General features: G+C 46.7%; 2 protein-coding genes, 1 non-coding gene and 1 pseudogene across 4 annotated transcripts; 2 read left to right on the top strand and 2 right to left on the bottom strand.

Annotated features, from left to right (window-relative positions):
- Positions 1-298: 298 nt before the first annotated feature.
- EIF5B (eukaryotic translation initiation factor 5B) lies at positions 299-91,131 on the bottom strand. Of its 2 annotated transcripts, XM_063953369.1 has the most exons (25): positions 90,688-91,131; positions 66,806-66,922; positions 65,971-66,052; positions 64,824-65,472; positions 64,361-64,572; positions 63,116-63,266; positions 60,747-60,845; positions 60,339-60,434; positions 58,823-58,876; positions 56,415-56,480; positions 55,764-56,053; positions 40,178-40,285; positions 39,879-39,989; positions 39,629-39,696; positions 36,572-36,713; positions 36,341-36,472; positions 36,047-36,229; positions 35,790-35,951; positions 29,600-29,731; positions 29,366-29,497; positions 11,466-11,542; positions 10,776-10,940; positions 9,480-9,618; positions 1,187-1,348; positions 299-1,038 (listed from the first exon to the last, which is right to left on the bottom strand). In XM_063953369.1, the coding sequence occupies exons 1-25, from the start codon at positions 90,720-90,722 to the stop codon at positions 931-933; spliced, it is 3,672 nt and encodes a 1,223-aa protein (XP_063809439.1). In that variant the 5' UTR covers positions 90,723-91,131; the 3' UTR covers positions 299-930. The 2 variants fall into 2 exon arrangements, with proteins under 2 accessions (XP_063809439.1, XP_063809440.1); XM_063953370.1 differs by lacking the exon at positions 58,823-58,876 and having other exon boundaries at positions 90,688-91,129.
- On the bottom strand, positions 48,757-48,930 carry LOC135052842 (U2 spliceosomal RNA; annotated as a pseudogene).
- A 388-nt stretch (positions 91,132-91,519) lies between the features above and the next one.
- Positions 91,520-179,780, top strand: TXNDC9 (thioredoxin domain containing 9). Its single transcript, XM_063953371.1, has 5 exons — positions 91,520-91,687; positions 106,337-106,538; positions 131,549-131,667; positions 137,710-137,964; positions 179,009-179,780. The coding sequence occupies exons 2-5, from the start codon at positions 106,350-106,352 to the stop codon at positions 179,127-179,129; spliced, it is 684 nt and encodes a 227-aa protein (XP_063809441.1). The 5' UTR covers positions 91,520-91,687; positions 106,337-106,349; the 3' UTR covers positions 179,130-179,780.
- Positions 174,814-174,932, top strand: LOC135052757 (5S ribosomal RNA). Its single transcript, XR_010242243.1, has one exon. It is a non-coding gene; the product is annotated as a 5S ribosomal RNA (ribosomal RNA).
- Positions 179,781-243,793: the final 64,013 nt, after the last annotated feature.

The following is a 243,793-nucleotide window of genomic DNA, read 5'->3' as shown; positions in this document are numbered from 1 at the left end:
AGATATAAGCGGACACCTGTAGATATTTATACCAATATGGTACAATTCGCAGCCAAGATCAATAGTGTTAAAATAACATGCACCCACATCCTCCTGTGCAAACACTGGAAAAAGGAGAGCAATGGTTAGTATAAGGAGATCCCCCTAAAGAATTCTGAAACCTAGGAATGACAGCCCATCCCCAGTGTCTGTCATACTGTGACAGGAGCCCAATTAGTATACTATTTAAAATATACACACAGATTTTTAGACCACTTCAAAATATTGTCCCAAACAAAGTAAAAACTGTAGTGATAGATTGGTCCATAAAATAATGGCAAGACACAGCTTTGCCCATGTACTTTATTTCTGGCTCTGTGTGTAATGATTACAGTGGAACTTGTTGGCAAGAACTGTACAAGCACGGAAATGCTGCTCAAAGTACATTTTACATCACCATTTTACAGAAAGCAGAGAAATAATTGATGATCATAAAAATACCTCTGCAGGCACAAAGCAAAAAAAAAAAACCAATGGATAAAGTACAGTGCTGGGAGAGTGTCAGCATAAATAAGGACTTATTGTTTTTACATCATAAGATCCAGGTGTATAGGCTGCAGAAAATCAATGTCGCAGCAACAATCTTACAAGTAAAAAATTGATAGAAGCTGTAATAAAACAGGACAATTTTTTTCTTTTAAAACAGAAGCCAGTATCTGAGTGGTGTAGACAGAAGGCGGGCAGGCACATTGGAACTGTGGGGATGTGTAAAATTGAGCACTGTCAAACCAGTGTAAATTTCTTGGTTTCTCATGGAAAACAATTTAAACTATTTTTTTCTTCTTCTTCCAAACCACAGGTTCAGTCTCCGGTTTCTTCCGTTGCAACACTTCTTATTGTTTACAAAGTTATAATTCATCCTCTGGCACGAGTTCCAGTATTGAAAAAGCTTTAGATGATTTCAAACACTTTTTTCAGTTCAACTATAAGTTGCCAGTCTGTTTTCAGCATCTCATCTCTAAACCAGTTCTTCAAGGCATCAATAGATTGCCGATTGATCTAAGAGATGATAAATACAAGTGTTTTAAAGAAACCAAACAGGCCAAGCTCATCTTTACATTCAGACGACTGACAATTATTAACAACTAACCAATTCGATTAAATCTTTTTAGATTTATTTCTCTGAACAATCTATATAACGACTTACCTTGCTAACAAGAAAGTCTGTAGACTCAAAGTGCCTTCCATACATCTTTGGAGACTCCCCAGGGATAGGCTCTATCTTTATGCAGACTTCTTGGCCCTTTTTGGCTGAATCTACAGGCTTGTGGTTAATTTCAATACTGGTAACTATTCCAATATCTACAAACTGAAGAGGGCAAAATGACAAATCATTGTAGACCTACAGCATTTGTATGTTATAAAAGACAAGTGTACGTGTTCTAGTGATAAACATGCCTAACTACTATTCCAGTGTTTGAAGAGCATGAACAGTGGTGGAGCTGGATGTCTCTTGTATCCTATACACTGGAGAACTGCAAGAACCGTGTGTTCGTACCATATTTTAGGGCTGTGGAGTCACTTTACTTCTCTTTAATATTTTTAAGTAGTAATTATGCCAATATAATACTGTACTCTTCTTTACCAGAATCATGAACTGACTCAATGTTCAAAGCTCAACATAAAAGCAGGACAGCACCATAAAAAAAAAAAAAAAAAAAAAAAAAAAAAAGTACAAGAACATAAATAAAATACAAATTCACAGAAGAAATCAGCCATTGCCTTCAGAACTTGCAGATATTATATGGGCTCCCCCCACGCTCCAAAATGCCCCACATGCCTTCCACGTCTCTTTTGCTTGTTTACATGTGCTGTAGTGTACACAGGAGGTCATGTGACATGGAAGTAGGCTGCTGTTCAGACTTTATTATAAAGCAAAGAATAAGGGTGTGTGCACACGGTGAGATCCTTGCTATGCCCGATTTTCACTTGCGATTTCCCTTGAACTTTCCGGAGCCCAGATAGCACAGATTTTGACTAACTTTTCTTGAGATATGGACTATGGGGGTGATTCTGAGTTGTTCGCTCGTTATTTTTTTTCGCTACGGAGCGATTAGTCGCAAACTGCGCATGCGCAATGTACGCAGTGCGCCTGCGCCAAGTAAATTATCACAAAAGTTTGGTAATTTACTCACAGCGTAACAAAGTTTTTTCATCGCTCTGCTGATCTTAGTGTGATTGACAGGAGGTGGGTGTTTCTGGGCGGAAACTGGACGTTTTATGGGAGTGTGCGGAAAAACGCAGGCGTTCGAGTTGCAAAACGCAGGAGTGGCTGGAGAAACGGGGGAGTGGCTGGGCGAACGCTGGGTGTCTTTGTGACGTCAAACCAGGAACGAAAAGGACTGAACTGGTCGCAATGGCTGAGTAAGTCTGGAGCTACTCAGAAACTGCGGGGTAATCATTACGAGAAAATTAGCGAAGCTTTCGTTAGCAATTCTGCTATGCTAAGATACCCTCCCAGTAGGCGGCGGATTAGCGTGTGCAATGCTGCTAAAAGCAGCTAGCGAGCGAACAACTCGAAATCACCCCCTATGTGTGTTTACGATTTTGGCTTATGCGAGATGTCATTGACATGTGAGATGAACTAGATAGTACACCGATCTAGCAAGGACTGACTTGCCTGCACAGTCTATCTTTTTTTGCGATGCCAACCTGGCGGGACCGCGCATCGGGATCGCAAGGTGACTTTCACCTTACGATCTGCACTAACTTTTCTTGAGATTTTGACTATATAGTCAAAATCGAAAGAACATATCTCACCGTGTGTACACACCTTAAGTCAGACTCTCTACCACTGTTCCCCTCACGGTTATAAAACAGCAGCTCTCAGAACACTATGATAATGGAATGCTTTTTTTCTGTCAGATCAGTATCGTGTTTTGAAAAGTGCCAAGATATTGCAATGTATCATAGATGCTCGTACATGTGTAACATGAGCTCTATACCCACTAGATCTTATACAACCCCAGTAGCCATGACCTATCTGAAAAAATAAGATTTTACTTACCGATAAATCTATTTCTCGGAGTCCGTAGTGGATGCTGGGGTTCCTGAAAGGACCATGGGGAATAGCGGCTCCGCAGGAGACAGGGCACAAAAAGTAAAGCTTTTCCAGATCAGGTGGTGTGCACTGGCTCCTCCCCCCATGACCCTCCTCCAGACTCCAGTTAGGTACTGTGCCCGGACGAGCGTACACAATAAGGGAGGATTTTGAATCCCGGGTAAGACTCATACCAGCCACACCAATCACACCGTACAACCTGTGATCTAAACCCAGTTAACAGTATGATAACAGCGGAGCCTCTGAAAGATGGCTTCCTTCAACAATAACCCGAATTAGTTAACAATAACTATGTACAATTTATGCAGATAATCCGCACTTGGGATGGGCGCCCAGCATCCACTACGGACTCCGAGAAATAGATTTATCGGTAAGTAAAATCTTATTTTCTCTATCGTCCTAGTGGATGCTGGGGTTCCTGAAAGGACCATGGGGATTATACCAAAGCTCCCAAACGGGCGGGAGAGTGCGGATGACTCTGCAGCACCGAATGAGAGAACTCCAGGTCCTCCTTAGCCAGAGTATCAAATTTGTAAAATTTTACAAACGTGTTCTCCCCTGACCACGTAGCTGCTCGGCAAAGTTGTAATGCCGAGACCCCTCGGGCAGCCGCCCAAGATGAGCCCACCTTCCTTGTGGAGTGGGCCTTTACAGATTTAGGCTGTGGCAGGCCTGCCACAGAATGTGCAAGTTGGATTGTGCTACAGATCCAACGAGCAATCGTCTGCTTAGACGCAGGAGCACCCATCTTGTTGGGTGCATACAATATAAACAACGAGTCAGATTTTCTGACTCCAGCTGTCCTTGCAATATATATTTTTAATGCTCTGACAACGTCCAGTAACTTGGAGTCCTCCAAGTCACTTGTAGCCGCAGGCACTACAATAGGCTGGTTCAGATGAAATGCTGACACCACCTTAGGGAGAAAATGCGGACGAGTCCGCAGTTCTGCCCTGTCCGAATGGAAAATCAGATATGGGCTTTTGTAAGATAAAGCTGCCAATTCTGATACTCTCCTGGCAGAAGCCAGGGCTAGAAGCATGGTCACTTTCCAAGTGAGATATTTCAAATCCACCTTATTTAGTGGTTCAAACCAATGAGATTTTAGAAAGTCCAAAACCACATTGAGATCCCACGGTGCCACTGGAGGCACCACAGGAGGCTGTATATGCAGCACTCCCTTAACAAAGGTCTGGACTTCAGGGACTGAAGCCAATTCTTTTTGAAAGAAAATCGACAGGGCCGAAATTTGAACCTTAATAGATCCCAATTTGAGACCCATAGACAATCCTGATTGCAGGAAATGTAGGAATCGACCCAGTTGAAATTCCTCCGTCGGAGCACTCCGATCTTCGCACCACGCAACATATTTTCGCCAAATTCGGTGATAATGTTGCACGGTTACTTCCTTCCTTGCTTTAATCAAAGTAGGAATGACTTCTTCCGGCATGCCTTTTTCCTTTAGGATCCGGCGTTCAACCGCCATGCCGTCAAACGCAGCCGCGGTAAGTCTTGAAACAGACAGGGACCCTGCTGAAGCAAGTCCCTCCTTAGAGTTAGAGGCCACGGATCTTCCGTGATCATCTCTTGAAGTTCCGGGTACCAAGTCCTTCTTGGCCAATCCGGAACCACTAGTATCGTTCTTACGCCTCTTTGCCGTATAATTCTCAATACTTTTGGTATGAGAGGCAGAGGAGGAAACACATACACCGACTGGTACACCCAAGGCGTTACCAGCGCGTCCACAGCTATTGCCTGCGGATCTCTTGACCTGGCGCAATACCTGTCCAGTTTTTTGTTGAGGCGAGACGCCATCATGTCCACCATTGGTCTTTCCCAACGGGTTACCAGCATGTGGAAGACTTCTGGATGAAGTCCCCACTCTCCCGGGTGAAGATCGTGTCTGCTGAGGAAGTCTGCTTCCCAGTTGTCCACTCCCGGGATGAACACTGCTGACAGTGCTATCACATGATTCTCTGCCCAGCGAAGAATCCTTGCAGCTTCTGCCATTGCACTCCTGCTTCTTGTGCCGCCCTGTCTGTTCACATGGGCGACTGCCGTGATGTTGTCCGACTGGATCAACACCGGTTTTCCCTGAAGCAGAGGTTCTGCCTGGCTTAGAGCATTGTATATTGCTCTTAGTTCCAGAATGTTTATGTGAAGAGACGTTTCCAGACTCGTCCATACTCCCTGGAAGTTTCTTCCTTGTGTGACTGCTCCCCAGCCTCTCAGGCTGGCGTCCGTGGTCACCAGGATCCAATCCTGTATGCCGAATCTGCGGCCCTCCAATAGATGAGGACTCTGCAACCACCACAGAAGAGACACCCTTGTCCTTGGAGACAGGGTTATCCGTAGGTGCATCTGAAGATGCGACCCTGACCATTTGTCCAACAGATCCCTTTGGAAAATTCTTGCGTGGAATCTGCCGAATGGAATTGCTTCGTAAGAAGCCACCATTTTTCCCAGGACTCTTGTGCATTGATGTACAGACACCTTTCCTGGTTTTAGGAGGTTCCTGACAAGCTCGGATAACTCCTTGGCTTTTTCCTCCGGGAGAAAAACCTTTTTCTGAACCGTGTCCAGAATCATCCCTAGGAACAGCAGACGAGTTGTCGGCATTAACTGGGATTTTGGAATATTCAGAATCCACCCGTGCTGTTTTAGCACTTCTTGAGACAGTGCTAATCCCATCTCTAGCTGTTCTCTGGACCTTGCCCTTATTAGGAGATCGTCCAAGTATGGGATAATTAATATGCCTTTTCTTCGAAGAAGAATCATCATCTCGGCCATTACCTTTGTAAAGATCCGAGGTGCCGTGGACAATCCGAACGGCAGCGTCTGAAACTGATAGTGACAGTTTTGTACAACGAACCTGAGGTACCCCTGGTGTGAGGGGTAAATTGGAACGTGGAGATACGCATCCTTGATGTCCAAGGATACCATAAAGTCCCCCTCTTCCAGGTTCGCTATCACTGCTCTGAGTGACTCCATCTTGAACTTGAACTTCTTTATGTACAGGTTCAAGGACTTCAGATTTAGAATAGGCCTTACCGAGCCATCCGGCTTCGGTACCACAAAAAGAGTGGAATAATACCCCTTCCCTTGTTGTAGAAGAGGTACCTTGACTATCACCTGCTGAGAGTACAGCTTGTGAATGGCTTCCAAAACCGTCTCCCTTTCGGAGGGGGACGTTGGTAAAGCAGACTTCAGGAAACGGCGAGGTGGATCTGTCTCTAATTCCAACCTGTACCCTTGAGATATTATCTGCAGGATCCAGGGATCTACCTGCGAGTGAGCCCACTGCGCGCTGTAATTTTTGAGACGACCGCCCACCGTCCCCGAGTCCGCTTGAGAAGCCCCAGCGTCATGCTGAGGCTTTTGTAGAAGCCGGGGAGGGCTTCTGTTCCTGGGAAGGAGCTGCGTGTTGCTGTCTCTTCCCTCGACCTCTGCCTCGTGGCAGATATGAATAGCCCTTTGCTCTCTTATTTTTAAAGGAACGAAAGGGCTGCAGTTGAAAAGTCGTGCCTTTTTCTGTTGGGGAGTGACTTGAGGTAGAAAGGTGGATTTCCCGGCTGTAGCCGTGGCCACCAAATCTGATAGACCGACTCCAAATAACTCCTCCCCTTTATACGGCAAAACTTCCATATGCCGTTTTGAATCCGCATCGCCTGTCCACTGTCGCGTCCATAAAGCTCTTCTGGCCGAAATGGACATAGCACTTACCCGTGATGCCAGTGTGCAGATATCCCTCTGTGCATCACGCATATAAAGAAATGCATCCTTTATTTGTTCTAACGACAGTAAAATATTGTCCCTGTCCAGGGTATCAATATTTTCAATCAGGGACTCTGACCAAACTACCCCAGCACTGCCCATCCAGGCAGTCGCTACAGCTGGTCGTAGTATAACACCTGCATGTGTGTATATACTTTTTTGGATATTTTCCATCCTCCTATCTGATGGATCTTTAAGTGCGGCCGTCTCAGGAGAGGGTAACGCCACTTGTTTAGATAAGCGTGTTAGCGCCTTGTCCACCCTAGGAGGTGTTTCCCAGCGCTCCCTAACCTCTGGCGGGAAAGGGTATAATGCCAATAATTTCTTTGAAATTATCAGCTTTTTATCAGGGGCAACCCACGCTTCATTACACACGTCATTTAATTCTTCTGATTCAGGAAAAACTATAGGTAGTTTTTTCACACCCCACATAATACCCTGTTTAGTGGTACCTGTAGTATCAGCTAAATGTAACGCCTCCTTCATTGCCAAAATCATATAACGTGTGGCCCTACTGGAAAATACGGTTGATTCGTCACCGTCACCACTGGAGTCAGTGCCTGCGTCTGGGTCTGTGTCGACCGACTGAGGCAAAGGGCGTTTCACAGCCCCTGACGGTGTTTGAGTCGCCTGGACAGGCACTAATTGATTGTCCGGCCGCCTCATGTCGTCAAACGACTGCTTTAGCGTGTTGACACTATCCCGTAGTTCCATAAATAAAGGCATCCATTCTGGTGTCGACTCCCTAGGGGGTGACATCCTCATATTTGGCAATTGCTCCGCCTCCACACCAATATCGTCCTCATACATGTCGACACACACGTACCGACACACAGCAGACACACAGGGAATGCTCCTAACGAAGACAGGACCCACTAGCCCTTTGGGGAGACAGAGGGAGAGTTTGCCAGCACACACCAAAAGCGCTATATATATATCAGGGATAGCCTTATAATAAGTGCTCCCTTATAGCTGCTTTGTTATATCAAAATATCGCCATAAATTTGCCCCCCCCTCTCTGTTTTACCCTGTTTCTGTAGTGCAGTGCAGGGGAGAGACTTGGGAGCCGTCCTGACCAGCGGAGCTGTGAGAGGAAATGGCGCCGTGTGCTGAGGAGATAGGCCCCGCCCCTTTTCTGGCGGGCTCGTCTCCCGCTATTTAGAGAAATCAGGCAGGGGTTAAATATCTCCATATAGCCTCTAGGGGCTATATGTGAGGTATTTTTAGCCTTTATATAGGTTACATTTGCCTCCCAGGGCGCCCCCCCCCAGCGCCCTGCACCCTCAGTGACCGCGTGTGAAGTGTGCTGAGAGGAAAATGGCGCACAGCTGCAGTGCTGTGCGCTACCTTTAGAAGACTGCAGGAGTCTTCAGCCGCCGATTCTGGACCTCTTCTGACTTCAGCATCTGCAAGGGGGCCGGCGGCGCGGCTCCGGTGACCATCCAGGCTGTACCTGTGATCGTCCCTCTGGAGCTTGATGTCCAGTAGCCAAGAAGCCAATCCATCCTGCACGCAGGTGAGTTGACTCCTTCTCCCCTCAGTCCCTCGCTGCAGTGATCCTGTTGCCAGCAGGAATCACTGTAAAATAAAAAACCTAGCTAAACTTTTTCTAAGCAGCTCTTTAGGAGAGCCACCTAGATTGCACCCTTCTCGGCCGGGCACAAAAATCTAACTGGAGTCTGGAGGAGGGTCATGGGGGGAGGAGCCAGTGCACACCACCTGATCTGGAAAAGCTTTACTTTTTGTGCCCTGTCTCCTGCGGAGCCGCTATTCCCCATGGTCCTTTCAGGAACCCCAGCATCCACTAGGACGATAGAGAAATAGCCTCAGTATTTGGTGCAGCTATGGAGTGTGTGGGGTGCTTATTTGTTTAAATGATTAATGAGAATTTATGTACTTATTTTAAGTGTAGCTTTGAGCCCATAATAAAATGAGTAAAAAGTGCAAAATATGTAAAAAGTGCATGGATGTGACTAAGGCTGGAATTAAATTACCTGCGGTAAATTACAGAGGGTGAAAGAGGGAGGAAGCCTCGGCTTTAACACCAGGGGCTATTCAATTGCACTTCCCCTTTTCACCGGATAGTCTTGTTAACGTCTTTTTAAAGTAGTGTGAAAACACGTGGTAACACGCAGAATCTGTGAAAAGTTCAAGATTTAGCATGTTAACAGAGTTGCGGCACACGTTAAGCTGCTAGCTATCGGGGATATTTATCCAACCCACTAAGGCAGGTGAAACAAATATCCCCAATAACTCCTGTACTCGGAGGTAACTGAATAGCCCTGGGTGATCGATCAGCCCACGGCAATCTACTGCAGATGATTGACTTCTGGCCTAAAAGTCTAAATGAAAATACTCACAAAGTAGGTGTTATCATGGAACACACCTTACACTTGGATGTAAAGGCTCTGACATCGCAGTGTCAGAAATGATTTGGGATCACATAAAATGCCACTGCCAAAGGATTAAGGAATCAGGTTCTAGTAATGCAAGGGCTACATGCAGAACAAGAGCACTGTGTATTAACAAATATTAAATACCTGTATAGAAAAAAAGCACAGAGCAATCATGCAATAAGTACTTGGAAGACTTTCACGTCACTTACACTCTTAGTCGGGACACATAAAGGAGTTCCCTGTTTCACTTGGCCGGCTTCCACAACCACTCCCATGACAATGGGATCCCGAGAGTTAAAGATAAACTGAGGGAGGATTCTAATTTTACACGGAAATACAGCTATATGCCTAGAATAGCAAAGAGAGAAAATGTATTTGTTATTGTAAGGAAAACCACCATACATTACTGCCTCAAACGCTTTATATACAGCTTGTAGTAGGAGCAAGAGAAAAGAACAGGAAGCTACTTGCATGGTTCAGTCCAGCATCTTATCTAACAAGCTCTTATGTCAGAACACACACCCATATCTGATCTAAGTTCCCCTGTAACCCATACAAAAGTACAGACAGACACATACATGGGAGAGCGGCAGCACTACACTGCAGGACACTTCTGATGAAGTCCTGTGGTGGTATTAGGACAGTCACATACTAAACACAAAGGACTTAATCAAATTAGGTGCACGTAAGGGCAGCTGTATGCCACAATTACAGTACCGCAGGACTCCGGACAAGTCTGGGGCGAGATCGGGCCATGAGGGAGGCAAACTGCACTGCTACAGCAACTCGCCCTTCTTTGCGGCTAATTTGATTGACTCCTAGGAGATCACTGTATAAACACGGCATTTGTGCTGTATGACACAGTGTATGACATAGCTGTAGAGCAGTTATGGACAACAGGCGATACTGGGGCAACTAGCCTGCACCTGCTTGTGACATTCTCAGCTTTACGCCCTATGCAAATTTGCCCTGAAGGTCATAAAGCAAAGAATAAAACTGAACTGAGGCAGCTGACTCCCCATCACTTGGCCTTCTCAGCAGACTCAGGAAGGACACACAAGGCACATCTAAAATCAGGGGTAGAGGAAGGAGTACAGTCTGCACCAAGAGATCTCCTTCCTGCCTGTGAACAATCCCCTAGGTTGTAGTGCAGCTTAATAGACAAGTGTGCCCCCTCACCTAGGGAACACAGAAAGCCTGCTAAAGTAACAGCATGTAACACCATATGAAGAGAGGTAACAAAGGGCTAGTGATCTAGAACATGGAGGAATTGTGTAAAGGAGTTGTTCAACTTATAATTTGATAAAACAAATTTTCAATAATTCTAGAGAAAAATACAATTAATGAAGCGTGTTGACAATGCCTTATTGTATAAAGTAATGATCTGTAAATCGAAATGAAAACACGGGAAGACCAAATGTATTTTTAATTTGATCCAGAAGGGACTTTGTCCCTAGAAGCAATCACACTAAAACCTGGCTCTCTTACATACAGGGGGCACTTACTTAAACTCTTCTTGCTTCTGTTTCTTGTAATCCTGCCTGTATTTGGTGAAGGCATCAAACAAGTGATAGATGATTTCAGCACTAAAAACCCGAACGCCCAAACTGTCAGCCATTTCCTGAGCTTCTCTTTCGATTCTCACATCAAAAGCTAAAATCACAGAATACCTAGAAAGGGAACAGGAAGAGAGACACAATGTTGTTGCTTTTATGTTACACATACAAAGTGTTCATCATACGTTCTGTCCCAAGTAATATTATTATTAACAGGAGTATTAGAATGACAATTTTAATGACTATATATTGTAGGCCTTTTGGGGAAAAACTCAAACATGATATCACATATCTGACCAAATATAGACCAGAATATGGTTCGTGTTCATTCTAGCACCCTGCACCTGTCACAACCCATGCAGACCCTCTTTCCTGTCTGGGGTGCTGCTCTCTGACCTGGCACTTCTATCACTCAGTGCTGAGATACAGAGCAGAGAGCGACACCCCAGGCAGGAGAGAGGAACTGCACGGGTTGTGACAGGTGCAGGGTGCTAGGATGAACATTAATGGTTAGAACATATGCAGCAGAAAACATTCTCTAGGTGGCCTGTAGATGGCGGGCACACACTGGTCCTATCCTCTGTAGGGTTCACATCTGAGCACTACAAGCAATGTAATAATACAGAACAAAGGACTCACTGAGGATCATGTTCCAACATTACAGAGGCTTTCATCACATCTTTTTTGTGCACAGGTCCTATATTAATTCCAGCATACTGTAAGAGAAATCATCACATCAGAAATATGCAGAATATTTCCAAAGCACAAACTTCATAAACCAACCAATGTGAGACTCTCCCCACCAAGCTGCACTGCTTACAGGGAGACTTTCAGCTAGCAATAACGTACTGGATAAGTCTGCCAGCTATTTGTTTGTGCAGAGTAGAACAGGAATGCCAGGCTTACTTCCTAAACATTACAGGCACGCATTGTGTGTCAGAGGATTGCTCACTCCTTACCATTACATTAGAACATACAACAGTTACGCAAGAATAAAGTTCTATTAATGCTACAATTAGATCTTAAAACACATTTTAGAATGTGCTAGTGTGTTATATGTACAAAGTCTATAAAACACATTATGGGAAAACAAACAATTTTTCTCTTACGTCCTAGAGGATGCTGGGGACTCCGTAAGGACCATGGGGAATAGACGGGCTCCGCAGGAGACATGGGCACTAAAAAAGAACTTTAGGTATGGGTGTGCACTGGCTCCTCCCTCTATACCCCTCCTCCAGACCTCAGTTTAAGATTGTGCCCAGAGGAGACTGGGTACACTACAGGGAGCTCTCCTATATTTTGTTAGGTTTTTTATTTTCAGGGAGACCTGCTGGCAACAGGCTCCCTGCACCGTGGGACTGAGGAGAGAGAAGCAGACCTACTTAAGTGATAGGCTCTGCTTCTTAGGCTACTGGACACCATTAGCTCCAGAGGGAGTCAGAACGCAGGTCTCCCCTAGCGGTTCGTCCCGGAGCCGCGCCGCCGTCCTCCTCGCAGAGCCGGAAGATAGAAGCCGGGTGAGTATAGGAAGGCAGAATACTTCAAAGGCGGCAGAAGACTTCAGAGCTTCACTGAGGTATTGCGCGGCGGTAACGCTGCGCGCCATTGCTCCCTCACAGAACATACACAGCGCACACTGTTGGGTGCAGGGCGCGGGGAGGGGGGGGCGCACTGGGCAAAAATATATACCTCTAAGACTGGCTATACATATTGTAACACTGTAAGGGTGCAAGGTGCCGTTTCCTTGGGTATATGGCAGCTTGCAGCAGCTGAGGAACAACACAAGTCCAGTTTCTGGTACAACTGGCCCCAGCCAGTTTTATTGTACAGAAAATAAAACAAACACCAAAAGAAAATACCTTGCCTGTCCGGCACTAACTAAACACAAGATGTTCCTAACTATCACTAAACAAAAAACACAGTTCTCCAGCAAACACTGTATAGCTCACTTGTATCAGGAAGCGTGTTTCTCTCACAGAGATCCTGCAGTCTTCCCAGGCAGTCTGCACACCCTAATCAGGCCAGCAGCTCTATAACACTCTTACACAGCTGAAAGCCTGACTAGCCTTCTGTGAGGCCAAAGACCCGAACAGGGCCCAATGTCTGGAACTTGCCCCATCTCTCTTTCAGGGCCCTTACCCAGCTTTTCCAACAAACTGAAAAGGTTCTAACAAAACAAAACAAAACATATTCCTAGCAGTTTTCATTTTTCTAATACATGTAAGACAAGAACCTGGGACAAACATACCTGCCCTCAAACACTATCCCAGTGTTGTCACATATCCCCCTCCCCTGTTTCCACCTAGGGGCCGGAACACTTGTAGCCCCCAAACAGAAGATGCGGGACAATGCATCTGCGTTGGCCAATTGTGTACCCGGTCTATGTTCGACAGTAAACTTAAAATCCTGCAACGCTAGAAACCATCTAGTTACACGAGCATTCTTGCCTCTATTTACATACATCCATTTTAAAGGGGCATGATCCGTCACTAGTCTGAATTGTCTACCCAAGAGGTAATATCTCAAGGTATCTAGTGCCCACGTAATGGCCAAAGCCTCCTTTTCCACAATGGCATACCTTTTTTCATGCTCATTGAGTTTCCTACTCAAATAAATGATAGGGTGTTCGTCCCCATCTCTGGTTTGGGACAGCACAGCGCCTATCCCTACCTCTGAGGCATCTGTCTGTACCACAAATTCTTTTGAAAAATCTGGTGTTATCAATACCGGTTGTGAACACAAAGCCACTTTTAACGCTTGGAACGCTTTTTCTGCATCAGGGTTCCATTTCACCATATTTGACTGCTTCCCTTTGGTAAGGTCTGACAACGGCACCGCTGTGGTCGCAAAATTGGGAATAAACCGTCTATAGTACCCAGTTATTCCCAAAAAAGCCCTTACCTGTTTTTTATTCACTGGACGAGGCCAGTTTTGAATAGCATCAATTTTATTCAATTGGGGCCTAATTAGACCTCTGCCTATGGTGAAGCCCAAGTATTTGACCTCCTCCATTGCGAGGCAGCACTTCTTTGGGTTAGCAGTTAACCCTGCCTCTCTGAGTCCAGTACTGCTTGTACTTTAACCAAATGGGACCCCCAGTCTGTACTGTGAATTACCACATCATCCAAATAGGCAGCTGCATATTTTCTATGGGGCCTCAAAATGTTATCCATCGCCCGTTGAAAGGTTGCTGGAGCCCCATGCAACCCAAAGGGTAACATCTTATACTGGTACAGCCCCTCCGGAACCGAAAAGGCTGTTTTTTCTTTTGCGCTATCAGATAAAGGTATTTGCCAGTAACTTTTGGTCAGGTCCAAAGTGGTGAGAAACCTGGCTGTTCCCAGCCTTTCTATAAGCTCATCCACACGGGGCATGGGGTACGCGTCAAACTTGGACACCTCATTTAACTTACGAAAGTCATTACAGAAGCGTTTGCTACCGTCGGGCTTCGGGATGACAACTATGGGACTGGACCACTCACTGTTAGATTCCTCTATGACTCCAAGTTCTAACATGGTTTTAACTTCTTTAGTAACAGCTTCTCGCTGAGCTTCAGGAATCCTATATGGCTTTAAATGAACCCTGACCCCTGGTTCTGTGACAATGTCATGTTTTATTATGGTCGTTCTGAGATGAGTGACCTTAAATAATTTGCACAATTCCTTCATGATCCTTGACATAAATGGAGTACCTTGGTCAGTCAAAATTTCTTTTGGTATTCCCACTCTACTAAAAACCTGCACCAGCTCCCTAGCTATTGCCTTGGTTGTGATAGTGCGTAAAGGGACAGCCTCAGGATATCGAGTGGCATAGTCCATAATTACCAGGATATACTGATGGCCCCGAGCAGACTTTAACAAGGGCCCCACGAGATCCATGGTTATTCTGTCAAACGGGACCTCTATAATAGGCATGGGAACTAGTGGGCTCCTGAAATGGGGTCTAGGGGCATGATACTGGCATTCAGGACAGGAAGAACAATATTCAGACACTTCTTTATAAACCCCTGGCCAAAAGAACCTTTGTAAAACTCTTTCAGTGGTTTTTTCTGCCCCTAAATGTCCTGCGGTAACGTGACTATGAGCTAAATCTAGTACCGTTATCCGATAAGGCTGGGGAACTACCAACTGTTCCACCACATCCTCACCCCTTTTGACAATGTGGTACAAGAGCTCATCACAGATGGCCATGTGGGGATACGTAACCCTGTCACCTGGTACCACAGGTTCCCCATTAACAACCTTAACATTCTCCCTAGCCTTTATTAAGGTAGGATCCTTTAACTGTTCAGACGCAAACAGATCCTTCTTTACCTCCAGGTCAGGCACGCTTTCAGTTCTAACTTCTATGTCTCTGTTCCCAGCAAGAGGGTCCTCACTGGACTCCCCATCTGTCACTTACCCAGCCAAACTAGCAAAAGGGTCAGAAAGTTCCGAAGACACACGTACATCCATAAAATCACCGGTATTATCAACGGGCTCTTTACTTCTCACATCTGTTGATAACCGGGATTCCCAGTTTCCAAAAATGAGGAAAATCCCTCCCTATTATGGCCTCATGCACCAAGGTGGGGACCAGTCCTACTTTAACAATTGCGGACCCACAACAAGTTTCTATATTCACTACAGCAGTGACAATGTTGGGTATCCCCATGTATGCAAGTTACCCCAATAGGTATTTGCTGGACCTTTAAGGGGTTCACTAACCCAGCTTTCACGAGGGTAACTAAACTTCCTGAATCTAGCAAGGCCTCTACCCGGTTACCCTCTAAGAACACATCACATATTTGTTTTTCCAGCTCAGGTGAAGGTACCACAGTACAGGCTAACCTAGCAAAAAAAGACATTCTGCGACATTCAAAGGCAGCATCACATTGCATGGGTTCTTGCGTGACTGGGCAATTGGCAATAACATGACCTGGCATACCACACCTAAAACATTTAACCACACGATTATCAACCCGTTTGGGCAGCCTAGACCGTTCTAGCCCTATTGGCCTGTCTCCAGGGCCAGTGTTTACAGTCTCTCCAGCCTTGCGTTCTCTTATCCGCCCAGCAACATTTTCCCAAGGAACAGTCTTACCAGTCTTTACTGAAGGGCGCTGTCGAGGCTCTATGGGTTGCTGGGTGGTCATCAGTAGTTCCTCTGCTGCCAAATACCTCTCTACCATGTCCACTAATTGGTCAGCAGTACCCGGGTTTCCATGGCTCACCCACTTGCGCAGGACCATGGGCAAAGATCTCAAGTAGCGGTCCATGACGACTCTTTCAACCATCTGGGGACCAGTTAATGTCTCTGGCTGTAACCATTTTTTTGTTAGCCGAATAAGGTCGTGCATCTGGGAGCGAGGAGGCTTCTCCATGGCGTACACCCACCGGTGCACCCATTGTGCTCGTACTGACAGCGTGACTCCCAGGCGGGTCAGGATCTCAGTCTTTAGTTTATCATAGTCCCGAGCCTCAGCAGGGCTTAAATCAAAGTACGCTTTTTGGGGCTCACGTGACAGGAAAGGTGCCAGCAGACTGGCCCACTGTGCTTTCGGCCAGTTCTCACGTTCGGCAGTCCTTTCAAACGTGGTCAGGTAGGCCTCCACATCATCAGCCTCTGTCATTTTCTGCAGGAAGTGAGTAGCCCGTATAGAACTAGAGCTGGTCGGGACGGCCACATCTCCAATCCGGGCTGCAAGGCTCTGCACCACTTCTGTTAAGGCCTCTCTATCCTGACGCTGTTGCCTGTAAAGTTAGTCAACAGCTGCCTGCTGTTGTCTCCTATTTCTCCATTGCCACCTGCTGCTGTCTTTTGGCCTCCTGCTGTAGTCTCCAATTTTCCTCCATTGCCACCTGCTGCTGTCTCCTATTTTCCTCCATTGCCACCTGCTGCTGTCTGTTGGCCTCCTGCTGAGCCGCTGTAGCTTGCAGCAAGGCTTTAAGCAGTTCCTCCATGTCGACAGATTTTTCAGGCGGCTTTGTCGCTGCTTTCACCCAGGACATATATCAAACCCTCAGGGGTGAGTCTCAGCAACTTCACACTGGGCTGTATCTGCATAAACCAGTTTTCTGCAGGCCTCATAAAGCTGCTGCTTTCACTTATGCGCAAAACGGACTGCTCGCATTCTCCACCAAGTTGTAACACTGTAAGGGTGCAAGGTGCCGTTTCCTGGGGTATATGGCAGCACGCAGCAGCTGAGGAACACCACAAGTCCAGTTTCTGGTACAACTGGCCCCAGCCAGTTTTATTGTACAGAAAATAAAACAAACACCAAAAGAAAATACCTTGCCTGTCCGGCACTAACTAAACACAAGATGTTCCTAACTATCACTAAACAAAAAACACAGAGTTCTCCAGCAAACACTGTATAGCTCACTTGTATCAGGAAGCGTGTTTCTCTCACAGAGATCCTGCAGTTTTCCCAGGCAGTCTGCACACCCTAATCAGGGCAGCAGCTCTATAACACTCTTACACAGCTGAAAGCCTGATTAGCCTTCTGTGAGGCCAAAGACCCGAACTGGGCCCAATTTCTGGAACTTGCCCCATTCTCTCTTTCAGGGCCCTTACCCAGCTTTTCCAACAAACTGAAAAGGTTCTAACAAAACAAAACATATTCCTAGAAGTTTTCATTTTTCTAATACATGTAAGACAAGAACCTGGGACAAACATACCTGCCCTCAAACACTATCCCAAGGTTCTTGTCACAATATATATATATATATATATATATATATATATATATATATATATATATATATATATATATATATATATATATATATATATATACATACATACACACTTTTTTGTGGTATTTACAGTGAATCACCACCAGTTGTTTTAAAAGAGCGGGACCGAAGCCCGCCACTGAGGGGGCGGGGCTTCTCCCTCAGCAGCGTTATTTTCTCCACAGCACACGCTGAGAAGCTGGCTCCCCGGACTCTCCCCTGCTGATCACCGGTGATCGAGGGTTTTAAAGAAGGGGGGGCACATAATTTGGCGCAGTACATATAAAGAAGAGCTGTATCAGGGTAATTTTTTCCAGGGTTATTGGCGCTGGGTGTGTGCTGGCATACTCTCTCTCTGTCTCTCCAAAGGGCCTTGTGGGGGAACCGTCTCCAGATTAGAGCTTTCCCTGAGTGTGTGGTGTGTCGGTACGTGCGTGTCGGCATGTCTGAAGCGGAAGGCTCTCCTAGGGATGAGGTGGAGCGCATGAGTGTGGTGTCTCCGTCGGCAACGCCGACACATGACTGGATGGATATGTGGAATATTTTAAATGCAAATGTGAATGTGAATTTATTGCACAAACGTTTGGACAAAGCAGAGTCCAGGGACGGGACAGGGGGTCATGCCCTGCCTTTCCCTATGTCACAGGGGCCTTCTGGGTCCCAAAAACGCCCACTTTCTCCGGTAGTCGACACAGATACCGACACGGATTCTGAATCCCGTGTCGATTATGATGATGCGAGGTTGCAGCCAAAATTGGCAAAGAGTATTCATTATATGATTATTGCTATAAAGGATGTGCTGCATATTATAGATGACCCCGCTGTACCTAATCCAAAGATCCACATGTTCAAAGAAAAGAAGACGGAGGTTATTTTTCCACCTTCTTTTGAATTAAATTATTTATTTGAAAGTGCTTGGGAAACTCCAGACAAGAAACTGCAGATTCCCAAAAGGATTCTTATGGCGTATCCTTTCCTGATAAAGGACAGAATACGGTGGGAATCCTCCCCAAGGGTGGACAAAGCGTTGAAGCGCCTTTCCAAAAAGGTGGCGCTGCCGTCTCAGGATACCGCTGCCCTCAGGGATCCTGCTGATAGCAAGCAGGAAACTACCTTGAAGTCTATTTACACACATACCGGTACATTACTCAGGCCGGCAACAGCGTCGGCTTGGGTTTGTAGCACTGTAATAGCGTGGACCGATACCTTATCTGCGGATATGGATACGATGGATAAGGAAACTTTTATTGACCCTGGGACATATTAAGGATGCGTTCCTTTATATGAGAGAGGCTCAGAGGGATGTGGGCATACTGGGGTCCAGAGCGAACGCTATGGCGATTTCTGCCAGACTAGCACTGTGGACCCGACAGTGGTCGGGTGATGCCGACTCCAAACGGCATATGAAGGTTTTGCCTTACAAGGGTGAGGAATTGTTTGGGGAAGGTCTCGCGGACCTAGTTTCCACGGCTACTGCAGGTAAAATCAACCTTTTTACCTTATGTTTCCTCACAGCCTAAGAAAGCGCCACATTATCAGATGCAGTCCTTTCGGTCGCATAAATCCAAGAGAGCTCGGGGTTCTTCCTTTCTTGCCAGAGGTAAGGGCAAAGGGTAAAAGTTGCCAGCTACAGCCAGTTCCCAGGAACAAAAGTCCTCCCCGGCTTCTACTAAATCCACCGCATGACGCTGGGGCTCCGCGGGGGGCGTCCGCTCCTGTGGGGGCACGTCTTCGTCTTTTCAGCCAAGTCTGGGTTCACTCTCAGGTGGATCCCTGGGCAATAGACACTGTTTCCCAGGGGTACAAGCTGGAATTCGAAGAGGTGCCTCCTCGCCGGTTTTTCAAATCGGCACTGCCGACTTCTTCCCCAGAGAGGGAGGTAGTTTTGGCAGCAATTCAAAAGTTGTGCCTTCAACAAGTGGTGGTCAAAGTTCCCCTGCTGCAGCAGGGGATGGGCTATTACTCAACCCTGTTGTGGTCCCGAAACCGGATGGTTCGGTCAGACCCATTCTGAATTTAAAATCCTTAAACCTATACTTAAGGAGGTTCAAGTTCAAGATGGAATCGCTCAGAGCGGTCATCGCAAGTCTGGAAGGGGGAGATTATATGGTGTCCCTAGACAAAAAGGATGCATACCTTCATGTCCCCATATATCAACCTCATCAGGCGTTCCTGAGATTTGTGGTGAAGGATTGTCATTACCAATTTCAGACGTTGCCGTTTGGGCTTTCCACGGCCCCGAGGATTTTTACCAAATTAATGGCAGAGATGATGGTGCTCCTGTGCAAGCAGGGTGTCACAATTATCCCATACTTGGACGATCTCCTGATAAAAGCGAGATCGAGAGAACAGTTGCTGGACAGCGTATCTCTCTCCCTGAGGGTGTTGCAACAACACAATCTCAATCTACCGAAGTCACAGTTCGTTCCAACGACCTGATTGCCTTTCTTAGGCATGATTCTGGACACGGAACAAAAGAGGGTCTTTCTCCCGATGGAAAAGACCCAGGAACTTCAGAGCTTGGTCAGGGACCTGTTAAAGCCAGACAGACATCACTGCACTCGAGTTCTGGGAAAGATGGTGGCGTCTTACGAGGCCATTCCATTCGGCAGGTTCCATGCCAGGACTTTTCAGTGGGACCTTCTGGACAAGTGGTCCGGGTCACATCTACAGATTCATCAGATGATCTGCCTGTCCCCCAGGGCCAGGGTCTCTCTCGTGGTGGGTGCAGAGTGCTCACCTTCTAGAGCAGCGTTTTTCAACCGCTGTGCCGCGGCACACTAGTGTGCCGCGGGCGGTTCTCAAATGTGCCGCCAGAGATGCCCATTGTCACCTCACTCGGGCAGCGCTGGGATCTCCTGAGTTGCCCCGACACAGCCCGGTTCGTGACCTGTAGAGATGCAGCGTGACTTCATAGGTCACGCACGTCTCCTTCCCCTCCGTCTGCCTCTGCCGAGTTACTTCCTGCTCATCGCTGCTGCTCCATGGCAGACACTCGCGCTGCTGGCGTTGGAATAGCTGCTGTATGGGGTCAGTATTTTTATTTATTTTATTACATTAGGGGCCAATATTTGTAATTGCTGTGGGGGTCAATAAGTATCATTAGTGTGGGGGCCAATGTGTGCCATTACTGTGGGGGCCAATGTGTGCCATTACTGTGAGGGCCAGTGCATTTGTTTTATTAATGTGGGGGCATAATGTGTAATTGCTGTGGGGGTCAATAAGTATCATTACTGTGGGGGCCAATGTGTGCCATTACTGTGGGGGCCAATGTGTGCCATTACTATGGGGGCCAATGTGTGCCATTACTGTGAGGGCCAGTGCATTTGTTTTATTAATGTGGGGGCATAATGTGTAATTACTGTGGGGACAGAGTGTTTAAATGCTGTGGGGGAAAATGTGTTTTATTACTGCAAGTGGGCCAGTGCATGTAATATATCTTGATATTTGTTATTATATATTTTTGATGGTGTGCCTCAGCATTTTGAAATCTTGTTTAGTGTGCCGCGACTTTAAAAAGGTTGAAAATCACTGTTCTAGAGGGTCGCAGGTTCGGCATTCAGGACTGGGTTCTGGTGACCACGGACGCGAGCCTCCGAGGATGGGGAGCAGTCACACAGGGAAGAAACTTCCAAGGTCTGTGGTCAAGCCAGGAGACTTGTCTACACATCAACGTACTGGAATTAAGGGCCATATACAACGGCCTTCGTCAAGCGGAGACCTTACTTCGAGGTCTACCGGTTCTGATTCAGTCAGACAACATCACAGCAGTGGCTCATGTAAACCGCCAAGGCGGCACAAGGAGCAGAGGGGCAATGGCAAAAGCCTCAAAGATTCTTCGATGGGCGGAGAGTCATGTAAGTGCTGGACAACTGGGAGGCAGACTTCCTAAGCAGACACGATCTGCATCCAGGAGAGTAGGGACTTCATCAGGAAGTCTTCGCAGAGATTGCAAGTCAGTGGGGACTGCCTCAAATAGACATGATGGCTTCACGCCTCAACAAGAAACTTCCGAGATATTGCGCCAGGTCAAGGGACCCTCAGACGGTAGCAGTGGACGCCCTGGTGACACCGTGGGTGTTCCAGTCGGTCTATGTGTTTCCTCCTCTTCCTCTCATCTCAAAGATACTGAGAATCATAAGACGAAGAGGGACTCAGACAATTCTCATTGTTCCAGATTGGCCTCGAAGGGCCTGGTATCCGGATCTGCAGGAAATGCTCACAGAAGATCCGTGGCCTCTTCCTCTCAGGGAAGACCTGTTACAACAAGGGCCCTGTCTGTTCCAGGACGTACCGCGACTGCGTTTGACGGCATGGCAGTTGAACGCAGGATCCTAGCGAAAAAGGGCATTCCAGATGAGGTCATTCCTACTCTGATAAAGGCTAGGAAGGAGGTGACATCGAAACATTATCACCGTATCTGGAGGAAGTATGTATCTTGGTGCGAAGCTAGGACTGCTCCTCCGGAAGAATTCCATCTGGGCCGTTTTCTCCACTTCCTGCAAACTGGAGTGAATTTGGGCTTAAAGTTAGGCTCCATTAAGGTTCAGATTTCGGCCCTATTAATTTTCTTTCAAAAGGAATTGGCTTCTCTTCCAGAAGTCCAGACTTTCGTGAAAGGGGTGCTGCATATCCAGCCTCCTTTTGTGCCTCCGGTGGCACCATGGGACCTTAACGTGGTGTTACGGTTTCTTAAGTCTCACTGGTTTGAACCTCTTCAAACTGTTGAATTGAAGTATCTCACTTGGAAAGTGGTCATGTTATTGGCTTTGGCGCGGCGAGTGTCGGAGTTGGCAGCTTTGTCTCACAAAAGCCCTTATCTGATTTTTCATGTGGATAGAGCTGAGTTGCGGACTCGTCCTCAGTTTCTGCCTAAGGTGGTTTCTTCTTTTCATATGAACCAACCTATTGTGGTGCCGGTGGCTACTAGGGACGTGGAGGATTCCGAGTCCCTGGATGTGGTCAGGGCATTGAAAATTTATGTGGCCAGAACAGCTCGGGTTAGGAAAACAGAGGCCCTGTTTATCCTGTATGCAGCCAACAAAGTTGGCAGTCCTGCGTCTAAGCAGACTATTGCTCGCTGGATCTGTAACACCATTCAGCAGGCTCATTCTACGGCTGGATTGCCGTTACCGAATTCGGTAAAGGCCCATTCCACTAGGAAGGTGGGCTCTTCTTGGGCGGCTGCCCGAGGCGTCTCGGCTTTACAACTTTGCCGAGCGGCGACTTGGTCGGGTTCAAACAAATTTGCAAAATTCTACAAGTTTGATACCCTGGCTGATGAGGACCTAATGTTTGCTCATTCGGTGCTGCAGAGTCATCCGCACTTTCCCGCCCGTTTTGGAGCTTTGGTATAATCCCCATGGTCCTTACGGAGTCCCCAGCATCCTCTAGGACGTAAGAGAAAATAAGATTTTAAACCTACCGGTAAATCTTTTTCTCTTAGTCCGTAGAGGATGCTGGGCACCCGTCCCAGTGCGGACAACATCCTGCAAGACTTGTATATAGTTGTTGCTTACATAAGGGTTATGTTTTCAGTTTGGATCAGTCTTGGACTGATACGGTTTTGTTTCATACTGTTGACTGGTTCGTGTATCCCATGTTATACGGTGTGAATGGTGTGGCTGGTATGAATCCTGCCCTTGGATTTCCAAAATCCTTTCCTCGTACTGTCCTTCTCCTCTGGGCACAGTTTCTCTAACTGAGGTCTGGAGGAGGGACATAGAGGGAGGAGCCAGTGCACACCCATACCTAAAGTTATTTTTTAGTGCCCATGTCTCCTGCGCGGAGCAAGTCTATTCCCCATGGTCCTTACGGAGTCCCCAGCATCCTCTACGGACTAGAAGAAAAAGATTTACCGGTAGGTTTAAAATCTTATTATTGCATGTTATTGTGCTGCACATATTTAGGTTTGAAATCCATTCACCTACTGTACTCTATTCTAATGGGATATGAAACATGCAACTACAGGCATACTGAAACCATGTGATCAGAAGGAGAAGTACTTTCCACAAACAAAAGCACAGTTACTGATTGGCTTTAGGAGATCACACGGGACTGTTCTGTTTAGCACAACCCCTATCCAATACCCTCCGATCAGCGAGAAGTGGCAGCAAACACTACATATTATACAAGTGATAAGTCTGCACACCCTTATTTGCTTATTAAGGAGATTAGGGAGGGTATGAATTAAAATAAGAATTTACTTACCGATAATTCTATTTCTCGTAGTCCGTAGTGGATACTGGGGACTCCGTCAGGACCATGGGGAATAGCGGCTCCGCAGGAGACAGGGCACAAAAGTAAAAGCTTTAGGATCAGGTGGTGTGCACTGGCTCCTCCCCCTATGACCCTCCTCCAAGCCTCAGTTAGGATACTGTGCCCGGACGAGCGTACACAATAAGGAAGGATTTTGAATCCCGGGTAAGACTCATACCAGCCACACCAATCACACTGTACAACCTGTGATCTGAACCCAGTTAACAGCATGATAACAGAGGAGCCTCTGAAAAGATGGCTCACAACAATAATAACCCGATTTTTGTAACAATAACTATGTACAAGTATTGCAGACAATCCGCACTTGGGATGGGCGCCCAGCATCCACTACGGACTACGAGAAATAGAATTATCGGTAAGTAAATTCTTATTTTCTCTAACGTCCTAAGTGGATGCTGGGGACTCCGTCAGGACCATGGGGATTATACCAAAGCTCCCAAACGGGCGGGAGAGTGCGGATGACTCTGCAGCACCGAGTGAGAGAACTCCAGGTCCTCTTCAGCCAGGGTGTGCCCCTGACCAAGTAGCAGCTCGGCAAAGTTGTAAAGCAGAGACCCCTCGGGCAGCCGCCCAAGATGAGCCCACCTTCCTTGTGGAATGGGCATTTACATATTTTGGCTGTGGCAGGCCTGCCACAGAATGTGCAAGCTGAATTGTACTACACATCCAACTAGCAATCGTCTGCTTAGAAGCAAGAGCACCCAGTTCGTTGGGTGCATACAGGATAACAGCAAGTCAGTTTTCCTGACTCCAGCCGTCCTGGAAACCTATATTTTCAGGGCCCTGACAACATCTAGCAACTTGGAGTCCTCCAAGTCCCTAGTATCCGCAGGTACCACAATAAGCTGGTTCAGGTGAAACGCTGACACCACCTTAGGGAGAAACTGGGGACGAGTCCGCAGCTCTGCCCTGTCCGAATGGACAATCAGATATGGGCTTTTGTGAGACAAAGCCGCCAATTCTGACACTCGCCTGGCCGAGGCCAGGGCCAACAGCATGGTCACTTTCCATGTGAGATATTTCAAATCCACAGATTTGAGCGGTTTAAACCAATGTGATTTGAGGAATCCCAGAACTACTTTGAGATCCCACAGTGCCACTGGAGGCACAAAAGGGGGTTGTATATGCAGTACTCCCTTGACAAACTTCTGGACTTCAGGAACTGAAGCCAATTCTTTCTGGAAGAAATTCGACAGGGCCGAAATTTGAACCTTAATGGACCCCAATTTGAGGCACATAGACACTCCTGTTTGCAGGAAATGTAGGAATCGACCGAGTTGAAATTCCTCCGTGGGGGCCTTCCTGGCCTCACACCATGCAACATATTTTCGCCAAATGCGGTGATAATGTTGTGTGGTCACCTCCTTCCTGGCTCTGACCAGGGTAGGGATGACCTCTTCCGGAATGCCTTTTTCCCTTAGGATCCGGCGTTCAACCGCCATGCCGTCAAACGCAGCTGCGGTAAGTCTTGGAACAGACATGATCCTTGCTGAAGCAAGTCCCTTCTTAGTATCTCTTGAAGTTCCGGGTACCAAGTCCTTCTTGGCCAATCCGGAGCCACGAGTATAGTTCTTACTCCTCTCCTTCTTATAATTCTCAGTACCTTGGGTATGAGAGGCAGAGGAGGGAACACATACACCGACTGGTACACCCACGGTGTTACCAGAGCGTCCCAGCTATTGCCTGAGGGTCTCTTGACCTGGCGCAATACCTGTCCAGTTTTTTGTTCAGACGGGACGCCATCATGTCCACCTTTGGTCTTTCCCAACGGTTCACAATCATGTGGAATACTTCCAGATGAAGTCTCCACTCTCACGGGTGGAGGTCGTGCCTGCTGAGGAAGTCTGCTTCCCAGTTGTCCACTCCCGGAATGAACACCGCTAACAGTGTTATCACATGATTTTTCGCCCAGCGAAGAATCCTTGCTGCCATTGCCCTCCTGCTTCTTGTGCCGCCCTGTCTGTTTACGTGGGCGACTGCCGTGATGTTGTCCGACTGGATCAGCACCGGTTGACTTTGAAGCAGAGGTCTTCCTAGGCTCAGAGCATTGTAAATTGCCCTTAGCTCCAGTATATTTATGTGGAGAGAAGTCTCCAGACTTGACCACACTCCTTGGAAATTTCTTCCCTGTGTGACTGCTCCCCAGCCTCTCAGGCTGGCATCCGTGGTCACCAGGACCCAGTCCTGAATGCCGAATCTGCTGCCCTCTAGTAGATGAGAACTCTGCAGTCACCACAGAAGAGACACCCTTGTCCTTGGAGACAGGATTATCCGCTGATGCATCTGAAGATGCGATCCGGACCATTCGTCCAGCAGATCCCACTGAAAAATTCTTCGTGAAATCTGCCGAATGGAATCGCTTCGTAAGAAGCCACCATTTTTCCCAGGACTCTTGTGCATTGATGCACTGACACTTGGCCTGGTTCTAGGAGGTTCCTAACTAGCTCGGATAACTCCCAGGCTTTCTCCTCTGGGAGAAACACCTTTTTCTGGACTGTGTCCAGAATCATCCCTAGTAACAGCAGACGTGTCGTCGGAATCAGCTGCGATTTTGGAATATTTAGAATCCACCCGTGCTGTCGTAGAACTACTTGAGATAGTGCTACTCCGACCTCCAACTGTTCTCTGGACCTTGCCCTTATCAGGAGATCGTCCAAGTAAGGGATAATTAAGACGCCTTTTCTTTGAAGAAGAATCATCATTTCGGCCATTACCTTGGTAAAGACCCGGGGTGCCGTGGACAATCCAAACGGCAGCATCTGAAACTGATAGTGACAGTTCTGTACCACGAACCTGAGGTACCCTTGGTGAGAAGGGCAATTTGGGACATGGAGGTAAGCATCCTTGATGTCCAGGGACACCATGTAGTCCCCTTCTTCCTGGTTCGCTATCACTGCTCTGAGTGACTCCATCTTGATTTGAACCTTTGTATGTAAGTGTTCAAAGATTTCAGATTTAGAATAGATCTCACCGAGCCGTCTGGCTTCAGTACCACAAATAGTGTGGAATAATACCCTTTTCCTTGTTGTAGGAGGGGTACTTTGATTATCACCTGCTGGGAATACAGCTTGTGAATTGTTTCCAATAATGCCTCCCTGTCGGAGGGAGACGTTGGTAAAGCAGATTTCAGGAACCTGCGAGGGGGAGACGTCTCGAATTTCCAATCTGTACCCCTGGGATACTACTTGTAGGATCCAGGGGTCCACTTGCGAGTGAGCCCACTGCGCGCTGAAACTTTTGAGACGACCCCCCCCCCCACCGCACCTGAGTCCGCTTGTACGGCCCCAGCGTCATGCTGAGGACTTGGCAGAAGCGGTGGAGGGCTTCTGTTCCTGGGAAGGGACTGCCTGCTGCAGTCTTCTTCCGTTCCTCTACCCCTGGGCAGATATGACTGGCCTTTTGCCCACTTGCCCTTATGGGGACGAAAGGACTGAGGCTGAAAAGACGGTGTCTTTTTCTGCTGAGATGTGACTTGGGGTAAAAAGGTGGATTTTCCAGCTGTTGCCGTGGCCACCAGGTCCGATGGACCGACCCCAAATAACTCCTCCCCTTTATACGGCAATACTTCCATGTGCCGTTTGGAATCTGCATCACCTGACCACTGTCGTGTCCATAAACATCTTCTGGCAGACATGGACATCGCACTTACTCATGATGCCAGAGTGCAAATATCCCTCTGTGTATCTCGTATATATAGAAATGCTCTATAGTCAATAAAATACTGTCCCTGTCAAGGGTATCAATATTTTCAGTCAGGGAATCCGACCAAGCCACCCCAGCGCTGAACATCCAGGCTGAGGCGATCGCTGGTCGCAGTATAACACCAGTATGTGTGTATATACTTTTTAGGATATTTTCCAGCCTCCTATTAGCTGGCTCCTTGAGGGCGGCCGTATCTGGAGACGGTAACGCCACTTGTTTTGATAAGCGTGTGAGCGCCTTTAATTTTCTATCGGGGGAAACCCACGCATCATCACACACTTCAATTAATTTATCTGATTCAGGAAAAACTACAGGCAGTTTTTTCACACCCCACATAATACCCTTTTTTGTGGTACTTGTAGTATCAGAAATATGTAACACCTCCTTCATTGCCCTTAACATGTAACGTGTGGCCCTAATGGAAAATACGTTTGTTTCTTCACCGTCGACACTGGAGTCAGTGTCTGTGTCGACCGACTGAGGTAATGGGCGTTTTAAAGCCCCTGACGGTGTTTGAGACGCCTGGACAGGTACTAATTGGTTTGCCGGCCGTCTCATGTCGTCAACCGACCTTGCAGCTTGTTGACATTATCACGTAATTCCCTAAATAAGCCATCCATTCCGGTGTCGACTCCCTAGAGAGTGACATCACCATTACAGGCAATTGCTCCGTCTCCTCACCAACATCGTCCTCATACATGTCGACACACACGTACCGACATACAGCACACACACAGGGAATGCTCTGATAGAGGACAGGACCCCACTAGCCCTTTGGGGAGACAGAGGGAGAGTTTGCCAGCACACACCAAAACGCTATAATTTTACAGGGACAACCTTATATAAGTGTTTTCCCTTATAGCATCTTAATATGTAATAATATCGCCACAAAAATGCCCCCCCTCTCTGTTTTAACCCTGTTTCTGTAGTGCAGTGCAGGGGAGAGCCTGGGAGCCTTCCCACCAGCAGTTCTGTGAGGGAAAATGGCGCTGTGTGCTGAGGAAAATAGGCCCCGGACCCTTTTCGGCGGGCTTCTTCTCCCGTTTTTCTGACAACCTGGCAGGGGTTAAATACATCCATATAGCCCCAGGGGCTATATGTGATGTATTTTTAGCCAGCATAGGTACTTTCATTGCTGCCCAGGGCGCCCCCCCCAGCGCCCTGCACCCTCAGTGACCGTTGGTGTGAAGTGTGCTGAGAGCAATGGCGCACAGCTGCAGTGCTGTGCGCTACCTTAAGAAGACTGGGAAGTCTTCAGCCGCCGATTTCTGGACCTCTTCTCTCTTCAGCATCTGCAAGGGGATCGGCGGCGCGGCTCCGGTGACCCATCCAGGCTGTACCTGTGATCGTCCCTCTGGAGCTAGTGTCCAGTAGCCTAAGAAGCCAATCCATCCTGCACGCAGGTGAGTTCACTCCTTCTCCCCTAAGTCCCTCGATGCAGTGAGCCTGTTGCCAGCAGGACTCACTGAAAATAAAAAACCTAACAAAACTTTTACTCTAAGCAGCTCTTTAGGAGAGCCACCTAGATTGCACCCTTCTCGGCCGGGCACAAAGATCTAACTGAGGCTTGGAGGAGGGTCATAGGGGGAGGAGCCAGTGCACACCACCTGATCCTAAAGCTTTTACTTTTGTGCCCTGTCTCCTGCGGAGCCGCTATTCCCCATGGTCCTGACGGAGTCCCCAGCATCCACTTAGGACGTCAGAGAAAATATTGTTTCATCAGCTGAACTACTTGCACACCACTCTATCACCCACATCAGTCACATGCCACCATGCTATATTATATGAAGAGTGCCCTGTAACACAGCCCTTATGGGAGAGACATATATGCCGGAGACCTACTGGCACTTCTGAGGTTTTCAAAAATTCAAGTAGCGCTTCCAAGGAGCCCAATGTGGATGCTTGTACATAAACTCCTTTCTCTTCCAATTTGATGGCATTTAGAGTCTGCTTCAGTTCATGGATGAGTTCATCCTTAAAGAGAAACCACCGCAGTTTAATAAAATGAAGTACGTTAAGAAAGCAACATTCTTCAAGTCAGATTTAGAGAGCCAATACATCACACATGCCACTTACTTTTAGGACTGGAATCTCATCGTCTTTATGAGCAACTAATAAAGGTAAGCCAGCCAGTGCTTTCTCCAAGTCCTTACCCAGGATCTTCACTCCCTGCGCAGCTAGAACCTCCTTGTGCTTCTCATACTGATTCTGAAACATGGAAATGAGAAATGTTCAGCTGGGTCATCAGGACAGCACCCGTGACCCCCTCCTAGGCAGCAACCCTCTGTACGGCCTCCGCTTTGCCCAGAATAGGGTAAAGGGAAGGGGAATGGCTGTCTGCAGTTTCTCTATACGTGTGACATGTGTAAAGGGACTGAAAGACCATGACGAGTCAGACGTTCCTAGTGAGCCTATAACTACAGAGGCGTGCTCACGTAAGGCTGTTCATGTAAGCCAAAAGGAGGCAGCGCTTACTGTGCCCGGCGGCTCAATCCAAACAACAGCATTACAGCCTCAAAACAGGATGATAGTCGTCACCCTCAGCGCAACATTACACGACATTTCACAAGGTGTCAAATAGTAAGTAAAAGTCTTGTTATAAAGTTGAAAAATAAGAATTTACTTACCGATAATTCTATTTCTCATAGTCCGTAGTGGATGCTGGGGACTCCGTAAGGACCATGGGGAATAGCAGCTCCGCAGGAGACTGGGCACAAAGTAAAAAGCTTTAAGACTACCTGGTGTGCACTGGCTCCTCCCCCTATGACCCTCCTCCAAGCCTCAGTTAGGATACTGTGCCCGGACGAGCGTACACAATAAGGAAGGATTTTGAATCCCGGGTAAGACTCAAACCAGCCACACCAATCACACCGTACAACTTGTGATCTGAACCCAGTTAACAGCATGATAACAGAGGAGCCTCTGAAAAGATGGCTCACAACAACAATAACCCGATTTTTGTAACAATAACTATGTACAAGTATTGCAGACAATCCGCACTTGGGATGGGCGCCCAGCATCCACTACGGACTATGAGAAATAGAATTATCGGTAAGTAAATTCTTATTTTCTCTAACGTCCTAAGTGGATGCTGGGGACTCCGTAAGGACCATGGGGATTATACCAAAGCTCCCAAACGGGCGGGAGAGTGCGGATGACTCTGCAGCACCGAATGAGAGAACTCCAGGTCCTCCTCAGCCAGGGTATCAAATTTGTAGAATTTAGCAAACGTGTTTGCCCCTGACCAAGTAGCTGCTCGGCAAAGTTGTAAAGCCGAGACCCCTCGGGCAGCCGCCCAAGATGAGCCCACTTTCCGTGTGGAATGGGCTTTTACAGATTTTGGCTGTGGCAGGCCTGCCACAGAATGTGCAAGCTGAATTGTACTACAAATCCAACGAGCAATCGTCTGCTTAGAAGCAGGAGCACCCAGCTTGTTGGGTGCATACAGGATAAACAGCGAGTCAGATTTTCTGACTCCAGCCGTCCTGGAAACATATTTTCAGGGCCCTGACTACGTCTAGCAACTTGGAATCCTCCAAGTCCCTAGTAGCCGCAGGCACCACAATAGGCTGGTTTAAGTGAAATGCTGAAACCACCTTAGGAAGAAATTGAGGCCGAGTCCTCAATTCTGCCCTATCCGTATGAAAAATTAGGTAAGGGCTTTTATAGGATAAAGCCGCCAATTCTGATACACGCCTGGCTGAAGCCAGGGCTAACATCATTACCACTTTCCATGTGAGATATTTTAAGTCCACAGTGGTGAGTGGTTCAAACCAATGTGATTTTAGGAATCCCAAAACTACATTGAGATCCCAAGGTGCCACTGGAGGCACAAAAGGAGGCTGTATATGCAGTACCCCCTTGACAAACGTCTGAACTTCAGGAACTGAAGCTAGTTCTTTTTGGAAGAATATTGACAGGGCCGAAATTTGAACCTTAATGGACCCTAATTTTAGGCCCATAGACAGTCCTGTTTGCAGGAAATGCAGGAAACGACCCAGTTGAAATTCCTCTGTAGGGGCCTTCCTGGCCTCACACCACGCAACATATTTACGCCAAATACGGTGATAATGTTGCACAGTTACATCCTTCCTGGCTTTGATCAGGGTAGGGATGACTTCATCCGGAATGCCTTTTTCCTTCAGGATCTGGCGTTCAACCGCCATGCCGTCAAACGCAGCCGCGGTAAGTCTTGAAACAGACATGGTCCCTGCTGGAGCAGGTCCTTTCTTAGAGGTAGAGGCCACGGGTTTTCCGTGAGCATCTCTTGAAGTTCCGGGTACCAAGTCCTTCTTGGCCAATCCGGAGCCACGAGTATAGTCTTTACTCCTCTCCTTCTTATGATTCTCAATACTTTGGGTATGAGAGGCAGAGGAGGGAACACATACACTGATCGGTACACCCACGGTGTTACCAGAGCGTCCACAGCTATTGCCTGAGGGTCCCTTGACCTGGCGCAATATCTGTCCAGTTTTTTGTTGAGGCGGGACGCCATCATGTCCACCTTTGGTTTTTCCCAACGGTTCACAATCATGTGGAAGACTTCTGGGTGAAGTCCCCACTCCCCCGGGTGGAGATCGTGTCTGCTGAGGAAGTCTGCTTCCCAGTTGTCCACTCCCGGAATGAACACTGCTGACAGTGCTATCACATGATTTTCCGCCCAGCGAAGAATCCTTGCAACTTCCGTCATTGCCCTCCTGCTTCTTGTGCCGCCCTGTCTGTTTACGTGGGCGACTGCCGTGATGTTGTCCGACTGGATCAACACCGACTGACCCTGAAGCAGAGGCCTTGCCTGACTTAGGGCATTGTAAATGGCCCTTAGTTCCAGGATATTTATGTGAAGTGACGTTTCCATGCTTGACCACAAGCCCTGGAAATTTCTTCCCTGTGTGACTGCTCCCCAGCCTCTCAGGCTGGCATCCGTGGTCACCAGGACCCAATCCTGAATGCCGAATCTGCGGCCCTCTAGGAGATGAGCACTCTGTAACCACCACAGGAGAGACACCCTTGTCCTTGGAGACAGGGTTATCCGCTGATGCATTTGAAGATGCGATCCGGACCATTTGTCCAGCAGATCCCACTGAAAAGTGACAGTTCTGTACCACAAACCTGAGGTACCCTTGGTGAGAAGGGCAAATTGGGACATGGAGGTAAGCATCCTTGATGTCCAGAGACACCATATAGTCCCCTTCTTCCAGGTTCGCTATCACTGCTCTGAGTGACTCCATCTTGAACTTGAACCTTCTTATGTAAGTGTTCAAGGATTTCAGATTTAAAATGGGTCTCACCGAGCCGTCCGGCTTCGGTACCACAAACAGCGTGGAATAATACCCCTTTCCCTGTTGTAGGAGGGGTACCTTGATTATCACCTGCTGGGAATACAGCTTGTGAATGGCTTCCAATATCGCCTCCCTGTCGGGGGAAGACGTTGGTAAAGCAGACTTCAGGAACCGGCGAGGGGGAGACGTCTCGAATTCCAATTTGTACCCCTGAGATACTACCTGCAGGATCCAGGGGTCCACTTGCGAGTGAGCCCACTGCGCGCTGAAAATCTTGAGACGGGCCCCCACCGTGCCTGAGTCCGCTTGTAAGGCCCCAGCGTCATGCTGAGGACTTGGCAGAAGCGGGGGAGGGCTTCTGTTCGTGGGAAGAGGCTGTCTGCTGCAGTCTTTTTCCCCTTCCTCTGCCCCGGGGCAGATATGAGTGGCCTTTTGCCCGCTTGCCCTTATGGGGACGAAAGGACTGAGCCTGAAAAGACGGTATCTTTTTCTGCTGCGAGGTGACTTGGGGTAGAAAGGTGGATTTCCCGGCCGTTGCCGTGGTCACCAAGTCCGATAGACCGACCCCAAATAACTCCTCCCCTTTATACGGCAATACTTCCATATGCCGTTTGGAATCCGCATCCCCTGACCACTGTCGCGTCCATAATCCTCTTCTGGCAGAAATGGACATCGCACTTACTCTTGATGCCAGAGTGCAAATATCCCTCTGTGCATCTCGCATATATAGAAACGCATCTTTTAAACGCTCTATAGTCAATAATATATTGTCCCTGTCCAGGGTATCAATATTTTCAGTCAGGGAATCCGACCAAGCCACCCCAGCACTGCACATCCAGGCTGAGGCGATTGCTGGTCGCAGTATAATACCAGTATGTGTGTATATACTTTTTAGGACATTTTCCAGCTTCCTATCAGCTGGTTCCTTGAGAGCGGCCGTATCAGAAGACGGTAACGCCACTTGTTTTGATAAGCGTGTGAGCGCCTTATCCACCCTAGGGGGTGTTTCCCAGCGCGCCCTAACCTCTGGCGGGAAAGGGTATAATGCCAATAATTTTTTAGAAATTAGCAGTTTTTTATCGGGGAAAACCCACGCTTCATCTGATTCAGGAAAAACTACGGGTAGTTTTTTCACACCCCACATAATACCCTTTTTTGTGGTACTTGTAGTATCAGAAATGTTCAAAACCTCCTTCATTGCCGTGATCATGTAACGTGTAGCCCTACTGGAAAATACGTTTGTTTCTTCACCGTCGACACTGGAGTCAGTGTCCGTGTCTGTATCGACCTGATGTAACGGGCGCTTTAGAGCCCCTGACGGTGTTTGAGACGCCTGTATTAACGGATTATCCGGCTGTCTCATGTCGTCAACAGACTTTTGTAAAGTGCTGACACTATCACGTAATTCTTTCCATAAGATCATCCAGTCAGGTGTCGACTCCCTAGAGGGTGACATCACTAACACAGGCAATTGCCTCGCCTCCACACCATTTTCCTCCTCATACATGTCGACACAACGTACCGACACACCGCACACACACAGGGAATGCTCTGATAGAGGACAGGACCCCACTAGCCCTTTGGGGAGACAGAGGGAGAGTTTGCCAGCACACACCAGAGCACTATATATATATATACAGGGATAACCTTATACAAGTGTTTTTCCCTAATATAGCTGCTGTATATCTTTATATGCCAATTTTATGCCCCCCCTCTCTTGTTTTACCCTGTTTCTGTAGTGCAGGACTGCAGGGGAGAGTCAGGGAGCCTTCCTCCAACGGAGCTGTGAGGAAAAAATGGCGCCAGTGTGCTTAGGAGATAGGCTCCGCCCCCTTTTCGGCGGCCTTTCTCCTGCTTTTTTATTGTAATTTAGGCAGGGGTTAAATACATCCATATAGCCCAGGAGCTATATGTGATGTATTTTTAGCCAAAAAAAGGTATTTCTATTGCGTCTCAGGGCGCCCCCCCCCAGCGCCCTGCACCCTCAGTGACCGGAGTGTGAAGTGTGCTGAGAGCAATGGCGCACAGCTGCGGTGCTGTGCGCTACCTTAATGAAGACAGGACGTCTTCTGCCGCCGATTTTCCGGACTCTTCTGTCTTCTGGCTCTGTAAGGGGGACGGCGGCGCGGCTCCGGGACCCATCCATGGCTGGGCCTGTGATCGTCCCTCTGAAGCTAATGTCCAGTAGCCTAAGAAGCCCAATCCACTCTGCACGCAGGTGAGTTCGCTTCTTCTCCCCTTAGTCCCTCGATGCAGTGAGCCTGTTGCCAGCAGGTCTCACTGAAAGTAAAAAACCTACTTTAAACTTTTTCTCTAAGCAGCTCAGGAGAGCCACCTAGATTGCACCCTTCTCGTTCGGGCACAAAATCCTAACTGAGGCTTGGAGGAGGGTCATAGGGGGAGGAGCCAGTGCACACCAGGTAGTCCTAAAGCTTTTTACTTTGTGCCCAGTCTCCTGCGGAGCCGCTATTCCCCATGGTCCTTACGGAGTCCCCAGCATCCACTTAGGACGTTAGAGAAAAAATGAGAAATTAACAGTGTATTTGTTTTTACTTTAATACCACAAAGAAATAATGTCTGATTTTTGCTGCAGTTTTAATTCCTTTTGCCAAAACAGCAGCATTTTATGCAGTTCCCATAAAAAAATTTGCACTTGGAAAAAAAAATAAATAAATAACATTTTATTTTTCTTTCCACTCTTTTAAACTCATTGCATACTATGGGCAGTAGTAATAATATGGTAGACTAACAAAGCATACCTTTTTTGAAAACTAGATGACCTCCTACAGTCTCACCCAGGATGATTTAGATCCAGATATTCCATCCTCCCCCACAATATGGGAAGCACCAGACTACTACTAAGGAGGCACATTATTTGAAAGACAGAAAATCCCCTAGCGAGATTTTCTCCACGTGTGCAAGTTCAGGTATTAAGAGATACACTTATGGAAAGAACAGAATTTTTCCATAGTGCAAGAAAGTCTTACCTTTACTCTTAGTTCTTTCATTGGAGGAGGTAGCAAAAGCCCTCGGATTTGCGTTACAATAGGACCCTCTACACCTGGTACTATAAGAGTGTCCCCTTCTTTTAGACGGCCATTGATTAGGATCACATCAATGGTTGTACCCATGCCTGGTAGAGCTTTTACCTAATGGAATAAGGACATTCAATACAAAAACCCACACAAGTACATAACTAAAACGATGCCAGTGACAGAATACTAAGACTCCAGTTGCCCCTTACCTCCATTACTTGGGCTCTCAGCTCTTCTGAATGAGCCAGCCTCTTACTGAGCAAGGTCTGTGTGAGCTCAACCAGAAGGCCAATCAGATTCCCCATGCCATCTCCAGTATGAGCCGAGGTAGGAACCATAGACACAAATGTGCGCGGATCTTTATTTTCATGAAATAAAGCTGCATTCAAGCCCTTTACGTAATGACAGACACGAATTATACACAATTCCAAGGGTGAACGTTCATTATTTTAATCTCATATAACTCAATAGCATACTGTAAACTCATGATCACGTTTTTCTACCTGTTGTGCAAATTCAACAATAACAGCCTTGGTGCGTTCCTCAAACTCATCTTTTGTATTTTTCTTTTGTTTCTTCAACGTGGCAGCTACATCAGTCTCTGGACTCTTCTTCCAGTCATACAACCTGTCAATCTGAGGGGGAACAGGTTTCATCTCATAATGCCATCCCACAAGCCCATGGTCATTACACATAATACTGGACCCAAACTACCATTAACAAAACATTCTTACTTTATTTAGAGCCACAATAAAAGGACACTTCTTATTCTTCAATAAGTTCAATGATTCAATGGTCTGCGGCTCCAAGCCATGCATGATATCCACCACAAGGATGGCAATGTCACACAGTGAGCTTCCACGGTTCCTCAGGTTACTAGGCAGAGGGAATGAAAACATCTATTAGCCATCACTCATGCTGTAACCTTGTAACAAGATCTGTACTTGTGTACACACCGCTATATCGTGAGAAAATGCACAACTGGGAACCAGCAGGGCACTCTCATCAAAGTACATGCTCTCAAAATTTGTCACACAGAACCAGAGAAAGATTTATGGGTGGATATATGAGCCACAGTTATTTATTTAGCTGCTCATACAGACAACCCAGGTAAATCGTGGCACCATACCAGTATACAGACACACACAAATAATGGGCCATAAACCAGACTTACGAATAACTGGTTTTACCTTTCTCTTGGTCTGTGCTACAATGCAAGTTATAAAACTTAGTATATGTACATGAATAGCTTCTGTTCCAGTAAGGAGCTTATTTCATCACTGGCGATCAAGTGAATGCTACATAATAGATCCATGACTAGTGCGAATAACTACATATATTCAGGGGTATATGCAATTGCGGTCGAATTCCCGAAAATGTCGAAAAACGGGACATTTTCGCCAACAAAAAAAAATTCGACAATGCAATACAGTACTTTTCGTCAAAAAAACGGCCATTCCAAATTCGACTTTTTGAAATTCGACATTTGTCAAATTCGACATTTCTGCAATGGTACAAATGCGGCATTTCGACAAAAGTATATTCAATTGAAAATTCAACAACAGTGCTTTTAGACAGTAAATTCGTCATTTTCAATCCGCCACACTTTGCTGGCGGAATCTAATAAAAAAATTTAAAAACATGTTTTTTTTTGTGTTTTTTTTATTGGTAATAGCATATCTATTTATATTAGAAGGGATTAGGTACTTGGTTTGTCTATTTAGGAGGCACAAGTATTATTTGAAAAAAAAAAAAAAAAAAAATTATATATATATATATATATATATATATATATATATATATATTTTTTTTTAAATAAATAAATATATATATATATATATATATATATATATATATATATATATATATATATATATATATATTTTTTTTTTTATTTTTTTTATTTTTTTAAATATATATATATATTTTTTTTAATGGAATGGGGTAAAAACCCGAAAAAAAAATTGCATGGGGTCCCCCCTCCTAAGCATAACCAGCCTCGGGCTCTTTGAGCCGGTCCTGGTTGCCAAAATACGGGGGGGGAAATGACAGGGGATCCCCCGTATTTTAACTACCAGCACCGGGCTCTGCGCCTGGTCCTGGTGCAAAAAATACGGGGGACAAAAAGAGTAGGTGTCCCCCGTATTTTTTGTACCAGCACCGGGCTCCACTAGCTGGACAGATAATGCCACAGCCGGGGGTCACTTTTATACAGCGCCCTGCGGCCGTGGCATTAAATACCCAACTAGTCACCCCTGGCCGGGGTACCCTGGAGGAGTGGGGACCCCTTCAATCAAGGGGTTCCCCCCCCAGCCACCCAAGGGCCAGGGGTGAAGCCCGAGGCTGCCCCCCCCCCCCCCCCCCCCCCATCCAAGGGTTGCGGAAGGGAGGCTGATAGCCTTGTTGAAAATGTAAGAATATTGTTTTTTTGCAGAAGAACTACAAGTCCCAGCAAGCCTCCCCCGCAAGCCGGTACTTGGAGAACCACAAGTACCAGCATGCGGGGGGGAAACGGGCCCGCTGGTACCTGTAGTTCTACTGCAAAAAAAATACCTGAATAAAAACAGGACACAGACACCGTGAAAGTATAACTTTATTACATACATGCCGACACACATACTTACCTATGTTGATACGCCGACTCTGGCCACGTCTCCAATGTCGACGTCCGGGGTACCTGAAAATAAAATTATACTCACCTGATCCAGTGTCCAGTTCTTTTATTGTAATCCACGTACTTGGCAAAACAAAAAAACTGATTGGCTGTATGCGCGTCGGAGCTGTCAGACGCGCATAGCACAGCCCCCTCCATTATCTTCAATGGTGGGAACTTTGCGGTCAGCGGTGAGGTCACCCGCGGTCAGCCGCTGACCGCGGGTGACCTCACCGCTGACCGCAAAGTTCCCACCATTGAAACTAATGGAGGGAGCTGTGCGATGCGCTGTCTGCCAGCTCAGACGCGCAAAGCCAATCAGGAGAGTGCCACGAAGTGGCGCTTCCTGATTGGCTGAAGGAACCCTCTGTGACAGTACTCCCAAGGGGTCTCTGCATTCGGGGAAAGGGGTCCCATGTGTAAACATGGGACCCCTTTCAGTCCGTCTGGTTCGGGTAAATGCGTTTTTTTGTTTTGCCAAGTACGTGGATTACAATAAAAGAACTGGGCTTCACCCCTGGCCCTTGGGTGGCTGGGGGGGGGGGGGGCCCTTGATTGAAGGGGTCCCCACTCCTCCAGGGTACCCCGGCCAGGGGTGACTAGTTGGGTATTTAATGCCACGGCCGCAGGGCGCTGTATAAAAGTGACCCCCGGCTGTGGCATTATCTGTCCAGCTAGTGGAGCCCGGTGCTGGTACAAAAAATACGGGGGACCCCTACTCTTTTTGTCCCCCGCAGTTTTTGCACCAGGACCAGGCGCAGAGCCCGGTGCTGGTTGTTAAAATACGGGGGATCCCCTGTCATTTTTTTCCCCGTATTTTGGCAACCAGGACCGGCTCAAAGAGCCCGAGGCTGGTTATGCTTAGGAGGACCCCACGCAAATTTTTTTCGGGTTTTTTACAGTTTTTTAAACATTTTTAGAAATGTAATCAAAATCCGTCAAATCTGCCGTTTTTCGACAGCGGGACTGTCAAATTCGTTTTTTATTGAATATGTCGAATTCCGGCACCCACCTGCCGGAATTCGACGGTCGAATTGTGTCGAATTTAAAAACGGGCGAAAAAGTGCCGCAATTCGCCCGGAATTGCATATACCCCTCAGTCTTTTAGAGAGGAAAGAAGAGGAGTGCAATGAAATACCTGAAGGACTCGTGACCAGGAGTATCGATGATCAGCATGCCTGGAATCTTTATGTTCTCCCTGTCAATCTAAATTAAAGACCACTGACTCAATCAACAGAAAATCCACAATACCCATTCTTGGCATACATCAATCACAAGTTAGCTTGACAAGTATTTGTATGCTATGCTCTGTAAACACATTTACACTGCCTTTTCCCACACCAGATTTGGGTTATCGGTTAATGTCCTCGCCATGCAGCAACACTTACAGTTTTGATCATTTTAGTCTGTTCCTGTATAGCATCTAGAGGGACATTGGTTGCCCCTATCTGCTGAGTGATACCTCCAGCTTCACCGTCTTGTACATGAGTATGACGCAACTACGCAAAGGGGGAGAAAAACAAAACAGAACACATTATTGGCTATAGACTAAGCATTGTTAATGTGCTGAAGCTTTAACAAGTAATAACAGTGGAAATGCTTTATTCCTTCTGTGCCATATCAAAAGCCTATTTTCTCTCACAGGTATAATTCTACTTTAATGCAGAAAAGTAGAGAAGGTGTTTACCTTATCAAGGATCTTTGTCTTCCCAGTATCTACATGCCCAAGCACACATATGACTGGTGAACGCAGAATTTGTGTGTTTATAGTTTTCTGGTTTTCAATGCGCCGTTTCTAAAACAAAAAATGGTGTACGTTGGATTTTTGGGTTAAGATCTAACAAGTGCAGTATTTCACCACAGGTTCACTGTATACAATTACATATAAATTGTACTCTTAAGGAAGCCAGTAAGATGCTAGTTTAGCCCATGCAAGCATAATGGGTTACTTCATACCTCCCAACAGTCCTTATATTTGCAGGGCAGACCCACTTTTCAGGCACAGATCCGCCATTCTACCTGCAGACCACAGTGCCTGGCGGCGGTGGTGGGCATTCTCACCCAATGCCCCCAGCATGATGAAAACAGGGCACACCACTTTTCAGCCAAAGGTCCCCATTCCCGCTTCCCGGAAGTTGGGAGGTATGGTTACTCATCAACTACACAAAAAGGAGAGTTATGGTAGACTTACCTTCGTTAACCCTCTTTCTTCAAGGTCCATAGGGTCCACAGTGGAGATAATCGGGTGTAGGTGGTGGGAAAGGACTGGGAACCAAACAGTTAATTTTTAAGTATCCCAAGATGCTCCGGTCCTTCCCTCTATAAAAATCAGAAAGGGAGAGCGACCCCAAATCAGACACCCGCCGGGCAGATGCAATAGCCAGAAGGAATAGTCTTCGCTGTCAGCCACTTGAGAGCCACTGAATCCAGGGGGTTCAAACGGAGGCTCTTGAAGTGCCTTGAAAACCAGTGACAAATCCCAAGGAGCCACGGGAGCTGCATAAAGAGAAAAGTGCGAACATCCGGCAGTGGAGCAATCCTGCGCTGGAACCAGACGGACAGAGCAGATATGTGCACTTTGAGAAAAGCCAGGCAGTCTGAGATCCAATCCAGCTTGAAGAAAATAAGAATTTACTTACCGATAATTCTATTTCTCGGAGTCCGTAGTGGATGCTGGGGTTCCTGAAAGGACCATGGGGAATAGCGGCTCCGCAGGAGACAGGGCACAAAAGTAAAGCTTTCCGATCAGGTGGTGTGCACTGACTCCTCCCCCTATGACCCTCCTCCAAGCCAGTTAGGTACTGTGCCCGGACGAGCGTACACAATAAGGGAGGAATTTTGAATCCCGGGTAAGACTCATACCAGCCACACCAATCACACCGTACAACTTGTGATCTAAACCCAGTTAACAGTATGATAACAGCGGAGCCTCTGAAAGATGGCTCACAACAATAATAACCCGATTTTTGTAACTATGTACAAGTATTGCAGATAATCCGCACTTGGGATGGGCGCCCAGCATCCACTACGGACTCCGAGAAATAGAATTATCGGTAAGTAAATTCTTATTTTCTCTATCGTCCTAGTGGATGCTGGGGTTCCTGAAAGGACCATGGGGATTATACCAAAGCTCCCAAACGGGCGGGAGAGTGCGGATGACTCTGCAGCACCGAATGAGAGAACTCCAGGTCCTCCTTAGCCAGGGTATCAAATTTGTAGGATTTTACAAACGTGTTTGCCCCTGACTAAATAACCGCTCGGCAAAGTTGTAAAGCCGAGACCCCTCGGGCAGCCGCCCAAGATGAGCCCACCTTCCTTGTGGAATGGGCATTTACATATTTTGGCTGTGGCAGGCCTGCCACAGAATGTGCAAGCTGAATTGTATTACACATCCAACTAGCAATAGTCTGCTTAAAAGCAAGAGCACCCAGTTTGTTGGGTGCATACAGGATAACAGCAAGTCAGTTTTCCTGACTCCAGCCGTCCTGGAACCTATATTTTCAGGGCCCTGACAACATCTAGCAACTTGGAGTCCTCCAAGTCCCTAGTAGGTGCAAGGCACCACAATAAGCTGGTTCAGGTGAAACACTGACACCACCTTAGGGAGAGAACTGGGGACGAGTCCGCAGCTCTGCCCTGTCCGAATGGACAAACAGATATGGGCTTTTTTGAGAAAAAACCACCAATTTGACACTCGCCTGGTCCAGGCCAGGGCCAAGAGCATGGTCACTTTTCATGTGAGATGCTTCAAATCCACAGATTTGACTGGTTTTAAACCAATGTGATTTGAGGAATCCCAGAACTACGTTGAGATCCCACAGTGCCACTGGAGGCACAAAAGGGGGTTGTATATGCAATACTCCCTTGACAAACTTCTGGACTTCAGGAACTGAAGCCAATTCTTTCTGGAAGAAAATCGACAGGGCCGAAATTTGAACCTTAATGGACCCCAATTTGAGGCCCATAGACACTCCTGTTTGCAGGAAATGCAGGAAACGACCGAGTTGAAATTTCTTTGTGGGGCCTTCCTGGCCTCACACCACGCAACATATTTTCGCCACATGTGGTGATAATGTTGTGCGGTCACCTCCTTTCTGGCTTTGACCAGGGTAGGAATGACCTCTTCCGGAATGCCTTTTTCCCTTAGGATCCGGCTTTCCACCGCCATGCCGACAAACGCAGCTGCGGTAAGTCTTGGAACAGACATGGTACTTGCTGAAGCAAGTCCCTTCTTAGCGGCAGAGGCCATAAGACCTCTGTAAGCATCTCTTGAAGTTCCGGGTACCAAGTCCTTCTTGGCCAATCCGGAGCCATGAGTATAGTTCTTACTCCTCTACGTCTTATAATTCTCAGCACCTTAGGTATGAGAAGCAGAGGAGGGAACACATACACCGACTGGTACACCCACGGTGTTACCAGAACGTCCACAGCTATTGCCTGAGGGTCTCTTGACCTGGCGCAATACCTGTCCCGTTTTTTGTTCAGACGGGACGCCATCATGTCCACCTTTGGTATTTCCCAACGGTTTACAATCATGTGGAAAAAACTTCCCGATGAAGTTTCCACTCTCCCGGGTGGAGGTCGTGCCTGCTGAGGAAGTCTGCTTCCCAGTTTCCATTCCCGGGATGAAACACTGCTGACAGTGCTATCACATGATTTTCCGCCCAGCGAAAAGTCCTTGCAGTTTTTGCCATTGCCCTCCTGCTTCTTGTGTCGCCCTGTCTGTTTACGTGGGCGACTGCCGTGATGTTTTTCCCACTGGATCAATACCGGCTGACCTTGAAGCAGAGGTCTTGCTAAGCTTAGAGCATTATAAATTTACCCTTAGCTCCAGTATATTTATGTGGAGAAAAGTCTCCAGACTTGATCACACTCCCTGGAAATTTTTTCCTTGTGTGACTGCTCCCCAGCCTCTCGGGCTGGGCTCCGTGGTCACCAGCATCCAATCCTGAATGCCGAATCTGCGGCCCTCTAGAAGATGAGCACTCTATAACCACCACAGGAGAGACACCCTTGTCCTTGGATATAGGGTTATCCGCTGATGCATCTGAAGATGCGATCCGGACCATTTGTCCAGCAGATCCCACTGAAAAGTTCTTGCGTGAAATCTGCCGAATGGAATTGCTTCGTAGGAAGCCACCATTTTTACCAGGACCCTTGTGCAATGATGCACTGTTTTTAGGAGGTTCCTGACTAGCTCGGATAACTCCCTGGCTTTCTCTTCCGGGAGAAACACCTTTTTCTGGACTGTGTCCAGAATCATCCCTAGGCACAGCAGACGTGTCGTCGGGATCAGCTGCGATTTTGGAATATTTAGAATCCACCCGTGCTGTTGTAGCAGTATCCGAGATAGTGCTACTCCGACCTCCAACTGTTCCCTGGACTATGCCCTTATCAGGAGATCGTCCAAGTAAGGGATAATTAAGACGCCTTTTCTTCGAAGAAGAATCATCATTTCGGCCATTACCTTGGTAAAGACCCGGGGTGCCGTGGACAATCCAAACGGCAGCGTCTGAAACTGATAGTGACAGTTCTGCACCACGAACCTGAGGTACCCTTAGTGAGAAGGGCAAATTTGGGACATAGAGGTAAGCATCCCTGATGTCCCGGGACACTATATAGTCCCCTTCTTCCTGGTTCGTTATCACTGCTCTGAGTGACTCCATCTTGATTTGAACCTTTGTAAGTGTTCAAAAAAATTTTTTTTAGAATAAGTCTCACCTAGCCTTCTGGCTTCAGTACCACAATATAGTGTGGAATAATACCCCTTTTCTTGTAGTAGGAGGGGTAATTTAATTATCACCTGCTGGGAATACAGCTTGTGAATTTTTTCCCATACTGCCTCCTTGTCGGAGGGAAACCTTGGTAAAGCAGACTTCAGGAGCCTGCGAAGGGGAAACGTCTCGACATTCCAATCTGTACCCCTGGGATACTACTTGTAGGATCCAGGGGTCCTGTACGGTCTCAGCGCCATGCTGAGAACTTGTCAGAAGCGGTGGAACGCTTCTGTTCCTGGGAATGGGCTGCCTGCTGCAGTCTTCTTCCCTTTCCTTATATCCCTGGGCAGATATGATCTTATAGGGACGAAAGGACTGAGGCTGAAAAGACGGTGTCTTTTTCTGCAGAGATGTGACTTAGGGTAAAAACGGCGGATTTTCCAGCAGTTGCCGTGGCCACCAGGTCCGATGGACCGACCCCAAATAACTCCTCTTCCTTTATACGGCAATACACCTTTGTGCCGTTTGGAATCTGCATCACCTGACCACTGTCGTGTCCATAACATCTTCTGGCAGATATGGACATCGCATTTACTCTTGATGCCAGAGTGCAAATATCCCTCTGTGCATCTCGCATATATAGAAATGCATCCTTTAAATGCTCTATAGTCAATAAAATACTGTCCCTGTCAAGGGTATCAATATTTTTAGTCAGGGAATCCGACCAAGCCACCCCAGCTCTGCACATCCAGGCTGAGGCGATCGCTGGTCGCAGTATAACACCAGTATGTGTGTATATACTTTTTATGATATTTTCCAGCCTCCTGTCAGCTGGTCCTTGAGGACGGCCCTATCTATAGACGGTACCGCCACTTGTTTGGATAAGCGTGTGAGCGCCTTATCCACCCTAAGGGGTGTTTCCCAACGCGCCCTAACTTCTGGCGGGAAAGGGTATACCGCCCATAATTTTCTATCGGGGGGAACCCACGCATCATCACACACTTTATTTAATTTATCTGATTCAGGAAAAACTACGGTAGTTTTTTCACATCCCACATAATACCCTCTTTTGTGGTACTTGTAGTATCAGAAATAGGGATTTTTGTTTACTTACCGTAAAATCTCTTTCTCTGATTCCATCTGGGGGACGCTGCGCACTTACTAATGGGGTTAGAGTGTGTGGGATGGGAGTTTGGCACAGAACCTATAAAAAACTAACTCCTCCCCCCTCTAACCCCTCCCATCTCCTTCCTGCTCAGCAGATTACCTCAGTTAACGTTTAGCAAAGCCGGAAGAGACAGAACATAATATATATATATAAATATACGGGAGGGATCGCAGCGTCCCCCAGATGGAATCAGAGAAAGAGATTTTACGGTAAGTAAACAAAAATCCCTATTTCTCTTTCATCCATCTGGGGGACGCTGCGCACTTACTAATGGGATTTCCCAAAGCAAGCTAATTAGAGGAGGGAGACACAGACGACATAGCCGTCTGCAAAATTTGATGCCCAACAAAGGCAGTCTCCAAACCAAAAGTTTGAAAAACGGAATAACTTCGTGAAGGTATGTACGGACGACCAGGTCGCCGCTCTACACAGCTGCTCGACGAATACACCACTGCGAACCGCCCAAGAGGCTCCAACAGGTCGAGTCGGATGAGCCCCTAAGGAATCAGGAACAGGCAACGCCTAAGAACCTAAGCCTGCTGAATAGCAGAATTAACCCAGCACATTACCGTGTTCTTATTGGCCAGTCAGCCACGCTTGGGCGCAGCAAACAAACCCAACAAGGTAAGATTTAAGGTTTAAACGCCAACCAATAAGGCCAAGTATCGACCCGCCCCGGACGAGCCCGGGACGACACAAGAAGCACAATGTGCTGAAGAAGAGGAAAAACCGATATAACTTGTGGTTTGTAAGTAAAACCACCCTAACTGTATAAACAAAAACACTGTAAGAGAAAAGAAACCGCAACTCAACCAGAGGCCGGAAAGGAGAAACAGGAGCCATTCTGGAAAGTAAATTCTAGAGCAGAACCCAGTCTGCTAAGATAAGAAGACAAAGTAGTTCTGACAACTGTGTTATAGAAAAGCTAAGAGGCGGAAAGTACTAAGAACTCCAGCTGAGTGACCGTTAAATACACATAAACGATGACAAACGTTCTGGCACTGTGATTGGTTAGAGAGCCAGAAACGTAGTAGGGCTTGATGACGTTGTTCTCCACAATCACGCCGTCACAGTCAGAATAGACAAAATCCCGGTGATGACGCAAAGGTTGAGAGTGGAGAGCTGGCCGGAAAGGCACCCTGTAAGGAGCCCTGGTCACCCTGGCCTATAGCATTGCAGAACAGAGGCAACAGGCAAATCCGAAGCGGATTACCGAAAGAGCCACTGGTCAAATGTGTTGAAGTACTCACTAGATTTTGCAAGAGGCAGAATAACTATGCTAGATGAAAGTGACAAGGAGCTGACACGGCGTCCACGAATTCCACAAGAGGATTTCCGGAGCGATCACAGTACAAATGAAGTCCTGAGGTCTATGTCAGCTAGTCATAGACACGCCAAAGCCAGAAATCCCGGATGATTTCACATACTTTAAGGAAGAACAGCCTGACGATCCAGGAAGTCCGCTTCCCAGTTGCCCATTCTGGAACTGGAGATGATAGATATTGCCGGAATCCAAAATTCCGCCCTCTGCATATGTTAGATACTGCTCCGATGGCTCTCCAGCTACAAGTGCCACAAAACAATTGATATAGGCCACAGTGGAAAGACCTTGTAGAAGACATTGAGCTGGAGTCAAGGCGTTGTGGATCGCCCGTATCGGAAGTGACATTTCCACTTCGGACATCAGTTTCATTGAAAACTCCAGAGTTGAAACCAAAAACCGTAATGTCTGAAACTTTTGACTGTGGTTATGACCCTCCATGTCGAGACAGAATGAAGTCCTATGAGTCAGATCTGGATTGTGTAGCCCAACGAAAAGATCGACCAATGAAAATATTTTCGTATTTTAATAGAGAAACTAAACTGCTGTTTATGTAAACTCAATCCTGCCTGAGATTAATAACATTGAATCTGAGATTGAAGAAACTAGGCAGAAGACCGGGGGGATGGAGCCACCTATAAAATCACCACTGTCCTGCAGAGTAAGTGTATGCTTGACCCCTGAGTCTATTCTGGTCAGTAAATCCTGCACTCCGCCAAGGTTTGAGATATCAGGTATCGAAAAGAATACCCATGAATAACATCATCTGCGAAGGAAGAAATCCAGAACCAAGGTCCGCTGTAGAAACAAACAGTGCACGAGAGAGGATTTTTTTTTTTTTTTTTGCAACAACTGACCCAAAATTGTAGCGATGCCCAGATGACGGGCAAAGGATTGGACTGAATACTCCTGTGGCGGATAGCGAACAGACTGCAATGATTAGAGCCCGTCTAAGATGGGCACTAAAGATTCTTGCTTGGTACGTGTTCCCCAAGATTCAGAATATATGTTCGTGCTACAAATTCAGTACATCCAACGGACCAGTGGACTCTGAGAAAGTTGGTGCCCTCCCCCTTGGGAATCAGACTGTCCGACTCCGTGGTCCCTGCAGAGGGCACATCGGAAGTCCGTGTTCTAGGTCGACAAATGCCTCCCAAAAGAGTACACATTTTCCTGACATAGGTAATAAAAACAAAAACAAAAACCATTTCTCAGCTATTATACTCAGGATGAGAACCCACGACCTGTTATACCGCAGGCATACACCTTACTGATAGAGTTATTTGCTCCTGCTTTAATTTGGAAGCAGAATTTCATGATTCGCAACCAAAATGGATAGAAGGGTGTCATAGCCTGGGAAAAAATGCAACATTGAGTAGATAGGGAATAGAGCTTGAGAGACCAAACCCGTCAATGGATAATTTGAAAAGGATCAGCTGCCACAAGAATGAACAACTTGCATTATGCAACCGGTTTAAAGATTCATGGATAAGCCAGGAGAGGGCGTAGGAATATTCCTGTCAGAATGAATACCAATATAATAACGGTCTCACCGTTGTCAATCTGTGGTGACTGTCAAGGTCACATACTGTACTTTAGTAAAGACAGTCGCCCTAGGCTCTCCCATGATGGATGCGTCCACTAATAATTATTGGAACCTTCATTAGATCAGTGTCTTCATCAGCGAAAGGATAAAGAAATACTGTCTCTAATAATGAGACACCGAAACTGAACTGAAAACAGTATGTACGAGAGACAGACACATTTCCCTGGAAATATAAACTTTTGCATCAGGTGTGTAGTCAGACTTCCATCAACATTCTCTCACGGGAAGGAAGAGGTGGAAAACAAGAAATTCAGTAGATTATTTCTTATTTCTATCCTGAAGGATCCTCACTGACAGGATTTATCCTCAAAACGCCTCTGAAGTAAAGGAGCTATATTGTCTGTCAAAGACCAGGCTCGCTGCCCAGTATGAACTGATTAAGAAGCTTTGTCCAGCCATTTGGCAATTCATAAGTACATAGAGTACAAGAAATAGAAATAGTCTGTCCTGTTTTGAAAGGCGCACCGGTCCCGGAGGTACTGCAATACCGGATCAATGCGTGGAGTGGACAGAGCAATCCATTTTAAATATATTTAATACATGGGCCCCCAGATAGGGGGCGTATCAGATATTAAACTGATAAGAACAGATACTACACTTGATCTTAGCCAAAAGGCCAAGAAGTGATCTTTTTACCAAGACTAGCGGCTAAGTAGTAAACAGAGTACCAGACCCATTACATTGACATAGTGTAAGGAAAAGTAGACTCAAAGAATACCGGTATTTGTGGACCGGTCCTGGAACCCCAATCCCTGCAAGTGCAGGGAATATATATATATATAACTTCACACAGTTAGGGGCATACACTGAACTGGAGGGAGGCCGGTTCAGGGGCAATTTAAGGAAAATATTTCTTCACAGAAGGGGTAGTGGATAAGTGGAATAGCCTCCCATGAGAGGTGGTAGAGACTAAGACTGTAGAGCAATTTAAACCTGCTCGGTATATACATATACTTCTATGTAAACAAGCCCATGGACTCAGTGCTGTCAGGCAGCAATGCTAACCACTACTCCATCTGTATTATTTTGGATTGAGGTGTGCTTGGCCCACAGAGGCATAAACTGATCCCTGGAACCTCCCGGCTGCTCCGCAACTGGTGTCCTGGAGCATGGGGTACCTGTGTCCGTGCTACCTTTTGGAAGTCTGGAGCCACATTTGGAACATGTAATTTAATGTATATGGGAATCAAACCTGTCTACTCTATCTTACTAATACACAGCATTAGCCCACAAAGCTATCGGAGCTCCTGTGTAGTAAACTACTGAACTTGTCGTTCCTTTAGGAGATTTTCTGGTTTACAGACCATGGAATATACAATGCCACAACCAAAGCACATAATAATGTTCCTCATAACTCTGTGTGCTGTAGTCCAGCTCTACCGACTGAGCTATAACCGCTCCTTTTTATAACATGATGTTTGTAAACAGGTAAACCACTGTTGTCTATGTCAGAATAGCACAACACTAGTTAAGAAATGATTCCCGCCTGTGTAATAAACAGGGTGAGGTAAAAATAACTTTTTTACAGTGAGACTACCGAAATATAGGCAGACAAGAAATAAAATTGGGTGATGCAGATTTCTGATTTAACCCAATAACACCTGTATTTTCTGATCCCCGCCTGTATAATAACAGGGTGAGTCAGGTTTCTGTCAGATAATCTCCTCCTCTGTTGTGCAGTCCCTTTCAGACAGCGTTGATACAGAGGGAGTGGGTAGTAAAATGGCGCCCGCTGGTTGAGTCCGCCCCCACAGACAGTGATGGGCGGAACAGTAAAGACTAGCAATGCGGGAAGAGCTCGGCGGGAAGCCTCTACGCTCCAAAATCCCCTTTAGGAGAACAGACTGTAGCAGCCGTAAAACTTCAGTTAAAGCACAGACGCGACTACCGCTCCCCTTCCGCTGCAGTCCCGCCGCCGCCTGCCCTGAAGCGGCAATGGCAGGATCCGAAGTAGCGGGGAGCGACAACCAACCTCCTGTCAGCGGCGTGATCCTCAGTATCCTGCTGCGCGCCACTGCAGTCTAAATGTAAATCGTAATAATGGGACACTGTTCAACACTGCCAGAGCAAGTTGCCTGTCCTACCTGATATAGTGCCTCCTCGGTGCTGTGTCCGGTAACAGAAAGCCCCAGAGACCTCTGGCATGGTGACTTTCTAGAGGCTGGGTGAGTGAGAAATAAGGCACACAGCCGCCTTCTATTAACTTAACCCCACTCACAATATGCTTGTCGCCTGTATACAGGGACTAAACATAAAATCAAAACAGATAGGAAACAAAAACCTATTAAAATCTAAGAGCAAAGGAAAACTGTGCCTGTCCTCCAAGGCACAAAACTAAAACTGAGGTAATCTGCTGAGCAGGAAGGAGATGGGAGGGGTTAGAGGGGGGAGGAGTTAGTTTTTTATAGGTTCTGTGCCAAACTCCCATCCCACACACTCTAACCCCATTAGTAAGTGCGCAGCGTCCCCCAGATGGATGAAAGAGAAATATGTAACACCTCCTTCATTGCCTTTAACGTGTGGCCCTAATAAGGAATACGTTTGTTTATTCACCGTCGACACTGGATTCAGTGTCCCTGTCTGTGTCTGTGTCGACCGACTAAAGTAAACGGGCGTTTTAAAACCCCTGACGGTGTTTTTGAGACGTCTGGACCGGTACTAATTGTTTGTCGGCCGTCTCATGTCGTCAACCGACCTTGCAGCGTGTTGACATTATCACGTAATTTCCTAAATAAGCCATCCATTCCGGTGTCGACTCCCTAGAGAGTGACATCACCATTACAGGCAATTGCTCCGCCTCCTCACCAACATCGTCCTCATACATGTCGACACACACGTACCGACACACAGCACACACACAGGGAATGCTCTGATAGAGGACAGGACCCACTAGCCCTTTGGAGAGACAGAGGGAGAGTTTACCAGCACACACCAAAAACGCTATAATTATATAGGGACAACCTTATATAAGTGTTTTCCCTTATAGCATCTTTTTTATATATTTCTAACGCCAATTTAGTGCCCCCCCTCTCTGTTTTAACCCTGTTTCTGTAGTGCAGTGCAGGGGAGAGCCTGGGAGCCTTCCCTCCAGCCTTTCTGTGAGGGAAAATGGCGCTGTGTGCTGAGGAGATAGGCCCCGCCCCTTTTTCGGCGGCCTCGTCTCCCGCTCTTAACGGATTCTGGCAGGGGTTAAATATCTCCATATAGCCTCCGGAGGCTATATGTGAGGTATTTTTAGCCAAAATAGGTATTCATTTGCCTCCCAGGGCGCCCCCCTCCCAGCGCCCTGCACCCTCAGTGACTGCCGTGTGAAGTGTGCTGAGAGGAAAATGGCGCACAGCTGCAGTGCTGTGCGCTACCTTTAGAAGACTGAGGAGTCTTCTGCCGCCGATTCTGGACCTCTTCTTACTTCAGCATCTGCAAGGGGGCCGGCGGCAAGGCTCCGGTGACCATCCAGGCTGTACCTGTGATCGTCCCTCTGGAGCTGATGTCCAGTAGCCAAGAAGCCAATCCATCCTGCACGCAGGTGAGTTCACTTCTTCTCCCCTAAGTCCCTCGTTGCAGTGATCCTGTTGCCAGCAGGACTCACTGTAAAATAAAAAACCTAAGCTAAACTTTTCTAAGCAGCTCTTTAGGAGAGCCACCTAGATTGCACCCTTCTCGGCCGGGCACAAAAATCTAACTGGCTTGGAGGAGGGTCATAGGGGGAGGAGCCAGTGCACACCACCTGATCGGAAAGCTTTACTTTTGTGCCCTGTCTCCTGCGGAGCCGCTATTCCCCATGGTCCTTTCAGGAACCCCAGCATCCACTAGGACGATAGAGAAAGGCAAGGATCAAGGAAACCTTAAACACCAGGGGGTCATAGCACTGGGCAGCGCACCACTGGAAGTAGGTATGCTACACCCGGTAATAGAGATGGACAGAGGCTGGTTTTCGCACTCTTATTATTTATTACCAGTTATTTATATAGCGCACACATATTCCGCAGCGCTTTACAGAGAATATTTGACCATTCACATCAGTCCCTGCCCCAGTGGAGCTTACAATCTATATTCCCTATCACATGTACACACAGACACATTCACACTAGGGTTAATTTTGTTAGGAGCCAATTAACCTATCAGTATATTTTTGGAATGTGGGAGGAAACCAGGTACACAGTGGGCCATGGTGGGAATCGAACCCATGATCTCAGTGCTGTGGAGCAGTAATGCTAACCATTACACCATCCGTACTGCCCCAACTGTCTGGAGCACGCAGGCTGCTGCCAGGAGAGTGTCCTGTCAGTTTGTGCGTGGATACCTGAGGCCCAGCAGGCGATAACGCAGCCAAGCGTATTGCTCTCAGCGGAACTATCCTAGGTAACTGGCTTAAGTGTGCCAACAGGAGCTGGGTGACTTTTCCAGGTTACCCTATTCGCAAGAATAGTGGATTCACACAGTCCGTGCAGCAAGACAGACATCATCGCCCCTTCCAGGAACCAGTATCCGCCAGGAGTCGCCAAACGCAAGTATTCCCTGAGGTGAATAGTGACTGTGTAGGGGCAGGAGTTGTTGCTTTTGTGTGGTTCTTGCTCTGATATAATCTTAATGTAATTGTTATTAATGCTACCTGTAAATAATGTATAAAGTGTGATTATGGGTTTTCCTGTATAATTAGTGTGTATGATAATAAAGGTGCGTTTTGTACCTTGCTATTGTGTCCTTACTGTGTGATCTCAGAACTCGGTAGTGACCCCGGGGGAACCGTGCGTAGCTGTAAACGCTGCGTTTCTCAAGGCGGAGATGAGCGATAAGCGAGAATAACGCACACATGAACCCGGGGTCCTGCACTCTTAGCATGATCCGAACCACAGAGTGAGAGAAACCTTTGGACCTTAGGATGGATGACTCAGGAGCCACGCCGTGAAAGAAAGACAGGCTAGGTCCGGGTGGAGATCGGTACCCTGAGACAGCAGGTCTGGTCATAGTGCAAAAAGAAAGGGAGCGTCTATGGATGGACTCTGAAGATCAAAGAACTAGTGACGCCTGGGCCATGCCAGAGCTACCTTCCTGCTTGAACATCCGAAGAACTCGTGGCAGGAGGGAGACTGAAGGAAATACGTATGGCAGACGGAAGTGCCATCGTACAGTCAGGGCATCAATAAAGGCTGCATCAGGATCTCTTGTCCTGGACCTGTACATGAGAACCTTGCAGTTGTGACGTGAGGCCTTTAGGTCCACGTCCGGTTGGCCACACATGTGCACCAGGAGCTGGAAGACCTGCGAGTGTAGAGATCACTCGCTGGCATGTACGTCCTGTGGCTGATGAAGTCCACCTCCCCGCTGAGTAACCCAACTGACTACTAACATGGCAATTGGCCCACTGGAGAAAATGAGATACCTCTCCTGCATCGCCAATCGACTGCGGGTGCCGTCCTGATGGTTGAGGTAGGCCACTGCCGTGGCGTTGTCGGACTGAATTTGTACCATTTTGCCCCGGAGCAGATCCTGCGCCAGAGTGAGACCTATGTATACCGCCCGAAGTTCCAGAACACTGATGTGCAGGCAGGAGTCCAACAGCCTTGAAAGGAGTGCTGTCCATTCACTGCGCTATATCCGTGGAGGCTGGCATCCGTGGAAAAAAAGCCCAATCCGGAATCCAGAACGGTCACTCCTGATTGAGGTGGTCCGTCCGGAGCCACTAGGTGATGGACAGTCGGACCTCCGGGGAGAGAACCATCGTCTGTGACCTGATCAGATGGAGTTGCCCAATCCACCGGGACAGGATCAGGTGTTCCAGGGGTCTGGAATGGAACTAGGCGTAGTCCACCATGTCAAAAGTGGATGGACACCCGACGACAGTGCAGCAATCTGCATATGCTGTGCTGCAGTGCTGAAATCTTGTCTGCAAGCAGAAAGAGACTCTGGACCCGTGACTCGAGGGGAACTCCCAGATGTAGCATTATTTTAAAGGCCAGAGGGATTACTTTTTTCAGTTGATGAGTCCATCATGCTGCTATAGAGGAAAGTAATAGTCAGTTAGAGATGGCATTGCAGGACCTCTAGGAAAGGTGCCAGAAGGAGCAGGTCTTCCAGATAAGGGAGTAGTCTGTCCCCCTAATGACGGAGCTGTGCCACCATAGCCGCCATGATTTTAGTAACCCTGGGCGCAGTAGACAGTCCAAAAGGCAAGGCCCGAAACTGGTAATGTTGCTGAAGTATAACGAACCGCAGGAATAGTTGATGAGAGGGTGCTATAGAGACATGCAGATAGACATCTTGAATGTCCAGGGACACCATAAAGTCCCCAAGACCCATAGCCAAGAGAATAGTGGAGGGTCTCCATACAAAATCTGGGTTCTCAGACAAATATGTTGAGAGATTTGAGATAGAGGATAGGTTGATGAGACCCGTTGGGTTTCTGAACCAAGAACAGGGTGGCATAGAAACCGGTCAAGCATTGTGACCAAAGGACAGGTACTATCACTCCTGACTGCAGGAGAGATCGAATAACCTATTGGAGGGCTGCAGCCTTGCTGGGATCTGAAGGATGGCCTGTGCAGAAAATTGTTGAGGGGGCAGAGGAGACTGCGTAACTGTGGGAGACCACTTCTTGCACCCAGGCGTCTGTAGTGGTCAAACTGAAGAAGTCGAACTCCCTCCCTGGGGTCCCCAGCAAAAGGCCTGCCCCATCAGGTGGTCTAGTGGAGTCCTGCTGCACCAGTGTCCACACCAGCTCCTCCGGTCTCCCAGGACCGGAGGATGGACTGCTAAGAGGACGTGGGTTCCCTTAACTGCCCCCCGTGCCGGCTCACAGTCCTGGTGTCTCCGGAGTGAGCTGCGCTAGCCTCTGCTTCCGGTGCACTGCCTAAAGTACCTGGCCTGTGGCCAGAGTTTCAGCATCAGCAGGGGGTGATGGAGCAGCAGCGCTGGCGTCCATAGGAAAGCTAAGCGCTGCTACTCAGATCTTGTAGTAAAAGAAATTAAACAAACCATAAAAGAAAAGCTTGGGGCTTCTTAGAAGCAGCCACAGTGTTTTAACGGTGAACCGGCTCCTGCCGGCACTAAACTGAGAACTGATCTGCCTTAGCATGGAGGAGGTGTGTAGGGGAGAAGGACAAGAACATTTTGGGATACCTAAAAGCTTAACTGTTTGATGCCACTTACACCCCATTGTCTCCCCTGTGAAGCCTATGGAACGTGAATAAGTAATATATATTTAATACAAAGAATGGATGTCTAGAAATATTCACTGCAACAGTCACTTCAAGTAACAGAACACAAAAGCATCTTAGCAGTCGGTCCATAATCTTAGCAACACCCATCAGATTCAATGTAAGGAAAAGGATGTCTCACACACTGGATTCCTCAATATTTGTCCAATTTGTCTCATTTCTACAATTCCATATAAGAGAAGAATTCACAACATAGATGTATATATAGTAGAGGACAAGAGAGCTTGCCATGCAGTATGAATACCTCAATTCGCTTCTTTGCTTTATCATAGAGTCGCTCATCTTTAGTGCGATCATCATCAGAATCCGACTCGGACTCAGAACTCAGCTCTTTAATGGACTTTCTCTCTGCTTGTTTGGATCCAACAGAACGAGACTCTGATGGCTTTTCTTCCAAAGACTTCTCATCGTCACTGCTCCCCCCATCTTCATCATCCTCTTCCTCACTTTCTGCTTCATCCTCCTCATCGTCATCCTCATCTTCCCCCTCTTCCTCGCTTTTTTCCTGAACTTCTATGTGGACAGTTTTTGCTTCTAATGAGAGAGCGAAACCCCAAAACTGGTTATCATGGATATACAGACAACACCTTACGGAATACCATCAGACACAACTGAAATGTCACCTGTTCTACAAGTGATGGTGATCCTAAAAAGCATAGCCCAATAACACAACAGTCTGCTCCACTGGGTCCCTACACTACCAGAGTAGGAATACTGCTACGGCCGCGTAAAAGACAAAGACGACTAACATGGTGTATCCAAATTAACACATGCTACTTGCCAAAGATGATCCTCATAGGTGCATTGTGCCCTAATCAATTGTTTCGCTGTCAACGTTTCATAGGATTCTGACTGCTCATCATAAGAGAAAAACAAGACGATTTTTAATACAGACCTCTCTCTCCTTCTTCATCGCTGATTCTAGCTTCCCAATCATCCACACCGATGTCATCTTTGTTTTCTAATAGGTATAGTAACAAATCATTTGCATAAGAATCGGAACAACAATAGCATAATGTTAAAACATCGATCACAAGGAAAAGGAAATTAAAATTATAAGTTGAGTTCCTTCCTTTTAAACCTATTTGCCCTTCTACACTAGTTTTAATTCTAGACTAAAGAGAAAACTACAGACATCCACGGTACAATGGCCCAACTTAGAAGAAAAGGTCTCAACGTTAGTAACCCAAGTATACACTAATAGCAGTAAAATCCTTAGGAGCAAGTTTTTCTGATCTGAAAAACTGTTTTTGATACATGTGGTAGCTGCCTGGTAATGTACTGTACTAAGATCCAAAAATGGACATGAAGGTAGAAATACGCAGTTACAGTATGAAAGGGATTTAAAGTAAATAGAGTGACTAAATCATTAATTAGGCCACTATGCTTCAACAAAATCTAGAGCAGCGGTGGCCACCCGGGGCTCTCGTGCTGCTTGAGGATCTTTGTTGTGATGTGGCTCCCGCACCCGGCACTGCTCCCACTACCGACACGCACTGACAGCCTGCCTCCTCTGAACAGCTGCGCAGCTGGCTTCACTTGTATCTGGGATGCGCATGCACTGCTCCATGCGCAACTTGACGACACATCGCATAATGAGAGGTGGAGCTCAAGTTAGACACATAGAGGACGCGGCCGTGGACGCCAGAAGATTGAGTCTCCTTAACCAGATAAAAGCTGTGTGGCTGCAGGGGCTGCCTGAGAGGTGGAAAGCTTGGGTCTGGCATGCCCATTTAGATTCTTTGATTTCATGCTTATGGGGGCAGAGTGAGGATGTCAAAATAACTCTGGAGGGACACAAGAGGGGCTGCAGCAGTGCCATGAGAAGGGGGGGGGGGGGGGGGATATAGCTGGAATGACACGTGGAAGAGCTGTGTATTATGTGAATCTGGCTTTTTTAATGTGTTTTATGTGGTTCTGGATTTCAAAATAGGCCACACGCATGACAACGCTCTTTAACTTTATTACAGATATTTTTGAGCTCTTTGACTCTGGTTGGTTGCCCACCCTTGATCTAGAGCAGTGATTTTCATCCTTTTTTTTTTTTTTACTTGCGGCACACCAAACAATATTTTCAAATTGTCAAGGCACACCATCAGTTCACCCACAGGAAAAAAACAAACACACATTGGCCCTCACAGTAAAAAACAAATCCACACATACATTGGCCTACACAGAAAAAACAATCACATTGCTCCTCACATAAATCATGTTGCTCCCTACAAAAATCCTATTGCTTCCCACATGAATTATTCACATTGTTCCCCGCATAACTCCTATTGCTCTCCACAGGAGAAATAACATAACAAATATTAGCCCCCACCGGTCAGCTGTCCTCCTCCGTGTCCCTCAGTGGCGGGGGTTGTTCATAGTGGAGTGCTGCGAATACTGAGCAGTGGGCGGTCGGGCGGGTGTGGATGGGCAAGGAAAGCTGTGGATGCAGGCGGGAACTGGAAGATGTGTATGCAGGCGGGTGGGCTGGCTAAGTGGTGAGATGCGGCGGCCGTGACCTATGATATCACACCGCCGCGTCACCAAGGGATAGGTCATGGCCGGAGCATGACTGATCCTCTAAGAAGAGCCCGGGCCACCAGTTCCCTCTGAAGGTGCATAAAGCTGCTCTGGCTCCGCGGCACACCTTGCAACTGGTCGTGGCACACTGTTTGAAAAAGCCTGATTTAGAGGATGATTATTTGCTTTACCAGGATTTTATGGTTTAGAATAGAAAAATGTTCATTATTCTTTTGGACCATATACTTGTGCTTTATATACATAGATATTTATACTGTTCTCTTTACATGTGTATTTTTCATGCAATGGCTTTAACACAGTCAGTTTGTGTTAATATTAGTGCTGCTCATTTACTTGTCCCTTTGGTAATTTGTTGGGGACTGAAGAAAACACTGAGCAGCAGCAATATCATCTCATTTATTAAATTATGGACAAAATGTCTTTGGGGGTTTTCTTTTTTTTACAAGATCATGTGTACAGCAAAAACAGGCCACAGATAGAGGACTACTACAGTGAGAAAACCAAACATGGCAGCAGCTTTGGGACAGGGAATACATATGCACTTCAGACGGGAGAACAATGTATTAGAGCAGGGGGGGACAGAACAGAAAGAACGCACATCCTCAGACAAAACATTTTCCCCTTTAATCACTACTGTAATCGTAGTAAAGGGTCACCAAACTACAACTAAAGGCCATTAGGCTAAAAGGTTTTGTATTATAAGCAAAGCTCACGGCACACCAATTCAAAACCTTTGCAAGGAAATAAAACCATGCATCAGTCACAGAATACCTTCTTTATCTGTACCACTATCCTGCAAAATTTCATCATCCGGAAAAAGCATCTCTGTAAAGTTTGCAAGAAATACTTAAGTTTTACAGAAAACACACAGAAATGCCAGAATCTGCTAGTCACATACGTATACATATGGAACATGACTCATTTACAGGGCAATCCAGTGTATTCTGAAGTGAGAAGGATGCACTAGCTTGAGCCAGCTTTTCCATAGTGATACTATGGAACTGCAGTGATATTAAAAGGTGGGCACTGCTACCAAGGTGATGCAGTCATTTTGAAATTAACAATTTAAAGATTCAGATAAGGAAAACAAATTACTGAATTACTACAGTTGGAGTATAGTTGTAGTAAATCCCTCCTAGTGGGAAAAAGGAAGAAGATTTTGTGGTTTGTAAAAAGTACTGAAACGAACAGCAGCTCATACAGGGTACATACTAAGGAACTACAACAATGTTACCGATGAACTCTAACGATATTTTTACCACAATTCTGTTTCTACCAATTACACTCACTCTACTTGGGGAGTTTAAGCTACACCACACCATAATGACACACAGACCATGTTCAGTCAACATTAAGGAACAGAAGTTATGAATTTAGGGATCAGTATGATATCCCGACTGTCGGGATCCCTGCAGGTAAATTGACTGCCTCCCATGGATTTACGTCACATTTTAGAAGGAAGGCAAGCACTCCCCTTCCCTTTCAGAATCCATTTCAAGCTTCTCAAACTTGCTTACAAAGCCCTCACCCACTCCTCTCCCATCTACATCTCTGATCTTATCTCCCTTTACACTCCCACCCGTCCTCTTCGCTCTGCTAATGCACGTCGACTCTCCTGCCTACGGATTACTTCCTCCCACTCCTACCTCCAAGATTTTTCATGTGCTGCACCACTTCTCTGGAATTCCCTACCTCTCCCCCTCAGACTCTCCACCTTTCTACAAAACTTCAAACGGGCTCTCAAGACCCACTTCTTCATCAAACCCAGCCAAATCTCATCCTAAACCTCTGTTCCACGCTCTCTATGTACCCCATCTGTCTCACCCCTGTCTGTCTACCCTCCCCTTTAGAATGTAAGCTCTCACGAGCAGGGCCCTCTTCCCTCATGTGCTTATCCTTTTCTTACTTTAATAATATTCAACTGCACCAAATCCAGCAGTCTTCTGCCACCTGATACTTATTACAGTGTCATCTGCTGATGTAGCTATTTTTATTTACCCTGTACTTGTCCTATATTGTCGTCAACTGTAAGTTGCTGTTTTGATGCTTGATTATTTGTTTATGTACTCTGTAAATGGGCGCTGCGGAACCCTTGTGGCGCCATATAAATAAAGAATAATAATAATGGGGCTCAGTTCTACTACCCAGAAGAGGTGGTTATTCTTGTCACTTAGAGGTGAAAATCTAAAAACCACCAGAAAGTGAAAATATGCGTGGAATGGGAACTAAGGATTACAATTGATCTTCAGACTTAATTACTTTTTGTAAACAGCAAACTTCATCTTACCAGAAGGCTCTTCAGACACGAGGGGCTCTTCTTTCTCTTTCTCTGGCAATGGGGATTCTGGAATATCATCAACTGGAGAACTGGCCTCTATTGGCTCTGAAAGAGTTATTGAATGTTCAGAGATCGGTACAACGTCACATTTAAATGAACACAGAACAAATAGGAGAGATTACACCAATAGGTAAAAGAAAATGTTACAAACATGGACAGACATAAAACAAAACTCCATTGGAGAAGAAGTCTAAAAAGCGGGGAAAGCAGCTTTGAAAAAAATACCCCACACTGTATTTATATAACTTGCTGATAATAAACTATAGAATGGGTATACAAATCATTTCTGTGCTCGTTTTATAAGACTGCACAAGTTGCAACAATCACTAGTAAGAGACTATGAAATCCACTGCTTACCTTCCTTATTCTGTATCTGCTGTTGGGGCTTCTTTTTCTTTTTGTCTTCATAGATCGGCTTTTTCTTCGGCACAGAATCTTTAGATGGCACTTCAACGCCTGCCAAAGGAAAACAAATGTCGGTATTCAGATCTCCACAGAATTACAAGAGGTAGACTACAACAAAACAAAAATATGGTTCATGAACAGAGATCATTAGATCATTTGTATTAGTGTGTGATTGCATCTATGCTACATAGATTTTATATACACTGCTCAAAAAAATAAAGGGAACACTAAAATAACACATCCTAGATCTGAATGAATGAAATATTCTTATTAAATACTTTGTTCTTTACATAGTTGAATGTGCTGACAACAAAATCACACAAAAATTATCAATGGAAATCTAATTTATTAACCCATGGAGGTCTGGATTTGGAGTCACCCTCAAAATGAAAGTGGAAACACACACTACAGGCTGATCCAACTTTGATGTAATGTCCTTAAAACAAGTCAAAATGAGGCTCAGTAGTGTGTGTGGCCTCCACGTGCCTGTATGACCTCCCTGCAACCCACACAAGTGGCTCAGGTAGTGCAGCTCATCCAGGATGGCACATCAATGCGAGCTGTGGCAAGAAGGTTTGCTGTGTCTGTCAGCGTAGTGTCCAGAGCATGGAGGCGCTACCAGGAGACAGGCCAGTACATAAGGCGACGTGGAGGAGGCTGTAGGAGGGCAACAACCCAGCAGCAGGACCGCTACCTCCGCCTTTGTGCAAGGAGGAACAGGAGGAGCACTGCCAGAGCCCTGCAAAATGACCTCCAGCAAGCAACAAATGTGCATGTGTCTACTCAAACGATCAGAAACAGGACTCCATGAGGGTGGTATGAGGGCCCGACGTCCACAGGTGGGTGTTGTGCTTACAGCCCAACACCGTGCAGGACGTTTGGCATTTGCCAGAAAACACCAAGATTGGCAAATTCGCCACTGGCGCCCTGTGCTTTTCACAGATGAAAGCAGGTTCTCACTGAGCACATGTGACAGACGTGACAGAGTCTGCAGACGCCAAGGAGAACGTTCTGCTGCCTGCAACATCCTCCAGCATGACCGGTTTGGCAGTGGGTCAGTAATGGTGTGGGGTGGCATTTCTTTGGGGGGCCGCACAGCCCGCCATGTGCTCGCCAGAGGTAGCCTGACTGCCATTAGGTACCGAGATGAGATCCTCAGACCCCTTGTGAGACCATATGCTGGTGCGGTTGGCCCTGAGTTCCTCCTAATGCAAGACAATGCTAGACCTCATGTGGCTGGAGTGTGTCAGCAGTTCCTGCAAGACGAAGGCATTGATGCTATGGACTGGCCCGCCCGTTCCCCAGACCTGAATCCAATTGAGCACATCTGGGACATCATGTCTCGCTCCATCCACCAATGCCACGTTGCACCACAGACTGTCCAGGAGTTGGCGGATGCTTTAGTCCAGGTCTGGGAGGAGATCCCTCAGGAGACCATCAGCCATCTCATCAGGAGCATGCCCAGGCGTTGTAGGGAGGTCATACAGGCACGAGGAGGCCACAGACACTACTGAGCCTCATTTTGACTTGTTTTAAGGACATTACATCAAAGTTGGATCAGCCTGTAGAGTGTTTTTCCACTTTCATTTTGAGGGTGACTCCAAATCCAGACCTCCATGGGTTAATAAATTTGATTTCCATTGATAATTTTTGCGTGATTTTGTTGTCAGCACATTCAACTATGTAAAGAACAAAGTATTTAATAAGAATATTTCATTAATTCAGGTCTAGGATGTGTTATTTTAGTGTTCCCTTTATTTTTTTGAGCAGTGTATATATATATATATATATATATATATATATATATATATATATTTATTTATTTATTTGAGAAACGGGTTATACAATTCCCAGCTTATTAACCTATGATTAGAATACCCCTTTCACACAGCAAATGCCGGATCCCACCCAGGAATGGGAAACGGGTCCTTCCCGGTGGGATCCGGCATTGGACACTACAGCAGGCTTCCCTAACCTGGCAATATGCTGGGCGGGTTACCATAACAGCAGGGGGCGAAGCCGGCAGCGGGGGTGGAGGCAGCGCTGGTAGATGAGCTCATCTCCGCGCCGCCTCTCCCTATCTAGTGAACGGGTCACAGGTCGCATCGACCCGGGAACCCGTTTACGTTGCCACTGATCCAGTATTCAACCCGGGAATAACACTGCTTTTTGTCAGGCGACCCGGGAATTCCACCACAGCGCTTTCACACCGCACGCCGACCCGGCAATATTAATACCGTGTTATTTGTGCGGTGTGAAAGGGGTCTCACAAACATAAGTAGTAGATAGAAAACAGACTGATACTGTTCTGCAATACACACCCTGCGCTTGCAGAACCTTAAGAGTAGCCACAGCCCGAGCCCTGGCCTCTTTCTGCGCTTTGGTCAGCAGTTTCCCTTCTTTTTTCAAACGTTCTTTTCTTTCCTTCTCTTTCTGCTTCTTCTTTTCTTTACGTTCTTGTTCTAATCGTTCCTAGGAAAGATTAAACATATTTCAGTGAAAACATTACATGCTGCTACCTGCATTGTGTGTCCCCTGCCATGCAATGTCGAGGCTTCCTCCAGGTGCCCGGGTTTCCTCCCAACAGTCTAAAAACACACAGGTAGGTTAATAAACTTCAGTTTTTATTAGTCCCAGTATATGCCTGTGTGTGTGTGCCTGGGGTAAGCAGATAAATATGAAAGCTCCACAAAGGCAGGGACTATATGAATGATTAAAACGCAAATATTCTGGCTCTATATAACTAGTATATAAAAGAAAGTCAAGAAAAATTTTTTTTTGTATCTCAAGAGTCTGCACATTATGGAAACAGGTGGATTGTATTAAGAAACTCCTACATAGGTGCTTAAACTGCAAAGCTCATCATAGGTCAAGTTAGTCATGTGACATTCTGTATCTTTATTGTAAACCCTACAGACGTCCCTGCATTCACTGCAAGGATTTTTAAATAAACCTATTTTACCAATAACACCTGCAGACTACAATAAAATACTGTATTCCTTTTAATACAAAAACAAAACTGTAAAACTAAGGATGGGGCACCAGTGTTAGTGTCATGTTTGTATGCAATGCCATACAGACCACGTGATGTATGAAACAAAAACCTTCAAAAAAAGATATTTAGAATTTTTGTTTCCCATACCTAACATTCTTTGAATGTCCCTAAATCAAACATTGGCTAAACGGTCTAGTAATACTTAATAGTTTTGCAAATACGTGTTTAAGACTAAAACAGAAAGGACAGACTAGGATTAAAAATGTCAAAATTAAAATGTCATTATGAATTTAATGCAGAGACAAAGAGGGCCAGGGATAAATTATAACTATAAGCTCGTAATGACAATATTGTATTATCACAACAAGCACTGTAAAGCAAAGTAAAGTCATGCTTTCCCAAGTAACTACACAGGAAATGTAAAGAGTAGACTATCGTTAAATGGCAACAATAGATAAACTTATTTTAAGCAATCTGAGAAAGGTTCTAATCATAAAGCAATGTGATTTCTATGGGGACTTCTCTAGCAAAGGAGCATGACTGACATACGAAGTGTTGATCACTGGAGTACCTCTTCCAGGCGCTTTGCTTCCATCTCCTCTAGCCTTCTCATCCTCTCCTCCTCTTCTCTTTTAAGCCGCTCCTCCTCCTCCTTCATTTTGGCCAGAGCTTCCTGCATGGCTTTTACAGTAGCTGAACTGGGTCCTTTCTTCTTCTTCTCTTTCTCTTCCTTCTCCCCCTTTTTCTTCTTTTTATCTTTTTTCTTTTTGTCACCATCATCATCTGTAGCGCATTAGATAAATAAAAGGATTTAAGAGGTCATGTATACAATCACTGCACATTACCAGAACTATAAATGACATACAATAACTCTAAAATGTATGATAAAGCAAAGCACACTTGGGCTATCTTATACCAAAAGGAATGTAAGTTACAGGTCCGCTGTACAACTACACAGCTCATTAGCACTTGACTTGTAGATGGGAGATAACATTTACTGTAGATTTTAAAGGGATTCAAAACCAAACACATACCTTCTCCTTCCACTTCTGCAGCCTCTAATTCCACTGCAGGCTTTTTCTCCTTTTTGGGAGCAGCCACATCATCTGGTACTATGTCAGGCACAGCAGATTTTACAGGTTCTTTCGTGACACCTTCAGTCTCATCTCTCTCCTTCTGTTTCTTCAGTTTGGTCTTTTCCTCCTCTCGCTTCTTCCGCTCTCGTTCTTTTTTTTCTGCCTTCTTCTGAGCAGCAGTCTTCATTTTGAACTCGCCATCCTCGTCTCCACTTTCTACTTTAGCTATGGGTTTGGCCTTCTGCTCTTTCTTCTTGCCTTTCTTACCATAACTAAACTCGTCCGACTCATCCTCGCTGTCCCCCGGAAAGTCTGCTTTCTCCTTAACATGATCCTTAGCTTCCTCGGTAGGGAAAGCTTTTTTACTGGTGGCGTCATGTTTGCCCTTGCCTTTCTTAGCGGTCGTATTAAAGTGATGATCATCATCATCATCATCATCACTCTCAGACAGATTTTTGGGCTTTTCTTTTTTGGGTTTTGAGCTCTTGCTTTCCATTTCATCACTATTGTCCTCATTATCCTCAAAACTGCCTTTCTTGCCCTTTTGTCCTTTCTTTTTCTTATCCTGCTCCAAGGGGACAGCCTCAGATTCTTCAACTTCTGCTTTCTAAAATAAAAAGCTAATTAATAACACAATTTTTACACCTCTAATTAAAAGCAAAAGGGTTTCTAATGCAGCCAAACCACTGCCGAGCACATCCTGTTAGCTGTTGAATAATCTAAAGGTGGGTACACCCTATGCAATGTGCTCGGTGAGCGACATCGCCTAGTGTTTCCCCTCCCATGCCAGGCCGCCCGGCGGCGGGCATACACACTGTGCGATATCACTAATGATACTGCACAGTGACGTCATGCTGCTGCCGGCCGGAGCAAGCAGTTTTGGACGATGAGCCCAAATTGAGCTGCATGCACAGCCGGCACAGAGGGTTGTTAACGACCGGCGGAGCCGCGCTTCGCTCGGCGGCGGTGACATACACTTTGGGCGATATAGTAAACAACGTCGCTCAGGGAGAGTCAAAATGAGCGGCATTGTTTATTTTATCACTGTGTACACCCACCTTAAATACTGCCTATGAACACATTTTAGAAAAAAACAAATACCTACCTTAGGTACAGAGTCTTTATTGGCTTTCCCTCCTTGCACGTCTAAGGACAGTTCCTCGAGCTCTTTGAGAATATCATCTTCACTACAAACATTGTTAATGAGAATTATTTTAATTTCATCTTCCTCTGTAAAACAACTTTTAGGGTTTTTTGTTTTTATACAATTCCATGAGGTAACACGAACATAAAACACATGAAATAATGATATAATTCTAGCACCTCATAGGTAACCAGTAGATCAGATTAATGTGTTGTTGCATGAAGTACAGCGATAACTGAGGTATACATGACATTTATCCTCTAAGTCTGATGTAGATGAAAGAACCAGTATGGTGGTATACTGCTTGCAAATTCACTAAAAGAAGGTCGGTAGCAAGTCAGGAAACCTGTTATATGTAAAGAGCATGTGTGTGCTGAATACAGATTAGAAGACAGGTGATCAACAGATTAAGATTTTCTGATCATCATGTTATCAATAGGGATAGAAGGAGTGGGAACACATTTTAGTCACGTTCTGAAAATGCAACCTGGAAAGTTATTGTAAAGTACAGATTTCCACAAACATACATTACACAATTCATTTAACAACTATGGATTAAGGGAAAAGAAGTAATATCTTGGTAATGACAGCTACCAGTTATTAGACCTGTAGAGGAAACTGCAGTCTCTTGTCTATGTAAGGACAGAGTCAGATGGGCGCAGTGACTGGAGAATAGTATTGCCCATTTACTTAAGGGGACACGGAGTATCATCACTATAAGACGTATAGATTTCCCAGTCAGAAAGTCTCTCAAACCTGACACCGACTGCTCTGCACATGTAGCTTCGGCACTTACTCAAAGTCTTGCCTCTTCTTGTCCTTCTTCTTTTTGCCTTTTCCCTTTTGCTCCTTGGAAGCTCCAGCTCCCTCTATTTCTGCAGCAAGTGCATCGAGATCAACATCGTCTTTGCCACTGCAATTACATAGAGAACATATAAATATAAGAAGGCTTCCTTCAGGTAGTTTAGAATTAGGGTACAGCACCAGCAATCACCACCTAAAATGCCGACATGCCATGAAGTCCCAGTGTATACTAGTAACTGCTGACTTACCAAAAGGAGAACTGAATAGTCTGCAAATGTATGAAACACTAATCAGATGATACAAACTTCTTCATCAGGGCAAGCAACATATTACTTTAGTAAAGTCATTTCTTAGCGCACACAGTATATAAAAAATTATTTTGCTTCCAAGATGTCCAGAGTTATCCCGAGCTATTTGTGCAATTTCTATACAGAATATAAAACACTTCTAGCATGTTTCACTTATTAAATCAATGAGAGCTAGTGAATTCAAAACTGCTGCACATGGCTCTACAGCAGCACCACTGGAGTATACCAACAGCCAGGTTGGTTTTGCTGTGTGGGCAAGGGTCATTAGGTCGACATGGAAAAGGGTCGACATGAGTTTTTGACCGTTTTTGGTGTAGTTTTCTTTTTAAAGTGACGGGGAACCCCAATTAGTGCACCGTGTCCTCTCGCCTGGAAAGCGAAGGCAAGGTTTCTCGCTGCGTTCGGCACAGGTTACCGTTCCCAGTTGTAGTCCACGTGGATCGTAAAGTATGAAAAAGTCCAAAAAATTAGATTTTTTTGGGAAAAACTCATGTCGACCTAGTACATGTTGACCTAATGACCGTATCCCTGCTCTGTAAATTACTGCAACTTTAAAAATCCGGCTCACAAGAAGCCCCCCACAGCCTGCTTCTTGCAGGCTATTACATTTTACCCATGAGCTAAGACTAATGAAGTCACAAATATATTTAGTACATTCAAGCACTAATGACAGTATTTAAAATAAAAAGAATACAATACAATATATCTTTACAGCTCTACAGAAACTGAATCTGCTCAATCAAGCTATGATACACAAATTACCTGCAGCACATTAAGGAATCCTTAAATTAGTAAAACATACAAAATGCCATTCTGCTCATTAAAATAACCAGTGATCCATTCCTTAGGCTACGAAAACCCTTGATAAACCCTCTGTAAGACTAATGCAGGGTCCTTCTGCTGATCAGGCACTGACAAGCACAGCCCATACACCAGTGTTATATAGCATGCCAGATGGTTTCAAGTGATTGAATCAGAAAGTGGAAACGTCCCAAACTGAGGCTGAATTTCCCTATTGTACATTAACACTACAGTACTGGTAGATTAAAGGGACCTTTACCAGGTTACAATTGTCTGCATAATATTTATAGCTACTTCAGCAAATCATTTTTTTTATTTCCATTAGAACATAAAGTAAAAGAAGGAGCTAAAAGCGTTTAATCAAGTAGTATACTATCACACTGGGAAAAATAAAATAGGGCATTTTTATACATATATTACCTACATCAATCACTAAGGGTTTGGCCTGTGTACACTGCAGACATGGTGAACGAGATTCAACCTTTTGCTTATCCATTACATGACCCCACATATTCTGCATAATACAGGTCTTTTGTGCAATGACGTACATGTATTCCCCCTAGGTCAGAGTACTCTGCAATAACATACAGGTAGGGCCAACACATCATAGTGCAGATGGACGGGATGCAGTTACGATCCCTGCGGTCAGCATACAGACGCTGGGATCCAGGCCACCATAATGTCAGCAGTTGGCCCAGGGCTATTCCCACTCGTGGGAAGGGAACCTGTGGCAAACACAGCAAGCCACCGAGCCTGCAAGGGGCTTCGTTGCGCTCACCCACCTGCCAGCATTCTGGCGGTCGGGATCCCGACCGCCGGTAAAGCACACCCAACGCAGATGGACAATGACCCAAAAAATGCTACAAGCCTGGCAAAGTATAACAAAGGAGGAAACCCAGCATTTGGCGATTTCATGGGTTTCAGATATCAGACAGTCATTGCCTGCAAAACGATTCAACATAAACTGTTAAAATTAACATTTATGATTATGTTCAATTTTTTTCAACCCCTTGAATTACAGCTAAAAGTCTGCAATTCAATTGCATCTCCTTTATTTAATTTCATATATTGTGGTGGCGTACAAATCCCAAATTAGGTCAACTGTGTCAGTGTCCAGATATATACGGACCTAACTGTACGTGTGGCACAAGTACCTTGAATTAACCCTGCCTTGCAGTAACTGCATCCATAATCTGTGGTGCTCAGTCCTATATAGCAGGCCCAATTGAACTGCTCCCTCGGGTCCCATTAATTATAGCAGCGCCTATAACAATTGAATCTGTCACTAAAAAGTAAAAATTATTATACATAAATAGTTATTTCTGGTAAGCGGTTTATGCCAAGTCACAATGAAAATGGTTTAAACATTTTATAAATGTAAATCTGTGTATTTTCAGGACTACAATTGGTCAATCACATAATGATACACGTGACAAATCTATAGTTTGTATAAGAGAATGTGTGAGGTCAGTATACAATTAAGACAAAGTATCGCATAGACTAACAAACTATGTAACAATTACATAAGAATCAGCAAGGGGGGAGGGGAAAATAGTAAATACCATGCATGATTGTCAGCAAAAAGAAACCTATAAATATGGGAGAAGCTACAAAAGGGAAAGAAGAGCTTCTACCTCATTATATGGAGTACATGACAGTCACAATTAGTCACCTTATCTGTAACTAAGAAGAAACCCCACACACCCAGATGAGATGAAACAGCATCAGCAGAACACTAACTTCACCCTGGCTCTGGCAGGAATGATGAGGTAATCGCCATTTGCAACAAAGAAATACCTAGCCTAAATAGTCTGGATACTTCTACATTGCCAAACAGGATCAGCTAATTACAGGACAACGCATTTATCTGACTATATGCACATAACATTTGTCCCAATACAAGGTAATGGGTAGGGGACAGAATTGATTCATATTGATATAAAAGAATGATGTGGAGAAAAGGAAAATGTGCCAAGCAAGAATCCAGATTGAAGAGATTTAGAAGATACTGTAGAGCAGTGATGGGGAACCATTGGCACCCCAGCTGTTGTTGAACTACACATCCCAGCATGCCCTACTAAAGTTTTAGCATGGCCAAATAGCAAAACTGAAGCAGGGCATGCTGGGACGTGTAATTCAACAACAGCTGGAGTGCCAAAGGTTCCCCATCACTGCTGTAGAGAGCAGGGGTGAACAATAAGCAGCTGGGATGTGCAGTTCTACAGCAGCTGTAAGACTGCTTATTGCCCACCCCTGCTATAGAACATAGAAAAATATATACACTTACTGAACATAAAAAAAGATCTACAAATATCCCTACATTTTTAAACAAAAGATCTAACAGAAACGTGAATCCAAATAAAAAAAAACAAAAAAAAAAAAACGTAATACTCATATCGGTTCAATATTTTATTAGAGGGCCTGATTCAACTGTTTAATGGGCTCCCATAATTGCATTTCCCGTCACTTTAGAGAGGGGGGGTACACAATTGTTTGGGAGACCATTGTTTTATCACACTGATTGTGCCTAGAATAGAAGTGCCAGGTTCTGCTGTGCAAAACTGGATACTTTTTCGCATATTTTTGCTTGCAGCTCGGGGGGTTGCAAGCAGAAATGTTAGCACAAATGAATTGCCGCCAGCGGGCATCCGCTAATGGCGAGTGACCATAAAACAACTGAATCAGCCCCAGAGACTCTAGATTCTGTTATCTGCCACAGGTCCACAAACTTATCACAAGACCACATAGCAGTCTCTCTCTTTACGAATCAACTATTATAGCTCTACCATGCAGTTTATTGCCCCAGAAATGCATAAGCACTGCACAGCCAATGAAATTATCCTTTTTTTTTTTTTTTTTTTAATCTTGGCTGGCACATACCGATGGAGGTTAATTAATTTTTTATTTATGTATTAATTATGAGCAAAAAATAAGAATTTACTCACCGGTAATTCTATTTCTCGTAGTCCGTAGTGGATGCTGGGGACTCCGTCAGGACCATGGGGAATAGCGGCTCCGCAGGAGACAGGGCACAAAATTTAAAAGTTTGACCACTAGGTGGTGTGTACTGGCTCCTCCCCCTATGACCCTCCTCCAAGCCTCAGTTAGGATACTGTGCCCGGACGAGCGTACACAATAAGGAAGGATTTTGAATCCCGGGTAAGACTCATACCAGCCACACCAATCACACCGTACAACTTGTGATCTGAACCCAGTTAACAGTATGATAACGTAGGAGCCTCTGAAAAGATGGCTCACAACAATAAACAACCCGATTTTTTTGTAACAATAACTATGTACAAGTATTGCAGACAATCCGCACTTGGGATGGGCACCCAGCATCCACTACGGACTACGAGAAATAGAATTACCGGTGAGTAAATTCTTATTTTCTCTGACGTCCTAGTGGATGCTGGGGACTCCGTCAGGACCATGGGGATTATACCAAAGCTCCCAAACGGGGCGGGAGAGTGCGGATGACTCTGCAGCACCAAATGAGAGAACTCCAGGTCCTCCTTAGCCAGGGTATCAAATTTGTAGAATTTTACAAACGTGTTCTCCCCTGACCACGTAGCTGCTCGGCAGAGTTGTAATGCCGAGACCCCTCGGGCAGCCGCCCAAGATGAGCCCACCTTCCTTGTGGAGTGGGCATTGACAGATTTAGGCTGTGGCAGGCCTGCCACAGAATGTGCCAGTTGAATTGTGCTACAAATCCAACGAGCAATCGTCTGCTTAGAAGCAGGAGCACCCAGCTTGTTGGGTGCATACAGTATAAACAGCGAGTCAGATTTTCTGACTCCAGCCGTCCTTGAAATATACATTTTCAATGCTCTGACAACGTCCAGCAACTTGGAATCCTCCAAATCGCTAGTAGCCGCAGGCACCACAATAGGCTGGTTCAGGTGAAACGCTGATACCACCTTAGGCAGAAAATGAGGACGTGTCCTCAATTCTGCCCTGTCCGAATGGAAAATCAGATATGGGCTTTTATACGATAAAGCCGCCAATTCCGACACTCTCCTGGCTGAAGCCAGGGCCAGTAGCATGGTTACTTTCCATGTAAGATATTTCAAATCTACCGATTTGAGTGGCTCAAACCAATGGGATTTGAGAAAATCCAAAACTACATTGAGATCCCACGGTGCCACTGGGGCACAACCGGGGGCTGTATATGTAGTACTCCTTTTACAAAAGTCTGGACTTCAGGAACTGAAGCCAATTCTTTCTGGAAGAAAATCGACAGGGCCGAAATTTGAACCTTAATGGACCCTAATTTGAGGCCCATAGATAATCCTGTTTGCAGGAAATGTAGGAATCGACCCAGTTGAAATTCCTCTGTCGACGCCTTCCTGGCCTCACACCATGCAACATATTTTCTCCAAATGCGGTGATAATGTTGTGCAGTCACCTCCTTCCTGGCTTTGACCAGGGTAGGGATGACCTCTTCCGGAATGCCTTTTTCCCTTAGGATCCGGCGTTCAACCGCCATGCCGTCAAACGCAGCCGCGGTAAGTCTTGGAATAGACACGGTCTCTGCTGAAGCAGATCCCTTCTTAGAGGTAGAGGCCACGGATCTTCCGTGAGCATCTCCTGAAGTTCCGGGTACCAAGTCCTTCTTGGCCAGTCCGGAGCCACTAGTATCGTTCTTACTCCCCTTTGCCGTATAATTCTCAGTACCTTGGGTATGAGAGGCAGAGGAGGGAACACATACACTGACTGGTACACCCATGGTGTTACCAGAGCGTCCACAGCTATTGCCTGAGGGTCTCTTGACCTGGCGCAATACCTGTCCAGTTTTTTGTTGAGGCGGGACGCCATCATGTCCACCATTGGTCTTTCCCAATGGACTACAATCATGTGGTGAACACTGCTGACAGTGCTATCACATGATTTTCCGCCCAGCGAAGAATCCTTGCAGCTTCTGCCATTGCCCTCCTGCTTCTTGTGCCGCCCTGTCTGTTTACGTGGGCGACTGCCGTGATGTTGTCCGACTGGATCAACACCGGCTGACCCTGAAGCAGAGGTTTTGCCAGGCTTAGAGCATTGTAGATTGCTCTTAGTTCCAGTATATTTATGTGAAGAGACGTTTCCAGGCTTGACCACACGCCCTGGAAGTTTCTTCCTTGTGTGACCGCTCCCCAGCCTCTCAGGCTGGCATCCGTGGTCACTAGGACCCAGTTCTGTATGCCGAATCTGCGGCCCTCTAACAGATGAGCACTCTGCAACCACCATAGCAGAGAGACCCTTGTCCTTGTCGACAATTTTATCCGCTGATGCATCTGCAGATGCGATCCGGACCATTTGTCTAGCAGATCCCACTGAAAAATTCGTGCATGGAATCTGCCGAATGGAATCGCTTCGTAAGAAGCCACCATTTTTCCCAGGACTCTTGTGCATTGATGCACAGACACTGTCCCTGGTTTTAGGAGGTTCCTGACGAGTTCGGATAACTCCCTGGCTTTCTCCTCCGGAAGAAATACCTTTTTCTGAACAGTGTCCAGAATCATCCCTAGGAACAGCAGACGTGTCGTCGGGATCAGTTGGGATTTTGGAAAATTCAGAATCCACCCGTGCTGTTGGAGCACTACTTGAGTTAGTGCTACTCCGACCTCCAGCTGTTCTCTGGATCTTGCCCTTATCAGGAGATCGTCCAAGTAAGGGATAATTAATACGCCTTCTCTTCGAAGAAGGATCATCATTTCGGCCATTACCTTGGTAAAGACCCTGGGTGCCGTGGACAATCCAAACGGCAGCGTCTGAAACTGATAATGACAGTTTTGTACCACGAACCTGAGGTACCCTTGGTGTGAAGGGCAAATTGGGACATGAAGGTAAGCATCCTTGATGTACAAGGACACCATAAAATCCCCTTCTTCCAGATTCGCTATCACTGCTCTGAGTGACTCCATCTTGAACTTGAATTTTTGTATGTACAGGTTCAGAGATTTCAGATTTAGAATAGGTCTTACCGAGCCGTCCGGCTTCGGTACCACAAATAGCGTGGAGTAATACCCCTTTCCCTGTTGTAGAAAGGGTACCTTGATTATCACCTGCTGAGAATACAGCTTGTGAATGGCTTCCAATACCGTCGCCCTGTCTGAGGGAGACGTTGGCAAAGCAGATTTTAGGAACCGGCGAGGGGGAGACTTCTCGAATTCCAACCTGTAACCCTGAGATACTACCTGCAGGATCCAGGGGTCCACCTGCGAGTGAGCCCACTGTGCGCTGAAATTCTTGAGGCGACCCCCCACCGCCCCTGAGTCCGCTTGTAAGGTCCCAGCGTCATGCTGAGGCCTTTGCAGAAGCCGGGGAGGACTTCTGCTCCTGGGAAAGGGGCTGCTTGCTGCAGTCTCTTACCCTTTCCTTTGCCTCGGGGCAAATATGAATGTCCTTTTGCTCGCTTGTTCTTATAGGAACGAAAGGACTGCGGCTGAAAAGACTGCGTCTTTTTCTGCTGGGAGGGGACTTGAGGTAAAAAGGTGGACTTCCCGGCTGTTGCCGTGGCTACCAAATCCGATAGACCGACCCCAAATAATTCCTCCCCTTTATACGGCAATACTTCCATATGCCGTTTGGAATCCGCATCGCCTGACCACTGTCGTGTCCATAGACTTCTTCTGGCAGATATGGACATCGCACTTACTCTTGATGCCAGAGTGCAGATATCCCTCTGTGCATCTCGCATATAAAGGAATGCATCCTTTAATTGCTCTATAGTCAATAAAATACTGTCCCTATCCAGGGTATCAATATTTTCAGTCAGGGAATCCGACCAAGCCACCCCAGCACTGCACATCCAGGCTGAGGCGATTGCTGGTCGCAGTATAACACCAGTATGTGTGTATATACTTTTTAGAGTATTTTCCAGCCTCCTATCAGCTGGATCCTTGAGGGCGGCCATATCAGGAGACGGTAACGCCACTTGTTTGGATAAACGTGTGAGCGCCTTGTCCACCCTAGGGGGTGTTTCCCAGCGCGCCCTAACCTCTGGCGGGAAAGGGTATAACGCCAATAACTTCTTTGAAATTACATCACACACGTCATTCAATTCCTCTGATTCAGGAAAAACTACAGGTAGTTTTTTCAGACCCCACATAATACCCCTTTTTGTGGTACTTGCAGTATCAGAGATATGCAAAGCCTCCTTCATTGCCGTGATCATATAACGTGTGGCCCTACTGGAAAATACGTTCGTTTCTTCACCGTCGACACTAGATTCGGTGTCCGTGTCTGGGTCTGTGTCGACCGACTGAGGCAAAGGGCGTTTTACAGCCCCTGACGGTGTTTGAGATGCCTGTACAGGTACTAACTGGTTTGCCGGTCGTCTCATGTCGTCAACCGACTTTTGCAGCGTGCTGACATTATCACGTAATTCCATAAACAAAGCCATCCATTCCGGTGTCGACTCCCTAGGGGGTGACATCACCATTACCGGCAATTGCTCCGCCTCCACACCAACATCGTCCTCATACATGTCGACACACACGTACCGACACACAGCAGACACACAGGGAATGCTCCGATAGAAGACAGGACCCCACTAGCCCTTTGGGGAGACAGAGGGAGAGTTTGCCAGCACACACCAAAGCGCTATAATTATATAGGAACAACCTTATATAAGTGTTGTTTCCTTATAGCTGCTTAAATATATATAATATCGCCAAAAAATGCCCCCCCTCTCTGTTTTTTACCCTGTTTCTGTAGTGCAGTGCAGGGGAGAGCCTGGGAGCCTTCCTAGCAGCGGAGCTGTGTAGGAAAATGGCGCTGTGTGCTGAGGAGATAGGCCCCGCCCCCTATTCCGGCGGGCTCTTCTCCAGGTTTTTCTGAGACCTGGCAGGGGTGAAATACATCCATATAGCCTCATGGACTATATGTGATGTATTCTTTTTAGCCAGAAAGGTATTAACATTGCTGCCCAGGGCGCCCCCCCCAGCGCCCTGCACCCTCAGTGACCGCCGGTGTGAAGTGTGCCTGAGCGCAATGGCGCACAGCTGCAGTGCTGTGCGCTACCTCATGAAGACTGAAAAGCCTTCAGCCGCCGGTTTCTGGACCTCTTCTTACTTCGGCATCTGCAAGGGGGTCGGCGGCGCGGCTCCGGTGACCCATCCAGGCTGTACCTGTGATCGTCCCTCTGGAGCTAGTGTCCAGTAGCCTAAGAAGCAAATCCATCCTGCACGCAGGTGAGTTCACTTCTTCTCCCCTAGGTCCCTCGTTGCAGTGAGCCTGTTGCCAGCAGGACTCACTGAAAATAATAAAACTATCAAAACTTTTACTCTAAGCAGCTCTTTATGAGAGCCACCTAGATTGCACCCTGCTCGGACGGGCACAAAAACCTAACTGAGGCTTGGAGGAGGGTCATAGGGGGAGGAGCCAGTACACACCACCTAGTGGTCAAACTTTTAAATTTTGTGCCCGGTCTCCTGCGGAGCCGCTATTCCCCATGGTCCTGACGGAGTCCCCAGCATCCACTAGGACGTCAGAGAAATAAACAATGTATTCCATACCGTAATACTGGCACAGTACAGGACCTTTGGCACTTTGGGCAATGTACGGCTAAAAGGAGACAAAGCAAAAATGGTCAAACCAATGTCACCCATCTCATCATTGTGAGACTGAAGCATTCCCTGTCCTGTGGTGATTTATCGGGATCCGGTTGCAATACAGATGCAGTAATCCCGACATGAAGCACAATGCTGTCACCAGCATCCCGGCACGGATAACAATGCCGATTGAGGGACTGGTGGGAAAACCGAGAGGTTGGGGGGGGGCGGGGGGGTTAGGTACCAATGGGGACCTTTAGAGTTAGCCTGCAGGGTAGGTGGGGGGTGCTTTAAATATCAGGATGCCACGAATCAGTATTTTGACCACCGGCACCCCAACCACCGGTATTTCAGCCCCAGTCAGATTTATCAACCTACATACAGGTCTCCAACAACACTCTTGCTAAGAAGCTAGAGTGTAACATCTATGAGCCAGATAAAGACCAGCAAGAGTTCTTGCCTCCAAAATGCCCGATGGTGCAGGCATCCACCAGCAAGCTGCTCAGTTGTCTTGAGAAGTCCATCTGTCATAGGTGTAACAAAGCTGAAGCATCTGTCACCTGCAGATGTTGCTCTATGGCTGATGAGTATAGACCAACCTCTCATTGGATACTGTCAGAACATAGGCTTTATCACCCCGGCTAATGTAGTCTCTCTCTCTACATGCTCTGCAGAGAGGTCATTGCATCAGAGCTGGACAGTAAGCTGGAAGCCTTTTGGAGCCGTTGCCTCTGTTATTGACCAGATGAGGATGATGTACATCAATGCTGACTCCCATATTTCACCCAGATCTTTGATGATCTTAGAGCTGAGGGAGGACATGAGGACATAAAAATGGCTCAGGATAGTATTGGACAAGTAATAGTCATGATTTGTTGGTGTTCTATAAAAAAAAGAGGTTGCCGGATATCATAGTTCCAGGCCCCATTGACTAACCCAGCAGAGCTGTGACACAGCCATTGGTGCTCCTTCTGGTCGCTAGGGAGACATCTCTGTGCTTCATGCTTGTCAACCAGCTAGAAGGTTAGCATCCATCCTAAAGCCATCTTCTGCACTGTCCGAATATGGGCGCTGCCATCTTGGCCAATACCACAAGACTGACCAACAACCAGTGTCCACTACCTGTACATATAGTCCGCTTAGCCTATCTGGGACAAGAGCCCTTTATTTAAACCAGCTCTGACAGTGAGCTTATTGCCAGAAACACTTCTCTCTAGAGACATGCTTCCTGGCAGTGTACCCACACATCTGTTTCTGTTCAGGTACACATGGTCTCCTGCTATCAGCTCCAGACTGTGTACCAGACACCGCAAGCTCAACAGTCAGCTCCAGGCTGTACACCACACATAGCAAGCTCCACCTTCAGTGCAGCTTAACTCAGCATATGTAAATTGTATAGCCTATCTCAAGCCCGGATAAATGGGGTGGGGTGGATTCAGTTGTGAAGGAACCGTAATGCCCAGCTACGTAGCCAAAGGCAGGACAACACTCAAAAGTACAGCAGCACCGAAGCATCCAAGGCAGGTGGGCCCAATGGCAAAAAATGTCAACTGCAAAACAAAGTTTGAGGTCACGCACTGACAACTAAAAACCTGTTAAGCCTCAGATTCATCGACCAACCAAAGAAGCAAGGAAAATATAACAATAAATTATACGTAATGCATAAGATAATTACTAACAAAAAAAACTAAACACAGTGCACAAAACCCCATAGGTTATACGGGATTAGTATGAGATCCCGGCGCACAAAATAATGACGCCAGGATCCCGATTTAGATGCCGACAGGGGTAAGGGGTGTTCTCCCCTCTCCACAACCCCCCAAAACCTCTCTACCCGCAGCCTAACCCTAACCTCCCACCTTGGTGCCTAACACTAACCAGCCCCTGTAGCTGCCTAAACCCAACCCTGCGCCCCCACCCCAACCCTCCGTGGGAGGAGGGGGTGCCTAACCCTCCCCTCTGCCTAATCCTAGCACTTCCCCAGCAGCCTAAACCTAGCCTCACCGCTGCCTAATCCTAGCACTCCCCCCAGCAGCCTAAACCTAACCTCCCCCCCAGCTTACCTGTGCGCCGCAGTCTGTCCTCGTTCGGGATCCTGCTGTCTGTATTCCGTAGACGGGATCATACACCCATTCTGGATACCGGTGTCGGTATTCAGAATAGGGTCTGTATTCTGACTGCCGGGATACAGACAGCCAGGATCCTGACTGCTTCCCGGTTATATGACCACTGCGCCCAGCACTGGCATAGGTTGCTTTAGGAACTACTAGCAAGTTAAGCCAAGACATCAACATGATTTCAGGCCAGCCCTGATTCCAAGACCACCTTGATTTCTGCATGCCTGTGCAGTCAGAAAACCCCATGGTTAATCACAAATTTATGAAGCGTAGTATAGATTAATGTTCCGAGACCACATATCACATTTAATTAACACACATGCTAATTAAAAAAAACAAGATGCTATGGTTACTATCTCCCATGAGAGGGAATGAAGAAGGGGCAAATACCTTTATTAGCGGAATATACAGTTCCTTGCTAAAGTATTCACCCCCCTTTGCATTTTTCATGCTTTGTTGCCTCACAACCTGGAATTAAAATGGATTGTTTGAAGGTTTGCATCGCTTCATTCACCAGACAGAGGGGGGGAGGGGGGGGGGGCTCTTTCCTGTAAAAATTACCTGTAACCATACCTGAACCTATCTGTTGTTTGTTTGTGACACCTCCCCCTTTCTGACACCTGATATATAATTATCTCCAAGAATGACCAAGCAACTGCCATTGTTTGTCTGCGAGACGCATTGAATGGGAGCAGTATTTGGAAGGCATGCTGTTCCTTGTAGTGCCAATGGGAGATCCTGGGGGTGGCTCCCGGTAAGTTAGCTCTCTGTCTGGATGTGTTTTAGTAATCGCTTTTATCATGAGGCCTACTGTAGACAAATTACATGGCCCTATGTGGGCACTGCTATTATGTAGTGTTAGGACTGCTGATATCGGAGAAGCCGTGAAGTGGCTCAGCAGCTAAACATGTGTTTGCAAACATGTGTGACTAATTCTCTGAATTTCTATTACCAGATAGGTTCAGGTATGGTTACAGGTCATTTTTAGTGTGCTGGGGGGATACCCATGGGGGGAAAGAGTACCCCCCTCTCTGTCTGCTGTTTGTTTGTGACCCCTCCCCCTTTCTAGCACCTGATATATAATTATCTCCAGGAATGACCGAGCAACTGCCATTGTTTATCATTTCATTCACAGAACATGCCTACAACTTTGAAGATTTTTTTTATTGTGAAGTAAACAACAAATAGAACAAAATAACAGAAAACTTCAGCATGCATAACTATTCACCCCCCTAAAGTCAGTACTTTGTAGAGCCACCTTTTGCGGCAATTACAGCTGCAAGTCGCTTTGGATAAGGCTCTATGAGCTTGCCACATCTTGCCACTGGGATTTTTGCCCATTCCTCAAGGTAAAACTGCTCCAACTCCTTCATGTTGGATGGTTCCACTTGTGAATAGCAATCTTCAAGTCTGACCACAGATTCTCAATTGGATTGAGATCTGGGCTTTGACTAGGCCATTCCAACACATTTAAATGTTTCCCCTTAAACCACTTGAGTGTTGCTTTAGCAGTATGCTTCGGGTCATTGTCCTGCTGGAAAGTGAACCTCCATCCCAGTCTCAAATCACAGGCAGACTGAGACAGGTTTTGCTGAAGAATATCCTTGTATTTAGCACCATCCATCTTTCCCTCGACTCAAAACAGTTCACCAGTCTCTGGTGCTGAAAAGCATCCCCACAGCATGATGCTGACACCACATTTCACTGTGGGGATGGCGTTCTTGGGGTGGTGGAATGTGTTGGGTTTGCGCCAGACATAGCGTTTTCCTCGGTGGCCGAAAAGTTCAGTTTTAGTCTCATCTGACCAGAGCACCTTCCTCCATACATTTGGGGAGTCGTCCACATGCATTTTGGCAAACTCAAAACATGCCTTATTATTTTTAACACTAAGTAATGGCTTTTTTCTGGCCACTCTTCCATAAAGCCCAGCTCTATGGAGTGTACGGCTTATTGTGGTCACATGCGCAGATACACCAGTCTCTGCTGTGGAACTCTGCAGCTCCTTCAGGGTTACTTTTGGTCTCTGTGCTGCCTCTCTGATTAATGCCCTCCTTGCCCGGTCTGTGAGTTTTGGTGGCCGGCCTTCTCGACAGGTTTGTTGAGGTACCATGTTCTTTCCATTTGAAGATGTTGGATTTGATGGTGCTCCGGGGGATCATCAAAGATTTGGATATTTTTTTTTTTTTTTTATAACCCAACCCTGACTTGTACTTAACAACTTTGTCGCTGACTTGTTTGGAGAGCTCCTTGGTCTTCATGGTGTGATGCCTCTTGCTTAGTGGTGTTGCAGCCTATGGGGCCTTTCAGAAAAGGTATGTTTATACTGACAGATCATGTGACACTTAGATTGCACACAGGTGTACTTCATTTCACGAATTATATGACTTCTGATGGTAATTGGTTGCACCAGAACTTTTGAGGGGCTTAATAGCAAATGGGGTGAATACATATGCACATGCAAAGTTTCACATTTTTATTTATAAAAATTATTTTTTTATATAAATTATTCTCATTTCACTTCACCAACTTAAGACTATTTTGTGCAGATACATCACATTAAATTCTTATTTTTTTTTATATCTGAATTTTCTTACGGATAATTCTATTTCTCGTAGTCCGTAGTGGATGCTGGGAACTCCGTAAGGACCATGGGGAATAGCGGCTCTGCAGGAGACTGGGCACATCTAAAGAAAGCTTTAGGACTATCTGGTGTGCACTGGCTCCTCCCCCTATGACCCTCCTCCAAGCCTCAGTTAGGATACTGTGCCCGGACGAGCGTACACAATAAGGAAGGATTTTGAATCCCGGGTAAGACTCATACCAGCCACACCAATCACACCGTACAACTTGTGATATGAAACCCAGTTAACAGCATGATAACAGAGGAGCCTCTGAATAGATGGCTCACAACAAGAACCCGATTAGTTAACAATAACTATGTACAAGTATTGCAGACAATCCGCACTTGGGATGGGCGCCCAGCATCCACTACGGACTACGAGAAATAGAATTATCGGTAAGTAAATTCTTATTTTCTCTGACGTCCTAGTGGATGCTGGGAACTCCGTAAGGACCATGGGGATTATACCAAAGCTCCCAAACGGGCGGGAGAGTGCGGATGACTCTGCAGCACCGAATGAGAGAACTCCAGGTCCTCCTCAGCCAGGGTATCAAATTCGTAGAATTTTGCAAACGTGTTTGCCCCTGACCAAGTAGCTGCTCGGCAAGTTGTAAAGCCGAGACCCCTCGGGCAGCCACCCAAGATGAGCCCACCGTCCTTGTGAAAAGGGCTTTTATTGATTTAGGCTGCGGTAATCCTACCGCAGAATGCGCCAGCTGAATAGTGCTACAAATCCAGCGCGCAATAGACTGCTTAGAAGCAGGAGCACCCAGCTTGTTGGGTGCCATCAGGATAAACAGCGAGTCAGTTTTCCTGACTCCAGCCGTCCTGGAAAAATAAAATTTTCAGGGCCCTGACTACGTCCAGCAACTTGGAATCCTCCAAGTCCCCAGTAGCCGCAGGCACCACAATAGGTTGTTTCAAGTGAAAACCTGAGACCACCTTCGGGAGAAACTGAGGACGAGTCCTCAACTCTGCCCTATCCATATAGAAAATCAGATAAGGCCTTTTACATGACAAAGCCGCCACTTCTGACACACGCCCGGCCAAGGCCAAGGCCAACAGCATGACCACTTTCCACGCGAGATACTTTAGCTCCATGGTTTTAAGTGGCTCAACCAATGCGACTTTAGGAAATCCAACACCACGTTGAGATCCAAAAAGTGACACAGGAGGCACAAAAGGAGGCTGAATATGTAGTACTCCTTTAACCAAAGTCTGAACTTCAGGCAGTGAAGCCAGTTCTTTCTGGAAGAAAATCGACAGAGCCGAAATCTGGACCTTGATGGACCCCAATTTGACGCCCAAACGTCACCCCTGCTTGCAGGAAGTGCAGGAATCGACATAGTTGAAATTCCTCCGTCGGGGCCTTCATGGCCTCCCACCAAGCAACAAATTTTCGCCAAACGTGGCGATAATGTCTTGCGGTGACATCCTTCCTGGCTATGATCACGGTAGGGATGACTTCCTTCGGAATACCCTTTTCCTTTAGGATCCGGTGTTCTACCGCCATGCCGTCAAACGCAGCCGCGGTAAGTCTTGGAACAGACAGGGTCCCTGCTGCAGCAGGTCTTGTCTGAGCGGCAGAGGCCAAGGGTCCTCTGCCAGCATCTCTTGAAGTTCCGGGTACCAAGCTCTTCATGGCCAATCCGGAACCCCGAGTATGGTTTTCACTCCTCGCCTTCTTATTATTCTCAGTACCTTGGGTATGAGAGGTAGAGGAGGAGACACATAAACCGACTGGTACACCCACGGTGTCACTAGAGCGTCCCCAGCGATCGCCTGAGGGTCCCTTGACCTGGCGCAATATCTTTTCAACTTCTTGTTGAGGCGGGACGCCATCATGTCCACCCGTGGTCATTCCCAACGGTTTACCCGTATTTGGAAAACATCTGGATGAAGTCCCCATTCTCCTGGGTGTAGGTCGCCCATCGGAGAATCCTTGTGGCTTCTGCCATCGCCATCCTGCTTCTAGTGCCGCCCTGTCTGTTTACATGGGCGACCGCCGTGATGTCGTCTGATTGGATCAGTACCGCCTGGTTCTGAAGCAGGGGCCTTGCTTGGCTTAGGGCATTGTAAATGGCCCTTAGCTGCAGAATATTTATGTGAAGCGAAATCTCCTTGGAAAATTTCTTCCCTGTGTGACTGCACCCCAGCCCGGAAGGCTGGCATCTGTGGTCACCAGGACCCAGTCCTGTATTCCGAATCTGCGGCCCTCTAGTAGATGAGCCCTCTGCAGCCACCACAGCAGCGACACCCTGTTTCTTGCTGACAGGGTTATCCGCTGTTGTATCTGTAGATGGGACCCGGACCATTAGTCCCACAGGTCCCACTGGAACGTCCTTGCGTGGAGTCTTCCGAATGGAATTATACTTCGTACGAAGCTACCATTCTTCCCAGGACTCGTGTGCATTGATGTACCGACACCTGTCCTGGTTTTAGGATGTCTCTGACTAGAGATGACAACTCCTCGGCTTTTTCCACTGGAAAAAACACTCTTTTCTGGTCTGCGTTCAGAAACATTCCCAGGAACAGAAGACGTGTCGTCGGGACCAGCTGTGACTTTGGAATATTGAGAATCCAGTCGTGCTGTTGTAGCACTTCTGCTACCCCCACTACCAACTGTTCTTTGGACCTCGCCTTTATCAGGAGATCGTCCAAGTACGGGATAATAAAAACTTCCTTCTTGCGAAGGAGTATCGTCACTTCGGCCATTACCTAGGTAAAGACCTTCGGTGCCGTGGACAACTCCAACGGCCGCGTCTGGAACTGATAGTGACAGTCCTGTACCACATATCTGAGGTACTCCTGGTGAGGGGGGTAAATGGGGACATGCAGGTACGCATCCTTGATGTCCAGGGAGACCCTGTAATCCCCCTCGTCCAGGCTCGTAATAACCGCCCTGAGCGACTCCATCTTGAACTTGAATCTTCTGATATAAAAGTTCAAGTATTTTAATTTCAAGATGGGTCTCACCGAACCGTTTCGGTACCACAACCACTGTGGAATAGTAACCCCTTCCTTGCTGAAGGAGGGGTACCTTGACAATCACTTGTTGTGATTATAGTGTTGAATATCCACCAACACCGTCTCCCTGTCAGAGGGAGGTGCCGGTAAGGCAGATTTTAGGAAACGGCGGGGGGAAGAACGTCTCGAACTCCAGCCTGTACCCCTGAGATCCTGCTTGAAGGACCCAGGGATCCATGTAAGAGAGCCCACTGTCAGCTGAAATATCTGAGACGGGCCCCCACCGTACCCGGGTCCGCCTGAGCAGCCCCAGCACCATGCTGTGGACCTACCGGACGCAGGGAGGACTTCTGCTCTTGGGAACTAGCTGTGTGTTGCAGCTTTTTCCTCTACCCTTGCCTCTCGGCAGAAAGGATGAGCCTCTAGCCCTCTTGCTTTTCTGGGGCCGAAAGGACTGTACTTGATGATACGGTGCTTTCTTTTGTTGTGGGGTAGCCTGTGGCAAAAAAATCGATTTCCCAGCAGTAGCTGTGGAAACGAGGTCTGAAAAACTATCCCCAAACAGTTTTACCCCCTTATAGGGCAACTTCCATGTGCCGATTCGAGTCGGCATCGCCTGACCATTGTCAAGTCCATAACCCCCGTCTGGCGGCAATGGACCTAGCGCTTATTTTTGATGCCAGCCGGCAAATATCCCTCTGTGCATCACGCATGTATAAGACCACGTCTTTTATATGCTCTATTTTCAGCAAAATATTGTCCCTATCCATAGTTATTTTCCGACAGGGAATCTGACCACGCAGCGGGAGCACTGCACATCCATGCCGAAGCAACGGCTGGTCGCAATATAATGCCCTAGTGTGTGACCATATCTTATAGGGTAACCTCCTGCTTTCTATCAGCAGGTTCCTTCAGGGCGGCCGTATCCGGAGACGGTAGTGCCACCTTTTCTGATAAGCGTGTAAGCGCTGTATCTACCCTATGGGGTGTTTCCCCCGTGACCTATCCTCTGGCGGGAAAGGGTACGCTGCCAATAACCATTGGAGAAATTATCAATTTCTTACCGGGGGAAGACCACTCTTCCTCACACACCTCATTTAATTTCTCAGATGCAGGAAAAACTACTAATAGTTTTCTCTCACCAAAGACAATACCCTTTTATGTGGTACCTGGGGTATAATCATAAATGTGTAATACATTTTTCATTGCCTCAATCCTGTAATGGGTGGACCTATTTGGAGGGTACACCAGTCTCATCGATGTCGACACTGGAGTCAGTATCCGTGCCGACATCTGTGTCTGTTATCTGAGGTAGCGGGCGATTTTAAAGCCCCCCATGACATTTGAGACGCTGGAACAGGCACAAGCTGAGTAGCCGGCTGTTCCGTGTCGTCGACCTTTTATGTAAGGAGTTGACACTTTCACGTAATCCTTCCATAAGTTCAACCACCCCGGTGTCGACCCCGCAGGGGGTGACAACATATTTACAGGCATTCGCTCCGCCTCCACCTCATTATCCTCCACATACCTGTCGACACAACCGTACCGACACACAGCACACACACAGGGAATGCTCTGATAGAGGACAGGACCCCACAAAGCCCTTTGGGGAGACAGAGGGAGAGTATGCCAGCACACACCAGGGCGCTATATATCACAGGGATAGCACCTATAAAAAAGTGTTCTCCCTTATAGCTGCATATATTTGTATACTGCGCCTAAATTGTGCCCCCCCTCTCTTTTTAACCCTTTCTGTAGTGTAGTGACTGCAGGGGAGAGCCAGGGAGCTTCCCTCCAACGGAGCTGTGAGGGAAAATGGCGCCAGTGTGCTGAGGAGATAGGCTCCGCCCCCTTCTCGGCGGACTTTTCTCCCGCTTTTTTCTGGAATCTGGCAGGGGTTAATATACATCCATATAGCCCTGGGGGTTATATGTGATGTATTTTTGCCAGCCAAGGTGTTTATATTGCTGCTCAGGGCGCCCCCCCCCCCCCAGCGCCCTGCACCCATCAGTGACCGGAGTGTGTGGTGTGCATGAGGAGCAATGGCGCACAGCTGCAGTGCTGTGCGCTACCTTGGTGAAGACTGATGTCTTCTGCCGCCGATTTTCCGGACCTCTTCTTGCTTCTGGCTCTGTAAGGGGGCCGGCGGCGCGGCTCTGGGACCGGACTCCGAGGCTGGGCCTGTGTTCGATCCCTCTGGAGCTAATGGTGTCCAGTAGCCTAAGAAGCCCAAGCTGGCTGCAAGCAGGCAGGTTCGCTTCTTCTCCCCTTAGTCCCTCGATGCAGTGAGCCTGTTGCCAGCAGGTCTCACTGAAAATAAAAAACCTAAAACTAACTTTTATCTAAGAAGCTCAGGAGAGCCCCCTAGATTGCACCCTGCTCGGTCGGGCACAAAAATCTAACTGAGGCTTGGAGGAGGGTCATAGGGGGAGGAGCCAGTGCACACCAGATAGTCCTAAAGCTTTCTTTAGATGTGCCCAGTCTCCTGCGGAGCCGCTATTCTCCATGGTCCTTACGGAGTTCCCAGCATCCACTAGGACGTCAGAGAAATACAAAATTACAGGTTGTAATGTAACAAAATAGGTAAAAAGCCAAGGGGGGTGAATACTTTAGCAAGGCACTGTAGGTAACCATCAATCATTACAGAAAATGGGTAGTGAGGTGGGGGTGTCCCAGGGAAATGGAGAGAGATCATTTATGATACTACTTGATTTCTTTGACTGGCTCCCTCATTCCTTATACTCTGACATCCCTACTGATAATCAATATTGTCCCTGTGGCTCTACACTACTGTCTCTAACCTCCTCTCCTAAGCTATCCCAATGGAATAATTCTTCTGGGTATATTAGCAATAGTATGTCAAATATGCCTATCATCAGCAGCCTTGACCGATAGTTTTAAAACAGCAACAGGAATCAATTGGCGGGATGTAATGGAGTCTGAGATCGCCACAGGTGCAGGATGCTGGCCGATCTCCAATATTATTTTAAAGGGGCAAACACTTTTAAGGGCCCCATACACTTGTCCGACCTCATGTCGGAGGCGATTACCCCGGGAGCCTCCCGGGGGAGGGGGGGGGGGCGGCAGGATCGCCCAGGATACAGCGGATGCTGTCCCTTTGCATCCGATGTATCCTGGGCGATCCCAGCCATGCACCCAGGTCGGACCAGATTGAATGTGCAGCACATTCAATCTGGAGGATCCGATCCGATGCTCACGGGAACGCGCATCGGATCGGTCCGGAGACACCTCAAAAATGCCCGATTTCACCCAATATATCGGGCCGAATGCCCGAATTGGGCATTATCACTCTAATGTATGGGGCACTTTACAAAGCAAAACCATGCCTTGTAATTGATTGCCCCTTTAAAAAAAATGTCCAAGATCGTCCGGCATCCCACTCCTCCGGCGATCTCGGACTCCGTTACATCCCGCCATATGATTTAGCATTGATTTCTGTTGCTATCTTAAATCCATCGGTCAAAGTAAATCACCAAAAGCTTTGACAACCAGCGGGTTAGAAAATATACCCCTTCAACCAATTGGAATGGCCACTGACTTGATTGACTGGGATGTGATGAATGTAGTAAAAAAAAAGCCTACTGCCTTGTCCTCTGAATGACCTAATACTGCTACTTTTATCAATCTCCATCACAAGTAGTCTAACATTTCCCTACTTAAAGAAGCTGGCAGTGACCAGAGAAATTGGCTTTACCGCAGGTAGCTCCTGGGGTTACTCATTTGCAGCCTGCAATTACTGTAGATATCTAATTGCACCCTCCTGAGGTGTGAACAGAAATCTGCGGTAAGTAGGAGTTTCTGCCCTTACCACGACCGCGTTGACCTAAAGCGCCAGGCACTTAACCCAGAATCTACAGGTTAACACACATTAGCCACGATCTCAACACACAAGCAAATGGGCTTATAACTAAATACAAACCATGGAAAGCATTGCTGCTATTTGAGTCCTGCCCAAAGTGGCAACATAATTAACTGTGAAACCTTGATGCAGTGGAGTGGTGCGGATCTTTTATCTTAACAAATCTTTACTGAGAAACAAGATTATAAACAAGATACTACCAACTAATATCTCTTCTCTCAAAATATATCCCAACTAGATCACTCTACTCAAGATCTACATATCATCATCCACTCATTACCTACTGCCCTTCATGATTACAAGACTTTTTCCAGGCTTCGCCCACCCCGTGGAATGCTCTCCTAGAGGAAAACTCACCTCTTCAGTTAAGCTTATCAGTCCCTTAACCTCCCTACGTTATTTTACCTAACTCCCTTCTTCAAAGTTCAAACAATATTTACATGTGTTCTTTCCAGACTCCTGGCCACCATTACCATATGACTAGATCAGTGGTTCTCAAACTCGGTCCTCAGGACCCCACACAGTGCATGTTTTGCAGGTAACCCAGCAAGTGCACAGGTGTATTCATTATTCACTGACACATTTTAAAAGGTCCACAGGTGGAGCAAATGATTTCACTTGTGATTCTGTGAGGAGACCTGCAAAACATGCACTGTGTGGGGTCCTGAGGACCGAGTTTGAGAACCTGTGGACTAGATCATACAGTTGACTAACCACTTTCTATATGTACTGTAGCAGTTAATATAATGTATCCAATTCTTTTTACCTGCAGATTTTAAGATAGCAAGCAGGGCCCTGTTACCTCTGCGTCGGTTAATACTGTATTTTGTTTTATTACTGTGTTCCCAATTGTAAAGAGCAAAGGAATGTGCTAGCACTATATAAATAAAGGTTATTATAGAATTCCCCATGATATTCTTGTTATCTGCATTCAACACATCTACAACAAAAATAATGGGGCAGATGTATTTAGCCTGGAGAGGATATAAAGAAGTGATAAGTGGAAGGTGAAAACGCACCAGCCAGTCAGTTCCTGTCATTTTTCAAATCTGTAATGACTGGCTGGTGCGTTATCACCTGACGCTTATCACTTCTTCATCCCTTCTACAGGTTAATACATCTGATTGTTGGTGCCTAAAGGCCAGTACTCACTGGCCGATGTGAGAGAGATGTGTGCTGAGCGAACCGCTCAGCACACATCTCTCCCGCCGCTCAACACAGCGCGATGTATGCTGAGCGTGCGGGGGGAGGGGGGGGGAGAGGGGGGGGGAGACGGGGGGGGGGGGGGGAGACGGGGGGGAGACGGGGGGGGGGGGAGAGACGGGGGGGGGGAGACGGGGGGGGGGGGGGGCGCTCACTTCACCCAGCAGGTGAAGTAAGCGATCCGCTAGATTGGCCTGCATGCAGGCCAATCTAGCAGCAGCGATGATGATGTGGCTATCGCTGTGAGGGGTACACACGGAGAGATCACTGCTTAAAATCTAAGCAATCTAGTCAGATTGCTTAGATTTTAAGCAGCGATCGCTCTGTGAGTACCCCCCTTAACTTTCTGTATTTCAACAGATTCTTTTGCCTCCAGAGGTCCTGCTAGCTCTTAAACTTGTCTCCAGCTCCTAAATCCCACATTATTTTGCTCAACTTTTGATTTTGTAAATTCCTTTAAAAACACAAAGCATACAGACACGGAACCGTTTAATCGATGGCCAATGTAAAACATTGGGCAGACTTGCCAGAATCACGCCAATGGCTGCAAGTCACATGCCCAAAGTGTGTTTAATAAACAATAGAATCTAATATCAAACTTTTGTCAGAAAACAGTGGGGTAGATGTATTAAGCCTGGAGAAGTGAAAAAGCAGTGATAAATGCAAGGTGATAACGCACCAGCCAATCAACTCCTGTCATTTTTCAAGCCTGTAATGATTGGCTGGTGTGTTATCACCTTCCACTTATCCAGTCTTAATACATCTGCCCCGAGGGTCCAAAGTTCAACATTTTGCTCACCACAATCAAAAAATAGTTGTACTGCTGTGTGAGGGGCTACATTACCCTCATAAGCAAGTAGTTGTATGAAAAACATATCAAGTAGACCTGTTGGACTGCAGTGTTTTTGCATTGTCTTAGAATTTAATTGATTAAAATGAAAAAATATCCTTCAGTGAAAAAAATTTCACATATCCTCCATGAATCCGCTAACGCTGCAGGTAAGAAGACCTGCGGTTCTCTGGCTCTTGCGGAGAAACAGCTGGCACTGGTTCTCTGTAGCTGGAACACACAGGACACCTACACCTGCCACACTGATCACTTGTACAGACAATCATCCTGTGCACTGTACATAGAGCAGGCCGCTCACTGTGGCCCAGGGCACCTTCTTGTCTGCATACCACACATGGTCTGCCCCCTGCATGTCCCTACTTACAGTGTGTGTATAATTTTATATATATATATATATATATATATATATATATATATATATATATACACACACACACGCGCAGAGGCCTGTGCACAGGTAGGGGCACGGCACATCAGCTCTCTCCTCACAGTGTACGAGCAGCAGTCGGGGCATCTTAGGCCTCTGGCCCCCCCGGCAGCACACATCCCCGGGGAGTGCTGAGCGGCACAGCCACTGGCCACATGTACCTCTCCTCTGCCTTGCTCTTCTGCTTCTTCCCCATGATGGCGCTGCCTGGTCAGGATGTGCTCAGTCCGGACTATCACACTCTGCTGCTGCATATGGTGGCTACAGGCACAAGCTGCTGCTGATTCTCTCTCCCTGGCACATGCGCCTGACCCTGCTGTCTGCGTGCGATGACGTCAGAGCACAGCGCCCGGGTAGAGCCCAGCAATGACGTCACGTAGTACACAATGCAGCTCTGCTACACCCGTTATGCTGTGGGCTGTATTCTGTCCCTTTCCTACAGGTAATGTGCAGCAATAGCGCCGGTGTATAGGGCTCCTTGCCGACTCTCTGTGATGGGTGGCTGCTGAGATGCCCGGGCAGGGTGTACCAAGATGGCTGCTTGCACGTGTAAGAGGCCGGCGCCACGCACTTTCTACCATTAATGAGCGCTTTATCGCCTTCAATGAGCTGATAAGCATACAACAGCGGGTATTCCCAGACTGGATGAATGAACACGCATAATAAAGGTTACATTGACCTAAAATGTAAATTGTGTGCCAGGAACAAAAATGGCGCCGTGTGCTGCGTATCGTGGTGCGGGCGTGACCGCACTGATGGCGCGGTTGTGTCTATGTTGCCTTCGTGCAAAGGACCTGGACGTGACAAAACGAGTGGGCAGGAGACAACTTCCGCCCTTACAGCTCCTAAATGTTTCCTTCGTTCTCCGTCCGTTTAGGGTATTTTTTTTTTTCTATGCAGCATTGGATCGCTCGCCACGCATCGGGCTCGGTGTCTCGCTTCGCTCGCCACACTTTTCTATTCCAAATAGATTGTGACATGGACCCAGGGGGTTATGGGAAAGGTCCTTAGCGCGAAGAGAATCTAGACGCAACCCTGATTGGCGCCCTGGTGACATCATTCATGTGCCCTCGGTGCGCGCACCTAGTGATCGCTTGGTCGTCCTGACAGTGGCCGCTGTTGTTGGTGGGAGTGGCCGTGAAGCAGGGGGAGCAGCAGCAGGTAATTCCGGGAGCACTGGGATCCGGGGCTGGCACTGGGGTTGCGGGTTACACCGGGGCCTGTGCTCAGAAGCCAGTACAGGAGGAGCCTTTGTCATCAGCCCTCTCTCCGCGTGCCACCCTGGGCCCTCTACCGCCCAGGGAGGAGCTGGGCGTATATACATAACGACAGCTGGGTGCAGGGTGGGCCTGCTGTCATCCGTCATAGACCCAGGAAGGGCTCCTAGTGCAGGGCCCCTGAACGTCAGCTGCTGCTGGCTACACACCCGAGTGATGCCAGGGACTAGAGAATTTTGGGGGCTTAGAAACGATCCCGAAAACATCCAATTTCAAGCACACACACCACACAGGTCTCATGCTGATTGTCTGTTTCAAAACCCTCATGTCGATATCTTGTCTCCGTACACACTGTCAGATAATTGTTACACTGTGGCAAATCCAAATGAATAATAACAATGGTAGAGCTGAGCAAACATACAGGAAGAAGAACCATAATATTCTCAATTACAGTATTGCTCTTTGTATTGAGTACAGCAGTGGTTCCCAAACTGGGTGTGGCACTTGCAGGGATGCCACTTGTTGGTGGTTAGCTCCAAATCAAATTAGTTATGGTCAATGTGATAGGCAAAACCAGTGCTGGTGGCTGTCAATTATAAAATAAGTGGTTAGGTTAGCCAGCAACCATTGATGGTTACTGGCTGATGGTTTTATAGCAGAGAGTTTTGCCCCATCCATGGTAGCCTTCAGTCCTCCAGCTGATAGTTTTCTGGCCCTGCAGCACTACTGTATGTGACTGGGCTATCGGCCTGTAGTAGCAGTGTTGCAACACTGGCTCCAAGTCCTCCGGGCATCTAGAAGCACTGCTTTACTTATGTTTAGACTTGTTATGTACATACAGCAGTCAGTGAGTGCAGTTCATCAATCAAGGTGGGACTGGGTGGGTTCACCACAATAGCCTGTCCTGCCACCGCCTCCCTCTCCCACCTTCTTCTAGCGCTGCTGTGTGCTGACTTGACTGTGTTCATAGGCGGGCAAGATGGCTACTCACGTCTTGCCCCACTTCCATGGCCGTGATCTCAGTCTCCCGGCTGGCCAAGTCCCTCCTAGTCACATCGTAGATTACCATAATGTAAACATACATTGTTTGTGACGTGTACCTCATGTAGCCACTGCTGCTGTGAAGTTCATTCACTCACTGCCTGACTGCAGAATCTGCAGCCACGGAGGCCATGCATGAAAGTCCTATAGTAGGAACTATCGATGGTATGACATAGCATAATTTCATACCATCGATGGTCCCTCTTATGTTTTACATTGGTGGCAGTCATCAATGGAAAACACACCAACGTCCATCCTTAATATGTGGACAAACAGAAGCACAGCCCTGCCCACCACCACATAACTGAACCTAAGGGTGTCAGAATATCACAATTTACATAATTTAATTTTTTTTCTCTGAATCTCTTTATAAGAAAACTTTGGAATAGGTGTGCCATGAAAAAACTGCCCTTAATATAGGGTACCGTGATTAAAGAAATTTTGGGAACTACTAGTATACAGTGCTGCTGCACCGTATTGTTGATACTGTCCTAAACTAAATCCTGTCTAAATTCAGCCCAGGTAACAAGTACACTTTGGCACTGCATGTAGTTCTGCATTTGTTGTATGCTTAATACTTAAAGCTATTGAACCTGTTCGTACGCTCAAGAATGTCTCAACAGCCATATCTTGAAATAAGAAGTTACTGTTTACTTTTTCAAGAAAGCTTTTAATACATTTCTAAAAAAATGCTAACAATTTAAGCAACTATAATCATTCATTTATTACCATATTATTATTTCTATCAAAACGGTCTCTCATATTATGCCCATACACAAAGGGGGGAATTCAAATGTTATTGCACCCCCGTGCTCTCGTCTAAAGTGACGGGAGATCGCGAGGCGTTACTTAAATGTGCCCATTACACTCTGGTTTAGGCGTGCAAAGCACCTAAACCCGACTAAAGTGCCCAAACGGGTCTCTTTACGTGCATTTTAGCTCGCTACCCCCCGGGGGGGGGGACATTTGAATCTGGCCCAAAGTCTGTGGGATGCTACAGGTGGCAAGTAACACATCACTAAGGTGATGCAAATTCCCAGTACAGTATTGCACTGAAGGTATAAACAAAAAATATCAGGGGATAATGAACATTTGTGGAATAATGTTTGACCTCCTCCCCACTGATAAGCAATATATAGAAGATATGATCATTTAACCCCTTAAGTGGCATGCCCAGAAAATCTCCAGTGCCAACTGCATCGGGGAGACTGGCTATCCTGGAAGATTACCAGGGCATGCCACTGCTCTTCCTCCCTCATACTCTACTTGGGTGGTGGAGTTTTGCGGAATGACATGATTGCGACCGCATGAATTATAGATGACACTTATGTTGGCCGGAGTGTGCTGCATACACACTTACAAGTTCATGTTTAGGAAGCAGCACCGTTAAGTATGCAGGTGTAATATCAACATGGACAGAAACATGACAGCCGATGTTGGGGTTAAGCTGCAGTTAGGATTAGTCTTAAGGCACATACACACTGGGCGATTTTGAGCTGAAAGCAGTTCACTATTGGTGTTGAGCGGTGAGGGCTGATGCGCGCTCTCGCTTCATCGCCAGCGGCTGCCGTTCATCTACTGGTATTACCAGTAGATGAACGGCGGGGTGGCGGCTTTCCATAGCGTCCTGCTATGGAAAGCCGCTCACCCCCGCTGACATCGCTGGGCAGGGGGGGAAAGCGCTCAGTGTGTATGCAGACTTTGTAAACAAGTTGACTGTTGTTTGTAATGTCATTATTATTGGGTTCTAGGGTTCCATCAGAGTTATGCAATAATTTTAGCGTTTTGGTTTTTTTATAATTCATGTAGGAGATATTTGTGATATCTCCTGCCTTAAGGCTGTCATACATTATTCAATACCAAAAATGTATGAAAAACATTCAGAAAAAGTTAATTCCATATGTTTTACAAAATAAAGAGGAGTGTTACTCATTATAATTCTGTAAGCCCGCCTTTGTGTCCGTGTCGGTGCAGTGACAACCTCTATTTCTTCAAAGTTCGGGTATGTGTGTAACCCGCCTTGGCCAGTTTAGGATTAAGTTAATGTAAACTAATGTTTAGACTATATATCTTGCAAACTCTTTTTTGGCTGGAAGGATCTTGCCGCATGTATCAGTGTCCTAGCTGTTGAGATCCAATTTATAATCAAGGTTCTTGTTGACTTGTCAATCCAAAATGTAGTTGCAACAGTAGTTATTAAACAGGTGAATCACTGTCAGTAGGAGATTAGATAATGCCGTCACTGGACCTCCAGTTATAGTACAAATGCCGGGCAGATTTCAGTAAAAACTAGAAGAGGTGGGATGCATTTTAGGTTCCTGGCTAACTTCTGTGAGCATCGCAGCAGTGTTGCATGTTTATTCCACAGTGCCTTACCTTGGTAAAGTGCATGAGAAAGTTGGGAAATTGGTACATGTCTTTATTGAACATATCTTAATTGAAACCTCTAAATACATTATAAGTCATTAGGAGGGATGTCCCAGGGCAATGCACAGTGTCCCAATATTTTTTATTTTAAAATATTTTTTTTTCTCTTACATCCTAGAGGATACTGGGGTCCACATTAGTACCATGGGGTATAGACGGGTCCACTAGGAGCCATGGACACTTTAAGAAATTGATATTGTGGGCTGGCTCCTCCCTCTATGCCCCTCCTACCAGACTCAGTTTAGAAAATGTGCCCGGAGGAGCCGGTCACGCTTGGGAAGCTCCTGAAGAGTTTTCTGTATTTATTTTCTTTTTTGTTGCTTTCAGGCAGGTCTGGCTGGCACCGTGGGAATTATGGGTGGGGGGGGCAACCTCCCTAGGGTTAATGGTCCCGTTCCCCGCTGACAGGACATTGAGTTCCTGAGGGTCCTATTTGCAAGCCCCACCACGGAGAGCGTACAAACCCACAGCACACCGCCAACCCTAACAGAGCCAGAAGAATTAAGAGTGGTGAGTAGGTGGCCGGCGTCCCAGTTAGTGGGTCGCCGGCTGTAATAGCGGCACATGGGTAGGAGCGTAGCGCTGACTAGCAGGCTGCGGCTCCAGGCTTCAGAGGCATACAGGGTGTGTGTTCCATTAAGGGGGCGGGACTTCACTATGAGCGGATCAAGGCAGCTCACCAGCGCCATTTTCCCTCTGCAGCTGAACACAGACAGACTGGCAGGGAAGCGCAGCTCCTCCACAAGGACTCCAGAGCACCTCAGTGGTACCAGTGGGTCATGGCAAAGGGGGGGAGCAATATTTGGTGTACTAAACCCTATTAAGGGTACTTAGTTTGCGACCCAGCTGAATTTGTACTTTAGCTATAGGGGCGCTTTGTGGCTGGCTCCAATATACTCTGTGTCTCCCTAGAGGGCTCTGTGTGGGTTAACTGTGTTTTACCCTATTTTCCTGTGTGTGTTTACTTTCACATTTACTATGTCAAAGGAGTGTGTATCATGCACAGCAGAGTGTTTTTCTCAATCTGGGGGATCACTGCCATGTACTCAGGATTGTACACATTCTCAGGCTAGTGGATCTGAACCAGTATGGTTAGATTCAGTAAAAGGGATGATTTCAAATATTTTGAATAAATTATCCCAAAATGAGGAGACTCAATACTTAAGGCAATCTGTTGATGACCTGATGAATAGAGATTCAGTGGTCATTCCAGCGTCTCAGACCACTGCCAATTGTCCACAGAAGCGTACTCTGGCTCAAATCATGGAGGCTGATACCGATGATGATTATGTATCAGACCCAGAGGAGGGTGAGATGGACTCGGGAGGGGGGGGATACAGCTTTGTCACGGAATACAGGCCCTGATAGAAGCTATTACAGATGTCCTGCACATCCCTGACAAAGTGACAGAGGAGGATGAGGAATCTTATTTTAATGTAAAAAAGAAATTCTCAGCTACTTTCCCTGCATCTAAGGAATTTAATTCCCTATTTGAAGCAACTTTGGTAAATCCTGACAAGAAGTTTCAGGTCACAAAACGGTTATTCACCTCCTTCCTGTTCCCTCATGATAGAAAAAAATGGGAAAACCCACCGATAGTTGACGCATCGGTTTCTAGGCTGTTACGTAAGATAGTTTTGCCTGTTCCTGGGGCAGCTTCCTTGAAGGATGCTGCAGACCGCAAGATTGAGACCACTCTCAAATCTCTGTACACAGCTGCGGGTGTGGCCCAGAGACCCACTATAGCTTGTGCATGGATCTCTAGGATCATTGCTAAATGGTCGGGTAATCTAATTGATGGGTTCGATTCCTTATCCAGGGGGGAGATAATCTTACTTGGCTACGCCAGTGGACTGCAGACACGGATTCCAGGAAGGGCGTGGAAAGCCTACCTTTCACAGGTGAAGCCCTCTTTGGAGATGAACTGGATACGTGGATATCCAAGGTTACGGCGGGTAAGTCTACATACCTTCTTTCCGCAGCTCCACCGGCTAGAAAATCCTACACTGCTCCTACTCTGTAGTCCTTTCAGACAGCAAAGTTTAAAAACAAAACCAAAGGTTCTTCTACGGCCTTCAAAGGTAATAGAGGTAAACCCAGAAAACCAGCAACCGCTGTTTCACAGGGACAGAACCCCGGTTCTGCTTCCTGTAAGCCTTCGGCATGACAGTGGACCGCACTGCCTGGAAGACAGGCAGGTGGGAGCCCGTTTGAGATATTTCAGTCACATATGGGCAACATAATGCCAGGACCCCTGGGTCAAAGATCTTATAGCCCAGGGCTACAGACTGGAGTTTCAGGAACTCCCACCTCACAGATTTTTCAAATCAGGCTTACCAGCTTCTCAAGAAGCAAGTAAGACTTTACAGGAAGCAATTCAGAAATTGGTACAGACTCAGGTCATTGTTCCAGTTCTACTTCAGCTGCAAAACCAGGGTTATTATTATTATTCCAACCTGTTTGTAGTTCCGAAACCGGACGGTTCAGTAAGGCCCATTTTAAATCTCAAGTCATTGAACCTGTACTTATGGGTGTTCAAGTTCAAGATGGAGTCTTTGAGAGCGGTGATCTCAGGTCTGGAGGAGGGGGAATTCTTGGTGTCTCTGGATATCAAGGATGCGTACCTTCATATTCCGATTTGGCTGCCTCATCAGACTTATCTAAGGTTTGCATTACAGGACCATCACTACCAGTTCCAGGCCCTGCCATTTGGCCTATCTACGGCACCGAGGGTGTTCACCAAGGTAATGGCAGAGATGATGTTTCTCCTCCGCAAACAGGAAGTGAACATAATACCATACCTGGACGATCTGCTGATAAAAGCACCATCCAGGGAGAGGTTGTTAGACAACATTGCCCTCTCAACCCGACTACTCCAGGATCACAGGTGGTTTTTGAACCTACCAAAATCTCATCTGGAACCAACACGGAGGCTGGGGTTGATATTGGATACGGAGGAGCAGAAGGTATTCCTTCTGTTGGAAAAAGCATTGGTGATCCAGTCAATGGTGCGGGATGTTCTAAGACAAACACGGACATCGGCGCATCTATGCATTCGCCTTCTGGGGAAGATGGTAGCCGCTTACGAGGTGCTGCAGTACGGAAGGTTTCACGCAAGGCCCTTCCAGCTGGATCTGCTGGACAAATGGTCCGGATTGCATCTTCACATGCACCAGAGGATACGTCTGTCGCCAAAAGCCAGGATTTCTCTTCTGTGGTGGCTTCAGACTTCTCACCTGATCGAGGGCAGAAGGTTCGGGATTCAAAATTGGATTCTGATAACCACAGACGCAAGCCTCAGAGGTTGGGGAGAAGTCACCCAGGGGGAACAGTTTCAAGGAAAATGGTCACGTCAGGAAGCCATTCTTTCAATCAACATTCTGGAACTAAGGGCCATATATAACGCCCTGCTACAGGCATCGCATATTCTTCAAGATCAAGCCATTCAGGTTCAGTCGGACAATGTGACTGCAGTAACGTACATAAAATGACAAGGCGGAACGAAGAGCAGGGCAGCAATGGCAGAGGTAACAAGGATTCTCCTCTGGGCAGAAAGACACGCTGTGGCGTTGTCCGCGATCTTCATTCCGGGAGTAGACAACTGGGAAGCGAACTTCCTCAGCAGACACGACCTCCACCCAGGAGAGTGGGGCCTTCACCCGGAGGTGTTCGGGTGCTTAACACGTCGGTGGGGAATGCCACAAATCGACATGCTGGCCTCTCAACAAGAAGCTCAAGCGATATTGTTCCAGGTCGAGGGACCCGCAAGCAGTGGCGGTGGACGCTCTGGTGACTCCATGGGTCTACCAGATGGTGTACATGTTTCCAGTTTCCACCATTCCCATTGATCCCAAAGATTCTCAAAAGAATAAAAAGGGAAAAGGTTCAAGCAGTTCTCATTGCTCCGGACTGGCCAAGAAGGGCCTGGTATGCGGATCTACTGGAGATGCTCCTAGAGGACCCGTGGCCTCTACCTCTTTGCTAGGACCTTCTCCAACAGGGGCCATTTGTCTATCAAGACTTATCACGGCTATGTTTTACAGCATGGAGGTTGAGCGTCAAATTGTAGCCCAGAAAGGGATCCCGGATAGGCTTATCCCAACCCTGATACAAGCCAGAAAGGGGGTAACGTCTAAACATTACCACCGTATTTGAAAAAAAAAATACGTCTCTTGGTGTGAGAACAGGAAATTTCCTGCGGTGGAATTTCAACTGGGACGTTTTCTCCTTTTTCTGCAGTCAGGTGTGGATGTGGGCTTACGTTTGGGCTCCATAAAAGTTCAGATTTCGGCCTTATCCATTTTCGTCCAGAAACAATTGGCTTCTCTCCCTGAGGTTCAGACATTTTTGAAGGGGGTTCTGCACATCCAACCGCCCTTTGTGCCTCCTATGGCACCTTGGGATCTCAACGTTGGCCTTGGCTTCTGCGAGGCGTGTGTTGGAGCTGGGGGCATTGTCTCACAAAAGCCCCTATTTGATTTTTCATGAAGATAGTGCTGAACTCCGAACTCGTCAGCAATTTCTTCCAAAGGTGGTGTCTGCGTTTCTTATCAACCAACCTATTGTGGTTCCGGTGGTTACCGACCCCTCTGCTACTTCAAAGTCCTTGGATGTTGTGAGGGCTTTGGAGATCTATGTGAAGCAGACAGCTCGTCACAGAAAATCTGACTCGCTGTTTGTTCTCTGATACCAATAAAATTGTGTGTCCTGCCAATTCTACGCTGGATCAGGCTTACTATCCCGCATGCTTATTCCACGGCAGGTTTGCCGTGTCCATAATCTGTACAGGCCCACTCTACTAGATCGGTGGGTTCTTCCTGGGCGGCTGCCCGGGGTGTCTCTGCTTTACAGCTCTGCTGAGCAGCTACTTGGTCACATTCGAACACGTTTGCTAAGTTCTACAAGTTCGATACTTTAGCCTCTGAACACCTTTAGTTTGGTCAATTAGTTCTGCAGGAACCTCGGCACTCTCCCATCCGGTTTGGGAGCTTTGGTACATCCCCATGGTAAATCTTTTTCTCGTAGTCTGTATAGGATACTGGGCACCCGCCCAGTGCTTCGTTTCTTCCTGCACTGTTTCTTAATTAAGTATTCTTGGTTCAGCGGTTGCTGTTCCTGGTTTAAAGTTTGGTTAGCTTGGCTTTCCTCTAGTTTGTGTGTGCTGGTTCGGAATCTCACCACTATCCTTTTTTATATCCTTCTCTCAAAGTATGTCCGTCTCCTCGGGCACAGATTCCTGGACTGAGTTTGGTAGGAGTGGCATAGAGGGAGGAGCCAGCCCACACTATCAATTTCTTAAAGTGCCAATCGCTCCTAGTGGACCCGTCTATACCCCATGGTACTAATGTGGACCCCAGTATCCTCTACGGACTACGAGAAAAGGATTTACCGGTAGGTAATTAAAATCCTATTATTCCTACTTTTCATCTAGCCTGATGTGAAGTAGAAGCCATGATTTCTGGCATTATAACACCTGTTAATGCAAACTTTTGATTAAATAGCAAAAAGTCGCAGCTGCAAGTTTTTTACCCACATTAAGCAATTTGTGGCTAATTGCATATTGCCCATTGAATGGAGCAAGATGTGTTTGGAGCAATGCAACACGCCTGAACGGCAGTATTTTTATTATCCTTTATTTATATGGCGCCACAAGGGTTCCGCAGCGCCCAATTACAGAGTACATAAACAAATAATCAAGCAGGAAAACAGCAACTTACAGTTGACAAAATATAGGACAAGTACAGGGTAAATAAACATAGCTACATCAGCAGATGACACTGGAATAAGTATCAGGTGACAGAAGACTGCTGGATTTGGTGCAGTTGAATATTATTAAAGTAAGAAAAGGATAAGCACATGAGGGAAGAGAGCCCTGCTCGTGAGAGCTTACATTCTAAAGGGGAGGGCTAGACAGACAGGGGTGAGACAGATGGGGTACATAGAGAGCGTGGAACAGAGGTTTAGGATGAGATTTGGCTGGGTTTGGTGAAGAAGTGGGTCTTGAGAGCCCGTTTGAAGTTTTGTAGAGAGGCGGAGAGTCTGAGGGGGAGAGGTAGGGAATTCCAGAGAAGTGGTGCAGCACGTGAAAAATCTTGTAGGTAGGAGTGGGAGGAAGTAATCCGTAGGCAGGAGAGTCGACGTGCATTAGCAAAGCGAAGAGGACGGGTGGGAGTGTAAAGGGAGATGAGGTCAGAGATGTAGATGGGAGAGGAGTGGGTGAGGGCTTTGTAAGCAAGTGTGAGAAGCTTGAAATGGATTCTGAAAGGGAAGGGGAGCCAGTGAAGGTCTAGTAAGAGAGGAGAGGTGGACGTAGTGCGTTTGGTGAGGAAGATGAGCCGGGCAGCAGCATGGAGTATAGATTGGAGTGGAGAGAGGTATTTGTCAGGAATGCCAGTTAGGAGGAGATTACAGTAGTCCAGTCTGGAGATGACCAGTGAGTGGATAAGAGTCTTAGTAGCATCCTGGGTCAGAATGGGTCTGATCCTGGAAATATTTTTAAGATGAAAACGGCAGGTTTGTGAGAGGTGCTGAATGTGTGGGCTGAAGGAGAGGGAGGAGTCAAGGATTACTCCAAGACAGCGCACATGGGGGCTAGAGGAGATAGTAGTGCCATCAATAGATAATGAGATTGTAGGAGGTGAGGTTATGCGGGAGGGAGGGAAGATGATCAGCTCGGTCTTAGACATGTTAAGTTTAAGAAAGCGCTGGGACATCCAGGAAGAGGTAGCAGAGAGACAGTTGGAGATACGAGTGAGGAGAGCAGGGGAGAGGTCTGGAGAGGAAAGATAGATTTGAGTGTCTTCAGCATAAAGATGATATTGGAAACCAAAAGAACTAATGAGCTTACCTAGTGAGGACGTGTAGAGAGAGAAGAGTAGAGGACCAAGGACAGAACCTTGGGGTACCCCTACAGTTAGTGGAAGTGAGGGGGAGGTAGAGTCATAAGAGGAGACAGAGAATGAACTGTCAGAAAGGTAGGACGACAGCCAAGAAAGGGCAGTGTCGCGCAGACCAATGGAGTGAAGAATTTGCAGTAGGAGAGGATGGTCCACAGTGTCAAAAGCAGCAGACAGATCCAGTAGAATAAGTAGAGAGTAGTGTCCCTTATGCTGCTTTCACATCGCAAATGCCGGATCCTACCCGGTAAGAGAAACGTGTACTTACCGGGTGGGATCCGGCATTTGCGCTCCGTTGCTGGCTTTCCGACCCGGCAATATACAGCTACTCTAAAATGTACTGGTTGGAAGTATAGTATAGTATGGACCTCAAATGTAGAGAATGTAAGGGATGGTTCTGGTGGTATGAGTTGGTAGGAGTAACTTGAAGGTAAAAGGACCCCAACACCACCCCCAGGTCGGGAGGTGTGTGTGAATGTGAGGCCCCCAGCCGAGAGAGCAGCAGGAGAAGTAGTGTCAGAGGGCGTAATCCAAGTTTCAGTAATGGCTAGTATGTGTAGGGAGTTGGAAATAAGGTAATGAGTGGGGACCAGTTTGTTACAAACAGATCTGGCATTCCAGAGGGCACAGGATAGGGGGTATGAGTTTGTGGGAGAGATGTGAATGAGATTATCAGGGTTGCTGTAGCGATGAGGTGAGATTAACTTTGAGGGCAGGGATGATGAGAGAGTGGTAATGGTGCGGGTGCTTGAGCTAGGAGGGGAAACTGCAGGAGGTGGGCAGGGAGGGAGGTCAGTGTGATGTGGATGGGGGTGTGGGGAGGTGACAGGGAAGGGAGAGAGGAAGCAGGGCTGAGTTGTGGGGTAGTAGGACCATGGGGCAGAGGTGAATGAAAGTGGGGTAACAGGAAAGGAGGGGGAAGGAAACGGATGGAGGGGAGAGAGGAGGAGGTGTAGGAGACTAGGGGGGAAGGATAAAGATACATTATTAGGTAGACACTGAGTGATGTGGGGAGTATTAGAAAGCCTTGACATAGTGTTAAGTAGGTAAATAGGTTGAGGGAAAGTGGAAGTAGGAGAGGAGAGTGTAAGGGAATCCGAGCAGAAGAATTGCAGAAATGCAGGTGAGAAAAGCAGTGTAGGCTTAATGGGTGTAGATTCCGTATGAAATGAGTCAAAAGCGTAGATAAAGTGGGTGCAGAAATGTATCTGGAGTGTAAGAAATGAAAGGATTGTGAGAGGTTTAAGAAGCGATGGTAATTATGTTAGATGTTTTAAGTGTTTGCAGGTAAAATTGCATTGGTGCAGCTGTGCTTAAAAAACAAAATTACAATAATACAGATACAAGCATTTGTAGGTGAAATGGATGGTTTTTGAATTGTCCAAGTAAGGTAGTTCCGTGCTATTTAATCAGATGGAACAATCAGGAGGTGAGTGATCTGAGAAGTGACTTACATTTGTTATTAGTTCTTCAGTTTTCTTTGTTTTGTTAGATTGGTGTCCTTCTGTTTTCCTTTTTCACTTCGATTGAACGCTGATAGAACGCTGCTATGTGGCAATTTTATCACGCTTTGATACAGTGCACGCTTAGATAGTAAATGTACAGCCAAACGGCTTTGCACAGCCTACACCATTGAACTTAACTAGAGGACTACTACAAGTGAAACCAATAATTTAAATCTGTAGCCACACCCCACCCCCTCAAATGCCAAGCAGTAAATTACCTTACAAAAACAACCATGCATTCCACAAACATTAAACTGGGTCTATATCATTCATACCTAGCAGAATTAGCTTTGCATATACACATATAGTGCAGCAGAATATGTTGGTGGTTGTAGTCAATTGTAATTACCTAGCAGAATTAGCTTTGCATATACACATATAGTGCAGCAGAAAATGTTGGTGGTTGTAGTCAATTGTAATTACCTAGCAGAATTAGCTTTGCATATACACACATAGTGCAGCAGAATATGTTGGTGGTTGTAGTCAATTGTAATTACCTAGCAGAATATGTTGGTGGTTGTAGTCAATTGTAATTACCTAGCAGAATTAGCTTTGCATATACACATATAGTGTAGCAGAATATGTTGGTGGTTGTAGTCAATTGTAATTACCTGTAGGTGACAAGAAGAGAAGAAACGTCAATTCACAATCGATATCGGCTGACGATAAATTAACGCTGATAGAACGCTGCTGTTATGTGGCAATTTCATCACGCTTTGATACAATGCTCGCTTAGATAGTAAATGCACAGCCAAACGGCTTTGCACAGCCTACACCATTGAACTTAACTAGCAGTAGGCCTGTACACATACATTACATTACAACTACTAGTAAAATACACATAATGACATAGTACAGGGTATCAGTACTCCCATCATTTTAAAATTAGAGACACTGACTTCTTTGTAACCATATGGTTTGATGAGACCATAAAGTTTACCTTTCTTTCCTTTGGTCTCTCCGTAAAACAACGCCTAGTAAAAACATTCTTCCTGCAAATGCTGGGCATATATACTGTTCAATTATCGTCCCAATCACACGATAATCAGCTGAGACTGAACAGTATGGCTGTGATAATTTATCTCATAGTTTCAGTTTGTATTATTAATGCATGTCAGTCTGACAGACATTATCTCATTGTCTGCCCACCTTTATTCTGTAACTGTTATAACAGTCAACTGACCCTAATTTCCAGGAACCCTCCCAGGTTTTTATTATATGTCACCAGTAATGTCGCTGATTTTCAACATAGGCCAACTATAAAGTCCTAAGCTTATTTATTTTACACTCTTCTTACAATCTTATTGTTATCTGGACTTTACAAGTTTAAACGAGTGTGTTTAGACTCCCAAACAATTGTCAGTATTAAGTTGTGTTTGGGCATCCATGCATGTTTCACATATCAGGCCCAAACACACAGGTTTAGCCACGTAAAATGGCTAAACCAGTCTAAAGTCCTGCTTTGGGCATCCAAACTATTGTTTGGAAGCTCAAAGTGCCGAGTTTGTACACACCACCTCAGGAGACTGCAAGAAACAAAACATCATCTGTGGCTAATGAGCACTTGAACCACAGAACAATTGAATTGCTGTTGTCGGATGCCATATAGTGGCGTCCGTGAAGATAACAATTGAATTCCTCCCAGAGCCCGTCAATAATGTTGATTGTAGTGAACCAGATTGCACTGCTGTAGACTGATTTATGGTCATGCAATATGAGTGTGAATTATTGCAACAAAATCGTTGAGATGTATCTATACTAAAAGTACTTACCTTGGGAAGACTAGGACATTTAGGAACTTAGACATTGTACAGAAATAAGATGAATGTCAAGAATCCAGCCTTTCCTTACCTCTGTCACCAAAATGCTCAATCACACTTCATCAGGCCCATTTTAGACTACTGTAACCTCCTCTTTGGCGTATCTGTTTCCTACCTCTACCCACTTCAATTTATCCTTAATGCTGCTTATCACCGACATTGGTCGATATTCAGTTACCCCGACAGCAAGTCGGGTGATATATGTCGCCGACGGGGGCTATCTAATTAGCCCCGATAAGCCGGCACGTGCCGCTGCTTATCAGAGATTTTGTTTCACCTGCTAAAATCCCAGATAACAGCCCAGTTTTCACCCGAAAACGGGGCCATTTCACCCAAAAACACACAGGTTTCACTGTACCTGTGTTTACAGGTGTAACAGTACGTTTTATCGGCTGAGCTAATCAAATAGCCCGACCGCAGCACCCAAAGAAACATTGGGGTTTTTTATTCCCGATGTCTCTTCGGGCCAAATTGAATATCCATGTTTGTCTGTTCTGCTGATCTGTCTCCTCCCTCTGCAACCTGCTTCACTTTCTTCCAAACCTCCACTTCAAAATATCCCCCCATCTCTAATCTCTGTCCACATACCCCCCACCTTCTTATGTATTTTCCATAAGAGAAGTTTTATTTTAAAGTCCAGTTTGAGTGCCTTCTTTTCTAAAAACTATCTGTCTGTCTATCTATCATCTCTATCTATAACCTCTATCTATAACTTTTCTAATAGCTCCACCCCCAGACCCATAATTCCTGAACCTATTTTTCCAATCAAATAGTACTGCTTGCATGTATCTGAAAAAAGCTTAGTAACTTTGTGAAAGCATAAAAGTTCATGCAAAATGTAATTATTATGTTTGTTTTTTAAAGAAACCATAATGTTGTACATATTCTCGCCCTTAAACTTCAGAACTTGAAAAACAATGGCAGCAGACGCTTCCGCGGAGATGTTTTCTAAAGTGATGGAGAGTCAGTTATTACAGACTACCAAACTGATGGAGGAGCAGCTGGATGCACAGCTAGATAAGCTAGATAAGATGGACGAAGATGAAATGGAACATCTGAAAGAAAAGCGTCTGGAAGCTTTAAAGAAGGCTCAGCAACAAAAACAGGTAATTTGTGTGGTAATTAGGGAAGGAATATACAGCGCTATAAACTGGATATAGACAATATAGCTTTTTATTTAAGCAAAAATTAACATTTAGTTGCAGCAACAATAAATTAAAAAATATATGTATATATGGATGTTAAAATGTATAAAATAGGGCAAACACAGCACAACACTTCATTGAATGTATTACCACATATAGAGGCCAAACACAGTCTCCTGTATAGAATCCTTGGAAAAAGCGTGACCTAGTTCCGAGAGTCGCGTCACACACGCGGGTCCGGTCATGTGACCGTGACCTCGACGTGATCTTTGTGGTTCTCACGAGGATCAAAGCCGGTCACGTGTACGCAAACAGCGTCACGTGATCGACGTCCTTGATTTTGGTGACCTATTAGAGTCCAGTTTGCGTTCCAAACACAGGAAGCATACACACGCGATCACATGATCACAATACTAACCCAGGAAATGTTTTAACTATTACATATACTGGATATAAGTAATAATAAACAAAAATGTTTTCTGGGCACATATACACTTGTCTCCTCTTATTAAGCATATTAAACTGGATATAGTTTTATTTTTCATGATATTTCATGTTAGTTAGTTAATTAAGTACAGCTGCTAACAATGGGCAATCAGCACAGCCTTTATAAAGGGCAATTTCACAATGGACACACACACACCTTGATAAAGCTGTTGACACAGCGAAACACATCGGTTTGCAGAGGCCACCACTACAAATATACATCTAGATCCTGGAATACGCCTAGAAGTCCAGCACGCTTCAAACGGGGAACTTGTTGGTGTCCGAGAGTGGAACAAGAGACCATGCTTTCAATAGGACTTCAATCGTCCAAAATCAAGCTTTGAAGGTTCTTTATTCACTCCATGTGGACTATACCATCTGTACAAGTGCTATATACACCCCCTGGACTGTGGCATCTTTTTCCAAGGATTCTATACAGGAGACTGTGTTTGGCCTCTATATGTGGTAATACATTCAATGAAGTGTTGTGCAGTGTTTGCCCTATTTCTCTAACGTCCTAGAGGATGCTGGGGACTCCGTAAGGACCATGGGGATAGACTGGCTCCGCAGGAGACATGGGCACTTTAAGAAAGAATTTAGTTCCTGGTGTGCACTGGCTCCTCCCTCTGCCCCTCCTCCAGACCTCAGTTTGATACTGTGCCCAAACGAGCTGGGTGCTTTTCAGTGAGCTCTCCTGAGTTTGCTGATAGAAAGTATTTTGTTAGTTTTTTTATTTTCAGGGAGTTCTGCTGGCAACAGACTCCCTGCATCGTGGGACTGAGGGGAGAGAAGCAGCCCTACTCTCTGAAGCTAGGTCCTGCTTCTTAGGCTACTGGACACCATTAGCTCCAGAGGGATTGGTACGCAGGATCTCACCCTCACCGTCCGATCCCAGAGCCGCGCCGCCGTCCCCCTCGCAGAGCCGGAAGATAGAAGCCGGGTGAGTATGAGAAGAAAAGAAGACTTCAGAGGCGGCAGAAGACTTCATGATCTTCACTGAGGTAACGCACAGCACTGCAGCTGTGCGCCATTGCTCCCACACACCTCACATACTCCGGTCACTGTAAGGGTACAGGGCGCAGGGGGGGGCGCCCTGGGCAGCAATATAAACCTCTTATTTGGCAAAAGGAGCATATATACAGCTGGACACTGTATATATGCAGGAGCCCCCGCCAATTTTACACTTTTAGCGGGACAGAAGCCCGCCGTCGAGGGGGCGGGGCTTCTCCCTCAGCACTCACCAGCGCCATGTTTTTCTCCACAGCACCGCTGAGAGGAAGCTCCCCGGACTCTCCCCTGCTTATACCACGGCAGAAGAGAGGGTTTTAAAGAAGAGGGGGGCACATAATTCGGCGCAGATAATAACAGCGCTACTGGGTAAACATTAAATTGCTGTGTTTTTTCCTGGGTCATATAGCGCTGGGGTGTGTGCTGGCATACTCTCTCTCTGTCTCTCCAAAGGGCCTTGTGGGGGAACTGTCTTCAGATAAGAGGGTTCCCTGAGTGTGTGGTATGTCGGTACGTGTGTGTCGACATGTATGAGGTAAAAGGCTCTCCTAAGGAGGAGATGGAGCAAATGTGTGTAAGTGGTGTCTCCGTCGACAACGCCGACACCTGATTGGATATGTGAAATAAAGTGCTGAGGTAAATTTATTGCACAAAAGATTAGAGAACAGACAGTGAATCTACACATGTCTGTCCCTATGTCGCAGAGTCTCACAACGCTCACTATCCAAGATAATAGACACTGATACCGACACGGAGTCTGACTCCAGTGTCGACTACGATAATGCAAAGTACAGCCAAAACTGGCAGAAAAGTATTCAATATATGATTATTGTAATAAAAGATGTTTTGCATATCACTGATGACTCATCTGTCCCTGACACGAGGGTGCACATGTTTAAGGGGAAGAAAGCTGAGGTAAATTTCCCTCCTCTCATGAAGAAAAAGAGCGGGAATCTCCAGACAAGAAGCTGCAGCTTCTCAAAAAGAATTCCCAGGGAGTATCCTTTTCCTACTAGGGCCAGGATACGATGGGAATCTTCCCCAAGGGTGGACAAAGCTTTGTCACGTTTACCCAAAAGGTAGCGCTGACTTAACAGCCATCCTCAGGGATCCTGCAGATAGCTTGCAATAAAAGTACTTTGAAGTCCATTTACACACATTCTGGTACACTACTCAGACCGGCGATTGTGTCGGCATGGGTTTATAGCGCTGTAGCAGCGTAGACAGATACCTTATCAGCGGAGATTGAAACCCTAGATAAGGATACCATGTTATTGACCCTAGTATATGTATATGTATGTGTGTGTATGTGTGTGTGTATATATATATATATATATATATATATATATATATATATATATATATATATACACAAAATAATATGTATATAAAAGATGCTGTCTTTTTTTTAATATTTTTATATATATATATATATATATATATATATATATATGTGTATGTGTAACAGAAAATGATACTGCGCCACTTGTGGGATAAAAATTCAGTAAAGGATATGATGTTGATTAAAAAACCAATTGTTGATTAAAAACACACACGTACCTATTTAAAGGTGTCAGCCAACCCTTTGAAGAAGTCTGATTGAGACGAAACGCGTTGGGTGCCCTGCAGTGACCCCCCCAGCCTTTTAAAAAGCTAAGTCCAAATCCCTTACCTTTTTATTGAGATTTTATATGCTTTTAAACCAAATATTCTGTATTTTATTCCATTATTATATTAAACGGCTTGTTTGTTAATTTTATATCTTTTGGCTCATAAATCGTATTTTATAGTGCATGTATTTTAAACAACACCAGTCGCCGGTACCCATATTCCCCCATTCTATATATATCTATATATCTATATATATATATATATATATATATATATATATATATATATATATATATATATATCTATATTCTCAGAAAGTGAAGAAAAGGGCGCCTACTAGTGTCTAGTAAAATTATAGAGCTGGTGTGATTGAGAACAGGATACTACTTATCTGGCATAAACAGACTTTAGCTTCAGTCATAGGACCAGTACAGGTACATGAAAAAAAGATGAACAAAATAACATAGCGCGTACTGTTTTCACGCAATCACAATCTACAGATCATATAAACCAATTGTGTGTTAAAAAACTTTCTGGGTAAAGGTAAATCCCAAAATTTAAAATCCACAGCCAGGGATTTTGTTTTAAAAGTTTTTCACAGTAATAAAACACACATACAACATAAAGGTAGAAGTATAAGATATACAGTTTTCAATCCATAGATCAAATGAACCAATTATGTGTTTAAAAAACTTTCTGGGTATAGGCAAATCCCAAAAATTTGAAATCCACAGCCAGGGATTTTTTAAAAGTTTTTCACAAAATTTAATACAACACATAAAACATAAAAGGTAGAAGTAATGCGAGCGTACAAGATAAAATTGAATGACAAGCTTATCTGTCCATATTAGGAATGGGATACATCAGATTTTTCGTAAGCATCCAAGATAAAATAGTAAAATTTCAAACGTACAAAAAATAAGTATAAAAACAGCTTATCTGCCCATAAGGGAAGTTCAGGTGCATCGGTCCCAACGCGTTTCGTCCTTAATTAGACTTCATCATGGTGAAATTTTAGGGATTTGCCTACACATAAATTTAAACACATAATTGGTTCATTTGATCTATGGATTGAAAACTGTATATCTTATACTTCTACCTTTATGTTGTATGTGTGTTTTATTACTGTGAAAAACTTTTAAAACAAAATCCCTGGCTGTGGATTTTAAATTTTGGGATTTACCTTTACCCAGAAAGTTTTTTAACACACAATTGGTTTATATGATCTGTAGATTGTGATTGCGTGAAAACAGTACGCGCTATGTTATTTTGTTCATCTTTTTTTCATGTACCTGTACTGGTCCTATGACTGAAGCTAAAGTCTGTTTATGCCAGATAAGTAGTATCCTGTTCTCAATCACACCAGCTCTATGATTTTACTAGACACTAGTAGGCGCCCTTTTCTTCACTTTCTGAAAATCTTGTTTATGTGTTTTCCAAGCACATATTTATTGCTTAAGGTTGCAGCCACTCTTACTCTAGAGGAAGTGTCACGTACTATATACACTTGATTTCATATTATATTATTTATTATTGGTAGTACACCGTGATATCTGAGCGCCCCCGTTTCTATTTTCGACCATATATATCTATATATATATATATATATATATATATATATATATATATATATATATATATATCTATCTATATATATATCTATATATATCTATATATATCTATATATATCTATATATATCTATATAATATATATATATATATATATACACACCGCAACTACCACCTAGGTGGAAGGTGCACTCACGCCCAGAAATCAGTCTCTGAAATCACTTGTAGGTTCAATTTATTTTAATCAGGTTCAAACTCCATGTCCCTAAAGTCTACAAGGACACCTCTTACCCGCAGAAATATTAACGCTATTAATTTTCAACAACTATCTACCTCTCTGCAACCACTGCTTTCACCAATTTCTACATTCACCTCTCCAGAGACTGCTGTGTCACACCTTAACCAAACTCTAGTAACAGCACTTGATGAAGTGGCTCCAGCTACCCATCACACTCCACGTAGACTTAGATGTCAACCGTGGCACTCTAAATACACTAGACACTTACAAAAACTCTCACGAAAAGTTGAACGCCAGTGGCGTAAATCTCGTAGTTCAAGTGACTTTCTCACATATAAGACCACCTACCACTCTTATCGTACTGCTCTGGACACTGCCAAACAAACATATTTTCAATCTCTCATCTCTGCTCAAGCCTCTAACCCCAAGCGACTTGCTTCCTATTTCAAGGACAAGATTGACAAGATCCGAAATGAAATGGTATGCTCTTCCACAGCAAGTGACCTGCTCCATTCCCTGCCTGAACCCTCTAACACCTTCTCTTCCTTTGATCCTACAAATGAAGATGAAGTTTCTGCACTCTTTTCATCTGCCTACTCTAATACCTCTCCCCTTGACTCTATACCCTCACAAATTAGTAAAGCTCTGTCTACTGTGCTCATCCCAACCTTAACGAAAATCTGTAATCTCTCCCTGTCTACTGGTATCTTTCCTTCTCTATACAGGCATGCAGTGATTACTCCCATTCTGAAAAAACAAAACTCTGACCCGAACTCTCTCTCTAACTACCGTCCCATCTCTCAGCTCCCATGCCCCTCCAAGCTACTGGAGAGACTTGCCTACACTCGCCTCACACACTTTCTTAACTCACACAGCCTACTGGACCCACTTCAGTCAGGATTTCGTGCCCAACACTCCACAGAGACAGCACTGACTAAGGTAGTGAATGATTTGGTCACTGCTAAATCTAAAGGACATTACTCTCTACTTATTCTCCTTGATCTCTCTGCTGCTTTTGACACTGTTGACCACTCTCTTCTCATACAAACACTACAATCCCTAGGTATTCAGGACACAGCCCTTTCTTGGTTCTCATCCTACCTATCTAATCGCTCCTTCAGTGTTCGTTTCTCTGATTCTACCTCTCTCAGTTGGAGTACCGCAAGGCTTAGTCCTAGGTCCTCTGCTTTTCTCTATCTATACCACATCTCTTGGCAAACTAATCAACTCTTTCGGATTTCAGTACCATCTGTATGCGGATGATACTCAAAACTACCTATCCTCCCCTGATTTGTCACCATCTGTATTGGGCCGTGTCACTGAATGCCTTTCTGCAATTTCATCTTGGATGACATCTCGCCACCTCAAACTTAATATTTCCAAAACAGAATTAATTATATTTCCACCGGCCAATAGTAGTTTCCAACCTGATATCTCTATCACTGTTGAGAACTCTGCAATCACCCCTACCCCACAAGCTCGCTGCCTAGGTGTCATTCTTGACTCTGAACTGTCCTTTGTTACCCACATTCAATCTGTCTCAAGATCATGTTACATACATCTAAGAAACATATCCAAAATACGCCCTTATCTTACACAAGACACAGCAAAAACTCTAATCCATGCTCTCATTATCTCCCGCATTGATTATTGTAATAGTCTCCTGACCGGTCTTCCCAAACATAGGCTCTCACCACTACAATCCATTTTGAATGCAGCTGCGAGGCTAATCTTCCTTGCCAGACGTTCATCGTCTGCAGATCTGCTCTGTCAGTCCCTCCATTGGTTACCGGTATTCTACCGTATTAAATATAAAATACTTTTACTCACATACAAGGCTATTAACCAAACTGCACCAACATACATCTCTTCACTCATCTCAAAATATCTCCCTACCCAACCTCTCCGCTCTGCACAATATCTACGTCTCTCATCCACACGCATTACTTGTTCACACTCAAAATTACAGGACTTTATCCGGGCTTCACCCACTCTGTGGAATGCCCGCCCACGCCTCTAGACACGCCTCTAGTCTCCAAACCTTTAAATGTTCCCTGAAAACTCACCTCTTCAGACAAGTCTATCAAATTCCAGACCCACCCACATAACCTTCAGTGCTTCCCTATCTAATTACATCCTCTGTAGAGTATTCATAACATCACATATCTTGTCTTTCTTTAGTCTCACACCCTCCTGACACTTGGTTAACTTTGTGGGGTATCATCATACAACCCATTAAGAACCTAGCAATCTGGTGGACCATTATGCAATAGGTAGCATCTATCCTTGTGTATCTATGCCTATTTCCCTATAGATTGTAAGCTTGCGAGCAGGGCCTTCCTACCTCTGTCTGTCTGTTTTTACCCAGTTTTGTTCTATTACTGTTGTTCTAATTGTAAAGCGCAACGGAATATGCTGCGCTATATAAGAAACTGTTAATAAATAAATAAATGTTGATGCCGTTTTTCATCGACGTTTCGGTCCATATAAGGACCTTTATCAAGACAGGCACTTAAAACACCTAAACAATCGGAAACAATTAAAATCAATATGTATAAAAAACCAGATTATCAACACCAACACCACCAGTGCCTCCCAGGCCCTAAAGACTGTCACCGAGCAGCATAACCGTGCTCTAATAGAATCAAGAAACTCTATCCATGTGTGATTTAAAGACGCCTCCACCCTCAAGTTTCACCTCACACAGAGTATGTACTTCATCTCAACAAATAATTACCTGGACAACACACTAGGTCATACTGATGTAATAAATTGCTTCTTCAACACATAGAAGATGCTATAATAATAAAGATAAAAACATATGGCCCATTAGATAAACTCCCAAGCCACTGGATAGTGTAAAACTAACACCTGAGGCCACCCAATGAGAATCATACCTGATAGTTTATTAAAACAACGGATGGCAGCTAAAGGCTCAATGCATATTTCCAACACTAGATCTGCAATTTAAAGGCAAAGGAAAAATGACCACCAACCGTAATCATATGTCAGAGGATAGCTGCAGGGGTATCGTACTCACAGTACAAGTGTCCAGAGCCAAATGATAGCTGCATGTTGTTCAGCCTCAGCTGACAGCTATTTAAGAGTCAACCACAGGAAGTACCACTTAAGGTAATTAATAAATACTGAACCACGCTGTAGGGAAACCAATACTTAAAAATAAAAACCAGACCTGCTGAACAAGCACTATATAGCCTAGGGATCAAGCTGGGTAGGTTTCGCTACAATAAGCAAGTTAAACATGAGGGAAATCTATGGTTACTCAGGCAAAAGCCGGAGACGCGGCTTCCACGTTCCACCGGAAGGAAGTCCATGCGTTCCACTGGGCGGAAGTGCCGCTACTCGGCTCACATACGAACCAAATCGTGGTTATATTAATGTATGTGACTAAATGGGATGTACTAACAGTAAGCAACATTCACCAAGGTCTAAAACTCAGCTACAAAGCCCACACGTAACATTTAAAGAACGTGTGGATCATGACTAAGATCCGCTTTACCGGAAGTGACATCATTACCTACACTGGGCATACAAATGGAATGTGAGGCTGTCAATCACCAGAAAACGTCATGTGCACAATTCTGACAACAGTTAGATAATAGGAGAGCCCAAGAGCCAATGATCTCACTCACCCTGTATATAGAGACCAACACACATCTTGCCAATGGGACATATTGGATACAACACTAATATAATAATATGACAGAAAATAGTATTAATAATAAATAGACAAAAGCAAGGGGGGTGGTGAGATCATTAACTCTATAGGTCCTCATGACAAGTCAAGGACCTGGGATAGCTCCGGGAAACATACAAACATACACAAAACACATATGTGAATGCACTTATATTCCCTATTTGCTATACATAGGAAAACATGCTGAACTGCACAACAGAAATAATAAAAAAACAATAATGAAAAATAAATTAATAAATATGAACACAGGTTCAGAACTACACATTATGTGATCATCATGCCAAAGTACCCTTCGTCCTATGTACACAGGACATCATGAAAACAATCCGAAACCGGAAAAGGGTTGAACTTTAAAGAAAAATGTTAAGAGGATTGGCCTCATTGAGGCCCCTTGGTGCCACCGTACTGAGTTTGTGTATCCAGAAGCTTTCCCTCTGTTTAAGCAGTTTTCCGGTTTCGGATTGTTTTCATGATGTCCTGTGTACATAGGACGAAGGGTACTTTGCTTTTGTCTATTTATTTGTCTATTTATTATTAATACTATTAATACTATTAATACTATTTTCTGTCATATTATTATATTAGTGTTGTATCCAATATGTCCCATTGGCAAGATGTGTGTTGGTCTCTATATACAGGGTGAGTGAGATCATTGGCTCTTGGGCTCTCCTATTATCTAACTGTTGTCAGAATTGTGCACATGACGTTTTCTGGTGATTGACAGCCTCACATTCCATTTGTATGCCCAGTGTAGGTAATGATGTCACTTCCGGTAAAGCGGATCTTAGTCATGATCCACACGTTCTTTAAATGTTACGTGTGGGCTTTGTAGCTGAGTTTTAGACCTTGGTGAATGTTGCTTACTGTTAGTACATCCCATTTAGTCACATACATTAATATAACCTCGATTTGGTTCGTATGGGAGCCGAGTAGCGGCACTTCCGCCCAGTGGAACGCATGGACTTCCTGCCGGTGGAACGCGGAAGCCGCGTCTCCGGCTTTTGCCTGAGTAACCATAGATTTCCCTCATGTTTTTTTTTTAAATTGTTTATTTAATTTTCAAGTTATACAGGGTTACATTGTTACATTAGCCCCCCCACAACAGGTGGGGAAGGTATATCTGTGGAACAACAGTATTTTTACAGAAGATGTATAATCCAAAAGCAGAGATAGCGAGGATCCCTTGTCGGAAGGAAAAAAGAACATTATGGTAATAATAAAGGGAGTGGTGATGACGTATACATTGAGAACGACCAAAGCACTTTAATTAATTAGTAACCGGGGAAAAAGAAAAACATGCTCGTGGTTGTATCAGTAGAGAGAAGAAGAGTGAAGAGAGGGCGAGGAGTGGAGAGAAAGGAAAGACAAGGAAAGTATAGAGTAGGAAGAAAAGAGGCAGGGTTGGGGGGTTCCGCCAGCACGACGCCATATACAGCGAGTATAGCTCGAAGCGCCAGTGTAAAACAGAGGGTAATGCTCAAGGTAAACGAAAGGGCAGCATGTAGGACGGTCACACACCTGCACTGTGGGAGGCGGAATTGCTAAAATCACAGGAGGATTGCTGCGGAGCCCCCAGGGGTGCGAGCTCTACGTGCTGGAGCTTGAGAGTTAAACCACAATTCCCAAATCACTAGATACTGGAAAGATCTGTTGTGTAGGTATGCAGTGATTTTTTCCATGCTTGCGAAGTACCATACTTTATCAATGACCATCTTAATAGGGGGGGCCTCCTTCTTTTTCCAATGGAGAGCAATTGAGCAGCGAGCAGCATTTAAAATCTGTGACAGTAATTTATCGGTATTTGGAGGTGTGTTAGTAACGGGGAGACCCAGTAGAAAAGACCAAGGGTCTTTAGATATCTGAGATTGGAGCACTGTACTTAACAAGTGTGCGACTGAGTCCCAAAATAGCATGATCTTGGGGCACGTCCACCAGATGTGAAGGAAAGAGCCATGTCCGCCGCATCCTCTCCAGCACGAGGGCGAAGAAGAAGGAAATATCTTGTGGAGTCTAGAGGGGACAAGGTACCACCTATATAGTACCTTGTAAGCATTTTCCTTCACTAGCGTTGAAATGGAGGATTTTGCGGCAGCCGTGAAGACATCCGACCAATCATGGTCTCCAGGCGGCGGACCAAGATCCCGCTCCCACTGGAGAACAAAAGCCGGGATCGTCGGCTGCACTTCAACCTGGAGAAGGGAGTACAGTAGGGAGATGATTCCTCGAGCAAGCGGTTTATGATAGCTATATGATTCTAGAGTGGTTAAAGGTTGGAACGGGGAAGAATTCGATATAGAAGAGACAAAATGTCGTATCTGGAAGTAGGTAAAAGGGTTCGCCTCCTGGAAATCATATTTCGCTATGATGTCCGATAGGGACGCGCATGTACCCCCAGACAGAACATCCCAAGCAAAGCGGATGTCCTTTTCCATCCATGGACGAGATCGAGTCAGAGATTGACCTGGGGTGAAGGAAGGATTATCCCATAATGGGGTAAGTTGAGAGGGAGATGACAAGAGGTGAAAGCGCCGAGTACAGTAGTCCCATATCTGGCAGGAAAATTCCAGCACTGGGTGCAGTTGCAAATGGGGGGATCTAGTTTTGGGGGAGGATACGAGAAGAGACGACAAAGACGTAGTATGGCCCAGTGCAGATTCTAGCTGTAGCCATCTAGTGGACTGAGCAGGGGCGAACCAAGCGACGGCTTGGCTAAGATGAGTGGCCAAATAGTAAAGGCGGATATCTGGGAATCCTCTTCCGCCTTCCTGTACTGGTTTGCGTAAGGTGGCGAAACCTATCCTAGGGGTCTTATTTTTCCAAACGAAGCGGAGAAACCAAGAGTGAACTTGCGCTAGGACAGAGTCCGGGACTTTCACAGGCAGCGTCTGAAATAGATAAAGTAGGCGGGGGAGTATATTCATTTTCAGAGCTATGATACGCCCCAACCAAGATATAATAAGGGACTGCCATTTATGAAGATCGGCCTTGATGTTGACCAGCAAAGGGGCGAAGTTTGCCTTATAGAGGTCCCCATAGCGGTGCGTGATGTATATTCCCAGGTAACGGATCTTTGAAACACACCAAGAAAATTTAAAGTTGGATTGCATGTGAGCTAGGTGGGTAGAGGGAATATGGAAGGGGAGAGCTTCCGTCTTGGACCAATTGACTTTATATCCCGAGACATGTCCGTACTCCGAGAGAAGCTGGAGAAGGTTCGGCAGTGAAGTATGTGGTGAGGAGAGCGAAAGAAGGACATCGTCCGCGAACAGGGAAATCTTGTAGACTGAGCTCCCCACCTCTACACCCCCAACATCATTTGAAGTCCGGATGTGTGCGGCCAGTGGTTCTATTATCAGAGCAAATATCAGGGGTGAGAGTGGGCATCCCTGTCTGGTACCGTTGGAGATATCCAAAGGGTCCGACAGTACTCCGTTCACGGATACCCGTGCTGACGGGGCCGAGTATAGAGCCTGAATCCCCGTGAGAAATTCCCCTCGAAAGCCAAAATGAGCGAGAGTTTCGAACATAAAGGGCCATCCTATCCTGTCAAATGCTTTCTCCGCGTCCAGAGAAAGCATAAGAGCAGGGGTACGGGTAAGGTTGATATGATGAGCAAGGCTGATGACCCGTCTCGTATTGTCGTGGGCTTGACGACCCGGGATGAATCCCACCTGGTCATTATGAACAAGGTGGGGCAATACGTTGTTCAATCGAAGGGCCAAGATTTTCGCGTATATCTTAATGTCCGAGTTGAGCAGCGATATAGGTCTATAGTTAGCGCAGTTGGTTGCGTCTTTGCCTTCCTTGGGAATAACTATGATCTTGGCCTCCAAAGCCGATTTAGAAAAAGAGGCACCCTGTAGGACAGCATTAAATAGGGTCGAAAGGTGGGGCATAAGCTGGGGCAGAAAAGTCTTATAGTAGACGGCGGAGAAACCATCTGGGCCGGGAGCTTTGTTGGGTTTCGAATCTTTAATGACGTTGGCAATTTCTTCATCGGTGATTCTAGTGTTCAAGTTCGCGGAGATCGTTGGGGATAGATGAGGTAGATGGCATTGGGACAGAAAGGCACGCACTTCCGTAAGAAAGTCCGGACTAGAGTGTGAGGGCCCGTAAGCATTATATAACTTCTTATAGAAGCTAGAGAAAGTCTCGGTGATACGCTTGGGATCACAGGTTTTCTTCCCAGGGGAAGATTGAATAGACTGAACATTATTCCTTGCCAATTTAGTCCGAAGCCGCGAGGCTAGTAGCCGGTCCGCCTTATCCCCCTTTTCGTAGAAAGACTGGTTGAGCCATTTCAAGCTAGTTTCCACCTTAGCCGTCAAGAGCATGTTCAATTCGCCCTTGGCAGAGGACAAAGCAGAAAGATCCGCTTCTGCCCCTGATGTTTTGTGTTTCAGCGAAAGGGATGTAACCAAGTCTGAGAGTTCCCGGATACGGTTGGTTCTAGCCTTCTTGTTAAAAGAGGAGGCACTAATCAGGCAACCACGTAAAACCGCCTTGTGGGCATCCCACAATAACATAGGAGAAATAGTCGAGGACGTGTTTGTATGAAAGTAATGAGAAATTTCGGCTGCTATGTGGGCCTTCGTTTGAGGATTAAGAAGGAGTCTGTCATTCAGCCGCCACGTAGGGTGGCGAGCGGGAGGGTGCGGACCTGGGATGTCCACCGTGACTGGGCCGTGGTCTGACCACGTACTAGGGTAAATGGAGGCGTCTAGGATGCATTGGGCAGGTTCTGTACTCAGAAAGAGCATGTCCAATCTTGTATAGACATCGTAGATAGAGGAGTAGTAAGTGTAATCCCGCGCGGTCGACTCCTTCACTCTCCATGTATCAAAGAGAAGGTGTCGGGATAGCAAGAGATTCAGAGCAGCTGTATTACGTGAGTGAGAGGAGCGCATTGATCTGGGTAAAGGTTTAGATCTGTCCAGGGTGCTATCCAGGGTCACATTAAAATCCCCACCTAGAGCCACATTGCCGCGTCTGTGCAGAGCTAGTAGGCCATTCAGGGAATGGAAAAAAGGGGCCTGAAGTTGGTTTGGAGCGTAAACATTCAGGAATGTGTAGGGGGTCCCGTTCAACAGTCCCACCAACAATAGGTATCTACCCTCAGGGTCCCTTAATATGTTGGAGGGGGTAAAAGCAAGGTGGCTAGCAAAGAGTATAGAGACCCCCTTCTTTTTGCGTATAGGATCGCAAGCATGGAATGTGTGTGGGAATGTTTTAGACCTAAGTTCAGGGTGTGATGTGCCCGAAAAGTGGGTCTCTTGTAAGAATATAACATCGCCTCTGAGTTGTTTGAGGGTTTGAAATAGGAGAGAGCGCTTGTGTGGACTGTTCAGGCCCTTCGTGTTCAGGGAAACTATTCTAAGAACCATGGGAAGTGAATGGGGTACCACTCAGACTGAGGCGCACCGGCGGAATCCCCGAAGAGAAAGGTGGAGGAGAAGGGAAGAAGACCTGAGAAGAAAGAAGATAGGTAAAAAGAGAACAGAGGAGAGACAGATGTATGGTAGTGATAGCAATGAACAAACATAGAGATTCTATTCTCATTGGTCGGACCCAGGGAAAAAATAGGCCTGCGGGCCAATTTCGTCCGACGTCGACCCTAAGGGCCGAATGGGGGATGGGTGAACCCAGCCGCTCAGAGGAGAGGACTGTGAGCACCGGGTTCCGTGTGTGGGCAAAACCCATGCAGAGCGCAAATTGTATTTAGTAGACTGAAGGAGCTATAGGGGGAAGAGAGAGGAGGGGGAGCAAAACTAAAAGAGCAAAGTGTAGATATGGTGTGACGTCTATCCGACCTCAAAAGAGATGGAGGCTCGTGGTTCCCCACTACCCAAGTCACAGAAGAATAAGCATATAAACGCAGGGGAGGGTGGGGGGGGGGAGATAAAGGAAAAAAAAAAAACAATACACCAAAAGGGAACAGTAACATCACGACCATTTAGGAGCGCATAGGAGAGAGCGGGGCCCGGTCGGGACACCCGGGCTCGGGGGCCGCGCGGCCAACCGCGGAGGCCCCCGGTCCCGGGGCCCGAACCGGCCCAGCCCCCACAAACATATACATGTTAAAAACAGGAAACATTAACTAAACATAGGGGTCCACCGAGTGTGTGGACGCTGATGGAGCATCAGACGACATCTGGAGATCCCGTGATGGCCGTTGCGGGGGAGAGGCCCGCACAGGGGCCGCGGCCAGTTATAAAGTCATGTGCCCTTAGGAGTGTGGGAGGCAGAGCCAACTGTGTTCCAAACGGGGGACGGGGCCTTGGGGGGAGGAGAGGTGTCGACTGGGGGAGGGCGTTGCGAGGCAGACAGAGGGCCAGAGATGTTCAAGTGGCGGAGCAGTTGGAGGGCCTCGTCGGGGGATCTAGCAGAGAGGACTTTACCATCAGATCGGACCTGTAGGGCAAAGGGGAAGCCCCATCTATATCTGATATTGTTATCTCTTAGGGTCTTGGTTATGTCCTTTAATTCTCTTCGTCTATTCAGCGTGACCGGTGACAAGTCCTGGAAAACTAGGAGGTCGGAGCCCTCGAAAGATATGGTTGGAGACATCCGAGTTTTGGCGTAGACTTGGTCTTTGACCGCAAAATAGTGAAAACGTAGGATTACATCCCTCGGTGTTTTAGCATCTTGGGATCTAGGACGTAGGGCCCTATGTGCCCTATCTAGGAGTAGCATATCGTCAGGAATTGAGGGAACGAGTGAGCGGAACAGGCGGAGCAAGTAATTAGAGAGGTGGGACTGTTCTACCGTCTCGGGAACGTTGCGGATCCGGAGATTGTTCCGCCGGCCTCTATTATCTATATCTTCTTGCTTATCTGCTAGTAGCATAACATCTGTACGCATTTGGGCCATCTCCTGTTCCGATTCTTGTTGAAAAGCGATAAGCTCCTCTTGTTTCCTTTCAACAGCGTCAACTCTGGATCCCAGGTTGTCCACGTCTGTCTTCAGACCAGAGATAGCTTCCTGCACCTCTGCACGGATTGACTTTTTTATATTGCGCATCTCGGACAGAAGAAGAGCAACGTCTGCTTTGGTGGCAGGAGTGGAGGAAGCATCATCATCCGAGTCGTGGTCGGACGTTGCTGATACAGGTGGAGGTGATGATGATTTCCGAGTAGAAGACGGGGTGGAGTTCTTGAAGTAGCCCACCAAGTTGTGGGCATTGGATTTTTTCCCTCCTTTAGGCATAGTGACGGAGAGGAAAGAGGTAGATTGGTAGTCGACACCTAGTCAGGGACGGGGAAGCTCCTATAGCATGAGGGTCACCCACAGGACCGGGTGTATCACATGGTGAGATCACATCATATGCAATTCATAGAGTGTGGCCGGGGAGGGGGGGGGGGCATCCAGGTGCCCTGTAGTGCACGAGTGTAGATTCCGGAGGTTGAGGCTTGTATAAGAAATCCCTGAATCACCGCAGCTGTAATATGTAGAGGTGCAAGAGAAAGCACCACAGAGGTGCTTTTAGAAACACAGGGATATAGGTTGGAGTATTACAGACCTATCGGAGAGGACTTGGTATGGGCAGCTTGTCCCCGTGAGATCTCAATCTGAGGATATACTGCTGGGGAGAGAGAGTGCTCATGCAGGGGTATTCTCCCAGTAGCAGTGCAGTGAGCTTCACAGCAGTGTATTGTGAGGCTGTGTGGAGATATTTATACCTTGGGGTATCCAACAGGCATCCCGGGGGTCAGTGGGTGCTACTAAGGTGGAAACCCAGGGGAGAGCTGAGACCCCTCCAAGATGGCCGCCGGGCGTCCCTCAGCTCCGCCAAGCCGCACGGTCTACGGCGTGGTCCAGTTCAAGGGCAGCAGAGAGGCCTCCAATAAGGTGAGCAGCGGCGTGCTGAGTGCTCAGGAGCGAAGGTGAGGGTGCTCAGGAGCGAAGGTGAGGGTGGGGAGCCTGAACCGCGGACCTCGCCGGCCCGGCGGTAAAATCCAGGTCCCGGCTTGTGGGAAGCTGCTAGGCCGCTATCCGCGGGAGCTCCAGGGTCTGCTCCCCGATTCCGCGGCACGCACCCGGCTGTAGCAGGCAAGTCGAGGGGGGTAGGGACAGCGGCGGGAGGGGGGGAAGGTTCTCCGATGCTGCGCCGGAGTAAACCCGCAGGAGAGGACTCACCCGCCGTACGGAGCCGCCGCCGCCAGCTCCCCTCAGCTGCACGTCTCAGGCTCCGAGGAAATCACCAGTCGATGCTCAGTTTTCACATGCGTGTGCACACCCAGGTCCCCTCTTCTGACAGCCCGCACAACCGCGTCTCCGGGCGGGGGGGGGAGGGGGGGGGGGGGGGGGGGGGGAGTCCTACTTCAGTCCCCGGCTTCTTGTGGAGGGGAAGGCCGCAACCTGCAGGAACCCTGAAAAGGGCTCCCCGGCTCTGCAGTCCAGACCCTCCAGTCCCAGGTGTGATAGGGAGAGGGTACACTACTTTGCAGGTGTGTGTAAGCCCCCAATTCACTTTTTAAGGCTAGAAAAAGAGCAGGGCCAGCAGGAGCTCACTGAAATCGCCTCCTCTCAGCTCACTTGCCAGGCCACGCCCCCGATTTCCCTCATGTTTAACTTGCTTATTGTAGCGAAACCTACCCAGCTTGATCCCTAGGCTATATAGTGCTTGTTCAGCAGGTCTGGTTTTTATTTTTAAGTATTGGTTTCCCTACAGCGTGGTTCAGTATTTATTAATTACCTTAAGTGGTACTTCCTGTGGTTGACTCTTAAATAGCTGTCAGCTGAGGCTGAACAACATGCAGCTATCATTTGGCTTTGGACACTTGTACTGTGAGTACGATACCCCTGCAGCTATCCTCTGACATATGATTACGGTTGGTGGTCATTTTTCCTTTGCCTTTAAATTGCAGATCTAGTGTTGGAAATATGCATTGAGCCTTTAGCTGCCATCCGTTGTTTTAATAAACTATCAGGTATGATTCTCATTGGGTGGCCTCAGGTGTTAGTTTTACACTATCCAGTGGCTTGGGAGTTTATCTAATGGGCCATATGTTTTTATCTTTATTATTATAGCATCTTCTATGTGTTGAAGAAGCAATTTATTACATCAGTATGACCTAGTGTGTTGTCCAGGTAATTATTTGTTGAGATGAAGTACATACTCTGTGTGAGGTGAAACTTGAGGGTGGAGGCGTCTTTAAATCACACATGGATAGAGTTTCTTGATTCTATTAGAGCACGGTTATGCTGCTCGGTGACAGTCTTTAGGGCCTGTGAGGCACTGGTGGTGTTGATGATCTGGTTTTTTATACATATTGATTTTAATTGTTTCCGATTGTTTAGGTGTTTTAAGTGCCTGTCTTGATAAAGGTCCTTATATGGACCGAAACGTCGATGAAAAACGGCATCAACAAATAAATTGAACCTACAAGTGATTTCAGAGACTGATTTCTGGGCGTGAGTGCACCTTCCACCTAGGTGGTAGTTGCGGTATATTGGTGGCCCATTTGGTCATTAGGAGCACCCGCCGTCGTTACTGTGTATTGATGAGAGTGCAGGACTTTCCAAGGAGAGAGATATATATATATATATATATATATATATATATATATATATATATATATATATATATATTATATATTATATATAATATATATATATATATATATATGTGTAAAACATGCCCAAAGAGACATTGGTCTGCTGGGTTCTAGAGTCAACGCTATGTCGATTTCTGCTAGAAGTGTCCTGTGGAACATGCAATGGACAGGTGATGCCGACTAAAAGAGGCATATGGAAGGTTTACCTGACAAGGCTGAGGAATTGTGTGGAGATGGGCTCTCGGACCTGGTCTCCACAGCTATAGCTGGTAATTCTGATCTTTTGCCTTATATTCCCTCACAGCCTAAGAAAGCACGACATTATCAAATGCAGTCCTTTCGGTCGCAGAATAACAAGAAAGTACGAGGAGCGTCCTTTTCTTACCAGAGGTAAGGGCACAGCTAGTTCCCAGGAACAGAAGTCCTCCCGGCCTCTACTACATCCAACGCATGACGCTGGAGCTCCGCTAAGGGAGTCCGCCCCATTGGGAGCACGTCTTCGACTCTTCAGCCACATCTGAGTTAACTCACAGGTGGTTCCCGGGGCAATAAAAAATTGTTTCTCAGGGTTACAAGCTGGAATTCGAAAGGTGCCTCCTCGCCGGTTTTTCCTTATCGGACCTACCGGCTTCTCCCCTAGGAAGGGAGATAATATTAAATACAATTCACACATTGTATCTCCAACAGGTGGTGCTCAAGGTTCCCCTCCTGCAACAAGGAAGGCGATATGACTCAACCTTGGCTGTAGTCCCGAAACCGTACGGTTCGGTTAGACCTATTTTTAAAATTAAAATCTCTGAACCTATACGGGAAAAGGTTCAAATTTTAAAGTGGAATCGCCCAGAGCGATCATCACCAGCCTGGAAGGGGGGGATTTGATGGTGTATCTAAACATAAAGGCTGCATACCTTCATGTTCCCATTTTTCCACCCCATCAGGCGTACCTGACAATTGCGGTACAGGATTGTCATTACCAATTTCAGGGTAATTGGCGGAAATAATGGTGCTCCTACGCAAGCAAGGAGTCACAGTTGTCTCATACTTGGACGATCTCCTAATAAGGGCAAGATCAAAAGAGCAGTTGTTGAACAGCGTGTCACTTTCGCTGAAGGTGTCACAGCAACACGGCTGGATTCTCAATTTCCCGAGGTCACAGTTGGTTCCTATAACTCGTCTGCCCTTCTTGGGTATGATTCTTGATACAGACCAGAAATGGGTTTACCTTCAGATAGAGAAGGTCCAGGAACTCATGACTCTAGTCAGGGACCTATTGAAACCAAGACAGGTGTCAGTGCATCACTGCACTCGAGTCCTGGGAAAAACATTCCCTTCAGCAGGTTCCATGCGAGGACTTTCCAATGGGACCTACTGGACAAGTGGTCCAGGTCACATCTACAGATTCATCAGTTGATCACCCTATCCCCCAGGGCCAGGGTATCTCTCCTGTGGTGGCTGCAGAGTGCTCACCTTCTAGAGGGCTGCAGATTCGGCATTCAGGACTAGATCCTGGTGACCACGGACGCGAGCCTCCGAGGCTGGGGAGCAGTCACACAGGGAAGAAATTTCCAAGGTCTTAGGTCAAGTCAAGAGACTTGTCTTCACATCAACATATTGGAACTAAAGGCCATATACAACGCCCTACGTCAAGAGGAGACCTTTCTTCGCTACCAACCGGTTCTGATCCAGTCAGACAACGTCACCGCAGTAGCTCATGTAAACCGCCAAGGCGGCAGAAGGAGCAGAGTGGCGATGGCGAAAGCCACCAGAATTCTTCGCTGGGCGGAGAATCATATAAGAGCACTGACAACAGTGTTCATTCCGGAAGTGAACAACTGGGAAGCAGACTTCCTCACCAGACATACGTCCTGGAGAGTGGAGACTTCATCAGGAAGTCTTTGCACAGATTGCAGTTCGGTGGGGACTGCCACAGATAGACAGGATGGCGTCCCGCCTCTACAAAAAGCTGCAGAGTTATTGCGCCTGGTCAAGAGACCCTCAGGCAGTAGCGGTAGACGCCCTAGTGACACCGTGGGTGTTCCAGTCAGTCTATGTATTTCCTCCTCTTCCTCTCATACCCAAGGGTTGAGAATAATAAGAAAAAGGAGGAGTAAGAACAATCCTCATTGTTCCAGATTGGCCACGAAGGATCTGGTATCCGGATCTGCAGGAAATGCTTACAGAAAATCCGTGGCCTCTTCCTCTAAGGCAGGACCTGTTGCAACAGGGCCCATGTCTGTTCCAAGACTTACCGCGGCTGCGTTTGACGGCATGGCGGTTGAACGCCGGATCCTAGCGGAAAAAGGCATTCCGGATGAGGTCAGTCCTACGCTGATAAAGGCTAGGAAGGACGTGAAATCTTAACATTATCACCGTATATGGCGAAAATATGTTTCTTGGTGTGAGGCCAGGAATGTTCCTACGGAAGAATTCCATCTGGGCCGTTTCCTTCACTTCCTACAAACTGGAGTGAATTTGGGCCTAAAACTTAAGCTCCATTAAGGTTCAGATTTCGGCCCTATCCATTTTCTTTCAAAAAGAGTTGGCTTCTCTAGCAGAAGTTCAGACGTTTGTAAAAGGAGTGCTGCGTATTCAGCCTCCTTTTGTGCCTCCGGTGGCACCTTGGGATCTTAGCGTGGTGTTAAGTTTCCTAAAGTCACACTGGTTTGAACCACTTAAAACGGCGGAGTTAAAATATCTCACGTGGAAGGTGGTCATGTTATTAGCCTTGGCTTCGGCTAGACGAGTGTCAGAATTAGCGGCTTTGTCACATAAAAGCCCCTATCTGGTTTTCCATATGGATAGAGCAGAATTGCGGACCCGTTCGCATTTTCTGCCGAAAGTGGTATCATCTTTTCATATGAACCAACCTATTGTGGTGCCTGTGGCTACACGTGACTTGGAGGATTCCGAGTTACTTGATGTGGTCAGGGCTTTGAAAATTTACGTGGCCAGAACGGCTAGAGTCAGGAAAACTGAAGCGCTGTTTGTCCTGTATGCATTCAACAAGATTGGTGCCCCTGCTTCAAAGCAAACTATTGCTCGCTGGATTTGTAACACGATTCAGCAAGCGCAATCTACGGCTGGATTTCCGTTACCAAAATCGGTCAAGGCCCATTCCACTAGGAAGGTGGGCTCTTCTTGGGCGGCTGCCCGAGGGGTCTCGGCACTACAGCTGTGTCGAGCTGCTACTTGGTCGTGTTCAAAGACTTGCAAAATTCTATAGGTTTGATACCCTGGCTGAGGAGGACCTCATGTTTGCTCAATCGGTGCTGCAGAGTCATCCGCACTCTCCCGCCCATTTGGGAGCTTTGGTATAATCCCCATGGTCCTTACGGAGTCCCCAGCATCCTCTAGGACGTTGGAGAAAATAAGATTTTACTTACCGGTAAATCTATTTCTCGTAGTCCGTAGAGAATGCTGGGCACCCGTCCCAAGTGCGGACTTCTTCTGCAATACTTGTATATAGTTATTGCTTCAATAAGGGTTACGTTATAGTTGCATCGGTCTTGCACTGATGATATGTTGTTTTCATACTGTTAACTGGGTAGTTATCACAAGTTATACGGTGTGATTGGTGTGGCTGGTATGAATCTTGCCCTTGGATTAACAAAATCCTTTCCTTGTACTGTCCAACTCCTCTGGGCACAGTATCCTAACTGAGGTCTGGAGGAGGGGCATAGAGGGAGGAGCCAGTGCACACCAGGAACTAAATTCTTTCTTAAAGTGCCCATGTCTCCTGCGGAGCCCGTCTATCCCCATGGTCCTTACGGAGTCCCCAGCATCCTCTACGGACTACGAGAAATAGATTTACCGGTAAGTAAAATCTTATTTTTATACATTTTAACATCCATATATACATATATTTTTTAATTTATTGTTGCTGCAACTAAATGTAAATTTTTGCTTAAATAAAAAGCTATATTGTCTATATCCAGTTTCTAGCGCTGTATATTCCTTCCCTAATTATTTCTCAGGGATTAACTATCCCTGCTAACAGCTGCTTTGGGTTAAAACATCACATTTTGAAGCGCCGGGACTATTACCTTGGTAATTTTTCTTTGCAATTTGTGTGGTAAACACACATTTCATTCTTCCTCCTAAAACGTGCTAATTGGGATAATCTGCGTATAAAGATTTGTCTTCATACATCTTTGCTGTCATTACACCAAACAGCCCCTCTTGGCACGCCAGGTGCCATGAGACTGCCAGCATCAGGCGTCTTTTCTTTTGCCAAAAATGTGTCTTAGGCGCTGCTGCTGCAGTCGGTAGCAGGTAAGTCATGAATGGGCCAATAGGGACGATATGTCAGCATTCTAACATGCCAACATTTTATCACTGTCTACTCTACATGGTCAACTTTGACGTTATGATACCCAATCCATTGAAAGAATAGTGTAATTATAACAATGGGGATGCCATAGTTTTTGGTAATAGTACAGTACTGTGTAATACACAAGTGTCGTATATCTAAGTAATCAGTACAGTCTCCTAGTGTGTCCTTATTGCCTCTAAGGACACATTATAGGCAGAAGACACCAGCCGTTAGCGAAGTTGCACAGCAACTGTCGGCTCACTCGCTACAAGTTATCTCCCGCTGCATGGCTTATTGAGGTTAGATGTATGAGGACACATCTATAGCCCCCTCAGATGTGCATTACCCTGTACAATGTACAGTATATTCGCTTGCCCTAGTGGCCTAGCCATGACTTACCTGCTACAGATCACTGCAGCAGCTCCAGCTCCTGACTGTGACTTCTGGTTCAGACCGCTGGCATTTGGGTGAGCATTTCTCCTCTATCACTAATCCCTACCCCTAACCCTCCTTCTAGTGCCTAACCCTAAATACCTCCCTCCTTCCGCCCACAGTCTAACCCTGATGTTGACATTCTGACAGTGTCAACATTTCACATGTCTACATTCTGACATTGTCCACACATTTGGCTGTGAACTTTTTAACAAAGTTGACATTATGGGCGGTATTCAATTGTTTTAAAAGTCAGTTGGGTGACTGTTTTTTCCTATCTAATAGACAGGGAAAAACAGACACCTAACCGACTTTTCAAACAATTGAATATCCCCCGATGAATGTTAACGTTGTAATTGTCGACCTTTTGACTACATATCCTTTCAATTAACATATTACCTTGTATGATTTTGTATATGTTGGGTAGAACCAGAGTGGGTGCTGCCACACTTGCTGAATGAATGTGTTGCCATAATATCCTGTGCACACACTATTGTATAGACCAGGCATTCCCAACCACGGTCCTCAAGGCACACCAACAGTGCAGGTTTTAGTGATATCCAGGCTGCAGCACAGATGGTTAAATCAAAATAACTGAGCTACTAATTAAGTCACCTGTGCTGGAGCCTGGATATCACTAAAACCTGCACTGTAATACCCCTTTCACAACAAGAACGCAGGGGTCTTACCCGGGAATACGGTCCCTGGATCATGCAGGGAGATTCCCTGGTAAGACCCCTTGCATACCGCAGTAAGCAGCCCGGCATATTTCCGGGTTGTTGACGTCAGGGGGGGGGGGGGGCGCAAGAGATCACATGATCTCCACGCGCCGCCTGCTACATAAAGAGTGAACGGGAGCTGGGGCACATTGACCCGGCTCCCGTTCACACTGACCAGGTTCCCGGGGAGATCCCGGGACCAACCCTGGTCGATTGCAGGGTTGAAATGCCGTGGCAGGAATCCCGGGATTTTGTGCCTGTACCCTTTCACACCAAGAAATTTCCCAGGTTGATGCACGTTCATGTGCAATAACCCGGGAAATTTTGGTCTCTGTGAAAGGGGTATTAGTGTGCCTTGAGGAACGTGTTTGGGAATGCCTGGTATAGACTATCAATTCATGAAATAAGGCATGCTATCTGTCAACACACAACTGTTTGTTACACATTTAAACAATTGCACAGCTACATTTTAAGTTGAGATCTTCTGTGTTTAGAGAGTTTTTTTTATATTCATTCTATTCCCATCCTTAAATTAGCAATTTTCTGTGTTGCCATAGATCATAGGTCTGCAAACTCTGTCCTCATTACCCCCACACAGTCCATGTTTTGCAGGTAACCCAGCAAGTGCACAGGTGTATTAATTACTCAGACACATTTTAAAAGGTCCACAGGTGGAGCTAATTATTTCACTTGTGATTCTGTGAGGAGACCTGCAAAACATGTACTGTGTGGGGTAATGAGGACCGAGTTTGCAGACCTATGCCATAGATATTCATAGTTGTTAATGATTATGAATTGCCTATGTACTGTCAAGAGCTTGCTCAATGTGTTTTTGTGAAACATTATTTATTATATATTATTTGGTGCCACAAGGGGTCCCCAGCACCTTACATAGTACATAAACAGAAGCAGTGCACAAAGAAATTCAAGAGAATTAGTGTTTTATTTGCATTGTAGTTGCTTTTGTAAGCCACCGCTTCCCGGTGGGTTGGGGATGACCATTTAAAACCACACTCGCAGTGAGTTAAAATCATGTCATGCTATGCACTAGGTGTGAGTGTTATTTTACCTGTTCACCTCATAACCACTGCTACTCGTGCAGTCACGCATTTACGCTGCAGCCTTACCCGGGTCCAACCCTGGTAGCTACCTGGATGGAGTGCCGGGTCACTGGACCCGGGTTATTTTCCAAGGACCCGTTTCCACTGAGCTGTGACTCTAGTAGACTTGGCAATAAGCTGGGTTATTGCGGCAGTGGAAAAGGGGTATTAATTGACCAGAGTACTTGTTGCATCATTTGGATAAATGTTTTTGAACCTAGGAATGGATATCCAAAGGGCATGGTGAATACCGAGAAATACCCAGCGAGAAAGACTTCTTCCAAGAAGTGAAGGAAAGTAAAAATGTTGTCTGTCATTTTTACAGAGACTCTACTTTCAGGTATTATTATATTATATACTATATTATAGGATACAACTAACCAGAATTGAATATCATAATAAAATAAATAAAATGGCATGTTTAGGCCTACAAATATCATAGTTTAATTATATTATATTTTCTCTGACGTCCTAGTGGATGCTGGGAACTCCGTAAGGACCATGGGGAATAGCGGCTCCGCAGGAGACTGGGCACAAAAGTAAAAGCTTTAGGACTAGCTGGTGTGCACTGGCTCCTCCCCCTATGACCCTCCTCCAAGCCTCAGTTAGATTTTTGTGCCCGGCCGAGAAGGGTGCATGCTAGGTAGCTCTCCAGAGCTGCTTAGAGTAAAAGTTTTAAATAGGTTTTTTATTTTCAGTGAGACCTGCTGGCAACAGGCTCACTGCATCGTGGGACTAAGGGGAGAAGAAGCGAACTCACCTAAGTGGATTGGGCTTCTTAGGCTACTGGACATTAGCTCCAGAGGGACGATCACAGGTTCAGCCTGGATGGGTCCCGGAGCCGCGCCGCCGGCCCCCTTACAGGGCCAGAAGAGCGAAGAGGTCCGGAAAAATCGGCGGCAGAAGACGTTCCTGTCTTCAATAAGGTAGCGCACAGCACTGCAGCTGTGCGCCATTGCTCTCACTGCACACTTCACACTCCGGTCACTGAGGGTGCAGGGCGCTGGGGGAGAGCGCCCTGAGACGCAATAAAACATGATTTACACCTTATATGGCTAAAGGAATGCATCACATATAGCTCCTGGGCTATATGGATGCATTTAACCCCTGCCAGTTTTCCTAAAAAAAGCGGGAGAAAAGGCAGCCGAAAAGGGGGCGGAGCCTATCTCCTCAGCACACAAGCGCCATTTTCCCTCACAGCTCCGCTGGAAGGACGGCTCCCTGACTCTCCCCTGCAGTCCTGCTACAGAATCAGGGTAAAACAAGAGAGGGGGGGCACTAATTGGCAGAAAATACATATACAGCAGCTATAAAAGGGAGAAACACTTATATAAGGTTATCCCTGCATATATATAGCGCTCTGGTGTGTGCTGGCAAACTCTCCCTCTGTCTCCCCAAAGGGCTCGTGGGGTCCTGTCCTCTATCAGAGCATTCCCTGTGTGTGTGCTGTGTGTCGGTACGATTGTGTCGACATGTATGGGGAGGAAAATGATGTGGAGGCGGAGCAATTGCCTGTAATAGTGATGTCACCCCCTAGGGAGTCGACACCTGACTGGATGGTCGTATGGAAGGAATTACGTGACAGTGTCAGCACTTTGCAAAAAACTGTTGACGACATGAGACAGCCGGCAAATCAGTTAGTGCCTGTCCAGGCGTCTCAAACACCGTCAGGGGCTCTAAAGCGCCCGTTACCTCAGATGGTCGACACAGACCCAGACACGGATACTGACTCCAGTGTCGACGGTGACGAGACAAACGTAATGTCCAGTAGGGCCACACGTTACATGATCACGTCAATGAAGGAGGCTTTGAACATTTCTGATACTACAAGTACCACAAAAAGGGGTATTATGTGGGGTGTGAAAAAACTACCCATAGTTTTTCCTGAATCAGATGAATTAAATGAGGTGTGTGACAAAGCGTGGGTTTCCCCCGATAAAAAACTGCTGATTTCTAATAAATTATTGGCATTATACCCTTTCTCGCCAGAGGTTAGGGCGCGTTGGGAAACACCCCCTAGGGTAGATAAGGCGCTCACACGCTTATCAAAACAAGTGGCGTTACCGTCTCCTGATACGGCCGCCCTCAAGGAACCAGCTGATAGAAAGCTGGAAAATATCCTAAAAGGTATATACACACATACTGGTGTTATACTACGACCAGCTATCGCCTCAGCCTGGATGTGCAGCGCTGGAGTGGCTTGGTCGGATTCCCTGACTGAAAATATTGATACCCTGGATAGGGACAGTATATTATTGACTATAGAGCATTTAAAGGATGCATTACTATATATGCGAGATGCACAGAGGGATATTTGCACCCTGGCATCAAGAGTAAGTGCGTTGTCCATTTCTGCCAGAAGAAGTTTATGGACACGACAGTGGTCAGGTGATGCGGATTCCAAACGGCATATGGAAGTTTTGCCGTATAAAGGGGAGGAGTTATTTGGGGTCGGTCTATCAGACCTGGTGGCCACGGCGACGGCTGGGAAATCCACCTTTTTACCCCAGGTCACCTCTCAGCAGAAAAAGACACCGTCTTTTCAAACTCAGTCCTTTCGTCCCCATAAGGGCAAGCGGGCAAAAGGCCACTCATTTCTGCCCCGGGCAGAGGAAGGGGAAAAAGACTGCAGCAGGCAGCCTCTTCCCAGGATCAGAAGCCCTCCCCCGCTTCTGCCAAGTCTTCAGCATGACGCTGGGGCTTTACAAGCGGACTCAGGCACGGTGGGGGCCCGTCTCAAAAATTTCAACGCGCAGTGGGCTCACTCGCAAGTGGACCCCTGGATCCTGCAGGTAGTATCACAGGGGTACAAATTGGAATTCGAGACGTCTCCCCCTCGCCGGTTCCTGAAGTCTGCTTTACCAACGTCTCCCTCCGACAGGGAGGCAGTATTGGAAGCTATTCACAAGCTGTACTCCCAGCAGGTGATAATCAAGGTACCCCTCCTGCAACAGGGAAAGGGGTATTATTCCACGCTGTTTGTGGTACCGAAGCCGGACGGCTCGGTGAGACCGATTTTAAATCTGAAATCATTGAACACTTACATAAAAAGGTTCAAATTCAAGATGGAATCACTCAGAGCAGTGATAGCGAACCTGGAAGAAGGGGACTATATGGTGTCTCTGGACATCAAAGATGCTTATCTCCATGTCCCAATTTACCCTTCTCACCAAGGGTACCTCAGGTTTGTGGTACAGAACTGTCATTATCAGTTTCGGACGCTGCCGTTTGGATTGTCCACGGCACCATGGGTCTTTACCAAGGTAATGGCCGAAATGATGATTCTTCTTCGAAGAAAAGGCGTCTTAATTATCCCTTACTTGGACGATCTCCTGATAAGGGCAAGGTCCAGGGAACAGGTAGAGGTCGGAGTAGCACTATCTCAGGTGGTGCTACGTCAGCACGGGTGGATTCTAAATATTCCAAAATCGCAGCTGATTCCAACAACACGTCTACTGTTCCTAGGGATGATTCTGGACACAGTCCAGAAAAAGGTGTTTCTCCCGGAGGAGAAGGCCAGGGAGTTATCCGAGCTAGTCAGGAACCTCCTGAAACCAGGACAAGTGTCAGTGCATCAATGCACAAGGGTCCTGGGAAAGATGGTGGCTTCTTACGAAGCGATTCCATTCGGAAGATTCCATGCAAGAACTTTTCAGTGGGATCTGCTGGACAAATGGTCCGGATCGCATCTTCAGATGCATCAGCGGATAACCCTATCTCCAAGAACAAGGGTGTCTCTCCTGTGGTGGTTGCAGAGTGCTCATCTTCTAGAGGGCCGCAGATTCGGCATTCAGGACTGGACTCTGGTGACCACGGATGCCAGCCTGAGAGGCTGGGGAGCAGTCACACAGGGAAAAAATTTCCAGGGCTTGTGGTCAAGCATAGAAACGTCTCTTCACATAAATATCCTGGAACTAAGGGCAATTTACAATGCCCTAAGTCAAGCAAGGCCTCTGCTTCAGGGTCAGTCGGTATTGATCCAATCGGACAACATCACGGCAGTCGCCCACCTAAACAGACAGGGCGGCACAAGAAGCAGGAGGGCAATGGCAGAAGCTGCAAGAATTCTTCGCTGGGCGGAAAATCATGTGACAGCACTGTCAGCGGTGTTCATTCCGGGAGTGGACAACTGGGAAGCAGACTTCCTCAGCAGACACGACCTCCACCCGGGGGAGTGGGGACTTCACCCAGAAGTCTTCCACGTGATTGTAAACCGTTGGGAAAAACCAAAGGTAGACATGATGGCGTCTCGTCTCAACAAGAAACTAGACAGATATTGCGCCAGGTCAAGGGACCCTCAGGCAATAGCGGTGGATGCTCTGGTAACACCGTGGGTGTACCAGTCAGTGTATGTGTTCCATCCTCTGCCTCTCATACCCAAAGTACTGAGAATCATAAGAAGGAGAGGAGTAAGAACTATACTCGTGGCTCCGGATTGGCCAAGAAGGACTTGGTACCCGGAACTTCAAGAGATGCTCACGGAGGACCCGTGGCCTCTACCTCTCAGAAAGGACCTGCTCCAGCAGGGACCTTGTCTGTTCCAAGACATACCGTGGCTGCGTTTGACGGCATGGAGGTTGAACGCCGGATCCTGAAGGAAAAAGGCATTCCAGATGAAGTCATCCCTACCCTGGTCATGGCCAGGAAGGATGTAACCGCAAAACATTATCACCGCATTTGGCGAAAATATGTTGCGTGGTGTGAGGCCAAGAAGGCCCCTACAGAGGAATTTCAACTGGGTCGTTTCCTGCATTTCCTGCAAACAGGACTATCTATGGGCCTAAAATTAGGATCCATTAAGGTTCAAATTTCGGCCCTGTCGATCTTCTTCCAAAAAGAACTGGCTTCAGTGCCTGAAGTTCAGACGTTTGTCAAAGGGGTACTGCATATACAGCCTCCTTTTGTGCCTCCAGTGGCACCTTGGGATCTCAATGTAGTGTTGAGTCTCCTAAAATCACATTGGTTTGAACCACTCACCACTGTGGAATTAAAATATCTCACATGGAAGGTGGTCATGCTGTTAGCCCTGGCTTCAGGCAGGCGTGTCTCAGAATTGGCGGCTTTATCATATAAAAGCCCTTACCTAATTTTTCATTCAGATAGGGCAGAACTGAGGACTCGCCCTCAATTTCTCCCTAAGGTGGTTTCAGCGTTTCACATGAACCAGCCTATTGTGGTACCTGCGGCTACTAGGGACTTGGAGGACTCCAAGTTGCTGGACGTAGTCAGGGCCCTGAAAATATGTTTCCAGGACGGCTGGAGTCAGGAAATCTGACTCGCTGTTTATCTTGTATGCACCCAACAAGCTGGGTGCTCCTGCTTCTAAGCAGACGATTGCTCGTTGGATTTGTAGTACAATTCAGCTTGCACATTCTGTGGCAGGCCTGCCACAGCCAAAATCTGTAAAAGCCCATTCCACAAGGAAAGTGGGCTCATCTTGGGCGGCTGCCCGAGGGGTCTCGGCTTTACAACTTTGCCGAGCAGCTACTTGGTCAGGGGCAAACACGTTTGCTAAATTGTACAAATTCGATACCCTGGCTGAGGAGGACCTGGAGTTCTCTCATTCGGTGCTGCAGAGTCATCCGCACTCTCCCGCCCGTTTGGGAGCTTTGGTATAATCCCCATGGTCCTTACGGAGTTCCCAGCATCCACTAGGACGTCAGAGAAAATAAGAATTTACTTACCGATAATTCTATTTCTCGTAGTCCGTAGTGGATGCTGGGCGCCCATCCCAAGTGCGGATTGTCTGCAATACTTGTATATAGTTATTGTTACAAAAATCGGGTTGTTTTTGTTGTGAGCCATCTTTTCAGAGGCTCCTACGTTTATCATACTGTTAACTGGGTTCAGATCACAAGTTGTACGGTGTGATTGGTGTGGCTGGTATGAGTCTTACCCGGGATTCAAGATCCTTCCTTATTATGTACGCTCGTCCGGGCACAGTATCCTAACTGAGGCTTGGAGGAGGGTCATAGGGGGAGGAGCCAGTGCACACCAGCTAGTCCTAAAGCTTTTACTTTTGTGCCCAGTCTCCTGCGGAGCCGCTATTCCCCATGGTCCTTACGGAGTTCCCAGCATCCACTACGGACTACGAGAAATAGAATTATCGGTAAGTAAATTCTTATTTTCATTTATTTACTTTTTTTTTTTTTTTCTTACTATTTTCATTGAAATTACATTTTTCTAAGAGGCTGATTATGTTTTGGCTTTGAAAATACACCCTCTTATTTTTCCTTTCCTGCATATACAGTATATCTGGTCTATGAATGTGCAACATGAGGAATAGTGGTCATATTTTGTATTGCATCTTAAATGTTTATTCAGTGACTTGTGGGTCGGTTTTGAGTTCAAGTTGTTACCATATTTTCTTTTACTTGACCAGATGTACGATCATGGACAAACATTTGGCTTTGCTGGCCAAGAAGCATATTGAAACAAAGTTCCTGAAACTGAGTGTGGAGAAAGCCCCTTTCCTAAGTGAAAGACTCCGCATAAAAGTCATCCCAACTCTGGCATTGGTGAAAGATGGAAAGACAAAAGATTACGTGGTTGGGTTTACTGACTTGGGCAATACAGATGAATTCACCACTGAGACTTTGGAATGGAGACTTGGCTGCGCTGATATCATTAAGTACAGGTAATAACTGAATATTTAATAGTGTGACCTTTTGTCCTTTTACAACTGTAATTTCCCTTTTGTGCTTTCACAAGCAATTTTTTATTCCTTGAATATTTATTTTATGTTATCACAGGTGGAAAATGTCTGGTCACCCAGGTGTTTAGACTTGTGGTGCGGGTTAGCTTTAACATGGGATGCCCTAAGACCTCCCCACACCAATGGTCTCTTCCACAGAGGAGGACGCAGATCTATATCTTTTTCCTTTCACATGCATTACACGTATATTATTTCCCTGGGCACACAGTGCCACCTAGCTGTAGTACCAGGGCCTTACAAACCCTAAATGTGAAAAAGAACAAGCTGCAATAATGAACACATTTTGAGAGGAAAGAATTATTTGAGTTTTCAATAACCTGCATGAGAAGCATACAGATTATAATATGGATTTCTTGTATAAAGTAACTGTGTACCATAACTATTATAAACATCTGACTTATTACCCATCTGGAGTTAATTTATGAAGGGGTTTGGACAGGTAATCAAAATCAGAGTTTATTCATATCCAGTTCTGTGTATGATTAGTTTCTCTAGCATCCATAAGAGATACTGGGGTTCACTTAATACGATGGGGTATAAATGGGGTCCAAAGGAGCCGGTGCACTTTAAATTTCTCCAACTGGGTGTGCTGGCTCCTCCCCTTTATCCCCCCTCCCACAAGCAGTTTAGAAAAAAGTGCCCTCAGGAGAGGATGCACACTCTGGAAGCTCCAGAGGATTTTTTTCTTCAGTTTACTTTAATCTTTATTATTTTCGGTATACTGTTTGGGCAATGGTATACCTGCACCATGGGAGTTGTGGGGGGGGGGGGGCGCGGTTACCGGCCTCTGTAAGGTGTCAGAGCCGCTTCCCCGCTGCAGGACTACTGTCCTGAGAGGTTATAAGTTCCGCGGGGCAATGCGCCTTGGCGGTCACAATCGCAGCACGCCGCACACCCCTAACATATGCCTGAAAGTTAGAAGAGTGGAGAGTACAAACCGGGGGCCCCACTAGGGGTGTCCCTCTGTTCTTGGCGCAGGGGTGGCATACGGGATCATCCGCAGGGGGCTACACTATATAGCCCCCCTGTGTACACTGGCAGCGGTAGTGGAAACTAACAGCCATTGTGATGTTTGCGCAGTATAAGGAGGCTTTGCCAGTATAAAAGCATCTATGTAGCTCCGGGTGCCATTACAGGGGGCGGAGCTTAATCAGAGCGGGAACAGCTGCATCTTGGCGCTTTCCTCTGCTTACTGCTGCAGCAGCAAGGACACACCGTTCCTCCGGGCACTCCAGGATACAAAGGAAACTGGTACAGGGGTGTATAACATGGGGAGAGCCGCTATTGTACATGATCTAGTGTCCTGAAAAGGACTACTGTGATATAAATATATTCAGCCTGCAGATTTCCTGAGTCTGACAGGCGGGGATGTGCTGTCCTCCTCTCACTCTAGCTCTCCATCTCCCACGCAGTAAGGGCAGGCTTGTTTTCTCTATCGTCCTAGTGGATGCTGGGGTTCCTGAAAGGACCATGGGGAATAGCGGCTCCGCAGGAGACAGGGCACAAAAAAGTAAAGCTTTAGGATCAGGTGGTGTGCACTGGCTCCTCCCCCTATGACCCTCCTCCAAGCCAGTTAGATTTTTGTGCCCGGCCGAGAAGGGTGCAATCTAGGTGGCTCTCCTAAAGAGCTGCTTAGGAAAGTTTAGCCAAATTAGGTTTTTTATTTTACAGTGAGTCCTGCTGGCAACAGGATCACTGCAACGAGGGACTTAGGGGAGAAGAAGTGAACTCACCTGCGTGCAGGATGGATTGGCTTCTTGGCTACTGGACATCAGCTCCAGAGGGACGATCACAGGTACAGCCTGGATGGTCACCGGAGCCTTGCCGCCGGCCCCCTTGCAGATGCTGAAGTAAGAAGAGGTCCAGAATCGGCGGCAGAAGACTCCTCAGTCTTCTAAAGGTAGCGCACAGCACTGCAGCTGTGCGCCATTTTCCTCTCAGCACACTTCACACGGCAGTCACTGAGGGTGCAGGGCGCTGGGAGGGGGGCGCCCTGGGAGGCAAATGAATACCTAATTTGGCTAAAAATACCTCACATATAGCCTCCGGAGGCTATATGGAGATATTTAACCCCTGCCAGAATCCGTTAAGAGCGGGAGACGAGGCCGCCGAAAAAGGGGCGGGGCCTATCTCCTCAGCACACAGCGCAATTTTCCCTCACAGAAAGGCTGGAGGGAAGGCTCCCAGGCTCTCCCCTGCACTGCACTACAGAAACAGGGTTAAAACAGAGAGGGGGGGCACTAATTTGGCGATATGCTTATATATATATTAAGATGCTATAAGGGAAAACACTTATATAAGGTTGTCCCTATATAATTATAGCGTTTTGGTGTGTGCTGGCAAACTCTCCCTCTGTCTCTCCAAAGGGCTAGTGGGTCCTGTCCTCTATCAGAGCATTCCCTGTGTGTGTGCTGTGTGTCGGTACGTGTGTGTCGACAGGTAGGAGGACGATGTTGGTGAGGAGGCGGAGCAATTGCCTGTAATGGTGATGTCACTCTCTAGGGAGTCGACACCGGAATGGATGGCTTATTTAGGAAATTACGTGATAATGTCAACACGCTGCAAGGTCGGTTGACGACATGAGACGGCCGACAAACAATTAGTACGGTCCAGACGTCTCAAAAACACCGTCAAGGGTTTTAAAACGCCCGTTTACTTTAGTCGGTCGACACAGACACAGACAGGGACACTGAATCCAGTGTCGACGGTGAATAAACAAACGTATTCCTTATTAGGGCCACACGTTAAAGGCAATGAAGGAGGTGTTACGTATTTCTGATACTACAAGTACCACAAAAGAGGGTATTATGTGGGATGTGAAAAAACTACCATAGTTTTTCCTGAATCAGATAAATTAAATAAAGTGTGTGATGATGCGTGGGTTCCCCCCGATAGAAAATTATGGGCGGTATACCCTTTCCCGCCAGAAGTTAGGGCGCGTTGGGAAACACCCTTTAAGGTGGATAAGGCGCTCACACGCTTATCAAAACAAGTGGCGGTACCGTCTATAGATAGGGCCGTCCTCAAGGACCAGCTGACAAGGCTGGAAAATATAATAAAAAGTATATACACACATACTGGTGTTATACTGCGGCCAGCGATCGCCTCAGCCTGGATGTGCAAAGCTAGGGTGGCTTGGTCGGATTCCCTGACTAAAAATATTGATACCCTTGACAGGGACAGTATTTTATTGACTATAGAGCATTTCTATATATGCGAGATGCACAGAGGGATATTTGCACTCTGGCATCATGAATAAACGCGATGTCCATAACTGCCAGAAGATGTTATGGACACGACAGTGGTCAGGTGATGCAGATTCCAAACGGCACAGTATGGCCGTATACAGGAAGAGGACTTGTTTGGGGTCGGTCCATCGGACCTGGTGGTCACGGCAACTGCTGGAAAATCCACCGTTTTTTACCCTAAGTCACATCTCTGCAGAAAAAGACACCGTCTTTTCAGCCTCAGTCCTCTCGTCCCTATAAGATCATATCTGCCCAGGGATAGAGGAAAGGGAAGAAGACTGCAGCAGGCAGCCCATTCCCAGGAACAGAAGCGTTCCACCGCGTCTGACAAGTTCTCAGCATGGCGCTGAGACCGTACAGGACCCCTGGATCCTACAAGTAGTATCCCGGGGGTACAGATGGGAATGTCGAGACGTTTCCCCTTCGCAGGCTCCTGAAGTCTGCTTTACCAAGTCTCCCTCCGACACGGAGGTAGTATGGAAAAAAATTCACAAGCTGTATTCCCAGCAGGTGATAATTAAATTACCCCTCCTACTACAGAAAAGGGGTATTATTCCACACTATATTGTGGTACTGAAGCCAGAAGGCTAGGTGAGACTTATTCTAAAAAATTTTTTTTGAACACTTACAAAGGTTCAAATTAAGATGAAGTCACTCAGAGCAGTGATAACGAACCAGGAATAAGGGGACTATATAGTGTCCCGGGACATCAGGGATGCTTACCTCTATGTCCCAAATTTGCCCTTCTCACTAAGGGTACCTCAGGTTCGTGGTGCAGAACTGTCACTGTCAGTTTCAGACGCTGCCGTTTGGATTGTCCACGGCACCCTGGGGTCTTTACCAAGGTAATGGCCGAATTGATGATTCTTCTTCGAAGAAAAGGCGTCTTAATTATCCCTTACTTGGACGATCTCCTGATAGGGGCATAGTCCAGGGAACAGTTGGAGGTCGGAGTAGCACTATCTCGGATACTGCTACAATCAGCACGGGTGGATTCTAAATATTCCAAAATCGCAGCTGATCCCGACGACACGTCTGCTGTGCCTAGGGATGATTCTGGACACAGTCCAGAAAAAGGTGTTTCTCCCGGAAGAGAAAGCCAGGGAGTTATCCGAGCAAGTCAGGAACCTCCTAAAAACAGTGCATCATTGCACAAGGGTCCTGGTAAAAATGGTGGCTTCCTACGAAGCAATTCCATTCGGCAGATTTCACGTAAGAACTTTTCAGTGGGATCTGCTGGACAAATGGTCCGGATCGCATCTTCAGATGCATCAGCGGATAACCCAATATCCAAGGACAAGGGTGTCTCTCCTGTGGTGGTTATAGAGTGCTCATCTTCTAGAGGGCAGCAGATTCGGCATTCAGGATTGGATGCTGGTAACCACGGAGCCCAGCCTGAGAGGCTGGGGAGCAGTCACACAAGGAAAAAATTTCCAGGGAGTGTGATCAAGCATGGAGACTTTTCTCCACATAAATATACTGGAGCTAAGGGTAAATTTATAATGCTCTAAGCTTAGCAAGACCTCTGCTTCAAGGTCAGCCGGTATTGATCCAGTGGGAAAAACATCACGGCAGTCGCCCACGTAAACAGACAGGGCGACACAAGAAGCAGGAGGGCAATGGCAGAAACTGCAAGGACTTTTCGCTGGGCGGAAAATCATGTGATAACACTGTCAGCAGTTTTTCATCCCGGGAATGGAAACTGGGAAGCAGACTTCCTCAGCACGACCTCCACCCGGGAGAGTGGAAACTTCATTGAGAAGTTTTTTCCACATGATTGTAAACCGTTGGGAAATACCAAAGGTGGACATGATGGCGTCCCGTCTGAACAAAAAACGGGACAGGTATTGCGCCAGGTCAAGAGACCCTCAGGCAATAGATGTGGACGTTCTGGTAACACCGTGGGTGTACCAGTCGGTGTATGTGTTCCCTCCTCTGCTTCTCATACCTAAGGTGCTGAGAATTATAAGACGTAGAGGAGTAAGAACTATACTCATGGCTCCGGATTGGCCAAGAAGGACTTGGTACCCGGAACTTCAAGAGATGCTTACAGAGGTCTTATGGCCTCTGCCGCTAAGAAGGGACTTGCTTCAGCAAGTACCATGTCTGTTCCAAGACTTACCGCAGCTGCGTTTGTCGGCATGGCGATGGAAAGCCGGATCCTAAGGGAAAAAAGGCATTCCGGAAGAGGTCATTCCTACCCTGGTCAAAGCCAGAAAGGAGGTGACCGCACAACATTATCACCACGTGTGGCGAAAATATGTTGCGTGGTGTGAGGCCAGGAAGGCCCACAAAGAAATTTCAACTCGGTCGTTTCCTGCATTTCCTGAAAACAGGAGTGTCTATGGGCCTCAAATTGGGGTCCATTAAGGTTCAAATTCGGCCCTGTAAATTTTCTTCCAGAAAGAACTGGCTTCAGTTCCTGAAGTCCAGAAGTTTGTCAAGGGAGTATTGCATATACAAACCCCTTTTTTGTGCCTCCAGTGGCACTGTGGGATCTCAACGTAGTTCTGGGATTCCTCAAATCACATTGGTTTAAAACCAGTCAAATATGTGGATTTGAAGCATCTCACATAAAAAGTGACCATGCTCTTGGCCCTGGCCTGGACCAGGCGAGTGTCAAATTGGTGGTTTTTTCTCAAAAAAGCCCATATCTGTTTGTCCATTCGGACAGGGCAGAGCTGCGGACTCGTCCCCAGTTCTCTCCCTAAGGTGGTGTCAGTGTTTCACCTGAACCAGCTTATTGTGGTGCCTTGCACCTACTAGGGACTTGGAGGACTCCAAGTTGCTAGGAGTTGTCAGGGCCCTGAAAATATGTTCCAGGACAGCTGGAGTCAGAAAATCTGACTCGCTGTTTATACTGTATGCACCCAACAAGCTTCTAAGCAGGCGATTGCTCGTTGGATTTGTAACACAATTCAACTTGCACATTCTGAGGCAGGCCTGCCACAGTCTAAATCGGTTAAGGCCCATTCCACAAGGAAGGTGGGCTCATCTTGGGCGGCTGCCATAGAAACTAAGATGGCAGACATGTCATCTCAGCACAATGCTAATAAACAGATAACACAATAACTGCAACAGGCTGCTGCAGACCTGACTGCTAAGGCTGATTAAAGACAGCCTCCCTTCCCTGGTTCAGGGCCACTTAAACTTGGGCTACCTGCTCTACTCTCCGAATCTGATGAGGAAATTCAGGAGGAGGGAGAGGAATTGGAACCTGATATAGAAGATTCCACTTCTGCACAGGGTATTGAGCCCCTCATTATTTCTATCGGGGATGTATTAAAAATCCCTTTGGAAGAGGCTGCTGCACCGCAGTCGTTTTTCCTAGCTCAGAAAAAGCTCTGCATCACCTTCCCTGATTCTCTGGAACTAGATGAGGTTTTTAAACAAGCCTGGAAAAATCGTGATAAAAGATATCAGGTTACAAAAAGGTTTTTACGCTCTTTTTTCTCTGACGTCCTAGTGGATGCTGGGAACTCCGTAAGGACCATGGGGAATAGCGGCTCCGCAGGAGACTGGGCACAACTAAAGAAAGCTTTAGGACTACCTTGTGTGCACTGGCTCCTCCCTCTATGACCCTCCTCCTGACCTCAGTTAGAATTTTGTGCCCGGCTGAGCTGGATGCACACTAGGGGCTCTCCTGAGCTCTTAGAAAAAGAAAGTTTATTTTAGGTTTTTTATTTTAGGTTTTTTATTTTCAGTGAGATCTGCTGGCAACAGACTCACTGCTACGAGGGACTAAGGGGAGAGAAGCGAACCTACCTGCTTGCAGCTAGCTTGGGCTTCTAGGCTACTGGACACCATTAGCTCCAGAGGGATCGAACACAGGCCCAGCCTCGGTCGTCAGGTCCCGGAGCCGCGCCGCCGTCCCCATTACAGAGCCAGAAGCAAGAAGAGGGTCCTGGAAATCGGCGGCAGAAGACTTCGGTCTTCATCAAGGTAGCGCACAGCACTGCAGCTGTGCGCCATTGCTTCCCATGCACACCTCACACACTCCGGTCACTGATGGGTGCTGGGGGCGGGGGGGGGGGGGGGGGGGCGCCCTGGGCTGCAATATTAAGTACCTTGGCTGGCAAATAACACATAATATAGTCATAGAGACTATATATGTGTAAAATATCCCTGCCAGATATACATAGCAAAAAGCGGGAGAAGTCCGCCGAAAAAGGGGCGGGGCTATCTCCCTCAGCACCCTGGCGCCATTTTCCCTCACAGCTCCGCTGGAAGGATCGCTCCCAGGCTCTCCCCTGCAGTTTCCAGACTACATAGGGTAAAAAAGAGAGGGGGGGGCACTAAATTTAGGTGCTATATTGTGTATACAAGCAGCTATTGGGAAAAATCACTCAGTTATAGTGTTAATCCCTGTGTTATATAGCGCTGTTGGTGTGTGCTGGCATACTCTCTCTCTGTCTCCCCAAAGGGCTTTGTGGGGTCCTGTCCTCAGTCAGAGCATTCCCTGTGTGTGTGCGGTGTCGGTACGGCTGTGTCGACATGTTTGATGAGGAGGCTTATGTGGAGGCGGAGCAGGTGCCGATAAATGTGATGTCACCCCCTGCGGGGTCGACACCTGAGTGGATGGTTATGTGGAAGGAATTACGCGACAGTGTCGACTCCTTACATAAAAGGTTTGACGACATAGCAGATGTGGGACAGCCGGCTTCTCAGCCTGTGCCTGCCCAGACGTCTCTAAAGCCATCAGGGGCTCTAAAACGGCCGCTACCTCAGATGGCAGACACAGATGTCGACACGGATACTGACTCCAGTGTCGACGATGATGAGACTAGTGTGCATTCCAATAGAGCCACCCGTTACATGATTACGGCAATGAAAAATGTGTTGCATATTTCTGATATTACCCCAGGTACCACAAAAAAAGGTATTATGTTTGGGGAGAAAAAACTACCAGTGGTTTTTCCCCCATCTGATGAATTAAATGAAGTGTGTGAAGAAGCGTGGGCTTCCCCCGATAAGAAACTGGTAATTTCTAAAAAGTTACTAATGGTGTACCCTTTCCCGCCAGAGGACAGGTCACGTTGGGACACATCCCCTAGGGTGGATAAAGCGCTCACACGTCTGTCAAAAAAGGTGGCACTACCGTCTCCGGACACGGCCGCACTAAAGGAGCCTGCAGATAGAAAGCAGGAGGCTATCCTGAAGTCTGTATATACACACTCAGGTATTATACTGAGACCGGCTATTGCTTCAGCATGGATGTGCAGTGCTGCAGCTGCGTGGTCAGATTCCCTGTCGGAAAACATTGATACCCTAGACAGGGACACTATATTGCTAACCGTAGAGCATATTAAAGACTCTGTCTTGTACATGAGAGATGCACAGAGGGATTGATAAAGCTAAATATTTATCTTATTTAAAACCCTTTAAGAGGCCTAAGAACACTGTACGCTATTGACGTATGGAGTACCGTAAGGGTACACACGTTGCGTAGCAATCGCTTAGCCGAGGTCGAGACGCTCAAGCGTCACGTTCGCTCACGGCCAAGAGATCACAGGCAGGCACACTATTGGCTGCCGACTAACGTAATGATTTGCTATAGCGATGCGAACGCTCGAGACCACAAGGAGATCACCAGCGGCGCAGACGCTCACAATGTTAAACCTTTGTAACTATACCATAAAACAGTGTATTATGCAGTAAACCTTGGTGCAGAGATTGAGTGTAGATGCAACACCGTGTAACCTTATTAACTTAAAAGCTGTTCGAGCGTCACCGACACTCTGAGAATACTTAACACTATAAGAAATACACAAATACCGTGCTTAGGGTCTAACGCCTAATATGAATGTTATACTTGAAAAAGAATAATACAATTACAAGTCATACACTACAATATAACATAGACTAACTAACCAGATAACTACACAGTAAATACAATACAATACAATTACGTTTTAAGGGAAAATGAAAGAAAAAGGAGAAGAGAGAGAGAGAGAGATATGGCCCATAATAACAAGAAAGACAATATGATTGCGGAGAAAACTTACGCACAAAGGGGAACGATCGCATGCGCCTCTGGACATCCAGCTCCTGATTTTCAGCAATGAGAACCGTTGAAGAGTGAGCTGGATGTGATCGGCTTGTCTATTTATGCCCCACACACAATACAATTCAATGGTCCCTACAATCTCATTGTTCATTGGACACAGGAATTCCTCCTCGCATTATAACAAAAGGTCATAGGTTGATTCATACAGGTGGGCTGTGACGATTTCCAACTGCTCAGGTGGGTGGGAAACTGGGTTTCCCGCCGCATGGATAAGTAAGTGCAAATAATAGTAAATGGACATAACTTCTTATGTCCATAACTATTCGCACGAGCGATTAATCCGCTTCAAACCAACACCGGAATATTGCTAATTAAATACTCTTCCGATGGATACTAAACACCACTGTATTACTCCTGTCTGACCCTTCGTATCAAACAAAGAGGGATTTCTCTGTCCATGAACATGCTACATTAACCAAACTTTCAGAATCTATCAAAGGGACCATGATCTACAAAATACATTATATAGTGAAAATATGTAACGATTGAGTCGCACACTACGAACACATGAACTCTACCGTAAATGCACATACCGCGCGCCCGCGGGTGCCCGCAACAGCGAGTATGCGCACGCACGGGAGAGCGCACGCATGCGCAGCGCGGACCTGTATGAGGTGCAAATATGGCAGTGTGCATCGTGATATTTTTCTGACTTTGACAGTCCACCCTTTGGCAGTCAACAATAACTGCCACTTCCTAAAACATTTCAAAAAGAGAAAAATATATGTCAGGGGTTAATACATTTACATGGTTGGGTAGGGGAGGAGAGGAGAAGGTAGGAAAAGGGTATGACCTAGTGAGATAGCAGAAGCATGTGTGTATGAATCCGTGTTTGGGGGTCATGTATCATCGTGCCGTACGTGTTTTAAATCAAGCTTCGAGGCATTGCGAAGTATACATTTGAATTCCTTCTTATCCCGTGGTACGGGTCTGTGGATGGGCTGTCAAACTTTACCGAGCTCTTTTCGGCTGTGGTTGTAACAAAATGGGGAGCACATTTTAGTTGATGATACATGAATGGGGGAATATGTGATTGCTGATATCTGTGCCTGTATTCCCTATCGACTATGTGTGTAATTACCTGAAGGTTGTAGAGATGAAGAAAAGACATAATTACGGTAAATGCAGTGGTATTCTATGTCAGGTAAATGAACATTTGTCGGTTGAAGTCTTGTTCGGTGTCTGTTGAATGCAGTCTTCTTTGTGCTTTTGCCAAAAGGCGTGTGGGCAAAAAGCTTTGTCAATGTCCATAGACTTACAAAAGTGTTGGGCTAGCGTAATTTTAAAATTTCTAGGGAAACTGGGGGTCTATGGCAAAGTTCATCAAATATCTGTGTATAAGGTTGTCAAAACTTCTTCTTTAATCCATCAGTTGTCTGTATACAGGATCATCAAATTCCTCGTCAAACGTAGGTCTTGTTACCTTGGAGAAACCGGAAAAACAGGTGAAAGAATCGGACCGTAGAAATCGCATTTTCATCACATCATTGTTTCTACAGTTGGGTCATAAATCAAATCCATTGGAATTACAATTCCCTCACTCCTTAAACTCATCACCCTAGTACTTCGTTTACACTTCGTTAAAGCCTGACCGCATCTAAATATCAAGCCAATCGTTATGATAACACCTAAGATACATAGGAGAAACTTCCCAACATCCATTATGACTCCTTGAGCCCATTCTCCTAAACCGGAGAACCAATTTCGCGGGTTCAACCATGACACCCAACTAGTCAGCTCATTACTCACAGCAGCAAGGGTGAGATTGTGTCTCCTGCGAAATTCCCACTTCAATTGGAGAATATCGTCCATCTTTTGGTCTATGACCTCGACCGGGTCCTCGGTACTATTTGTAATATATGTGCAACATTTCACGCCGTACTGCGTTGCCAGTGTGACACAATATCCACCTGTTACTGCCGTGAGATAATTGAGAATCATTCTATGCTGAACCAGTTCTGTTTTATAAGCTTGAAGTTCTCTTCCAGTATACCTAAATGTGTCATCATACATTTCTGTGATATTGTCTAACAAATTTGCGAGCGCAGATATGTATTTATAATTCAACACTCCTCTGGCGGTGCGAGTGATGTCTAACGCGATTAGAAACTGAATCCCGGTGGATTCATGGATCATGTCAGAGGCCGGATGCTCTGTTCTTTCTATCAGGTGCCGTTTAACTACGTGCTCGTAATGGGTATGAGTATAAGGAGCTTGGGCAACACGGTGTATATCTTTCATTTTGGCATGTGATACAGTCATTACTTCAGGCAGTACTTTTCCAATATAACACAATCCTTCAGAGTTTGGGGCAAGCCACTTATACGCCTTCCTCCCGCATATGAAATATGCATCATCGGGGAGAACATATGGGACGGAGTAGGACATAACCATATTACACATCTTCCATGTGAAATCTCCTAACCCTAATTCTCCCATCTGTCTAGTACACGTATCAGCTTGTACGATATGTGCACAGTATCCTGGTGATACCTCTCCAACTCTCGTAATCCTATTTCCTAGGGTATACCTATATCGGAAAGATTTTCCTCTACTGGCTATGTGGCGTATAAGCTCTGTATCTGTCGGCATTCTATCTGCTCTATATGAAAAGGTCATGGTTTGGTTACTCCATGACACTTCCCAATTTCCCGGCTTTCGGGGATTGGAAATGTTAAAACATATGAGGGATCTATCCACATGATATTGGTGGAGCTTCAAACTAGGAGGACTGGAGATATTAAACCTCTTGTCCACCGGCCTCCCACCACTTAGCTCAAGTACCTCCCCTATCGTTAAAGGAAATGGTACTAGTCCTGATTTGCTATGACCTTGAGGTACTTGAGAGCATACCCAACAATCTGTTTGATTTAGCACACTACCCACTAAGGAGTGATAGTCACTCAAGGGATGCCGGTCCATGTGTATATTAAAACTGGATTGGCATTTCTTGATGCATCCATCCTCAACTACATTGTCACAGAGCCTACAGATACAGTTTTCTTCAGCTAACAATCCTTCACAATTCCTTCTATGGTCAATGCTATCGGATCGTTTTCTGATACTCGCCTTTGCTTGTTGATTATGTTGTTCTCGGAAAACTACGCCTCCATCTCTGTCATCAGAACCCATTCCAGAACCTCTCTCGATCTCCATGGTACTCTCACCGGAACAGACTGCTCTGGTCAACATCATGGTCAACAGGAAAATCCGGATCACAGTCTCTTGAGGCAAGTCCATCTTAGGAGGAAACGAAGAAGAATGAGAAGGGGGGAAAAAATAATTTGAGGGAGAGGGGATGGGAAGTGGAGAAAAACAATAAAAGGGAACAGGGAATCGACAACTGCTTTTGATCTTGTGATTCTCAATGCTCAGGTGCCGCCTCAGTCCTCCTGGAACAGACACTCCAGTGATACAACTTCCTCTACCGTCTGTTCCTTATCACGGGACCTCTCTGGATCAGCAACCTTCTTACAATGGGACGAATGAACCCAAGTCTCTCTCTCGGCAACTTTCAATGCTGTAGTGCTAGTCAATAAGACTTGGTATGGTCCTTCCCATCTGTCAATAAGGCAACCTGAGCGTAGAAAATTCCGTATCATTACATAATCCCCAGGTTCGATGTCATGACAATTACTATCTGGTAAATCAGGAATCACTAACTTCAAATTATCATTTTGATTCCTTAGCTGTTTACTCATATTAACCAGGTACTTTACAGTCACTTCATTGTTACACTTCAAATCATCCTGAGGGTTAATCATAACATGCGGTTGTCGACCAAACAAGATTTCAAAGGGAGACAGATTAAGAGGGGACCTGGGAGTGTTTCTGATGCTGTACAGTACAATGGGTAGAGCTTCTGGCCATGTCAATCCTGTTTCTGCCATAACTTTGCTCAGTTTATTTTTAATAGTGCTGTTCACTCTTTCTACCTTCGCACTCGCCTGTGGACGGTATGGAGTGTGCAGCTTGCTATCAATTCCCATCAACTTACACATTCCTTGAAAGACATCACCTGTAAAATGGGTACCCCTATCACTTTCAATTATTCTAGGGATACCATATCTACATACAAATTCCTGCACAATTTTCTTAGCAGTAAACATGGCGGTATTTGTGGCCGCAGGAAATGCTTCGACCCAATTTGAGAACACATCTATACAAACAAGTACATATTTCAAATTTCGACAAGGGGGTAATTGAATAAAGTCAATCTGTATTACCTGAAAAGGACCGCCTGTAGGTGGGATATGAGATGGTTCTGTTGGTATTGCCTTTCCGATATTCTTTCTCAAGCATGTAAGGCATGACATTGCTCTCTTACTTGCATGAGATGAAAATCCTGGGGCGCACCAATATGCTCTTACCAACTTGCACATTCCTTCCTTGCCCAGATGAGTCAGCCCGTGAGCTGCCTCAGCTAAACATGGGAGATATGCTCTGGGGGCCACCGGTTTACCTTGTCCATCCGTCCAGAGTCCTGAGGACTCCTGGCCATATCCCTTTGCCTTCCAGACTGCCTTTTCCTGTGTGGAACACAAATTTTGCATCTCACACAACTTCTGTGTGTTGATGGTATTAAATACCATCAGTTGTGTGGTGTCTGTCTGTCTGGGGGTCCCAGCTGCTAACTTAGCTGCTTCGTCTGCTCGGCTGTTACCAAGTGATACTGGGTCTTGGCTATATGTGTGTGCTTTACACTTGATAACAGCCACTCTGTCGGGTTCCTGTATCGCTGTTAGAAGCCTTTTGATGTGAGCTGCATGCGCTACCGGTGTACCAGCTGCCGTCATGAAATTTCTGAGGCGCCATAGGGCTCCGAAATCATGGACTACCCCGAATGCGTATCTAGAATCGGTGTAGATATTGGCTGATTTGCCCTTAGCCAATTCACATGCTCTGGTTAGGGCGACCAGTTCAGCAACCTGGGCTGAGTGAGGTGGGCCTAGCGGTTCCGCTTCTATGGTGCCTTGGTCATCTACGACTGCGTATCCAGTACACAAGTCTCCCGAGTCTGACTGTCTGTGACAACTACCGTCCGTGTAGAAAGTTAGATCTACATCTTCCAGTGGGTTGTCACTGATGTCAGGCCTTGCGGTAAAATTTTGGGTCAAATATTCCATACAATCATGTGTGTCCTCCTTTGTATTAACTTCTCCTTCCCCACCACTCTCATCCTCCACCCTTTGTGCCTGTCCAGGCACACCTGGGAGATATGTTGCAGGATTTAATGCACTGCATCTCCTTATGGTGATGTTTACGGGGGCCATTAGTGCCAATTCCCATCTTGTAAACCGCGCTGATGAGACGTGCCTGGTTTGGGCAGAATTTAGCAAGGCTGACACTGCATGTGGTGTATGAATTGTGAGGTTGTGACCTAGCACTACATCTTCGCTTTTCGTTACTAGCAATGCTATCGCAGCAACGCTTCGCAAGCATGTGGGGAGGGATCGCGCTACCGTGTCTAGCTGAGCGCTGTAGTATGCTACTGGCCTGCTGGCATCACCGTGCTTTTGGGTTAAGACGCCTGCCGCGCAACCAGCACTTTCTGTTCCGTACAGCTCAAAGGGTTTCCCATAGTCTGGCATACCTAATGCTGGTGCCTGCGTTAGGCACTGTTTAAGTCTCTCAAATGCCATCTCGGACTCATCTGTATGCGAAATCCGGTCAGGTTTGTTTGAGGAAACCATCTCCTGCAAAGGTAACGCTAGAATGGAAAACCCTGGGATCCAGTTACGGCAATACCCACACATTCCTAAAAATGTTCTGATCTGTTGCTGGGTTTGTGGCAGAGTCATGTCTCTAATTGCTTGAATTCTATCAGCGGTCAGGTGTCTCAGTCCTTGTGTTAGACAGTGTCCCAAATATTTTACCTTAGTTCGGCATAATTGCAACTTGTCTTTGGAAACCTTGTGTCCTGTGTCTGAAAGATGAAACAGGAGCTGTTTCGTATCCTTCAGGGATGCTTCCAATGAATCAGAACACAGTAGTAGATCATCCACGTACTGTATTAATACTGATCCACTCTCTGGTTGGAAAGACTGTAAACAATCATGCAAAGCCTGGGAAAATATACTTGGACTGTCTATGAAACCTTGTGGTAATCGAGTCCATGTGTATTGGACTCCTCTGTATGTGAATGCAAACAAATATTGGCTGTCAGGGTGCAGAGGTACCGAAAAGAAAGCGGAGCAGAGGTCAATAACAGTGAAAAATTTCGCAGTGGGAGGGATTTGCATAAGGATTACAGCTGGATTTGGCACTACGGGGAACTGACTCTCAACTATTTTGTTAATCCCCCTTAGATCCTGCACTAGCCGGTAACCACTCCCCCCACTCTTTTTAACAGGGAAGATGGGACTATTGGCAGTGCTGGACGTTCTTACCAGAATGCCCTGTTGTAGCAAGCGCTCTATTACGGGGTACACTCCTAACTCCACCTCTGGCTTCAGAGGGTACTGTGGGATTTTTGGAGCTATCCTGCCATCTTTTACTTGTACAACTACTGGAGCTACGTTTGCCATCAATCCAGTGTCTTGTCCGTCTTTAGTCCAAAGTGACTGGTATCTGGGATGTCATTTCTTCTACTTGGGATGGAGTCCTATTCGTCATAATGGTATGTGACATTAATTTTGATGGGGAGTCTAACATGTCTTGCACTTCCTGAGCGTGATTCTCAGGTATGTCCAAGAATACACCTTCAGGAGTACAATAGATGACGCACCCCATTTTACACAATAAGTCTCCTCCCAGGAGATTAGTCGGTGCCGATGCAGCCAGCAAAAAGGAATGCTTGGTATGTAAAGGCCCTACTGTAATCTCGGCTGGTTTGCTAACAGGGTAGTGCTGGACTACTCCCGTTACCCCTATGGCTGGAATTGTCTTACCAGTGGTTCTCATGCCCACTGTCGAATTTATCACTGATTTGGCCGCCCCTGTGTCTACAAGAAAGTTTAATGATTTACCAGCTACATTGATTGCAATTTCAGGTTCACTCCCAAGACTTGCAATCAATTTTACTGGCTGCAGATTACAGGTATGGCCACACCCCTATTGGGTATGGTGACCTCCCTGAATCCCGCTGGCAGCAACTACTTGTGAAGGGGCTAAATGGGAACTGCCAGGAGTTTGCCAGTCTCTGTTCGGGGGGTATCTTTTTGTTTCCCCTGCGTGTGGCTCATAACTCCGTTTCTGCGGACCCTGCTCCCTATGTCGTGTGTCGTGTCGTTGTCTAGGGGGTTGATATGAGTTTTGTGAATTTTTCAGTCTACAGTCTCGTGCCATGTGTCCCTGTCTATGACATGAAAAACAAGTTACCACATTTGACTTACCCACAGGGTTTGGTGATTTATACAAAGGCTGCCTTGTGGTCAGGGCCTGTATACTTACGGCCATTAACTTATCACCTTGTGACTCCCTGTGTCGGGTGATATTCCGGTCGTGATCAATTGCAGCCCCTCTCAAAGTAGCCACCGACAGACCTCGCCAACATGGTTGCGTGGTCTGTACCCTTGTCTTTAATGTCTCTTTTCTCTAACGTCCTAAGTGGATGCTGGGGACTCCGTCAGGACCATGGGGAATAGCGGCTCCGCAGGAGACAGGGCACAAAAATAAAGCTTTAGGATTAGGTGGTGTGTACTGGCTCCTCCCCCTATGACCCTCCTCCAAGCCTCAGTTAGGTTTTTGTGCCCGGCCGAGCAGGGTGCAATCTAGGTGGCTCTCCTAAAGAGCTGCTTAGAAAAAGTTTTTAGGTTTTTTATTTTCAGTGAGTCCTGCTGGCAACAGGCTCACTGCATCGAGGGACTTAGGGGAGAGAATTTCAACTCACCTGCGTGCAGGATGGATTGGATTCTTAGGCTACTGGACACCATTAGCTCCAGAGGGAGTCGGAACACAGGTCTCACCCTGGGGTTCGTCCCGGAGCCGCGCCGCCGACCCCCCTTACAGATGCTGAAGATTGAAGGTCCGGAAACAGGCGGCAGAAGGCTCTTCAGTCTTCATGAAGGTAGCGCACAGCACTGCAGCTGTGCGCCATTGTTGTCACACACTTCACACCAAACGGTCACGGAGGGTGCAGGGCGCTGCTGGGGGCGCCCTGGGCAGCAATATTTAATACCTTTATGGCAAAAGAATACATCACATATAGCCATTGAGGCTATATGTATGTATTTAACCCATGCCAGTTATCTAAAACTACGGGAGAAAAGCCCGCCGAAATAGGGGGCGGGGCTTATTCTCCTCAGCACACAGCGCCATTTTCCTGCTCAGCTCCGCTGTGAGGAAGGCTCCCAGGACTCTCCCCTGCACTGCACTACAGAAACAGGGTAAAACAGAGAGGGGGGGCATTTTTTTGGCGATATTTTGATATATTTAAGCTGCTATAAAGAACAACACTTATATAAGGTTGTTCCCATATATATTATAGCGCTTGGGTGTGTGCTGGCAAACTCTCCCTCTGTCTCCCCAAAGGGCTAGTGGGGTCCTGTCTTCGATAAGAGCATTCCCTGTGTGTCTGCTGTGTGTCGGTACGTGTGTGTCGACATGTATGAGGACGATGTTGGTGTGGAGGCAGAGCAATTGCCGATAATGGTGATGTCACCCCCCAGGGAGTCGACACCGGAATGGATGGCTTTGTTTATGGAATTACGTGATAATGTCAGCACATTACAAAAATCAGTTGACGACATGAGACGGCCGGCAAACCAGTTAGTACCTGCCCAGGCGTCTCAGACACCGTCAGGGGCTGTAAAGCGCCCTTTACCTCAGTCGGTCGACACAGACCCAGACACAGACACTGAATCTAGTGTCGACGGTGATGAAACAAACGTATTTTCAAGTAGGGCCACACGTTATATGATCACGGCAATGAAGGAGGCTTTGCATATCTCTGATACTGCAAGTACCACAAAAAGGGGTATTATGTGGGGGGTGAAAAAACTACCTGTAGTTTTTCCTGAATCAGAGGAATTAAATGATGTATGTGATGAAGCGTGGGTTAACCCAGATAGAAAAATGCTAATTTCAAAAAAGTTATTAGCATTATACCCTTTCCCGCCAGAGGTTAGGGCGCGCTGGGAAACACCCCCTAGGGTGGATAAGGCGCTCACACGCTTATCAAATCAAGTGGCGTTACCGTCTCCTGATACGGCCGCCCTCAGGGATCCAGCTGATAGGAGACTGGAAACTACCCTAAAAAGTATATACACACATACTGGTGTTATACTGCGACCAGCCATCGCCTCAGCCTGGATGTGCAGTGCTGGGGTCGTCTGGTTGGATTCCCTGACTGAAAATATTGATACCCTGGATAGGGACAGTATTTTATTGACTATAGAGCAATTAAAGGATGCTTTCCTTTATATGCGAGATGCTCAGAGAGATATTTGCACTCTGGCATCGAGAGTAAATGCGATGTCCATATCTGCCAGAAGGAGTTTATGGACGCGACAGTGGTCAGGTGATGCGGATTCCAAACGACATATGGAAGTATTGCCGTATAAAGGGGAGGAATTATTTGGCGTCGGTCTATCGGATCTGGTGGCCACGGCAACTGCCGGAAAATCCACCTTTTTACCTCAGACCCCCTCCCAACAGAAAAAGACACAGTCTTTTCAGCCGCAGTCCTTTCGGTCCTATAAGAACAAGCGGACAAAAGGACAGTCATATCTGCCTCGGGGCAGAGGAAGGGGTAAGAGAGGGCAGCAAGCAGCCCCTGCCCAGGAACAGAAGCCCTCCCAGGGTTCTGCAAATCCCTCAGCATGACGCTGGGGCCTTACAAGCGGACTCAGGAGCGGTGGGGGGTCGACTCAAGAATTTCAGCGCACAGTGGGCTTGCTCACAGGTGGACCCCTGGATTCTGCAGGTAGTATCTCAGGGTTACAGGTTGGAATTCGAGAAGTCTCCCCCTCGCCGGTTCCTAAAGTCTGCTTTGCCAACGTCTCCCTCAGACAGGGCGACGGTATTGGAAGCCATTCACAAGCTGTTTTCTCAGCAGGTGATAGTCAAGGTACAACAGGGAAAGGGGTATTACTCCACGCTATTTGTGGTACCGAAGCCGGACGGCTCGGTAAGACCTATTCTAAATCTGAAATCTTTGAACCTGTACATACAAAAATTCAAGTTCAAGATGGAGTCACTCAGAGCAGTGATAGCGAATCTGGAAGAAGGGGACTTTATGGTGTCCCTGGACATAAAGGATGCTTACCTACATGTCCCAATTTGCCCTTCACATCAAGGGTACCTCAGGTTCGTGGTGCAAAACTGTCATTATCAGTTTCAGACGCTGCCGTTTGGATTGTCCACGGCACCTCGGGTCTTTACCAAGGTAATGGCCGAAATGATGATTCTTCTGCGAAAAAGAGGCGTATTAATTATCCCTTACTTGGACGATCTCCTGATAAGGGCAAGGTCCAGAGAACAGCTGGAGGACGGAGTAGCACTAACCCAACTAGTGCTGCAACAACACGGGTGGATTCTGAATTTTCCAAAATCTCAGTTGACCCCGACGACACGTCTGCTGTTCCTGGGAATGATTCTGGACACGGTTCAGAAAAAGGTGTTTCTTCCGGAGGAGAAAGCCAGGGAGTTATCCGAACTTGTCAGGAACCTCCTAAAACCAGGGAAAGTGTCTGTGCATCAATGCACAAGAGTCCTGGGAAAGATGGTGGCTTCTTACGAAGCGATTCCATTCGGCAGATTCCACGCACGAACTTTTCAGTGGGATCTGCTGGACAAATGGTCCGGATCGCATCTGCAGATGCATCAGCGGATAACCTTATCGCCACGGACAAGGGTGTCTCTTCTGTGGTGGTTGCAGAGTGCTCATCTGTTAGAGGGCCGCAGATTCGGCATACAGGACTGGGTCCTGGTGACCACGGATGCCAGTCTGAGAGGCTGGGGAGCGGTCACACAGGGAAGAAACTTCCAGGGAGTATGGTCAAGCCTGGAGATGTCTCTTCACATAAATATACTGGAGCTAAGAGCGATTTACAATGCTCTAAGTCTGGCAAAACCCCTGCTTCAGGGTCAGCCGGTGTTGATCCAGTCGGACAACATCACGGCAGTCGCCCACGTAAACAGACAGGGCGGCACAAGAAGCAGGACAGCAATGGCAGAAGCTGCAAGGATTCTTCGCTGGGCGGAAGATCATGTGATAGCACTGTCAGCAGTATTCATTCCGGGAGTGGACAACTGTGAAGCAGACTTCCTCAGCAGACACGATCTACACCCGGGAGAGTGGGGACTTCATCCAGAAGTCTTCCACATGATTGTGAACCGTTGGGAAAAACCAATGGTGGATATGATGGCGTCCCGCCTCAACAAAAAACTGGACAGGTATTGCGCCAGGTCAAGAGACCCTCAGGCAATAGCTGTGGACGCTCTGGTAACACCGTGGGTGTTCCAGTCAGTGTATGTGTTCCCTCCTCTGCCTCTCATACCAAAGGTACTGAGAATTATACGGCAAAAGGGAGTAAGAACGATACTAGTGGCTCCGGATTGGCCAAGAAGAACTTGGTACCCGGAACTTCAAGAGATGCTCACGGAGGATCCGTGGCCTCTACCTCTAAGACCGGACCTGCTTCAGCAGGGACCGTGTCTATTCCAAGACTTACCGCGGCTGCGTTTGACGGCATGGCGGTTGAACGCCGAATTCTAAGGGAAAAAGGCATTCCGGAAGAGGTCATTCCTACACTGGTAAAAGCCAGGAAGGAGGTGACTGCACAACATTATCACCGCATTTGGAGAAAATATGTTGCGTGGTGTGAGGCCAGGAAGGCCCCCACGGAGGAATTTCAACTGGGTCGATTCCTACATTTCCTGCAAACAGGATTGTCTGTGGGCCTCAAATTGGGGTCCATTAAGGTTCAAATTTCGGCCCTGTCGATTTTCTTCCAGAAAGAATTGGCTTCAGTTCCTGAAGTCCAGACTTTTGTAAAAGGAGTACTACATATACAGCCCCCGGTTGTGCCCCCAGTGGCACCGTGGGATCTTAATGTAGTCTTGGATTTTCTCAAATCCCATTGGTTTGAGCCGCTCAAATCGGTGGAGTTGAAGTATCTTACATGGAAAGTAACCATGCTACTGGCCCTGGCTTCAGCCAGGAGAGTATCAGAATTGGCGGCTTTATCATATAAGAGCCCATATCTGATTTTCCATACGGACAGGGCAGAACTGTGGACACGTCCTCATTTTCTGCCTAAGGTGGTGTCAGCGTTTCACCTGAACCAGCCTATTGTGGTGCCTGCGGCTACTAACGATTTGGAGGATTCCAAGTTGTTGGACGTGGTCCGGGCATTGAAAATATATATTTCAAGAACGGCGGGAGTCAGAAAGTCTGACTCACTGTTTATATTGTATGCACCCAACAAGATGGGTGCTCCTGCTTCTAAGCAGACGATTGCTCGTTGGATTTGTAGCACAATTCAACTTGCACATTCTGTGGCAGGCTTGCCACAACCTAAATCTGTCAAGGCCCATTCCACAAGGAAAGTGGGCTCATCCTGGGCGGCTGCCCGGGGGGTCTCGGCATTACAACTCTGCCGAGCTGCTACTTGGTCAGGGGCAAACACATTTGCAAAATTCTACAAATTTGATACCCTGGCTGAGGAGGACCTTGAGTTCTCTCATTCGGTGCTGCAGAGTCATCCGCACTCTCCCGCCCGTTTGGGAGCTTTGGTATAATCCCCATGGTCCTGACGGAGTCCCCAGCATCCACTTAGGACGTTAGAGAAAATAAGAATTTACTTACCGATAATTCTATTTCTCGTAGTCCGTAGTGGATGCTGGGCGCCCATCCCAAGTGCGGATTGTCTGCAATACTTGTACATAGTTATTGTTACAAACAAATTCGGGTTGTTATTGTTGTGAGCCGTCTGTTCAGAGGCTCCTACGTTTGTCATACTGTTAACTGGGTTCAGATCACAAGTTATACGGTGTGATTGGTGTGGCTGGTATGAGTCTTACCCGGGATTCAATATCCTTCCTTATTGTGTACGCTCGTCCGGGCACAGTATCCTAACTGAGGCTTGGAGGAGGGTCATAGGGGGAGGAGCCAGTACACACCACCTAATCCTAAAGCTTTATTTTTGTGCCCTGTCTCCTGCGGAGCCGCTATTCCCCATGGTCCTGACGGAGTCCCCAGCATCCACTACGGACTACGAGAAATAGAATTATCGGTAAGTAAATTCTTATTTTAAACCGTCCATTAGTACAGATACTGCTACTTCTCGATGGTTTATGTTTGTTTTAATGTCTTCTATACCTGTGTATTTTGCCATTTCTAGTAATGCCCTGTGAAAATATTCTGCAGCAGTTTCTGACTCTTTCTGTCTAATGGAGAAAATCTTGTTCCACTTAACTACCGCTGGAAAATACTCCTTTAACTGTAAACTTATTCTTTTTACGTTATCTTTGTTGTACACATCTGTAAGAGGTACATCCTGATCTAATCCACAGTCAGCTAAAAATTGAGCTGCGTCGACATTGGAGGGTAAACATGCCCTCAGCAATACCTGCCAGTCTTTGTTATTGGGCTCTAAAGTGTTTCCTAGGTCTCTGATGTATTTCTGGCTAGCAACTAAATCTTTTCTAGGATCAGGGAATTCAGACACTATGGTTCTTAATTCCATTCGGGAAAATGGGCTGTACATGGCAATGTTCCTAACAGGTGTGATTCCTGTCGTGTCAGTTTTCCCATTTGGCACTGCTATTACCCTAACAGGATTAAGTTTACTAACATCACTCTGTGTAGGTTCTACAGCCTGTGGTGAAATGGTTTCAGCGTAGTGTATGGTGCCGTACTTACCTGTAGATACGACCTCACCTATCCCTCCGCTAGGGGCTTTTGTTACTAATCTCGTGGGTGGAGCCGTGCCTACTGTTGTCTCTGCTATGGTGGCTGCTAGAGAGAGCGCTGATATTGTTGCCGATTCGTCCTCTTGATCACACTCCTGGGGAAAGTTCAAAACAGGGTACAACTTGCACGGGTTAATACTTGCATTAGTTAACTTATTAACATTTACACAGTTGCTAAGTGTTTGTTTGTTACACCCTAATGCGTCATTCTCCGCAACCAATTTCTCTCCTGATATGTATGGTGGCGGCGGGGCCGTCGCTATCAATTTCTTGATAGGATTAGATCCCGCCGCCAGAGCCAATCCTCTCTGTATTTCACCCTCCTGTTGCCATAACTGCAAATAATCATAATGTTGGATTCGTCTCTTTGTTGATTTAATGAGACATATCCTCCTCCTTAAATTTTGCAACACTTCTGGGCTAAAGCTACCTACTCTTGGGAATTTCTCCCCGTCATGCACTGTCATTCTCTCCCATTCATCACATAAAACCTCTGTATGTGAACCATATTTTTCACACATTACGTACCTTGCCGACCCGACTGGTCGGTTTACTGAATCAACCCGAACCGAGGTTGATCGCCCCCTTCCTGAACAATTGGCCCCCATAACTTGCAGGCGTTGCTTTCACCACCTCTGACCTTCAATCAGGGTCTTCAGCGAACCCTTACAAAAACCAAAATGTTCACGATAGGCTGACGGTGGCGGTTTACCGAGTACCCCACTCACTCGCCCACGCCGACCAATACGACCTACACACTGCCTTAGCGCTGGCGTACTCGACCCAGGGCCCCTATGAACCTCTATTTACTGGAACATGCGAGGGATATCCGCAGAACACTTACTCTTTCCAGTAACTATTGGTTGTTGGACAATTCCTGAGAGACCAGCGAACTTCCCTTCAGAAAATAAAAAATTACACAAATCACATCAGAGTGTACAAATAGTTTTATGACCGGGTTCGTACACAAATGGTACTGGTCAGATTAACTAATGTACACAATTACGTGCGGTACAATCGTTCAGCACATAAGCAACTAATCTTATGTGCTGAGCGACCAGTGGAATCGAAAATTTCGGCTGCGAATTCCTTCAGCCAGAGCTTTATTGGCCTATATGGGTTTTCCACCAACCCCCTGGGTTGTGCCCTTTTCTCTTATTTATGGCAGACTTCTTAGTCTGCTGTACCTGGACCTCCTGGTCTGTAGTATGACCTCCTGGTCTACTATACTCTACTGCTCAAATTTTATGTTTAACCAGAGATGCCTCCCTAGCCACCATGCACGTCACTTACATGTATGTACCTCTGCGAGAACTCGACTTCTTGTGGTTCAACCTGGAAAATTGTATAAACTTATATATACAAAACACTCACTCACCACATGCACACTTTTGTTTCTATTTCTGCGCAGAAATTTTCTTTAGACCAGATGTGTTGTGAATTTGGAGAAGGATCTGTTAATCTAAATTTCGGACACTAAAATAGACTTGCGCTACTTACCACGTTGCCACCTTTCCGCCTGTTGCAATAACACTATCGTGTGATTTGAGTTACGTGGGCGTACCCGGACGCTCCGTTGCGTAATTTACGCTGCGTGCGTCGGCCTTTGAGTTGCGTACGCGAGTCTCACCCTTTGTTAGAGACACGTGTACGCAAAGCAAATATCCACCGTAACACAACTAACACGTTTTATCAATGTAGATGATCCTCGATCGTCTACCGCGCAACACACCAATCTCTCCTTATACCTTAGGTAGAGTTGCGTGTGGGCTTTACACTTTATCCCTTTATATATTACATTTACACTTTAACTATGAAATAGCGACAAATCTCTCTTAGCACGTTTTATCAATTATAAAATGGCAAACAGGAGAGTGATATATGAAAATACACGAATGAAAAGAAATGCAGATATGTGCGTGCGTGCGTACGCAAGATAGAAATAAACAGTTTTAAAAGACACTAGCGTGTTGTTCTTACCTCCGGTTCCGGATTCCTTCAGCACCCTTTACTAAGCGAAGTAGACGCTTATCCAAACAGCACTACGAGGAATATGACCTCCCGCCCTTTGCTGCTGGATAATGTCTGCTGAAATTACCTAGCAGAGATATGTGAAGGACAGGACGAGCCGCCAATTGATAAAGCTAAATATTTATCTTATTTAAAACCCTTTAAGAGGCCTAAGAACACTGTACGCTATTGACGTATGGAGTACCGTAAGGGTACACACGTTGCGTAGCAATCGCTTAGCCGAGGTCGAGACGCTCAAGCGTCACGTTCGCTCACGGCCAAGAGATCACAGGCAGGCACACTATTGGCTGCCGACTAACGTAATGATTTGCTATAGCGATGCGAACGCTCGAGACCACAAGGAGATCACCAGCGGCGCAGACGCTCACAATGTTAAACCTTTGTAACTATACCATAAAACAGTGTATTATGCAGTAAACCTTGGTGCAGAGATTGAGTGTAGATGCAACACCGTGTAACCTTATTAACTTAAAAGCTGTTCGAGCGTCACCGACACTCTGAGAATACTTAACACTATAAGAAATACACAAATACCGTGCTTAGGGTCTAACGCCTAATATGAATGTTATACTTGAAAAAGAATAATACAATTACAAGTCATACACTACAATATAACATAGACTAACTAACCAGATAACTACACAGTAAATACAATACAATACAATTACGTTTTAAGGGAAAATGAAAGAAAAAGGAGAAGAGAGAGAGAGAGAGAGAGAGATATGGCCCATAATAACAAGAAAGACAATATGATTGCTGAGAAAACTTACGCACAAAGGGGAACGATCGCATGCGCCTCTGGACATCCAGCTCCTGATTTTCAGCAATGAGAACCGTTGAAGAGTGAGCTGGATGTGATCGGCTTGTCTATTTATGCCCCACACACAATACAATTCAATGGTCCCTACAATCTCATTGTTCATTGGACACAGGAATTCCTCCTCGCATTATAACAAAAGGTCATAGGTTGATTCATACAGGTGGGCTGTGACGATTTCCAACTGCTCAGGTGGGTGGGAAACTGGGTTTCCCGCCGCATGGATAAGTAAGTGCAAATAATAGTAAATGGACATAACTTCTTATGTCCATAACTATTCGCACGAGCGATTAATCCGCTTCAAACCAACACCGGAATACTGCTAATTAAATACTCTTCCGATGGATACTAAACACCACTGTATTACTCCTGTCTGACCCTTCGTATCAAACAAAGAGGGATTTCTCTGTCCATGAACATGCTACATTAACCAAACTTTCAGAATCTATCAAAGGGACCATGATCTACAAAATACATTATATAGTGAAAATATGTAACGATTGAGTCGCACGCTACGAACACATGAACTCTACCGTAAATGCACATACCGCGCGCCCGCGGGTGCCCGCAACAGCGAGTATGCGCACGCATGCGCAGCGCGGACCTGTATGAGGTGCAAATATGGCAGTGTGCATCGTGATATTTTTCTGACTTTGACAGGATATTTGCCGGCTGGCATCTAAAATAAACGCAATGTCCATTTCTGCCAGGAGAGGATTGTGGACTCGGCAGTGGACAGGAGATGCAGATTCTAAAAGGCACATGGAAGTATTGCCTTACAAGGGTGAGGAGTTGTACGGGGATGGTCTCTCGGACCTCGTTTCCACAGCGACAGCTGGGAAGTCAGCATTTTTACCCCATGTTCCCTCACAGCCAAAGAAAGCACCGTATTATCAGGTACAGTCCTTTCGACCCCAGAAAGGCAAGTGGGTTAGAGGCGCGTCCTTTCTGCCCAGAGGCAGAGGTAGAGGGAAAAAGCTGCAACATACAGCCAGTTCCCAGGAACATAAGTCCTCCCCCGCTTCCTCTAAGTCCACCGCATGAAGCTGGGGCTCCACAGGCGGAGCCAGGTACGGTGGGGGCCCGTCTCAAGAACTTCAGCGACCAGTGGGCTCGCTCACGGGTGGATCCCTGGATTCTACAAGTAGTATCTCAGGGGTACAAGCTGGAATTCGAGACGTCTCCCCCTCGCCGTTTCCTCAAATCTGCCTTGCCGACAGCTCCTCCGGACAGGGAGGCAGTGCTGGAGGCGATTCACAAGCTGTATTCTCAGCAGGTGATAATCAAGGTACCCCTCCTTCAACAAGGACGGGGTTACTATTCCACAATGTTTGTGGTACCGAAACCGGACGGTTCGGTGAGACCCATTTTAAATTTTAAATCCTTGAACACTTATATAAGAAGGTTCAAGTTCAAGATGGAATCGCTCAGGGCGGTGATTGCAAGCCTGGACGAGGGGGATTCCATGGTATCACTGGACATCAAGGATGCTTACCTGCATGTCCCCATTTACCCTCCTCACCAGGAGTACCTCAGATTTGTGGTACAGGACTGTCATTACCAATTCCAGACGTTGCCGTTTGGTCTGTCCACGGCACCGAGGGTATTTACCAAGGTAATGGCCGAAATGATGATACTCCTTCGGAGAAAGGGAGTTTTAATTATCCCGTACTTGGACGATCTCCTTATAAAGGCGAGGTCCAGGGAACAGTTGTTGATCGGTGTCGCACTAGCTCGGGAAGTGCTACAACAGCACGGCTGGATCCTGAATATTCCAAAGTCGCAGCTGGTTCCTACAACGCGTCTACTGTTCCTGGGGATGGTTCTGAACACAGAACAGAAAAAAGTATTTCTCCCGGAGGAGAAGGCCAAGGAGTTGTCATCTCTAGTCAGAGACCTCCTAAAACCAAAACAGGTGTCTGTGCACCACTGCACGCGAGTCCTGGGAAAGATGGTGGCTTCTTACGAAGCAATTCCATTCGGAAGGTTCCATGCAAGGATCTTTCAGTGGGATCTGTTGGACAAGTGGTCCGGATCGCATCTTCAGATGCATCGGCTGATAACCCTGTCTCCAAGGACCAGGGTGTCGCTGTTGTGGTGGCTGCAGAGTGCTCATCTTCTAGAGGGCCGCAGATTCGGCATACAGGACTGGGTCCTGGTGACCACGGATGCCAGCCTTCGAGGTTGGGGGGCAGTCACACAGGGAAGAAACTTCCAGGGACTATGGACAAGTCAGGAGACTTCCCTACACATAAATATTCTGGAACTAAGGGCCATTTACAATGCCCTAAGTCAGGCAAGACCCCTGCTTCAACACCAGCCGGTGCTGATCAAGTCAGACAACATCACGGCGGTCGCCCATGTAAACAGACAGGGCGGCACAAGAAGCAGGATGGCAATGGCAGAAGCCACAAGGATTCTCCGATGGGCGGAAAATCATGTGTTAGCACTGTCAGCAGTGTTCATTCCCGGAGTGGACAACTGGGAAGCAGACTTTCTCAGCAGACACGACCTCCACCCGGGAGAGTGGGGACTTCATCCAGAAGTCTTCCAAATGATTGTACACCGGTGGGAAAGGCCACAGGTGGACATGATGGCGTCCCGCCTCAACAAAAAGCTAAAAAGATATTGCGCCAGGTCAAGGGACCCTCAGGCGATAGCTGTGGATGCTCTGGTAACACCGTGGGTGTACCGGTCGGTGTATGTGTTCCCTCCTCTGCCTCTCATACCCAAGGTACTGAGACTAATAAGAAGGAGAGGAGTAAGAACTATACTCATTGTTCCGGATTGGCCAAGAAGAGCTTGGTACCCAGAACTTCAAGAAATGATCTCAGAGGACCCATGGCCTCTGCCGCTCAGACAGGACCTGCTGCAGCAGGGGCCCTGTCTGTTCCAAGACTTGCTGCGTTTGACGGCATGGCGGTTGAACGCCAGATCCTGAAGGAAAAGGGCATTCCGGAGGAAGTTATCCCTACGCTTATTAAAGCTAGGAAAGAAGTGACCGCAAACCATTATCACCGCATATGGCGGAAATATGTTGCGTGGTGTGAGGCCAGGAAGGCCCCAACGGAGGAATTTCAGCTAGGTCGATTTCTGCACTTCCTACAGTCAGGGGTGACTATGGGCCTAAAATTGGGTTCCATTAAGGTCCAGATTTCGGCTCTATCGATTTTCTTCCAAAAAGAACTGGCTTCACTACCTGAAGTTCAGACATTTGTTAAGGGAGTGCTGCATATTCAGCCCCCTTTTGTGCCCCCAGTGGCACCTTGGGATCTCAACGTGGTGTTGGATTTCCTAAAGTCGCATTGGTTTGAACCACTTAAAACCGTGGAACTAAAATATCTCGCGTGGAAAGTGGTCATGCTGTTGGCCTTGGCTTCGGCCAGGCGTGTGTCAGAATTGGCGGCTTTGTCTTGTAAAAGCCCTTATCTGATTTTCCATATCGATAGGGCGGAATTGAGGACTCGTCCCCAATTTCTCCCAAAGGTGGTTTCAGCGTTTCATTTGAACCAGCCTATTGTGGTGCCTGCGGCTACTCGTGACTTGGAGGACTCCAAGTTGCTGGACGTAGTCCGGGCCCTAAAAATCTATGTTTCCAGGACAGCTGGAGTCAGAAAGACTGACTCTCTATTTATCCTGCATGCGCCCAACAAGTTGGGTGCGCCTGCTTCAAAGCAGACTATTGCTCGCTGGATCTGTAGCACGATTCAACTTGCACATTCTGCGGCTGGACTGCCGCATCCTAAATCTGTAAAAACCCATTCCACGAGGAAGGTGGGCTCTTCTTGGGCGGCTGCCCGAGGGGTCTCGGCTTTACAACTTTGCCGAGCAGCTACTTGGTCGGGGTCAAACACATTTGCTAAATTCTACAAGTTTGAGACCCTGGCTGAGGAGGACCTAGAGTTCGCTCATTCGGTGCTGCAGAGTCATCCGCACTCTCCCGCCCGTTTGGGAGCTTTGGTATAATCCCCATGGTCCTTACGGAGTTTCCAGCATCCACTAGGACGTCAGAGAAAATAAGATTTTACTCACCGGTAAATCTATTTCTCGTAGTCCGTAGTGGATGCTGGGCGCCCGTCCCAAGTGCGGATTGTCTGCAATACTTGTATATAGTTATTGTTTAACTAAAGGGTTATTGTTGAGCCATCTGTTGAGAGGCTCAGTTATATTTCATACTGTTAACTGGGTATAGTATCACGAGTTATACGGTATGATTGGTGTGGCTGGTATGAGTCTTACCCGGGATTCAAAATCCTTTCCTTATTGTGTCAGCTCTTCCGGGCACAGTATCCTAACTGAGGTCTGGAGGAGGGTCATAGAGGGAGGAGCCAGTGCACACCAGGTAGTTCTAAAGCTTTCTTTAGTTGTGCCCAGTCTCCTGCGGAGCCGCTATTCCCCATGGTCCTTACGGAGTTCCCAGCTTCCACTACGGACTACGAAAAATAGATTTACCGGTGAGTAAAATCTTATTTTCCATTTACACCGGACGGTAGGAAAAATTGGGAAGAACCCCCAGCCGTAGATGTATCAGTCTCCAGCCTCTCTGAAAAGGTGGTATTGCCTGCCCCTGAGTCTTTCCAACTCAAGGACCCTGGGGATAGGAAAATAGAAACTACACTTAAGTCTATTTACACAGCGGATGGCATATCACAAAGACCTGTGATAGCGGGTTGCTGGATGTCTCATGCCATCCATACCTGGGCGACTCACATTCAAGAGGGCCTTGCGGGGGATATGCCACTGGTCACTAAGGTGACCCTCCTAAAAAACATTTTAGACACTGCACGCTGTCTCAAGGAGATAGGCACTATTAATGCTAGAACTACTGCCATGGCAGTGTCATTGCACACAGCTTTGTGGCTTCGTCAGTGGATTCCAAGTGCAGTGTAGAGTCTCTCCTTTTCTTAGGGGAGTGGCTCTTAAAGGCTGAGTTAGATACATGGATTTCTAAGATTACTGCAGGGAAATCCACGTTTCTCCCCTCTGGGGCCCCGCCAGCTAGGCATTCCTACCCGGGTCCGTCTACCCAGTCCTTTCTATCCGCCAGATTCAGATCAAGAGCCAGAGATGCCTCCAATGCTGCACCAGAGGTAAGACAAGAAAACCAGCTGCTGCTGTGTCCCAGGAACCAAGCACCAGTTCAGCTTCCACAAAAGCCTCAGCATGACTGTGCCTCCCCACCCCGAGGGGATCTTGAGGTGGGAGCTTGTCTGCGTCACTTCAGCTGCATCTGGGAAGGATCCTGCCAGGATACCTGGGTAAAGGACCTCATTTCCCAGGGCTACAAGCTGGAGTTCGACAGTGCTCCTTCCCAACGATTTTTCAAATCGGGCTTACCAGCTTTGGAAGATACACTGGTTACGCTGCAACAGGCTATCCTAAAGTTGGTCCAGTCCCAGGTCATTGTTCCAGTACCACTGCTACAACAAGGACAGGGTTACTACTCCAACCTGTTTGTGGTACCGAAACCGGACGGTTCGGTAACGCCCATTCTGAATCAAATCCTTGAACCCTTACCTCAAGGTTTTCAAGTTCAAGATGGAATCCTTGAGAGCAGTGATTGCGGGCCTGGAAGAACGGCAGTTCATGGTCTCTCCGGCTATAAAGGACGCTTATCTCCGTATCCCGATTTGGCCGCCTCACCAGGCTTACCTGTGGTTTGCCCTGCTGAACGATCACTACCAGTTCCAGGCGCTACCCTTCGGCCTGTCCACAGCTCCAAGGGTCTTCACGAAGGTTATGGCGGAGATGATGTTCCAGCTCATGGGGTAAATATTGTCCCTTACCTGGACGATCTCATGATAAAAGCGAGATCCAGGGATCTTCTGCTGCTCAATATAGACCGCACTGTTCAGCAGCTGTCACAACATGGGTGGATCCTCAATTTACAGAAGTCCCACCTGGAGCCTTCTCAACTGCTCCTGTTTCTGGGAATGTTTCTGGATACTGTGACTCAGAAGGTGTTCCTCCCGGAGGACAAAGCAAGGACACTCCAGGAGATGGTACGACTGGTCCTACGGCCTACTCGGTTATACATTCATCTATGCATAAAATTGTTGGGAAAGATGGTAGCTTCATACGAGGCCGTTTAATACGGAAGGTTACATGCCAGGACATTTCAATTGGATCTCCAGAGCAAGTGGTCCAGATCACATCTTCAGATGAATCGGATAATGCGTCTGTCACCTCAGGCCAGGATCTCCCTCCTGTGGTGGCTACAGTCCTCCAACCTACTGGAAGGTCGCAGTTTTGGGATTCAGGATTGGATCCTCCTAACGAGAGATGCGAGTCTGAGAGGATGGGGAGCTGTCACCCAAGGGGCTCAGTTCCAGGGCAGGTGGTCAATCCACGAAGCCCTTCTTCCAATCAACATTCTAGAACTTCGGGCGATCTACAATGCTCTGCTTCAGGCCTCGCCTCTGCTCCGGTATCGGGCGATCCAAGTTCAGTCGGACAACGCCACGGCGGTGGCTTACATAAATCGACAAGGAGGGACAAAAAGCAGAGCTTGCATGCGGGAGGTGTCAAAAATACTCCTCTGGGCAGAAAGAAACACACAAGCGATGTCCGCCATCTTCGTTCCGGGGGTGGATAACTGGGAAGCGGATTTCCTCATTCGCCACAATCTCCACCCAGGAGAGTGGGGTCTCCACCAACAGGTGTTTCAACAGATCATCGACTTGCGGGGCTGCCCACAGATAGACATGATGGCTTCTCGGCCCAACAGGAAGCTTGCCTGGTATTGCTCAAACGAACCAGGGACCCTCAGGCAAGGGCAATAGATGCACTGAAGTCTCCTTGGCCTTATCAGTTGGTCTGTTTTCTCCGATTCTGTTGATCCCAAGGGTGCTCAAACGAATCAGGGAGTCCAAGCAATTCTGATTGCCTCAGAGGGCGCGGTACGCGGATCTTCTGGACATGTCCGTGACAGACCCTTGGCCTCTGCCACTGAGAAAACGGTGTGGTCTTCTGCAACAAGGACCGTTCGTCTACCCGGACTTACAGCGACTTCGTTTGACAGCTTAAAAGTTGAGCGGAATGACCTAGTTCGCAAAGGCCTTTCCAAGAAGGTTATTGCAACTGTGATTCAGGCCAGAAAGCCTGTAACGTCAAAACACTATCATCATATCTGGAGGAGATAGGTCTCCTGGTGCGAGGAACGCACATATCCACTTGCAGAATTCCACTTGGGACATTTCTTATGTTTCCTGCAGGCTGGTGTGGATAAGGGCTTATGTCTGGGTTCCCTTAAGGTCCAGATTTCAGCACTCTCAATTTTCTTCCAGAAGAAGTTGACAGTGTTGCCAGAAGTTCAGACCTTCTTGCACAGAGTTCTCCGCATACAACTTCCATTTGTGCCGCCCATGGCACCCTGGGACTTGAATGTGGTATTGGAATTTCTACAGTCCTCCTGGTTTGAACCTTTGATGGTAGATGACAGGTACCTCACATGGAAGACTGTGATGTTACTGGCCCTGGCTTCTATTAGGCGTGTCTCCGAATTGGGGTCCTTATCGTGTAAAATTCCCTACTTGGTCTTTTGCGAAGACCGAGCTGAGCTCAGGACTAGACAGCAGTTCCTGCCAAAGGTTGTCTCTGCATTACGTTTAGATCAACCAATTGTAGTCCCATCAAGTTCTGGTACATCTGCTCCTCCGGAGTCGTTAGATACTGTGCGAGCCTTGAAGATCTATATCAGGAGGACGGCTCAGATCAGGAAGACGGATTCCCTGTTTGTGCTCTATGATGCGCAGAAAAAGGGTTTCCCTGCTTCTAAGCAGTCCATTGCTCGTTGGATTAGGCTGACTATCCATCAGGCCTATGTGTCGTCAGCCTTACCCGTTCCACAGCCTCTGAAGGCCCACTGCAAGATCGGTGGGGTCTTCCTGGGCGGCTGCCCAGGGAGTGTCGCGCTTGGAAATATGTCGAGCTGCTACCTGGTCGGGGAAGAACACCTTTGTGAAATTCTGTAAGTTTGATACCCTGGCCAAAGAGGATACTCAGTTTGAGCAGGCGGTACTGCAGGCGTCTCCGCACGTTCCTGCCCGTTCTGGAAGCTTTTGGACATCCCAATCGTATTAAGTAAACCCCAGTATCCCTTATGGATGCTAGAGAAAACGGGATTTTAATACCTACCAGTAAATCCCTTGCTCATAGTCCATAAGCGATACTGGGCGCCCGCCTCAGTGCGTTGATTTGTCTGCAGGTTTTTCTTTCCAAAAGTTACCTGTTCAGCTGTTGCTGTTTTTGTTCCAGCCAAAGCTGGTTGTTTTTTGTTATGGTGTGCTGGTGTATGAATCTCGCCACTCCTTGTTATGTTGCTTCTCTCAAGTATGTCCATTCTGCTTCGGGCACTATTTTACTTATAGCTGCCTGTGGGAGGGGGCATAGAGGGGAGGAGTCAGCAAACCCAATTGAAGAAATTTAAAGTGCACCGGCTCCTTTGGACCCCATCTATACCCCATTGTATTAAGTGAACTCTAGTATCCCTTATGGACTTTATGAAAGGGATTTACTGGTAGGTATTAAAATACCGTTTTTTTTCCTTCACATTCCGAATCGAGATATGTGGGTTCGGAGTTACTCTGTTCTTAACCCCAAATTAGCGCATGTTCAGTTTTGTCTGGATTTTTCTTACTGGCTATCCAATACACGTGACAACTGTATAGCTAATAAGATGCCATTTTGAGACCCGAGTAAATCCGAACCCTCCTATATCGAATTCCATTTGTCTTTTTCAATACAAGTTGTTCTGCGGTGATCATTTTCCAGGATCTTGTAAGGAAGCAAGGCAGATTATCATGTTTTGTAATCGATAGAATTAACTCCAAAAAGTTGAACCGCTACAGTATATTAGGGTTCTGTGTTTTGCTTTTTTTTTTTATAACCACATTAGCTACAAGGCTGATTGGTATTGTCCTGCCCTAGTACAGGAAACAATAGTAATTGTATATATAGTTGTATTTTTAATTATTAATATTATTTGCTTCCTATTATTTCTCCTTCATCCACTAGGGGCCACTGGAGTGTAGTTACAATGGGGAGATAGTAGGTGGTATTGGTAGCTGGCACTTTAAAAATTCTCACACTGTGGCTAGCTCCTCCCCTACTATCTCCCCTCCAAGCCAGTCTTAGTTAAGTGCCCGAGGTAGCTGGTTCACTTGGGTTTAGCTGAAGAATTTTCTTCTTTTTTCTTTATTATTTTATTTTTCTTACACACACTCACAGACTGGCAGCTCTGCCACTGCCAGTCTGCACCGTGGGAGCTGCCGGCGGGGTCCCATCGCAGCTGCGTGCGGCTAGGGATGGGCCCCGGCTGAGGGAGACACTGAGCTCTCCTGAGTTGGCGGACACCGCTGCGTGCGGCGCGTGTCGCGGCCACTCCATCCAGCAGAAGATTCCGGCAGCATGGCAGCGGTGAGTATCAAAAATGGTCGGACACCGCTGCGTGCGGCTTGTGTCGGGACCACCCCACCACAGAAGATTCCGGCTGGACGCCGCTGCGTGCGGCGTGTGTCGGGGCCGATCCACCAAGAACACAGTGGTGAGTGAAGTATACTTTATTTGTGGTGGCTATGTATGTTTTTAGAGCAATCTGTTTATTGTTGTACAACCCACTCCAGAAGGGCTCTCTGGGGCTGTAATGTACTTTATTGTATCCTTACCTGTCCTCCTCATGGAGAAACAGACAGGATGATTGGGGGAGGCTGAGTATGTGTTTATACAACCCTGACTGAAAAACGGGTGTGTGTCATTCTGATAACCCTCTGCTCCCCCAGCTCCCCGCACCCCCCGCACAGATCCCCACTCAGCGCGACTCACAGAGCCGGCACAGGGATCCCGCTCGAGCGCAAAGCAATGTTTAAATTTGGCGCCTTGTACGGAGGGGGCGGAGCTAAGTCCCGCTCTGTACGACTCGCGCTCTGTTCAGCGCAACACTCCCCGGCGGCGGCTAGCAGATACAGGGCTCTACTAGCGCTGTATAGCGGGCTCAGCGCTCCCCGGCGGTGACTCGCAGGCCCAGCGGAGGGTACAGCTCGCTTCCCGCTTAGTTTTGCAATAAGGCGCCATAGCCGGGGGGCGGAGCTAACTCCTGCTCTGTACAGCGGGCTCAGCATTCTCCGCTCCCCGGCCACTGTTATAGTGTAATAGGCATTTATGTGAGTTTAATGCACATGGTGCTGGGGAGAATGTGATATAGTCAGAGTGGCTCAGCACTAATCCAGTTATCCACTATATAGATTTTATCGCATAGCCCAGAGGAGTTTCACTCTGGCGGCCATTTCCTCCCTGCACAGACCTGGCTTCATATTTGCAGTGTCTCCTATAGCCCAGTGGGCTAATCTTGCATACTCAGAGACAAATACAAATAAAGTCCCAGGTATATTAACAGTTAACCCGCTTTACTCAGTGGGCTCCCAGGTCTCCCCATCGCTAGGCAACAGCTCTGGGATTTGTAACTTTTCGATACTTCAGGCTGCTGAAATATAGATACATTCCTCCTGCAGTAGAGTCCTCTACCCAGCATTTTCCTACTTGCAAATCAGGGAACCTGCTCTATTACAGTAGCTGGGACTCAGCTCAATAATAATTAAAAGGATCTACTGTGCAGTATTTATTTACCTACGGTGTGTGTGTATATATACATATATAGTTATGTTTGTGCATGTATATATATAGATATATATATTTAGGTGCGTGTAGGTATGTATATAGATAAATCCATAAAATACCAGATATAGGGGATAAAAGCCTACGGCCACACCACCCTGAACACGCCCGATCTCGTCTGATCTCGGACACTAAGCAGGGTCAGGCCCGATTAGTACTTGGATGGGAGACCGCCTGGGAACACCAGGTGCTGTAGGCTACTTCCGCAATGTTTTCTAATAACAACATCTTGCACATAACATTTTCCCCCATCTTTCTCACAGGCTGGTCACCATTTTGAAAAGCCAGCGGAACCTCAGAGAAACATCTGGTGCACCTTAATTAGCGGTACACTAAATACAGGGCGGGGTGTTGCCTTCCCTTTATTATTCCTTCTTGTCACTAGTTACTAATGCTATTTGTAATTGTGGAATGCGTGTAAGGCATCAGACAAATAGCGCTGCGGCTCAGTACGCTAGTAGCGGGTATCTGAACAGGGGTTTGAATCCAAACAAAACTTTAAGGAGAACTCCTATAGCCTAGGGCTAAGACTCCTGTCCCACAGCGCAGCGTTGCTGGTTCAGGTCTCCGCTGCTCCAGAAAGTTTATTTTAATCGTATCGGTCACTACACATTATAGTGCAGACCTTACGTAGGGCTCTGTTTATTTAACCCACCTTTTCTCCTTTCGTTTGTCTCTCCTGGGATAGTCGAAGAATTCCCTCTGAGGTGTGAGGTATGCGGCGGAGCCATCTGCTTCGCCCTCCACGCACCTGCACACCCCTGTTTGATCAATGATGCAGGTAATGTCACTATTATCCAGACAATAGCTCATCAGGTAAGCCCTTGGACTTTGGTTTCCAAGGTCACAGGATCAAATCACAGCGGGACCAAACACACCTTTCCAAAAATAAACTTTGCTAACATTCCATGCATTACTGATGTCTGTTTTCTGTGGATCTGAACCAGTGTCTCAGAATATACAGGTACATAATACAGCAGTTCATCTGATACTGCAGGTAAAGGAGGAGGACACGTCAAGTCCATCAGGGTTCCACGCCATTGACGAAAATGACAGCGACTGGTTCAGTTTCGGATGAGCTGGGCAGGCTCCGGTAGGCGGCCGACAGACACCCGAATACACAATATCAGGTATCAAACAAGGTTTGTTTTCCTATCTTTTCCCCGCAGATGGCAGGAGATGGTATCAGAACCTCTCTAAGGTATACACCTCGGTGTATCGCCGGTCCATCAAGCCGCCGTTTTCCTGAGGCAACCTTGCTCAGGGATCCATCGACATATGCGGCAGCATGGTTCTACCGTATCCGGAGCAGGTAGGTTGGGGAACAATTGTCCTCTAGGTTACAGGATGCTTCGCATCAGGATCAATTGATACTTTGATACAGGTCAGAATCACGATTCTGCTTTATGTTCCTTGGAGGTCTCCATGTCTACAGACTCGGACCCTGCATCTTCGCTTGGGCTGTCTTAACCCGACGACCTCTGGGGCTGCGACAGTGACAAGTAAACATGAAATCCTACGGGGCAGATGGTTCTGGGGAAGGAACTTTCTGCAGGATTTCTTGAACCAATGGAGGTAGGTCCACTTTGATTTCTCCTACTACTGCCCCAGCTCCAAGACAGACCTTTACTGGTCTTCCCTTTAGATTTTTTCGTGCCCTTTCAGGTTTTTGACTCCACACGGGTGATATCTTCGTCGCCAGGGGTTCTCAGGGTAAAAAGGCTGAAGCAGAGGTTCAACATCCTCAGTCCAGTCTGATTTTATGTCATCCTATACACCCATTACACCTGCAGGGTCCCAGGGTAGGCGCAGGTCGATGGGAGAAGGCTTGGGCGGTTACAACCGTCTCAGGAGTCCCTCGGCATGGGTCGGCTGATTTACGATGACAAGAGAGTCATACTGCAGGCTGCGCTCCATAGGTTTCTAACCGCAAAGGGTGTTGATCCCTGTTTTACACATATCATTTGAATTAGGACAGTTCTCAGGCCTTTGTTTTCTTTTCACGTTCCGAAGCCAAGTGGCTCGGACAGGCCTATTCTGGCCTTACAATCCTTTTAGTCTGTGATTGCTAGTTTAAACAAGAAAGGGAGTTTTACGTGTCCCTTGTCTTCAGAGATGCCTGTTTACTGATTTCCGTTGGACAGGCTTTTCTCAGATTCCCCCTTAACAGGATTCTCATTTTCACTGTAAGTCCTTTACTCTTCTCTCTTCCGCTCCCACAGAGTTTAGGAAGATAACAGAATAACTCTTTTTCAAGGGCAGTGGGTGACGTTGGTTCCCTAATGGGACAATTTACTGCTACTATCCCACTCTGTACATTAGGTGGCTTCTGAATATCCGGAGGATCCACGAGCTTCTGATTCGACACAGATCCAATTTATGCTCCGCATAGACGTTTCTCAACACGGTCCGTCAGAGGTTTTTTTCATTCCTCGGCACCAGAGACTCTATTTCTTCAGTCAAGTTGCGACGTAATGAGTGGTCGCCTCCATTCCTCTCGGAACGTGGGACAACAATCTTGTTTCCAGATCAAGCCACCAGGTCAGACTCCTGGGTGAGGGAACATGCCCCGGAGTTTTGTCAGCTGGTCCGCTGTGGGCGGAGATTTCGGATCGACCTCAGGGCGTTCTGACTGACTCTTTAACCCTTTATTACTCTCGGACGGCAGTAGCCGTGGAGGCCCTCAGGGCTCCGGGGAGTTTTCTGGTTATTCTATCCTGCCTCCTTTTCTATTTCTACTTCATGTTCAGTAACACAGGAGGGGATTATGCGTGCTAGTCCTCTCGGTGGCGCTGGTTGGGCCACGCATGACTTGAAGATACAGATACGCCTGTTGTCAGTAGAGGAGCCTTGGCTCCTACCTCGACTGGACTGTCTACTTCAACAGGCTCCTTTTTTTTTTTTCTCCTTGTTCAATTTTACACTGGTTTCGGTTACCCGTGTGACTGTTCACGAGACCTCAGAAGGGAGGAGTTCCCTAGTTCGGTTAGGCCTACTGGGCTCCGATTTCAGAAGTCTATTACCTCTTCTCGCTTTTGCCACTTTGGGAAAACTTTATGGAGCATAATGAAGATAAAAGGGGGTTTTTCCCCCTTCTTCCAGTTACCATTCATCTTTGGTTTCTCTGGGAGGTTTTTTGCTCCGCTGCGCTTCAAACCACACTGACCGGAATTTTAGGTCTCTGCCTTTTTCGCTTTTCTTCCAAATGAGATTAGCCTAGCGGCCGTAAGTTCGGCCTCTTGTTCAGGGAGTACTCTATTGGCAACTCCCCGGGCTCGGCTTCGGCCTCAGCGGTCGTTTCTTCCAGAGGGGAGGTCCATTTTTCATATAAATCTGACACTAGTGGTTTTCAATCCTCTCTGAATGTTGTCAGGGCTCGTCAACTCTCTCTACAGAGGTCTCAGGCTATTCGATGAAGTGTTTTTTCTTCTTTGCTCTGGACGATGCTCCCGTACTAAATAGCCGGGGCCCCAGCATATGCTGGACAGTTGGATACATCTGATCATCAGACAGTCTTCTTGGCGGTTACTAGGGAACCTCCGTTTTCCAATTCAGCGCGCTTTACGCGCATTGTAAGACCTTCGTGGGCAGCCGCCCGCGGGGTCTCCATGAATATTTTGTCGGGCGGCTACTTGGTCAAACCGACATTCGTTTTGTCAAATTCTACAAGTTTGACACTTTTACGGCCTCTGCATCACTGTTTGGCCGAGCAGTTTTTACAGGACTCTCAGCGCTTTCCCACCCGTTTTTTGGGAGCTCTGGGACGTCCCCATTGTAACTACACTCCAGTGGCCCCTAGTGGATGAAGGAGAAATCAGGATTTTGGTACTTACCGATAAATCCCTTTCTCCGATTCCACAGGGGCCACTGGACGCCCGCCCAGCGCTGTTTCTCCTGATTTTTGTTTGATTAACGATTGCAGATCACCATATGACTGCTTGTTGGGTTCAGGCTAGCCTGGTTTTTTGTCAGGTTCTGTTCCAGGTTTAGTTTGTGTTCGCCTGGTTTACAGGGCGTCGTTAACCTCCTCTACCTTACGGTTTGTTTATTACAGCTCTCCTCGGGCACAGTTTAACGTAGACTGGCTTGGAGGGGAGATAGTAGGGGAGGAGCTAGCCACAGTGTGAGAATTTTTAAAGTGCCAGCTACCAATACCACCTACTATCTCCCCATTGTAACTACACTCCAGTGGCCCCTGTGGAATCGGAGAAAGGGATTTATCGGTAAGTACCAAAATCCTGATTTTTTAAACCATTAATTATATTTGTGTTGTAGTGGAAATTTAATGGAACCCCCATTCCAAAGTCAGAATAAATCTGGCAGTAAATTCAAGAAACTGGAAAAGAAGACTATACGAGGAAAGACGTATGACTCAGACTCTGACGAGGATGATTAGATACGGCCCTTTACCGGACATGATTCACGAAGAAGGCTCCAAGATCTGATAGGTCACACAATTATCATTACAGTTTTGCAGACACATTGGTCTCTAAATTAGTCACACAAGCTTTGTTTCTTGCTTGAAGTTAGCACTTCAAAGCATTGGAATTAGATTTGCACTAAACGGTCTATTAAATGCAAGTTGTTTCTAAGAGAAAAAAAACAAAGTTTTTTACTTTGGGCCAAAATATTCATGTACTACAAAACAAAAATACAGTAATATTATCCCATCAATGATTACAGATTATGTATTTTTATGAAAAGCTTCATTCATATGGCATTTGAGGAGTCTGCACTTCACTTCAATTTATTACATTAATAACATTTATACCTTTTTGTAGTCGTTTACATAGCAGGTTGTTCCTAATTGTGTGCACCACAGTAGAATGTTTTTGTAGACATGTGATGGTTTCCCCCATATGGGAGTGGAGTGAAAATTTGTAACCTGTTTCAAGTTGCATTCATTTATTCCAAGGATGACATTCTTAAAAGAACAACGGGGCCTTATTAGATATATCAGCATCACAATGAAAATCGTTTTTCATGTTAAAATATTCCTTTTTTTACACACAATTTGAAATAATAAAGTTTGAAGCAGAGGAACTCAGATTTGCCTTTGTGTTTTATTTAACCATTTTTCACAGCATAATGTAGGAATTGAATTTCTGCTGCGCGGTACACTGGGCTCCACAAGGATAGACATTGGGGTGTAGAGTAGGATCTTGATCCGAGACACCAACAGGCTCAAAGGTTTGACTGTCCCCAGAATGCACAGCGCCGCCTCCTCTATAACCCCGCCTTCCTGCACAGGAGCTCAGTTTTGTAGTTGGTGCTGCAGTAAGCAGGCACATAACAGAGGGGCTGCTCCAGGCAGCCCTAAGAAGAGCTTTTTTTGAAGAAAAAAGTGAAGACTACAAGGGCAGCAGCGGTGGTAAATGTCAGAAGACATTCACTGCTGTAGCTCCAGCTCTCCCCAGTGGCGCTGTACACTACCGAGTCCTGGTTGCCGGGTAACTACAGCAGGAGGCTCCGGTTTTCTTCACGTCAGGCACACACAACGGGGGCTCTCCGGGATCGCGTGGCCGCGCTTCGGGAGGTGGTGAGTGGGTCCCGCTTGCGGGACCCGGTCTTTATCGCGATCTGGCGCGGTCAGTGGGAGGCAGGCCGCGCGCGCTGGCGGTGGACACTGTGGCAGTACAGGCAATCCCACTAGATCACCAGGGCATGGGTGCAGGTCAGGTTTTCTCTCTAAACCATTTTCAGTAGCCCACAGTACCCGGTGGTTTTGCCAGCAGGGGGGTAAGGCTTAGATCTGAAGCCCCAGGGCGCCATTTCCCGCAAATGTTCCCGCCCTGGAGCTGCATATCTGTCTCTCCCTCACTCCCTGTCAGTGTCTGGGCGCCATTATCTCTCAGCTTCACTGTTCTTGGGACTGCTTGGGCAAATCCTCCTGTGTAAAGCCGCCTGGTTGTCAGTGCTGTGACTTTACATGACACTTAAGTATTCTACCTGCCTTTTTAGACAGTGCTAGTTAAGAAAGAGTGCATTTAGTCAGGGTTTTCTAGTACAATTACCCTATGATATTCATCCAGTTCTTACTGTGCAGTGTTAGCTATATTGACTATATAGCTATATATATAAGCTAGTCCAGTGCAGTATTATTGTTAGTAATAACCTATGCATTGTACAAACTGTGACTATCTGTGTGTGCATTAGATAGCTGAGTGGTGTCCATTTCGTGTCTTTCACTGAACTTTGTATTTGGTGTTTGTATGTGAGAAATAATGTATCTCTATGATCTGTAAATACCTTTATAAGTCACAATGCTTAGTATAACAGATGGTACAATAATTCATATATAATCGATGATATTGTGATTACACATAAATGCCCTTATTTGCAATCGTAACATGCATATTGTGTGAACATCCGATGTATAGGGAAAATAAACACAAGATGAAATAAAATATGGTATTGCCGTGTGATGAATATCCTAAAGAAAAGTCTTGTGAGAAAAGGAGTATCTTTGTTCCAGATATATAAGAGTCAGTCTTTATCTGAAGGGATTTCCTTTCCCCTCAGTGTGAGTCTTAAGCAGTGTGCCCAGAGGCGGTTCTTTGTCAATAATTGATCGTAGGTGGAGGTCGTGTTCTGGGAGGCCGGCGTCCCGGCCTGCCAGGTGCAACTTACCCTCACGATGTGATGTTTAGTTCTTTGTTCACTCTGTGATGAGTGATGATGTGGCCGCTTGCGCTGTATCCGTCCCCGGTGGTGCTCCTCAGCAGACAGAGCTGGAAGCCTTCCTGGCTCTGCTGCTAGGCTGCCGGGTCCCGCCGGAAGCCGCACTGAACAACCGGAAGTTGCGTTGCCGCAACGCTCCGCTTCTTCCTATGTCCTGTGCGGTCTCAACGGCCGCTCCACTCGCCGGCCGGCGAGGAGTCTTGTGGATGTAGTTTGCGGTGATGTGCTGGCAGGCTTGAGGTGTTTGCATGGATCTATACAAAAAATATGGGGTGGTCCACAAGCGCTGCAGATAATAAATGGATGGTTCTCAGTTTCTCAGAACCATATACGACTTCATGGAACACATGGATTCTTCCAATACGTATCACTTCACAACTTCTCAAAGGTTCGCACCTTACGACTAACCTCCTCAATACGGGATATATACATCAAAAGGTTTCTTTAGACAGTCTTCTCATCTATACTTATTTCTCCAAGGTCACAATGATTCCACAACCCGTCCCTTAGAGGGGGCACTCACCTTATTGATGTGCCCTATATTCCTTGAAAGGTATCTTTATTGGCAGCAGGCCTCAAAGTTTCCACTGGTAACCAACGATTTTGTAGCAGATATGTGGATAAATCACAAAAAGGGTATCCAAAAAAAATGCACAGATTTATTGCACTATATACAGATATACCCATAAAAACATTTAGGACTGAATAAAAACATAAAACAGACAAAAAATAAAAATTTACAACGTTTTTTAGAACGTCCGCACGTTGAGGAGATGTCTGTTTGTGGACCGCAAGAACAGCCAATAAAGTTATTGATATCAAGCAAAGACTTATGGGTTATCTAAATGGAGGACAGAAACTACCAAGAACGGGAGGACAAATCCGGAATTGGCTAAAGGACACTATATGAACTATGAGGGTTTTGTGATCCAGTGCTACGTTTGGTTTTCACCAATTAACTTTGTATGTTATTTTTATCGATGGGATTTATGTGAAATAGGTTTTAAGAAGATATTAGGAGGTTTCTAAGGATGATATGTGGAGAAAGTTTTGCAAAATGAGATAAATAATAAGGTTTTTTGTATTGAAGTCTGGTGATTGGCCAGAGCATTTTAAAGGGAGGTTCAGGAAGTATAAAGGACTGACTTCCTGACCCCATGAGACACCTTGAGGAAGGATCTTGAATCCGAAACGCGTCTGTGTTACATGCTTACATCTCAGGTTGTATGGGTTTTTCACCTGATATTATTGCCTAATAGGATCCTCACTCAGTTTTTGAGCTAATAGTCTCCATGCATGTTTTTGGAGTGGTGGATACCATAGGGCATATGGTGGAAAAAAACTGTTTCCCATTAACCAGGAGGTTGTAAATTTTTTAATTTTTATTTTTTGTCTGTTTTATGTTTTTATTCAGTCCTAAATGTTTTTATGGGTATATCTGTATATAGTGCAATAAATCTGTGCATTTTTTTTTGGATACCCTTTTTGTGATTTATCCACATATCTGCTACAAAATCGTTGGTTACCAGTGGAAACTTTGAGGCCTGCTGCCAATAAAGATACCTTTCAAGGAATATAGGGCACATCAATAAGGTGAGTGCCCCCTCTAAGGGACGGGTTGTGGAATCATTGTGACCTTGGAGAAATAAGCATAGATGAGAAGACTGTCTAAAGAAACCTTTTGATGTATATATCCCGTATTGAGGAGGTTAGTCGTAAGGTGCGAACCTTTGAGAAGTTGTGAAGTGATACGTATTGGAAGAATCCATGTGTTCCATGAAGTCGTATATGGTTCTGAGAACCATCCATTTATTATCTGCAGCGCTTGTGGACCACCCCATATTTTTTGTATAGATTGTCTCAAGGAGTTGTGCTCTTGGGGGTTGGTACTGAGCCGCAGCAGGGGCGCGAGCGACCATTTTCTGTTTGTTGTATAGGTTTGCATGGATCTGTTTCGGCCGCAAATGGCCTTCTTCAAGGATTCAGAGTGCTGTCCCATGGGGTTCTTTTATTGGTCTTTCTGAACAATCTGATGCGGTGGATGTGGTTCCAAATGGGTGATTGATGTTGTGGTGGGTGTGGTTCCAAATGGGTGAATGATGTTTCCATGGAAATGCTTCACTTAGTGCAGGCATGTCCAAACTGCGGCCCTCCAGCTGTTGTGAAACTACATATCCCAGCATGCCCTGACACAGTTTTGCTGTCAGAGAATGCTAAAGCTGTGTCAGGGCATGCTGGGATGTGTAGTTTCACAACAGCTGGAGGGCCGCAGTTTGGACATGCCTGACTTAGTGCATCTGTTCATTTCAAACAGTAGTGTGCCAGACTTTTTTACTTTTATGGTATGGTGTTGTCACGATCCTGACTGTAGTTCTCGTATTTGGTGACTTACCCCTGCCATCTGTCCCGGATCCTGTGCCTTTTTGCTCACTGAGATAAACAGCTTGTCAGCACCATGAGTTTCCTGAGTTCTCTGTCTGGAAGGTAATAGTTAACGAGCTCCACCTGTGGTGATCTCTTGTGTGAGTCTGAATTCAGCAATCTGAAGTTTAGGCCTAAAAGCCAGCATCCTATGTTTTGCAGAAGTTCAGGCTTTAGTGTTCTCTCGGCCTGCTAGGCCTCACTCCACATCACAGCCTAGTCTAGAGTACTCACATGACAGTGACTGTTCACCTGACCCAGAGCTGTCCAATCCTCTGCCAGCCTGATACACTCTGCATCACCTGACACTGCTCACCAATCACCAAGGACCAGGAAGTATAAGTCGGGAGACTGAGTTGGAAACTGGGCCAGTTCCTCGTGTCACACACAGCTCTGTGTGAGCTTTGAAGCTGAGCTCCCTAAAGGTAACCCTTGTACTTCAGTTCCTGTAAAAACTCTGTTTCTTTGTTACCCAGTTTGGATTACATTTGTGTTGCCATTGATATCCAGTATGGTATTCCACAGTCTCCACTTAAAGGCACAGTTGCAGTGTTTCATCTTAAAGGCACAGTACTGTATTCCACAGTCTCCACTTAAAGGTGCAGTTGCAGTGTTTCATCTTAAAGGCACAGTACAGTACTCCACAGTCCCAACTTAAAGGCACAGTTGCAGTGTTTCATCTTAAAGGTACAGTCGCAGTCTTCCAGTCTCAACTGAAAACCACAGCTGCAGTATTCTACCATCACAGCCGCAGGGTTCTTCAGCCTCGTACTAGAGTTATAGCCACAATCATCGTTCTACTTTCAGTTGCGTTTCCAGTTATATCCGGTACCAGCCCGCATTACAGTTGCATCCCAGTCTCACCAGTAACCAGTCCGTCTTACTATCTTGCCAGTAACCTTGAGTACATAAGCACCTACTCCTGTGACACTATATGCAGTACAATCTCACCTATACATTCATCATCCTGCTATCAAAGTCCCTGGTGATCCAGTGGTCAGGATACGGCTTCCTCTGCCGAGGCTCGGGTTCAATCCCCGGTCAGGGATTGCTCCTTCTTCTCACTGATTCCTACAGACCAGCCTAATATTAACATAGCCCTCCAGTTGCCCGCACAGACTTCACTAACACCGGGTTCACAAAACCACAGTCATGACAGGTGTTTGATGACAACGTGTATGTCCCATATATAGTGGTTTCTTGGTCATATGTATCAACATACATGAATAGTAGTTCTACGGTTAAGTAAAGATATAATTTTCTACAAACATATCACATTTGCATATGTATTCATGTCTATGTATAAGTGGATATGGGTGTCTGGTTTTCCAATGTCCGATAGTGTGCTCCAACCTGTAGTAATTATTTGGCTAGTATGCTGTTATTAAAGTCAATATTGAGACCTTTCGGTGCCATGGTTTTGAGATTAAAGATCCATTTTAATTCGTACCTATCCAATGTTTTATTGAAATCTCCACCTCTCCAATTTCTGAGTGGTTTCTCTATTGCTATGAAGAACAAAATGGTGGGATTTGCCTCATGTACTTCTTTGTAATGTTTTGATACGCTGTGGTTCTCATATCCAATTTTGATGTTCATATATCCTATTTTTTAATGGTCTGATGGTTCTGCCTATATATTCTAGCCCACACGGGCATCTCAGTAGGTATATCACCCCCTTTCACATGAGACTTCATGTTTGATTTTGAATGACTCATTTATCGTGGAGGAGTGGAATTCCTCTATTCTCTTTGTGGTGGTCTTGTGTGTGATCTTGCAGCCTGAGCATTTGCCACAATAGTGAAAGCCCGTATGGTGTTCTGTGTACGGTAACGTAGTTTGTACCTTTGCTGATGGTTTGAGATGGTTCCTTACCAATTTCTGCTTAATGTCAGGGGCTTTCCTGTAGACTATGTGTGGTCTGTCATCCAAGATTTTATTAAGGTCCTCATCTTTCCTTAGTATACTCCAATGTGTTTGCAATGTCTTCTCTATTTGTTTGGCGGCTCTGTTATATTGGGTTATGAAGTAGGTCCTCTCTCCTGGGGAATTACGTGTTTTGGTTTTGTCCTGTAGCAGTGTTTGTCTGTCTAAGTGTAATGTTTCTGCAAATGCTTTGTCTACCAATTCGGGGGCGTATTTCTTTTCCAAGAATTGGTCCCCCAGCTGTTTTCCTTGTGTCTTAAAATCACCCACATCTGAGCAATTTCTCCTAATTCTCATGAATTGCCCCTTAGGTATGTTTTGAAGCCATGTGTTGTGGTGTCCACTGGTTGCTAGGATGTAACTGTTGACATCCACATCCTTCCTGAATGTTTTTGTCTGTAATGAATTGTCTTTAATGAAGATCCCTAAATCCAGAAATTCAACCTTCTCCTTGCTAGTGTGAGTTGTGAATGTGAGATTCCTGTCATTGTTATTCATGTGTTGGATGAATGAATTCAGGGAGTCCTGTGTCCCTTTCCAGATGAAGATTATGTCATCAATGTAGCGCCGCCATAGGACGAGGTTGGCGCCAAAGTCATGCCCTCTCCATATGCTCTCTTCCTCCCATTTGCCCATGAAGAGGTTTGCATAACTTGGCGCCACCCTCGATCCCATGGCGGTCCCGTTTGTCTGCATGTAGTAGGTGTCGTTGAACCACACATAGTTATGGTTCAGTATGAATTTGGTAGCTGTGACAATAAAATCAGTTTGTTCTGGATCCAGAGTTCCGTCTGTTTGTACAAAATGTTTTATGCTTTCAAGCCCTTGGTTGTGTGCAATTACTGTGTATAGTGATGTCACGTTGCTGGTCGCCAGCCAGTAATCTGGTTGCCACTCTACCATCTGTAATGTTCTAATTATGTCCGTGGTATCCCGTATGTATGATGGCAGGTTTTTGACTTTCTCTTTTAAGAACGTGTCTATATATTGTGAGAGGTTTGAGGTGAGTGAGTTGATTCCTGAGATAATTGGGCGTCCGGGAGGGTTTGTCTGATGTTTGTGGATCTTAGGGAGGTAGTAAAATACGGGAATGACTGGGTGGTTGTTGGATAGAAATTGAAATTCTTGTTTGTTCAATATACCTAATTCCTGTCCTTGTTTGAGGAATTGATCCAGTTCTTTTTTGTATGCCTGTGTTGGGTCAGTTGGTAGTGTCCGGTATGTGTCTGTGTCTCCCAGGATTCTCAATGATTCCTGAATGTAGTCTGTTTTGTTCAGGACAACTATACCCCCCCCCCCCCCCCCTCCCCCTTTGTCTGCTGGCTTTATTATTATGCCCTTGTTTTTCTCCAGATCTCTCAGTGCCTTGGTTTCCTTATTGGTGAGGTTATTGCGTCTATGTGTTCGTGTCCTTATGTTCTTCTGATCCAATTTGTCTAAGTCCTCCGTCATGAGGGCTTCAAAAGTTTTAATGTAGTGATTTTTGAGGTGGCTGGGGTAAAATGTGGACTGGGGCCTATGGGGGAGGGCAGAACGCCAAAAAAGGCAAAACAAAGGGACAACCAAACATTGAACCAAAAATAAACAGTACCAACATCTTTAATCTCAGTCAAATGGAACTTACGGAACATCAAAAAACAGTACTGAACAAAGGGCTCAAGTTCGCACCTACCAAACAACCTAACAAATTCGATGTATACTGTGATCTCCAGACATTCATAAGAAAACTGACACTGAATAAATATTTTGCTAGTAATCCGGTTATCAGAAATACAAGCCTGGGGAAAAAACTTCAAAATACAGTGCGCAATGAAACAAAAAGTGCAGCTACACAATATACATAGGTGTGCATCCAAAACACACCACTGGATAGACGTGAACAAAGAAATGTATACTAATAGTAGCGCTCTCCAGTAACCATGTTATAAATCACCCATGTGAAAATGATGTAAGGAGGGTTGATTCACCATATACGGAAGAAACAAGATATCTTTTTAACTCCTTATCACATGCAATCAGGTGGACACCTTGAAATCACTCCTTTTCAGGGAACTCGGTGGTATTCGTATGTAGTGGACCCAGCTCACAATCTACAAGAAAAGATATAAGCACCTTCCAATCCTTTGCAGGGATGGTAATTTGTGGTGCTTATAAAGAAACACAAATATAGTGTAGCAGGCCTTTAAAAGGGGTCACATTTAATAGGTACAAAATGCACGTACAAAAAAACAATTTTAAAACAGCATGTCATATCTCCATAAAGTACATCACCATCGTTGGAATCTTTCACGGGGAATCAACTGGTGCCAGATGTTTAAGTGGAAAGGTAAGTGAGCTCCGGATGCCCACTTCCACAACCAGGCGAAGTTCACCCTGTAACTGATCGATGAGTGCAGGAGTCCAAATAGAAACACAGCCATGCTTAACGTGTTTTGGACGGGATCTGTCCTTCGTCAGAAGCATGGCTGTGAGGTGAACAACTCAATATTTAAACCCTCTAGACGAGGGGTAACAGCTACGAACAATTAAAAATAATTAGACACAGAGAGACAACTGCCGCGCCGGGGAACCCTCTCGCCAGAAGCGGAAACTCGTCATGCGGTTCACCCATCTCCAAACCTTCCGGTCTTTGCGTTCCAAATACACGCTCGGCCGGGAAGTCCTCGTATTTGCGTTCCACAGCATAGAAGGAGCTGATTTTAGATTAATAACATCAAGGATGTGGCTGGAACACTTCCTAAGTCCAACAGGTGCATTGTCCCAAAATAAAGTCCACATATTTATCCTCCCAGAAACCATAAAAAAATAGAAACAAATAAAAACAGGGCATTACCATATAAAATAGTGATACACACTGCACATTGGTTCAATGAATAAAGGAAAGAGGGAAACAAATAAATTAGGTGAGGAAGCATTTTAATTCAAATTCACCGTTTAAACCCCTGGGTGTGAGGGTATTCAAACGGTGAATCCATCTATTTTCTGCTTGTGACAACCTTTTTTGCACAACTCTAGTTCGCCATTTTGGGAGGATCATCTGAATACCACAAAATGATTTCAAAAAACATTCTCTTGACCCATGAACTCTTTTAAAATGAGATGAGACAGTATGGGTATCTAGACCCTTGCGAATATTGTAGATGTGCTCGGCCCATCACACCCTAACACATCTCCCCGTCTTTCCAACGTAAAAAAGTCCACATGCACACTCCATTATGTAAATCACATTTTTGGAGTGACATGTTATGAACTCTCGTATTGGATAGGTATTACCATTCACTGTAAACTCTATGGCTTTACGAAGAGGCGTCTTCACAGTCCTGCACATTAAGCACTCACCGCAGCGATGGAACCCCTTCGTTCTAATGCTTTGTCTGGGATTATTTTCCATGCTGCTTCTAACTAGCTGATTTTTGAGTGTCGGGGCTCTCCTATAAATAAAAAGGGGTTTCTCAGGTAGCATTGGACCTAAAACTGGGTCCTGTTTTAATATGTTCCAGTTGCCCCTAAATACTCGTTCTATACTTTTAAAGGATTTGGAACCACACCCACCGCATCCGATTGGTCAGAAAGACCAATAAAAGAACCCCATGGGACAGCACTCTGAATCCTTGAAGGCCATTTGTGGCCGAAACACGTTGGAAACCGATCCATGCAAACACCTCAAGCCTGCCAGGACATCACCGCAAACTACATCCACAAGACTCCTCGCCGGCCGGCGAGTGGAGCGGCCGTTGAGACCGCACAGGACATAGGAAGAAGCGGAGCGTTGCGGCAACGCAACTTCCGGTTGTTCAGTGCGGCTTCCGGCGGGACACGGCAGCCTAGCAGCAGAGCCAGGAAGGCTTCCAGCTCTGTCTGCTGAGGAGCACCACCGGGGACGGATACAGCGGAAACAGCGCAAGCGGCCACATCATCACTCATCACAGAGTGAACAAAGAGAACTAAACATCACATCGTGAGGGTAAGTTGCACCTGGCAGGCCGGGACGCCGGCCTCCCAGAACACAACCTCCACCTACGATCAATTATTGACAAAGAACCGCCTCTGGGCACACTGCTAAGACACTCACTGAGGGGAAAGGAAATCCCTTCAGATAAAGACTGACTCTTATATATCTGGAACAAAGATACTCCTTTTCTCACAAGACTTTTCTTTAGGATATTCATCACACGGCAATACCATATTTTATTTCATCTTGTGTTTATTTTCCCTATACATCGGATGTTCACACAATATGCATGTTACTATTGCAAATAAGGGCATTTATGTGTAATCACAATATCATCGATTATATATGAATTATTGTACCATCTGTTATACTAAGCATTGTGACTTATAAAGGTATTTACAGATCATAGAGATACATTATTTCTCACATATAAACACCAAATAAAGGGTGAGCGCAGGTATCCAAAACCTGTACAATAACACTAGCCTTAGAGTTTGGACAACTCTTCAGATACCAGCAGCCCCCTTAAACAAGATACACACACTGTGCGCTCCACGCAAACCCCCTTGATTTCACTGAACTTGCTGTCCCTATATTCTATAACCTGAGGGGGCTTGGTGCGTCAGGTTTTATATTGATATAGGATTTTCACAAAGATATACTTTAATACGTATTTTTCTCTGTGATTTAGTCACCATATCTCTCCTTTATCGCTGCTAGTGCTGACTACACTGCGCAGGGGTTTGGGTTAGAGGTATTGTGCTGCTGCTGTCAATTGTACTGCGTTACCTGATACTGCAAGTTATATCATGTCTGCTTCTGAGGGTAACGGTTCTGGGGCTGAACACACTGCCGATGTTGCTGAAGCCACAGATCCCTATGAGGAAATATAGCAGCTGTGGGATCTGGTTCTGGGTACATAATGACCCACCGTGGGCCGCTTTTTCCACGCTTCTACATACGCTAGTTAATAAACTAACACCCCCTATGGGACCCCCAATGCCGGTACAACCGTATGTAGTCCCTGCAGCTAAGCCGCCGTGGGCGGACGATTTATCTGCTCAATTGAAGAAGTTGAACCAGTCCCTGACTACTAAAAAGTCTGTCCATCGCTCGCCTAAGCCCAAGGGGTCCTCTAAGCGAGCGCTTGTCTCCTCACAATCCACTGCTGTCACTGACACCTCGTCTGATGAAGACGGCACTTACACTGACCCCACAGGTTCTGACTCAGATACTGCTGATGGGGAGGGTAGTTCACATGTGGATGTTCCTGATCTTTTGGAGGCTATTAAGTTAATTCTACAGATTACGGATGATCCCGAGCCATCCCTCCCTCCTAAGAAACCAGATAGGTTCAAGCATCAGAAGGTGGTTAAACAAGTTTTACCTCACTCTGATCACCTAGTGGATATACATCAGGAACCCTGGGAAAACCCGGGTACGAAGTTTGTGCCTCAAAAGAAGATGCTGGCTCGCTATCCCCTCGCACCAGAGCTGTCTAAGAATTGGGAAACGCCTCCTCCAGTAGACTCACATGTGGCTAGGATGGTGGTTCCCTTAGCTCTACCTGTCACTACCGTCACATCTCTAAAAGAGCCTACGGATAAACGTGTGGAGGGTTGTCTTAAAGCGATTTACACCCTCACAGGTGCTGCACAAAGGCACACTATTGCAGCAACATGGGCTGCAGAGGCTATTGAAGCATGAGCCTTGGAGTTAGAAGCTGAAATCTCTTCTGACCATGCTAGACAATGCTTATCATATATTGTCATAGCTTCTCGCTATATTAAAGAGGCGGCTTCTGATGCCGGTATCCTAGCAGCCAAGGCCTCTACTACGTCAGTCCTGGCTCGCCGGATATTGTGGCTGAGATCCTGGTCTGTGGATCTGGACTCTAGAAAAACTCTGGAGGTACTCCCTTTCAAGGGAGATATTCTGTTTGGGGAGGACTTAAATAAGATGGTGGCTGACTTGGCTACTGCCAAAACTGCCTGTCTGCCAAGTACCGCTCCTTCTGTGTCGAAGGCTAAAGGTACTTCCTTTCGCCCCTTTCATCCTTCACGTAAAGCAAAAGGTCAGGCGTACAACAAGCAGGCCCGCACTTCCAAACCTGGTAAACCAAAGCCAGCTTCCAAGGCCGATAAGCCTGCCGCATGACGGGGCAGGCCTCCCCCTGGGGGATCCTAGGGTGGGGGGCCGGCTTCTAGGGTATAGCCAGGAATGGTTGAAGACCACTTCAGATGCCTGGGTACGGGAAGTCGTCACTCGAGGTTACGCCATAGCCTTCAAAAACTGACCCCCTCATCGATTTTGCCAGACAGACGTCCCGTTGGACCAGACAAAGGCAAACACTCTGCATTCGGTGGTACAGACCCTCCTGGATACAGGAGTCGTAAGTACAGGTGCCTCTTGCGCAGAGAGGCCGGGGGTACTATTCTCCGCTGTTTCTAGTCCCGAAACCGAATGGGTCCTCCCGGCTTATTCTCGACCTCAAGGCATTGAACAGGTTTGTGAAGGTTTCCAAGTTCCGTATGGAAACCCTTCGCTCTATAGTTCTGGCCTTGGAACCTGGGGACTACATGGTCTCCCTGGACATACAGGATGCTTACCTGCATATTCCTATAGCACCGTCACATCAGCAATACCTGAGGTTTGCTATTGGCAACCTCCATTACCAATTTTGGGCGTTTACCTTTTGGTTTAACAACGGCTCCGCGAGTCTTCACAAAAGTTATGGCGGTGATGACGGTGGTACTCCGCCGTCAAGGGGTCAAGATACTGCCGTATCTGGACGACTTGTTAATCCTGGCAAATTCCCCAGAACTTCTCCTACGTCATCTAGATATGACGGTCTGGTCTACAAGCCCACGGGTGGCTCATCAACTGGAAGAAATCCTCCCTGATCCCTGCTCAGAGCATGGTGCATCTGGGAGCGCTATTGGACACTCACAACCAGAGGTTGTTCTTGTGTCAGGAGAAAGTCCTGAAGCTTCAGGACAGGATTTGTTGCTTCCTTTGTCGTCCGCAAGTGTCGATACATTCGGCGATGCAGGTGCTGGGCCTCATGGTATCAGCATTCGACATGGTGGAGTATGCTCAATTCCATTCTTGCCCCCTCCAGAGGCTGATTCTAGCCAAGTGGGACAGCCTGCCTCACCGGATCAGGTCTCAAATGATCTCATTGACTCCGGAGGTCCGTCTGTCGCTGCTCTGGTGGCTCCGGGACCAACAATAGTGAGGGGCCGTCCCTTCTGGATATCCAACTGGGTCCTGTTGACGACGGATGCCAGTCTAGGAGGTTGGGGCGCGGTGCTGGAGCAACACTCCCTTCAGGATCGGTGGACCAAGGAGGAGTCCCTCCTCTCAATCAACATTCTGGAATTGCGGGCGGTCTTCAATGCATTGAACCTAGCCCAGCTTTTAATTCAGAACCGTCCTGTTCAAGTGCAGTCGGACAACGCCACCACAGTGGCTTGCATAAATCATCAAGGCGGCACTCGAAGCCGTCAATGAAGGAAGTCTCACGGATTCTACATTGGGCCGAACGCCATCTACCGGCCATATCGGCAATCTTCATTCCGGGAGTCCTGAATTGGGAAGCAGGCTTTCTAAGTCGTCAGGACGTACATGCCGGCGAGTGGGGACTCCATCCAGAAGTGTTTCAACTCCTAGTGAAAAAGTGGGGTCTTCCAGACGTAGATCTGATGGCGTCTCGACACAATCACAAGGTTCCGGTCTTTGGAGCAAGGACAAGGGATCCTCAAGCAGCATTTATGGATGCGCTTGCGGTGCCGTGGAGGTTTCGGCTGCCGTACGTGTTCCCTCCGGTGTCACTCCTGCCCAGGGTAATTCGGAAGTTCAAGCAAGAAAAAGAAATTCTGCTTCTCATAGCTCCAGCGTGGCCCAGACTGGTTCTCAGACCTGCAAGGCATATCGTCAGAGCGTCCAATTCTATTTCCACAACGCCCAGACCTCCTCGTTCAGGGAACCTGTGTCTACCAGGACCTAGCCCGGCTGTCTTTGACGGCGTGGCTCTTGAAGCTTCCGTCTTAAGGGCTAAAGGGTTTTCTGAGGCAGTCATTCAAACTATGTTGCGGGCCCGGAAACCGGCTTCGGCTCGGATTTACTATAGGGTCTGGCATTCCTACTTTGTTTGGTGCGCATCTAACGATTATGACGCTTCCAAGTTTAGTATAGCCAAGTTGTTGGCTTTTCTTCAGCAGGGCCTGGACTTAGGCCTACGTCTGGCCTCCCTCAAGGTTCATATTTCTGCCTTGTCGGTGTGGTTTCAGAGAAAAATTGCGACCTTACCTGATGTGCATACCTTTACTCGGGGTGTGTTGCGTATCCAACCTCCCTATGTACAGCCTGTGGCTCCTTGGGACTTGTCGGTGGTTTTGGAGGCGTTACAAGAGTCTCCGTTTGAACCTCTTGGTTCAGCTGATCTTCTTTTTTTTAATATATTCTTTATTTTGGTTTTTCAAAAAGAAATAGAGATGTTACAAAAAGTACAGTATTGTATAAACACATGGGTCGACAGACCAATATATCATAGAACATCAAAAACACAAAGAAAATAAAAAGAGAAAGGAGAGAAAAGAAAAGAGGAAAGAAAAAGAAAAAATACAGTAGATATAATTGATCCAACAAGGAAATAATCAATTGCGTATCATACATCAGAGGGTCAGCAATAATATAATATACGCATTGTATAGCAAAAAAAAAAAAAGTATAGCAAAGTACAGTGTAATCACAGTCACAACTTATACTGTATTGATACAAAGAAGACAAGACAAAGGATAGAGGGGGGGAAAGGGCAGAGTCAGGGAAGGGGAATGAGTGAGCTAATCGATCTTATCTAAGTACAAGTATGGTTTTTTCCATACAATTAAGTGGTCTACACAGGAAGGCAATATCATGGTCTAGTGCAGGCCTGGCCAACCTGTGGCTCTCCAGCTGTTGTAAAACTACAAGTCCCATCATACTTTGCCACAGTTTAGCTATTAAGGAATGCTAAAACCGTGGCAGGGCATGCTGGGATGTGTAGTTTCACAACATCTGGAGAGCCACAGGTTGGCCAGGCCTGGTCTAGTGGGATCTGGTCTTTGTAGACAGAGGTAGATTTAAATTCCAGCCAAGAAGACCACGTTGCAACATAATCAGAATGTGTGTCTATGGCTGAATGAAAAATATCCTCCATTGTTCTATAAAATTCTATCCGCTGGAACCATTCCCATATCCTGGGGGGGCCTGAGACTTCCAGTGGACCGGTACCACTGCCCTCGCTGCGTTATTAAGATGCTTGAGAAGGGAATGTTTATATTTTGCTAGTGGTATTGCAGTGTGGGAGAGTACCCAGAAGTCAATCTCAGTAGGAGCCTGAAACCCCAGGATTTCAGAGGAAATCCAAATAACCTGGCCCCAAAAGGTAGCAATCAGGGGGCAGTCCCACCATATATGAATAAGGGTACCTCGTTCCTTTCCACACCTCCAACACAGGGGGGACACTGAAGGAAAGCACTTATGTAGAAGGGAGGGACATCGATACCACCTAGTAAGCAATTTATACTGTGTTTCTATAACTTCCAAACTTGTAGAGCAACGGGATATAACTTCACAGTGTTTTTTCCAATTAATATGTATCCATCGAGGTACAAGATCAGCATCCCATTTCGTACAGAAAGCGGGGTCTCCTGTGAAAAGACCATGGCGCAATATCTTATATATACCTGATATAACATGGGTGGGTTCAGAGGGTTGGGAACACATTGCTTCAAAAGGTGTGATGTCTCCTGTTAATGCAGCAGCTGACCTGTGTGACAAAGTAAAATGACGAGTCTGGAGATAGAACCAGAAGTCAGTCGCGGGGATATCCGTGCCCTCCCTGAGTTCAGCAAAAGATTTAACCTTTCCCCCGGAGAGCAAATGTGATATCCTAGTCAAGCCTGCCCGTTTCCATCTAGCGGCTGCACCTCCTCTAATACCCGGCTCAAACAGTGGGTTGTCAAGAAGCGGGAGCAGCAGGGAATTTGCAGAAGAGAGACCCAATTTATAGCATAGGGTTCTCCATAGAGCCAAAGTGGGTCCAACCGTCAAATGCGAGGAACGGCCAATGGTCCTAAGCTAGGGAACTGCCTGTAATTGTAGACCCGAGGACCGTTTCTCCAAGTCAACCCACTGCTTAGAGCTGGCACCAGGTCGCGACCAATCTAGGATCCTATTCAAAATCGTGGCCTGATAATATGTTGAAATCATGGGCAACTGTTGGCCCCCCTGGGCCTTCCTATACAATAAGTAGCAATGTTTGAACCTGGGCTTCCTGCCACCCCAAACAAATCGGCTAATTGCCTTGTGTGTGTCTACCAGAAACTGTTGAGGGAGCTTCAAAGGGATAGTCTGGAAAAGATACAGTAACCATGGTAGGATACTCATTTTCACAATGTTCATACGGCCTAACCAGGAAAATTTCTGTTGGAGCCACTGTGTCATTTCCTTACGCAGCTTCCGCAATAAAGGGAGGTGATTTAAAGTGACTGTAGTAGACAGGGAGGAGGGGATCAGAATGCCTAAGTATTTAATGTGTGTGGGGTGCCAGGTGAAGGGAAACACAGTCCTCAGGGACGAAACTAGTTCAGTAGGGAGGGAAACATTAAGAGCCGTCGATTTAGCATAATTAATCTTAAAATTGGATAGCGCTCCAAAACGTGAATATTCTTTCATAAGATTAGGTAATGACACAGCAGGGTTTGTAACGACCGCCAGAAGGTCGTCTGCAAACAATGCAAGTCTATGGTAATTTCCACCCACTTTCAATCCAGTGATACCAGGTTTCTGCCGAATGGCCCTAGCCAGAGCCTCCATGCAGACAACAAATATCAATGGTGACAGCGGGCATCCCTGTCTAGTCCCATTAGAGATGGTTATCGGGTCGGAGAGTATTCCGTTCACCCGCACCTGTGCCGAGGGAGCACGGTATAACGCCAACATTTTTGGAATAATACCTCTCCCAGGCCCAATCGTCGCAGTGTCGATTCCATAAAGACTCAGTCTATACGGTCGAATGCTTTCTCATCGTCTATGGAGGGAAGCATCATAGGAGTCTTAGCTGAGCCTGCATGGGTTATCAGGTCAATCACTCTTATGGTGTTGTCCCTTGCTTCCCTACCTCGAACAAAGCCAACCTGGTCCGAGTGTATCACTGCCAGCAGTAACAAACACAGGCGGTTCACAATGAGTTTGGCATACAATTTAATATCTACGTTAAGGAGGGAGATTGGCCTATAACTGGACGGTAATGATGGGTCTTTACCGTCTTTAGGAATGACCGTGATGTGTGCTCCCAAGGACTGATTCGAAAGGGGGTCTGTGGAGAGACAGAGTTGCAAGCACGGAGCAAAAGAGGGAGAAGTTTATCTTGAAACATTTTGTAATACGATATGGGGAAGCCATCTGGGCCCGGACTTTTACCAGACGGGGAGGACTTCAGGGCGGACATGAGTTCGTCATTTGTAAAAGGGTCCTCAAGGGCTGAAGTCGTAGCTGGGGAGAGTGACGGGAATTTAATCTCTTCTAGGAAGTCCTCTACTGCCTTCTCATGCATTGACCGTTCACACTGAGAGCGCAGTGATGTCAAATTATAGAGATCTGTATAGTAAGCATGAAAGATCTCAGCCATCTTACCGTCAGAAGCATGAAGCACACCAGAGGAATCCCTAATCTCCTTTAGATAAGTCAGGGATCTTTGGGCACGAAGAGCACGGGCAAGAAGCTTCCCTGGTTTGTTACCCCACCTATGGAATTTGTCGGCAGCAGCGAAATGCCCTACGGGTGCCTTCATTCAGTAAACTATTTAAAGACGACCGAGCCTTTTGCAGCTCCGCTAACACATTGGAAGTTAGTGTAGATTTATGTGCGAGTTCCAGTCTTTTAATTTTAGCAAGTAGGGCGTCCGACATTCATTTTTTTGTTTCTTGAGGTGGGAGCCCAGTTGGATGCATTTACCTCTAATCACGCATTTATGGGCTTCCCACACCGTCACTGGGGAGACCTCGTCAGTCAGATTAAGAGCAATGTAATCCTCAATAGAACTCTCTATTTGGGCCCGGCAGTCTGGGTCTCTGAGAAATCGCTCATTAAAGCGCAATCGCCATTGGCGCGGGGGAGGATGGTGTAAAGATAGGGTAAGAGTAATGGGGGCATGGTCAGAGCCAACTATTTGTCCTATTGTGGCATCTACAAGAGAATCAAGAGATTTGTACGTGATCTCACCTGGAAATGTTTGTTGCCATAGCATATGAAATTGCTGGGTTGTGCTTTCCCCAATTGGAAATCCTTGTATGCAGAGAGCATCTTTGTCCCCTCTCAGCAACAGTTAAATAAACTGCTCTGTCATGTTTCTGTGACTTTATGGCAATAAAGCACTGGTTTAATTTAAAGCACAGGTGTATTTAATTATGAATGTGCTGGTTTTTAGAAGTGGAGATGTTGCCCGTGGCAACCAATCAGATTGTACTTGCCATTTATGTAGCTCCTTCTAGAAGATAATAGCTAGACTCCGATTTCTGCTGCGTGGTACACTGGGCTCCACAATGATAGACATTGGGGTGTAGAGTAGGATCTTGATCCGAGGCACCAACAGGCTCAAAGCTTTGACTGTTCCCAGAATGCATAGCGCCGCCTCCCCTATAACCCTGCCTCCCTGAAAAGGAGGTCAGTTTTGTAGTTGGTGCTGCAGTAAGCGGGCACATAACAGAGGGGCTGCTCCAGGCAGCCCTAAAAATAGCTTTTTTTTGAAGAAAAAAGTGAAGACTACAAGGGCAGCAGCGGTGGTAAATGTCAGAAGACATTCACTGCTGCAGCTCCAGCTCTCCCCAGCGGCGCTGTACACTCCCGAGCCCTGGTTGCCGGGTAACTACAGCAGGAGCCTCCGGTTTTCTTCACATCAGGCACACACGACGGGGGCTGTCCGGGATCGAGTGGCCGCGCTTCGGGAGGTGGTGAGTGGGTCCCGCTTGCGGGACACGGTCTTTGTCGCGATCCGGCGCGGTCAGTGGGAGGCGGGCCGCGCGTACTGGCGGTGGACACTGTGGCAGTACAGGCAATCCCACTAGATCACCAGGGCATGGGTGCAGGTTAGGTTTTCTCTCTAAACCATTTTCAGTAGCCCACAGTACCCAGTGGTTTTGCCAGCAGGGGGATAAGGCTTAGACCTGAAGCCCGTCCCTCAGCCCCAGGGTGCCAGTTCCTGCAAATGTTCCCGCCCTGGAGCTGCATATCTGTCTCTCCCTCACTCCCTGTCAGTGTCTGGGCGCCATTATCTCTCCGCTTCACTGTTCCTGGGACTGCTTGGGCAAATCCTCCTGTGTAAAGCCGCCTGGTTGTCAGTGCTGTGACTTTACATGAAACGTAAGTATTCTACCTGCCTTTTCTGCTGCGGGGTACACTGGGCTCCACAAGGATTGGACAATGGGGTGTAGAATAGGATCTTGATCCGAGGCACCAACAGGCTCAAAGCTTTGACTGTTCCCAGAATGCACAGCGTCGCCTCCTATATCACCCCGCCTCCCAGCACAGGAGCTCAGTTTTGTAAGTTGTGCTGCAGTAAGCAGGCACTGAACAGAGGGGCTGCTCCAAGCAGCGCTAAGAAAAGCTTTTTATAAGGTAAAAAGTGAAGACTTCAAGGGCAGCAGCGGTGGTAAATGTCTTGTGACATTCACTGCTGCAGCTCCAGCTCTCCCCAGCGGCGCTGTACACTCCCGAGCACTGGTTGCCGGGTACCTACAGCGGAGGCTCCGGTTTTCTTTACGTTAGACACACACGGCTGGGGCTCTCCAGGATCGCGTGGCCGCGCTTCGGGAGGTGGTAAGTGGGTCCCGCTCGCGGGACCCGGTCTTTATCGCGATCCGCCGCGGTCAGTGGACACTGTGGCAGTACAGGCGATCCTACTAGATCACCAGGGCATGGGCGCAGGTCAGGTTTTCTCTCTAAACCAATTCTTATATCGCCCACAGTACCCGGTGATTTTGCCAGCAGAGGGGATAAGGCTTAGACCTGAAGCCCTTCCCCCCCCCCCAGCCCCAGGGCGCTATTTCTAGCAAGTGTTCCCGCCCTGGAGCTGCATATCTGTCTTTTCCTCACTCCCTGTCAGTGTCTGCGGTGCCATTATCCCTCAGCTCACTGTTCCTGGGACTGCTTGGGCAAATCCTCCTATGTAAAGCCGCCTGGTTGTCAGCGCTGTGCCTTTTATATGACACTTAAGTATTCTACCTGCCTTTTTAGACAGTGATAGTTAAGAAAGAGTGCACTTAGTCAGGGTTTTATAGCACAATTACCCTGTGATATACATCCAGTTCTTACTGTGTACTGTTATATCTATTGTTATATAGCTGTGTAAGCTAGTCCAGTGCAGTATTATTGTCAGTAATAACCTCTGCATTGTACAAACTGTGACTTTCTGTGTGTGCATTTGATAGCTGGGTGGTGTCCATTTCGTGTCTTTCAATCAACCTGCTATCCCTATATTCCATACCCTGAGGGGGCTTGGTGCGTCAGGTTTTATCTAATATAGGATTTTTACAAAGATATACTGTATTACGTATTTCTCTGACGTCCTAGTGGATGCTGGGAACTCCGTAAGGACCATGGGGATTAGCGGCTCCGCAGGAGACGGGGCACAAAAGTAAAAGCTTTAGGACTACCTGGTGTGCACTGGCTCCTCCCCCTATGACCCTCCTCCAAGCCTCAGTTAGATTTTTGTGCCCGGCCGAGAAGGGTGCACACTAGGGGCTCTCCTGAGCTTCTTAGGGAAAGTTTTAGTTTTAGGTTTTTTTATTTTCAGTGAGACCTGCTGGCAACAGGCTCACTGCATCGAGGGACTAAGGGGAGAAGAAGCGAACTCACCTGCGTGCAGAGTGGATTGGGCTTCTTAGGCTACTGGACACCATTAGCTCCAGAGGGACCAAACACAGGCCCAGCCTTGGAGCTCGGTCCCAGAGCCGCGCCGCCGGCCCCCTTACAGAGCCAGAAACAAGAAGAGGTCCGGAAAAATCGGCGGCAGAAGACATCAGTCCTCAACAAGGTAGCGCACAGCACTGCAGCTGTGCGCCATTGTTACTCAGGCACACTTCACACTCCGGTCACTGAGGGTGCAGGGCGCTAGGGGGGGGCGCCCTGAGCAGCAATGTAAAACACCTTGGCTGGCATAAATACACCACATATAACCCCCAGGGCTATATGGATGTATTTTAACCCCTGCCAGAACTCACCTAAAAAGCGGGAGAAAAGGCTGCCAAGAAGGGGGCGGAGCCTATCTCCTCAGCACACAGGCGCCATTTTCCATCACAGCTCCGCTGGAAGGACGTCTCCCTGACTCTCCCCTGCAGTCCTGCACTACAGAAAAGGGTAAAAAAGAGAGGGGGGGGCACTAATTTGGCGCAGTTTTGATACTAACAGCAGCTATAAAGGAAAAGCACATTTTATGGTGGTATTCCTGTTTATATATATATATATATATATATATATATATATATATATATATAGCGCTCTGGTGTGTGCTGGCATACTCTCCCTCTGTCTCCCCAAAGGGCTAGTGGGGTCCTGTCCTCTATCAGAGCATTCCCTGTGTGTGTGCGGTGTGTCGGTACGATTGTGTCGACATGTTTGAGGAGGAAAATGAGATGGAGGCGGAGCAATTGCCTATTATACAGTTGTCACCCCCTGGGGAGTCGACACCTGAGTGGATGAGCTTATGGAAGGAATTGCGTGACAGTGTCAGCTCGTTACGACAGACAGTTGACGACATGAGACAGCCGGCTCCTCAGCTTGTGCCTGTCCAAGGGTCTCAAACGACATCAGGGGCTTTAAAACGCCCGTTACCTCAAATGGCAGACACAGACACGGATACTGACTCCAGTGTCGACGATGATGAGACAAACGTGACTTCCACAAGGGCCACACGTTACATGATTGAAGCAATTAAAAATATATTGCATATCTCTGATGATACAAGTACCACTAAAAAGGGTATTATGTTTGGTGAGAAAAAACTGCCTGTAGTTTTTCCTGTATCCGAGGAATTAAATGAAGTGTGTGATGAGGCGTGGGTTTCCCCCGATAAAAAACTGATAATTCCTAAAAGGTTATTGGCATCGTACCCTTTCCCGCCAGAGGATAGGGCACGTTGGGAAACACCCCCTAGGGTGGATAAAGCGCTCACACGTTTGTCAAAACAGGTAGCACTACCCTCTCCTGATACGGCCGCCCTAAAGGAACCTGCCGATAGAAAGCTGGAGAATATCCTAAAATGTATATACTCTCACACGGGTGTTATACTGCGACCAGCAATCGCCTCAGCCTGGATGTGCAGTGCGGGCCTGGCGTGGTCGGATTCCCTGACTGAAAATATTGATACCCTAGATAGGGACAGTATATTACTGACTATAGAGCATTTGAAGGATGCATTTCTATATATGCGTGATGCACAGAGGGATATTTGCCGACTGGCATCAAGAGTTAGCGCGCTGTCCATTTCTGCTAGAAGAGGTTTATGGACGCGGCAGTGGTCAGGTGATGCGGATTCTAAAAGGCAGATGGAAGTATTGCCTTATAAGGGGGAGGAGTTATTTGGGGTAGGTCTATCAGACCTGGTAGCCACGGCAACTGCTGGAAAATCCACATTTTTACCCCAGGTAGCTTCTCAACCTAAGAAGACGCCGTATTATCAGGCGCAGTCCTTTCGGCCCCATAAGGGCAAGCGGGCAAAAGGCGCCTCATTTCTGCCCCGTGGCAGAGGGAGAGGAAAAAGGCTGCAACAAACAGCCAGTTCCCAGGAACAAAAGCCCTCTCCCGCCTCCGCAAAGTCCTCAGCATGACGCTGGGGCTTTACAAGCGGACTCAGGCACGGTGGGGGCCCGTCTCAGAATTCGAGACGTCTCCCCCTCGCCGTTTTCTAAAGTCTGCTTTACCGACGTCTCCCTCAGACAGGGAGGCAGTAATGGAAGCCATTCACAAGCTGTATTCCCAGCAGGTGATAATCAAGGTACCCCTCCTACAACAGGGAAAGGGGTACTATTCCACACTATTTGTGGTACCGAAGCCGGACGGCTCGGTGAGACCAATTTTAAACCTAAAATCCTTGAACACTTACATACAAAGGTTCAAATTCAAGATGGAGTCACTCAGAGCAGTGATTGCAAACCTGGAAGACGGGGACTATATGGTGTCTCTGGACATCAAAGATGCTTACCTACATGTCCCAATTTGCCCTTCTCACCAAGGGTACCTCAGGTTTGTGGTACAGAACTGTCACTATCAGTTTCAGACGCTGCCGTTTTGATTGTCCACGGCACCCCGGGTCTTTACCAAGGTAATGGCCGAAATGATGATACTCCTTCGAAGGAAGGGAGTTTTAGTTATCCCTTACTTGGACGATCTCCTGATAAGGGCAAGATCCAGGGAACAGTTGGAAGTCGGGGTAGCACTATCTCAGATAGTGCTGCGCCAGCACGGTTGGATTCTCAATATTCCAAAATCTCAGCTGATCCCGACTACCCGACTCCTATTCCTAGGGATGATCCTGGACACAGTCCAGAAAAAGGTGTTTCTCCCGGAGGAGAAAGCCAGGGAGTTATCCGAACTAGTCAGAAATCTCCTAAAACCAGGCCAAGTCTCAGTGCATCAATGCACAAGGGTCCTGGGAAAGATGGTGGCTTCTTACGAAGCAATCCCATTCGGCAGATTCCACGCAAGAACCTTCCAGTGGGATCTGCTAGACAAATGGTCCGGGTCGCATCTTCAGATGCATCAGCGGATAATCTTGTCACCAAGGACAAGGGTGTCTCTCCTGTGGTGGTTGCAGAGTGCTCATCTTCTAGAGGGCCGCAGATTCGGCATTCAGGACTGGGTCCTGGTGACCACGGATGCCAGCCTGAGAGGCTGGGGAGCAGTCACACAGGGACGAAATTTCCAGGGCTTGTGGTCAAGCCTGGAGACATCACTTCACATAAATATCCTGGAGCTAAGGGCCATCTACAATGCTCTAAGCCTAGCAAGACCTCTGCTTCAAGGTCAGCCGGTGCTGATCCAGTCAGACAACATCACGGCAGTCGCCCACGTAAACAGACAGGGCGGCACAAGAAGCAGGAGGGCAATGACAGAAGTTGCAAGGATTCTTCGCTGGGCGGAAAATCATGTGATAGCACTGTCAGCAGTGTTCATTCCGGGAGTGGACAACTGGGAAGCAGACTTCCTCAGCAGACACGACCTCCATCCGGGGGAGTGTGGACTTCACCCAGAAGTCTTCCACATGATTGTGAACTGTTGGGAAAAACCAAAGGTGGATATGATGGCGTCCCGCCTCAAAAAAAAAAAAAAAACTGGACAGGTATTGCGCCAGGTCAAGGGACCCTCAGGCAATAGCTGTGGACGCTCTGGTAACACCGTGGGTGTACCAGTCAGTGTATGTGTTCCCTCCTCTGCCTCTCATACCCAAGGTACTGAGGATCATAAGAAGGAGAGGAGTAAGGACTATACTCGTGGCTCCGGATTGGCCAAGAAGGACGTGGTACCCGGAACTTCAAGAGATGCTCACAGAGGACCCGTGGCCTCTACCTCTAAGAAAGGACCTGCTTCAGCAGGGACCCTGTCTGTTCCAAGACTTACCGCGGCTGCGTTTGACGGCATGGCGGTTGAACGCCGGATCCTGAAGGAAAAAGGCATTCCGGATGAAGTCATCCTTACCCTGATCAAAGCCAGGAAGGATGTAACCGTGCAGCATTATCACCGTATTTGGCGTAAATATGTTGCGTGGTGTGAGGCCAGGAAGGCCCCTACAGAGGAATTTCAACTGGGTCGTTTCCTACATTTCTTGCAAACAGGACTGTCTATGGGCCTAAAATTAGGGTCCATTAAGGTTCAAATTTCGGCCCTGTCGATTTTCTTCCAGAAAGAACTGGCTTCAGTTCCTGAAGTTTAGACGTTTGTCAAGGGGGTACTGCATATACAGCCTCCTTTTGTGCCTCCAGTGGCACCCTGGGATCTCAATGTAGTTTTGGGGTTCCTAAAATCACATTGGTTTGAACCACTCTCCACTGTGGACTTAAAATATCTCACTTGGAAAGTGGTAATGTTGTTAGCCCTGGCTTCAGCCAGACGTGTCTCAGAATTGGCGGCTTTATCCTATAAAAGCCCTTACCTAATTTTTCATACGGACAGGGCAGAATTGAGGACTCGTCCTCAATTTCTCCCTAAGGTGGTTTCAGCATTTCACTTGAACCAGCCTATTGTGGTGCCTGCGGCTACTAGGGACTTGGAGGACTCCAAGTTGCTGGACGTAGTCAGGGCCCTGAAAATATGTTTCCAGGACGGCTGGAGTCAGGAAATCTGACTCGCTGTTTATCCTGTATGCACCCAACAAGCTGGGTGCTCCTGCTTCTAAGCAGACTATTGCTCGTTGGATTTGTAGTACAATTCAGCTTGCACATTCTGTGGCAGGCCTGCCACAGCCAAAATCTGTAAAAGCCCATTCCACAAGGAAGGTGGGCTCATCTTGGGCGGCTGCCAGAGGGGTCTCGGCTTTACAACTTTGCCGAGCAGCTACTTGGTCAGGGGCAAACACGTTTGCTAAATTCTACAAATTTGATACCCTGGCTGAGGAGGACCTGGAGTTCTCTCATTCGGTGCTGCAGAGTCATCCGCACTCTCCCGCCCGTTTAGGAGCTTTGGTATAATCCCCATGGTCCTTACGGAGTTCCCAGCATCCACTAGGACGTCAGAGAAAATAAGAATTTACTCACCGATAATTCTATTTCTCATAGTCCGTAGTGGATGCTGGGCGCCCATCCCAAGTGCGGATTGTCTGCAATACTTGTACATAGTTATTGTTACAAAAATCGGGTTATTATTGTTGTGAGCCATCTTTCAGAGGCTCCTCTGTTATCATGCTGTTAACTGGGTTCAGATCACGGGTTGTACGGTGTGATTGGTGAGTCTTACCCGGGATTCAAAATCCTTCCTTATTGTGTACGCTCGTCCGGGCACCGTATCCTAACTGAGGCTTGGAGGAGGGTCATAGGGGGAGGAGCCAGTGCACACCAGGTAGTCCTAAAGCTTTTACTTTTGTGCCCAGTCTCCTGCGGAGCTGCTAATCCCCATGGTCCTTACGGAGTTCCCAGCATCCACTACGGACTATGAGAAATAGAATTATCGGTAAGTAAATTCTTATTTTTTCTCTGTGATTTAGTCACCATATCTCTCCTTTATCTCTGCTAGTGCTGACTACACTGTGCAGGGGTTTGGGTTCAGAGGTATAATGCTGCTGATAATTGTACTGTGTTAACCTCATACTGCAAGTTATATCATGTCTGCTTCTGAGGGTAACGGTTCTGGGGCTGAACACACTGCCGCTGTTGCTGACGCCACAGGGCCATATGAGGAGAATATAGCAGCTGTGGGTTCTGGTTCTGGGGGCTCCTTGCCCCCCAGTGGGACTGTGGCAACGGAGGCACATACTGACCCACCGTGGGCCGCTTTTTCCACGCTTCTGCATACGCTAGTTCATAAACTAACTCCCCCTATGGGACCCCCAATGCCGGTACAACCGTATGTGGTCCCTGCAGCTAACCCGCCGTGGGCGGACGATTTATCTGCTCAATTAAAGAAGTTGAACCAGTCCTTGACTACTAAAAAGTTTGACCAACGCTCGCCTAAGTCCAAGAGGTCCTCTAAGCGAGCGCTTATCTCCTCACAATCCACTGCTGTCACTGACACCTCGTCTGATGAAGACGGCACATATACTGACCCCTCAGGTTCTGACTCGGATACGGCTGATGGGGAGGGTAGTTCACATGTGGATGTTCCTGATCTTTTGGAGGTTAAGTTAACTCTGCAGATTACGGATGATCCCGAGCCATCTGTCCCTCCTAAGAAACCAGATAGGTTCAAGCGTAAGAAGGTGGTTAAGCAAGTTTTACCTCACTCTGACCACCTAGTGGATATTCGTCAGGAACCCTGGAAAAACCCGGGTACGAAGTTTGTGCATCAAAAGAAGATGCTGGCTCGCTATCCCCTCGCGCCAGAGCTGTCTAAAAATTGGGAAACGCCTCCTCCAGTGGACTCGCATGTGGCTAGGATGGTGGTTTCCTCAGCTCTACCTGTCACTACCGTCACGTCTCTAAAAGAGCCTACGGATAAACGTGTGGAGGGTTGTCTGAAAGCGATTTACACCCTCACAGGGGCTGCACAAAGGCCCACTATTGCAGCAACATGGGCTGCAGAGGCTATTGAAGCATGAGCCTTGGAGTTAGAAGCTGAAATCTCTTCTGACCATGCTAGACAATGCTTATCATATATTGTCATAGCTTCTCGCTATATTAAAGAGGCGGCTTCTGATGCCGGTATCCTAGCAGCCAAGGCCTCTACTACGTCAGTCCTGGCTCGCCGGATATTGTGGCTGAGATCCTGGTCTGTGGATCTGGACTCTAGAAAAACTCTGGAGGTACTCCCTTTCAAGGGAGATATTCTGTTTGGGGAGGACTTAAATAAGATGGTGGCTGACTTGGCTACTGCCAAAACTGCCTGTCTGCCAAGTACCGCTCCTTCTGTGTCGAAGGCTAAAGGTACTTCCTTTCGCCCCTTTCATCCTTCAGGTAAAGCAAAAGGTCAGGCGTACAACAAGCAGGCCCGCACTTCCAAACCTGGTAAACCAAAGCCAGCTTCCAAGGCCGATAAGCCTGCCGCATGACGGGGCAGGCCTCCCCCTGGGGGATCCTAGGGTGGGGGGCCGGCTTCTAGGGTATAGCCAGGAATGGTTGAAGACCACTTCAGATGCCTGGGTACGGGAAGTCGTCACTCGAGGTTACGCCATAGCCTTCAAAAACTGACCCCCTCATCGATTTTGCCAGACAGACGTCCCGTTGGACCAGACAAAGGCAAACACTCTGCATTCGGTGGTACAGACCCTCCTGGATACAGGAGTCGTAAGTACAGGTGCCTCTTGCGCAGAGAGGCCGGGGGTACTATTCTCCGCTGTTTCTAGTCCCGAAACCGAATGGGTCCTCCCGGCTTATTCTCAACCTCAAGGCATTGAACAGGTTTGTGAAGGTTTCCAAGTTCCGTATGGAAACCCTTCGCTCTATAGTTCTGGCCTTGGAACCTGGGGACTACATGGTCTCCCTGGACATACAGGATGCTTACCTGCATATTCCTATAGCACCGTCACATCAGCAATACCTGAGGTTTGCTATTGGCAACCTCCATTACCAATTTTGGGCGTTTACCTTTTGGTTTAACAACGGCTCCGCGAGTCTTCACAAAAGTTATGGCGGTGATGACGGTGGTACTCCGCCGTCAAGGGGTCAAGATACAGCCGTATCTGGACGACTTGTTAATCCTGGCAAATTCCCCAGAACTTCTCCTACGTCATCTAGATATGACGGTCTGGTCTACAAGCCCACGGGTGGCTCATCAACTGGAAGAAATCCTCCCTGATCCCTGCTCAGAGCATGGTGCATCTGGGAGCGCTATTGGACACTCACAACCAGAGGTTGTTCTTGTGTCAGGAGAAAGTCCTGAAGCTTCAGGACAGGATTTGTTGCTTCCTTTGTCGTCCGCAAGTGTCGATACATTCGGCGATGCAGGTGCTGGGCCTCATGGTATCAGCATTCGACATGGTGGAGTATGCTCAATTCCATTCTTGCCCCCTCCAGAGGCTGATTCTAGCCAAGTGGGACAGCCTGCCTCACCGGATCAGGTCTCAAATGATCTCATTGACTCCGGAGGTCCGTCTGTCGCTGCTCTGGTGGCTCCGGGACCAACAATAGTGAGGGGCCGTCCCTTCTGGATATCCAACTGGGTCCTGTTGACGACGGATGCCAGTCTAGGAGGTTGGGGCGCGGTGCTGGAGCAACACTCCCTTCAGGGTCGGTGGACCAAGGAGGAGTCCCTCCTCTCAATCAACATTCTGGAATTGCGGGCGGTCTTCAATGCATTGAACCTAGCCCAGCTTTTAATTCAGAACCGTCCTGTTCAAGTGCAGTCGGACAACGCCACCACAGTGGCTTGCATAAATCATCAAGGCGGCACTCGAAGCCGTCAATGAAGGAAGTCTCACGGATTCTACATTGGGCCGAACGCCATCTACCGGCCATATCGGCAATCTTCATTCCGGGAGTCCTGAATTGGGAAGCAGGCTTTCTCAGTCGTCAGGACGTACATGCCGGCGAGTGGGGACTCCATCCAGAAGTGTTTCAACTCCTAGTGGAAAAGTGGGGTCTTCCAGACGTAGATCTGATGGCGTCTCGACACAATCACAAGGTTCCGGTCTTTGGAGCAAGGACAAGGGATCCTCAAGCAGCATGCGGTGCCGTGGAGGTTTCGGCTGCCGTACGTGTTCCCTCCGGTGTCACTCCTGCCCAGGGTAATTCGGAAGTTCAAGCAAGAAAAAGGAATTCTGCTTCTCATAGCTCCAGCGTGGCCCAGACTGGTTCTCAGACCTGCAAGGCATATCGTCAGAGCGTCCAATTCTATTTCCACAACGCCCAGACCTCCTCGTTCAGGGCCCCTGTGTCTACCAGGACCTAGCCCGGCTGTCTTTGACGGCGTGGCTCTTGAAGCTTCCTTCTTAAGGGCTAAAGGGTTTTCTGAGGCAGTCATTCAAACTATGTTGCGGGCCCGGAAACCGGCTTCGGCTCGGATTTACTATAGGGTCTGGCATTCTTACTTTGTTTGGTGCGCATCTAACGATTATGACGCTTCCAAGTTTAGTATAGCCAAGTTGTTGGCTTTTCTTCAGCAGGGCCTGGACTTAGGCCTACATCTGGCCTCCCTCAAGGTTCATATTTCTGCCTTGTCGGTGTGGTTTCAGAGAAAAATTGCGACCTTACCTGATGTGCATACCTTTACTCGGGGTGTGTTGCGTATCCAACCTCCCTATGTACCGCCTGTGGCTCCTTGGGACTTGTCGGTGGTTTTGGAGGCGTTACAAGAGTCTCCGTTTGAACCTCTTGGTTCAGCTGATCTTCTTTTTTTTAATATATTCTTTATTTTGGTTTTTCAAAAAGAAATAGAGATGTTACAAAAAGTACAGTATTGTATAAACACATGGGTCGACAGACCAATATATCATAGAACATCAAAAACACAAAGAAAATAAAAAGAGAAAGGAGAGAAAAGAAAAGAGGAAAGAAAAAGAAAAAATACAGTAGATATAATTGATCCAACAAGGAAATAATCAATTGCGTATCATACATCAGAGGGTCAGCAATAATATAATATACGCATTGTATAGCAAAGTACAGTGTAATCACAGTCACAACTTATACTGTATTGATACAAAGAAGACAAGACAAAGGATAGAGGGGGGAAAAGGGCAGAGTCAGGGAAGGGGAATGAGTGAGCTAATCGATCTTATCTAAGTACAAGTATGGTTTTTTCCATACAATTAAGTGGTCTACACAGGAAGGCAATATCATGGTCTAGTGGGATCTGGTCTTTGTAGACAGAGGTAGATTTAAATTCCAGCCAAGAAGACCACGTTGCAACATAATCAGAATGTGTGTCTATGGCTGAATGAAAAATATCCTCCATTGTTCTATAAAATTCTATCCGCTGGAACCATTCCCATATCCTGGGGGGGCCTGAGACTTCCAGTGGACCGGTACCACTGCCCTCGCTGCGTTATTAAGATGCTTGAGAAGGGAATGTTTATATTTTGCTAGTGGTATTGCAGTGTGGGAGAGTACCCAGAAGTCAATCTCAGTAGGAGCCTGAAACCCCAGGATTTCAGAGGAAATCCAAATAACCTGGCCCCAAAAGGTAGCAATCAGGGGGCAGTCCCACCATATATGAATAAGGGTACCTCGTTCCTTTCCACACCTCCAACACAGGGGGGACACTGAAGGAAAGCACTTATGTAGAAGGGAGGGACATCGATACCACCTAGTAAGCAATTTATACTGTGTTTCTATAACTTCCAAACTTGTAGAGCAACGGGATATAACTTCACAGTGTTTTTTCCAATTAATATGTATCCATTGAGGTACAAGATCAGCATCCCATTTCGTACAGAAAGCGGGGTCTCCTGTGAAAAGACCATGGCGCAATATCTTATATATACCTGATATAACATGGGTGGGTTCAGAGGGTTGGGAACACATTGCTTCAAAAGGTGTGATGTCTCCTGTTAATGCAGCAGCTGACCTGTGTGACAAAGTAAAATGACGAGTCTGGAGATAGAACCAGAAGTCAGTCGCGGGGATATCCGTGCCCTCCCTGAGTTCAGCAAAAGATTTAACCTTTCCCCCGGAGAGCAAATGTGATATCCTAGTCAAGCCTGCCCGTTTCCATCTAGCGGCCGCACCTCCTCTAATACCCGGCTCAAACAGTGGGTTGTCAAGAAGCGGGAGAAGCAGGGAATTTGCAGAAGAAAGACCCAATTTATAGCATAGGGTTCTCCATAGAGCCAAAGTGGGTCCAACCGTCAAATGCGAGGAACGGCCAATGGTCCTAAGCTAGGGAACTGCCTGTAATTGTAGACCCGAGGACCGTCTCTCCAAGTCAACCCACTGCTTAGAGCTGGCACCAGGTCGCGACCAATCTAGGATCCTATTCAAAATCGTGGCCTGATAATATGTTGAAATCATGGGCAACTGTTGGCCCCCCTGGGCCTTCCTATACAATAAGTAGCAATGTTTGAACCTGGGCTTCCTGCCACCCCAAACAAATCGGCTAATTGCCTTGTGTGTGTCTACCAGAAACTGTTGAGGGAGCTTCAAAGGGATAGTCTGGAAAAGATACAGTAACCATGGTAGGATACTCATTTTCACAATGTTCATACGGCCTAACCAGGAAAATTTCTGTTGGAGCCACTGTGTCATTTCCTTACGCAGCTTCCGCAATAAAGGGAGGTGATTTAAAGTGACTGTAGTAGACAGGAAGGAGGGGATCAGAATGCCTAAGTATTTAATGTGTGTGGGGTGCCAGGTGAAGGGAAACACAGTCCTCAGGGACGAAACTAGTTCAGTAGGGAGGGAAACATTAAGAGCCGTCGATTTAGCATAATTAATCTTAAAATTGGATAGCGCTCCAAAACGTGAATAAGATTAGGTAATGACACAGCAGGGTTTGTAACGACCGCCAGAAGGTCGTCTGCAAACAATGCAAGTCTATGGTAATTTCCACCCACTTTCAATCCAGTGATACCAGGTTTCTGCCGAATGGCCCTAGCCAGAGCCTCCATGCAGACAACAAATATCAATGGTGACAGCGGGCATCCCTGTCTAGTCCCATTAGAGATGGTTATCGGGTCGGAGAGTATTCCGTTCACCCACACCTGTGCCGAGGGAGCACGGTATAACGCCAACATTTTTGGAATAATACCTCTCCCAGGCCCAATCGTCGCAGTGTCGATTCCATAAAGACTCAGTCTATACGGTCGAATGCTTTCTCATCGTCTATGGAGGGAAGCATCATAGGAGTCTTAGCTGAGCCTGCATGGGTTATCAGGTCAATCACTCTTATGGTGTTGTCCCTTGCTTCCCTACCTCGAACAAAGCCAACCTGGTCCGAGTGTATCACTGCCAGCAGTAACAAACACAGGCGGTTCACAATGAGTTTGGCATACAATTTAATATCTACGTTAAGGAGGGAGATTGGCCTATAACTGGACGGTAATGATGGGTCTTTACCGTCTTTAGGAATGACCGTGATGTGTGCTCCCAAGGACTGATTCGAAAGGGGGTCTGTGGAGAGACAGAGTTGCAAGCACGGAGCAAAAGAGGGAGAAGTTTATCTTGAAACATTTTGTAATACGATATGGGGAAGCCATCTGGGCCCGGACTTTTACCAGACGGGGAGGACTTCAGGGCGGACATGAGTTCGTCATTTGTAAAAGGGTCCTCAAGGGCTGAAGTCGTAGCTGGGGAGAGTGACGGGAATTTAATCTCTTCTAGGAAGTGCTCTACTGCCTTCTCATGCATTGACCGTTCACACTGAGAGCGCAGTGATGTCAAATTATAGAGATCTGTATAGTAAGCATGAAAGATCTCAGCCATCTTACCGTCAGAAGCATGAAGCACACCAGAGGAATCCCTAATCTCCTTTAGATAAGTCAGGGATCTTTGGGCACGAAGAGCACGGGCAAGAAGCTTCCCTGGTTTGTTACCCCACCTATGGAATTTGTCGGCAGCAGCGAAATGCCCTACGGGTGCCTTCATTCAGTAAACTATTTAAAGACGACCGAGCCTTTTGCAGCTCCGCTAACACATTGGAAGTTAGTGTAGATTTATGTGCGAGTTCCAGTCTTTTAATTTTAGCAAGTAGGGCGTCCGACATTCATTTTTTTGTTTCTTGAGGTGGGAGCCCAGTTGGATGCATTTACCTCTAATCACGCATTTATGGGCTTCCCACACCGTCACTGGGGAGACCTTGTCAGTCAGATTAAGAGCAATGTAATCCTCAATAGAACTCTCTATTTGGGCCCGGCAGTCTGGGTCTCTGAGAAATCGCTCATTAAAGCGCAATCGCCATTGGCGCGGGGGAGGATGGTGTAAAGATAGGGTAAGAGTAATGGGGGCATGGTCAGAGCCAACTATTTGTCCTATTGTGGCATCTACAAGAGAATCAAGAGATTTGTGATCCACAAAGAGATAATCAATACGGGTATAGCAATTGTGTGGGTAAGAGTAAAACGTGTAGTCTCTATCTTTAGGGTGGAGCAGGCGCCAGGTGTCCATTAGCTGGAAGTCATGTAGAATCGACTTTAAGCGTCTAATATCATTTAAAGAAGATCTGGGTGCACCAGTGGAAGTATCTAGAAGAGGCTCCAATGCCCAGTTAAGGTCACCTCCTACCACTAATACCCCTTCCAAAGATTGCTCTATCAGCTCCAAAGCCTCCCTCATAAAACGGATCTGACCCTGATTAGGGAGATAAAGGTTAACAAATGTAAAAGTTTGGTCGGCAATAGTAGCCTTCACCAGCAGGCCCCTCCCATCCCCAATAGGAACTTCCGATACATCATGCAGTCTAACATGTTTGGCAAATAAAATTGCAACTCCCTTGGCCTTAGCCCCTGAGAAATCATTATAATATCCCTGGGGGAAATGACGGGAGTGTAGCTTCGGAGAGGCACCTCTTTTAAAGTGCGTTTCCTGAAGGAACACCACGTCTGCGTTATCGGTATGTAGAGAGTGTAGAAGCCGGGACCTCTTCTTGGGGATGTTAAGGCCTTTCACATTAAATGATACTAACTTCAAATTAGCCATATTGGTAAGTTACCAGGGAATCCCAACACTGCCACACCACCGTGTCACCCATGTTACCCTGTTGAAAGAGTAGCCACCCATAATACCTCATCCAACTGGGGGAAGGGGGGAGATAACGTAGACAATAAAAGACAAAAAAAACAGCTGTCAATCCAACAGCAATACTCTGCATCATTAGTCATGGGAAACCATAATCGGCCCATGATCTATAAATGTATAGCATAGCAAGGGGGGTCAGAGGGGAACCGGGACATATCGCCGTTAAATAGCATTGAAATACAAACAAAATTATTCAGTAGATAGAGCAGCTCGAATAAAGAAGAAAACTGAATCAGAAGACTACGAGAACAAGCAATGCACTGGGAGCCAAAGGCAAAATGGCAGAACAAGTAACAGTGATCCAGTACAAAAGTGATACAACCTAAAAACCAATAAACAAAAACATAAACAAAGTACATGACTTGGCAGGCAGTGGCAGTATTGAAGCAGCCATGAGAGGCAAACAATTACCCAAACAATCGCAGACAGCGAACTGTTTAACCATCAGTGGAAGGACATAGCAAAAAGAAAAAGCAACATATCAATAACACATTAAGTATGTCAAATAATCACGTGTCCATGGAAATTGTAACTTGAGGTCTAGCCCGCCGTAGTCATCCCGTGTCATCTGCGGTAACATTAGCAGTCGTACCGGCTTCAGATTCCTCAAATGTGTCAGCTCGTCGTCACCTCCTAGGATTATGGACTTTCTGCCACCGTTCTGCTTGAGGTGGAGGTGACAGTGACAGTTCAAACGGGTCCAGCCAATTAGGGAGACTCGAGGCAGGAATATCTAGGGCTGAGCAGAAGCCCTTAACACCATCATATTCCTGTAGGACGAAAAGGGTTCCTTTGTAGGTCGCTTGGATAGATAATGGGAATCCCCAGCGAAATTTGATGTTACGGTTTTTCAGTTCATCTGTATACGCCTCTGTTGTAGGGTAGACCACGAGAGGTCCGGAAAAATTTGCATCCTATGACCATCAAAAGTAATGTCCGGCGCCCGTCTGGCTGCTTTAAGAATCTCCTCTTTCTCCTGAAAGTAGTGGAGTCTGCAGATAACATTGCGTGGTCTATCCGTTGGTGCCCCTCTAGGACGCAAGGCCCGATGTGCCCTGTCAAACACCATCTGGTAGTCGGAGTCTGCTCCCAAAAGTTCATTGAATATTTTGGTCAGAGCAGGTTCAACGTTTTGGGGTGTGACGTCTTCAGGCAAGCCCCGTATTCGCAGGTTATTCCTGCGCCCCCTGTTATCCACGTCATCGAGTCTGCGGCCCATGGCAACCAGAGAGCGTGATTGGCGAGAGATGAGATCATGGAGATCAGATATTTTAGAATCTGTCTTCTCAGAGCAATCTTCAAACGTTACCACTCTATCTGCGACTTGAGTGACATCAGACTGAATGGAAGAAAGACGAGTCTGAATGGAATCCTGTATCCATTGTTCCATGGACTGAAGGTCCTGCTGCAGGTCCTGGCGGGTGGGGAGGGACCGCAATTTGGAGAGAATGGCAGATAAATCTGAGGATTCCACTGTAGGAGAAGATGGTGCAGGGGGCCCCGGAGCCGCACTGTTTTCCATGGCTCTGGGGAGTAAGGAGGGCGATGGAGGGGCGGACGAGGTAGAATCGGACACAGGTGGCCGAAAGTGTACGAAAAGCCTTGGCTTGGGACGAGTTGGTTGGAGTTTTTGATGATTTTTTGATGATTTCTTGGAGTAACGCTTTCTCGGCATGAGGCACGGTGCTAGGCGTAGTCAGAAGACATTATCGTCGAACTGAGTATCAACATACAGGCGACATATCACGTGTTCCCCTCAGCGTGGCTTGGTCAGGTCATTGTAATTTAAAGTTCAGACACCATGTTGCAAATGGTAGATTGTCATTGTTGCAGGACACCGGATCCGTCTGCCCGGGGTAAACAATTCCGGCGTGGGAGGGTAGCCGCCTCCGTGTCGTGGTGCTAAGTGAACGCCCTCTTCAGAAGAGCAGAGACAGCAGTGGAGGAGGCCTCCGCAAACCCCCGGTTATAGTATACGAAAGTCTGAAGGAAGGGTGTAATTCAGGGAGTCGCCACAGGAGGGAGCTCCAGTCCCTTCAATTCAACAAGGTACGTGTAAGTGATGCTTGCTGTGTCTCCCACAGTAAAAGGGAATGCGGAGCAATGGCACTTTATAGAGATGTGGAGGCCAAAACACTGAGCAGCAAGGAAGTGCCTGGGCATTCACTTGTATACCAGTCCAGCCCAAGCCAGAAACTTTCAGGCAAATGGGCAGAGGTGTCAGAATGCACTGAATAGGTCCCAGGGACTGAGAAGCAGCAGCAAATAGAGGGAAGAAGAGGAGGGAGGGGGGGGGGGGACAGCTGGGACACTGCACACAGCTAATCCCCAGCCTCTCAATCGTTGCAGCAGCCCAGCTGAGTATTGTACATGGTCCCCCAGGCTCACCTTCACAGCAGGGGACGCATGTACTGCAGGTCCATATTCCAAGATGGCCGCCGCCCACGGATCTAGCTCCGGCCAGCAGCGTCTCGCGGGCCGCAGCACAGGTAGAGACAGGCACTTCAGGGGGGCGGCTCACGGCGGGCAAGCACTGTGGGAGTGTAGGAAGCCCCACAGGTGAGCGGGGTGCGGGTCCGCCAGCCGGCGCGCCACGGGGTCACGGCCGGGATCGCGGAAATCGAGTCCCCGGCTTCAGGGCGGCGGGAAGGCCTCTGTCCTGGAACATAGAATCCCCAGCACACCACCACCTCGCTGGGCAGGGAACACAGGCAGGGGGACCCCAGATGGTGACAAGGGGTCAAATAAACTGGGCTAATAGAAGTTTTATATAGGGTCCACCAGGAGCACAGAGTAACTGCTGCCTGTTAGTTAGCTGGCCAAGCCACGCCCCGGTTCAGCTGAGGTGGTGTTTCTGCTGGCCATTGCTTCAGCTAGAAGAGTGTCGGATTTGGGTGCCTTGTCCTGTAGTTCCCCATTTCTGATATTTCACCGTGACCGGCCGGTTCTTAGAACTCGTCCCGGATATTTACCTAAGGTGGTTTCCTCATTCCACCTTAACCAGGAGATTGTGGTTCCGGCATTTGTTTCTCCTGATCTGTCTCCCAAAGAGAAGTCTTTGGATGTGGTACGGGCTCTCCGGATCTATGTGAGGAGAACTGCTTCCATTCGGAAATCTGATTCTATCTTTGTACTGTTTGGATTTCACAAACGGGGCTGGCTGCTCACAAGCAGACTTTGGCCAGATGGATTAGAATGGTGATTGCACATGCTTATGTGAGGGCTGGTCTGTCAGCTCCTGCTCACATTACGGCCCATTCTACTGGGTCTGTTGGACTTTCTTGGGCGGCCCGCCGTGGTGCGACCCTTGAACAATTGTGCAAGGCGGCTACGTGGTCTTCTGTGAACACGTTCATAAGGTTCTATGCCTTCGATACTGCCGCTTCCCAGGATGCTACCTTTGGACGCCGGGTTCTTGTGCCCGCTACAGTGCGTCCCCTCCCATAAGGAACTGCTTTAGGACATCCCCTATGTCTATCCTTGTGGAGCCCAGTGTACCCTGCAGCAGAAAACGAGATTTATGGTAAGAACTTACCTTTGTTAAATCTCTTTCTACGAGGTACACTGGGCTCCACAAGGCGCCCACCCTGACGCACTTAGCTTCTTTGGGTTGGTATGGCATTAGCCGCTGACACTTCTCCTGTCGTGAGAGTGTGGTGTATGTGGCTACTAACCGTTGACGTCTCTTTTCCTGCTACTGCATTGGGCTGGTTAACTAAAAACTGAGCTCCTGTGCAGGGAGGCGGGGTTATAGAGGAGGCGGCGCTGTGCATTCTGGGAACAGTCAAAACTTTGAGCCTGTTGGTGCCTCGGATCAAGATCCTACTCTACACCCCAATGTCTATCCTTGTGGAGCCCAGTGTACCTCGCAGAAAGAGATTTAAAAAAGGTAAGTTCTTACCATAAATCTCGTTTTTCAGAATTAGGACTACATACTGTATACACAAAGCAAGGCCACATCTGGGCATTATTGGTATTGTAAAAATCTGTTAAAAATGAGTAACACAAAAGAGAGAATTACTGGAGGGTCTCCATAAAGACAACTCTAAGCCCAGGAGCGCAGTGGCACTGGTGGTAGCCTGCAACAGTACACACTAGATGATATGCTCCATGAGCGATATCGTCAGCTTTTCTCCTTGACATACCTGGCAAACGAGGTAGTACACTGAACAATATCGCTAACAATATCGTTCAGTGACATCCTACCACCGTCCTGTACATGCATCGGCAACAACATAGTAAAAATTTACCTGCATATACAGACGACAGAAGCCCCTTGTTACCGACCCGTGGGAGCGCGCATCTTTAACGATATTGTGCATACACACTGGACAATATTACAAACAATATTGTGCAAAGGGGTGAAAATTAGTGATATAATGTAAAATTTCTGCTGCTGGGTGCATTGGGCTCCACAAGGATTAACATCAGGGTGTAGAGTAGGATCTTGATCCGAGGCATGAACAGGCAAAAAGCTTTTGACTGTTCCCAAGATGCACAGCGCAGCCTCCTCTATAGCCCCGCCTCCGTGCACAGGAGCTCAGTTTGTAAGTTGGTGCCATGCAGTAAGCAGGCACTTAACAGGGGGCTGCCTCAAGCAGCCTATTCATAGCTTTATTTTAAAGAAAGAAGAAGATTCTTTTACATCTACAAGGGATGCAGCAGACTAAAGTCTTTATAGACGTTTCTGGCTGCAGCTCCGACACCCCCAGCGGCGCTGTACACTCCCGCGCCCTGGTTGCCGGGTCACTGCAGCGGAGGCACCGGTTTCTTCAGAGGTCAGTCACAAACGCCGCCGTCCTTCCGGATCCTGGAGCCGCAGATAAGGGGGAGGTAAGGAGCTTCTGTGCCCGCAATTTACTGCAATCCAGCGCGGCCGTAGGAGGCGGGCGGCGCTGGCGTGGACACCGAGTACTGGTCAGCCGCTCCACTAGCCACCAGGGACAGTTAAGGGGCACAAGTCTGGGGGGTTTTCTACTATGTTAACCCCACTTTTTACTGCCCGCAGCGCCCGGTGGGGATACCAGCAGGGGGAGCAGTTCGGACCTAAGGCTTCTCCCCCCAGCCCCAGGACGCCATTTCTGCAAATGTTCCTGCCCTGGAGCTGCATATCTCTCCCTCACTCCTGACCAGCGGCCATTACAGATTGCGCTGAGCTGTTTCTAGGACTGCTGGGGCAAATCCTCCTCTGTAGAACCGCCTGATTGCCAGTGCTGTGCTTCATACAGGACACTTAAGTATTCTACCTTACACTGGGATAGTGTTAGTTAAGAAAGAGTGCATACATTCAGGGTTGTGTGGTACAAACACCCTGTGATATACATCCAGTGTTTACTGTGCTTTGATATATCTATTGTTTACACATATAGCCATACTGAGTTATACTTTGTATTGCTAGTCCAGTGCAGTTTTATGGTGCATAATTTCTGCATGGTACGTTTGTGACTATATATGTGTGTGTGCATGTAGCTGCTGTGTGGTTGCCTTATTACAGGGTATTTCACTCAGTGGGCTATTCCTATATTGCTATACCTGAGGGGGCCAAGTGTACCAGGTTTCTTTCTGTTTAATATAGGATTGTATCACAAGATATACTTGCAGTGTATTTTTACTTGTGATTTATAGTCACTATATAGTTTATATCTCTTGAACCCCTGGTCTGTGCCATCATAGGCACACTTCACCGCGTGTTCTTGCTAGGTATATTGCTGCTACACTTTATACCAGGTTGCCCAATTTTGTGCACATAGTTATGTCTGCTACACGTGGCAACAACACTGGGGCTTCTCCCACACTGCGTGGTAGTGAGGCCGCGGACGTGACGGAGGATAATATGGCTGCTGAGAGTTCAGGTTCAGGGGGTTCCTTACCCCCCAGTGGGTCAGTAGCACCTGGGGCATCACAGGACCCACCTTGGGCTACATTTTCCACGTTGTTAAACACGCTTGTAACTAAATTGATGCCCCTTGTAGGACCACCTGTGCCACTGCAGCAGTTTATGGTCCCTGATGTTAACCCACCATGGGCGGATCAACTTTCCACTCAGTTATAGCATTTTAACCGGTCTATAACTAAATCTAAGTGTCACTCTCGCCCGCCTAAGACTAAGTCGTCTTCCAAACGGGCCATTACCTCCCCCCAATCCACTGCTATTCCAGACACGTCCTCTGACGAGGACGGTGCATATACTGATCCCACAGACACTGACACAGATGTTTCTGATGGAAAAGGAAAGTCATCAGTGGATGTCCTGGATCTGATTGAAGCAATCAGGCTCATTCTTCAGGTGTCTGATGATCCTGAGCCTGAGACTGTCTCCAAGAAACCGGATAGGTTTAAACGTAAGAAGGTGGTTAAACAAGTTTTACCTCATTCTGAACACCTGGTTGACATACGTCAGGAATCCTGGGAAAATCCAGGGACAAAATTTACACCGAATAAGAGACTGTTGGTTCGCAATCCTCTCTCTGCGGAGGTATGTAAAAATTGGGAAACCCCTCCGCCTGTAGATTCTCATGTGGTGCGTATGGTTGTTTTCTCTGTCCTGCCAGTAATTACCGTCACCTCTGTGAAGGAACCGATGGATAGACATGTGGAGGGTTGTTTGAAAGTGATTTACACCCTAACGGGGGCTGTGCATAGGCCAACCATTGCAGTAACTTGGGTTGCTGAAGCTGTTGAGGCGTGGGCTCAGGAGCTTGAGGCGGAACTGCCTTCCAACGCTTCTGAGCATGCTTGACAATGTCTCTCGTATATTGCCACGGCTTCTCTGTACCTTAAGGAGGCGGCTTCCGATACCGGGGTGCTCGCGGCCAAGGCTGCTACTACGTCCGTCTTGGCCAGACGTATCCTTATGGATATACAAGAAAACCCTGGAGGTGCTTCCTTTCAAGGGAGACATTCTCTTTGGAAAAGACCTCAATAAGATTGTGGCTGATCTGGCTACTGCTAAAACAGCTTGCCTACCTAGTACAGCTCCTTCCGCACACAGAAGGCTAAAAGTACTTTCCCTCGGCCCTTTCGTCCTCCAGGAAAAGCAAAAGCAAGCTCATGCTTCCAGACCTGCCAAGCCCAGACCGAAGCGTGTCTGGGCCGCATGTCAGCCAGCTTCCAAAACTGACAAGCCTGCCTCATGACGGGGCGGGCCTCCCTCTGGGGGATCCCAGGGAGGGGGTGCTGACTTCTAGGTTTTGCCCAGGAATGGTTGAAGACCACTTCAGATACCTGGGTGAGGGAAGTCGTCGCTCGAGGTTACGCCAAACCCTTCAAGAATCGTCCCCATCATCGATTTTGCCTGACAGATGTGCCTCTGGATTCGGCAAAAGCAAACACTTGGCACTCGGTGGTACATTCCCACCTGACCGCAGGAGTAGTAGTACAGGTGCCTCTGGCTCAGAGAGGCAAGGGGTACTATTCACCGCTGTTCCTAGTCCTGAAACCGAACGGGTCCTCGCGGCCCATTCTCAATCTGAAGTCCTTGAACAAACATGTGCGGGTCTCCAAGTTTCGTATGGCAACGCTGCGCTCTATCGTTCTGGCCTTGGAGCCTGGGGACTATATGGTCTCCCTGGACATACAGGATGCCTACCGACATATTCCTATTGCGGTATCTCATCAGCAGTACCTGAGGTTTGCGGTGGGCAACCTTCATTACCAATTTCAGGCATTACCCTTTGGTTTGACAACGGCTCCCCGAGTTTTCACCAAAGTTATGGCGGTCATGACGGCTACACTCCGCCGTCAAGGGGTCAGGATCCTACCGTACTTAGACGGTTTGTTGATCCTGGCAATTCCCCAGAACATCTCCTGTGTCATCTGACGGTCCAGTGCATGAAAGCCCACGGGTGGCTGATCAACTGGAAGAAATCCCCCCTGGTTCCTGCTCGGAGCATGTTACATCTGGGAGCGTTATTGGACACTCACAACCAACGGTTGTTCTTATCTCAGTAGAAAGTACTGAAGCTTCAGGACAGGATCCGTTGCTTCCTGTCTCGTCCACAAGTGTCGATACATTCGGCAATGCAAATGCCGGGTCTCATGGTGTCGGCTTTCGACATGGTGGAGCATGCTCAATTCCACTCTCACCCTCTGCAGAAGTTAATTCTGACCAAGTGGGACGGCCTGCCTCACCGGATCAGATCTCTCATGATCTCATTGTCTCCGGAGGTCCGCCTGTCACTGAGCTGGTGGCTCCAGGACCAACATTTGAGCAGGGGCCGTCCCTTCTGGGTGTCCAACTGGGTCCTTCTGATGACGGATGCCAGTCTGAGAGGTTGGGGCACGGTGTTGGAACAACACTCTCTTCAGGGTCAGTGGACCAAGGAGGAGTCTCTGCTCCCGATCAATATTCTGGAACTGCGGGCAGTGTTCAATGCGTTGACAATGGCCCAGCATCTAATACAGAACAGACCTGTTCAAGTACAGTCGGACAACGCTACCACGGTGGCGTACATAAATCATCAAGGCGACACTCGAAGCCGCATGGCAATGAGGGAAGTATAACGGATTCTTCAGTGGGTGGAGCGCCATCTGCCGGCCATATCCGCAGTGTTCATTCCGGGCGTCCGGAACTGGGAAGCGGACTATCCCAGTCGTCAGGACGTACACGCCGGAGAGTGGAGCCTCCATCCAGAGGTGTTTCAACTTCTCGTGGACACGTGGGGTCTTCCAGATGTGGATCTGATGGCATCTCGACACAATCGCAAGGTTCCGGTCTTCGGAGCAAGGACAAGGGATGCTCAAGCTGCATTCGTGGACGCTCTGGCAGTTCCATGGAACTTTCAGCTACAGTATGTGTTCCCTCCGGTGTCACTCCTGCCCAGAGTAATACGGATGTTCAAGCAAGAAGGAGGAAACCTGCTTCTGGTCGCTCCAGCGTGGCCCAGACGGCACTAGTTCTCCGTTCTACTGGGTCTCTCGTGGGATCGTCCCCTTCTACTTCCACAACGACCAGACCTCCTCGTTCAGGACCCTTGTGTTTACGAGGATTTGGCCCGTCTGGCTTTGACGGCATGGCTCTTGAAGCTTCCGTCCTGAGGGCCAAGTGTTTTTCTGAGGCGGTCGTTCAAACTATGTTGAAGGCCCATAAACCGGCTTCTGCTCAGGACGACCATAGGGTCTGGAATGCTTACTTTACTTGGGGTGCATCTCACAATCATGACGTGTTCAAGTTTAGTACGGCCAAACTATTGGCCTTTCTACAACAGGGCCTGGACTTAGGCCTGCGTCTGGCCTCCCTCAAGGTTCACATCTCTGCTTTGTCGGTTTGGTTTCAGAGAAAAATTGCTACCCTACCTGATGTACATACATTCACTCAGGGTGTGTTGCGGATTCAGCCTCCTTATGTGCCACTTGTGGCCCCTTGCGACTTGTCGGTGGTTTTGGAGGCCTTACAAGAGTCTCCATTTGAGCCTCTTGCCTCTGCTGACATTAAGTGGCTTTCCCTTAAGGTCCTATTCTTGCTGGCGATTGCTTCAGCTAGAAGGGTCTCGGACTTGGGTGCCTTATCCTGTAAGTCTCCCTATTTGATTTTTCACCGTGACCGAGCAGTTCTTAGAACGCGACCTGGTTATTTACCTAAGGTAAATAACCAGGAGATTGTGGTTCCGGCCTTTAATTCTCCTGAGTCTTCCAAAGAGCGGTCTTTGGATGTGGTACGGGCTCTCCGTATCTATGTGAAGAGAACTTCCTCCATTAGGAAGTCTGATTCTCTTTTTGTATTGTTTGGTTTTCACAAACGTGGCTGGCCTGCTTCCAAGCAGACTTTGGCCAGATGGATTAGAATGGTGATTGCAGATGCTTATGTACAGGCTGATCGTCCAGTTCCTGCTACCATTAAAGCCCATTCTACTCAGTCGGTTGGACCTTCTTGGGCGGCCCACCGTGGTGCGACCCTTCAACAATTGTGGATGCAATTCCCAGGATGCTTCCTTTGGACGCCGGGTTCTTGTGCCCGCTACAGTGCGTCCCCCTCCCATAAGGAACTGCTTTAGGACATCCCTGATGTTAATCCTTGTGGAGCCCAGTATACCCCGCAGCAGAAAACGAGATTTGTGGTAAGAATTTACCATTGTTAAATCTCTTTCTGCGAGGTACACTGGGCTCCACAAGGCGCCCACCCTGACGCACTTAGCTTCTTTGGGTTGGTATTGGCATAGCCGCTGACACCCTCTCCTGTGGTGAGTGTGTGGTGTAATTGGCTACGAGCGATTGTTGTCTCTGGTACCTGCTACTGCATTGGGCTGGTTAACGAAACAGAGCTCCTGTGCACGGAGGCAGGGCTATAGAGGAGGCGGCGCTGTGCATCTTGGGAACAGTCAAAAGCTTTGAACCTGTTGGTGCCTCGGATCAAGATCCTACTCTACACCCCGATGTTAATCCTTGTGGAGCCCAGTGTACCTTACAGAAAGAGATTTAACAACGGTAAATTCTTACCATAAATCTCGTTATTGCCTAGTGTTTACCCAGCTTTAGTTTTGTGCATTAGGACAGGTAGTTACTAGGGAGTTAATCTCCCTTAAAAGATAACAATGGGTCTCAGATTAAGACCTGGAAATGGGAGACCGAGAAATTTTCAATTCTATTTAGAAATTGATATCTAAATCCTCCTCCATTACCTGTGTTACTTTGTCTCACCATTTTTCAGAGCATTGTGGTATGTCCACCATATATGAATTTAAATGAATAAGGGTGGTCATACATGATCCAGATTAGATGGGGTGGCATAAGACATATCTAATGTATTCTGGTGTTAGCCAGGCATTATCTGTATATATCGTTTGCAAATTTATTCCATGAGCAACAAAGAGATTACATAGATATACAGACTCATGTACCAAAACACATGTTTAGCTTGCAGAGGGGTGAGAGGCCTTCCCCAGTACATTTCATGCTCTTTTGTAAAATCTATATATTTTCAGTAACATCTTGCCCTTTCCATGAGGATCACAGCTATACTGGCTCCAAGGGCTAGGGGGGTGTGGTTCATCAAATCGACAGTGTCTAGGTCGACAATGTTTAGGTCGACCACTATAGGTCGATAGTCACTAGGTCAACATGGATGGAAGGTCGACAGGGTTTCTAGGTCGACATGTGCTAGGTCGACAGGTCTAAAGGTCGACATGAGGATTTTTATTTATTTTTTGTGTCGTTTTCTTCGTAGAGTGACCGGGATCCCAAATTAGTGCACCGCGTCCCCTCGCATGGCTCGCTTCGCTCGCCATGCTTCGGGCATGGTGCCTTCGTTTCGCTCGGCACACTTTACCGTTCCAATCGTAGTCCACGTGGATCGTTAAGTATGAAAAAATTCAAAAAAAGAAAAAAATTTGAAAAACTCATGTCGACCTTTAGACCTGTCGACCTAGCACATGTCGACCTAGAAACCCTGTCGACCTTCCATCCATGTCGACCTAGTGACTGTCGACCTATAGTGGTCGACCTAAACATTGTCGACCTAGACACTGTCGTGCTTCAGACCGGATCCCGGGCTAGGGGATATTAAACTACTTACAAATCAGATAAACTTGCCACCAGGAAATGCAAAAGCTGTGGGGAAGAATAAAGAGAAGCGTCTTCTGAGAACTACATAGGTTATGAAATGTAAATTACAGGAGTGGCTCTAATACAAAGGGATTATTGCATCATGGATTAAACATAAGTGAACCAGGAAGAATGAGGAGCGGAGATAATATTATTATAAAAGGTAACAAGGGGACAAAATGTAACTAGAAAAACGCTCCAAAAGCAGTAATGAGACCCACAAGGGGATTATTCCCAGGGCGGAAATGAGCGGTGTGGGGTTTTACATTGGGAGGCAATGACTTAATGAGCCAAACAGTACAGAAAAAAAAAGAGAGCACAGTGCCAGTTAAAAAAAAAAAAAAAAAAGTTATTACTATAAGGGAAAGACAACAGATATAACACAGGAACAAACATGTCAGGGGGAACTCCAGATAAACCATATTACTCTTAAAATGTCGGGTGGCACAATCACAAACCCTATCACTCTCATGTATAGTAATGTGTAAAGGTCTGTGGTTGGCTGATGTAGGCCGGTAACAAAGGGGCAGATGTATGAAAGTGCGCTGTGGTTTCTGCTGACCACAGCGCACGTAAAGCCTGCAGTTACCGCATCCCATTAATGTATAAACGGCGTGTTAACGCCGCGTGCTGTGGTTGCTGCGCGCCCCCGCCACTTACCGCTTCCCTGCAGTTGACAATGGGAGACGAAGGGTAGAGGCAATGTATGTCACTTTTTGTCTCGTAAAGAGCCGCCGGAACGCCTCCCCCAGGCAGGCGATGTCTGCAAAATGTGCACTGGCTTAGTCTTTTTTTTTTTTTTTAAATAAACTTTATTGAACATGGACATTCTTCTGCTGGTCCACAGAGCCTTACTGCGCATGCGCCGGGGACCTCCGGCGGTGCAGACAGGAAGCAGGGGAGAAGGGCGCATGCGCACACATTGCGGCGCTGAGCCGATGTGGAAGGTGCGCTATCGCGGGACAGGTATGATTACGCCCTCCCACATCGGCTGCCACACAAGTAATACATTGTGGCACAGGGACGCTAATGTGGTGATACGGCGCCAGGCACATAACGTCCGGGACGTTTTTCATACATTACCCTCAGTTTCCAGATGGAAGCATTCAGAGACAAACAGTAAGTAGGAAGATATAGTGACATACCATCAATCCTGCAATAGAAAAACAAGCAGGTATGCCAACAAATTGTGTAGAAGGCAAATGTCAAAGCCAATAGGAAAGAGGGCAACAGGTGGCATCAGGGACTGGGAAGGGCAGACCATAACTGGGCTTTCTTCTAGGGTGATGAACTCTGTGCCAATGTTCTCTAAATGGAGGATCCGGCTGGAGAGTGAAATCCCAACATTTGTGTAAATACATCTGTTCATGATCCAGAGAAATGGAGTATGAGTAGAGTGAGACCAAGAGGAGATTGGACTTTGCCAGCTATGTAAATAAGATGGCCCAGCTAGGGGAAAAAATGCTGTCGTATATAGCGGCCTTCTAACCCAAATTAGTTCAGTATCTAACAACTAAAGGAGGGCCCTAGTGATGTGAGAGAACCCTTACATCACTAGGGCCTTTTCTACCCAATGTCACACAGCCCTAGATCCTAGTGCACTGGCCGCCAGGCTTGAAGAAGGGTCGATGGCACTGCAATCTGAGTCGGCCAGCTAGCGGTTCAGCAACAGTTAAGTCCTGCGTCAGTGAGGTGAGCCCACTGCTCACCAAAAAGAACCGTTCTCCGGGATCCACCAGCAGAATCCGACCACTACTTTAGTGGTTAGGCTTTCTCATTTACCGAACACTTGGGATAGTTGGTGTCCTGGCTCCCCGCAGTACAGGCAGAGCTTGGTCCTAAACCTCCTTTCTTGCTCCTCAGTAGAGCGAGATGATTTCTCGATTTGCATGCACTCTACGGCGGGCACAAAAGGTACTGGGAACCTGAGAGCCAATATTTAGTTGTAATGACAGGAATGTTCTCTTTCTTGAGCTCTCCTCTATGGCGAAGATTCACTTTGATGCAGAATAGAGAAGAGCGGTATGGATTCTGTGGAAGCTGAACCACTCTGAAAAATCCGAACCACTCCGAAGACCAGGGATTCAAGTCTACCCGAACCGTGGCTCAGGTCTTCTTGCTAGACTCGGAACCCACTTCAATGCAGAACGTCATCTTCCCGGCGTGGATTCTCAGGGAGTTGGATTCTATATAAGGCGCCGAGGCTTGGCCAGGGGTGAATTTAGGGGTGAGGGCGCCTCTGGGCACAACAGTAATAGCCGCCGCCTGCCTGCCTAATTTTAATATTTTCATTGGTTATAAGCTGTCATTTGAAGATAGCCAATTTAATAACATAATCTAAAAGCTGCTATAACATTTATTTTTTTAATTATTGTATGTGTACATATTTACTAAGTAGGACAGCTTACAGGGGCAGTATGTGTATGTCCTACCCATGTACACTCCAATCAAGATGGCATATGGTACAGTACAGTGGAAATATTTAGCAGTTACTGGTGCATTCCAGACTGACAGTACCAATACAAGCATTTAAGTGCCGACACCCAAATAAGTGCTGCCCCTAGGCACGTGCCTAATGGGAAATTTGCCACTGGGCTCGGCACCATTTCACAGAAATGCATGCTACTGTCTGCTGCGCTGACTCTGCTTTATTGGCTGTGTACTGTGTACAGACTCACAAGTGGCTCTGCTATAAGAGGCATGCTGCTGTATGCTGCGCTCTACTCTGCTGTATTGTGCTGTGTTCAGACTCATTAGTGGCTGTGCAGTATAGTGACTATGTATAAAGTGGGGAGGGGGCTGCATGCTACTATGTATTGTGCTAAGGACCGGTTCTAGACCTTGTGGCGCCTAGAGCGAAAGTTGTCTTTGGTTCCCCCCCCCCCCCCCCATTCTAAGAGGGTTAGTGTGTGCAGCCAAAAAGTGGGCGTGGTTTCATGGGCAAGGGGCATGGCCACAAAATAGTACCAATTCGCATTACACCGCACAATAGTACCCGTTATACACATTACGCCAGGCAAAGCCCTTTATACAACATAGGCAAAAACACAGGAAAAAAGCAAAACATGATTCATGCCCTTTACATTATTTGTCATTTTTCCTCTTATAGTAATGCCCCTTACATATTATGCCACACCCCATAATGCCTTACACATTATGTCACATGTAGTTATGTCCCTGACTCCATTTTATGCCCCACATACAATAATGTCCCTTACAAATTATGCCACCAGTAAGGCTTCTAATTACTTTGAAATTATTGCTTGTTGCCAGGGGTCTCATGCTTGTTGTCAGGTTTTCAAGCGCTTTGTCAGGGGTGTAATTCTGTGGGTTCCATGCTCGTTGCCAGGGGTTCTGCTTATTGCCAGGGGTCTCATGCTCGTCAGTGTTTTCATGATGTTGGTTCCATGCTCGTTGCCAGGGGTTTCCTGCTCATTGCCAGGGGTTTCTGCTTGATTCCAGGGGTTTCCTGCTCGTTGCCAGGGGTCCCCCCCTCTCACCCTCACCCTGCACTCTGGCTGCATCAGGTGCCATGGGCTGCATAGGCTCCCGCTGCAGCTGATACCATTGATGGAGACAGTCAGACGCTAGAGATCCCACTTGACCTACAGTGTCTAGAGGAGAGTAGGCAGACAGATGCTAGTGGTTAAGTGGGACCTCTAGTGTCTGACTGTCTCCCTCAACGGAGTCAGCTGCAGCAAGCGCCCACGCAGCCCATGGCACCTGCTGCAGCCGTGATGCAGGGTGTGGGTGGGTGTCTGCAGGATGACTGTGGCCACCTGTCCTGCTTGCCCGCATGTAGAACTGCTGCTGGTTGCGCTGTACTCTTCTGTATTATGCTTCGTCCAGACTCATTATTGGCTGTGCCGTATAGTGACTGTGTATAGGGGGCACTCTGCACGCTGCTGTGTGTTGCGCTATACTCTGCTGTATTGTGCTGTGTCCAGACTCATTAATGGCTGTGCAGTATAGTGACTGTGTATAGGGGCACGCTGCTGTGTGTGCATTAATAGTAAGCCCTGTGTTCCATGCAGTTAAAAAAATAAAAATAAAATATATATTGTTTGTAGTTGTACTGTTTAGTGTGCTTTGTTTACATGCACTAGCCCTGTGATCCACACAGCTTTAATGGAACTGCAAAGTACAAAATAAAAATAAAATATATATCGTTTGTAGTTTTATTGTTTGGTGTGCTTTGTTCATGTGCATTAATAATAAACCCTGTAACCCACTCAGTTTTAACGGAGCTGCAAGTTAAAAAATATAAAAATATATATATATCTATTGTTTGTACTGGTTGTGCCACGTGTGTTTGTGCCGCTGCTCTGTTGCGTAGTAGCCAGCCAACTTGCTGCTACGTTTGACCAATATTGATGAAAACAATATTATGAGATGTGGTCAAAATTGACTGGAAATTAATGTTATTGAGGTTAATAATATTCTAGGAACAGAAAAAAGTCTCAAATTATGTGATAGTAGCTTTTTTTTGTAAATTTCTGGGGGGAAAAACCCCAAATCTAAAGCCAGTCACAGCGGTTTGGCAGGTCCAAATCCAAAGCTGGACGACGAATCAGAGTCAAATCCAGCAAAAATAGTACTGCGCACATATCTAATGCAGATGGATATTAAATTATCCAAGGATGATGGCAGCTCCTTGGTTGCTAATCCATCCTTGATTCATTCAGATAATTCATGGTGATATATACATCAAAGCAAGTTAATTGAATGGTCTAAAATTATATCCCACTAAATGTTCATGCTTATCTGGTCTCCATGCAATGTTTGATGAACAAACCTTGCCAGTTGATTGCATTGTTTGAAACTATATGCCAGTGAATGTTTTTTTTTCTCTGCACTGTGTGATTAACCTATGCCAAATAATTTCATACAAAAAGGATTATTGTTTTAACTAGAGATGTGCACCACACACTTTTCAGGTTTTGTGTTTGGGTTTTGAATCTGGATCTCAGTTCATGTTTTGGATCTGGATTGGTTTTGCCAAAACCACCCTTTCAGGTTTTGGTTCTGGATTTTTTTGAAAGAAACATAAAAACAGCTAAAATCACAGAATTTGGGTTTTGTTTTGTTTTTGTTACTACGGTATTATTAACCTCAATAACATTCATTTCCACTCATTTCCAGTCTATTCTGAACACCTCACAATATTGTTTTTAGGCCAAAAGGTTGCACCGAGATAGCATGATGACTAAGCTAAGCGACATCTAGGAGTGGCACTGCAGTGGCATACAGGTTGGCAGTTTTAAAAACTAGGCCCCAAAGAGTACAAAATGCAAAGAATAAAAAGAGGTGCAAGATGGAATTGTCCTCAGGCCCTCCCACCCATTCTTATGTTGTTTAAACAGGACATGCACAGTTTAATAAACCCATAATTTCAGCGATAGGTGGTCCATTTGGAAAAGCTCGCCCAGTTCTCCGAATTATAGCTAGCTACAAACATACAACCTCCATATTTGATGACTTTTCACATTATGAGAAGAAGAAGAGGACAGTGTCAAGAAGGTGATTAAAAATTAGAGAGGCACACGCAATCAGGAACAACACAGGCTTTCATCTCCACTTCTATCTTTGTGTGGAACAGAAAAGACTTTAACCAAGCAAATGTATAATTAATTACCACATTACTGGAAAAACTGAAAGCCTCCGAATTAGTACCGCCTACTCCATTTTCAGGGAATACGATAATCTCGGATTTAATGCTAGGATGCAAATAAATTGGTTTATACCACAGGATCAAGATTGGATATTTTCCCCTCCACAGAGTCTGGAGACTTATTTTGTGAAAATCTTGTGGGTTTATTTTTTTCTATTTTTTAAATTGCATTTTTGTGGCAGATGCCTTATTTTCATTTTTCACAGCTCCCAGTTACACGCTTGTGAGCATACCTGTGTGTCCCAGTTACACGCATGTGAGCATACTTGTGTCTTGTTTATTTTATTCATATTTTATTTTAAAATAAAGCAGACCATTAGATGTTTTAGCAGCCCCTCGTGAGCCCCCACAGCAGCCCTGGATTGGGCAAATTGAGTTTGGGTGGGTTCGGTACAGTACTAAGCAGGACTGTGCACTGAATTTTTTGTTATTGTGCCCCTGCCCTAGTGGAGCTTATCACTCTAGTCGAAACTCATTTCATATTACAAGTAGGACTGTGGGAGGAAGCAATGCTAACCTCCGTGCCACCAACATGCCTCAGCCTGGCAATCCAGACAGCTTCCTGGCTGTAAGCCACCATGAGACTCCACACTGGCCCCTTATTCAGTAACTGTTTTTTTGCCTCACAGGAGCTCCTGGCCCATCCAGTGCTGCAGTGCAATGGAAAGCTGATGTAAGATCACTGAAACTCTGTTCTTATAACACGGCGAGGTCTTACGATAACCCTACGCAGCCCTTACTTTGTACAATTATTAAGGAGAAAAATTGACAAAATAAAGGAAATGAACCCTGTACAACAAATGCGCATCTTGTAAATAATCCCAAAAATGTGGAACATTAATAAATCAAAATTAAGGTTGACTAATTGGAGCTAATAATTTGAGTCCCTAACATGAAATAATTGAGAAGAACCTCTCTCTAATTCTGGGTACACAGTGCACACTAGAAGATACAGTATATTTACTAGAGATGAGTGGGTTCAGACAGGGCATCTCTGGAATTATATGGCAGACATGTAGACATAGGTGTGTATGGAAAATCTAGTGTTCTTTGGCAGTTGCCAGAGAAAATGAAGTAGGAGATGTTGCCATGTCATGTTCCGCAGGATTATGATTCTGTCTCTTCTGAGTCTGACTGACTTTGGCCACAAATGTGGTCTCTCCCCACTTTATTGGAAAACACTTTGTCAAACTTGGGATTTCCATTTCCACCTTTGCGACTATATGTCTTCACAAATCTGGTTGTGATGTTGAAGCTTGTTTTATATTCTGCTGTAGGCTTTAGTTTAAACCTAGGATCAAGTACACCAGCACCCCGGGAATTATATGGCAGCGCCTCTGGACATATACAGCAGATAGGCAGCACCCCTTGACTTATACAGCAGATAAGCAACACCCCTGGACTTATACAGCATAGGCAGCACCCCCGGAGAATTATACAGCACAGCAGACAGGCTACAGCACCCCTGGACCTAAACAGCAGTGGGGCAGCACTCCTGGACTGATAGGGCAGAGGGGCAGCACCCCATATAGGGCAGCACCCCTGGAATTATGTAGCAAAGAAAAGATTGCAAGATGGATTTGTCCTTGGGTCCACCCATCCACCCTTATGTTGTATAAACAGGATATGCACACTTTAACAAACCAATCATTTCAGTGACAGGGTCTGCCATATGACTGTGGCTGAAATGATTGCTTTGTTTGGGACCCCACAAAAAAAGAAGCAAATAATCTCTCCTTGCACAGACTGGCTCTACAGAGGCAAGATGTCGTCCTCATCCTCCAATTCCTCACCCCCTTCAGTATTTACATCCTCATCCTCATAGAGAAATAATTCTACACCGAAGAGGTGGATTTTTTGGTATTGACAATGGGCTTTTTCATCCCATGGCCAACAACTGTCTCCACTGGTACCTTATTCAAACAAACCACATCACCATCAGAATCCTCATCGTCAATTTCGTCTTCGGCGCCAGCAACACCAATATCCTCCTCATTTTGGTGTACTTCTACAGTTACATCCTCAATCTCAATATCAGCAACTGGACTGGCGGTGCTCCTCCCAGCACTTGCAGAGGGTGTGCAAATGGTGGTAGGAGCCTGCTCTTCCCATACAGTCTTGGGAAGGCCAGGCCTAGACATCACAACCGCAGACACACTTGGACTCTCCATGGGGATTTGTGATATCTCTGAATGCACAGTTGTTTCCTGTGCTTTAACAAACTTTATTTTTTTAATTTGTCGAGAGGGAGGAGGGCTTCCATCTTCATGAGAAGCTGAACCACCAGTCATGAACATAGGCCAAGGCCTTAGCCTTTCTTTGCCACTTCGTGTCGTGAATGGCATATTGCCAATTTTACGTTTCTCATCAGATAATTTCTTTTTTTTTGGGTTATTAAATTTTACTTCTTGGATTTTACATGCCCTCTATGACATTGGGCATCAGCCTTAGCAGACGACGTTGATGGAATTGCATCGTCAATGTTATGACTGGTGGCAGCAGCTTCAGCACTAGTACTAGGAAGTGGTTCCTGACCTTATATTATTTTTTCCTCAAAATTTTTGTTCTCCATTTCACAGGACAGTGCCCCTTTATTATTACAGCACATAGAACAATGCCCCTTTATTTTTACAGCAACCCTGTATTTTTACAGCATACAGGACAGAGCCACAGTGTTCCTTTATTTTACAGCACCCGACAGGGCCACAGCGCTCCTTTATTTTGACAGCACCCCTGTATTTTTACAGCATACAGGACAGGGCCACAGTGTTCCTTTATTTTTACAGCACCCCTGTATTTTTACAGCATTCAGGACATGGCCACAGCGTTCCTTTATTGTTACAGCACCCGACAGGGCCACAACGCTCCTTTATTTTTACAGCACCCCTGTATTTTTACAGCATACAGCACAGGGCCACAGCATTCCTGTACTTTTACAACACCCCTGTATTTTTACAGCATACAGGACAGTGCCACAGTGTTCCTTTATTTTTACAGCACCTGAGAGGGACACAGCGTTCCTTTATTTTTACAGCACACGACAGGGCCACAGTGCTCCTTTATTTTTACAGCACCCCTGTATTTTTACAGCATACAGGACAAAGCCACAGTGTTCCTTTATTTTTACAGCACCCCTGTATTTTTACAGCATACATGACAGAGCCACAGTGTTCATTTATTTTACAGCACCCGACAGGGCCACAGCGCTCCTTTATTTTGACAGCACCCCTGTATTTTTACAGCATACAGGACAGGGCCACAGTGTTCCTTTATTTTTACAGCACCCCTGTATTTTTACAGCATTCAGGACATGGCCACAGTGTTCCTTTATTGTTAAAGCACCCGACAGGGCCACAACGCTCCTTTATTTTTACAGCACCCCTATATTTTTACAGCATACAGCACAGGGCCACAGCGTTCCTTTATTTTTACAACACCCCTGTATTTTTACAGCATACAGGACAGGGCTCAGTGTTCCTTTATTTTTACAGCACCTGAGAGGGACACAGCGTTTCTTTATTTTTACAGCACACAACAGGGCCACAGTGCTCCTTTATTTTTACAGCACCCCTGTATTTTTACAGCATACAGGACAAAGCCACAGTGTTCCTTTATTTTTACAGCACCCCTGTATTTTTACAGCATACAGGATAGGGCCACAGCGTTCCTTTATTTTTACAGCACCCCTGTATTTTAACAACATACACGACAGAGCCACAGCCTTCCTTTACTTTTACAGCACCCAACAGGGACACATTGCTCCTTTATTTTTACAGCAACCCTGTATTTTTACAGCATACAGGAAAGAGCCACAGTGTTCCTTTATTTTTACAGCACCCCAGTATTTTTAAAGCATACAGGACAGGTCCACAGCGTTCCTTTATTTTTACAGCACCAGCCAGGCCAACAGTGCTCCTTTATTTTTACAGCACCCCTGTATTTTTACAGCATACAGGACAGGACCACAGCATTTCTTTATTTTTACAGCACCCCTGTATTTTTACAGCATACAGGACGGGGCCACAGCATTCCTTTTTATTTTTACAGCACCCCTGTATTTTTACAGCATACAGGATAAGGCCATAGTGTTCCTTTATTTTTACAGCACCCAACAGGGCCACAGCATTCCTTTATTTTTAGAGCACCCCTGTATTTTTACAGCGTACAGGACAGGTCCATAGGGTTCCTTTATTTTTACAGCACCCGACAGGGCCACAGTGTTCCTTTATTTTTAAAGCACCCCTGTATTTTTACAGCATAGAGGACAGGGCCACAGCATTCCTTTACTTTTACAGCACCTGACAGGGCCACATTGCTTCTTTATTTTTACAGCACCCCTGTATTTTTACTGCATACCGGACAGGGCCACAGCATTCCATTATTTTTACAGCACCCCTGTATTTTTAAAACATACAGGACAGGGCCACAGCTTTCCTTTATGTTTACAGCACCCCTGTATTTTTACAGCATACAGGACAGGGACACAGTTCTCCTTTATGTTTACAGCACCCCTGTAATTTTACAGCACACAGAAAAGTGCCCCTTTAATTTTACATCACACAGAACAGTGCCACTGTATAGCACCGCAAACAGCACAGGACACCCCAGAACAGCACCCCTGTACAGCAACACATCTACCAGCACAGGACCGTATCCCAGACCAGCACTCCTGTACAGCACAGGATGCCAGCACAGCACACTATCCCAGAACAGCACAGGACACCACCTCAGAACAGCAGCACCCCTGTACGCTACCACCCACAGACAGACAGAGGTCTGTCTCCCTCACTCTCCAAGTCCAGAGTGAAAATGGCAGTGATACGTGGCTCCTTATATAGAATCCAAAATCCACAAGATCCGACAGCGGAATGATAACGTTTTACCTCGATTTGGGATCCGAGTCTGGCGGGAAGTCCCGATCCAGACTTGGATCATGAAGTCCGGGGGGGTTCAGATCTCAGAGATCTGAAGCCACTCATGACTAGTTTTGACATACAGGCTTGTTTGTGTATTTCACCTTTAAACAAGCTAAACCTATTTAATAGATAAGAGGTTTTATTTGACTGTATGAGGTAGTTAACAGTGCTTTTTGTTAAATGTGTACACTCATCAAGGAAAAGGTTTTTTTCTATGATGTGTTAATAATTTGCGTTACAAACTGAAGTTGGACACACTTGTAAAGAAGTCTTCACCATATCTTGGTACAAATCTCTGTATGTGTTGGCTGGGAATGTTTTCCTGGTTGGATTGTTATCAAGGACACTCAGATCTAATAAATAGCAAGATCTTGCTTTACTTATTTAGGTTTTCTATACCTAATATACTGCTGTTAAGGAAGAGACACAAAAGACTGACGTCCAGGGGTGGATTAGCCATAAGGCTCACAGGGAAGTTCCCCATGGGGACGATGTGCACCCGAGGCCTGTTTTGTTTGTTGACATGTGAGGGTGTGGCTTTGTCGCCATGGTATACCTCTGGTGCTGCCCATGTGAGGCCACTTCTACAAATTTTTCCAGGGCCACTTTCAGTTCCAAATCCACCCCTGCTGGTGGAATTGATACAAACCTTACATGTTGTACTTAGTATTCTTTTGACAATGACATACTTAATCTATGCAGTTAACCAAAGAATCAATTCCATTTCCTTTGTGACGTGTGGATTATGGGAAAGAACTATTATCTACAACCTTGGTGTTGAGTATTTTTATAGAATATTGTTTATATATTGTTAACATTCTAGGCCAGGCATGTCAAACTCAAAATCCCAACTTGGCAGAATAATCAAGGTCTAATAGGGAGATGTACTATGCAGTGATAAAAGTGAAGAAGTGAGCCAGTGGAGAAGTTGCCCATGGCAACCAATCAGTTACTCTGTATACTTTTATAGTAAGCAAATTATAAATGTTACATCAGCTGATTGGTTGCCATGGGCAATTTCTCCACTGGCTCACTTCTCCACTTTTATCACTGCTTAGTACATCTCCCTCTTAGTCTTGTGTGGGCCGCAAGAAAAATAAAAAGTCTTATATGCAATTTTTAAAGATTTATTAGAAAAACCAACAATAAAGTATAATCAAAGCGATGTCAAATATCGGGAAGAAAACAACTAATAGTGTGAGCTGAGAGCTGTGTTATTCCCTCTCATATATCACTGTGCGCCCCCTCCTATATAATACATATCAGTGTGAGCTAGTAAAATGTGTCACTTCCAGCCCCCCTCTATCCTTCCATTGCAGCCACATGTTCCCTGGTATCCACATGCCCCCTGGTATCCCCTCTTGCTCCTTGTATCCCCTCCAGCCACAAGCCCTCTGTGCCTCCTGTGCTAGCCTCCTCCAATTTACCTTCTTCAACGAGACATTTTTCTATACAGATTTCTGAAGAATCCTCCTGCAATTAGGGCAGCTGGGTACACAGGGCAGTAGGGCACACACAAATACAGGGTGTGACGGCTTCAGTGCTAATAGCGCTCAGCAGGCGGGATGTGGCGGGGGGCAGAGCTTTGCAAAGGCAGTCAGGCATGCGCAGCAGCTTCCCCCGTGGACATTTCCCCATCACTATCATCTTCTTGCACATTTGCAGAACAGTGAATGCTGCCCGGCAGACAGGCCAACAGTAACTCATCCGGTGGTGGCGGGCCCCAATCCATTGTTTTTAAAAAAGTAAACTTGGACCGTATAAGTATGCATTGTGGGCCGAATGTGTCTAACGAGATTGACATGTCTGTTCCAGACTATACACAGCCTCATCATTTTGTGTCTAATATCAAAATAACATTGATTTTTGTGTAATATAAGACATAGGTGGTCATTCCGAGTTGTTTGCTCGCTGCCGTTTTTAGCAGAATAGCGATCAGGCTAAAAATGGGCGATTCTGCGCATGCGTATGGGCCGCAGGGCGCACGCGCTAAGTATTTTCACACAAAACTATGCAATTTTACACAGGTTCGAGCTACGCTTTTCAGTCGCTCTGCTGATCGGTGAGTGATTGACAGGAAGTGGGTGTTTCTTGGCGGAAACTGACCGTTTTCCGTGAGTGTGCTAAAAAACGCAGGCGTGTCAGGCTAAAACGCAGGAGTGGCTGGAGAAACGGGGGAGTGGCTGGCCGAACGCAGGGCGTGTTTGTGACGCCAAACCAGGAACTAAATGGACTGAGGTGATCGCAATCTAGGAGTAGTTCTGGAGCTACTCAGAAACTGCAGGGAAATATTTAATAGCAGAACTGCTAATCTTTTGTTCGCAATTCTGCTAAGAGGGCGGCGGCCTAGCGTGTGCAATGCTGCTAAAAGCAGCTAGCGAGCGAACAACTCGGAATGAGGGCCATAGGGAGGTATCCAATTGCCCAAGGTAAATTACCGCTAATTAGCTCAGATAAGCCGGCGGGGGCAGGCAAAACCAAATCCCCGAAAGCAGCCCCATTTCCATGCGAAAACAGGGCTGCTGCCAGCGAAAACACACAGATTTAACTGAACTTGAGAGTTTTCAGGAGAAATATTTTTTTACCGAGTGATCCTAATAGGATAGCCCGAAAAAAAATATCGGAGAAACATCAGGAAAAAATCGATAAAAACTTCAGTTTTTCGCTTGCAATGTTTCTTCGCAGCTAATTGGATAACCCCATAGACCGGTGGCTATAAATTAATTTTATTTTATACAATCTATTTATATAGACACCCACCACCACTACTAAAAAAACATTTCCTTTAATTTCACCATTAAGCGTGCGCCCAACAGAAAGTCTTCTTTTCTGTCCCACTGTATTATCCTATATCTGACTCAAGGGAGCACAACCAACTCTTACAGTTAACAGCATTTATATTATTCATAATTATATTTACTAGTTGGTCACAAATTAAAAATACATACTTGGTGGACTTCCGGTTCTGGCGCAGCGGCGGATGGCAGCTTGGTGAGAAGCTCCGTTGCTGCCCCGGCGATTTCACCTCTACAACGCCGCACCCGTGGCTCCCTGCATGGCGCACACATCTCCCCCTGCTTACTGAACACCCACGGACCAAATGGAGAAGTTCTTCCCCCCGCAGCAGCCGCCTAAGGTACATCGCTCCCGCTCTTAAAAACGGAGGGCCTCTACCAAAATGGCCGCCGCTGATGCAACGCTGCATACAGGGATGGGGATACACGTGCAGCTGCAATAACTGATATGCCCACAGTGTCCCAACTGCATTCCCCCCTCTCAGACCTCTCAGACTGCCCTGTCACGTAAGCTTGTGAAGGCTATCCAGGAAACGATGGGTCCTCTTATGGATGCACACTCTGCAAAATTATCCCAGGCTGTCTTGGATATAAAATTGCAACTAAAACAGCTCACACAAAAAGTGAATTCCACTGATAATAGAGTTGGGGTGATGTTTCATGATGTTGAGGAGCTGAAAGCTACTAATGCCTCTCTGCAGAAATCTTATAATCATGTCATTACTAAGCTCGACGATCTTGAAAATCGTTCAAGGAGAAACAACATCAGAATCGTGGGTTTAATTGAATCCTTAAGGGGTGCTGAACTTCATCGCTTTTTAACGGTGTCACTCCCGGAATTGCTGGGTATTCAGGCAGAATGCTCCGATATGGTTGTGGAAAGAGCACATAGAATTGGTCCGATGCGACCGTCTACAGATAAGAGACCAATTTTCCGTTGTTTGAATTACCAACACAAGGACGCTATCTGGTCTGCGTCCAGACGTCAGCGTGAGCTCAAATGGGACGGTATCAAACTTCATATATTCCAGGACTATTCAGCAGAAGTCACCCGTGCCCGCAAAGAATTCTCACCTACATGCTCTCGTCTGTTCAAAGCTCACAGCAAGTTTGCCTTAATATACCCTGCTCGTCTCCGGATTTTTGAAGGCGACTCCTTTAAGGATTTTTTTTATCAGCGGGCGACGCTGATCGTTTTCTTTCTGATGATTTACCGCCTGACACCTGAGGTTTATGACGAATTGTTCTGATGATTCACATATGATGTTTTGCTAGCATAGGTTTGGCTCACTGTTACACCTTATGCCCTTGCCTGGACCCTACCATTTTGTTTATTACCGGAGCGACCTCGCTGTGAGGTCCTCTACTTAGTATGGTCACGCCATACAGTTCTTGCTCTATATGACAGTTTGCTATTTCAATTAGTCGCTCTCAAAGTTTGTATATTTTTATTGCAATTATGCTGATTTGTGTTTAATTTTGAAGTTGCTATGATTGATGCCACCCATTTCTATTCTTGTCCACTGCATTTTAGGATATGTTCTTATACATTGCTTAAGATGTCACTCTGTTCATGCTCACACTGTGACACTATCTGCAGCACTGATAGTTCTTCTGTACCTCTGGTTATGTGCACATACATATGTATGTAGTCATATCTCTGCCCGCATGTATACGCACATATATTTCATTCTATTTCATTCTAATTCTGTTATGTTTGCCTGTTGCAAAAGTATTATTTTTACAGTTATACTGGTGCTTATCGCCGGTTTGCTCTAGGAGCTTCCTCATGAGTACCCTGAGAATATTATTTTTTTTTTGGTTTTAAGAACTGCAAGTCAAATCTATACCATGTGTATGGGGTACGGTAGTGCCCCCTTTGTTCTCCTGATATATGTTTTTGTTTCTCTATTCTTTCTCTCTGTTTTTCACCCCTTTTCCCCTGTTTTCCCTCCTTTTGTTTCTTGTCGTGTCTACATACTCTCTTTGTCTAATCATGCCCTATTCACGGATGTGACAGTTGGTATTTCTTTATATAATGGCCTGGCTACATATATCATATGGCTGACTACTTATGGCTAGTTTGAGATTGGGCACTTGGAACGTTGGGGGTATTAATTCCCCATTTAAGAGGAAGAAAATACTTCTATATCTTAATAAATTAAATATTGACATACTGTAGGTTTCATTCAAGAAACCCACCTCTTGCCTCCAGAGATTTTAAAGTTGTATATGTTACGGTGGTCTGTTTTGGCCTCCTCTACGTATACCTCTAAGGCTAGAGGGTCGTGGTGTTAGCCAAACATAATTTAGATATTCAGGTTCTTTCCACTGTATCCGATCCTCAAGGTCGATATGTTATTGTTGAGGTCTCTATTAACTCTGCCAAATACGTACTTTTTAATGTCTATACACCTAATATAGGAACGAAAGGATTTATTTTAAACATGGTATCTAAATTGTACTGTCATTCAGCTGCCTCCCTTATCATTGGAGGTGATTTTAACCTTGTGTCTTCAAATGTCTTGGACAGGAACACTTCTAGGGACAAACGTACACCTAATCCAAAGGTTGGGATCCCATATATTTCTCGTGAGCTGGGGGTGGTGGATGTGTGGAGGGCGTGCCATCCATTGGAACGCGACTATACTTGTTTGTCAGCTGCTCATGGCACGTTCTCCCGCATTGACTATCTTCTGCTAGCTGGGCACACTTTTTCTAGGGTTTTAGATTCCAAGATTGAACCTATCCACCTGTCTGACCATGCTTTGTGTTGGATGACGCTCTCTGTTGTTACAGACAGGGGCCCTATCACACAGTGGAGGTTTCCTTCCCATTTATCCTCTACTCTGAAATTCCAGAATATGTTGGAGTCCACGTGGACTGAATATAAAACCAATAATTCAGATTATATATCGAAACCCAGCCATTGTTGTTCTGGCAGGCAGCCAAACCCGTGGTGCGGGGTCCGGTTATTTCATATTGTAAACATAATGATAGTAGGTTGGGAGAGGTTTATCTGGAAAGTCAGAGGGCTCTTACAGAGGCTTTTCAGGAATTTAACGCACAGCCACTTGCCCGCTTGCCCCTTTCATTGACTGGGCGGGCAGCTGTTATCAAAAGTATAGCTTTCCCTAAGCTTTCCTACCTCATGCAAATGCTACCCTTCGGTCTCCTGAAGAGGGATATCCAACTAGTTAATTCATTATTCTCTAGATTTCTTTGGGCTGGTAAGAAGCCCAAGGTGGCTTATTCTAAGTTACAATTGCCTTGTACTGAAGGTGGTCTTAACATCCCTGATTTAGCAGCTTTTAGTAGATCCGTCTCTTTCAGATACATTATCGACTGGTTCTGGGGCCGCTCTACATTTGTGAATTTTGATCTGGAAAGGGAGATAATGGCTCCTTTTTCCCCTAGCACATTGCTTCACAACCCAAAAAAGATATACCAGCTGCCATTATGTCTAATATTTTGTTTAAAGATGCCCACAATGCTTGGTGGTTTACCAATAAAAAATTGGGGAGGGATCCACTCTCCTCTTCTTTTATCACCTTCTGGGGCAACCCAGCTTTCCCGCCTGGTTTAGAAAATGTTGGTTTCAAAGCATGGAGGGCAGTGGGAATAGCATCCATCCGAGATGTGTTAGATCCGGGTGGAAGGTTAATGTCCTTTCTCACAATTGAGGGATAAATATGGTGTATATAATAAGCAATTCTATATGTATCTCCAGGCTAGACACTTTGCCCAGACATTGCCAGAGGCTATGCCCAATGGGAGGTCGCCGGATCCCTTATGCTCTCTTCTATCCTTTAAGTTGAATGCAAAGAAGAAAGTGTGGGGGGGGGGGGGGGATGTCTCATAGGTGCTGCACTCAAATATAAAATGTAACTTTTATTAGTATATAGTTTAAGAAATGAGTTAAAAAGCAAAATTAAGGATAAAAATGTTAAAGTGAGATAACAAAGAGTGGAAAGTGTTGAAAAGAAGATGCGCAGTGTGCCTTATGGCTCCAATATCCAATCTTTTGCTCCAATGGAGATATCACAGAGGGATAACTATATACAGTACATGGTATATTACCTATTCTTGTGTTCACCTGCTGATCTATATCTGTAAATAAACCTCCTATGTGTTGCCAATAAAAGCTTATTGTTATATTGTCTCACTTCACTGTCATTTATGAAGTTAACAGAAGTGGGCAAGAATGTATTTCAATAAAGATTTTGTATTATCCAAACTCCTGCCTTACAAATGTGTGTAACTGATCCTAAGTGGTGTTATTCCACTGCAATAGCCATCCTTATGTAAGGACATGGATAGATTATTCCTCATACATTCACATCTGTTTTTTACACATCACTGCTGTATATTAGTCACACACTCGCCGCTGTCCTCCCGGATCGCGTGGACGAATACAGGGTGAGGCAAGGGGGTATCTTTGGCCTGATGTAATCGCGATCCGGTGCGGCCGGTGGGAGGCGGGCCGCGCGCGCGCTGGTGTGGACACTGCAAGTGGCAGGGGCTCCACTAGCCACCAGGGCAAGTGGCAGGGGCTCCACTAGCCAACAGGGCATAAAACCGTTTGTTTGACAGCCCGCAGCACCTGGTGGGGAAGCCAGCATGGTGGATAAGGCCTGACCTCCCCCAGCCCCAGGGCACCATTTAGGCAAATGTTCCCACCCTGGAGCTGCATCTCTCTCCCTCACTCCCTGTCAGCTGCCATTACACGGAGCTGCGCTGTTCCTGGGACTGCTGGGGCAAATCCTCCTCTGTAAAGCCGCCTGCCCGTCAGCGCTGTGCATTT

The sequence above is a fragment of the Pseudophryne corroboree genome, chromosome 2, assembly GCF_028390025.1.
Source record: "Pseudophryne corroboree isolate aPseCor3 chromosome 2, aPseCor3.hap2, whole genome shotgun sequence".
Classification (NCBI taxonomy): domain Eukaryota; kingdom Metazoa; phylum Chordata; class Amphibia; order Anura; family Myobatrachidae; genus Pseudophryne; species Pseudophryne corroboree.
The sequence above is the reverse complement of the archived record's forward strand: the minus strand, read 5'-3'. Positions and strand labels throughout refer to the sequence as shown.

Bases quoted from the DNA above. Each gene is read 5' to 3' on its own strand.
- EIF5B (XM_063953369.1), bottom strand. From the start codon at position 90,722: ATGGGGAAGAAGCAGAAGAGCAAGGCAGAGGAGAG. The intron at 63,267-64,360 runs GTACTCCAGTGA...AATCTTTCCTAG, and splicing joins AAGCAAAGCGCCTGGAAGAG to GAACGATTAGAACAAGAACG. The intron at 9,619-10,775 runs GTAAGTGCCCCC...TTGCTATTCTAG, and splicing joins CAGAAGCAAGAAGAGTTTAA to GCATATAGCTGTATTTCCGT.
- TXNDC9 (XM_063953371.1), top strand. From the start codon at position 106,350: ATGGCAGCAGACGCTTCCGCGGAGATGTTTTCTAAAGTGATGGAGAGT. The intron at 106,539-131,548 runs GTAATTTGTGTG...TTTTGAACCTAG, and splicing joins AGGCTCAGCAACAAAAACAG to GAATGGATATCCAAAGGGCA. The intron at 137,965-179,008 runs GTAATAACTGAA...TTTGTGTTGTAG, and splicing joins GCTGATATCATTAAGTACAG to TGGAAATTTAATGGAACCCC.